Below are 287,379 nucleotides of genomic sequence, written 5' to 3'. Positions count from 1 at the left end.
TCTCTGCAAGGTCCCTACATGGGGAGCAGAGGGAACAACCATGAACACAAAGGTGTTTTTAAATCTGTTATGTTACCAGTATAAACCATTCTCCCCACAGACCCCATGTTTGGATTATGTTGGCAGGATGGAAAGAAGGGTCTATGTCTCCCCAAACTCAGATTTCTGGGAGATTTGATGTTTAGAGAGTACCTCTTGCTCTGCCAATGGCTCTCTTTGCCCTCAGAATTATCCTGCTGCAGGGAATTTCACAGATCCATTTTCTGCTAAAGTTATTTTGCCTTCCTCACTTCACAGATGAAGAGAGCAGGTGAATTACTGCTCTTGGTTAGCTCAGCCAGTTCCAGACCCCAAATCCTCACATCTTATTTGTGTCACAGCTCACCCTCACTTCTCCCTGGAGGGTGACAAATGGGAACATCAGTCCTCTCTATGATTTTGAAATGTGAATCATGTTTACCCTCTTGTTAAATGGGGGTCTAGGAATTCACAAATCTCTCTACTTAGGATTGGAAAAAAATGGTCTGCAGTGACATTTGTCAAATGCTCTGTGGCCAGGCTAGGATTCCTGGTTCAGGGCAGAGCCAGGAGCTAGACTTTGATGATCCTTCTGTGTCCTTCCCAGCTCAGGATATTATGTGATTCTCAGATTCGTGGAGCTTTATCCTCCATTCCCACAAGGATCAGTTTTCCATCAGGCCCCACTGCAGCAACAGAAAATGGGTTTAGTTTGGTCAGCAGCACTTTCTGGTGCTTTGTCCTTCTTTGCAACACAGGAGAGAGGCCAACTGCTCCTTGCTCTGCCTGAGCTCCCCAAACACAGGACAGGGAAGGTGAGTGCCCCCCACTCCCCCCATCACCCCAAAATCAAGGCAGAGCTGCCCCAGGGGCAGAGTTAGGTTAGGCTTAGGGTGAGGTTTAGGGTTGGGCTCCTTTTGCCAAGCACTCCCTGGCTCCCTGCAAAGCTTTCCACTCTCCTGCTGGCACCTGTGAGGGCTGGAGAGAGAGAGAGAGGAGCCGCAAAAACAGGGAAGAAATCCCTGGGTGACTCGGAGGAGCAGGGATGCCTTCTTGAAGGAAAACAAACTCCCAAAATGCTGGCGAGGGAGAGGGAGAGATTTCCATTCGGAGCATGCACTGTGCTAATCCAGCATAGCCGCCTGTCGGCTGAAAAGCTGCATTTCAGGCCCCGGCTGCCCCTTTGCTCCAGTCCCCGCTGAACTGGAGATGTCACAGATGCCTTTGGCCAGCGATGCTGCAGTGCTGGCTGGGGATGAGAGGCTGCTTTGCTGCGTTCCTCCACAGCCGGGGTTTGCAGCTCAGCTCGTCCAAATGGAGAATTTGCTTTCTTTTCTCCTTCCCCCAGGAGTTTTTTTAGGGATGCAAAAGGATTGAAGGTGTGGAAATAGGGGTTAAAGGGCTGGATGATGCGAAGGGAAGGGAGGAAAGGGGAAGGAGGTGAAGGGGAGGGGGTGGAGGTGCCCTGGAGAGTCCCTGGGGGGTGAAATGGGGTGCACCTCTCCCTCCCTGACGCTGAGGGACAGAGGCTGGTGGCAGATGAGATTTTCACCTCTGCCCCTTGGGCAGCTCTGTGCCTCTTCCCTGATGGGGAGCAGCAGCCCCGGGCAGGGAGGGAGGATTTTGTCAGGAAAAGAGGGTCGGTTCCCCCCCCTTTTGGAGTAGGAAGGGTTAAAAACAAGGGGCAGGTCCCGAAGTCTGACAGGATGCTGAGGTCCCCCAGCTCTCACACACCTCCAGCCCTATCCCTCTCCCTTCCATCCCCTTCCCACTCCTCCTTTTCTGCTCGGCAGGCTTCTCATTACGGAAGGACCTTCCTCAGGCTGCGAGCCTGGAGGCAGCATCCTTTCCCCAAATCTGCCGGGATGTAGCACGTACCTTTCACCCCAGCCCATTCCCTCCTCCTCCACCTGCTCAAACTTTCCCTTCCCCCCTCCCCAGCCTCCTGCTACCCTGGAGTGTTGCCTGGACGTGAGACCCCCCCCCCCCAACTGCCCCCTAAATTTTGGGTTAACGGAGCGAGGAGTTGAGGAGGATGCTAGCAGAGAGGTAAAATTTAAACAATTAGGAAAGGGTTAATGGCTGTTGCCGGCTCCTGCCTGGGCAAGCCGTGCGCCCTGGTGCAAAGGCTCGGCCAAGCCGGGGTGCTGGGGGAGGTCCCCCCATCCCCGCCCTCCCGGCCCCGCTGCTCCCCGCCGCCCTGCCCAGTGTCCCGTCCCCTTCCCAGGCTGTCAGCTCCGGGGTCCGCGATGAGAGAGCCCCAGCACCCCCGTGTCCCTCCCGGTACCCCGGCAGCGGCAGCGGCGTCTCTGCGCATCCCTCTGCGGGCGAGCGGCACCGCTCCGTGCTGAGCCTCCGCAGGTTTTTGGGGGAGCGGGGCGGGGAGAGGGGGGGTAGGCAGAAGCCTCGCCATCCTCACCACCACCATCCCGGCTCCCTCTTCACCTCCTGGCTCCCCGTTTAGGGCTAAGCTGTCCCGAGGAGGCTGCGCTGCTGAGCCGCCAGCGCGCTCCGGCTGTGGCTGGCTCCTGTGTTCCATCCATCCATCCATCCATCCATCCATCCATCCATCCATCCATCCATCCATCCATCCATCCATCCATCCATCCATCCATCCATCCATCCTCTCCTGCTGGAGGCTAGCAGAGCATGCCCGATGCGATCCCGTGTCAGTTCGGGTCCTTGCCTATAGCTGCCTGTTTTACAAAGCTCCGATCCGTGCGTGTGCGTGTGTATGTGTGTGTGCATTTCATCCCTCCCTCCTATCCCTCCCTCCCTCCCTCTCTCTCTCTCTCTCTCTCACTCTAATGTGTGATCTGGAAAGCTTATAAAAGCCTGATGTAATCCTTAATGCAGCCCCTGGCTACAAAGACTGGATCTAGTTTCAGAGAGAGAGATTCAGAAGCAGAATTAAAAAAAGAAAAAAAAAAAAAAGGAAAAAAAAAAAAAGTGTGGGGGGAGAAGAGAGAGAAAGAAGGAAAAGCAGACGAGTGGATTTTAAACAAACATATCTTTCTGAAGAAGACCATTCTTGCTCCTCGCTGCTGGGAAAGCTACTCTGAACCCTGCTGTACATTTTTTTTCCAAAGGAGAAGACTTGATTGTCTGCTTGGATCTAATGATTTACTGGCTTTTAACTGCGTTTTTCCCCTCTCCTAAGGATTCCTCAAAAAAAGGCTTAATTATTTTCAGCTTTTCTCTTCTACCTGCCTGTCTGCAGAGACACCAAAGGTTCTCCCTTCCTCTCCCTCCCCACCCCCATTTCTTTTAGGATTTTCCCCCTTTTCAATTTAATATATACATATATATATATATATATATATATAAACGTGTATGTATATATATATGTAGAGGCGAGAGTGGAGGAAGAGGAGGGGGAGAGAGAGCTCTGCCATCCTTTTGGACTTCACGCGCTGCCCAATGTTGGGCTGGTTACCCCTGGATATGTTGCTGGTTTCCATTTGGAATTTGACGAAGGGAAGAAGGAGGATATAAAACCTGGGGAGCTCGGCAAGGTAAGGGGCTCCCGGCCACCTTTCCTTCTTCCACGGAGGGGAGGGAGAGGGGGAACGCGACTTCCCCAGGCTTTGCCTGGAGCGCAGGGGGGTCTGTCTCCATCCCCAGGGGAGACGGCGATGGGGGCAGCGGTGGGAACCCACTCCTCTGATTTGCCCCTGGAAACAGCGCCCGGAGGATGTTTTCATCCCTTTCACTCTGCGATTTGGACTGATAGAGCGTAATCATTCCCTGACATGGGAAGTTTTAACTTTTGTGCATGCAGGTCCTGTGGGCAAACATCAAGCGCTGGTGGAAAATATTGAATGCCTGCAGGATGCGGAGGGGGAAATGCAGACGTGTCCCGGGGAAGGGAGCTGGGGACTGGGCTGTTTGGGGAAGAAGGCAGCCAGGAGAGGGAAGAGGAGCGGGGGATCGCGACAGGAGAGCTGCAGAGCCGAACTGCCAAGTGCTGCGAAGCCGCGGCGCCTCCGCGGGCAGCCCCGGGGTCCGGGACTCCTCAGCCCGCAATGTTGGCAAACAAAGTCTCGGAAGGACGGGCAGCTGCTGCCCCGGGCATGAATCTGCCCTGATGGCAGCTTCCTGCCTTCCCCCTTTTCCTTGGAAAGCTCTCGGGGTGGGGGGGTCCCTGCTTGATTCGCTGCTTGTGTGGCACCTACCCAGGGCTGGAGGCGACGAGCTCCTCATGTGCCCCCCCCCCAAAATGCCATTTCTCAGCACTTGGCTTCCCGCTGGGGGAGAAAATTAACCTTTAGCCTCTGTAGAGCTCCGAGTGTGGCACAGACACACAGACACACACACGCTGCTCCCGGCGCTGTGCTCCTGGGGGATGCTGGCACCCAGGCACGGCTTAGCCTTTCTTTGGGGAGGGGGGGCGGGTGGAGAGTGAAGGAGTCTCCATCAGGGATGCGTAATTACAAAGCATCTTGTTCTGAATCACCCTGTGTGGGAATGAATCGCAGAATTTGTCTCTCCCTCTTCCCCCACCGCCCCCTTGCCTTTCACGGCCTGACATTCGCTGATGGAGGGTGGCTGTTGATGCATCTTCAGACTTTCCCAGAGAGGTGTTTCAGCCATGGCTCTGCCGAGGCTGGGAGAAAAAGGGGAGAAGAGGGATTGAGGGGGATCAGGAGAGGTTTCAAAGGGACTTTTCAGATCTGGCTGAGAGCAGGCACCGGCTCCCGAATCGAAGGCACGGGTTGCAGATGAACTCTGCCAGGTATCTTCGCCTGTGACTCACACTCGTGTCCCTGATCCTGCCCTGGCCAAGCAAACAACCCCTGTGAATCAGCTCGGAGAGGAGTTGGGAGGGAGGGGAGCACCAAGGCAAGGTCAAAAGGATGGAGGACACAAAGACACCCCCCTTCCATCCCCGACCGCCCCATCCCTTCGGAGCTGGGGCTTTCCGAGGCTCAGGCTCAACCCAGCTCCAGCACTGGCTCTGCCGAGTTGCCAGGGCCAGCTGACAGCTGATGGCTGAGGGAGGAGGAAGAGGAGGAGGGGAGGAAGGGGGCTGAGGAAGAGCGGAGCTACTTTGACAGATGCCCAAAGCTGCGTGCGCGGCGGAGCGAAAATCGCAGCGCCTCGAAAGCCTCGCTGGGAGGGAGCCAGGGGTGCTGGGGTGCAGGGTGCACCTCCCCAGCCCCGGTACCTGTTGATTTCCTAAAAGCTGCCTCTCACCTGAGCAAAGCCAGGAGGGCTGAGCCCCCCGCACTCCCAGGAGTTGCCCGGTGACCTCCGGCGCGTAGCACGGAAAGCTTCGTATTAATGATGATGACTCTGCTTGGCTGGTGCTGAAATATCTGTATTATCTATTATCAGCTGGGAGACGAGGCTGGAGGCTTCGCAGGGCTGGGATTTCATCCAAAGTCCGGGCTGCTAAAGGAAACAAACAACTCCCCGTGCATATTAAGTGGGTCCCTAATTAATTAATGACTCATTAACCTGGGTCCCACAGTCCTTCCTGTACCCAAGACCTCGCTGAGGAAGAGGAAGGAGGTGGCAGGGCAGAGCTGGGGATGTTTTTACCCTTTGGAGGGTGCTGAGGAATTGCACCAGCTCAGCCAAGCCGCACTGCCAGGGGACAGGGTGGCCACGGAGCTGATTTCTCCCAAATTTGCCCTAAACCAGGACAGGCAGGCAGGGGAAAAGGAGAGGGCTCATCAGACAGGATGGGTCTCGGAGGGGATGGAGGGGTATGGAGAACCCAGGGGATCTCCATGCGCTGCTCTGGGTGTTAGAGAGGGTCAGGGTGCAGCATCGCTCCTGCTGCGGGGGACGGAAGGGGACACCAGAAAGGAGCTGGACAGGCACAAGGCACAGCCAGGGCAGGGGCAAGGCTCCTTTTCGGAGCACTTGAGATGGTGTTACAGAGCCCTGGGAGCAGGGAGAGGGGCTTGGAGCCCCGTGATTGAGCAGCGAAGGTGGACAGGCTCAGGGAAGGACTGGCTGCAAAGCTCAGGGGTTTTCTATGAATGACTGTAGCCCTTTCTCCTTACATGAGGGAAAACGAGGCAGGGACGGCGTGCCAGACCACATACCCGGGATGGGAATTGCTTGTGTGCATGGGGGGCAGTTGGGGGGCAGATCCTGAACCCCCATCTCACCCCAAGGATCAACTACCACGGCTGGGGAGCACCTCACATCCCATTCTCTGCCACCCCAACGCGACCCTCATCGCCCTGTGCCCCACAGGCACCCAGAGCTGCTCTGGGACTCCCTCACAGCCCTTCCCTGCCTCACAGCACCCCGCAAACCCCTTTTACAACCACCCCAAACTTAACCAACCCTCTCCCTACATTCCCTCTCCATCCTCCTCGCAGCATCGGGACCATCCCCGCTGCAACCCCGCGGCGGGAGATGCTGGGAAAAGGTGTGGGGCATCTCCCCGCAATGTCAGGGTTCCCCCCAGCCTCCCCCACGGCCAGGGCGGCCCGGGGGGGCTGTGGGGGCGGCCGGGGCTTGCGGCGAGCGGCGGGGAGGTGGCGCTCGCAGCCCGGCTATCGCCGCTCGCCACCCCCGGAGCGCTCGGATGCTCGCACAGCCCGCGGAGCGCTGATCTCCGCGATCCCCCCGCCCCAAAAAAAAACCCGCCCGCACAGCTGGGGCTGGCAACAAGCGCTGGTTCTCACCCCGCACCTCAAAGACGAAAGCCACGGGGTTTATTTCCCTCTCCCCAGCATCGCCTTGCTGTTGAGCTTTTGCTCCCCACTCCCCGTGTTTTATACCCATGCTCTCCCGCATGTTTTAACCCCCCTCCTCCTCTCTTCTCCCCAGTTTCAGTATCCTTGTGAAAGCAGAGCCTTCCACCGGCTCTCCACGGGAGTGGAAGCGCTGCCGTGTGCAGCTCTGTTACCCCCATGCCCAGAGTTGGGGGGGCAAGGGGCAACCCCCAGCTCCAAGGGCTCGCTGCAGGTCTCCACACCACCACTCACATCCCTCGGGGATGTCTGAGCACTTTGCTCCAGGGAATCCACCCGCAGTATGGTCCAGCAGGGATGGTGCTCCATCCTCCAGGGGCAGAGGGGCTTCCTGCAGTACCTGTGTGCCTGCAGGTGCCTTTTCTTTCCCTTTTATTTTCTTTTTTTCTTTTTTTTGGTGGGGGGGGGATGAGGGGGAGGAGAAGGGGAAGCAGTGTGCTAACAGATCCAGATTCATCCTCTCCCTTTGCTCAAATGTAGCAGGCAGGAAATCCTCTGTCATCGATACCTGTTGCAGGGTATCAGCTTGGCTCATTAATTAGCTCCAGGAAAACCTGGTGCTGGTAAACAAATGACTCAAAGCTTTTTCTCTGGGCTTGTGGAATGCTGGTCTCCACCTTTCTAGGAGAGGTGCAAAGAGAGAGGAGTATTTTCCTCAAGATGGATGACAGGCTGTCTCTGGAACCAGCTTGCCTCCTCCCCTTGGAGAAAATTCCCATTCCCAGATGAGCCTTCAGAGGGAAGGGAGCTGGCACCTGGCCTGGAGGTTTGCAGGAGAGTCCTGCTCAGTGTTGCAGCACAAATTGGAACGGCTCGAATGTGGCTGCAGACAAAGCCCTGGGGTCCCCATCACACCCCAGTGTCCACCATTCACAGGTTTTCATGGCTCCTTCCCCAAATTCCCTGGGTTCTCTGCTCACCTGGAGTTGCTGGGATAAAAAAGAGCAGGATGGTGATGCTTGAGTTTGAGGGAAACTTGACTAAAGAGTTAAATGCCGATGGGAGTTAATGTCCATCCATAAATTTGGGTGGGGGGGGGATTTGGGGCTCTGAATCACAGGAAGAAAAGGACTGATGCACAGTTCCCTCAGCCAGGGTGGGATAGGGGTCTCCTTCTTGGCATCTCAGTTGCCTTGAACCACATCTCTGCCAGGGAAAACAGCATTTGAATGTTTCATCTGTGTTGGAGAAGCAGGGGCTTCTTTTGACTTGAAATGCACTGCTTTCCTTTAGATTAATTATTAGGGAGAAATGCTTTATTGTGAAGGAGTTGAGGCCCTGGCACAAATTACCCAGAGCAGCTGTGGCTGACCCAACCCTGGAAATGTCCAAGGCCAGGCTGGATGGGGCTTGGAGCAACCTGGGACAGTGGAAGGTGGGGTAGGGGGGTGGAAAGAGATGATCTTTAAGGTGTCTTCCAGTCCAAACCATTCTGTGATTTTATGATTTATGCATGGCCCCATCAGATGCCAAACTCACAGGAGACCAGCCCTATAAGCCCCAAGCCACCATGGCAGAGAGCTGTGGCAACCCACATCAAGACCACCACAGATTTCATCCCAGTCTCCAACATCCTGGTGTTGGAGGTGCCACCTGCCTTGTACCCTTCCTTAATGCTCCTGCTGTCAGCAAGGCAATTCTTCCACTCCATCCCTGGCCCATTATTGAGGACATTTCATTCAGACCTAAGAAACCATCAAGAGAAGCCAAACTTCTCTTTTGGAGAGCAATCTGGCAGGGCAGCCCACGGGGGGAGTGTAATTCCCTTTCCCTTCCATGCACTCCATGTGATATTTGGCTCTCTAATGTGGTTTGCAGCACGCTGAGGCTACAAAACACAACAATAAAAAGAAATAAAGGAAAGGAAAATGAGCAGTAAATGAAGTCCCTTCAGAACATCCATTTGTCGTCACATCTCGAGCTCAGAATTTCCTCACGGTGCCTCTTGGAGCGAGGGTTTTGTATTAGTCTGATTATGTTGAGATAATCTGTCATGTTGCTCCAGGAAGCTCTGAGGGAAGAGGGGAAAAAAAACTAAAAAGGAAAGATAATATTTTAAATCAGAGGGCTGCTAGATTGGTGACTCTGTCTGGCAGACACACATCGCTGCCCCCTTTATGAAAATTTTAATTGGTTACCTCTGTCAGAGAAAATGAGAGATTTGCTGATTTTAATTTGTTGGAGCGAATCACTCCCTGCCAATGTTATCAAAATTAAACCGGGGATGGTTTCTTACTTTCCTTCTCCTACTCCCTCTGCATTTTCTTCTGAAATATCCCTCCATAAAAGATTGATTAAGGAGTGACCAGCTGATGACAAACGAGCTGTGGAAGCAAATTCTGCCCTTGGTGCTTGGTGTCTTCCCTGGGACAGGGAAGATCAGGGAAAGCAAATGAGGAAGAATGGAGAGACCTAGTGAGGAAATACAGATATTTTTGGGGAGGGGTAAAAATTGGAACAGATGGGTGTCACCTTATGTGGTACACTGTGTGCTGGCTGAAGTGAGTGTAAGAAACAAGATCTATAAAATATTTAAAATCCTCCTTCCAGTGTTTCAAGTGCCATTGCATTCTTAGGTTGGTGATTTGTTGCAGGCAGAGCTGCTGTTTGCTGACTTGATGTGGCCTGGGAGCAGGACAGAGGAATCCTGCATGTGTTTGGGGGCACCATTTTGTGCATGTACCAGAATTTATTGTTGCCAGCTCCTTTTCTGAAAACTGAGTTTTGGTCAGAGGCGTCTTGTGATACCTCCTGCCGTGATTTCAGCACTCCCACCTGCAGGCTCACCTTGTCAGCTGCCTGTTTCCAGGCTGGCTTTGCTAGATGGAGATGTTCCCTCAGCTTTTTGAGCTCAGCTGGCCTATAACAAAGTCCTTGCTGTTTGCAAAATGGCTCTTTTCTTCCTCCCCTCTGCCAGCTATTAGGAATATCCCATTCCTGGCAGATGTGCCCTATTCCATATTCATTGAGAATTAGCACAGCTCTCTGTCTAAATGTTTTTGGGATAGGGGTTATCATGATATCTGTGCTGGAATAGATTTGGAGCTGAGATGCTTTGTCCCTGTCCCATCTGTGCTCCTGTCTCCCTGAGGATGATCCTTTAATCCAACAGCTCCACAAACTGCTGAAGTTTGGCTTGCCCAACACCAAACCCCTGTGGCTGATTTTAAAAGCTGCTGTAGTGCAATTCTCCCTGTGGGCCAAGGACATCATCACAGGGCTGATCTCAGTCTCTGCTGAACCACATGGCTCAGGGCAGGGGGCAGGTCACACTTAATTAAGGGTTTGGTCTTTCTGCACGTTGGTTTCCTCATCTGTGAAAAGGGGAAGCCTGGATTCCTCCTTCCCAGTGGGGCTCAGTGCCACCAGGATGTGGTCAAACCACATTTCCTCTGGGATCCTGAAGTGAAGGGCACCAGCTGAGCATCAGTAATAAGTTATTCTTGTGCTTGACATGTCCACACCTAAACACTCCTCCAGAGCCATCTTCTCTTGTCCTTTCTCATCCTTAATTTCCTGATGCCCTTCTACCCCTGAAGCAAGCAATCCTATGCCTCCCTTGGATTTCCTCTGGAATAATCACCTCCTTTTCCAGGAGAACCTCATGGAGCTCTGCAAAATGGTCCTTTGTGCAGTCCAGCCCACTTGGATATTCCAATCAATCCAGCCCAGGGCAGGAGTCAGGCTTTGTGCTGGATGCTGTTGAGCAGCAATGTAACAATGGAGATCTCCTCCAAACAAATATCTGCTGGTTCCTGCAAATGAAAGTCGATACACCTTCACAAGGAAATCTGTCCCGGTGGGGTCTTTTGTATCGAAAGCCCTGTTGGTAGATTTATTCATTGTGCAGGGCTGTTCCCTTAACAAGTCAGTTATTCATTGGCCATTGCTCCAGGGCGTGGGGAATTTATGGGCATAGTCCTGTAATCAGATATTTTGTTATAGAGGGCTTTGCCACCATGAAAGGTCTGAATAAATCAGTATGCAGCAGAAATTGATCCTCTCACAGGCTATTTCTGGATTCAGTTCCTGCTCTATGAGTGTTTTCTCCCTTCTGGAACCATGCTACCAAAGCCTTTGCATGTTTGCACTGTTGTCAGATCTACCAAAGCTCTGCTTTAGTGCCTGTGTTCAGACACACACACTCAGCCCTGTTTTCTGGGCATGGTTTTGCTCCTGAGATACTTGAGGTCCATGCTGCTGCCATTTCCCAGCCAGTAGAGAGGAAAAAAAAAAAAAATTCTCCGTCACCTAACTTAAACATCTGCAGGTTGGAAAGAACTGCTTGAAAAGGCTTTAATCAACTGCCAGGGAAGAATGGGAAATCTGATTTTGAGTAACTGCACTGGTGCTGTAAGTGCTAAAGAGCTGGCCTGCTAATCTCCACTTCTCAGATGTTGTTCCACAATCTGATCAGCTCTATTGAGCTGAAACAAGGGTTAATTGCTAACAAAATGCTCCACACCTTGGTGCAAACACGGGAAGGAGCAAGGTGAGCACCCTGCATTTTGGAGCTTAGTGCAATCTCACCGTGTGCAGTTGATGGTGTGGGAATTTGGTTCTTGTATGTGCCTCCAGAATATCTGTCTGGGAAGGTGAAATTACAGCACATTTTTACGGCAGAAATCAGGGATGGGAGGAGAGGAAAGATCTCTGTAACCTAGCAGCCTGTACAGCTGCTGCCTCCCAGGTCGTGGGTGATGTTAAATGTTTAAATGTCAATGAACCTCTCCCCTGAGCAGGGCTGAGCTGTCTTGGCACTTACACTGGGGATGGAGCTTGGCAGTGCTGTGCTTCAGTGCTCAGACTGCCTTGCAAGTGTTCCCCAGGGCACAGCATCTTTCTAGGGAAACTCTGATGGCTCCAGGGCTGGGATTTGGTTTAAGAAGAGTCTGTGACAAGAGATGTTCTGTGCCTGGTCTGCTTTGGTGAGTGCAGCCCAAAGGAGGGTGAAACTGTGGTAAGGAGCATGTGAATTATGTGGGAAGACAAACCCTGAAGAGGCCAGAGGGTGTCTGAGATGTCACAGAATGCCTGCATTGGAAAGAAACCACGAGAACATGGAGTCCAGCACAGAACAACACCAAAAATCCCCCACATTCCTGAGAGTGCTGCCCAAACTGGAACTCTGGCAGTCTCCATGCTATGACCATTTCTCTGAGCAATCTGTTCTGGTTCCTGACCACCCTCTGGATGAAAAACCTTTTTGTTGTTCCAATCTAAACCTCTCCTGACACAGCCCCAAGCCTTTCCAGCAGATCCTGTCAATGGACACAGCACTGCCCTTCCAATCACCAATTTTAGCACCTCCAGGCCAGCCAAGAGGGCAAGGGAAGGAAGAACCAGACAGTGAATTCATGTTCACTGCACACTCTGACTGTTTAAAAAAACGACATGAACAATGTTAAATATTTCCTGCCCTGTGTCACTCGCTGGTTCCTGCCAGCTCAGGGTTTTCAGATATGTTACCAGGGATAGCAATGCTGTCAGGACTTACAGAGTCTCCAGATGGAGATGATGCTGCTACCAGCAGGAGAGATGGTGACAGGCAGAAGAGCAGCAGAGCTGGGAGGGCAGGGGGGAAGCTGGGAGAGATCCCAGCAAAATGCCAGTTGGCTGGGGGATCCAGTTAAGTGGGATGAGTGGAAATACCAGGAGAGCTGAAATGATTGTGGATGTACCCAAGGCATCCCTCAGGGACTGGAAACTGTGGGAAGTGCCTGCAGGCATGGAAATGCCACTGGAAGTGGAATTCTCCAGATGGGGAATCCTCAGTCTGGATATTCTCTACCAAGACCAAGGAAGATGATGAGGCAGCTTGGAGGAGGTGATTTCCAGAGGCCCCTTCACTTCAAGCATCTGTGATTCTGTGAAGATGGAGTGCTGCAGATTTAGATGCCCCAGGAGCTGCCTCCAGGTGAGCAGGAGCCCTGCAGGGTATGCCAAGGTGTCCTGGGGAAAGGACTGAAGGCTGTTTGCAGGACAAACTCCAGTGTGGGACTGGGTGGCAGCACATCCTTTGAGGTGTTCTCCTCAGAAGGGAGGAAATCTGATCAGGATTGAGGTCTGGGGGCTGAAATCCAAGGTCTTGATGTGTTTTGAGTGGAAAAAAAACCTTTTTGTTATGGTGAGAGGCAGGCTTACAATCCCTCAAGTAGTAAGGGAGAGACTTTCCTTCCCTGTGTTGAGGCAAAGGCCTGGTCTGATGTCCTGTTGACTTGATCTCAGTTTTCTAGACAAACTAGTTCTCTAGTTTTCTTTTTTGCAATTCCATACTCCTCCATCTCTCACTGGAGTCTTACATCAATTTTTTGGCTGGGCTGTACCAGAGGTAAGATCACAGCATCTTCAGTCAGAAATGTGCACATACCCTGCCCTAAAATGTAATCCTTACATTCTTTTACTCACAAAATATTTAATTTTTTGTGAATATCTTCTTCTGTTGTCCTGGGAAAAGCCTTGCCTTGTTCTGCAGTTGAGTTTTCCAGGATGTGGAAAGGGGGGATGCTCCACCACAAGCTCCAACTTCTCCTCCCTTCTTCTGTGGTGCTGATGGCTGGTGGGTCCCTTCTGTGCCTGGTTTGGATTTTTGATTTGTGATTAGGAGCAATGACCTTCCCAAAAGAGCAGGACAATCTGGGATAAAGTGCTGGGGATGGGGAAGATGGTTGCTAAAGCCAACTGTGATGCTTCACAGCTCTTTGTGTCTTTGTTGGATTGGAGCTCATTTTAAAAGCTTGACAGAACTGAGGCACATTTCTCTTCCCTGCCTTGAACAAGCCTTAAATGTGTTTGTAGAAGATCTCACCACAATTATTTCCATTTTACTGGTGAGGGGAATGTGGGACAAAGCACTGATTTTTCTCAACTCCCTTCCCTGGCCCAGAAGAGTGGCTGGATGTAAATAGGACATGTCCTGGAGCTGGTGACAGCACTGGGGTGTGACAGGGGACCTGGCACTGAACACAACACCTGGGATGTGCCACACCAGGCACAGCCACCTTTCACATGGCCTCAAAACCCTCCCTGCAGCCTCCTATTAGTGGCTATCTTCTTTTTTCTTTTGCCTTCACTCAGAGTCAGGATTGAAGCACAAAAGATGGATTTTTGTGTTCGGACTCTGTTGTTTATTAATTCTTATCTGTAGTACAGAGAGTTCTACAGTGCTTCTAGTTAACAAGCTAAAAATGAGAAAATGGAGCTGATCTCATTTGTTACAAGGCCTTTTACGGCCTAACAATCTAATTAAAAGCTAACATCGATATGATTTATACTTTTAACCCAATGACAAAACACCTGTGACTTGCACTGCACTACTTTCTATCCAACCAAAAAGTACCACCTAAAATCAAGAAGAAGAAGGAGCAAAAAGGAAGAAGAGCCAACTCCCAAGAACTTCCATCTTGTCCCATACTTATTGCTATATCCTAAAACCCCAAATTCCAAACCCTTCACCATGTGATATTATACACTCCTGTTCAAACTACACACCTGTGATTCCAACTCCATCAACCAATTTTGGAAGCCTTAACCAAGCTCAAGTCAAAAGCAGCATTCTTTTGAGGGTCAGAAAGCACAGAAAGTTCAAAACTCCCAGGCTTCAGGGTTCCAGCAGCCTGCTGTTCTCATAAATGCAATTTATGAGCCACAAGGTGCCCAGCAGGTTGCAGTGAGGTGCTTATTATAACCCCAGTTTCCCACCTCAAATTACAATCCAAATGCTGTGTTTGTTTCCCACTTCATGCCATCCCTCAGAGGTTTTCCTTTAACACTGAGCACTTTTGAAGTTGATTACAGGGCAGGCAGTGTAATCTCCCTGTGGAAGGCATTTGGAGCTGGGGGGAAGGAAATCCATCACCCCAGGGCAGGGTCAGAACTGGGTGGGATTCACAGTGCTGCCCTGCCAGCCCTTCCACTCAGGGGCTTGTCCTGCTCTGGAAGTGCTGCTCCTTTCCTCTGAGCATTTCAAAGAGGGTTTTAGCCCTGCAAGTTGGCTGGAAGCTGGCTTCAGTGGTTTAATTATTCTGTCCAGTCACTCTCATCCAGCACTGGCAGCTGGGGCTCTTCCTGAACCCTGATTTTGTCATTTTTTCGTGGTGATTACATCAGCTGTTTCCTGGGTCATAACTTAAAGTTATTAAACTTTATTTCTTCCCAGATTGTTGACCCACACTCCCTTGTGTCCCTGCACTTTTCCTGATGAGCCTTTTTGGTTTTACATCACTTCATCACCATGGGTTTCACAACGCTGAATATGAGTGTGGCCAATGTAGAACTCCTGAGCACAGAGGCAGCTGCTTGCTCTGTGGCTTGAATTAGGTGGAAAGTGAACATCTGGCAGAGCTGAGGTCAACATCTGGAGGTCTTTGGATCATCCTCATCTCCAGCTCAGCCCTTTTTCTCTGTGAAGTTCCTGGAGAGCTGTTACAATCTCTGAACTGTTTCTTTGCACCCTTTCCCTCAGGAAAATTTATTTATTTATTTGGACATCAGGGCTCCTGCTGGTGAGTCTTGTCCTCCAGATGCTCTTGACTTGATCCACAGCAGGTCCTGGATGTCTGCAGGGTTTGGATTTTGCCAGATATTAACCATAAATAGCTTTGGAATGTGCAACAGCACAAAGCCTGACATTTTGGCATTGGTGTGACAGGCAGATTTGGGAGGTGGAGGGCACCAGCCTGGCTCAGCCCAGTGCACCATCTGCTGATTAATGGTTTCCTTTTTATAGAATCTGTAGTGAACTATTAGCTATAGTAACAATTCTTCCCTTTAAAACTAAAATTTCTAACATTGGTAAATATTCAAGGTGGAGGATAGCAAGGAAACCTGAGTACATAGGATGCTGTTGTTGGCACTCTGGTTGTTGGCAGAGGCTCTGACTGAGGCTGAGCATGGTTGTGCTCTGTAAAATCAGATTTTTTAATATTTTTTTTTTTCCTTCTTAATTCAGGAGTGGAGGTGAGTTTCACCTGGGCACTGTCAGAGTTTCTTTTCCTTCTGGTTAATCCTTGCAAGTACTTTGCTCTTCCAGCATCTCTTGTGTGTGCAGGGGTATGAATCCCTGTAGAACTTCAATCAATGAAATATCACATCAAATGTTAATTAACAATACATGTCAGGGCTTGTTCTTTGACTCAGTGACCTGGTGCAAGTTGCTGCCACAGAACAAAACTCTCTGTCTCCCCACCTGTGACTGAGTCTTGATCCTAAGGTTTATTAGCAATAAACTCTGCCCCATGCCATCCCCTGGGTAGTGCTTGGTATTTCCTGGGTAGCAGATCCATGGTGGGGATGGATTCCACACAGAATCATGGAATATCCTGAGCTGGAAGGGATCCACAAGGATCACTGGGTCCAGCTCCTGGGACAGCTCATCAGATGGTTCCTGAGATTGGGCTCTGTCCCTGTGCAGCCCAGCAGCACAATGACAGGCAAAATTCCCATTACTGAGCGGAATAATGCTAATAAATAATGAGGGGCCAGGAGAAAAAGAAAGGCTAAAATGAGAAGGCAGCACTGGCATCCAAGTTACAGTGGAGTGTGGCAGCTCAGATGAGTCCCCAACATAACCTTGACCATCTGGGCTGCTTTCCTGAACCCAATCTCTCTGTTTTATAAAATCACAGAATTTCTAAAATTCAAAAAGACCTTTAAGATCATCGAGTCCAAATATCAGCCTGGCACCACCACCACATTCACCTCATCCATGTCAACACATTTCTCAGCACTTCCAGGGATGGTGACCCCACCACCTGCCTGTGCAGTTCATCCCAATATTTCATAGCCTTTACCATGAAAAAATGTGAATATCCAACTAAACCTAATCTAAATCTTTGATTAATGCTCATGGATTGCAGGGCAACTGCAGGAAGAGACAGCCAGACTTGGCAGCACTTTTTTTTTTTTTTTTTGTCCAAGTTTCAGTGACTTTCAGTGTCTGGGCAGGCTCTTGGCTCCTCCTTTGCACCACTTCTCAGCAGTAATGAGGTAACACACCACTGACTTCCCTGAGCATCTGTTTCATGGGGGAAGTGATTTTCCTCACTGCTGTACTGATTGGAAGTGGAACAGCCTCCAGTCCTGTGTTATGTTCCAGGGGGCACTGAGTCTCCCACAGGCTCAGAGAGCTTTTATCCACAAATACCAACCTGTAACCCAGCAGTGGCTTCCAACCATATTTGCTTGTGAGACAAAACCTGATAATTTCTGGCCATTCAAAAGCATTCAGGAACATCCTAAATTGTGCCCTCTGGGCTGTATTACAATGTCAAATCTTTTGTATTTCAGATTCTCCTGTATGATTATTGGAGCAGGGGGATGGAGTCACTACATGAGCAATCAAGGACATTCCATTCCCTTTTTCACCACCACTGGGACATTTAGATGAACCCCAGGGTACCTTCTAATCCTCCCCCTCTCTTGTGCTGTATTTAGGGCTTGGAAAACTAAACAAAGACAGGACACAGATCCAAAAACTGCCCTGCTTTTCTGCGGACTGTTTAATTTTCAGAAATGTTTTAGAACATCTTCTCAGGCAGCATTCTCTCATCCCAAGACTGGTCCCAGTTCAGAGGAAAACCTGGCCAGGGAGTGTTCCCAGCAGGGACATGAGTCACCTTCTGGCAGGGAGAGGGGTGAAATCCTCAGCTCTTGCTGCCCTGTGTTCATTTTGAATCAAGCAGCAGCTCGTGGGCTGAGCTGGGTAGAGATGCCTGTCTGGGGGCTCCTCTCTGAGCTGTAACATCCCCCTGCCACACTGCACTTTTACAGCTCCATAGATCACTGTGGTAAAAAACACATTTAATTCTATGGTAAGGTCACTTTTTTAGTTAAAAGGGACAGAACGGATTTAATTTATAATCCTCTCCAACTTTATGGCTTGCATTTAGAGTTATATCTATTATGTAGTGCCAAACATGTATTATAAAAATTGATTCCCCCTTTTCTCCTCCTTAGATTTGCTGTGTCAGGAAAATTCTGATTGCCCTCCCCTTTGCTTTAAGCCAGCAGATAGACTGAGGTGGATCCAAACGTCAGGGATGACATCTGGGACTGCAAAGTGCAAGTTTATAGGGAATGGAACTGGCCCAGATCTATTCCTGGGTATTTGGGAAGGAACACATTCTCTGCCAGCCTGCCACAATGCAGGACAGGAGGACAGAGCTGCAGTCTGCAGGGGAAAATGCAGCTCAGGGTCAGGGTGAGGTGCAAGGGGTTAGTAGGTGACCTGGTGCTGGTGTCTGGGTGTGGGTCCTGCCATGGCCATGTGATATAGGCACATTCCTTAAATTCAACTGCAAATTTTAGGCAAGGGACATCAAGTTCAGAGCAGATCATAGTGAAGAATTATTCCTTTTTTTTTTTTTTTTTTTTTTTTTTTTTTTTTTTTTTAATTCCAGGGAACTCCAGGCAGTTTTAAGGGAGCAGCAGTGAGATTGAAGGAGGGAGGAGAGGAAATGGGGTGACACCAACAGGAATTACACTAAATTCACCACCTGTTCTTTATTCCAGCACTTTTATTCTATACCCACCCCTGTATCACACCTTAAATAAGTTCAGTGCTCTCTTTGCAGAGCAGTGGACATCACAGAGGGGCAGACAAGGAAAGCCAGCAGAAGGAATAGTTGTGATGGTTGGGAATTGTTCTGAGCTGCTGTGGACAGGTTTGGTGTGCTCATCCCACAGTGATCTGTGGATGCTGTGACTTGTGGCAGGAGTGGGGTAAAGCTGTCACAGAAATGCCTTCCCCTGATTTAGAGGCTTCCAAGAGGTGAAGAATGGAGCACTCAGAGGGAGATTTGAGCCTCAGGACTGTGATAGGAGTGGGAGCATCCCTAGATCACAGTCCAGCCTCTGGGATCTGCCTCCCTCTCCTGCAGCTACATTCCTGGGGTAGCATTTTTCTATCTCTCTGATTAAATTGTGCTCATAACATCCCTACCAAACACTCTGGACAAGCTGTAAACTGCCCTTTAAAGCTGAGCTGGGGAGAAATGAGCCACATTTGCCTACACACAGCCCTGGCCATGCTTGATTGAGTGACTGCAGTAAAATTTGAGCTATAAATAAAACACATATGCCTGTGTCCACAACAGTTCTCCTGAGAAGATGTCATTTGCTTCAGGACTTCAGTGAAATATCCATATTTTCAGACTCCATTTATATTAATGAGTAGATTTTTTTTTCTAATAGTGGGGCTTTTTGGATGGGTTTTGCTTGATTAAATATATTTTAATTTCTTTCATTTGTTGCAATGAGAATAAGGTAACACAGGACATCCAGTTTAAAACAGCAATGTGAACAAGGTGTCAAGGGACACTTGGACCAAAATACCTGCTAGTGGGGAAGGACAAGCAGACCTTGGTTGGGATGCCAGGGGTGAAGAGAGACCCCTCATTCCTTGAGCAGGCTCTTCCCTGAAACAAAGCCAAAAGAAAAAAAATTTGGAAATTATCAAACTGGAGGTTGTCAAATATTGAATTACTTAGGGGTTTTTTGTTGTTGTTGTTGTTGTTTTTGTTGTTTTGGTTTTTTTTAATCTTGACTATGGATCATGAGCAGGCTCTCTAGTGATTAAAAAAAATCACACCCAGGTTTTATTTTAAGTATTACTTGTACTTGTTTTTTAATATCATCTGTCTTTCATAATCGCAGAACTTGAGAAATTTTGATTTGAATGCCAGGTACTACGAGAGTGGTGGAATGAGGATCTGAGGGCAGAGATATGTCAGGAAGGAGCAGGAGATTACCAAACAGTAATAAGGAGAGAATTCAGTCTCCATGGGGAGTGAAGGATTTGCCTCTGCATCTTTTCTCTCGGTCTCCAAGGAGCTCTGTCTCTGGAACAGCAGCATCTCAGAAACTGAAAGCAGCAGTTCACAGGGAATGAAGGTCTCTCTGGCACTGGAGCCACATTTATCAGCATCCTGGATGAAAAAGTCATGGAATTTAGGCTCATTGTGCATGTGAAGATTGAAAACCTGATTTTTTTTTTTTTTACTTAAATTTTCCCAAAATTAGACAATGCAAATGCACCAACTTGGGACTTGGAGGTGAAATTTAAACAGGGGATAGAGGCCAAGTCACACCTGTGGGAGAAATGTCCTAAAGAACATTGTGTCTCTGTTGTAAACAAGTGGGTTCATTCTTGGACTTGATGATCTTTTCCAGTCTCAGTGATTCTATGATTCCAAACATGCTCATGGTACCTGTGATGGGGAAAGTGGTGACTGCATGAGGAATGGGAAGGTGGGATTGAGAGGGAGAGACTTCATGGGATAATAAAAACAGAAGAATGTCAGGGTCACTGTGCTCAGAGTGATCCTTTCATCCTATGATTCAGATTTGCAAAGATTTCTGCCACATTAAAAGGGGCAGGAGGTGGATCAGGAAGTTTCTTTCATCTCTCCTGGTTTGTTCACCTTGGCATCAAGAGGAAAGGCAGGCAGGAGAGAAGTGCATGGGGAAGAGTTTTCTGTCCCCATTTCTGTGGTGTTCAACACTCCCCAGAGGTTTATACCTGGAGATTGTGGCTCAGAGGAGGAGAAAGCTCAGAAAGGGAAGAGGAGAATGACAGAATGGTTTGGGTTGGAAAGAATCTTAAAGATGATTCTTCAACAAGAAGGTCTGCTGGGCTTGGACAGAGTAGTTTAAAAGTGTCCCAGCCTTTAACACCTTTCTATATCTTACCAGGAGGAGACTGCTCCTTGGAATTTGCCCTGGACCCCTAAATTTCTGTATCCTTGAGGATAAGGCATTAGAGGTGGAAGGCCTTAAATTAAAAATGAGCAGAGAATGGAAGGAGCCTCTGCTGCCTGCAGGACATCAGTCAGACTGCAGGCTGTCACCTGAGCCCTTGAGCCACCACAGGCTGTGATGCAAGGTTAGAGCACAAAACTTTCACCTGGCTGCTGATGAGTCACCAAACACCTGAGAGGAAACAGAGGAGGCATCTCAGGGGTGGAGAAACACAGCAAAGCCTCTGTAGAGTCCAGCTCTTCAGATGGGAGCTGCATTAAATACTGAAGGACAAAACTGGAAAGCCACTTCCCAAAGGCCTTCCTAGTGAAATCCCCCTCAACATTAGCAGGGAGATTTCCCTCTTAAACATACAAGATTAACTGTGCTGGTTAATAACTTTTCTGGTAGCTAAAATCTCAACCCAGGTATATACTTTTTTTTTTTTTTTTTTTTTTTTCCCAAAACCAGCCTGTCTATTCTCACAGCATTATTCCCCTTTAGTTTAAAGTTCTTTTAATTCCTCTGGTGCTTCCTTCTCAGAGTTTTAATGATAGCATTTTAATTTTCTCTTAATTTTCCTTTTTCAAAGCCAAGAGCACCAGCATCTTGTGGCAAATCTGGTCACTTTAATGATCTTTCTTTGCAGCCTTGTCTCACTGTGAATTCACGTTTCTTGAAGCCAAGCACAAAAACGGATATAATATTTTAGACATGGTCAAAGACAGTGTCTTCCTAATATCTGGAAACCTGGAAATATTCCCCCTCACTGTGTCCTAGATTGATACATTGCCTTTTCCACAGCGTGTTATTTGTTTTTACCCAATCTCTGTCCTTATCTTCTGCTGTATTTTCTGCTCTGCTGAAATCACTTTACTCCTTTTCAGCTTTTAGCTCAGGAATGTGCCCATTATCTAAACGTGACTCTCACTCACACCTGGGGAAACTAAGGCAGAGGCAAAAAAAAAAAGACTTGACCTTCATGGAGGAGGTGGCAAAGCTTTTCAAAAGCCAGGAGAGAGTGATTCCTTGGACACCAGGCTGCTGCTGCCCTGATGAAATCGAGGTCCCAGTTCCTCCCCGTGGGCACAGGCTGCCTCTTCCAGGCAGGAATTCTTATGAGGAGCCTGGTTGTTCCCCCTGCTCCTCAGCCTGCATCCCCCCCTCCCTGCAGGATGAATGGGAAGAGAGAGGCTCTGAGTGGACTCTGTTCTCCAACCCCAGTGGCTGCTGAATTTCAAATAACTGCCCAAACAAAACCCAGACAAGCAGCCCCTTGTGCTCCTCTATCTCCTCTCTCTTTGGCCTTTAGTCACCAGGCTTGGCAGCCCTGCTGCTGCTCTGTGCCTCGTCACATGTGAGCAGGGAGGATGGGATGCTTTGTGCTTCCCTTTGCTCAGGGGTCTGGAACAACACAGCCCTTTGCCTTGTTTGCTTTGCTGGGGCACGGGGGAGCAGGGCCAGAGGAAGGAGGAGGTTGGTGTGACCCCCTGGCAGGGTTTTTGGTCAGCAGCAAGGTGAAGGTTTGTGTGTAATCTGGTTTGAGGGACGGGTGTCTGCCAATAAAGGAAGAAGCTTCTTTTTGAAATGGAGAATGTAAACCCCCTTCCTCCAAATTATTATTCTAATTTTGAAATTAAGGGGCTTGCAGGCAAAGGTAGGGGGATTAGGAATAACAATTCTTTACTAGGAAAATTAAAATAGAAATACAGTATTACAAAGAACAATCCCAAGCCTGACAGAGTCAGAATCCAACCTGACACCCTGTCAGTCAGTCAGGGTGTTGGCAGCAGTCCCATTCAATGGTGGCTGCAACCTCCTGCAGTGGCAGATGTGGTTCAGCTGGAGCAGTGCTCCTGGAGAAGGTGCAGTTTTCCTGTGAATGTCCAGAGATGATGTGGAAAGGTCTGGCTGTCCTCTGGAATCCAGAGGAAAAATGGATAATTTGCTGTCCAAAATCTCAGTTTTTATCTAGGCAGGAAAGGCTTGGCTCCTGCCCTGGCTGGAGCATCTCCCATGGGATGATGTAATTTTATCAGTCACACAGTGGGACTCAATGGCCCAGCAGCAGATGATATCTTCCTGGAGGGAGGATGGGTTGTGGAAAAGATCAAGATGATTGCCCCAGCTGGTTTAAAGATGGTCCATTAGCAGCTGGTATGTGCCACAGAGATCAGGAATCACTGCCCCACCTGGCTCCAACAGACGGTGACAGAATCCACATTTCTGGCCACATCAACCCAACACAGTGTGTTCACTGCCACTGCCCATCCGTGTGCCCTGCTGTAGCTGCAGGGCTGGGGTTCTGCCCCAGGCTGCCACAGCAAGCCTGGATAAAACATTCCCAATAGAACAGATTCTCCTGGCTGCTTCAAGGCAGAAGTCAGCTTCAGAGTTCTCCAATGCAAGCAAGGCCTAGGCTTAAGCTATCAGCTCTTTTGTGATTTCATTTTGCTTGCAGCACTCTCTTAGCCAGTGAGGAAGGGATTTGGGAGAGCTGCACAAAAATTCTGCAGGCAACTTTATTTCTGGAAGGGGATTCAACAGCAAATCTGAGTACATAGAATATCAAAGGGGTTTTTTAAGGTTGGGGTGGCTTGAAAAGTGACCAATAGAGTTACAAGTTGAAAGCTATCCAGTTATTTTAAGGTTTTAGGTGAAAGAGTGACCAATTACTCAGAAGAGATAAAGACCAATTAGAACCCTAAAAGATAACACGGGGGTCTACAGGGGGGTGAACATTTCTCTAGTATGAGTCATCCTAAGAAAGGATTTATTATCTAAGAGATAAGTTTCCAAGGGGGTTCTAAAGGGGTGTTTGAATCATCCACACCCTGCTACCCTTCTGATGCTCTCCTCCTTGTAGGAGGCAGTGGGAAGGTGCTGGGTGCTTGGAGAGAGGAAAAGATGCTGTCCCATGCTTGAGGACAGGGCATTACTGCTGTGCCAGAAGGATTTGCCAGCTGGCAGGGCTGTGCCAGCTGCAGAGATCATGGCCCAGCTTTTGTCTTCAATGCAGGTAGCAGTGAGAGGGGACAAAGGGACAAATCCAGCTGGGAGCTGTGGCTTGTCCACAGTGCTGATATCCTAAGATATGTGGGGTGGATGCCATTCTCCTGGCAGGGGTGAGAGTGTGGTGGAGTGGCAAGGAGAAAAACACAGCTCCTCTGATCACTACTGCTCCCCAAAGCTGCTGGGGCTTGGCATCATGGAGAGAGGGCCAGGTCAATCCATATGATCTGAGCAGGAGGTGTTTCAGGGTTCTCTCAATCCATGTGATCTGAGCAGGAGGTTTTTTAGAGTTCTCAAGATGCTGAAACTCATTTTGCTCATTATCCAAGTTGGACTTGAACTCCTTCACCCTGCAGGGAGAAAATCTCTCCAGACAGCATGGTGGGGTCAGACTTATTGCAGACTAGGGCAGCTCCTTCTGACCTCTTAATTTTCAGCAAGCCAAGCCTCATAGACTGGGACAGTGTAGCATCTTCTGCCAAAAAGAAAAAAAAAAAAAAAAAAAAAGAAAAAAAAAAAAAAAAAAAAAAAAAGAGAGGGGATTCAGCACTATTTCTTTATCTCTTGTGTTTTAGACCAGAAAAGGCCTCTGTGCAAAGCTCACTCAAGATGCAGTGTGAGTATTTGGCAGCATATTGTGGTGTTGTTCACTCTGCTGTGCTCAGGCACAGGTCTCCTTTCAGCCCAGCTTTCCCTGGATGAGAGGGGCAGCTCATCCTGCCAGCCCTCTTGGAGTGGGCTGACTTTAAACAGCAGGACATGACCCCTTGCTTGTGATAGGGGATATTAACTCCTGACCTAAATAGGGAAAGAGAGCCTGAATTTTATGGAAAACCTGTTCCACTGGTCTGAGGAAAAGCCAGATGGCTTCTGCCTGTGACCAATGGACCAGAAAGAGAAGATCATTAATAGCCATGGATTGTCCAAGAGGAGGGGGTTGAGGAATGCCTGATGCCTTTTCAAACTCATGGGGTGTGTCAGGAGACTCTGTCTTGTGAATAAATACAAGTTTTCCTTCTGCACTGCTCATCACTTCCAGTCTTTGTGGGTTTTTTTAATGGGAAAAAGGCATCCAAGCCATTGTGGTGTTGCTGGTCACCACTGCTGAAAGGTTCATGGGAAAGGACACAAGCCAAGTATAACTGGGGGGGTTTGTGCTGAACTTTGGGTTAAGCACAGGAATTCTTGCATGGGATTGAATGGCCTTGTTCTGCCTGAGGACAAACTGCATGAACAGAAATGTCTCTTCTATCATTATATGTATATATTCTTTAAAAATAAAATTAAAAAAAAAATCAGGATGTTTTTGGGGGATTACCTATACTTAGTACCATCCCAGTGTTTCTCTCAAGCTGAAGGAATAATCCCAAAAATTCCCTTGAGAAAAGTGTTTAATGGTAGTTGATTTCTGCATCTGTTGCTCTGCATCCAACACTGATTTCCTGGGCTGAGCCTCTGTGTGATGCTCCACTGATTTTGCAAAGATTTGGCTTTTTCCAGTTCTACTCAATACTCTGATTTTGACAGGGAGCTCCTATTAATAAATCTTCTTATATATCCCTAAATATGATCTCTTTAGCTAACTATATATATGGAATAGGGAACACCTCCAAATGGGAGTGGTGTGGAAGGATTTTTTTACTGCTAGGCAACCACTTGGAATCCAAGGCTGCAAATTGTTACTCAGGCTGTGACAGCTCCTTAACCCCTGAGCTCTTCTCCTGCTGAAACTGGGAGACAAGAGGCATTCTGAAAAAAAAGGTGAATTTGTTTCAGAGAGAAAATTTCAATGTGATTGTTTTCTAAATTGATGGAGAAAAAGGAGATGATAAGGGTAGTTGTGGCAATTAGTAGCACATACAATTTAAGAATATTAACAATACATTGTTATTGTTGTTAATGTTAATAAAAACAAAACCCCAGTGAGCTTAATCTTCCTTCCTTCCTTCCTTCCTTCCTTCCTTCCTTCCTTCCTTCCTTCCTTCCTTCCTTCCTTCCTTCCTTCCTTCCTTCCTTCCTTCCTTCCTTCCTTCCTTCCTTCCTTCCTTCCTTCCTTCCTTCCTTCTTCCTTCCTTCCTTCCTTCCCTTCCTTCCTTCCTTCCTTCCTTCCTTCCTTCCTTCCTTCCTCTTCCTTCCTTCCTTCCTTCCTCCTTCCTTCCTTCCTTCTTCCTTCCTTCCTTCCTTCCTTCCTTCCTTCCTTTCCTTCCTTCCTTCCTTCCTTCCTTCCTTCCTTCCTTCCTTCCTTCCTTCCTTCCTTCCTTCCTTCCTCCTTCTTTCCTTCCTCCTTCCTTTTTCCTTCCTCCTTCCTTCCTTCTTCCTTCCTTCCTTCCTTCCTTCCTCGTTCCTTCCTTCCTTCCTTCCTTCCTTTCCTTCCTTTCCTTCCTTCCTCCTTCCTTCCTTCCGCCTTCCTTCCTTCCTTCCTTCCTCCTTCCTTTCCTTCCTTCCTTCCCCTCCTTCCTTCCTTCCTTCCTTCCTTCCTCCTTCCTTCCTTCCTTCCTTCTTCCTTCCTTCCTTTCCTTCCTTCCTTCCTTCCTGTTCCTTCCTTCCTTCTTCCTTCCTTCCTTCCTTCCTTCCTTCCTTCCTTCCTTCCTTCCTTCCTTCCTTCCTTCTTCCTTCCTTTCCTTCCTTCCTTCCTTCCTTCCTTCCTTCCTTCCTTCCTTCCTCCTTCCTTCCTTCCTTCCTTCCTCTTCCTTCCTTCCTTCCTTCCTTCCTTCCTTCCTTCCTTCCTTCCTTCCTTCCTTCCTTCCTTCCTTCCTTCCTCCCTCCCTCCCTCCCTCCCTCCCTCCCTTCTTTTCCCTAAATCCAATACTAACAGATTTTTAAATTTTTGTGAACAACTTTTTTTCCATTCAGAACATGTTATCTCAGAATTAATTTTTAGACAGTGACTTTTTGCCAAACTCTCTTTGCCTGTCATATATTAATGATCCCTTCACTTGAATTCTATACCACATTATATTTGATAAAATATAGATTGTGAATCACGATCATTTCACTCATAAAGTGGTTCAAGCAAGTCCACATATAACAAGTACAGGAAATCTTCCAAGATTAAAAAAAAAAAAAAAAAAAAAAAAAAAAGAGATATGTTAGTTATATAATAACATTTCCAAATACAGATTTTGGGATTTTTGAAGTCTTATTTCAGATTGGGGTGTGATTTCTCCATCTATTCACATACACATGCATTTAATTCTGTTCCTTTTGTGAGTAGCTGATCAGAACAAAGAGTGCTGAAAAGTTGATTAAACATAAAGCCTTTTTTTCACAATGTCCCAGGTCCTGGAGAAACTCTCTATGAAGAAGGAAAATATGAGGCAGTAAATTACTCTTACAGATTTGAATCTGTTGCCTGCTCCTCCTTCTCCCTCCAACCCAGGTCCACCAGATTTATGAAATCTGGAGATTCTCCATCTGTAGAAGTTTGCTAAGAAAAATATCAGATGGTGGTAAGAGGAGAATGTCTTGGATAATAAGGAATTGGAAGATTTACAAAATATGCTAAAGGCTGAATGAGAATCAAATTCTGAAAATGGGATACTAGAAGAAAAATACTGAAAATATTAAAAATATTAAAATAAATAAGCTATTAAAATAAAGGATGCAGAGCTGCTGAATTGCAACAGCATTTGCTATGCAGATTACTGCATTTTTGTTCTTTTCCTTACCTGAAAAAAGATATTCTCTTTCCCTATAGTGGCTTTTCTATTACCTAAATCACAAAGATTAAAAACCTGCTGCTTTCAGTCTAACAGCCTTAGTGCCATCCCAAACAGCCTGAATGTGAGAGGATTAAAAGCTCTGCTGAAAGGTTACTTACATTGCTAATTATTATTTGTCTTTAATGGCCAATCAGAGTGTGAAGAATGATTTTCTATCTATTCCTCCCATGACCTGGGCCAGTGAGTCCCACTGGCTCTTTACTCCCTTGAAAGATTTTCCTTCTATTCATCTTAATGCTAATTTTTCTGGAGTATCAGCCAGGAAGGTTGAAGCTCTCTGTGTTTCTTTTCTTCTTAGCTGTGAATTTGTGACACTTAGAATTTTTCTGATGAGTTAAAAATAATGTTAAAAATTAAAAAAATTATTAAAAGCTCTGATAGATTTTGGTCTCATCCACTTAGGTAGTGAGGAAGCATCTCTTCCCTGCTCCTTTAAATAGAGGTTTCCACCCTCCATATAAATAAAATCACAAGATTTACACATAAAACATTTGTGGTCAAGAAAAAAAATCCAAATGGAGATAAATTACCTCATCTTTCATCAGAGGATAATGTGTTCCTCAAGACTTCCAACTCCCACACTTGCACAGAAGGTGTTTTATAGCACCAAAGATGAGCCAGAGAACTCAAAAACCAAATTCTGATCCATAAACTCTTTCCAAGTCAAGACTTTCCATGAACCCAAGCTGTCTGGAAGGGTAACTCAAGGTCAACTCTAATTTAAGCTCTTGGTCTTTCTTTGTGAAGAGTGTTGGTGTCTGGCTGAAAGCCTGATGAGAAAAGGTGACTGGGGAATTTATAACAACTTTTTGTTGTCCATTTGCACTTCTGCTTTCACCTACAGGTGCCCAAAAAGAGCTGAAAGCCACAGCTGCCAATATCCCTGTTAATGTTGGTTTAATTCACGTAATTCAGGAGGAGAAGTTTAGACCAGGTTTTGCCCACCTGGCATGTGAAAGTGAACTAATAAACCTCTCCAGGGAGTCTGTAACTCCATGGAGAATCACAGGATCAAAAAAAAAAAAAAACCTCTGAGATTGAGTCCAACCCACCACCCAAAGGCACCACATCACCCAGACCATGGCCCTGAGTGCCCATCCAGCCTTTCCCTGAGCACCCCCAGGGATGGAGACTGCCCCACCTCCCTGGGCAGCCCCTTACAAAGGACAAGGATTAAAATTAATTAAATTGCTTAAAAACTGATTGTTTCTTCTCCAGGCTTGGCTGGATGGGGCTCCCCCTACACTCAACAGACAACACAGTAAAGCACTGGCAAATATTTGGTTATAGGTCCTCCCCAAAACTCTCCTAAACCCATGGATGCCTTGAAAACCCTCCAGCCAAAATAAATAAAGCCACCAAGGACTTTCCCAGCACAGAAACCATGAAGTTTGTGTCACTGAGTTTGTCTAACCAGCAGAAACTCCTCAATCCACCTTTTTTTCTTGAGGACATCCCACACCTCATTCTCTCTGCAGAGGGAGGCCCAATTTATGCTGATTTATGTCTTGATCTCTGAAAGCAGCTCCAAATCTCTTGTGCCACAGCATTTTCTGTGCTTTTGAAGGATGCTGAGGATCCTTCTAAACCTTAAAAACAGTATTTTCAGAATTGATCACTTGCAACAAAGAGATGTCCTGGGTGAAGAATGGAAAAAATGCCAGGCTGGATGGAGAACAAGAGGTGACACAAACAAGAGGTTTGATAGTTCCCTTTTTGCCACAATTCTCTCAAAGTTTGAGACCCTTCTGTAAATTCTGAACAGGGATTGAGAGGAAGAGATTTTTTAGGTGCCAGGCTTTTTTCAAGGTTGTCAGAACACTGACATTTGATCAGCTGCAGTAGTGGAAATTTACAGACCTTGACCTGCTCGGGCACATCAGAGGCTGTGACATCCCAGGGGAGCTGTGGCTGCACCTCCATCCACAGGGCAGGGACAGGACAGACGTCACAGAGGGCTGGAATTCCTCCTGCTGTCCTTGCCTGGGGGACACTGGGATGCTCTGCACCCAAGATTGTCCCTCCTGAGATAAATTCCCTTCTGTGATAACTTTCTGTTGTGGTTTTTACTGCCCAACATGTGAATTATTAATGCTGTTTAAGTAAATTTTTAATTTTTTTTTTTAATCCTCCTCAGTTGCTTCATCATAAACTGAGTGTTGACCTGGCTTAGGTTACACTTCATGCTCAGTTTGATGAATCCAAACTGCCTCACCTTTTTCTAATACCAGTGATAGGGCTGTTCCAATGCTTTCAACAATTTTTCCTTGTTATGTTTAGGAGCATCTCATTCCTGAAAAACCATCATGAAAAATCTCTCACTGTAGCATCACCACCCATATTCATCACTGGTAATGTTTATTTTTGCCTCTGAAATCACATCACATATCTCCAGGTTGGTAGAGTTTTAGAATTTTGCAATTACTGTGTGTGGCCATCGATTTAAATGACCCTTTGACCTGTTCCTTCTCACTCCCACTCTGATCTGGGATTTTCCCTGTGATTACCCTCATCAGTGGCTTTTCCTGACTGGGAAAACAAAAGATCTGTGATAACAATCCCAAGAAGACAGAAACCAGCTGCTCTCTTCCTCCTTCATGGCTGAGCTGAGGGAACAATCAGTGGATTGCCTTCATTTTGAAGAGGCTGAAAAAGAAAACCAGTGGGATTAGAAGGGTTTAGGGGATTAGGATAATTGGGGGTGCTAATTTCCTGTCCTGCAGAGGGAAATATGCTTTTGATGGAAGGACAAGTACCTGAGTGATGCTCAGGAGGAGTAAAATGAATCAGGAGTCAGAGCAGGGATATAAAAGGATCCCAGTGCAGCAAGATGTGTAGCTTTGGTGAAACAATTATCCTAGAAAATGCCATGGATAAATTTGGTGTAAAGTGGCAACCCAAGGTGGAGGAGGAGAAGGGAAAGAGGAGGAACTAACATCTCCATTTGTAGCTTGAACTGAGGAGGGAAAGAGGAGTTACCATTAACTTTTCTTGTTACTTGAGGAAAGAACAACAAACCTCTGTCCTGTCATGTCTGTGAGGAAGCTGTGATGTCTGATTAGATTATCTGATATCCCTTGATCTCAGCCAAAGCCTGAGAACAGGATACACAAGCACCTGCCCATTCCTATAGAAGAGCACCAAAGACTCCAAAACATGCACAAAGCTCCCACAGGAACCCTTAAAAACTGGTTTCCTGAGAATAAAACCCCTACAAGCCACTAAACCCCAATTAAAATAACAAGAGGAGGGTTCCTGTGGTGCATGGAGCAAATTCTTTGTGCATCCTTCATATTGTCAACTATAGGGAAGGCCATGAATTTCAACTTTTGAATGTATTTTCACTTTTAGTACTTAAGAAAGTAGAAAATTCCTTGGCAAGTCTTTGTCACTTGATCCTAAAAACACCCCTATGAACTCCTCATATTTCTTGCCAGGAGAGTTCAGCAAGGAGTTGGTTAAATCCTGCAAAGAAATGAAAAATTGTCTCAAACAAGAGCCACAAATGCTGAAACTTTGTGAGCATAACTTCCCTGCTCCCATCTTCAGGCAAGTGAGAAGGCAAAATGTATGATTAACTTATGAAGTGCTCACCAAGGCAGCATCATTAGTTCCAACAGGCCCTTGTGCAAATGGGAACTGCCAGAACATGAATTTTTAACGTCTGGGCTGCATTAAGATCTTGAAGGTGATGGAGATAAACTTGGAGCCTGAACTCAGAGCACTGCTGCTATTTGTGGCAGAAGCCAAGAGATGGGTTTAGAGGGAAAGGAGTGGAGTAATTTTATTTTTTTTTTTTAAGGGGCTCTTGTGGCTGAGGAAGTTCCAGTCAGTCCAAATTAGATGAGTTTCTAGCTGTCTGCTTGGGGTATCCAGCAGGAAAATGCTGTTTCTGCCTTTAAACCCTTCCCTTCCATCCATCTCTGCACTCCTGGTGCTCTGTCCTCACCCACTCTCTTGTAATTTTCCTTCTCCCAGGCCACCTCTTCCCAAGATTCCTGATCCCTTTCTCTGCACTACTTTTCACACCACTCCCTCCCTGCCACCCCCAGGAGGAAAACTGCTCTGCTCTGAAAGCAGGAGCTGGCACTGGAGGCAAACAGCACAGAGCAACCCAAGGGATGTGGGAGATGGCCAGCTGGAGGCTGCCATGGCAACAGCTGGATCTCCTTCATCCCTCTCACCCTGCTTCCCTGCTGATTGCACTAAAACAACAGAAAAAATAACAGTTGCTGGGAATCAAAGAACCCTCTTCCTTCACAAAATCACCTGGCCTGTTTCCACGTTTCCCAAAGCAAATCCCTGGCATCCTTGCTGCTGGTACAACAATCTTGTGATTCTTCCTTGCACATGTAAGCAAAAAAGGGTTTGGTTTGCTTGTCCTTGATGGGAAGAACTTTCTCTGCACTTCTCCTGTGATCTTTGAGCTCAGTGACAGGGTTGTGGTCAAAAAATACCTTTGGAGGTGACTATGACTTTTTGGGGGCTGTTCCCTGAGATGGGAGGATCCAGAGTTTGGACCCAGAAGAGGTTTTGGTGGTGCTGCTTCTCCTGTGGCAGCTCAGAGAAGAAGCAAGCCCAGGTCTTTGTCACAGGTCATCAATTCTCAGAACCTTACCTGTGCCCACAGACACGTTCAAGTCTACCTGGCATCACCCAGCACAGGGGAGATGTTGGCTGACTGTGTGACTCAAACACAGGAGGAATCTCAATGTTGTGCATATTTCAGGGGACTGGACCTTCATTTCTCCTGTTTTTTTTGGGTTTTTTTTTTTTTTTTTTTTTTTTGTTTTGGGGTTTTTTTGGGTTTTTTTTTTTTTTTTTTTTTTGTAAAAGAGATGACTGATGTGCTTTTTCCTCCTTGTGGCTCTTTGCATTGGGAAACACCAAAATTGTGTGGAACGTGCGATGGAGAAGAGATTCCCCTGAATGAACAGGAAATTCACAACAGTTGCAAATTGATATTTAATGTTGCATCACAGAAGAGTGGCTGTCTGGGGATGTTTGTGCTGCCATGTCACAGACCCTTTTATTTCCAGCATTCCCTGCCTGACACTCTTCTTTCAGGGTTGGAAAGTGCTTCCAGAGCCTGTTCACTACCAAAACCAGAGGTCTGCAGCCCCAAGCTGGACTCTGCAAAGACCCAGGTGGGCTGGCATCCCACCTCTGACAGTGGCCACAATTCTTTTTTTGTGGACAGACAGCACATCCCACCCCAATCTCCAAAAGTTCAATGCTGAGCTTAAGTCTTGAAGGATGGATATCCCTTCCCTGACCCCATCAGCAGTGAGAGCAAACAAATTTTTTCATTCCTTCCCATGTCTCCAAGCACACTCCACACTTAACATATCCCCAGGGATTTTCCTTCAGGCTGGAGGCCTTGAGTTGTCAGAGTAGGTCAGATTTGGGAAGATTTGAAGCTTGATTTCTGAATGAAGCAGCATCAGAGGGATAACTCAGCAGCTGTAGCAGCAGAATGGCTCTGTCCTAGTCAATGAACCTCCAGCAATGGATATCATCTGGGAATATAACCACAGACAGCCAGCCTTGTGATGCAGTCAAAAAAATGTCCTCCTAGTACCAAGATGCCCTGGTTCTCCTTGAGTCCCAGCCTGAACAAGTTTTCAAGTGAATTCTGCAGAGCTGTTTGGTGATTTAATTGCTAATAGAGCTGATCCTTTCTTGGGGAGAGGGAGGTTTGGCACTTGCTGGTGTTCATTCAGGGAAGCAAGTAGTGCTAGACACACACAGAGGAGGCTGCAGTGAATGTGGGGCAGGGAAGCTGAATTCCAGCTCTGTCTTAAGGGTATCAGACTGCTGAGCTCTGATATCCTCACTTAGCTTCATGCTGTTTGTTTTTCTCCCCCTCTCTCCCTTCTCCTCAACAATTAACTTTGCAATTAGAGTTAATTATATGCAGCAGCTATTGAATGTGTCCTGTGCCCCAGTTGCTGGTGGTGCAGAGAGGCAGCAGCAGGGGTGAAAGCTGCACAGTCAGCTCAGCAGACCGTCCAGCAGTGATTCACACATCCTCTGCAGGCTGGGCACAGGCAGCTCTCCCAAAGACATCTCCTGTGACCTCCCCACCCTCCTCCTCCCACTGAACCTCACCTTTCTGTCTCATTTGAAGTGTCAGGATTTCAAATGTCAGGGAAACCTGGAAGGATCCCTTGAGGGGTGTTTTTTTTTTTCCCACTGTAGGGGGCAAGTCTCAGGACAGTGTTATGAAACCTGGAAGGTGCTTTTGAAATGCATCACAAACCCAAGGCAGAGTCTCTGTTGGTAGAACACACTGCCCATCCTCCCTTGGTCTCTAGGGCACACAGAGATCACCTCCGGAGCTGGCAGGCCTCAAAGCCAAGTTTTGTAAAAGCTCTTTCAGTGCCAAATATCTTGTGGTGTTATTTGACTTTCAAGTGTCCAGGAATCCAACACCCAGTAATACCCTTGGGGTATCAGAGATGGAACTGGGGGTGCTGGGGATGGGAGGCTGAGCATGAACCAGCCAAAAATAGCCCAAATTGCCAAAGGGATCCACTGTGGACAGCAGGTGAGGGGGGAATTCTGCCCCTCTGCTCTGCTCAGGTGAGATCCCACCTACAGAGCTGCCTCCAGCCCTGGATCCCAGCACAGGAGGGATGTGGAGCTGCTGAAGTGAATCCAGAGGAGAAACCAGGATGATCAGAGAGATGGAGCAGCTCTGCTGGAAGGAAAGGCTGAGAAATTTAACATTTTTCCAGCTTGGAGAAAATGTGGGATGACCTCAACAGAGCCAACAGGGAAGATGGAGAGATCATTGAGAGGGGCTTGGGGGGAATGGCTTCAAAAGAGAGTAGGGTTAAACTGGATATTGGGAAGGAATTCTTTCCTGTGAGGGTGGTGAGGCCCTGGCACAGGTTTCCTAGAGAAGCTGTGGCTGCTCCATCCCTGGAAGTGTCCAAAACCAGGAGATTGGAGCAACCTGGGACAATGGAATGTGTCCCTGTCAATGGCAGGAGTTGGAAAAAAGATTATTTCAAAGGAACCTTCCAGCCCGAGCCATTCTTTGATTCTTTGATTCTGTGACCAGTGTTATCAGTGCCCTTCCTCTGCTCTGGGAAAAGGATAATTAGTGAGGAGTGTGCACAGTGAGCTTTTGTACAACACAGAGCACCATGCCATGTATCAGTAAATGAGATAACAGCTCCTTCATCAGTCTCTTAACAAGTTATCTATTAATTAATTAATTCATATGACTGTTAGATTACTCTCATTTCCTCTTGGGAGATATGTAGCAGGTTTTTTTTCACTGGTGAGAAGTAATGTTTCCAACCTGATGATGCCAAAGTGGGGATTGTTAACAACTTGGAAAGAAACATTTCAGTTCAGAACAGCTCTGTGTGGAAGCTGCTGAAAAGGGCCAGTGGTTTGTAAAATCTGGATACAGAAATCCTCTGAAATAGATGTTCCAGATCATGGTGAAAATTGGATTTTGTTGATAGGAAGTTTTTATTGCTGGAGGAATATCTGATGAAATAAATATCATTAATTATTGGTCTTAGATCCCCATAAATACCTCAAATTTGGGTGTTGGACTGAATAACATTTAAAGATTTCTACAGAATCCTAGAGTGGTTTGGGTTGGAAGGGACCTTGAAGCTCACCCTGTTCCACATCACTGCCACGGGCAGGGACACCTTCCACCATCCCAGGTTGTCCAAGCCCCATCCAACCTGGCCTTGAACACTTCCAGGGCTGAAATAATTCTAAGATAATGACTGCCACTGAATAGGAGGAAGGAGCTTTGCTATAAACATCAATCTACTTAAGATCAGGTTTGCAATTTGCTTTGCTTTCCTTCTAACCTCCTGATTTTACAGGAAAGTGAAGTTATTTCTCTGATTTTCTGGTTCAGAGCCTTCATTCCTCGAGGAATGGCCCTTTTATAGCCAAAAGACAAGTAGAACTCCCTGCAGTAAGGCAGACACCTCCTCTTCTCCCAGGAATTTCTCTCCTAAGGAAATTTTCTGCTAAGGACAAGGATGGGAGGTGGAGCAACAGGAAACTGAAGCAGCAGCCCTTAAGTGCCTGTTCTGTGAACAGAGAACTTCATCGTCTTGGGCTGCCAATGTAAATTAATTTTTAATGCATAATACCTCCCTCATCTCTTTTTCTAGCTGGAACTTGACTAAACAATGCAAGACAAAAAGAGAGAAATCCTGGTGGTTGGGTCAATTTGCTGGGAGTAGAGACATCAGTCAGACACAGAACATTGACCAAGCACTTCCTCTGGTGCTTCACTGGGGGAGCCTTGGGGGAAAAGCTGAATCCCTCCATCTGCTGGGTGAGAAATTGTGCTGGAAGACACCAGGAGCCTGGCTCTTCCCAAAGAAACAGCCCCTCCTTGCTTCCAGTTAGGCAGAGCTTTGCCAGAAAGAGATGGAATTGATGAAGAATGCAAAAACTCACAGCTTGCTGCTCCCTCCTCATCACCCCCACTGAGAATGAAAACTTGATTTTTTCCAGCAAACTTTTTTATTTTTGGTTGTTGTTTTTCTGAAATATTTATTCCTGTGCTTAGTAATTAAAACATTTTCTGGCAGAAAAAAAAAAAAAAAAAAAGAAATACCCAAATGTCACAGCCTGAGGTGTCTCCTTAGACCTGACATCACCTCAGGAGGACATGCAGGTGTTCTGGAGCCCAGTTCTTTCTGAGAGACTGCAGGAGGCTGTTCTTAGAGGTTTTCATGGTTGTTTATTGTTTGTTATCTCAAGAATGCTTTGTCCAGCTAACAGCAATCTGTCCAGCCAGACATCCAGGGCAGAATCTGCCTGAGAAAGGCAGAGCTTATCTTTATAATCTAAATTATGTACTAAGTATTTATAATAACTTTCCAATAGAATACAACTTTGTTAAACTGTCCAGCTTTGTCCCCATCCAATCTGGAAGTGCCAGCATGTCACCCAGCATGGATGACAAGGAGAAGAAGAAGTATCCACACCCCAAATTCTTCATGTTGGCCACGTGTCCCTTATCACAAACATCCCCAAAAGTCTATTTATCCACATTCTAACAGTCTAATTTACACTTTACTAATTTTTGTGGCTTGCTTCTCTTCCCTCTGTGTTGGTAATTTCCCCCAGGGGTTTGAATTCACCAGGGTCTCACTCAGGGGTCTTTGAGACCCTTGCCAGGGGGGTTTTGAGACCCCCAAGGAGGCCAGGGGTACACCCTGTGCTCCCAAAACATACCCACCACACATTACCAGAGGAAAAGAAAGGCTGCAATTGCCATAAATAACACAGTGGGCCATGAATAATTCAAACCAGAATATGGTTGTTATTGCAAGGAGTTATCACAGCTAATTATAGCCCATTGCCATCGTTCCCTCCAAAGCTCTGGCATTGATCACTGCAGGACATGCCAAATATTTCACTAAAACAAAATATTGTGCTGGATGCTTCCCTGTGGATCAGCACGTCTTTCACTGAGAGTTTATTGCTCTTCAGTGGCTTTTGCCCTTGGATCATGGTTGGAAGGAAATTAAGAAGACCTTTCACTTAACCAAAATGTTCATCTCCATCAGTCAATTGGTCCCTGCAGACCCTTCCCAAAGTTGTTCCAACTCCCTGGGCACAGGAAGAGCTCAGGCTTCCACCACTCTGAGAAAACAGGGATTAAATTTCTAAGATTCTTCTTTTTTATTTACTTACTTTTTAAATTCTTATGGTTTTTTTTAATATTATGATTACGTTAAAAAAAAAATCAGTCTCTATTTTCTTTAGAAAAAGACTTGCATCCTGCAATGGGATGAGAATTTATGCACATTGTAAAATAATATCTGTAAGGACATGTGGCTTCCCAGTTGGGTTTCCTTTGAGATTTCCCAGTGATCTGCAAAATTTCTGAGTTTGTACAAGACTTTACTGGTTTTAGACTATTGGCAAGCAGCAGATGTTGACTAGACATGAGCTTGGAACTGGAGATGTTTAAGGATTGAGCTCCAGAAAATCAGAATATGTCACAGAGCTGCCTGTAAAAGAGCTTTTAATGAGAATATTAATCATGAAATGCAACAAAGGAAGTACAATAATGTAATAGAAATAGTTCAGGAGAGAAATGCAAAGGCAGTATCATTTCTGTAAAATTGACAGACAGGGAGGAAAATTACTGATATCTTTAGAAATCTGAAGAGACTAAGGAAGGATAACAGATGGCCAGCCTGTAGGAGGAAATCTTTCCCAAACTTCAGATATTAAGTTGCAAGGAAATCAGGGTCTTATTTTACCTTCAAGTGGGAACTTTAGCATGAGCAAGAGTCCAGTGCCAGCAAAACACTGCTCCAGGGAAGAAATCACCCATTGTCCAGCCTCTGACACAAGATTTACAGTCTGTTGTATCACTGCAAATAGTTGTTGTCCTTGGTCAGACTAAATCTAACTTCCAGCCCATTCTGAAATATGAATCAATTTGATATTGCTGTGTGGTGGTAGGATTTTTTCCTTCCACACTCACCCCTATCTTTAATTCCTATTCCTTGACATCTCTTTTTTGGTCTAACTTTGGCTAAAGGCCTGGATCTGTAAGGCATAAAATCTACATTCCTAAATTCTGCTGACAACTCTTTACAAAATCTGTTATTGTTATTATTATTACTAATTCCATGTAGCAATTCTGTGAATGCATTTCCTAGAAGATCTTTGGGTAAAGTGAAAAGCTTTCACATGCCTGCACAGCACATGTTATGAGTTTGGTCCATCATTTCGATTCTCAGATCACCCTGTGAGGTCTAACAAGGAGCAGAGAGTTGGGGAAAGAAAAAGTTTTTGCTAAAGAAAAAAGGTGGCACTGGACCATTAATAAGGTGTGCTCCACTTTTCCTCCTCTTCCACCCTTCTAAGCATTTGTCTGAGTGCTGGAAGGAGACCTCCAGGTGATTTCCTGATGTTTCTGGGGCACAGAAGTGTCTGGAATTGCCTAAATTGGTTGAGCTTCCAAGGTGACAGGCAGGAAAGTGCATTCTTGAAGGCAAGCAGGAGCCATCCTTATCTGCAGGAGCAGAAGCAGCTTCTTTCCTTCCCTGGCAACTCATCGAGCCCTTGCTTGCATTAGCTGGGAGGTGGGGGGTATATGAGATAAATGAATCCTATTAGATTCCTTCCAGATTTTAAGTCCAGTTATTTCACACCAAGAACTCTGTTTATTTCATAGTTATATCCCTGGTTTTGGCATAAAAAGGAAATAATCTCCAAAATGTTTTACAGAGAAGATAATCAGAGAAGTGCCTGGCGTTTTTTTTTTTTTTTTTTTTGAGTAGAGAGAAATCTCCGTATTGCAGGGAGAAGGAGAAAACTGTGCATGCATTTTGCATGAACAGGTTATTTGAGAACACGACAGCTATAATGAGAGAGAGATCATCTTGCTTGTGGCTGTACAGAGTGGAGGTCAGACAGCTCTGAATTAGCAGAGTCATTAATATTCTACTACAACATAAAGCTGGAAGGGACCTTCTAGGTCATCAAGCCAACCATGTCATATAATCCCATTTGAGAAGAGCAGGTGACATTGGAGGCTAAGTAGTGGAGAAAATGCTTGTGGAGACAAAAAGTGCCAGTCACTGACTGAGTGGGTGGTTAACATGGAATAGGGATGAGGGATTTGCTGAGGGAATCACAAACCTGAGTGAGATATCTTGGAAATTACCAGTATTTTTACAGTAATTTCTGTAATTCTTGCTGGCTTTGAGGAGGAGAAGATGGACTCTCCATTAAGAATGTTTTAAAGGATAATGTGTGGATCAGTGCAAGCTTCCAGGAACAGAGAAAAGAGAATTAACCTGCCTGCTCCTGGTGGCCTCAGCTCTTCCTGGAGCTGCTCAGCACTGCAGGGATCCCCCTCTGGGCTGTGGAGGACACCTCACTGTGGCTGTCCCTCAAGCATGGATGCAGGAGGCAGTGCCATGCAGCAGGGAATGGAGGTGGGAGCTTTTATTCCTGGGAATCACCTCTCAGCTTTGCCTGGCTAGAATTTCAATTTCTCTCTCCCTTTGTTCTCATCCATGGAACGTGCTAAGGTAATTACATTTTTGTAATCTCACAGGGATGTTGTGAGGTTTCTCTAATGTTTATCAGGTGTTTGAAGAAGATCTTAGGAAGGTGGAGTGCAATACCAGGAGCTCCTAACAGTCTTGACAAAATCCTTCCTTGGAGCAACGTAGACAAATTCAAATTAGAACCACGGCAAACATTTTTAACAGCAAAAATTAATTAACTTCTACAGCAGCTTCTCAAGGGAAGTGGTAGATTTTCCATTGCTCAAAATGTCTGAGCTGCTTGTGGTTTGAAAGACAGGTCCTAGCTCAGCTCCAAGTTATTTGGCTCCATGCAGGAGCCACTGGATGATGCAGACAATAGATGTGATGGCCCTGTAGACATACAAAAGTTTTATCATTGCATTTTTTTGCCTTCTTTTCCCCCCTATTTTACCTGCTGTTATACCAACAGTGCACAATCCTGTTTCAATTTACACATAGACCTCAGACAAGAAATAGAGAAGTGGTTTGGAAAACCAGGCTCCTTCACATGTTTATGAATTTGGAAAGAACACATCAGAACTGGTTTGATTCCACCTTCCCCTTCTGCCTCCCTGTGATATCTGTGGAGAATTTTGTACAGAAAATATGGCTTTGGCCATGGATAGAATCCAAGGATCAACAGTTCCAGGTGTTTGGGCATGTTTGGCTGTGATGTCCTTGTGCAGGAAGTCAATGGACCTGGTGACAAGAGTGTTTTGGCCCCATAAATCACACTAACCACCACTGCATGCACAAGACCTTGCCAAAATCCACATGGGATCCTCTCTTCATTTCTGTTAAAGAGATTAGACTGCCTTGTGGTGCCTCAAAACCAAAGAATACTGATGTATAATAAAAACTTTTTTTTCCTCTAAAAAATCAAAATGGTCCTCAAAGATCAAACGTGATTTGCTGCTTATGTCAAATTTGCAAAGAGAAGCTGAACATGCAAAATTCTGCTTTAAAGAGAGGCATCCAAATAACCAGCTGGTGGTCAGTGGGAATGGATGAAGTCAAGTTTTAGGAGAGGGCATTGTGGAAACAACAGATAAGTTATCCTTATAAATATTTTAAAAATAAATATAAATGAACTATGATAAAACAGAGTTCAGAGGTGACCTTTGTGCCAGAAGGTGAGGAAAGAAAAGCAGTTTATCAAAAATATCATGTTTGAAAAATTAATTTGACAGTGCTGATGGAGTGACTGCTCTTGTAAATACAATTTTGTCGATTTTCAAAGAACCATTTGGTTTCCAGACACACAATTCAACCCTGTGCCAACTGGCAGCTTTGGTGTTTAAAAATGGATTGTGTCGAGACAAGGTAATACCCAGAGGCAAATGTGCTGTTATGAAAGAGCTGTACAGGTTTATATTGGAGTCAAAAAAGGGTTTTGTGACTCTCAGGAGGCAGGCAAAGGGCAATCTCAGATCTCATCAACACCCTGAGAGCCTGCAGAAGTCAACTTCTGTCTTATGGCTGCATGGACTGACTTTCAAAATGCATGAGCTTGGAGGATGGGATCTCAGCTCTTTATTTCCAGCATGTTCAGGCTGGACAGAGCTGTTCTAGTGGAAGGGGGTTGGAACTGGATGAGCTTTAAGGTCTTTTCCAACCCAAACCATTCTGAGATTTTATGATCTACATTATGGGGGAATTTTGCTGAATTTAACCTGGGATCCTTCCTATATGATGAGATTTCCTAATCAAATATATACCAAATAAAGGTGTTTTAAAGATGTTTTGTGCTCTTTGCTGCTGGCCAGCACAGAAAACAGAGACCTCACTCCACAAAACCATTTCAAAGCCAGGAGGGAACATGAAGATCTGCCATCTGTGTGGAGCAAAGCAGGGAGCTGCACTCAGAGTTTCTCCAAGTTCCCTAACTCAGACTAAGCAGGAGAAGGAGATCCAGTCCAATTTCACATTTTCCAATGACAGAGCAGCATCTGCCCCTTCTGTGGCTCGTTATCACAGTTTAGAACACACACCACACACAAAGACATTTTATTTCTATTCTGAGTTCCCATTTGTGTTCCATACCATGAGCTAAAGCCAAGCTTTGTCCCTGGAACACTGATGGGAATGGTGGGTGAAGGTCTTGGCTGGTAGTTGTGCCAGCCAGGTGGATAGAGGGGCTGGATATAACTTGGTTCCTGGTAGCATCTGTTCAAACCTCACCTATCTTTGGCATCTTCCAGCATGGATGCTGGGATTATTATAGCTTTTCTATTAGAGTCAAAGCCACCTTCTTCCCTTTTCTCCTTGGCCTCCTTCCAGCCATCTCCCAGTTCCTCTTTGTATCATTTTTATTCTGAGAAAAAAAATAAAAAAAAAATTAAAAAAAGAAAAAGAAAGAAAGAAAAAAAAATGGGTTTCATTCATTTTTGGTGCCATTTTTTACCTCCATGGATGTCAGGGAAGAAAAAGGGGAGATATTTCTTGCTTCACCTGTGACAGACAGAACATAGGTGTTGGTATTGGAAGAAAGATTTCAGAAAGTTTTCTGGTTGTGATCTAGAGTCATTTACAATCCCATGACCTTTATCAGATTTTTGTGACAGGCTTTGTCACCAGTTTAATTTCTTTGAATTTCCCATCCACTCACTTGTTTCCAGGTTTGTATATTTTGATAAACTCAAGGGTTTGGTGACCATTCTTTGTGACTCATGTGGACTGGCTGCCCTCAGCCTCCTTCCTGCAACTCCTTCCTCTTGATTTTTTTTGCTCTTAAAATGGGAAGATCATAATTTTCCATGTATGGCTCTTCCTATGATCCTACAGGATCATTGTTGGAAAGGACACCTGATCTCCATCCATTCCAGCAAGGAGAAGCTGTGCAGGCTGCAGACTTGATGCTGGGAGATGGGAACCTTATTAATTAAAATGTCAGTGACTCAAATCCCCTTAAGGTGAGAGAGAGCTGCATTTTTTATTACCATTGCTGTTAATGATACAGTTGGCTGGTACCTTGTAGAGGCATAATGCATTTCACTTACCTTGACAAGGTCTGCCCACTCTGCCTGCTTCCTCTGTGCCTCATATATGACTTCAAGAGAATCATGAAATAATTCTGGAAATGGAGAGAAAAGGGGAAAAAAAAACCACAGTGTTTTTTTTTTATTTTTTCCATCTTCTTAGACTCAAGCCATTCGTCAGGACAAGAGGATGTGTCCTCAAGGGGATGGTTTAGTTGGAGATTAGGAAAAATTTCTTCATGGAAGGGGTGCCCAGGGAGGTGGTGGGGTCACCAATCCTGGAAATGTTCAAGGGACAGCTGGATGTGGCACTCAGAGCTCTGGGCTGGCTGGCAAGGTGGGGATCAGTCAAATTCTGGACTCAATGATCTCAGAGGGGAAAAACAACCTAGAGGGCAATGGACCTGGAGCCAAGCAGGGAGAGAGGTAAAGCTGGGAAAATGGAAGGTAACTGCTCCAGGATGGCTTCCAGAAGGGTGATAAGTGTCTCACGACTTGAATGTTTTGCTTAAAAACCTTAATTGGCTCCTGCACAATTGGAAGTATCAACTCCCCTGCCCTATTTCACCCTGTTAACTGTGATGGATGTTGTAAACCTGCCCTTCTCTTTATAGACATGGAGAAAAGGACTGTAAAAGGAAGGACTTTTAAAGTGTAAAGGAAGGGCTTAAAAGCCGTGGCTAAAACTCTATCCTGTTCCACCTAATGCACAGGGCCACACCCATGATTCATTTAGAGCAACAAGCTCCTAAAATCATTGAGCTGATGAGATTTCAACCCTATTTTGCCTCTGTTGTGCCAAAGACCAGCAATGACCAAAGTGATCAAGTGTTTTTTTAGGGTAGAAATGGCTCAGGCTCTCAGCCTGGTGGCACAAGCAGGAGCTGACACTTCTTCCACAGCTGCTTAAGCACCTGCAGGATCTGTAGCAGAGATTCCAGAGCTGCAGTGGCTGCAAACTCAGCTCCAAGGTAATGGGCCTTTTCCGGGCTGGAGCTACAGAATATTTCTGTCAGGACAGCTTGGATGAGTCAGGCTCCAGTGACTGTGATTCCACCTGGGAGCAGTTCCCACAAAGGCCAGCCAAGTCATTAACAGCCTATGGCTAATTGCCTGTTGGAACAATGGCATGCAGCACCTTGGCTGTCAGATGAGCTCAGCTTGGGTCCTGCTGCTGGTTTTGGTGGATTTAGCTGGGATTTATCTGCTGCCTTGGTGCTGTTATCCACAGCAAATCTGGCCACAGGATGAACCAGGAGATACTCTGCTTAAAAACCTGGTTTTGCTGTGGGTTTGGCCTTTGCTCCTGGTGCCATGATGAGAGGAATGTTGGATTTGTCTTTACAAACAAGCTGTGGGTCTGCTGGTAGATAAGGTTAGCACTGAGATATCAAAGAAACAATGGGACAGATTCCATTGATTAATGAATGGAAAACGATATTTGCTTTTACAAACAAACTGTAGGTTTGCTGGTAAATGAAATTGGATATTGGAAGATGAAAGAAGCAATGGGGGAAACTATGAATTCTGTAAGAATTAAAAATTAAAAGGGAGGGTTATACATTAGAGGGGAATCTCAGGTATCAGGCGTTCTGGGAAGTCTGTGCCTCCCAATGGTGAAAGAGAAAGGGAAATGTGGCTGGGAATTAGGATAAAAAAGGAGGCTGCATCCTCCAAAAATCTGATATATCCCAGGGGAATGCCCCATAGCCTCTCCCTTTATTTGAATAAAGCAAAAAGGACTCCTCTGTCTCCTTTTTGGACATAAACCTCGGGTGTTTTTGGATTAATTTTTCTGACAATTCGATCCATGAAAAGTCCCCTGGCAGCTGTCACACATTCACACGTGCAAGAGTCCCCTGAGCATCTTCTGGGGGATGACACTGCCTTGGGCTGTGCCAAACTGTGATTCAGCAGGTTGTAGCAGCACATTTAATTATTGGGAGAGGGGAGGGATCAACCCCAGCTGCAGAGATGAGCCTGAGGAGCAAAGTGATGCAGGAAACAAAAGGTGCAGCAGGAGTTTGCAGGAGTGAAAACAATTTCAGAATTATCTAAGAAAATTTCTGCACTGGCACAGCACAGAGCTGTAATGAAAGCTGGGTAATTCCTTTCTATATCATGTCACTCTTTGGAAGCATCTTTGACACTACCTAAGTAAAAATTAAATATTCCTGGGCTTCAACAATTCCCTTCTAGAACTGTGTGCATCAATCAGGTGTTCAAGGCCAGGTTGATGGGGCTTGGATCAACCTGGTCTGGTGGGAGGTGCCCCTGCCCATGGGACCCACACTGAGTGATCCTGAAGGTCCCTTCCAGCCCAAACCATTCTGAAACCTGAATTTTAGTGGGATTGTTACCAACTCTGGTAATTAGGGGGGAAAGCATGCAGCTGATATTTAGGGTATTTGCCAGTGAAAAACTCTGCAAAGTTGTGGGTTTGTAGCCCAAAGGGAGAGAAGGAGGTAATTTGTCAAAATCTTAAAAATCTCTGCTTATATATATATATATATATATATATATATATATATATATATATATATTTGCTCACTTTTTTAAAAAACCTCCAGGTGATATCTAATTATTCTGTTTTTTTAATATCTTTTATTAACCTTTTCCATGCTAGACATGCCCAGTGCATGGCAAATGAATAGTTTGTGTTGAGTGGCCCACAAGTTGTGGAAACTGCTGCAGTGTGAATAAATACTAACAAACACAGTGAATATTTCATTGGCAGGAAAAACAGATTCTGGGAGGAAGGAGAATTAGTGTGCACTGGTTTTTACCCTCACACAAGAGTGTTTCTGACAGCAGGACTGTCACACACTGCCCAAGGAGGAGCAGGAACAGCATTCTGTGAATGCTCTGGCTGATATCAACAACCAGCATGGCATCCAAATGGCTCTTCCTGCCTTTCGTGACATTGGAAAAAAATAATTGCATTCACCAAGGAAAAAGAATAAGTGAATGAGTGAAAATAACTAATAAATATATTGGAATCCTAGTCTCTCAGTAGGGAAAAAAAATCAAATTGCATTGGATTTGAGGTGGGCTACTCACTAAGGATTCACATTTCAGTGTGAACGGTCAAAACACTGAAAAAAGAACACTTGGCCAGTCTTCTCTGACCTGGAATGAGTAAAGGAACTAAGCTGTTGCTACAAATCTTGTCCTTTCAGTGTTCTCTGACTGATAAGCATGATATGGTCTGACACATACAGCATCAACAGGAGTCTCTCTTCACTACAAGTTTGTCCAAAAATGTCTTGAGATATTCTGGGAGGAGAGAGAGCAGTGGGTGCCATGCTGCTGGGCTGATGCTGTCAGTGACAGAGTACTAGAGCCTGATCACAGCTTGCTTTGGGAGGGATGCACCCCCCTGCAGCAGCAGAGGAGCCTCTCTAGGAAGCTGTTTTTGCTCTGCTGCCTCATCTTCCTGCTGGACAGTTCCTCTCCTGGCCTTTTAAACTGCTGTCTGTCTGCCCTGTGGGCTGGGTTTTGATGGATGGCACTGGCACGTCCAGGGATGTGGCACTCCTGCTGAGTTGATGGGTGACAGTTTTTAGGGTTTGGGTTACACCCAGAGTACTTTGCTGAGGAGGCTGTCAGATTGGTGTGAGCTGTCAGACAAATGACAGAGCTTTGTGTGCAATGATCCTGACAGTGTTTCCCTGGCTGTCACTGCTGGGATGACTCCAGGACACACAAAGCAAAGTCCCCTGTCTGCACCCTCAGCTCTTCCCCCCTGCTCCACAAGAACTGCTTCAGACCTTTGGGCTCCCTGAATTGAAAAGAGAAGTGAAGAAGAGCAGGGTCCAAGATCAACCATCTGGAAAGAGGAGCAGGAGGCCAGAGCATCACAATAGCTCTGACTTGTACAAATTACTGCTTTATACCTGATACTTTCCTTTTCTGCCCAAGACATCCCTAAGGGGTGAAATGCCTTATGTGTCTATTGCAGGGCTTTGTTGGAGAAGAATCCTGCTCCATCCCCAGCCTCCTGAATGACTCAATAATTACTTTAACTGATTCAAGGCTCCCCCTCAACCTCCAACCACCCCCCTCACCACCATTCAACTTGAACACAAGACCACACTGTTTCTCAGTTTCCAATGTGCCCAAAGCTATTCAGGCCACTTGTTCCTCTCTGAATGGAGCTGACAGAGCTGCTTTTGTGCAGAGGCAATTTTGGATTTAATTGGAGACCCACTGGGGGCAGGGCTGGGGGGTGGGGGAGGGAATGGGGTCACTGGGTCAGTGTTTTGGAAAGATCAACTCAAAGGAGAGTCCAAGGAGAAAAAAAATACAAATGTGAGTTAGATTTTTGGAAAGAGGTTTTGCATGGGGTGTGTGTAAGGGCAGTGCTCCCCATCTTGCAGAAATGGCCATGGTACCTATGTGGGATCAGAAAGCAAACAGGGTCAGGCCTGGGGCAGATGGCCTTAATAGACATTTTGAATCTAGAATGACAGATCCCAGGGTCCTTTCTGCAAGGATCACAGGGTAACTCGGGCTGTGGTGAAGGAGTCTTGATGTTGGAAAGGTCACTTGCTGCAGTCAGTCCCCTAAGGTCAGGCATTCATCATCCACATTAAAGGAGCTTCCCTAAATTCCCTTCTCCAGTTCTGCTCCCTCCCTGGAGATAAGTTCAGCTTCAGCCCTGTCTTTACCACTTATGGGGCACTTATGGGTTTGTGCCAGAGCTGTGAATGCACCACAATAAGAAAAGACCTTTTTTCTAGTGAGGCAGATGTAAGTCACACCATGCTTTGAACCAGCACAGCCCTGCTGTGTAAGGGGATCACAGGTCACAATCCACACGAAAAATGGAACTCAGTGAGCCAGCACAAAAGCACTGTGACTCTCCTACTTCACTGCTCAGCTTCTTTTTTGGATGTACCCACTTTCTCACCTGACCAAAAAAAAAAAAAAAAAAAAAAAAAAAAATTAAACTGGGCAGAATTGTATTGATTGTGCTGCAGAAATGCCAATATAATCCTGGCAGAGCTAGATCACTACCCAACAGAGACTCAGTAAAGCTACTTATGCAAAAAGAAACCCTTTCTTTTGGTCTCAAAAACAGGTGGACATGATGATATAAAATAGGTGAGACTGCTCTGATTGGTTTAAAAAGTTCTGACCATCCCTTTTTCACAGCACACTGGGGTCACCTTCCCTCATTTGTTACCAGTTTTGCTCCCTATTCCTCCACCAGTGATGGCTCTCAATTGCATAACTTCATGTTTAAAATGCCTGGGAGCACCCAGGAGAGTGGGACCACTCCTCTTCAGCTGCTGCAGGTTGGTGACAAGTGTGGAGCTGACAGTGGCCTTGTACAGCTCAGAGACAGACACCTGCTGGGAGCGTGTGCTAGGGGGCTGATGCATAATTTAGGAGTAAAACAGCAATCGTGCTATTATCCTGGTGATGCTCCTCAAACCCTGACATCTCCTGCTCCCAGGAGGAGCAGGCTGCCACTGATGACAGAGGAGTGACCAAGAGGAGCTCCTGGTTTCTGTGGGTGTGTGGCAGGGTGACCTCAGTGGAGTGAGCACAGAGTGAAAAGCTGTTTAGTCGAGCTTCCTACACCCCTGGGAATAATGTTTCCAGACAGCATCACAACTTTCCTCTGCTTCTTTCCCTTACAAGCCTCTGGCTGCACGTCCCTCTGGGATGCCTCTGCTGCTGTTTCACATTATCCCTGTGGACCTCAGATCCAGGTTTCCTCTGGGGATGCAGGGAGAGGTGTTTAAAGGTGTCAGAGACCTGTTGAGTTACATTTTCATCAGCAGCTCACCAGCCTGGCTCTGGCAGCATTAGTCAGACTGCAGTAACACAGAGCAGCCTTTGCTCTGTTCCCACCACCTACTTGAAAACAAACAAGGCTGACATTTATAAGGCTTTAGAAAGCCTGGGTTTAGCATTAGATCTGCTCTCAGATTCCTACTGTTCTCCTCTCCCTGACAGCCACTTCCTCTCAAACTGCTTGTTTCTAGGATGGCAGCAGATAGGGATTGGTGACCTTCCCATGCAGGAGGTTGTTTGGAAGAGATGAAAAAACATTTTCTCTGCCCAGAGAACTGTGGATGCTCCATTTCTGGAAGTCTTGAAGGCCAGGCTGGATGGAATTCTGAGCAACCTGATGCAGTGGAAGGTGTCCCTGCCCATGGCAGGGGGGTTGAATGAGATGATCTTTGAGGTCCCTTTTCAACCCAAATCACTGACTCTGTGATTCTGCCCCCTCTCAGCTTGAGGCAAAACACAGGGCTGCCTCTCAGTACATTTTTGTCCCCAGGGAGTTCAGGGTTACTGCCCAAGCCCAGGATGCTGCAGTATTTTAAGCACCACTTCATGGTGTTGGTTGCAAGAAAATAGGAGTGACCTGTGTCAGGCCAGTCACTGTCAGGATCTTTACTGGATATCCCTTTGGAGCATTACTCTGGGCTGTAATAGAAAATACAGTTATAGAATCCTGGAATTGTTTGGGTTGGAAGGGATCTTAAAAATCATCCTGTTCCATCCCTCTGTCATGTTCAGGGACACATTTCATTAGACCAGACTGATCAGAGCTCCATCCAGCCTGGCCTTGGACACCTCCAGGGATGGGGAGGATGCTGTGGAGCATCTCTGGGCAACCTGCACTCAAAGATGGCAGCAGGAAGGACTTTCTGCACCAGGGATGGATGTCTGGAAATTGCTGCTAATCCAGGCTGTGCTGATTGCTTTGAGACCACGTGCTGATAATTAACAGGCAGGTACAGCCACATCACAGGTAATGAATGAACAATTCAAAGTGCCTGGTCAAGGTGGGTAGAGGAGAACATGGAAATCTGCTGACCTCCATCTCCAGACTCAGACATCAGAACAATCCCAGGGAAAATGATCTGCAAGGCAGAGCACAACACAGGTCAGCACCTCAGGGGAGGGCAGCATCCAGCATAACTCACTCTGGTACACATAAACATCCTGCCATGGCTCCTGCTGACCCAGCCCTGGCATCACCAGGGGATGCTGCTGCTCCCCTGTGGGTCACACAGCACTGGACCCAGTCCCTGGGCTGGGAGGGTGTGGGGACACTCAGCTGCTGCCAGCTGGGCTTTCTGTGCTCCACAAAAATCTGTGTTTGACCACTGCTGCCCATACTTGCAAAGATCCCAGTGGTTTTGGAAGAGGGGAAAGGGAAGAAGGATGGGACAGCATTCCTTTCTCCAAAACCTTCTCACCCAGGACTCATAAACAAATCAGACTTTGTTAAGTGTCTTCAGGAGAATGAGAAGCAGCAATGCTGATCCAAATTATATATTACAAGATCAATTTAATATTGAACCTCCTAAAATGGTTTTGTTTAAAGAGAAACCATTCTGCTGCTAATAAATCCAAAGAGCACCTGGCTTTTCAAGGCTAGGATGTATCACCAGTGTATCTATCTCTACCAAGACTACAGGCTGTCACAGAAAGTATAATTAATGGACCTTTAGCCCCATGAAGGTGTTTGCTGCTCTATTTTTGCCTCCTAAATATGAGTCTGGGTACACCAAAGCACGACCCCATCATCTCAACTAATATTCTCTCACTCAGATGCTGAGCTCTAATGTCCAGGCATAAGTATGAACAATCACCACAGCTACAATTGCTGTTTCCCAGCACTGCTCCATCAGTATTTAATCTGCTGCTTTATAGAGCACTGTAGGAGATCCCCAGAAAGGAAAACAGCTGCAGCCAAGTTCTGCTCCAAAAAGTATTTCCAATTGAGAGGCCTATTAATCCAGGCAATAGGCATTAAATGACGTAACAGTGGAGCTGGAGGGCTGATATGCCCTTCTACCCAGGGCAGGAAAAATTTCTTTTTATGCCTGGGAGAGCTGCTGCAAAAGAGAGCCCTACAGGAGTCTGAGAAATTTGTTCCAGGGTTTTTATTTTCCCTTTTTGAAGCAGCAGCTGTTGCTTTTATCTTTTCCCCTAAACCAATATAATGTATTTATATGCATATATAAATGTATTTTTATAAATATATATATATGTATTTGCATATAATGCATATTCATCCATGCATTTATATATGTAGCTATATTTACATATTCATTTATATGTACATATATTTATATTACAATGTATTTAATTTCTTTGGTTGTTGCAGTAATTGGCTAAGTAATTACAGATGCATGGTGAGATTTTGGGGCTGTCTGTTCAGGGCCACAAGTTGGACTGGGATGATTCTTGAGGTTCTCTTTCAACTCAGAGTGTTCTGCATTTCTGTGATTCCATCAGATGCCAGTGAAGTGAATATTTCGAGTGCAGAAGGAGCCTGGAGATGTATTCCCTGTTTCCACTGTATTCCCAGCCATTTCCATTCAGACTCTTTTGTTTTTTGAGCTTGCAAAGAGAGACAAATCCTCCAGTGAAGGTTTGGAAGTGTCTCCTGAGGAAATGGTTGGTGTAATCTGCAGGAAATCACAACTTTTAAGAGTCCTGTGGGACCCTGAAAAACTTGTTCCATGTCTCTGTCTGAAGTCCAAGCCTGCAACATGGACAAAACATCTATGAGTCCTTTCAGAAACAGGTGGTAGATGCTCATTTTTGACTTGCCAGGGCTCCTTCAGAGCTGAGGTTGCCAGGTAGGAGATCTTCACTCTTTTATCCCAAAAAAACAGCAGCCAATGATGCTTCAACACCAGAGAAAGGCGGGTCCTGCTTGATCCTGAGTCCATCTCTCAGGACTTGCCCTTTTATGAGGACATTTCAGTGCAAGGTTAGTGTGACTGCTGCCAGAACTGTGAAAATAATTCTAATTCTAGGATTATTCTAGAATCTAATTCTGGATTATTCTAATTCTACTATATCTTAGTTATTTTAGGCTCTAATTCTAGAAGTTAATTATTTTCTGATCAATTCCCTGTCATTTTCTCAGCTACATCATCATAAATCCCTGTATCCTGGGTTTTTCTTTTTGCACTTCTGACTTCCCAGTAAGAGAAACCTGAGATGAGATATTTGGTGTCCCCACAATGATTAAATGTAGAACCCCACTGGGTGTAATATCCTATTTTTTTTCTTTTTTTCTTTTTTTTTTTTTCTTTTTTTCTTCTTCTGCCATGTTTGAAGAGGCTGAGCAGGGAGTATGTCAATGTTTAGGGGTAATATCAGGAGCTGCTCCCCTTGGTGTGTTGGCAGAGGGTTCATGGTGATAATATAATCTGCTCACCCAGCCTAGAACAGAATATGTGAATATATAGAGAATTCTATATATAGAATAGCTTGGATTAGGCCAGATGTCCTTTAAAGGTCATGAAAAGGGACATTTTCAGGTTGTTCAGAGCCACATCCAACCTCATGTTTCCAGGGATGTGGAATCTACCAGAAATCTCTGAGCAACCTGGACCAGTGTTTCACCATCCTCATGGTGAAAAAAAAAAAAAAAGCTTCCTTGTATTTGGCCTGAATCTTCCCTCTTTTAGTTTAAAATCTTTATTCCTTGTCTTATCACTACTAGAAGGTCTCTCCCCATCTTTCTCACCCTTTTAGGCTCTGAAAAGCTGCAGGAGAATCTCCTTGGAGCCTTCTCCTCTCACCAGAGTGGTGCTGAGGAGGATAATCCCAGAAATTCAGAATATAGTGGACATTCTGGGCTGGGTCATGTCCCACTTTTCATCCAGCAGAATCCCCATGTTCTCCCAATCCCTTCATCCCCCTGCCTGTGTTGATACCAGGACTTGCTCCAGCTGCAGGACCTTGCACTTGGCCTTGTAAGACACATAATTTGAGGCCTCAGTTTTTGGAAAGCTTGTGTTTTGTGACCCCATTTCCTTCCAGGATCCCAATCACTGCTCTGATCCTATTAAGTCCAACTTAGCACTCTCATATGATTGGTTTTTGGAAATAGAAGCAGCAGATGAGAAATAGCTCTCTTTTTGACTCATTGCTCCTGCTGCAATCTGTATCACAGGAGGCTTAAAAAAGTTATTTTTAACTCTGTATAATGGACACTTCACAAAAGAGATGGATTCAGTACTTTAATAAAATAAGATAAATAGACAGCAACAAATAGAAAGCTGAAGTAATAAACTATTTCACTGGGTTGTGAGGTCTGAAACTTGGTTTTTCTCTGCTCAGAATGGAAGCACAGTCTTGTCTCCTCTCCATCTCCACACTCCCTTCCCTTTCCTTTCAGACATGTTGATTCTTCTGCCTTCAGAAAGAAATCACTGCTTCCTGAATTTGTTTTTATTTGTTTGCCTTTTGTGACTGCATCACCTGACAATTTCCTTTCATCATCTGCCAGCTTCTTCTATAAACTTGTCCTTTAATGGCTGCTCAGAATCCTGATCTGCTTTTGTGTAAACCACTGCCTGGCTCCCAGCCCCTCCAAAACCCACAGGCTTCAGCAACAACACAGCATGACAGGAGTATTATTTGTAAAGGTGTTTCTGATACTGTGTTATGAATGAGTGTAACTCAGAGTCAAGTTCATTCCCCACCCTCCTGAAGGAATTAAAATTGCAATTTTTCAGCAGAAACACAGTCCCTGTTCACATCTCCCTGCACACTGTGAGTCTGGCCAATAAAGGACAGGGATTTTTTTTTTTTCTCCTAGCAGGCACCTATCCATGGGTGCTCTTTTTTTAACTTTCAGCTATATTTGAGGACTCTCTCTGTAATCTCCCTATGTCAAGCCCTCCATTTCCTCACTGCTTTGCTTCTTGGAGTTTTTGGTCACAGCAGAACAAACTCTGATGAATATTTCTGTCCAACATGCTGGCCAGTCTTCTGCATTGCTCAAACACCAGTGAGCATACCCTGCTGGTTTCCCAGTAAAATTCCAGTTGGGATTGCAGCACCAATTCTTTCTGGAGCTCTTATACACCTTATACATCTTATACAAATGTCCAGAAATCAATTTGACAATGACAGAGTAATCATTGCTGTGGCTCATCTGGAGAATCAGATACGTGGTGACTCTTCATTGATTCCATTTTCTAGATTACTACTGCTTATTTGGGGAGCATTAGAACTTGTTCTTATGGAAATATTCACCTTGAAAACAAATAATACTAGGAAATAGGGTGCTTACTCTCTATAGCCATTGGTTTCAGATCCTGTAAAGTTAAATTTGGAAGTAAACCATGTTTGAGGGAGTTAAGCTTAAGTAAAATATCTGATGGAGAAATTTGGTCCATCCTGGTTCAATTTACTGAGACAACTAAACTCCTCTTCAACTCCTCTTTGAAGAGGAGACTGGAACTTCAAATTTTGTGGAGCCTGGGCTCAGGAATCTTCTCCAAGTAGGTGGTGGGATCAGTGTGGGTGGAGGAATTGAAAACATGGCTACACACACACTTTATGTGTTGACTTGTTCATGTGCCAGCAAGCACTGCTCCATGCCTGTGATGTTCTCACACCAGAATATTTTGGTGCTGTGGGACTCACACATGAGAGCCATGGATTGATGGGAATCATTTGGAAATGTCCAAGAACAGGTTGGATGGTGCTTGGAGCAACCTGGGATAGTGGGAGGTGTCCCTGCCCATGGCAGGGGATGGGAATAATGTGATTTTTAAGGTCCCTTCCAACCCAAACCACTCAGTGATTTTGTGAATTTTCCAAGGCCAGTCCTGCAGCAGTTCAGTGCCATGAGTGCCAGTTATGTGCCTGGCACATTTTCCAGCTCTCTCCTCCCACAGTCAGTATTGTCCCTTCCAAGGCCAGGCACAGGTTGCTGCAGGTCACAGCTCCTGTGCTGGGTGAAATCATGGTGGCTTTGCCCCACGAGGTGAGGCAGGACAATTCCATTTTGAGAGCCTCCCTGCTTCCCTGGAATTCTTTGGATCATGTTTTCTTCCCAGGTTATGTCCCAGGGCACAGCTTTCAGCTGCCAGTCATGTAAAAGAGTGTCAGTCCAAACTTCTGTGCTCTGGACCAAAGCTGAACATGCAAATTTTATATTTTCCTTGGCTCAGGATGTGAGTCATCTTTCTGAGCTTTGTCCTTCCTATTGCTTGGATTAAAGTGGGTACTTCTGGTCAGTTAGATGAAATCAAGATGAAATTTTGACTACTGCTGCATCTTTTCTTAGCAAGAAGTGCATGGTTGCCATTGCAGAGTCATAATTTGTCACTTACATTTCTCACTGTTTCGAAAGGATCCTTTGATTTTCCAGGCAGAATTCAATTTCCAGCTTGATACAGGGGGTGAGGCTAAGAAGGAACCCAAGGAGTCACCCAGTGCAGTCCCATCATTGAGGAAAGAAAATAGAAATAAATCATAACACATTTTGGGGCAGTGGTTGGATGTGGTCTAATGACTGACCAATAAAACTGAGAATCTGCAACCATTAATTTTCCTTCTGTCTCTGCTACTAACTAAGAAATACAGCTACAAACAAGTCCCCTTGTTCCCTGTGTGCTCTTTAATGTGATAATATTACTGTCTCATGGGTGTGTTGTGATAGAAGAAGCCTCCCTGTATGAAATTACTCTTAGTTAAACCAGGTGGATGCAACCAGAAAACACAGGGTCAATTTTTAAACAAATTATTGTCCCTGTTCACAGGGACAACATCACAAGAGTAAACAGCATATCCTGAGTAGAATTTGATATTGCATTCTCTCTTACACTGCCTGTTTACTCAAAAATACCCCACAGCAACAAAACCCCAAATTTCTGGCTAAGGAAATGGAGGTAAAGTTTTAAAAAAGAAAAAAAGAAAAAAAAAATAAAAGAAATCTGAAATTATAATTCATTCACACATTCTGCTTTGTACAAGCTTTGTACCTTTTGATTTTGTTTGTATTAGTTTTGACAGGCACACTATGACAGCCAGAAGTTCAGGAACAATGTGTTGTCTAAGGCTGTCACCTTTCAGGAGTTAAGAAAGAGAAGGGCCCAGCCATCCTTAAAACCCAGGACTCTGTGAATGGTTGATCTTTGTGAGTCATTTAAGAGTAATGTGTCCTGCAGGAATAGCTCAGATAGATAGGGACACACCAGCAAACCAGAGAAGCACCTTATGGATGATAAAGTGCAATAATTCAAGGCTCATTATGAAAGGAACCTGTATGGAAATAATCTCAGCTAAAAGCAGAATAAAAGAACAAAGGAATCAGCAAGTACCCAGAAGGGTCATGTAGGGCACTCTTCCTTGATATGATTAAATAGACGAATAAGTGAATAAGTAATAATCTAATCATAAAAGGGGCCAGGCAAACTCAGCACTAAACCATGAGACTAGGCAAGTTTTTCATTTGTGACCAAATGACCTCATATTTTTTCTATCTGCTTCTATTAAGCAGAGTCGTTTATTCCATCAGCACAATGGTGAAAAATTTCTCCAACTGTTTCAGGAGAGAGAAGAGTAAATGGTTCCTTCTGGGGAGGAAGAGCAAGAAATGAATGCCCTGACATGTTCTTTCCTAAAATCAGCCAGAATTTTGCTGTTAATTTCAGGGGTTTGTTGGAGGACTGAGTCCTCAGGGTTGATCTTCTGTGATGGGAAGGATAAGTTTCTTTTCTGGGAAGAATTTCCAAAACTGAGACTGGGGAGTACCTCAGGCACAGGTACAAGAGGATGAGACAGGTCTCAGTGCACAGAGCCAAACATTGGCTCATCTGGAGCCCATGCCAACAATGTGAACCTCCAATTTGTGTCTCATCTGTAAAGTTGCCCTGCTCCCCTCTTGTATGGACTGTAATGGGTCTGGTCTTGGTGGCATTGGGGACCTCTGGGTTTATGTGACAGAGCAGAAGGGCTCTGTAATGTTGTTATGGAGAGGGCAGATGACAGAAAACATTGGGATTTCCTGAGAGAGTTGGGCCAGCTCTGAGATGGTTGGGGCTGTTGAGCCTTGAGGAGATGGCTGAGAGGGGATTTTATCAACATCTGGCAGTGTCTGCAGGGAGGGCTCAGAGCAAGGACCAAGTTCTGCTCCTGGTGCCCAGAAATGGGACAAGAGGAACAGGCAGGAACTGATCCCAGGAGGTTCCACCTGAACATGAGGAGAATTTCTTTACTGTGCAGGTGACAACTCACTGGAATAGATTGTCAGAGAGGGTGTGGAGTCTCTTTCACTGGAGATATTCCAGCACTGTCTGGTCACAATGCTGTGCCTGTGCTCTGGGATGGCCCTGCTGGGGCAGGGAGGTAGCACCAGGTGACCCCACTGTGGTCCCTTCCAGCCTGACCCATTCTGGTATTTGTGATTTTACAGACCCCCTCAGCTCTCACATCTGCATGAATCTGGTGTGATCCTGCTGGAAACAGCTGGTCTCTGCTGCAGAGCCTCTCATGGGAGACTCCAAAGCATTTATTGACACGTTCTAAGGAAGGTTTGGTACCCATGGTACATTTTTATAGAGTAGCTGAGGCACAGAACCAAGTGACTTAACCCAAGAGCACCCAGGAAGTCACAAACCTGGGAATCAAATCAACACAGTTACCAATCCTTTATCTTGTTTAGAAGAGAAATATCAGTCCCACTCACATTTATTTGGCCTCCTTTGTTTCTTCTGGTAGAAATAATACCATTTTTTGATCCACTGGGTTTTCATGATCCAAAATAGAAAAGCTGATGGCCCCCTATCCCAAATTTAATGCCCTAGCATGGATGGATTTCTTCTCCTCCAAAAGCTGAGGTGTCAGAAATGTCCCTGTGGAAGTGAGGAGCTCTGCTGTAATTATTTAACTTTCTTAAAGCTCAGAAGACTGATGGCAGTCTCCTAATACCGCTCTCTAGTACTCAAAGCATTTGAAATGTTCTCTTCTTGGGCAACAGCAAAAAGTTTGTCCCAGGATACAAATTTTGTTCTGTTAAAATAGCTGCTGCAAAGAATGTGAATTGGAGAATTTGGTACCATGCTGCTCAGAAGGAGCAAAGCACTGCACAGAGGCTGCTTAGCCACTTGTTTATTTATAGAATAATTGGTGGTTATTAACTAGTTAATTAATAGATATTAGAAGAAGTGGAGGGGGAGAGCAACTTGAAATTAAAAAAAAAATAAAAGTTTGGCAGCTGTAGTAGGTGCCATATTATAATGAACTTGCAAATGTGTGGGAAAAGAAAAGTGAATTAGATCAAACTGATCATCAGGGAACAAAGGAACATGACAAGTAGGGACAGACTTAGCAGGACAGCTCAGTGTTTAAAATGGAAACAAGACAATACCCTGTAACCAGCTCCAGCTGGTGAAAAAGATCAGGGCTCACCTTGCAGGTTGCAAGCGGGATGTGAATTGGGTTTCCCATGCCCGGGGCTAATTCTGGGCGAGCAGATGCTCAGCTGAGTGCAGAGATTAAATCAGCGTGAGCCCATCGCCAGAGTGTGGAGGAGAGACTTTTGAAACTATTCAGGATAACAGGACTTTTCTCTCCTAGAGTTCTCCCTGCCACAGGATCACAAAGCACTGCATAAACCACAGTTGGCTAAGTTTTTTGATAAGGTTTTCCTTTCTTATTTGAAGGAGTGGGTAAGGGTTATTAGCTTTGTTCCACCAACGAGGAAAGCAAGGCATAGAGAAGTCAATATCCCTCTACCCACAAATCCCATTGAAAGCATCCCCTGGCTGCTGCAAGGATTCTGGGAGACCTGCCAAGGCAGCCAAGTGCCAGGACCAGTGACTCACATTATGGTGGGGGATGAGAGATGATTTACACCAGTGCAGCTCAAGCAGCCAGAGCTGGGCTGGGCTGCTGCCATCAATGCAGACTGCACCAGTGCCCTGTCCCCTCTGCTCCCCACAAAGCCAGAGCCTGGTGGCACAGCCAGGCATGAGAGCAACCCAGACCTTGAAACCAGCACCATCATCTGCCCCTGGAAGTGATTCAGCACTCTGGTGGGGTAAATCACCTGGAGGAGGCTGCTGCCATTCTCTCCTGACTGCTTGGAGGCTCCCATCCTTCCTCTGTGCCTCCACCACTTCAATATTAAAACCAGTAGTAAATCCTGTGTAAGACTGTTGGAGTTAAAGCCCTTCATACTTTTTACCACAGAACACTTAGAAGAATGCAGATGTCTAATCCTGGGACAGAATCCAGCTCTGGGGTCCCCAGCCCTTGGCTCCAAGAATTCCCAAATCTCCTGATATTTTGACTCCCTTTTGAGCAGAGTCTGTCACTACCCACTGCTGCCATATGATGTCCTCAAAAGAAGCTATCTGGTGATGGAATTGGGTGGATGCTAAAAGGAAGAATTTCCTCCAATGCCTCTGAATCAGCAGTTCTAGATCCTAAATGGGAGAGATATGTTCACCTCAAATAATGTCTCTCATTAAGATTTTATGGTAGAGTGTCTTTTTAATCAGCTTTTAATGACCTGGTGAGTTCAATGTTTAGATTAGGATACAACTAATGTTGAAGAATACATATATATATATATATATTCTTTTTTTTTTTCTGTCTGCAGAAAAATACAATAGAGACATGAGTCCACCTGCTGTAGGGGTACAGGAGGAATTGTGACAAAAAAAAAGGAAATAGGATGTTTTTCTGGATTTACAGGACAAAAGAACCCAGTCATTGGAGTGATGGATATCCAAATTAGACATGGCAGAGTATTTCCTAGATTTTTTTTTGTTCCCCTTGTCCTATTACTGCATGCCCTTGTCAAAAGTCCCTCTCCAGATGGGCTTGGCCTGGAGATGGAGTAGATCTCTCCCCGTGTTATCTATGATTCAGTGTTCTCCCAAGCCAGGGTTGTTTAAGGACCTGGGAAGTTTGTTGTGAGCTCTCCAGTTCCTAAAATAACATCCTTACATTATAGATACCTCTTTTGGACAAACCTTTACTATGCTTCCCTGACTCTGTCACAGCAAAGGAGCTCACTCTGGTCACTCATTATCATAACTTAGAAAATGGTTTTCCACTTCCACGTGCTTTTCCCCTGCATTGTAAATTTTTAGCAAGGGATTTAAACAAAGAAAAAACAGTCCCTTGAACAAGCTGTTGAACAGCTGAGTCTAAGGCAAATCACATTACATGTTGGGTTCATTAATTTTCTAGGTAAAATGTTTCTTGGAGGGTTTGTTTTCTGGCATTTGCATTTTTTTCAGCACAAGCTCCAGGTGTTGATTGGTTATTGATTTCCAGGGAGCCAGCAATTTCCTGAAATAGCCCCTGGCTTGTCCAAGACCCTCTGCAGAGGGAAGAAAAGACTAATAAAGGGGATTCTTTGTTGGGGGGGGGTGTTGATAGGGATCATAATTGGTCTTCATTACCAGTTCATCGACTGGTTTGTTAGATCATTAATTGCCTTTGGCTCTGATCTGGGCCATTAACTAACAAACTTGTCATTAGCTTTTGGAAAATGACCAGTGCTTTTTTTAGGGTTATTGCACTGAGCAATCACTGCTGCTCAGTCCCAGAGGGTGTGAGACAGGACCCTCCAGAGCACTGTTTGCCTGGCTCATTGGTGTTCTGAGAACCTCAAGCCAGGCTGTTTCTTTTTCAGGGATCAAATGCTATCTAGGATGCTGGAGCACGGTAATTTTTTCAGTTCCTTCAGCAGAACAAAAGACATTTTAAATTGGAAAACACCTTTAGAATAATCGAGTCTGACCATTAACCCAGCACTGCCATGGCCAGCACTAAACAATGTCTCTAACCCCACATCTACAGAGTCTTCAATCCCTCCAGGGATGGTGACTCAACCACTTGCCCTGGCACCTTTCTGTGAAGAAATTTTTCCTAACAGCCAATCTAAACCTTCCCTGGAGCAACTTAAGGCCATTTCTTCTCATTCTGTCACTTGTTACCTGGGAGAAGGGTCTGACCCCCACTTGGCTTCACCCTCCTGTCAGATGGAGAGCAAGAAAGTCCTCCCTGAGCCTCCTTTTTTTTTTTGCCAAACTAAACAATCCCAGCTCCCTCAGACACTCCTGATAAAACCTGTGCTCCAGACACTTCCCCAGCCTCACTCCTTGAATTGCTAAACAGAAACATCATCTGACTGCAAGAAAGGAAACTTTCTCTCTCTGGTCCTTTGTTAAAAAATAATGAGTCACTTTGAAATGACATTTCTTTGTTGATAGGATTGAGTTTTAGTGGTTTATACCAGCAGAAGGTCTTTGCTTGGAAGCTTATTTTCATGCCTGCAAAAGGTGTGGGACTGAAAACTGCAGAGATTAAAATATACAGTGAAAGCAAAAAGAAACTGGACTCCATCCATCCTTCCCTAGCAGATTCTCTCAGACCAGATCTCAGGTGGCAGAGGAGAAATCTCTCAGTTTCACTGAAAAATATCATCAGTGGGGTTGTTAGTATTTGTTTGCTTTGCATTCTCATAGGTGCAAGCACCAACCTGGTTAAAAATTCAGGAAGAACCACAAAATTCAACAGGGAGCTATGAAAAGGAGACATCTTTTTTTATTTTCATGATTGATCCAAACAGAAACTTATTTTTTTTCCCTCATTGGTCCAAACAGGAATCAAGCCAGTCCTCTAGAAATGAAATTCACCATTCTTCATTCCAAGTTGCCCCAAGCCAACTTCCCATCATGGCATTTCTCCAGGACATGGGGAAGTTGAGCTGTTCCATCCCAGCTTTCCCAAGAAAGCAGATCTTGCTGTAAATAGGTTCTCTTGGAAGGGAAACCTGAATCTTTCCAGCACTGCTAAAGCAACTGCCTTTATTTTTGGTAAATCTGAGTTCTTGGGAAGAAACCAGTCAACAAGCAAAATGGAATAAAATTCATACAAGCTCCACTATTAAAAGTGTCAGCACTGCATTTTACAAACACTATTTGTGGAAAATTCTGTTCCAAACTCAAGATCTGGGAATCCAATTCCTCTGCCACACTGGACCCACTACATGCTCCCTTTTACCCCCACCCCAGGAATTCAATCTGGCAAGGGAGACATTGAAAGGAAGAAAAGATCATTATTTTAGGGTTTGTATCTACAGGACAAACTGGAAATGCTCTGAGTTGTGTTGTTATGAACTCCAGAATGATAATAGCAACATCAGCTGGGGAGGGAAGGACTCACTGCAACACAATCCCTCTCTGCAGAGTGTCATCTGTGGGACACAATCCCTCTCTGCAGAGTGTCATCTGTGCTAATGCATCCCAAAAAAAGCTTCAGATGCGATTACAGGCTGCGAAGAGAAATGCAAGGAAACTCCCTGGAACAGAACTGCTTGGGGCTGCAGTTTTTCAGAGTTCATCAGCCAGGCAATGAGGCAAAGCTCTGGTTCTTCCTCCACTGAGAGAGGGAGAAATGCAGGGCTGATGTTTGGGCAGGTGGCTCTTTTGTTTTTTTTCCTTCAACTGAAAATTTAGTCAATTGTTTGTAGCTGCTCTCCCCTTTCCTCTCTCCCTGCCTTGTTTGAATATTTTTGTTTTGTAACAGTAAAATATGTGGTCCTTTAGATCACAAAAGACATGCTGGTTGTTTCAAAAGGGGAAGGATAGGGTGAGTAAACACAATGGATGTTATAGCCGGTTCCAGTACTCTTGAGGTCTTACAGAAAGTTTTAATTGCTTTTTGCCCCAAAAAGAAAGTTGAATCCCTGTAGATTAGCAGGATTCACAGATTCCACCTGACCACTTTTAATACCATCAGAGACTCAGGGATGTCTCAGTAACAAACTCTGCTCATGAGAAGACACAACCCAAGACACTTGAAAGGGTTTGGCCCTCAGGAAGAGATGAGGAGGCTCCTTTTGCTATGATGTCTAAAACCAACCACCCCAACTCTTGGAAAAAGCTCTCTCCATATCCAGGGACTCCTCAAGACCTCCAGGAAGGTTCCAGGAGTGGCACTGAGTCCTCAGTGTTAACCATGTGCTGAGGGGGCAGGAGTCACAGTGTTATTTATCAGTGGACTTATCCTCCATCCATATCTCCAGTTCTTCTTCAAGTGGGTTCAACTGAAGGGCTTTTCTCTACCAAAGAGGAAAATTTTCTCCAGTTTTTTTCCCCAGATTTTGTCAGTGGTCCTCCCAAATCTCCTCTCTCCCTCCAGCCAGTCTTTGATTTCCTCTCCTGGAGATTGTTTTCAGTGTTTAATATGACCTGGCAGCAGAAATGAGTCCCAAAGATCAACTGGGATTTACAGATCCTTCTTGACATAAACACAGTGGTTTGGGGTGGAAGGATTCTCCCTTATTTAGCTAACATGTTCCTAAAATATGGATTTTTTTTCCATCTCTGGAGATGGGCCACTAAGTCCCAATTGTAACCTAGGGTTTAAAATGTGTCATTCCTTGTTTCTCAGAGAATCCCCAGCCAATGGCATCCTCTGGATCTGTTTAGCTGCATTTATCTGTATCCATACCCAGGTTTGCACAGTCACAAATCTCAGGAGTATTCAAGGATCCAGACTTTTCCGAGCTGATAATTTATTGAAGCAGCATCTGAGCATAAAACCATGGCTTGTACAGTTATTGGTTCTGGCAGGGTTTGCTCTGTAACAGCCTGATCTGCTCTCTATTGAACACGAGTGGAATTGACTGTAGGACAGTGGTGTATTTTTTAAGAGCACAGCCTCACACTCAGAGTATCCCAGAGCACTCAATAAAATAATGACTTAGGCTGTGGAAGGAAGCAGAAGTGCCAGCTCAGCTAGGCTTATGCTTTACACACTTGGGAGTTGGGTTTTATTTTAATTTCTTTTTTTTTTTTTTTTTTTTTTTTTCACCTGTCAGTGCTAGGTTTCCCTCTGTGTGTTTTTGTGATGAGGTGCCAGGGGGCACAGCCCTGCTGGACAGAGGATTCCCACCAGAGATGGGGAGGATGGTCCCACCTCTGCTGCTTTCCCTGCAGGGTGTGCATCAGTTTTCCTCCCTCCCCACTTTTCCTAGTGCTGCAATGCAGTGTCAGTGTTGGTTACAAGCCCAAGCCCTAGCACAGAGCCTGACTCTGCCACAGTCTCCTGGCTCTGGGGAGCAGCATGAGAACACTTGGCCCCTCTCAGAGCTGCTGCAGTCTGCCTGCCTGCTCCAGGAGAGAGGGAAGGGCTGGAGCTGCAAGGAGGGGTGGAAATTCTGCTCTGTGTGGCCATGGTGTTATTGCTGGGCAAGCTGAGAAAGAGCAAAAGTCAAAGCCAGGTCCAGTCATTCAAAAAAAAAATCCACCACAAAACAACCCACAGAACAAAAAAAAAAAAAACAAAAAAAAAAAAAAACCAAAAAAACTCCTCCAGTTCTTTTCCTAGTAGTGAAGAGGAACCCTGTTTTCTCAGAGGATCTGGGTGAATCTGGTGCCTGTGGGGTATGGCCTCACCACCCTGAACTTCTGCTTGGAACCCTGGCCTGAAACCAGCTCATTTTAAAAAAAAAGAAACCCACACAAGATACTGGGCTTGAATTCCCCTGCAGTGGCAGGCACTGGGCCATGGCTCTGAGCTCATCTCCTGTGCCACCCTGCCCACTTCAGGTTTCCCTGGGATGCCATGAAGATTCACACACCATTCCCAGCCCTGGAGACACAGCTCAGGTGAGCAGTCCATGATCTGCACATGATCTGTGGTTTGCTCCACAGTCTGGCATTGCTCAGACAGGGATCTCACCACAAATCCTTCCTGAGCTTAGGGACCACACCAGAGCTTTTGTCAAGTGCTGATCCAGGTTCTCTGGCTCAGATCCTCTCTGGGACCATCCCTCACCTTGCAGCACCTCTGTTCTCCAGGGCAGGTGGGAAGTTTGAGGTCTGGGTGTGACTTTGAGCACAAAATCTGTAACAGCCATGCTGGTTGAGACCAGTGGCTTGTAAAAACAGTGCAGAATCGTGGAATTACTCAGGTTGGAAAAGACCTCAAAGACCATCCATTCTGACCATTAACCCAAGCCAAACCATGCCCCTAAGCACCACATTTACACATTTTTTCAACCCTCCCAGGGATGGTGATTCCACCTCTTTCCTGGGCAGATGCCAATGGGAAGAATAAAGCACAAAGGAGAGAGTATAAAGTAATCCCTTCTGTGATGCTCACTGCTGACATCCAGCAGTTACTGACTGAAGGATGATTATTTTTCTCTGATTTTGGGTTGTGTCTGAAAAAACCTGTTCTATAACCATGGATCAATTGTGCCTCTGAATCTGTTTAATCCCCCCTGGGACCCTCCAGAACGTTTGGTCTCCAGGGTTTGCTGTGGGAATGAGTCAATGTTAAACTGTTGTGCTGTTCAGGATGTCTCCAGCTCACCTCCCACCTTCCTCTCCTGTTGTTTTTTGATTTTTGTTTGTTTGTTTGTTTGTTTAATAACAAGGGAGGAAAACTTCATAGACAACCTGATTTCAGCTGGGGTTTGGTCATGTCCACACTTAAATGATGAAAAAGAGGGAGAACCTCAGAGAAACTGTCCAAAGCATTTTGCTTGGCCTGCACAGGAGCAAAAATTCAATTTTTTTTTTCTTGTAAACATTAAGACAAAAAAGGAAAAATCAAAGGTAAAGGACTTCTGTTGTACTGCTTGTTGCCATGGCTACTGAATCATCCAAAGTATCCAGGAGGCACCCAGGATTCCTTCTCCAACTTTTTCATCCAGTTTGATTTTTTTTATTACTTTTTTAATGAGTAGGAAATAAGAGGGGGAATGCAGGAAGGGAGAACACTAATTGTTCTTGCCAGGGCTCTGAGCACAAAAATGTTCTGAGGCTGATGATAATTGTCTCTTGTCACTTGTGAGGTCTCCCAGACCTTTCTGATTTCTGAGAAAAGTGAAAAAAAATTCTCTTTAGGGCTTCTCTGGAACAAGAATTTCCACCATCAATTGCTTTGGAGGGAGCCAGGGGTTCATGGCATTGCATCTTGAGAAAAGTGGGATCAGCATCCATAACCTTCTTTCTCATATTTCCTGGATAGGCTTGAATCAAGTGATACTTTGGGGAGAGAATGTGGAGTGGGATAGAATAATCTTTATTTTCCACTCTAGAACACTTTTTCAAGCAGACTCCTTAAAAGCTGACAGAGGGTTCTAAACTGAGGGTAAGGACCCATCTTCTGGTATCTCATCTTTCCATGCAATCATTTTTTCAGATTTTTTTTGAGTGCCAGTGATTTGGAAATACCAGAACCAGGAGGGCTACTCAGCAATGTTTCTCTTTATTGTTAATTTTCCAACACTAATCCAGGTTTATGTTGAAATAATTGATCAATGATGAAACCTCTTCTCTTGGGATGCTGTGCAATATCACACAATAATACAATCTTTTAAAATTATGAGAACAATGTCTCACTAACCTGATTGCTATTGGCCAAGCCAAATAACAGAAAAAGTGTAATTACAGTAGAATTATATTGCAATTAAAATGTAATTATACTGTGGTTTGGTTTTTTCCTCAATCAATAATTATTTCTGTTGATATAATAAGAACATTAACTGCATGAGTGAGTGGTTTGTGTTGGCTCTGGTGTCCCTGTGCTACCTGAATTGAATGTACAGCACTGCAGTGACATTTCCAGTATTTATTCTCAGCCACACCACAAACAACTCAGTCACTTCTTCTCCAAGACACCAGGGGGTGTGTGCATGTGTGTGCACATATGTGAAGCACTGATACATGCAGTATGTCCTATAATTACCAATTATATTATTGCATTATCACAAAATTAAATTGCAATATTAATATAGATTGTAATGGAGTATAATTATGTTACATTTGTATTTGTGGTAAAGCGTGTCAGAGAACACACTTATCATAATTACACTGCAATTGCTCTTTAACAGGAGTGGAATTACAGTCACCATATTATGAAATATGACATTACATTTATATATTACATTTATATATTATTTGTGTGAAAGTAAAATTTAGAGGGCCTTGTAACCAGTATCTGCTGAAGAAAAGGATCTTCCATTGATGTCAGGAAGCAGATCCAGAGTGAGCTCTAGAAAAGGACCCTGGCTCAACACCATTTTTGGCACTTAGTCCTGAGTGGGGTCTGGATCCCTATTTTGAAGTCCAGTTTCTGTTTTCCCATGAATTGTCTTCACTGAGCACTGCTGAGGAGTTTGTCCATGGCTGAATCTGCCCATGGGAACTTATGCCCTTCCCAAGGACATGGGGACAGCAGCAATCCCAAAATGTGTCCCTGGAAGCTCCTCTGTCAGGGTGGGACTGCCTGAAACTCTGCACCATGGGAGCTTTGTCCCAAATAATTCCCTGCTGCACATTCCCATTTCCTCCCATAGACAGAGCAGGGAATCTTGGGGGGACAGCTCAGATTTACATCTCTGTCTTTTAGGCATCCAAGGATAGATTAAATCACTCATTATCAATATTTAATGAAGGTGTCCTGTCCATGGCAGAGAGTTGGATTGAGATGATCTTTAAGGTCCTTTCCAGTCCAAACCATCCTATGACTCTGCCATCTTCCAGGTGGTTCTGCTTACATCTTAAACATCAAAACCCAGTGGGTTAAAGTGGGACTGAAAGAATCCCCATTTTCTCAAGTCTTGGGTAACTTGTATATTTTCCTTAAAAAGCTTCAAATAAAATGCACAGTACCCCTTTCCATTTTGGTTCAACTCACAAGTTCTAGTGGCACAATCTGCTTTATCTTCTGTTTCTGGCCCTGGGATCTTCCTGGGTCATTCCTCAGCCTGCAGAGGGTGGTTTGCAGGCAAGGTGAGGATGCTGAGCAGAGAGGTGAGGTTGTTCACATGTATTTACTTCCACTCTTCTGCTGCTGTTTGGTCATCCTTGGCAGGGAGAAGTTAATGATTTTTCTGCAGATTCATCTCCCAGAGTCAAATGTAGGACTTTCCTAATGAATATCCATTTGCTATCATTGTTTATTTGCTGAACTAAAATCTCAGTTTCCTGAGGAACGTGTGCACCCTTAGAGCTTGGTCTGCCAAGGGTGGAAACAAACAACCTGAACCAACATTTGCTTTCTGCAGTATTTATGATTCACCAAAACAATTGCTCTTGGCAATCTTGCAAGGCAGGAACTTTATTTCAGTGAAAATTAGTTGGACAAATACACAGTGATGTAGGCTCGGGCAAGAATGTGTCTGAGTGTGTGGGCTTCTTGCAGGATATTCAAGGAGCCCCAAGCAGAGGAGGATGAATCAGGATGAATGAGCCAGAGAAAAATCAAGAAGATGTACAAAAGAGGTCTTTACAGCTGCATGAAAACAATATGTAGGCATTCAGCTCAGGAATAAAGAGATGGATTCCTGGTCCTGCTAACGTCACTGAGGCTGCTTGGAGTCAGTGAATAACTTTGGATCCCTATCAAAGGTGGATGGTCCTTGTTTCCAGAGAAAATGGACACAAACTGTACAAGTTCCTGCACCACTTGAGTTCCATGTCCATCTTCACTGATTCTCAGAGGCCTCCTGAGACCTCAAGATATTAACTCTGGAGCTGCTGAGTTCCTTCCCTCTGTTCTCATCCTGCACCTGTAGTTTTGCCAGTGACAGATCTTTAAAATTCAAGTCTTATTTTTTTCCTCTTTTGTCTTGCCTGGTTTTTAACCAGCTTTTGGGGATTTTTGGATTCATACTGAGAATCATCATCACTTGTGTATAAAATGCCACAAATCAGACATCAGGGGCTCAGCAGTTCCCATGGGCACAGAGCAATGGAGAAGCAAAGGAGCCTTATGCCAGAGGCAGGCTGAGTTGGTGAGATCTCTATCCTGTCCTAAATATTCCAAGGAATTCAGAGGTGTGGGGTATGTTCAGGGTGATGTGCTCAGCTCAGCTCAAACTGAGAATACAAACTAGAGGGATTGTGATGGGTGGGAGAGTTGATGTCTGCAGTTATATTTAAACCACAGCTGATCTTCACCTTCTAAGAGTCCCATTTTCCATTCATCCATCTCCCCACACTGATGCTAAATGCCTTCAAGTCCCATTTGTTTTTCTGGAATCTTATTTAATTCAGCCTCTTCCAGAGCCTGTGAAGTGAGGCAGCATTTCTGCCTGGTTGGTTTTTAATTGGAATTAGTTTCCAATCGATCAGATCTCCTAAATCATAATCTCAAGAGGTGCTGATGCTGTTTAATGTCAGTTTGTATGTCTTTACCCTTACTGGGAAATCATAAAGGAGGATAAAACTTACCTAGCAGAGGGGTTTGGAGAAGAGCTGGCCATTCATTGCAGTTTCCACTAGACAGACTGGATTTGGAACATTTTGGTGGGAATGAAACAATAGGATGGACTCCTCATCCCTGGAAGTGTTCAAGGATAGGTTGGACAGGACTCTGGGCAATCTGGTCTAGTGGAAAGTGTCCCTGCCCATGGCAGGGAGTGGAATGAGATGATCTCAAGGTCCTTTCCAACCCAAACCATTCTGTGATCACATGGAAATAAAGAAATAAAAACCATGGATCATGCAATGGCAGTGTGCCATTGCTCTTGGTCCATGGCAGACTTTGCTGCTGAGCTCTTTTACAAGGTCAGCCCTCCAAGTTCATTGGTCTTTCTCTCAAGCAGGATGTGCTGCTGAATCTTCTGGTAGAGCTGAATCCAACCAAAGTTGGACATTCCCAGTAAAGCACACAGGGCTCACAGAACTGCATTTCCTCGCTGGAACTTCGTTCTGCTGTAAAATTTGCTGCTGACTTGTACCTTCATTACCTGGGCTACACAATCTGCTGCAGCATCCAGGAGTGGCAGGGGCTGTGGAACAGCAGTGCAGCAGTGGGAGCTGTTTGCCACAGCCCAGGATTGCTTTCCCTGTGGCAGGTGGGGCGCAGGAAACAAATCAGAATTTCACTTTTAAGAGTGAGTGGGCAGACAGGAGCATTTTCACCAGGGCCCTTCTGACTGGCATGGACCTGAAACAGCACCATTTCTGCCTGAAATAGCACGCCACAGGCAGAGACATTTTGTTTTTGCTAAAAGCAAACAGAGTTGCTAAGAAACGAATATTGCAGAGATGGAAATCCACAAAAGGTTTGACAGTTGCCGAATGGTGAGGGGCTTGGCAAACGTGGCCAAGCAGCCAGCCAGGAGGAGACAGACAATTCCACGGTGCTTCCAGCAGGAAACCCATCATTTGTTCTTCTCATCTTGTCTCCATCAGGCACATTGATGATGGGGGCTGGAAAAACAGGAGTATAGGAGAGACAGGGCCCTGTGATCACAGAATCATGGAGTGGTTTGGGTTGGAAGAGACCTTCAAAATCATCCAGTTGCACCCCCTGCCATGAGCAGGGACATATTCCACCATCCCAGGTTGCTCCAAGCCACATCCAACCTGGCCTTGGACATTTTCAGGAATGGGGCAGCCACAGCTTCTCTGGGCAACCTGTGCCAGGACCTCACCACCCTCACAGGGAAGAATTTCTTCCTGATCTCTAATCTAAATCTGTCCTTTTTCAGTTTAAAACCACAGCCCCTTGTCCTGCCCCTATCTGCTCATGTAGAAAGTCCCTCTCCCTGCTTTTCATCAGCTCCCTTAGGGCACTGGGATGCTGTGTTGAGTGCTCTGAGCAGCCCCATCTCTCTCAGCCTGTCTTTGAGGAGAGGCACTCAGCCCTCTGACCATCTTTGTGGCCCTTCATGAAGTCACCTGTGTGTCTCCACAGTGATGGCTCCTCTCTGGACTCTGGTCCTGTGGCCCCATCATGATCAGGATCAGTGACCATGTTGGTGCCACCTTCCCCTGGGGTGTGGGGGCATATCCTTATGTTCAAGCCACTGTGGAGCCTTTGGAGACAGTGATCCCTTGCAGCTACAGAAGTTTTTACCTGCACCATGTCCCACATTAGGCAGTGAGATTTCAGCTACCTCAATTCCCTGTGCTGGAGAAAAGACCTTAAATAATTTCCTTCTGAGACAATAGATGACAAATACTCTGCACCCTAAACATGGTGTTCATCATGTTCATCACTCTGTGCACGGGGTTTCTCCCTGAATGATACTTTGAGAGCAGCTTGGGTGAAAAAAATCCAAGAAATCCGAGACATTTGAGGGATTGCTGTCCCTTACTGGGGCACAGTGTGTGGTTTAAAGCTTGATAAAGGAAATATCAACACTACCTGTAAGAGCTGAAGGGCCATCCCTGCTCTCCAGTGCTGTGATTGTCAGGTGTGCTCTTCAGGAAGGTGAGGCTGGGAAGGGAAAGATTATGAAATATTAAAATAGAAGATAGAAGCAAAGCAAACTAAGACTGAGCCAATCCAGTTAATAAAGGATGCCAGGAGTTGGTGTTAATTTGTGTCTGATTTAAAGTGCTTGGTGGGTGGGGAGAGAACAGCCCACAAGAGGCAGCTGGGCTCCTTCTCCATCCCCCAGCCCTGCTGCTGGGGGAGAGAGGAGCTCACAATCAGGCAATTCATCCCCACGCTGCTGCTCTCTGCAAAGGCAAAGGAGAAGGAGAAAGAGCTGATCCAGTTCTCATGAAAAGCACTGGCAGCAAACTTTGTGCTCCTGCTCGCCTAGCCACGATCTACCCCCTCTACCCACCTTTACTGGGGTTTCGTGAGTTACCAAAGCCTGACCAAAAAATTTGTATTAATGCTTTTCCTCCCTTTGCTCTTTGGGTCAGGAATGCTGAGGGTTGAGGGGAGTGCTCTGATCTGCTGCTGGTGCTGGTAGGGGTCATGGTCTACTCAAAAAGTAGAGAGGCTCCCAATTCCTGCAGGGATTCCAGCACAGCTGGTTAACCTGGGGATCTGATTAACATGGGAATCTGATTAATCTGGGCTAGTGGAAGGTTGGACTGATGGCAGGGGGTGGGAGCTGGGTGGTCTTTAAGGCCCCTTCCCACCCAAACCATTCCATAATTCTGTGATTCTCTGATCTCCCCACCCCTCAGTTCCTGCTGTGACACCTGAGAGAGCATCCCCTTTCACTGTTCCTGTCCCTGAACTCCCTCTGAGGCTCCATCTCTCCCCATAATTACAGGCAGGAATGGTCCCGTGGTCATCCAGACCATTTAATTATTCCCCTGCTCCCTGGTGAAGCTTTGGCCCAAGGCAGTGCCAGGACACACGTGGTGGCAGATGGCTGAGCCAAGGGACTCTCCTGCAGCTCTGTGGGATGAGGCCAGCCCCTCTCAGAGGGAAGAAGAGCTGGGGAATGTCCAAAGCTGTGCCATGCCTGCTCCCTGAGCCAAAACTCAGCCCTCTCCTTCAGCAGCAGAGACAGAGCCTGTGGAGACAGACAGCAAAAGGGCAAATTAGCATTGATTTGGCATGTGGATTCCTGTTCTTCAGGAGCTAAAGGAGGGCCATCTGCTCATTGTGTCTGGCACGAGGTGAGGGCTTGCATTCCCAACCACCCCGTGCTGGATTCCAGCCTGGCACTCCACGTGGAGATGCCCCTGCCCCTCCAGGATTGTCCTGGGAGAATTCCAGTGCATCCCACTGTGTTGGGTCAGTCTATTCCCTGGGCCAAAGAGGCACCAATCCTCATCATTCCTGCATTTCCTGGCTCACTGAGGCAGGTTCCTGTGCTGCACAGGTGGGTTTGTCATTGCAGGGCTGCTCAGGAACACCTGAGATTTCCCTAAATACTGCTGGGCTGGAAGCAGCAGGAGAAGCCTCAGAATCTTTCTCTGGAGAAAATGGGAGAAGGAGAATTGCCAGCACATGGCTTTGTAGCTGAATTCCCCTCCAAGGTCTTGGGACTTGTGTAGTAACCTAAATTTAAGCTCTTTTGCCTGCAGACCTCCAGCTGCCCTCCAGCTCTTCAGTCCTGTTTTCCTGTCCTCTGAGGCAGAAGTAAACACTCACACAAATAAAGGAGCGTGTAAAAATCCCAGATTCTGCTGTCATCCCTGTGATGAAGCATCATCCAAGCCCTCCTCAGAATAAATATAAACCTTCTCCTCCAGCCCTTCATCTTCATCAAGGCTGCACACAGACAGCTCAGTAACCCCAACCCCAAACCAACACATCCTCAGTGCTGCACAAATCACTCCATAACATCCTCCATCATCTCCTATGATTGAACAAAGCCACAGAAAGTGAGGAGAGAGGAGAAACTTTGCCTCCAAATAACCCCCCTGCCTGCCCCTCACCAGCAATCTTCTCTGCCACGTCACATTGCTCAAGGGTTCCTGGAGAGAGGGCTGGAAAGGGGAGCAGAGTACATCTGTCTCATTTATGCAAATCCTGAACTGCTTGTCATGAGACTGATGGATGAGATGAGAGGAATCATCCAGCTTGTTAATGCCTGTGCTGTGACTGCATCCCTCTGCCAGCCCCTCTGCATCCCAGCACCCTGGGGTTTGTCACAGGGCAGCCCAGAGGCAGCTCCTGCCCCAGGAGGCTGTGAGGAGCAGGGGAGAGAGCACAGCAGGCAGGTCCTTGGCTGTCCAGCATGGTCAGCTCAGGCTCAGCCCTGCCTGGGGGTCAGCATGACACTTAGAAGGGTTCAGGGCAGATCACCATCCATCCCAAGGGCTGCTTTCCCACAGAGTGAGAGGGAGGATGGATCAGGCCAACCCATTTTGGGAGGGGGTTTCAGCAACAGGGATGTAACTTGTGGCACTTTTGAGTTTCAGGTTCTGTAGATGGTTTGGCAGTGTGAACATGATTTTTGTGGCTTAATATAACACCCCTGCACCTTTCTACAGTAAATGAAAGAATGGTTATTTAGGGAAGGAGTAAGAGACATGGAATCATGGAATCAAAGGGCAGACTGGTTTGGAAAGGATATTTAAACATCATTTACTCCACTCCCCTGCTTCCATGGACAGCAACAGAGAGGGGCTTGGTTTGAAAGAGATGTCCCCCAAGACCAGGTTGCTCAAAGTGCCATCCAACCTGCCCTTAAATATTTCCAGGGATGGAGTAGCCACAGCTTCTCTGAGCAACCTCTGCTAGGTCCTCACCACCCTCATTTTTAAAAATTCCTTCCTCATGTCCAATCTGTACCTGCCCTCCTTCAGTTTAAAGCCACTGTCCTGTTTCCACAGGCCTTGGTAAGAAGCATCTCTCCCTCTTTCTTACAAGCCTTCGGTGTATTTTGAAAGGCTGCAATGGGACCTGCCTGGAGGCTTTTCTTCTGCAGGTGGAACAGCCCCAGCTCTCCCAGCCTGTCTGCACAGCAGAGGGGCTCCAGCCCTCTGAGCATTTTCTGGATCCCTCCTCTGCATCCAGTCCACCAGGTCCATTTCTTTATTGTGCAGAGTGATCCAGCACTGATGTCTCACCAGAGAGGCAGAATGACCTTCCTCACCTTGCTGGCCACTCTTCTTTTGAAGCATCCCAGGATCTGGTTGGTTTTCTGGGTTGCAATCTCACACTGCCAGCTCGTGTTCAACCTCTCATCCACCAGTATCCTCAAATCCTCCTCAGGGCTACTCTTCATCCATCATCCCCCAGTCTGTACTGAAATTGGGGATTGCCCAAACCCAAGGACACCCAAATCCATCTGGATGACCCATGAAAGGCTGAAGGAAAAGCAAAGAAAGAACCACCCTGAGACGCTCAGAGCATCCTGCCCAAGAGCAATGGATTGGCCTCTCCCCCACAGATTCCCTAATCCATTTTCTCACCCTTTGATGCCTTCAGCCTCCAGAGCACCCTGTGGCAATGAGATCCCCGACTGAATTATGAGCTCTGTGAAAAACTACTTCTTTCAGCTTGTGCCCAGGTTTGGGGTCAGTGAGGATGGCTCCTGCATCACCAGCCTTAATTCACTGCTGCTCCCCTTGTCCCTCGAGGACTTCAGGGAGAAGGTGCTGCAGGAGCACACATATTTATCATTCCCCTGCTTTCTAAGTGCAGAGTGCAGACTTCTGCTGCTTCAAGGTCGTGGCTGGATCCAAAACCATGGAAACTTGGAGCTTCCAAAGGGATTTGCTTTGTGTCTGTTTCCCTCCACCTTCAGGGGCTGTGCTCAATTTGGTAGAAAGGTTCCACACCCTGCTCAGGCTCAGGTATTTCTGCCATCTCCATGACTCTGGCAAGTTCCCATTTGCCTACTTTAGTGTGGTGTCAGAGATTCCAAAGCCCCTCATTTCAGACCCTGTGGAAGCAGATGGAATCTCTCCCACAGCTAAAGCAGTCCTGGAATTCAAGTTCTTTTGTGGTCCTCACTCTATGGACAGTGCAAGTAAGGCCAGGGATGGTCACAGGTCTGGTTTTACTAAAAGGACTTGTATTCTATGTATCCTTTGTAGGCACAGCCTGAATCTCCATCTTCCTATTGCTGGAAAATTGCAAATCTGAGCAGTAGGATCTCAGGGTACTTCTGTGTGCAATTTAATGACGTCCTCACTGGGCATTGGAATCTGAATGCCTAAAATTGCAAGCTGAATTCCTGTTGTCAGAAGGGGAAATGTTCCCAATCCAGTTTTAACTTTGCTGAGGCAGCAGCATTCAAAAACAGCATGGTGCACCTTCAGGGTTGATGTAAAATTTGACTCTGATGCAGTCTTTCCATCTTTCCCCAGCTGCCTCCTAGGAAATTTATCCCCATCATGGGGGGAATGTGAACATTGTTTGTCTGGTGGGGGGAAACTGAGGCATGGTCATTCAAAGGAACCAGAAGGAAGATGCCACATTAAATTTTCTATACACTGGGGCTGGTCAAAGGCCTCTGGTCTTCTCCTGCTGCTGATCATCCCCAGGCAGGTACAAGCTGGAGAGCAGCAAAGTGGAAATGTCCTTTCCTGGACTTGAGCTTGTGCAGATCCTAGCCCCAAGCTGGTTGCAGAATCAGCTGTTTGAGTCTTTGTCTCCTTTGGTTTCCCTTGGGCAGCTGAGGGGCAGAAAAAGTTTGGGTTGGAAGGGACCATAAAGATCATTGGGTTCCACCTCCCTTCATGGGCAGGGACACCTTCCTCTATCTCAGGGTGCTCCAAGCCTGTCCAGCCTCCAGAAAATTCCAGGGATGGAACAGCCACAACTTCTCTGGACAACCCATTCCAGGGCCTCACCACCCTCACTGTGAAGAGTTTCTTCCTCAATTTTGGCCTGAAACTCTGGCACATCACTGCCTGCACATCTCAGGACAATTCCTGGTGAGGTTTTGCCTCAGCCAATAATGCCCACCCCAGGCCATGGCAGGGCACAGCTCAGGAGAGAGCAGTGAACCCTGTGGAAGGCTGTTCTGCTTTGGGAATAGGTAATTCAGGCACAGAACAGGAGCTGAGCCAAGGCTCTTGTCCTCAGGGGCCACAAAAGGAGCCTGAGGATGTGATTGATGTGGGATGCAGGAGTGAGCAGTGTCAGCATGTTCACCCCATGAGTCCCAAAGCCCAGTTTGAGCTTTGCCAAACATCCCCCTGCACGTGTCCCCGTGCAATCCTGAGCCTGGTGCTGCACACACAGCCCCTCCCTAAACACCCCCTGTCCCCAGGGGGCTCCCATCAGCTCCCCAGCTAATGCCAGTGCTTTTAACCTCCAGCTGAATTCCCAATCAATCCCATCCCGGTTCCCAGCTCAGATGAGCAACGATGGAAGCGTTTCTGTTCACTCATTAGGTTGACCTTGCCCTCAGAGGCCCTCTTGTGTAACCCTCACACTCAGGAACAGGGTGGTAACATAGGGAAAAAGACCACAAAGGGGTCCCCAGGAGCACTGGCAGGCAGGAGTAAGGGAATAGGGGAAATGGTATTTTTTTAGGATTTGCTGGTGTAGAATTCATGGTATTTCTTGGTAGCACTGGTGGGGATGGGTGGGATTTAGGCCAGGTAGGGAGAATGGGTGATGCTGGCATGGAGGAAAAGCAGATTTTACCATGATCAGAGGGACTGTGTATTACCCTGGGAGGGAGGAAATGCCTGGGAACTCACAGCTGTTATCCCACTCCTAACTGGGATTTCAGTCTGCTCTCCTTAAATGAGGTAAACTGAGGCAGGGTGAGATGTAACACTGAGACCTCCATCAACAACCTTCTGCCAAGAACCCCCATGTGCTCCTTGACTTTGCTGTGCAAGCACATCAAACACCCCTAGAAAAATCTTGAGAAACTCCAAGTCCTGCCAGAACTCCCAACAGGCAACACCAAAAAAATCTACACCCATGCAGAGGAAAGGTGAGGACAAAAATAGATGTGGATTGGGATGAGGTGATACTTAAAAGACACCAGGAGCACAGAAAACTCCAGAGCCAGGAACTGAGCCTGACCTTCCAAACCCTCAGAGCTTTATTCATGAGCCCATCTATAGTTAGATCTGGAATAGACACCTTAGTCTTTAAATTAATCTCCTTTTGGGATGAAATCCTGGTTGGTTGGAAGTGAATCATCATCTCCAGCACTCTGCTGGAATTTTTCAGATCATGGAGCACTAAAGGAAAGGCAGAGGATGCTTCTCTCATCCAGCTTTTCAGGTGGGAAAGCTGAAGCATGAATTGGCAGAGATGCTTCACTGACAGTGTGCACAAATCCTGGAGCCAGGACTCCAACCTGGCCTCTGGCTCCCCCTGATTGTGTCTCCCCATCTGGCCAGTGCTGAAGGAGATCACAGATGGGAGGGTCCATCAAAGCTCAGGGGCTTTGCAGTTTCCTCCTTGTGGTTGAAAGCCCCTTGGAGGATCCATTTCCAGATATTTCCCATTTCCCAGCCCTTCCTTTCCCCAGATCCCTTCTTCCAGCCTTTGAAATAGGATCAAGATCCTGACCCACAAGCCAATTTCCATCAGAATCAACCATTTCCCACCCTGTTAAAAGCCCTGCAGGCTGTTCCATATCTGCTGGTTCTACCCCTTTCCTGCTTGGGGCTGGGAGAAATTTGGGATGAAGAATGCTGGTGTGTGTATTTATGGAATTTATTAACACAGCAGGCAGGTGAGATTTTGGCTTTCTCTGCACTCAGGAGACTCAGAGAGAGGCAGGGGTAGCACATCAGTCTCTGCAGTGATGGAGCAAATATTCCAGGAAATGAGGGGGCCATGCAGAAATCTGTGGTTTGAAAACCATGGAGTTGTTTGGGTTGGAAGAGAACTTAAATATCATTTAATTCCAGGCCCTCTGCCATGAGCAGGGACACCTTTCCCTTGCTCACAGCCCTCTGTCCTGGTCTTGAACTCTTCCAGGGATGGAAAATGGACCATAAAAAAAACAATACTAAGGGAAAGACCTTGATTTTGAACACTGATTTTATGGAAAAGGTGGTGCTCCAGAACCTGTCCAAGCTCCCTGGGTGCCTTCAGGGATAATCCTGTCCCTGCAGCCATCAGCACCCAGGTCTAAGCCCTCCTTGACTCCCCTCTGCTGTCAGCTCACAGATGTCACCATGTTTTTCCAGGCATTTCTGCTTTGCTCCCTCACAAAAAAAAAAAAAAAAAAAACAAAAATTTCCAAGCTGTTGCAGCCTTTTTTTTTTTTTTTTTTTTTTTTCTTTCTTTCTCTGTGCTAACAGTTCTTTGTGAGTAAGGACAGAACAAACTCTTTTCCTGTGTTTGCTCAGAGTGGCAAGGGAAGCCTTTCAGGGCCAGGCATTTTTCTGCCTCAGGCAAAAGGGATATTTAGTGTGATATCTGGAGACCTCCTTCCAGGGAAATGGGAAGCCCCAGGAAAGGAGGATCAGCTTGATGAGAGTGGTTTTCATCCTGCTGGGATGTCAGCAGTGCAGCAAGGTCAGAGAAGGAAAAGCAGAGGGGAGTAAAGCTTGGACAGTGGCACATCTGGAGCCAGTGGACAGAGAAGGGGGAGCTGGAGCTGCTGAACCAGTGGGAGCAGATCAGGGAGAGGGAGTTTGGGATGGTCCTGCAGTGGGGAAGGATTCCCTTTCTGCAATCATCTGGATTTTTTCCCCTTTTTTTTTTTTTTTTTTTTTTTTCTCACGGAGTGTTTGTGTGCGTGTGGGTTTGTGTGCATGTCTAAGAGTGCCCTCCATTGGCCACATCCAGGCTGCTGCTCCAGGAATGTCACCAGCACAGGCAGGCAAGGAGGTGGGTGCTCCACCAGGGATGTCACCCTTCCCTCCTGGGAGGACTGTGCCATGCAGGAACTTTGGAAAGCAGGACATGGCAGCACTGCAGGCTCCTCCTGCCCAGGCAGAGCTGGAATCCCTGGGCTGGGCTCAGCTGCACAACTGGGCACACCAACCTGGAGGTGCCCATCTTGGTGGGATGGGGTGAATCAGCCAGTGGGGTCATTCAGGCAGAGGGTGAAGGCTGTTGTGGGTAAAATCAGGCATGCCCTGATCCCTGAACCCTCATCCCACACTGCCTGACTCCACAGAGTGGTTGTGGGTGTGCAGAATTTTTTGCAGGAATTAAGCAGGAACATGAGCCTCAGACCTGGACCATTCCTGCAGGAAGACAGAGCCCACCATGGTGGTGTGTGGTCAAAGTTTGGCCTTGGTGACCTTAATAATTAGATGATTCTGTGTCTTCCAGGCTCCAGAATTCACTGGCACCAGTGCCAACTGGAAGCCCAAATGCCTTGATCTCCAGAATTCACTGGAACCAGTGTGAATTGGATGCTTGGATTCACTGGGATCAGTGCAAACTGGTCCAAGGTTGGGCTTGGTGACCTTGGAGATCTTTTCCAACCTTAATAATTTGATGATTCTGTGGCTTGCAGGCTCCAGGATTCACTGGCACCAGTGCAAACTGGATGCCTAAACCCCCTGGGCAGCCCAGGGGCAACCTGTGATTCAGTCCTTGCCTGGTTTTGGTTTGAGCTGTGAAGGTCTGACCCAGTGGATTCTGATCCAGTGGATGCCAGAGTGGGATGGCAAATGCTCAGCAAGGAGGTAGAAAAAATGTCCAGGGCTGTGCCCAGTTGTGTGAGCACTGACTGTGGCAAAAACCATGGGAATGTGCTTACCCATTTACCCATGGGTACATTTGACTGAGTGCCATAGAAATGTGACCCCCAACACTGCAATAATCTGTTTTTTCACTCATTTAATATCACTTCCCTAGCTGCAGGCTGGTTATGTGGTTATGTGTCCCCCTTGGGGTATTTTGGGATGGAAATGTAGGAGATGGATCTCTGCTGTCATGCATCAGCCACTCAGGTCCCTGCTGCATCTTCCCTCCCTGCCAGGTCCAGCACCTGTTGAGCCAAAAATCCAGGTCTGGAGGGGGCTTTGCCCATCCACTCCTGTTCTGAGTAAAAATTCCCATTTCAGCAGGGATTAGCTGAAAAAGAAATAAAATATGTTTATGCTCCTTATGGTGAAACCTTCCAGATGGGACTGCACTGAGGGGAAATCAGTTGTGAGACCTAACAACTGTAACAGGTCTGGGTAAAGTTTGTTGGCTTTTATGGTGTTTTTCCCAGACAGGAGCAGTGAGGGGAAATTTGTTTTGTGCTCACCACATCCTCAGACAGAAGCAGGTCTGTGGTCAGCATGAGAAAAAATTGAGTTTGTGGAGGGCAGGAGGCCTGGGCTGAATCCCAGGAGCTGAAGTCACCATTAAGGACTGGATTTCACAACAAACCCTGTCTCCTCATCATCTGGTTGCTATGGAGGCACTGCTGGCTCCTGCTTCCAACCAGGAAAGGCAGGTTTCTGGTCTGGACCAGAGGTTAAGATGACAAGAAAGATGGAGATCCTATTTACAAGAGCCTGGAGTGACTGGGCAAGGGGGATTGGCTTCCCACAGAGAGAGGGCAGGGTTAGGCTGGATATTGGGAAGAAATTCTTTACTCAGAGGGTGGTGAGGCACTGCCCTGAGAGATTCCAGATTCCCCATCCCTGGCAGTGCCCAAAGCCAGGTTGGACAGGGCTTGGAGCAGCCTGGGATGGTGGAAGGTGTCCCTGCCCATGAGAGAGAGTTGGACAAAATGATCTTTAAGGTCCTTTCCAACCCAACCCCCTCTGTGACTCTGTGATCCTTGTGATCCCTTCCAACTCAATATATTCCATAATTCTGTGATCCCTGGCTGGCTCATCAGGGTGAAGGTCGGGTAGACTTTGGATTTGCAAACAGAATGAGCTTTTCCAGCACTGCCCTAAGAGAGCCAGCAGCCCCTTTCACAGTCTCAGATAAAGCAAGAGCCTTTCAGCTCCTGAATCTGATATTTAAAGCATTCACACTCCTATTTAGGCAACACCTCCTGCTAATCAGGAAATGTATAAGATGTTTGGTAGATACCTGTTCATTTTTTTGCAAGCAATACTAGGTTTTCATCCCTTTTCACTCCTGAATTGTGGCCCCAGAGGCAGGCAGCAGCCTGGCAAGGGGAGATTTGCACTGTCAAGCTTTGTAGGCTGCAAACTAGCCAGGAGTGGGGATCTGACTTGTAAAAAATTTAAGTCTAAATGCATTTGGACTCGATGCTGATTAGTGTCAGGTCTAACACACACTCAGGAATCTGGTGGCAGCAATTTGAAGCTGAGACACAGCTTGCAAAGAGCAGGTCTGATTTCCAGTTCCCTAACCCTTTCCTGCCCAAAAGAAAATGTTTTGGCAGAAGAAGGGAGATGCAGAGATGTGCCTTTGATATAGAGCAGGGAGAGAAGCTGAGTGAATGTGGAGGTGCATTTAGCTTCTCATCTCTTCCCAGATCCACAGGATGGTCTGTGGGCTCCTCACCTCTTGTTTTTCAGTCTCTCCTGGGGCTGGGTTTAGCTGGGGATTTGCATGGCTGTGGTGGAAGGTCCCATTGTTTGCAGTCTGGGAAGGGCAGAGCCTGGCATAGGGTGGGGATGGCAGCACTGGGGACAGCACTGGGGACTGGAGCTGGGTCAGTGGCTGCACTGAAAACGAGTTTTCCCTCCTCCCTTGATGCAGATGCCCCTCTCCATAGCCTCTCACCCTAATTCCCTCCTGGCAGTGCCACCCTGGTCATGGGAAACACATCCCAGATGATCTGAATTGTTTGGAGGCTGCAGCCCAGGGCAATGTTTGCCCCTCTGGAATTGGGATGTTTGTGTTTCAATGCAGAGGCCCTGAGCTCTTGCTTTTCACTATGAACAGTGAATTCTCCCAAAATGGTAGCATTGGTCTGAAATCTTCCTCCCAAGCTCCCCCTTGTCCTTTGGAAACGGGGCAGCAGATCAGTTTTGGAGGCAGCATGTGCTGCAGGGTCAGGATGAGCCTCACCCAAGGGGAATACCTGATTCTCTCTACCTGGGGTAGAGAGAGAGGAAGAAAGGAAAACACCTGGAAAAGTGTGAGGGAAAAGATACCATGGCTGTGTGATCAGCAGTGAAGAAGTTCTGCCCCACACTCTGAGGGTTTTCCCCTCCTGCAGCTGTTTACAGAGCCCCTCCCCAAATCTGGGGGTGGACAGTTGTGGGAGGGGTACAAGATAAGGAAAGTCCTGCTACTGATCTTATTTCCCTTTCTCTGCTGGAAGGAGAGGAGATGGAGGGAAGGGCCCATAGGAGAGTCTTTTGTTGGGGTGAGAAAAGGAGATTTGCAGGAGTGCAGAGCCTCTGTGGTATGGGGGGATCAGGGCTGGGCAGCTGGGCTGAAACAGGAATCTGTGCCACAGAAGTTGCAGGGAATGCATCCTAAGGGCATTGCAGGGTGGATTCCACTTTGGATGGAGGGTTTTGGGGGTGAAGGAGGTCCTGGGGCTGGCACAGGGGGCTCTCACTCTCTGCAGATGCTCTAAGCTTGGCTACAGCATCACAGGCTTTGGGGATCTGCACTCAGGGGTGAAAGGAGACGTGGATGTGGGAAGACAAAAATCTGTCTCTATTGTCTTTTTTAGCTCCTGTACTGGGTGTACAGTTCATTCTATTATCCTATCTGGCCTCAGGGTTACACCAGAGCTGGGTTCTGAGCAACAATTCCTTTCCCTGCACTGTTTTGGTGGAAGGGAGAGAGAAAAGGAGGGACATTAAGAGGCTAAAAAAAAAAAAAAAATGCTGGCAGAAGGAAAGGAGGAAGCAGATCCCAGCTGGTCATGCTGACCTCCAGCCCACCCTCCCCAGGTGTCTGTGTTGAACCAGCATCCTGGCTGCCTTGGGATGGAGAGAGCTGGAGACTCCCCAACCCAGATATCAGTCCTGTTTTCTTTGGGGAGATGGTTCAAACTCACACTCAGGGCTCTGCTCGGCTCAGCAGAAGGATCTGCATGGGCAGGGGGCACTGGGAGGAGAGCAGGTCACAGCTGTGTTCCCCCCTGGCTGAGTCAAGGGGTGGGACACCCCCAAACCCACCTCACCTGGGCATGGGGATGTGGGGCTGCATCTTCCCCCCGTGAAAAGTGACGGGGCTGCTGTGGCTTCTCAGTCGTGTGAAGGGTTAATAAAAACAACAACAACAACAACAAAGTGCCGCCAAATCCCAAATCTCTTCTCTTTCTCTCCCCTCCTCCTTCCCTTCCCTGTTTTTTCCAGGTGTTGTTTATGGCCACAGGAGGGAGCTCAAATCCAGACATGGGAGGATCGCCTTGATTTCGGATCCCGAGCCTCTTAAACTCTGCTTTTCCTCTAAGCTGGTCCCTGTTATGTCCAGGATCTGGCACCTGCTTGACATTTACTTTGAGTTCCAGAGGACCAGAGACCTAGGATGAGGAGCATTGGATCCGCCCTGAACCTGCTTTTGGTATCTCCACTCTACTTTGTGTGGACCGTGGTCGCTCTGGACCTGGCACAAACTCCCTGCACCACTTTGGTCCAAGGGAAATTCTTTGGGTATTTCTCCTCCTTTGCTGTCTTCCCGTTGAACTCCTCTCTCTGCTCGTGGATTATCCAGAACCCCGACCCTCGCAGGTACACTTTGTACATGAAGATCCTCAAACCCTCCGGCGCCTGCGACCACCAGCACATCCGCACCTACCAGTTCGACTCCTTCCTGGAGTCCACCCGCACCTACCTGGGCATGGAGAGCTTTGATGATGTGCTGAAGCTCTGTGATGGCTCCACACGCTTTGCCTTCCTCCAGTCCAACAAGCAGTTCCTGCAGATGAAGCAGACGGCGCCGCCGGGCGTGGACACCTGGCCCGTGCGCTGGAAGCCCACCAAGGCTCAGGAGAGGGACTTCTCGGTGGAATATCTGGTGGTGGGCAACAGGAACCCCAGCAAAGCAGCTTGCCAGATGCTCTGCAAGTGGCTGGATGCCTGCCTGGCCATCAGCAGCAGCTCCCACCCCTGTGGCATCATGCAGACCCCCTGCTCCTGCTCGGGAGGGGAGCTCCTGGATCAGGCCAGCGAGATCCTGGGCTTCACCAGGAAGAAGGAGGATTGCTACAAGGATGGGATTTACCTGGAGAACTGCGTGAGCAGCCCCAAGGACAGCAATGGAGCCGAGTTCCTGGGTGAGTGGAGGGTGCTGGGGAGGGAGGGAGGGTGGCTGGGCTCTCCTCTCACACTGCCCCCGTCACCTCCGTGGATGCCTGGCATGAAAATCCTCATTTCCCACTCGGCAGGCAGGTCAGGTAACTCCTTAAGAGCCTGCGAGTGGAATTGCAAATCAGCTGCCCCTAAATATTCCCCAAGTTGTTACAATTAATTCTCGGAGCTTGCTCGTTGCTTGTTTTACTCCGAGCTGCTTGAGAGGGAGCTTCTTACCTGAGGGTGAGCAGTTTTCCAGCCTAATTACAGATGTCCTAGAAAAATCAGGATCCAAGCTACCTCCTGAGGCAGGCTGCTCTCAGCAGCCCTATCAGCCACTCTTAATTCCTAGGGAAAACTTAATCCTTGGGTCTGGTTCAAGGGGATGGCAACAGAAGGCACTCTGGTTTTGTTCCCAGCGTTGTTTTCCTTCTGGAGGTTTTCAGGAAGGAAATTCAGGAATGCCTTTGCTGGGGCTCATTCCTCAAATATTTCATTGGGTTTTGATTGTGGTCTTGAGTATGGGCTGTGAAGGGACAGGGGAGGTGGGAGAGGCATGACAAAAAGGGCTGTGTGTCAAGGTGGGATCATCCTCAAGTCTGATTTTGTGCTGGGGAGGGAAATGCTCCTTCCAGAGACTTGACACAGCCTTGCCAAGCAGAAAGGAATCAGGGGGTCCAAAAATGAAGCCTTTTCCTCCCTGCCTGTGTCAGGTCAGCTCTGGGTGTTTATTCTCAGCTCCCAGGTTACATAAAGCAGAGGTGTGATGCTAAATAGGAATGCAGGTGGCAGGGAATGGAGCCTCAGTTCAGTGAGTCTCAGACCTGACCCTCACCCCAAGGTCTCATCCTCTTCAGGTGCTGGTCTGAAATGTCCTCTGCCACCAGCAGAAAGTTGACATCTGTCTGGGTCAGGAATTTGGGGATCCTCCTCACTTTTTCACCTCTCTTGAGGGTGGGATTGCTCAGGGTTGAGGGGAAGAGGCTCGATTTGATTTGCAGGAGGGAGGAGGTGACCAGGCACAGATTCAGGCTGTGCAAGAGTGATTTTCCTGCAGACTGCAGCCTGGCATTAGCTGAGAGATTAGGCTATGATCAGGTTCTCGTGCTTTCCTCAGTGTATTTTGGGGGAGATTTTGCTTCTCACTGATCTGTGGATCAATACATGAAGGCACAGCCGAGCCATAAATCCTGCAAATTGGTTCTTTAGTCGTGCCTCCCTCCCTGGCCATGAGCACAAGGCTCTCCAGATTTGGTTTGGGTGTTTTTTGATTTCTTGCAATGCCCTTTTCTCCTGTGTGAACAGCTCGTGAGGAGCCTCCTCGGAGTTCAGTCGTGTGTCATGCCTGGAATTTGCTGATTGGGTGATTTATGCATTCCACCCAAGCAATGTGACCTTTCTCACTGCATCCAAAGGTGAAATTTGAAATAAGATTTTCAGCAAATCCTGAAGCATTCAAGCTTAATATTGGCTTTTGTAGGGATCTCTCCTAGTCCAGCTCGAGTGCCTGAATGTTCCCACCAAGTAAATATGAAAGAGGCTCAAGGGTGGCTGAATCAAAATCCTTTTTGGGTGTCAAATATTTGTAGAGTGGAGATAATTTTTCTGCTGGCTGCTCACATCTGCTCCATATTGAAGACAGGGAATTATCATCTTGGCTGGTGGGATGCCATCCACACAGAAACTTGCTTGCAGGGTGCCCAGGCTCTCCATGTGCTGCTCTGTCTGTCACTGTGTCTGTTTTGATTTATGCAAAGGCTTGATCAGGAAGATGGAGGCGAGATCCAATTTGGACAGGGAGTCAGCAATCCCTTAACAGCATTTTGTGGGTGGAATATTTTGATAGGGTTCCTGATTTCCAAGTGCTGATGCTGGTTATTGCAATCACTGCTGTTCTGATTGTATTTGTAGCATTTTTTTTTCCCCCTACAAGCTTTTTTTTTTTTTTTTTTTTTTAATTTTTTAAATTATCATTGCTATTTTCCCCTCCCTGCTGCTTTCTGAGTCATTTGTTGTTTCTGGGCCTGTCTTAACACTTTCATCTTGGAACAAGTGGAGATGTGTGAGTTGTACTAATCTACTCTGATGACTTTAAAGGCACAAGAAGGAATGTGAAAGGTTCACTGCCCGTAGCAGGGTGTTGGAATGAGATGATCTTTGAGGTCCCTTCCAACTCAAACCATCCTATGAATTGCCAGATACCCACATACCATCCTGAAATATGAAACCTGACTTTCCCTAGTGTGCCTTTTTATTCCTTGGGTATTTCCAAAGCAAATGGATGGGTGCAAATCTGCAGAGATGTTGCAGTGGACACAGCTGTGCTTTGGCTCACGGTCTGGGGGTGAGATCTCTGTGAAAAGCTTCACTCCAAGAGGATCCTGTTGCTCCAGAACTACAAGAACTCTCAATGAAACATAACTGACAGCCTGTTTTCACTCATGGCCAGTGATTTTACACCTGGCTCAGGTGCTTAGGGAAGTTTATGATCATTTATTAAGGGACTTCACAAAGAAACTCTGCCAAAGTGACCTGTCTTATCTAGAGCATGTTCTTCAGTGTCTGGAGGAGGGAGAAACTGCTCCAAATTTGCTTCCCAGGTTTGGTGAGGCTCACTTTGCACTCTCTGTCCCACACAGACATTGCAGAGGGTACAGCAGGCAGTGGTGGGTTGCAGAAGAATCCCTCAGGTTATCCCTCAGATATTTTGGTCTTGCTGCACGTGGAGCTTGTCCTGATGGATCAGCAAGACAAGCTTTAAAACCTTGGGCAGCTTGAACTGGAAATGTTTTCCATTTTCCAGGAGAAGACAATTCAACATGGAAACCACTTTTGGCCATTATCATATCTCCCTTGGCTAATTCATGAAATGTGGGAATAAGGCAGAGGTTTGTTTGTAGGTTTGGATGTTCAGATGTAAAGTCACTTTTTTTGGGATGCAAATTGGCATTCCTGGAATGGGTTTGGGGTGCAAAAGCAGAAGGAAAAACCTCCTGAAATGCTGTGCATTGTTTCTTCACGGTCTGGCAGCCCTGGTGACCATCCCAAATGTGAGCTGGCTTCTGTAATTGGAGCTGGAGCTTTAACAGGGATGATGATGTGACCCTGTAATGAGAGAAGGTTAAATGTGTGCTTAAGTGCTGTGCTGAGTTAGGCACTTAATGAATGTCTAATTAGTCCTGTCTCAGTGTGAGCTGCTCCTGGAAGACCATTGCAGTGCTGTCACATTTTGGTGGCCCAAAGACATAAACAGCATTCTCTGGTCCTTCTGCTCTTCATGTCCCCACCTTGGAGGGATCCAGGATGCTGACTGCAAAACAAAGCTAAAACTGTCCCTCAAAATACATTATTTGCTTCTTGATAAATCAGGTGGCTCCAGGGCTAGAGGGCTTTTTATAATGAATGGATAACTGAAACACAATAATGCTGGACTGAAGTGCTGGGGATTTTCCTGCCTTTCCTGCTAAACTTTCCATTCTTTTGCTGTTCCCATTGCTCTGAACAAAATCAAACCCCCCTTCCTCACACATGCTCATCACTTGGTTAGTGGTGTTTCATCTTCCATTTTTAGGTGCTTTTCCTCCTCTGTCACCTTGATTAAGATGTCTCAGAGTGTCTGATCTCTGGAGAGGCCCATGAACAAGTTCTTTCTCAACCTTTGCTGCATAAAGGAGGCTGGACTCCATAAATCTCTCACTGCAGGACACACCCTCCAAATATCTCTTGTTGTTGGGAAGTTTTGCTCCTTGCTTGGTGTGTTCTTTGGTCTCCTCAGCAAGGCTGAGCTGCTGCCTGGATTTGTGGCTGAGTGGCTCCTGAATGGGGTCCATGATGTGGAAGAGGAACCAGAGGCATAGAAATAAATCAATTCCCACCCTCCCTGCTGCAGGAATCATCCTGGGTAGCACAGCTCCCCTCCCCTTGAATCTCCAATCTCACCCAGGGCAGGAATCACTTGATAAATCATTTCCTGTGTTTGAGATGAGCTTTAGTGGCCATGAAGGCTCCAGAGATTGATGAAGAGCTGTGAGTAATTGCCCAGGGGAAGATCTCAAAGCTCTCCTTGACATCTTCAGCTCCTTATGACACATGCTCTGTTCCCCCAGCAAGAATCCCCCTGCCCAGAGCAGCTGAGCTTACAGACAAAGGTGCTTGGCTTTGGTTTTGCCTCAGTGTTGGATTTGCCAGCTCTTGCCTGTGGTCACAGGGGTTTTATGGATGAGACAAATGTGGGGAACTCTTCTCTGGGGCTGGAAAGGGGGGTTCTGACTCGGTTTAAACACTCAGATCTCTGTGACCTGTACAAGCCTTGCTTGCCCCATAGTCAACTCTGGGATCATCAAAGACCTTACAAATGGAATGGAATGGAATGGGAATGGAATGGGAATGGAATGGATTGGAATGGAACAGAATAGAATAGAATAGAATAGAATAGAATAGAATAGAATAGAATAGAATAGAATAGAATAGAATAGAATAGAATAGAATAGAATAGAATAGAATAGAATAGAATAGAATAGAATAGAAATGGAATGCAATAGAATAGTAATGGAATAGCATAGAATGGAATGGAATAGAATAGAATAGAATAGAATAGAATAGAATAGAATAGAATAGAATAGAATAGAATAGAATAGAATAGAATAGAATAGAATAGAATAGAATAGAATAGAATAGAATAGAATAGAATAGAAATGGAATGCAATAGAATAGTAATGGAATAGCATAGCATAGAATGGAATGGAATGGAATGGAATGGAATGGAATAGAATAGAATAGAATAGAATAGAATAGAATAGAATAGAATAGAATAGAATAGAATAGAATAGAATAGAATAGAATAGAATAGAATAGAATAGAATAGAATAGGATTTTCAATTGAGAAAGACCTGCAATGGTTATCCACTCCCAATGCTCGACCAAAAGTTGAATTAAAGGCATTGTCCAAGTACTTCTTTAGCACTGGCAAGGATGGGACATCAACCAGCTCTCTAAATAAAGCCTTGTTCTGATTTTTGACCACTCTCTCAGCAAACAAACCCTTCCTAATGTCCAGCCCCCACCTCCCCTGGCGCATCACAGGATCCCAGGGAGAATTAAGCACGATCACACAGCAGCTCTGTGAAGTGACAGGGCAGAAATTCCGGCTGCTTTCAGCACTAAATCCATCCCTGCGTGAGTCTGAGCAGAGATGGGGCGGAGAGAACGAGCAAAGTGAAGCGATCAGTGGCATTGTGAGCCCAGCAGCTTTTGGACATGATCACAATGCAGAAACATCAGCAATTACCGGCTCAAAGCGCTGTCCTGGTCGCGGGGAGAGTAAAGGTGGAATTTACATCCAGTTGCCGAGGGAGTTTTACAGACAACTACTCCCATTATTGCGACGGGGACTTTTATGGGTAATTAAGAGGCAGCCTGGTGAAAGGCTCAGCTTTTCAGTTTCCTTTTTTTCTTTCTATTTTTTTTTCCAATTTTTTAATATCCTCTTGTATTCATGTTCCACAGCAGTCACAGCAGAATGCTTTCTTAGGGGAGTACAAGGTGAAATTAAGGTGCAGGAAAACACTGATACCAGAGTCAAAATCATCACGTCTCCAGAGTAGTTTTCCATTTAGAACTGTAGAAAATGAGGGTGATGGTGCTGACACCTGAAAGGGAGAGTGCACAGAGGCATTCCTGTCCATTTTCACCACCTATCCTAAATATTTCGTCCTTTCCACTGCCCACCTTGAATATCTGTTGTATTTAGGTAATGGGATCAGGCTGAAAAATGGATTTTTTTTTTTTTTTTTTTTTCCTATGAGAGGAATTGGGTCCACGGAGATTTTTAGGTGTTTGATTCACCTATGTGGTGCCTGAACTCCCTAGAACCCAAATACTAAGAATGCCCTAGTTGGGACCAATGATCATTGAACCAATTAATTTCTCTGGGTTTTGACTGTATAAAATATGTGCAAAATCTAGTAAAGATCATGTGTGATGGAGTGATTTTCTCTGCACAACCCTGGCAATGTGTGGATTAAATTATTTCTATTGCTCATCCTAGCCAGAATAAAGTAATGCCTTGATTGTCCAACACTAAAAATGTTGGAGAGTTTCTGTTTGTCCTGCAGGTTCAGTGACACTTCCAGAGCATCACCAACACATCTGTAACTCATCTCTATTCCCATACTTACAATCAGTGAAATTTTGACAACATCTCTGGGTATTGACTCTGTCTCCTGCAAGTCCCACATTCCCCAGGACGATATTGGAATAAGCTTGGGATAAATAGGTTAGAAACCTGGTTTGGGATTCTCAGCCAGCATCCTGGGTCAGACTCAGCAACTGTTTGTCCCCAGGGTGGCTCTGCCAATGTCACCTCCAGCCGCTGAATTTCCTTTTTGGCACTCTCTTCTTGCAGACAACAATCTGATACTGAAATCCCATATTTTATCCTTCAGCTCGGTGAGACAGCCAGGCTGGGAAAGGACGTCCTTTAGCACATCAGAATTGCAGATCTGTTGAGTTTAAATATATTTCTTTGTGTTCCCTGGCTGGAGTTTCAATAGAGCGATAATTGCCACACACCTCATTAAGCTGAATGCTCTCAATAGGTCTGGAGTGGTCCATGCCATTAAACAAACAGTTACTGCCTTGGGACCTGCCCGGTGTTTAGAGGCTGTAAAGAGGGAACCTGGAGGTTGTGAAAGCTGCAGCTCCATCTTCCCGAAGAAACTGGGCTGCCCTGGAGGGGTGGCTGCTTTTTCCTGCTGTTTTAGGGCACTTTGAGGCAATTACTGGTGCAAGTCCCTGGCTTTTTCACCTTGATGAAGAGTGGGATGCCCTGGTCTCTGCCAGTTTGGATTTGGGGGTTTGGAAGCTGACTTGTGAGTTTTAGGTCAGGAGTTTGGGTATATTTGTGTTGATGGTCCTAAGTTTAAGCAGGGAGGTTTAAATTGAGTATTAGGAAGGAATTCTGTCCTATGAGGGTGGTGAGACCCTGGCTCAAGTTCTCCAGAGCAGCTGTGGCTGCCCCATCCCTGGAAGAGTTCAAGGCCAGGCTGGATGGGGCCTGGAGCAACCTGGAATAGTGGAAGGTGTGCTGCCCATGAAAAGGGGTTGGGACTAAATTATTTTTAATAAATAGATTAAAATTTGCTCAGTCCCATGAGCAAATCCCGGTGCTGAGACCCCCATGGGAATCCCCAACTCCTCCCCACACACAGACCCAGGACCTGCTGCTTCCCCCTCAAGGGAGAGCACCCATGGGGACCTGCAGTGTGCAAACTCACTGCAGGGGCAAGAGGCTGATTCATCCTTCTCCCAAAATGTGCCATGAGGCCTCCCTGTGCCTCCTGGTGCATTCCAGGAGGAGATGGCTTTGTTTATAATTGTGGGATCCTTCCTACAAAAGTAGAATTTCTGTTACTCCCCCTAGAACCAAAGCACACTGAGTGGCTCGAGAGGTGGGAAAGGACAGCCTGCATGGTTTGGTGTTCTGAGGGGACAAAGGACTTGCTCTGAGGTTGCACACAGCTGTCCCCAAATCCCCAAAAAATGTGGGACATGCATCCCTCCACAGCAAAACTGCACAGACTCCCCCTGCTCCATAAAATGCTTCTAATCTGCTTTAAATCCAGTTTGTGCTTGACTGGTGGTTTGAACCCCTCCTGAGCTCTTCCTCAAAGCTCTCTCCACTCCCTGATGTGTGGCTTATCCAAGGGAGATTTACAGCATCTGCCCCTGCAGCATTCCCCCTGGTTTTGGGGGCTTTTATTGGACAGTTGTGCTTTTGGAGATTTTTGGCTCCTTCCCCACATCCCAGCTCAGGTGTGGTACCTGTGCAGGGTTTGAATTATGCTCCTGGCTCCCCTATTTCCCATTCCTCTCCCCATTCTCCCCCCTGGGGGCTGTTTCCCATTACACCAAGACCCTCAGATGTGTTTTTGAGCAGCCAAGTCTCTCCAAGGCAGGTGCTGTGATGCTGAGCTGCCTCTCCCTGTCCAGTTCTCAGTGCAGTGGGTAATTGTGGCTGCTCTGCTTTCGAGGACCATTCCACTGAGGAAGCCTTTCCTTGGAAAGGCAGCACTCACAGAAATGACAACTTTGTCTACCTCACATTTTAATTAAAACTCCAAGTATTTGCCTTCACCCCCGCTCCTTCCCTCCCCACCTTTTCCCACCCAGATCCTCCTGCTGCAAATGAACATCCAGTGTCACCTGGGGACAAAGCATTAATTCAGCAATTAAATAATTGAATGCTCCTCTGGCAAAATGAACTATCTCCTGCCTTTCTTGTGTTTTACCACTTTCCCCCCCCTTTTTTCCACCCCCCCCCCTCTTATTTCTTCTTCCCTCTGGTGAGATAAGGCTGCCATTCTTGAAAGCCATTTTAAATATTCATGTTTTAATTAATGGACTTTATTGCATGAACTCTATATAAGGTAATAAAAAGACTGCCTGAGGCACAACACTTTTTTTTTTTTCCCTGTTGTTTGTTCTTGAAGGGAACTAAGGAATAAAAAGCTTAATATGTTTCTTCAACAAACATTAGAAGGATACACAGAAATGACAGCCATGGGTCATTTAGCCAATGGGAGCCCATGGGCTCCATAGGATTGTGGAGCTGGATGTAAATAAAAGAGAATTTTGGAGGGATTGATCCCTTCAGGTTCTGCCAGAGGTCAGTGGGCTGCATCTAGAGGATGCACAGGTGGAGCTGGAGGCAGATCTGTAATTATCCAGCTGGAAATTCCAGCTGGAAAGATGGAGAGGGACTTTTCACAAGGGCTTGTAGTGATAGGACAAGGAGGAATGGCCTTCAGTTGGAGGAGGGTGGATTTAGATTAGATATTGGGATGAAATTCTTTGTTTTAAGGGTGGTGAGGCCCTGGCACAAATTACCCCAAGATGCTGTGACTCCCCATGCCTGGAAGTGTCCAAAGCCAGGTTGGATGGGGCTTGGAGCAACCTGGGATAGTGGAAGGTGTCCCTGCCCATGGCAGGGGGTAGAACTGGGTGATTTTTAAGGTCTCTCCCAGCTCAAACCATTCTATGATCCCATGATCAAAGGCCCTTCAGGACTCTGAGTGTTTGGGGCTTAAGAAAATCTTTGGCTGTACCTGGAAAGTGAATTTTTTGGTTTTATTTTAGATGATGTTTTTGAAAAAAAATAAAACAGAGGGAAAACCTGGACCAGCCACCTTGCCCAATATTCCTGGGCTAAAAGAAACCCAAATATTGATTGCACATTTCTGCTCTGGATTTTAGCTTTTATTGAAGGCAAGCAAGCCAATAGAATGCATGAATTCATGAAACATCTGGTCTTGCCACTTATGTATTCTTGCCAAAAAAAGAAGAAAAATAATGTTAGTTTAAACTTCATTCCATGTGGGTGTTTTCTTATGGTGCAGCATGCTGAAATTAGTTTTCTATTGGGAGTGTGTCATCTGTACTGCGTGACATGGGCTCAGCACCCAATTTAGCTCAGTCTTGTGATGGGAGGGGTCTAAAGATGCTGGTCCAGAACCCTGCAGGAGAGTCTGAGCTCTGATCCTTCATCTGCCCATGACCTTGAAGAAGTTGAGGCATTTTTGCACATGGTTTTCACCCTCCTATTCTTTTCTTCCTTTATTCTGACTCAGATCTTGAGAGCAATTGGCATTTTTTAGCAAACAGATGCACAGTGCTGAGCACCAGCACTCCCTGAGCTGTGATGATGGCTCTTAGCAAGACTGGATGGAAAGAGTTGTGATAGTCAATAAATACTCCAGTGGTTGGTATGATTAAAGTCTGGCCATGGAGTCACTTCTCTTTTAGGAAAAGAATCATTTCACAAATGGTGACACCCTGGCATTTACTCTAGAAAGAGAGGGAATGTCCAGCATTGAGAGAGGCAGGTGGGTGTCACAGAGAAATTATCTCTGGTGGCCCAGTGTAGGTTTTCAGTGCTTCAGTGATAAAACACATTGTGCCCTGAGGATGCCTCTATCCATCACACTGATTACTCCATTTGCTGTCTGCCTAATACTGAATTTTTTCAGCCTAAATCAAGAAAGAACCAGAGTCCATCCTTTGCTGCTGAGGTGCAAAGTTGGGGTCACTCCTCAGCTGACCTGAAAGGCTCTGATTTTACACCAGGGTGAGCAAGGACAAAAGTGGGCTGATCTTAATAATAATTTGTCTCATGGAAAAAGTCTCCATTCTGTCTTTTGAAGGTGCTGTCACCTCTGTGGTTCTTTGTGGAGGTGAAAAGTCTGAGCTGCTCTTGTTCATGCTCTGGTCATGGTTGGTCTGGAGTGAGCCAAGGGTGGGCAAGTCAAGGTTATTCTCTGATAATGGACCCTCACTCCTCACTGTGCATCAGCACAGCTGGAGGTGGCTCAAAAAAGGAGCAGGAGAGACCATTAAGAGGAGTGAGTCCAGACTGAAAACTCTTGCTCACTACTCAAAAATCTTTACTGACAGCACTGTGAGAGGCAGGGAGGCTCAGATTTAGGCAGATCAGGGATTCATTTGCCAGCACAGGTGTCCTAGGACGTGCCATTCTCCAAGCTCAGTTTGATCATAATCCTCATTACTGTATCTGGGACACCCACTGCAGTAAATGGTTTGCTGATCCCTTTGTGCCACGAGCTCTGGCTCTCAGATCTGATTTGAGCAGCAGAGGAACTCAGCTCTCATGTCCTGTGTGAGGCACTGAGTAACTCCAGCTGTCCCCAGTGGAGACCTGCCTTTCTCAGCAAGTCACCCTGAGCTCCCTTCTGAGCCAAAAAAGAGCTGCTCCTCTTTGGGGGTGGGTGTTGGGTGTGAGGGCAGACTCTGAACTATCCCAAAATAGGCCTCAGAGGGACGGAGTCTGGATCCTTAGCAAGGAAACTGGATAGTGGATGTGGAGGATGAATCTCACTTCAGTAGCCTGGCACTGGCTCTAACTGCAGTTATTATCTCTGTGTTGAGATGGGGCACCAAGGTCAGCCCTGAAGCCACCTGACCTTGCTGCCTCCTCTCCATCCCCTTTCCAGAGCCCAAGAGCTCTGCAGGCAGAATTTTCCTGAAGCTTGTGCATCCCAGAGTGTGGGGTACTCCACTCTGTGTGGGATATTTCACTCTGCCTGTTCCTCCACTGCTGAAGCTGTCTTTCCACAGCACTAAAGCAAACAAAGAAATCAATAATTAAAATTGAACAGAGGCTCTCATTAAGTCTAAACCTTCGGGAGGTTTCCCTTTTCATGGTTGCTGAGATTTGTTCTCACATCACCCTCAGCAAATCTTCAGGATATTTTCCTGCTGCCCCGTTTTCATGATCATCCTCAGGCCCTGCCTGGGTGTAGCTTAAAAAATAAGGTTTTTTTAATCACTTACTTGGGTTAATTGGCTGTGAAGACCCACAGGCAGCTGTGCTGTCACAGAAGGGGTGATGCAGAATAAATACCAGGGGTGCAAGTTAAAGCCCCCACAGCAGCTGTGCACAGGGAGATGTATCCTTTGGTGCATTTCTGAGCTCCAGGTGAGCCAAATTATCCTGGGTTGGCTCTGAGAAAGGTGCTTTGGCCTCTCCTCCTCTCTCCGAGCAAGGTCTTGCCCTCTCCTCCATGCCAGCACCAGCAATATTGCCATGTGTGGTGAGTGACTCTGCTCATTATCCAGCTGAAAACCAACTCCAGGAAAGAAAAATAGGGATGAATTTGGATCCATGAGGGGGCCCAAAGCATGGAGCAGCCCCTGAACTGCCAGAAAGGAGGCACAAGGATGGTGCCTCCTGCCCTGAGGTCTGGCTAAGCTGCCTGCAAAGCCCCAGCCCTTGGCTCTGCCCCTGCAGCTGAGTCACCAGCCATCCCTTTTGTTTGCATTCAGTGTAGATCTTGTTAATTGGCTCTTTCATTCCTCTAATTAAATGTAAATGCAGAGTGGATCATTAAACAGGGATACAGGAGCTCTCTCTGAACAAAGCAGGTTTCAGCTGGAGGAATCAGCACAGGAATCAGGTTTTCCTCTGCCCCTTCTATCCAGGTCTCTCTGGTAGGAGTGAATTCCATCCCAGAGGAGCTTCCCTGCTCTTTTGCTGCTGAAGACCTCCTCCTGTGAGTGTGAAAGGGATTTCCTGGTGACAACAGGGTGCTCCAAGGCCAGAAGCAATGAGCCAAACCTGGCTGTCTTCCCTCTGCTTTGCAATCTACTGTGTTCCCTAATCCTCCCTCCCGAGTTTTCCAGATTTCCCCGCTTGGATGCGACATCACCAGGGAGGCTTGGAGCAACATCTGGGGGCACCTTTTGGGCACTGCCAGCCCTGCACTGAGCCAGCTCAGGTGTGGTGGTGCTCAGCAGGGCTGGTTTTGCCCTGCTGGCCGGGATGGAGGGGGGTGAAGCTCTCCTTGCTGCTGGAGCTGTGTCTGCTGCCTCGTGCTCGGAGCAGTGACGCAGCCGCGCAGCGTGGCCGGATCCGTGGGCGACGGGAACAGATGGCATTTGCTCCTCTGAAAGAAAAACTCTCCCTTCTCTCGGGGAGTAAAGTGATGTTTTCTTCCCTGCAGGGCTCAAATCTGTCCCTGGTGTGCTGCTCTTGGCCACCTTGGGGCATTAAAGGAAAGGGTTTTGCTGCTGTTGCTGATCAGTGATGGATGCCCTGGATCCTGCTGGAGCAGGGGGTGTGGGTGGAGCAGGATGTTTTTCTGGGGCTCAGCAGATATTCTGAATGATCAAGAGTGACCTGGCCTCAAACCTGAGTGGGCTTCACAGAGCTGAATTTGGCAGCTGGATGCTCGGTCTGTGACCAGCTGGATCAGCTTTCTGGAAGAAGTTGGGATTTGGAGGCCATTTAGAGATGAGCACCTGGCTTTCTATTATTGAAAGTGCTCCAGAGGATGAATTTCTTCACTGTGGAGGTGGTGAGGCCCTGGCACAGGTTGCCCAGAGAAGCTGTGGCTGCCCTATCCCTGGAAGTGTCCAAAGCCAGGTTGGACAGGCTTGGAGCACCCTGGTCAAGCAGAAGGGGGTGGACTGAGATGATCTTTAAGGTCTTTTCCAACCCAAATAATTCTATATTCCTATAGGCACAGCTCCCCAAAGCATGGAGGCACAGGGAAAGGGCAGGTGATGCAGAGTTCTGCAGATCCTGGTGATTTCCAGTGGGTGCATGGAGGCAGGGGGATTAAAAGGGTCTGGGATGGTGGGTTAGAGGATTAAAGCCATGTCTGAAGCTGTGTGTTCACCTTTGGGGTCACCCCATAGAGTCTGGGGACAGCAGGAAGGGACAGAATGTTAACCATGACCAGCTTAGGTCAGCGTGGCTGTGGGACCCCACTGGGAGAGACAATTCTGCCCTCCCAAATGCCACAGCCCTGCCCTCCCAAATGCCACAGCCCTGCCCTCCCAAATGCCACATCTCAGCCCAGGACAGCAGTTGCCATTTGGTTAAACACAGCCACGCTGCAGCAGAAATGAGTTTGTCAGATTGAATCAAGGCAGAGGGAGAATCCCCAGCCCCAGCCATGGCTCTGAACCTACACTGCGTCCCCTGCAGCCACAGCCCCTCCTGCAAGCCTGGTCCTGTGTCACAGCCCATAAGGCTCCCTGGGCCAGGGGTGAGCTCAGGTCACAGGGAAGGGATGGGCTGGTTGGGATTGTTTCTCTCTGGGAGCCAGGGAATCCAGGAGCTTTGCTTCCTCCCCAAGGGGCTCTGCTCTCTCATGTGGCCTGGTGGGATAAATTATCAGCAGCCCAGGGAACATCCATGATGCCATGAGAGCTCTGCCTACTCCAACCTTTAGGGGAGAGGGGGGTGTTGACCTTTTTTTTTTTTTTGCAATTGACCTTTTTTTCTGCTCATCCTCTGAGCAGATGCTGTGCTTGCTCTGGAGCCAGGGCTTTGCTGATGGGATGTGGTGTCCAGCCCCTTCCATGAGGAGGGCTGAATGGATTTTATGCCCCTCAAGTGGCTCTCCCTGCAATCAGATCCAGCGGGGATCATGGATCCCTGGTCTCATGGCAATCAGAACAGAGGAAAGAGGCTTGTGGTCTCTTTCTGGGTGTCCAGAATGTCTTTGGGCAAGACATTTAGTGTCTCTGTGCCTCAGCTTGCCCACATGAATAAAGGATTTAAATGTCTTTAAGGTTTTCAGAGAGAGAAGTGAGTAGGAAAAAACAATCTTTTTCTTTCTCATTTTTAATGTCTTTTTCCCCTTTATAGAATCACAGAATCATTGAATCATTAAGGCTGGAAAAGACTCCAAGATCATCAAATCAACCTTCAGCCAACCACCACCTTTCCCACTAAACCATATGGCAGAGTGCTAGGTCTGCTCAGTTTTTAAACACTCCCAGGGTGACTCCACCACTTCCCTGGGCAGCCTGTTCCAATGTTCAACCTTTCAGTAAAAAAAATTCCATTCAACTCTTTCAGTGAAGACATTTTTCCTGTTACCCAACCTAAACCTTCTCTAGTTCAACTGGAGGCTATTTTGCCTTGTCCTATCACATATCAGGGCTACTTTCTTCCCTTTACCCTCTTTTTCCTTCTCTCCTTGTAATTCCCACCTATCCAGAAATGCCTACTCCCATCCAGGACTAGTGGAAGAGTCTTCTAAAGCTGCAGAGGGCAAGAGGACCAGGGAAAAATTCTGCTGCCACACTGTCTTGGCATGTAACAAGCTGGACTTTTTACTGGCCCATTCCCAGGAGTCTAAGTGCAAGAGCAAAAATACTTTTTTTTTTTTTTTTTTCCTTTTTTTTTTCTTTCCCCCAGAGTCTCAGATGAATATTTGGAAGAAATTCTTCCCTGTGAGGGTGGTGAGACCCTGGCACAAATTGCCCAGAGAAGCTGTGGCTGCCCCTGGATCCCTGGAAGTCTTCAGGGCCAGGTTGGATGGGTCTTGAAAGAACCTTGGATAGTGGAATTTGTCCCTGCCCGTGGTAGGAGGATTGGAATTAGGTGATAATCAAGGTAATTTCCAACCCAAATGAGATGATCTTTAAGGTCCCTTTCAGCCCAAGCCATTCCATGATTCACATCACAGAACTTTTCATTCTATGATTCACATCACAGACCTTTCATTTCCTTTTGAACCTTCTACTAATTCCTAATTAGACATGGGAGGGTATTTTCACCCACTTGAGAAGTTTTGTCTTAAATTTCCTGCCCTTTTATTTCTCCAAAGCCATTAAAAATCTCTTCCTAACTCCCCCAGCAGTGACACACTTGCAGTTCTTGTCTTCCTGCTCCCCCTCAAAATGGGTCTAGCAGGAATGTCCTACACAGAACATCAAGTTCTGGTAAAAGAGTTTCCCACTTTTATTTAAAAACACAGAAAAACTCAGATGCTTCCATGAAAAAATTGTCTTTTGGTCAGGAAACAACTTAGATATTCTAACAAAAAGAGTTTTAGGGAACTCTTACCATCAAATGCCCTGGTGAAGCCTCTTTGCTCTGCTCTGTGCTGAGGTCTTGGCTCTGCTGCTCTGCAGTCACTGGATTTTGTGTATTTGTTTTGTTTCATTTTTCCTGCTCCTGAGTGAGATCCTGTCACAGATGTGCTGGAAAAGCATCTTCAGCCTGGAGATCCTGATTGCCTGGGGTATGAAAATTTTGGAGCAATGGTTGCTGGAACGTGGCTTTCCCAAAACCACTGTCAGTTGGAAATTGGGGTGTTCCACATCAGAATCAGCTGCACTTCAGTGCTGGATAAAATAACCTTTATATTCCTTCTTCCAGCACAGCTGTGTTGTGTGGCTGTTCTGTGAGCCATGCAGTTCAGGAAAAAAATAATTCATATTATTCATTACTTATGAAACTCTTGGTCACCTTCTAAGGTCTTGGCAGCTCTTCCATTTGTAGGTTTTTAACCCCAACCAATGGTGATGTTTCAGGATATTTATTTGTTTGTTTAAGGGCATGTAGTGACAGGACAAGGGGGATGGCCATAAGATGAAGGAGGGGAGTTTTAAATTGAATTTGGGAAAGAAATTCTTCTCTGTGAGGATGGTGAGGCCAGAAAAGCTGTGGCTGCTCCATCCCTGGAAGTGTCTAAGGCCAGGCTGGGCAGAGCTTGGAGCAACCTGGGATAGTGACAGGTGGGCTGGAACAAGATTAAAATCTCTTCCAACCCAAACCATGCTAGAATTCCATGATTCTCTGCTGCCTGGGGATCTGGGGAATGGTTTAGAGCTTTTACCTGAAAAGCACAGCTCAGATGGAGCCCAGGGGAGCCTGGAGGGGCTGTGGGTGTTTCAGGCTGTGGGAGTTGGAGGGCTTGCTAGACAGGGAATGAGTTATTCTTCCCACTTGTCCCCAGGCTGAAGGATGTTCATGTGAACTGATGCACAGAGAAACAGCACCAATACCAGCTGAGAATGTGCATCATTCCTCCAGACCCCTGTCATGACAGCTGCTGCAGGTCTGCTTTTCCTCCAAAATTAGCTCCTGTTATTCCCCAAACAGGGTGGGCATGCAAAACTCTGGCTGAGCAAGTCTGTCCCCAGAGGAGTCTGAAATGTTCTGTAACACTGATGACCAACCTTTTAAATTTGCTTTATGAAGACTCAAGAAGCAGAAGCACCTTCTGCTCATCCATCCCCAGGCAGGAGCTACTCAACCCACCCCTAATCCTTACCCAGTCCTTCCCTAATAATCTCCAAAACCACTGAGGGAGCTGCCACATCCAGATTTATTCCTGTGTCTTGTGGGTGTTTGGGATTACAAAAAATTTCCCCAGGTTGGATGGGGCTCTGAGCAACCTGGGCTGGTGGAAGGTGCCCCTGTCCATGGCAGGGGGGCTGGAATCACAGTCTTTAAGTGGAATTAGATGCTCTTTAAGGTGCCTCCCAACCCAGGTGCTCGCTGTGGGGTCACCACATCTCGAGTGCTTTTTTCACAAACTCCTTCATGCAGAGAACATCCCAAATCTGACAAGGGTGGATCCTCCCTTCTCTCCCATGAAATCCTTGCTGGAGACTGTCACTGCCTCAGAATCTGAGCTGCTGAACTTAAAAAGGAACAAAGGAGTTATTTGCAGGATATGTGTTGGGAAGAGATTAAACCTGACAACTCAGCCATGTATCCTTCCCCAGGCAAGGAGAATACACAGAGCTGGATTCTATTTTCCCTCTTCTCCAGCTGCTGGAACAAGGATCATCCCCTGAGCTGCTGGATTTAACCCTGTCCTGCAGACACTCACTCTCTCTAGTCTCTGAGGTCCTTCATGGTCATGGCTTGTTCATCAGGGGGAAAATCCATGTTGGAAGGAGTTTTTCCCTGTCTCAACATTCCAGCTGGGCAGGAGGGAGAGGGATGATGCTGGGTCAGTGATTGCTCAGGACCAGTCAGGAACAGCCAGAGCTGCACTGCTCCAGCCAAGGGGGTTTATTATCCTTCACAATCCTTGTTTCTTAGAGATGTGTCTCTTTTGACCTCCAAACAACACAACCTCCCCTTCCCTGCTGCACCTGTAAACTCCACCTGAGTTTGGGCAACTGTCAGGGCAGGGTGACAATTCCTTATTTTGTGGAGAGTAAGGAAAAAGGAAGGCCAGGACACAGGCAGGAGGTTGCCAAACTTTTCTACCCCACTCTAGAAAATCAGCCCTGATCTAAGCAGAATTATTAAAACCTCATTTCCAGCTCTTCTCAGCTGAAGGAGCTTTAGTGAGGTGACCCTTATTTCCCCACCAGGTTCATTGAGATGTAGGGTCATAGACAAAGTGACCATTTCTCATCTCCACTGTCCCAGCTGAACAGTCTAACTGGTGCTAAGGACAGGCTTTAAAGACAGGCTGACCCTTCCTCACCCCACAGACAGAGTATCTCATTCAAAATGGTATTTTGGAGGTCTCTGGGCTGCAGCCTGCTGGGGATATCTCAAAATCACCAGGACAGTTTTTTCCCTGCTCCTGAGCTCTGGGCTTGGGGCCATCCTCAAGCCCGGAGTGATGAGCATCGATTCTCCTCCCCCGGATGCCACAAAGGTTCCCCTTTGCAGATCGTTGTCTCCTTGGTAACTGAGCAGCATCAAATCACAACGGGCTGGAGCTCATCAGCCTGCAGAGCCCGGGCTGGGAGGATGGGGAAGGATGTGGGAAGGAAGGATGGGAATGATGAGGAAGGATGGGGAAGGATGTGGAAAGGATGGAGAAGGATGGGGAATGATGTGGGAAGCCTTGGTCTGGCTCATGAGGAGCATCCCCCAGGCACACCCACTGGGATTTTTCCCAGCTTCCAGCTCCTGCTGCAGCTCCTGGGTGTGACAGGTCTAACAGCTCAGCCACCTCTTCCCAACATTCCCTGTTTGAGGAAAACTTCGGTGTCTCCAGGCACTGCCCCATCCACTCCTGATGGATCCAACAAATCTGTCTCCAATTGTTTTGAGCCCTTCCTGCTCCTATACAAAACTTGATTATGGGGAGCAGAGGACATGGCCCAAAATTAAACCCACAGTATGTATTTAATTCTCCCCTCTGGCTGTGGGTGAAGGTGTTTCTGTGGGGATGTTGCTTGGGTATTTTGTGTTTTCTTCCCTCCCCCTGTTTGGTGTAACTTTAGTTTTCTTTCAGCATCCCTGGGCTGTTTGCTTTGCAAGCAAGTCTGGAAAGTCTGACTAATTTTGGCTTTAAGTCAGAATCAGCAGAGGAAAATGGTACAAAACAGTAAAGAGTGGTTTATCCCTGACAAAATTAATCACCCTGCTGCAGGCATCTTTTTCATTTCTTCTTCACTCCAGATCTTTCCTTCTCACTCACCTTTAGAGTCTGAATCTCCTCTTTCCCTTCCAAGTGGGCCCCAACCCAAAAGTCACTTTGCAAACCTATCATCTGAAAACTCAGACCCAAGACAGAGGAGAAAAAAAACAAACCCCAAACATCTCCAACTTGAGTGAGCATGCAGTGATCCAAATTCCTCCATCTTCTGATCAGAGGAAGGGGAAATCTCACCAGAAGTCTGTTTTGCTTTTAGTATATTTTTTATAATATTGATATATTAGGGTTATTTTATTTTATTTTATTTTTTCCTGGCAACGACTTCAAGGGGTAGAAGTCAGTATGGGCAGAGGGAGAAGAGCAAGGAACCAAAGTCCCAACTCCTCCTGATGCAATTCCTTTACAAACAGCAACAGTTGTACTTTTGGAAGGACATCATTAGACAAGTATTTTCCCTCCAGCCCCTGGCAAAAAGTCAACATTAGCATTTAAATAGTTCTTTTGCTACCAAACAGAGGCGTGTTACAGAATAGCTGCACGGAGATAAAGATTCCTTTAAGACAGAGAGAAAAGGGGGGGGAAAATCTTTAACCTCAATGAAAGCCCAGCCCATTTCCCATGTGCTGTCAGCAGAGGAGAGGTTATTTATTCATCCCAGAGTGTGCCCGCTGAGATATAATCTACTGCTCTCAGGAGCCTCTGCTTGCTGGAGGTGGAATTATAAGAATTAAAAATTACAAGCGTAAAACAAGGCCAGTCTAAAATGAAGTATTATCCAGAGGGTGTAAATAATTCATGGACAAAATAACCCTCCTGAGCCCCCCATTGATTCATCTCACTCCACAGATGCAGAGAGGAATAATCTGTTGGAGGGATTTTGGAAAAAAAAAAAACCTCCACGGTGCTTTCAAGGGGCCAGGGTGGTTCTGTGCCACGAATGGCTCCGTGGGGAACAATCAGTGATGACACAAAATGGACTTTTCTCTGATAATAAAACCTTTCTCAGAGCTGACCAAGTGAAAAGAAAACACCATTTGGTGAAGGGAAAAAAAAAAATTAAAAATAATGTTTTACTACTGTGCAGTAATTTGCCCTGTGTAGAGATCCCTGAAGGACCCACCAAAACTTTCTCTGGCAAATATTTGCCTTTCAGCACAATCAAAAACCCTTTCCAAAGGAGCAGCCTGGCTATTAGGAAAGGTTTTTCTAAGTCTGCTGAGTGCAGCTGGCTCTGTTTGAGGTTAGAGGTGGAGGGTGGATGAGGGGAACCCCACACCAGCAATGTTTGGGGTCATAATGGAAAAGTCGGGATGGGAGCTGGCTGCTTCCTGAGAGGAAAGATGCTGTCACCTCTTTTCTGACTGCCTGGGGACATGGTTTAGTGTTGGACCTGGCAGTGCTGGGTTAGTGGTTGTGTCACCTAAACTGCAGGAAAACCAGAAACTCCCCAACTATGTTTTTTTTATTGTTGGAGAATCAAGGCATTACTTTATTCTGGCCAGGATGTGCAATAGAAATCATTTCATCCACACATTGCCCAGGTTATGCAGAGAAAATCTTTCCATCCCACATGAATTTTACTAGATTTTTCACTCACATACAGTCAAAGCCCTTAGAAATTCACTGGTTCAATGTTGATTGGTCCCAAGTTACACAGTTCTTCGTATTTGGGTTCCTTTTGGTTATTGATTCCTTTGCCTTCAATGTTCATTAGGTTCTCACTCTCCATTCTTTTATCTCTCTTTTCCCTCATGGTCAGGTGTCTCTGACCATGCCAGGGGTGATGGTTGGAGTTGAAGTTCATTAATGGTCATTAGTGGTAATTAATGATCATTAATGGTCATTATCTTTTGTGTATCTTCTGTGCTACTCCCAGTTTATTGAGATGTTCAGCTCATCAGGCCTGGACTGTTGAAACAGTCTTTAGAAAAGAAACTTCAATTCCCTTCCCCCTGGGCAAGGTGAACAAAACCCCTGACTAAAGTTATATAAAAATTTTAAACTTTGTATAATTTCCAACAGTTGGGCTCGATGATCTTAGAGGTCTTTTCCATCCTTAATGATTCTGTGATTCTGTGTAAATAGGTTAAGTGCACCACTTAATTAGTGGCTTGTTTAAATTTTTCTTTGTCTTTACTAAGAGTTAGGATTAAAAATACAAAGGAGATTAAATTTTTCGTGTTCAGACTTGGTTGTTTATTAAATTTTATCTAAAGTATAGAGAGTTTTGTAACACTTTTAGCAACTAGTTAAAAGTGAGTAAAATGGATGGTGAATTTAGCTGGTTACAAGGTTTTTTAAAGCTAAACAGTCTAATAAAGATCTAAAACTTACATTATGTATATTTTTGACCCAATAACCAAACTCTTGTGACTCACAGTGCAGCACCAACTATCCAACCAAAAACTACTACCTGAATCCATGAAGAAGGAAGAACACAGAAACAACACTTAAAATCTTTCATCTTGCCCCATACTTACTTCTACATTTTCAAACCTTCAAATTTAAAACTCTTCACTATGTGAAATTACACACTTATTTGAATCACACACTCATGACTTTAATTCCATCACTCAAATTTGGAAGTCTTCTCCAAGGTCTCAGGTCAAAAGCAGTGTTCTCCTGAGAGTCAGTATCAGAAAGCACAGAAAGCTTAAAACTCCCAGGCTCCTGGGTCCCAACAATTCTGTTTTTTGATTCCAAGTCCATCAAGCCTGGCCATCCTGAGAGACTGAACCAAGGCAGTTTTACCTGGGAGAATCAAGGACAAAATTGTTTGCCCATCATGAATCTGTGGAACCACTTGTGGCAGGATTCCATGGTTCCAGAAACCAATCCAGCAGATTTATAGAGTTAAAAAATCTATTCATGATGATTAAAAAATAATTTCACCCCCTCTGAGCAGAGCACACATTCGACTTGTACATCAGTGTGCCAATCATGGGTCCAAATGAGGTTCCTTTGCCTACAACTTTTTTTGGTAGCAGATATCTTTGAATCAGAAAATGATTAAAGTTGGAAAAATAATCTCTGAGATGATCAATTCCAACTGTTAACCCATCACTGCCAAGTCCACCACTGAACAATGTCCCCAAGAGCCACAGGCACACACCTTTAGAATACTTCCAGGGATGGTGATTTCACAACTTCCCTGGGCAGCCTGTTCCAACTCCTGGCCACCCTTCCAGTGAATAGATTTCCCCTAAAATCCAGTCTAAACCTCTCCTGGTTGATTTGATCACATCTGATTATTTGCTTTGCTCCTCATCTCCCCAGAGTGTGCCCCTGGGAGGGTTTTGTCTGGTGCTGGAGGTAAGTGCTAGACCAGAGTGTTTCATTCTGGGAGGGTCTCGTTTTGTGTGATGTTTTTATTAGTCTGTGCAGTTGTGTGGTTACAGCAGTTGCTGTACAGATGTGTGGGAATGGTGAGGAATTAATGAGTTTTGGGGTGTCTTATGGAAGGATAATCCTGTCTCATGCACATCTCTCAAAATCTGTAGCTCTCAGTCACCACTAAACACACCAAAGGACATGGTGCATTGTCCTGCCCAGGTTTGTCACCTACTGGACTTTCCCTGGTGCACATTTGATGTCTTCCAATAATTCTTTTTATTTTTTGAGCTGGTTGAGGGCATCTTCCCGTTTTGTTATCCAGAGAGAAAAGCTGGAGTGAGGTTGTTTGTGTCTGCAATTTGTAGTGGCAGACACTTTCCTGTTTTCCATGGCTCTGTAAAGCTGGTAAACCAGTAAGAAAAAAAAGTTTCCTGCAAGTCAGAAACTCATTCTCTAGACAAGAAAAGGTTAATTATCTTAGGAGGAAGAGAAGAGCCAGGGGAAATACTGCTTGGACACCTAAGGATGCTTAAAGAACTTTGAAAAAGGAAATGAGTAAGAAAAGAAGCCAGTGTTTGAAAGGAGGGGACACAGCTCTGGCTACTGGGATTATTCATTCTCAAAGGAAACATAAACGAGCTAAACAAGGAAAATGCCACACAGAGATCACACATTGTTTTTAAGGACAGGCCCCTAGACATGATCCCTGCTGCTGAGCTGTGACCCAGCTCCCAATCAATCTCTCCTTCCTGAAATGTCACTAACCTGCACTTAAGTGCAATAAGACTTCCCAGCCTAATTGAAATTCCGAGCCAGAGTCAGGAGACATTTGCTTCAAGTAGTGTTTTAATTGTCTGCTCCCCAGGCTGGTAACAGGATATTTTGTGCCTTGTATTATTCAGGGAGACACCAGAGCTCAACCTTTCCCTTCAGGCTTGTTCCCCTCCTGTCTGGGGCTGCTGTTCTATTCTTTATTTGGCCTCTGCTCACGCATTACCTGCGTGGATCCTCCTGTGCCTGCTCAGCCAGGGATCAGAACCAGCCCATCTGCTTGGATGCAGCTTTTTGATTCCACTTTTTATCTAGAAATAGATAATTTCTGGGAGGCATCAGGCCAAAACCAGACCCCTGGGCTTCTGTAGCCTGGAGTTCTCTTTTTTTCTTAGGTTTAAGACAACTCCTGTTTCCCAAGCACTTGTCATTATAACTTTCCATGCACCAGTTGCTATAACCAGATTATTCAAGCAGAGACTGTAGGAAGACTCAAACTCCCTGTGGCCTTTCCCTTTCCTCCCACAAATGATGCATTGAGGACATGTCCAGAAACTTGTGCACGAAACCAGATGGAAGTTACAGAAGTCACCACAAAACATTGGACAGAGCTAGGCATACTCAAGAAGAGGTAAAATGAGTTTTAGTGACCATCTTAATCCTGTAGAACTCTCGTTGGCATTGGGTCAAACCCCATCTGTTCTGCAGTTTGGAGGAGCTGGGTGATGGATTTCCCTGTGAGAACCTTCCTGTCCTCCCCATGAAGGGGATCCTACAAATGCCCTACATGGACTCAGCCAGGCCATCATCTATGGATTAGAATCAAGCAGAACAAAAACCTTCCTTGCCTGTCTTGACTGCTTTATGTGGGCAGGTACCACACCTGTCCAAAGAGGTGGGTTTGGTTACAACCCCTTTCTGGATAAGGGATTTGGATGTGGGGTCTTGTTGGGGTTTTGGAGCTTAGGGTTGTTTCCAGCTGGGATCTATGTTCATAGATCATGGCCACAAAGAGCAAAATTTATCTTTCCCACATCAGCACCTTCCTATGTCATCCTGTTTCCCATCATTATCAGGGACACTCCCACCTTGGAAATCAGGCAGAGGACAGATGACTCTGCTGAGGTCGTGCATGGGATTTCTGACAAGCCTGAGCAGACATCCAGAGTCCTGTGATGCTGCTGGTCCTGTCCCTCCAGAGACAGCTCCCTGCACACCTCAGGTGCCCTGCTTTCAGCTTGGTCTGCACAGAAGAGCTGCAGGTCCTGTCCTGAGAGGGGACAGCCAAAGGGCCAGCTGGACGTGGCTGTGAGTCAGCAGGAGCAGCATGGAGCGAGTTCACCACCTGCCTGCAGCAGGCAGGGCTGATCCTTCTCCTGTTGTGCAGCTTTGGCTTGTGCTTCCTGCTCATCTGAACCACTTGTGGCTCTCTGACCTCTCTCATCCCTGATGAGAGAAGGATTTCTGTGGCCAAAAACATCCTTGATGTCTCAGGAGGTCATTTGGTCTCCTGTAATCAACAGAGAGGAGTGGGTGTTCCTAGCAACATGGCCAAATATGAAACCTGTATTTTCAAAGCTCTCATTTCCCTCTTTTATTTATGAAGTGCCCAAGTGGCCAGATCTGCACCACACACCTCTAAAACCACCTGAGCTCTTTGTTGCTCACCTGGCAATGCTCTAGAGGGGGGTCTGGGATCTTGCAGTGAGCTCAGAATACAGATCAGGCTGCTTTTGTCTCACTCCCCTTTAAATCCTGCTCTGCAGGGAGAAGTGGCCCTCGTGGGGGGAGGAAATGGTGTTTTATGTGTAATTGATTTGGAGTTCCTCAGAGCTCTGTTCTCCTGTCAGAGCCTAAACAGATGAGTGCTCCAGGCTGCAGGGATGGACACATGAGCTGTGCCTGTTGTTCATGGGGTTTCTTCTCACTCTTCCTAATAACATGAACTCACAGTCTCTCCATTTTCCTTTTTTTTCTTCTTACTAACATATTTTTGGTGTAGCTTCACTGATATCTTGTTCTCATTCCCACATATTCCCACACTGCCTTTTGAGATAGACTGTGAAAAAATAACAAATCCAAAGGCTGGTAACAACATTGAATTTGTCACATCTGGACAATTTTGAGGGGTGAAGCCCCTTCCCATAGTCTTTCTTCATAACCCAGCTTTTCCAGCAACATTTCTAATGCTGAGCTCCTATTCTGAAGTTCACACATTCTCTTAGCTCCCACCAGGAGACACCAGAAAAGACTCAGCCTCCAAATTTGGGCTTTTTTTTATCTATAAAGTTAGACCACTCAAATACCATCCATGGAAAGTTTCTTGCAGTTTTGGTGGCAATAAAAGGGTTGCTGCTCCTCTTTAGCCTGTTTTATCCCAGGAAACCTCAAGAGGAATTGCAAGGAGCACTTTGCTAAGAAGAAATGGAGAAACACAGATACTTCCATCTATCCAGATGTGCTACTCAGGACACAGTGGGCTCAAAAATGAATTTTCACATTAGGGATGGATAAAAGCCAAGACCAGGTGTGCAGGGTTGAGATGTTTGCTTTGGTGGCAACCTGCACAGCTGGGAAGAGCTGGTGCTAATCCTGGTGCTTGGGTAATACCCAAAAATACCTCACAGATATGTAAAATCCATGGATTGTGCCAGATCTACACTTGGTCTTGCTAAACAGCTCGGCCAGTAGATGTTGCTCTTGGCTCATACTGATGTGCTCAAAAAAAAAAAAAAAAAAAAGAAAGAAAGAAAAAAAGATGTATCCAACCTGAGATGTTTGGGAAGCATCTGAAGCCAGGCAGAGCAGATCCATCCTTTACCAGCTTCCTGCTTTTGGCCTTCATGGACCATCCCAGGTGACTCCAGAAAAAAAAAAAAAAAAAAATACAACACAAGTCCTCAGACAGCAGTCACTGTTAATTAATAGATACAATTATTAGAGAGGGTTTGCCTTGTGTGAAGTTTGAATTGCTGGGCAAGCAGTCACTATCACTTGGGGAGGTTTCATTTATAGAATTAGAGATGGCTTGGGTTGGAAAGGACCTTAAAGATCACCCAGTTCCACTCTCTGCCATGGGACAGAACCTTCTACTATCCCAGGTTGTTCCAAACCCCATAACCACATCCAACCTGGCCTTGGACACTTCCAGGGATGGGGCAGCCACAGCTTCTCTGGATAACCTGTGCCAGTGTCCCAACACACTCTGAGTGAAGAATTTCTTCTTAATATGTCAAATAAATCTCTCCTCTATTACTTTAAAACCACTCCTGCTTGTCCTGTCATCATCTGTCCACATAAGAATTCACTCTCCCTTATTTTTAAACCCTCTTTCACTACTGGAAGGCTGCAGTGAAGTCATTTAAAAGGGATTTAGTTCCTCTTTTCATGGAGTGTTATAGGAAGGGAGTCACCTGGCTCTCCATCCTGCACAGTCCTGGCAATCCAGGACAACACAACCACTCCTGACTCCTCTGAGCACCAAAGGTGACAAAAGGGAAAAAGGAGGCAGGGAAATCTTCCACCATCTCTCTCCATCCTCTATTCTAACATAAATTAATTTCCAGTCAATCTGGGAAATGTGCTGGGAGGAAAACACCTCCCTTGATCTGCCCAGAGCCTGCCTGTTTGTTCAGTCTTGTAGCACAGGGATATTTGTCTGCCTTCCCTCATAGGAAAAAAAAATAGCTAATGCACATGATGATTAGCAATTAAGTAGGGTCAATAATTTGTAAAGTGGTCTGAATGTCTGTGTGTCTGTTACTAAACCCACTCCTGTCTTCCCTCTCCACACACACTCACCTCCCTGCTCTGTAGCTGCAATCACAGCAGCAATTAGGCACTGCCTAATGCAGGCTCTCAGGATCAAGGACTGTCTGTGACTGCTTTGCTGTGGAGTGCCAGTCCCAGAACGAGTCTCATTTCACTCAAGGCCTCTTAACACTGCTGGAATATAAATGGCAAATGGGAGCAACAGGAAAAGTCATTTACGAATTCCTGGGTAAATGCTGAGCCTTGGTGGCATCTCTGCATCTGTGATGATTTAATGGCTCAATTCTCTGCCTTGCTTTTCTTAAGCAGGGCCTCCAACCAAGGGAATTTCATGTCAGATTTGTCTCTAGGAACAAGGGGGTTTAAGCCTTTAAGACCTTGATCTCTCAGGGCTGAAGATTATCAGTGTGAGGGACTGGGTTAAGAAATTCTCGTGGAGATGATTTCATTGGGGAGGAGATTTTATTTTAGTGCTGATTACAGGAGGAATCAGAGGGAAACCTCACCTGTAGCAAGGTAATGTCTGTTCTGCATCAAGACATTACAAAGAACAAGAACTTAACTCCTATTTTTCAGGCTAAAAACACAGGTTGAGACCACAACTCTGCTGCCTGCAGGACCACCTGCATTCCATTTGGCACTTCCTTGTGCCACTCTGGGATTTTGAAGGGACACAACAGACACGTGTGAATAATCCCCTCTCACCACTGATAGAAAAGGCAACGACTTTGGGAATAGTCAATTACAAATCAGGCTGAGAATTGCTTAATTCATTCTAATCCAGGGTCTCTGAGGGAGCTGTGAGCAAATTGCTGTGCCTGCAGTCTGTTTTATAGTGCCCCAGCTTCAGATTCCCAGCAATGCTGCTAAGGACTCACCACACCTTAATGTCCAAAGATCAATATTAACCTCGTCATTACAGTGCTGGTAAAGGTTGATGATATTGATTTCTTGTCCTTGGTGCCAAGGCAATCACGTGGGATTGTCCCAGATGCAGAACTGCAGCTGCTGCCTTCTGAAAGTCTCATTAAGCAGCCTGAAAGGAGCTTCTCATTTGGGTGCCTCTAATGGCTTGAACATATCCCTGCCTTCTACTTGGACTGAAGAAATTGGGGAATTTAGGATGATATTCTCTACTCAGAGAGTGGTGAGGCCCTGGCATGGGATGTCCAGAGAAGCTGTGGCTGTCCCATGTTCAAATCCAGGTTGGGTGAGGCTCTGAGCAAGCTGGGATAATGAAAAGTGTCCCTGGCCATAGCAGGAGGGTTGTAACTCAATGATCTTTAGCTTCCTTCAAACCAAACCATTATATTATTGTGTGATTTAACTTTCCCCAAATTCTCACCCAAGTGTTACACGAGCCAACCATTCTTCCTGCCCCCCTCTTATTGAGGGAACTTGGAAAGAGCAGAGGCACAGACAAAAGCCTGAAATCTGCTCCCTTCTGCAGTGGAAAGCACAAGCAAGGTGTGGAGGGTAGAGCTGGGAATGACAGCCTCTGGCAGGCTGGATTAGCATCTTCCCCTGCAGGGTGAGTGTATCCAACAGCTCTGAAAGGAGAGGACCCTGCCAGGAGAAATTCCTGCTGACAGCCTGCTTGTTCCCCAGCCTGCCTCAGAGGTGACCACACAAACAACACTTCCACGTGATTTGCAGCCACCTCTGTTCCCCTTCCAGGCAAAATCCACATCACTGACATCTCTGTGTGAAGAGAGATCAAAACAGCATTAAAGATTTCTGGCTCTAACTTGAGAGCTGTTTGTGGAGCCACGAGTGCTGGAAGACACAAGTTGTGTGGTGTCCTCATGAAAACTGCTCTGAGAGGGGACACTTGGCTCCTGGGTTGTCCCTGAGGTGATTTTCTCCCTTTCCTCCTGGAAGATGTTCAGCAGAAGACAATTTGATTTCTCTCAGTGTTGTAAAAATACCGTGGACACTTGGCTTTTTTTTGTGTTTTAGCTTTACAGCACCTCCCCAGTTCATCCTGCAGAAGCAATAATGGCACAGCCCTGCCTTGCAGTGCTCTTGTGATGAGAAATATGTCACAGCTCGTGGAGCAGTGAAAAACTGCAGTCTTGGGGACCACAGGGATCCTTCAGGTGGAAATGCTGTCCAGGAAACAAGATGGAATTGCACAGGCTGGCAGAGCTCTGGGGGTTAGAAAATTTCATGGCATTTATGGGTTCATGCAGTGCTCTGCAAGGGTTTTATAAATGTAGACCACAGCCCTTCAAGCCAGGAAAGATGGAAGAGAATAATGGAATTGTTTAAGTTGGAAAAGCTGTCTAAGCACTGCCAAGCCCACCACTAAACCACATCCCAACAGATCATAGAAAGGCATGAAAGGAAATTTAACACATGCTCTGCTTTGATTCCCTTTTACGAAAACAGATCCTGGTGTCAGGGATATTGGGCTGCACAGTTAGGTTTGAATGGGATCAGTTAGATTTGAAGGATTCCTCACTGTGGGGAGACACACTCGTGGCTGAGCTAATCTGTCCCCTCTGTGCTTTGCACTGGGGTCTGCAGCAATGTGAAAAGCAAATGGTGCATGAGCTGGGCTCTGGTGTGATCTGTACAACTTCAGAGAGGCTCAGGGCAGGGAAGCATTTCATTCCTCCCCAGTGGTGCAGGCTGGATTTCTCTTCACAAGTCTGTTCTCTGATATTTGCCTGCTCTGCTTTGAAATGAGTTAAGTGATTAGGCCTCTATGGCTTTCTTATGGGAAGATTCTTCCATGGTTTTATTTGATCTCCCTTTCCAGACTAAACATTCCCTTTCTCATTTCCCTGCCCACCTCCCCCAGCATTTCCACATAACTAATCTCTCTTTATCCCTAGTGTTTCATTTGCAGGGATTCATGTAATAAGCACAGCTTTATGCTGGGTTTCCTTGAAAGCTGCACACTGGCCTCATTTCCATCTTCCTCAAGTGATTTGTAGAGCAGAGGGAGATTGAAGCTGGTCCTGAATGATTGTCCAGATTTGACCTCGTTACCTTCATTTGCAGAGACTTGTGAATGCTGTGGGAATCAGTGGCAGATTTAGCCACTCAGCAGCTATGGAAAATCACATCATTCATTTGGGTGCCTAGAAGAGAGTGACCTGAGCAGACTCTGGCAATTTTGGTGGTGGGAAATACTGACCTGGCCTGGAGCTGGCTGTGCCCTGACCACATCTCCATGGAGAGTCACAGGGTTAAAGTCAAGGTTGGAAGAGGCCAAGCAACTGGGAAAGTATCAGGAACCATCTTGTTGGCCACATCAGGGTTTTTTTCTGGCCCAATATCCTCTCATTAGCAGTGGTTACCAAGGGAAAATAGCAGAACAAGACAAACATACAACATCCAGACAGCCTGAAAGGAGGTTGTGGCCAGCTGGGTCTCAACATTTTCTCTCAGGCAACCAGCAAGAGGAAAAGAGAGAATGTGGCAGGAGAGATTCATGCTGGACATCAGGGAGAATTTCTTCACTGAAAGGCTTGTCAGACCCTGGAATGGGCTACCAAGGGAGGTGATGGAATCAGCATCCCTGGAAATGTTCAAGAAATTATTGGATGTGGCACTGAGTGCTCTGATTTAGTCAACAAGGTCAGAGGTTGGACTCAGTGACCCTGAAGGTCCTTTCCAGCTTTGTACAACTCAGCAGCTTGAAGCCCAGGAAACTTCTGAACAAGAGCTGCTGGATTTGTCTTTCATGCATTTCCCCAGTTATGTTTTATATTCATGGAAACTTTGATGCTTTTTCCTGCTGTGGAAGCACTGCAGCATTTGACACCACTCTGTGTCTGTAAATTTTGTCCTTCACTGGTTTTGCACCTGCCTCCTGCCCTTTTCATTTTACACCCCTCAATTCCAGCTCTGGAAAACTCAAGGAGCAGCCAGTCCCTGGTTACCTTGCCTTGCAGCCCATGAACTTTTAATGCTTGTTTATAATTTTTCTCCCCTCACCCTTCTCTTTTCCTGAAGAAAAGTCAAACAATCATGGAATGGCTTGGTTTTCAAGGATCTTAAAGATCACCTCATTCCAAGCCTCCTTTCTTGTTCAAGGACACCTTCCACTATCCCAGGTTGCTCCAAGCCCTGTCCAACCTTTACTTGAAAACTTCCAGGGATGGGACAGCCAAAACTTCTCTGGAAAATCTGTGCCAGGGCGTCACCACCCTCACAGCAAGGAATTTTTTCCTGTTATCTAAGTCTGCCCTCTTTCAACTTAAAACCATTCCCCCTTGTCCTATCACTGCATGTCCTTGCAATGAATTATTTTACTTTTTAGGGAGCTTGGGGCATTGGTTTTTATAGTAATGTGCACAATCTGCAAAACAGCAAAGTGTAACATGGGATTTGTGTTGGAAAGGACAGAGAAGGAACCACTGGAGTGACTCACTTGTGCTGCTGTAGACTTTCAGTGCATGGGGCACAAGGAGGGGACATCCCCTGAAAGATTTCTCTCCTTTTTTCCCACAGAAGGAACAAACTGAATGTATGGCTTTCCAGGGAACAATCACTGGTTGGTGTAATGGAAGGATGTCTTCAGAACAGCCCCTTCTGAACTTGCTCTTTTCCAGCACAGTAGAAAAAAGAGTGATAAAGGAGCAGGTCCCTCACTAACCCCATTGTGTAACAAATTTAGGATTCAGATGGTAAAAGACAAACTCACTCTTGATCTCCCTTCAGTATCCTTCCCCCTGTTTGCATAAGGAATGACATTTTTTCCACTCATTTGCTAATTGAGATGATTCAGAAACTGTGATATAAATTCCACTGCAGGTATTCCCAGTGGTAGCACACAGAGCTGTGGTGGGATTTTTTTCAGATACAAAATGCCCTGACCTGCTGAGTTAGAGACAGCTGCCAACAAGATGTGTCTTCAGCTGGGGTCAGTGAGAGGCCAAAACCAAAAAAAACAAAATTGGAGGTGGATGTGGAGTGTCAGCAAAGCCCCTTTTGCTGTGCTCTATTGATTGTCTGGTGTAGATTCCTGAGTTTTTGCTGCTGTCACTATCTATCACTATCGCCATCTAATTTAAGGGATTGCTGTTAAATTAAAAGGCGTGATTGACTGACTGGCATCCGAGACACATTGCAGCTGTCAGCTGCAAAGATAAACTCCAGATCTGGGATGCAAATCTTCCCAAAGATCAAGGGTGTTTGGAGGAGGTGTCTAAGTGGAGCCTTCTCAGTTATTTGCAGTAGGAAAGATCCATTCTTCTGGCATCTCTTAAGATTCGGAACGAGAAATGCCAAATACGAGCTTGTGGTTGATGTAAACCATCTTGGAATTTTCTCCATTTAACCAGAGAATTAAAATGCATTGGGTCAGCCTTGCATGAAAAGTAATTTGTTTTAGTCTATGATCATGATAAGAACTGACTGAGGAGGATCAAAAAACTCTTTAGAAACTGGATTAAAGGCCTCCCTGAACGATGGGCACTCAGACCAGCCACAGATGCAACAGCCACCTTGGCTAGAACACATTCTAGGAGCTCGGGCTCCTCTCCAAAAATGAAAAATACAAGTTAAACCTGGCTGTGTGATCAAGGTGACTGCTGCTGGTTGTGATGGGACCCTCTAGAGCTGGGGACACGAGCCACAGCTCCTCCAGTGTAGGGGGATGAAGGGCAAAGTGAGAGAGCTCTGCGAGGCCATGGCTGAGAAAAACTTCACAAAGTGGGGACGGGCTGGGTGTGTGACCTTTGGAGGATTCAGTGCCTTTGAAAAGCAGAAATCCTTTCTAGAGCAGTTGCAGCAGCCTCATTATTTGTGGATTAAGGACAGATGGCAGCTGAGCCTGCATCGATCAGCAGGAGCAGCAGTTTGCTGAGAGCTCCTGGAATGGGACTCCAGGGGTAGCAGGGACTGTCTGCACAGGGTCCATCACCTTCACAGCAACTCTGAACTGCATTTCATGTGCATTTCATGTGCATTTCATGTGCATTTCATCTGCATTTCATGTGCATTCCTCGCTTCCCAGCATAAAAAAACCATCCAGCCTCATGCTTGAAGTGGAAGAGGGGCAGAGAAGGGATTGTGTGGTGGGCAAGTGGGATGAATGTTCTCTAGAGGATGGGGAGCCCATGGGGGCTGTGTCAGCTCAACAAGCAGAGACTGAGTGGTGGACTGAGGGATGGGGCAGCTGTACAGCCCTGCAGGGACCACATCACCCTCCAAGCCTTCTGCAGCTTCTGCACTGAGCTAAAAGTGTCTGTGTGACACCACAGCCATTGCAGGTCATCCCACAGCTATTGCAGATTATTCTTTTCATAGAATCATGGCATCATTAAGGTTGGAAAAGATCACCAAGCCAATGTAGCACCCCCACCATGTTCACCACCACCATGTCCTCAAGTGCCACATCCACACCTTGTTTGAACACTCATGGGTATGGTGACCCCTCTTCTTCCCTGGGCAGCCTGTTCCAGTGTTTAACAACCCTTTCTGTGAAGAAATTTTTCCAAATAAATAATCTAAAACTCCCCCTGGCACATCTTGAGGGCATTTCATCCCATCATTTGTTACTTGGGAGAAGAGACTGACACCAACCTCACTACAAGCTGCTGTCAGGGAGTTGCAGGGAGACATGAGGTCTCCCTTCAGCTTTTTTCTCCAGGCTGAGCTCCCCCAGCTCCCTCAGCCACTCCTTTCCAGAAATGAGATGCAGCAGTGGGCACAAGAAACTTGTGCTTTTCTCATGGCACAGCATTCCCCCCCCCGAAAGGTGGGATAGGAATAACTTCATATAATAGACCTTTAACCACTTGTTTACAGCTCCACTAAAAAAGACAAATCACTTGAAGCAATGAAGGACTAGACCCAGGAAAAGAAGGGGGATTTCAAAAGGTTTATCTGACAGCCAATAAACAAGATAAATAACATGCAGCATTTAATTTGTCAGGACCATGGTACAACCTGATGATAAAAAAGGACTGCTCCATAAAGTGGGGAATACCTTTGTCTTGGCTGTAAATGCCTGGGTTGATTTACTAAGTGCCCTGGTACTTCTCTAGCTCATCTTTAGTACTTACAAATGGAATGGAAACTAAGGAGCAAGGAGAGGAAGGAAGTTATCTGTGCTCAACCTCATAAACTGATCTCATTCCAGTTAAGGATTTGAGATCATGACAGTTTTTATCTTATTTTGCCTGGTACTTCCATTGCTGAGGATAAACAGAGTAAGAGTCTCAGGTGAGACCCCACCTGCAGAGTTACTTCCAGCCCTGGATCCCAGCACAGGAAGGACCTGGGAGACAACAGGATGATCAGAAGGATGGAGCAGCTCTGCTGGGATGAAAGGCTGAGAGAATTGGGATTGTTCAGCCTGGAAAAGAGAAGTTTTAGGGTTACCTAATTGTGACTTTCCAGTACCTGAAGGGTGCCTACAAGAAACATGGAGAGAGAATATTTGCAAAGACCTGGAGTGGCAGGACAAGGGAGAATGGCTTCAAACAGAAAGAATGAAGGTTTGGCTGGATATCAGGAAGAGATTCTTCCTTGTGAGGGTGGTGAGTCCCTGGCAAATGTTTTCAAGAGAAGCTGAGGCTGCCCCATCCCTGGAAATGTCCAGGGCCAGGTTGGACAGGGCTTGGAGCAGCATGGAATAGTGGAAGGTGTCCCTGCCCATGGCAGGGGGGTGAGACAAGATGATCTCTGAGGTCCCTTCCAGCTCAAGCTATTCCATGATTCTGTGATTCTGTGATTTAAGAAATCAAACACTGGCACCTTCATTATCACTCTCTCTTTCCTGTATTGTTCCCAGGCAGCAATAATTTCTCTGTGTATTTTAGGGGATCAGTGTCATAGTAGGTCACATCCCAAAATACAGAATTTAATAATCCATCATCAGACTGGGGGGCACCACGACAGCCAGTGAGTCTGGGCCCATATTTTGCTTATTAACACAATATAAAATAACTTACATCACAATCCAAGCCAAGGCTTGCATTAGGCTGCTTTCTCCCTTCCCCAGCCTTACTCTTAATATGCAAGGGAGTGAGATGAAAGAAAGAAATCCTGAAAAGGGCAAGCCAGGAGCTGATTAACTCCTAAATGTGTCTGGTTACAGATATCCTATTGATCATCTCCAGCCTGGCATGGGGATACCTCCCATTGCACTGATGGTTTCTCTTACAAAGGAAACACAATCTGTCTCCCAGGAAATGGAAATGGAAGACAAGCCTGTGTTCCTGTGCTGTTTAGAAAAGTGACCAGCACAGAAAGTGACTTTTGGGGGAAAGACAGTCTTCTTCAAGGTCAGGTATTGGTTTTGTGCCAATAACAACTCCGTTCTTCACGCTGCTGCCAGGATCTCTGGGCACTTTGCTGGCAACTTCACTGCCCTCCATTTCCTTCCTGCTCCATTTTTCCATCTTATTCTCATGTTTAAGTGTCTGAGCAGCTCCCACGGCCATCAGCAGTGGGAATGTTGCTGGGCCTGTGTTTATTTTCACTCTGTCTTGGAGGGAAAAGTTAAATACTGGTGGTAGCAAGTATGAACTCGTGGGTTTTTGCTGTGGAGGTGGATGAGTATTTGCACATCCCTGCGCAAGAGGGTGCTGGTAAAGTCCCTAAATTTTGCTCTGGCACCCAGTTGGGCTCGTTTTTTCCAGGGCTGCTGTCTTGTCTAGGGTGTGTTGGGACCAGCAGAGCCCAGAGCTCAGTGTACAGCCACAATCTCATCAATTCAAGGAGGCCCAGTCAGCTGAAGTGGATCATCAGCATCTCTGAATTCTCTGGCTATTGGCAAAGGAAAAGGGAGGAGGGGGTTATTTCATTTTTATTTTAAAAAACAAGAATTTTCCCAGTGTTTCCTGTCTTCAAAAAACCCTGCATCTTTAGCTCATTATCCTTATCTGTGCCTGAGCACAGCACAGAGCTGAATTCCCTGGACCTGAAACACCTCCAAGGGTAGCTGTGGGTAATGAGAGAATTCACAGCAGGAAAGGCAGCCATGTGAAAGTGGCCACCTCTGGGCTGAAGGGCCACCTCTGCTCCTCCCCATGAGGTGGACAAACGATGGAGCAGAACAGTGAAGCTGAGGCTTATTTCAGCAGATTTTAGATTGCTGCATGGGGCTGATGAGGAGAGAACTGACCACTGAGGGATGTGACAGCTTATCCATCACCTGAAAGGATTGGATAATCCCCTGCTGTCTTTTACAGCCCAAAACTCAGCCTTGCTGTGCTCCCTGCAGGCATTTGGGCTGTGGGAGGCCAGCCAGATTCAGATGGGCTTCACAGTCCATCCTGCCATCAGCATTTATGGATGTTCCACCCGGGCCAGTTGCTCTTGGCAGGAAGCTGGAAAGACAACAGGTGGAGAAGGCTGCAGAGTCTCAGAATTTCCCTTAAGCAGCGGGATCATCCCTACAGCCAGGTGGTTTGGTGGATCCATCAGTTTTCAGAGCTGTAGATTGTGGTACAGTGGGGAAAGATGAGCATTGCTGACACCAGCACTCAGCATGGCTGGGGAGAGGAGCCAAAAATGCACCTTCATCTTATGGTGCTCACAGGTTGCTCCCTGTGGGTCCTACAAAGGGTGCTGGAGGAGAATGCCATTCCCATCTTATTCCCCCACCAAAGCTGTCCTTGAGAGTGGTGGCTTTCTGTGGCTGGTGGGTCTCAGTGTGGGGAAAGGAAATGCCATTTTATGGGAAATACGAGTTTTAGAAGCCTTATCCCTTCTCACCTTCCTTGTCTTCACATTGTGTGTTTGTGTGGTGGTAGGAAGAGGAGACACAACCTCACTGAAGGTGGATTTGCACCCTGAAGTGGTTTTTGCTCATGTCTTCTGGGGTTAGAAGCCAACAGGACACAAAGTGGGCAGAGGGTCTTGCCAGACGGGAGTTCTTTGCCACAGTAAGCACAGGAAGAGCAGGACTAGTTGGAATCATAGAATATCCTGAGGTGGAAGGGACTCCCAAGGATCACTAAAGTCCAACTCCTGGCTCTGCACAGGACAGCCTGTCATGATCTGCTCAACCCAAGCGGGAGTTGGGATGGTTCGTTCGACTCCAGGGTGCAAAAGACAAAAGCAGAGACTCAGGTTTGTTCAGCAGAAGGCAGTAAAGCAGTTTATTGCATGAAAACAATTCAGTTTTGTGATAGAAGAGAAAGAGAGAGAGAGAGGTAAAGGAAACAAAGTAAAAGGGAGAGAGAAATAGAGAGAGAAAGGAGAAAGGATGGGATATAGCTACCAACAGAAGGGACACATCCTCATGGTCGTCCAATGATAGACGTCTTCAATCCGTTGGGGAGAAAGAGATCTCAAAGTCTCTTCAGAAAAGTCACTTTTTATAGTCCTTTTCCAAAGCGAGTGGCCTCTGGCCAAAAAGTGGGGAGTTTTATGGACTATTGTATGTGGAGATCATTGCTCTAAGAAACAGGTGCTGGAACAGGGCACTATAATCAGTACCCTGCTCAATAGCAGAGTACCATGGCAAGCACCAAGCACACCTACAAACAGTCCTGGGCAAGCACCAAGCACACCTAGAAACAGTCCCTGGGTAAGCATCTACCTCAGCCAGGCCAGAACTCAGGTCCAGAGTGAGTGGTGGGGTCCTGGGTCTCAGTGTCTGATGATGGTGCTGAGGCAGATCAGAGAAACTTCGGACCGACTCTTACACAGCCCCAAAACTCCAACACGTGCCTGAAGGTGCTGTCCAAACACTTCTTAAACTCTAGAAACAGGAACAACTGAAGAGAAGTCAATGCAAAGGCAGCCAACGCTTCTCCCTTCCCCTTCTTGACTTTCAGCGCCCAGCCTTTAAAGACACCCCAGTTTGGAGTGTGGGCAGGCTGTGCCCATCCTCGTCCCCGCGGGGCGCCGGGCTCTCAGCGGGGCTGACGGGGTTTTCTGGATCTTGCCCAGGTGGTTGGAACTCCTGGTCGGCCTGGGGCGACTGCACCAAGGACTGTGGGGGCGGCCTGCAGACCCGCATGCGCTCCTGCAAGCCCCTTCCCAGCGAGGGCCTGGCCTGCGAGGGAGTCCTGGAGGAGGGACGCCTGTGCAATAGGAAGGCTTGCAATAGTAAGTGGAGGCATGACCCCGGCACGCGCGGCGCCCTTCCCGGGACAGCAGCCTGGCCTCGTCCCCACCAGCCATGGGGGCTGCTCCAGAGGCTGGGGGGAGCTGTGTAGGAGCAGTGAGGCCGAGGGAGTGTGGATGGAGGGAATGGATTTGGCTGTGCATGGCCCTGCCCGTCCCCGCCTGTCTCGCATGCGCGCACGTGCTGCCACAATCTGACTGCACCTTCCCTCGGCACAAAGGATTTATTGGAGTCTGTCAGCAGGTGCACATCAGGTGTTCATATGCTGCTGGTAAATCTGCCATGTCCTTAAAGGCTTTTTTAATAATTAAAGCTAAGAGGTGTTAATCTTGCTTCTTCTTGGTTTAGTTCAAGAGCAGTGACCTGCCCCTTTCTTTTACAAATGGGAGGTCGGTGATAGGATGTAGAGAAGGATCTTAGACAGTCACAGGCTTCAGTGTGTGCTCCACTCTCCCCCTGTAATGCATCCTCTTTCCAGGTCCCCTTTCTCCAGACAACAGGGCACAGAGTACCCACTCTGTGGGTACCAACCCATCAGATACTGGCGGGTTGAGCTGGTGAACCTCCAGCCCTTTCATCCCCAGTTCTTCGATTGCTTTAAGCTGTGTTGAGAGGGGGATGAAGAGGAAAAGCTAACTGCAGACACAGCTCAGCTCAACAAATGCGAGCAAATGGCTGGCTGTAATTATTACCTTCTTTTTATTTCAAATTCAGAGTAGAGGATGTTTGAATAACTGCTCTGACTAGTCAAATAACTAAGGAAAGTTCAACTGTCTTCAAAGGCTGGGAAGTATCTTCTGAGAAGGAGGAAGTTCAAATAAAGGGACATAAATATATTCCTCTAATAAAGGCTAAAACAATTTCATGCATTTTTTAACATTTCCATAAATTTAAAATACGTTGCAATTAGGCTTAGACCTTTTTTTTTTTTTTTTTTTTTTTTTTTTTCAAAAAATGAAACCTGGTATATTGAATTTCATCTCCTTGACTCACAATTGCAAAATTCCCTCTGAGGTTTACCCACACCAGGGATGTTTAATCCGTGTCTCCCATGCTTGATGGTGACTTTGTAGTCATGTCTCAGGTCTGGCTTGTGGTATGGAGAGTAGGAATGTAAGGACCTGGAAATTGATCCTGAGAAAAGTCCAGCTGTTGGACTGGGGAGTGCCTGAGTGGAGTTGAAGGAAGGGCCATACCAGTCTTGGTGAACAATGTGTGAAGGGAGAAGGTAGAGATGGCACTGGGACTGGGAGAGGGGGATCTGCAGGGCTGGCCACTCTTTGAACATGGGAACACAAGGGACAACAGGTAAAAAGCTCCTTAAAGTGTCCTTCCTGTGCTGGATAAACTAGGGGGGAACCAGTTCCCCAGATTCTCATTGCAGGACATCCTTCCTCATCCCTAGCCATCTTCCAAGCTGTCCATGGGACCTGTTTGATTCTTCTGCAGCCCTCTTGAAGTGGTGAGAGGGGGAAGACCCTGTTTTCCAAGGTGAAGACTCTGTTTGCCAGGGTGAAGACCCTCTTTTCCAGGGCCAGCCTCATCAGCACTGAGCAGGGGGTGAAACATCTTCCCTTGATCTTCCCCAGGGGCAAAATTTTGGTTCTTCTTCATGGTAGATCTCCTGAGGTTGTGGTGGCAAGGAGTGGGATGAGGTGGAGAGCCATGGAGGCTGGGTTGGATTTCCATGGCATGGAGAGCAGCAGTGAAGGATGAATTGGTTTTTACTCATTATTTACTTCACTTTTTCCAGAACACAACATTCAGCAAAGCCAATCCTAAATGCAAACAACCTGAAGAGGCTGTGACTCAATAAATTATTTCACTTGTTTTCCTGTCTTTTTTTCCACTGCATTCTCAGTCAATTCCTCCTCCAAACTACAATGAGATTGCTTCAGCTCAGATTATTTGGGAAGAAGGAATATTAAACTAAGTGGAGTCCCAGTTTGGAAGGAGACTACACACACAGAGTCAGGCAGCACAAACTGATTTATTCAATTGAAATAAATAAATTAATTCTGATTAATTGTACCAAAACCCTCTTTGCAGACAAACTGCTGAGCCCCATTTTGATGTTTTCATGCTGGAAAGGATTTGAGGGGATATGTGAGCAAAAAATATTTCCAGAAGATTTCTCCATTCATATCTTGAGGTCTGTGTCCTAATTCCAGATAAACCTGGAAGTTTGATATGTCTCTCCATATCAAAACTGTTCACTTGGCTCAGAACTTGCCTCTCAGTGAATCTGTCCCCTGTTGCCTTTGCCCAAGGAGATGCACTTTTGACCCAAGAAGGGCTTCTAATTTTCTTGCACTTATCTTTTCCTTCTCTTTACTTTCATCTGCACCAAAACCTAAGAGGATTTAAAAGTAGAATAGAAATCCTGTTTTAAATGTGTCACTGTTATTTTCATATCGACTTTTGCTCATAGATTTCTTAGGGATGAGTAGAATGTTCATTCTTTCCCTGGAACTGTTATTATTCTAAGTGTTCATTCTTAGCAGTGGTTAAATAGGTTGTAATTATTTCTTTTTTTAATTAAAAGAAAAAACTGAAGAAAAATGGGGAAAAAAAAAAGAAAAAAAGAAAAAAGAGGAAATGGCCAGGAGAACAACTTTGTCTTGAATTGTTCAGCATTTAAGCAACTTGTAATAATACCTGACCAGCTCTCCAGGTATTGTGGAATAGCTGACATCTTAAAAAAGCAGGAAAAAATATTTTCCTTGAACAAAGGGCCATCTGTAATCCTCATAAAACAGCAGAACAAAACAGGGATGAGTGCTCTGGTGTTTTTCTCTTTGCTGTGGAGGTGAATTGAAACCTGTGCACTGAGAAATTGCTGGCCAAGCAAGTCAGGTTAGAATTACACAGATATGCCCACCACCTTCAAAACAAGGATCAAGTCATCTGTTTTCTTTAACTTCTTCTTTCTTACTTCTGCCAGAGTGGCTCAGAAGCTGATGGGTGATTAGCAGGAATGTTTTAGCTGTTTAATTGGATCTCCAGTCCCTGGGGCAGCTTCTCAGAGTAGACACTCAGCTCCCTGGAACTGCTGAGACGAACTTTTGTGGAAGATCTTGGAGGGTTTCATTGGTTGTTTTATTTTGCCAGGCCATGTTCCAGAGCTGTTTTGTCCCACATATCCTGCCCCAAGTGGACCTTGCCCATTTTCCTCTTCCAGAGCTGCCTTCAGCAGGTCTCAGCATGCAGGAGTGGGAATGGAGCAAAAAACTCTCAGTTTTTCCAAGAGGTGTGGCTTGTGCCAGACTTGATACCAAAATGTGGGTGCAGACACCTGGGCCCCAGAGCTGGGTCTGAACACATTGTCTGGAAGCCACTGAGGTTGAAATCAGTGCACAGCGGTGGCTGAATGACTCCACAGGTTTTTTTAAATGTGGTCTTTGTGTTTTCCCACTCCTTTGGGCCACCATCTCTGCTGTTGCACATGATAGAGTCTCTATCTTGATGATCTTCTGGCTAAATTTCCCCAGGGATACACATCGAAGCCCAACAGGAAGAAAGCCAGGTAAGTTTTCCATGGGCAAAACCAAAAGCTGCAAAATGCTGAGGAAAAACTCTATTGAAGGCTCATCCCAAACTGGGAAGGAAACTTTGTACAGCTTGGCTTAGGCAGAGACTTTATTTGTGGCAGTTCAAGAGAGGTAATATGAAGAAAAATACAAGGTTTTTATTGTAATTCTGATTTTGCCTTAGTAAAGGACTTGGTGATATCCCCCTCTCCAGCACAGACAGAGGAGATCTCCTCCCTCTGTTGAATTTGGGCAGGAGCTGCTGTTTTATAGAGAGGGAAAAAATGCCAATCCAAGTGTGGTAGGAGCTTGCAGAGGAATTTCCCAGGTCCACCCACTGTGGATGGAAAGGGACGTGCTCCAGTGGCTCTTTTTGGCTGCAAGGTTCTTGAATCTGGGTTTGCTCACAGCCTGGCAGGCAGAGGGTCCTCACAAAGCTCCTGGATGGAAAACATCCAAACCAGAGGGGGAAAGTCACAGCCCTGACCCCAGTGTCAGAATTCAGCCGTGCTGGAGAGATGTAAGAACAATCAGAGATGTGGGCGGCCAGCTTTTATTCCTGGGGAAGGAGAGCTGGCAGAGGAGCCTGCTGAAATCCTGCCATCCCATCTGGCAGAGGCTGAGCTGAGCCATCCCTGACATTTATGAAAGTGCAGATTGGGAAGACACAGCTCCCCAAGGCTGGGAAAAGGGGTGACCACGTTGTGACATCAGGTGCAGGAGGGTGACACTGGCATAGCCCTGCCCTTCCAGGCTGGATTTTCAGCTTCCAGCAAGTTCAGGATGTAGCCCTTCAGCTGTTAGTGGTATGATGGAATCCATTTATCCATTTCCACATGACATTCCCAAGGCTGAGCCTCAGTCTCAGTCTCTGCCGCCCCTGATTCTCATTATTTTTTTTTTTTTAAATTTTGCTGCAACCACGGAGCTGAAATATCCTGGGCATGTGTGGGAGCATCTTCATTCCCTGCAGACCAGGCTAGAACTCACTGCAAGTTGGAGGAGCTCTTATGGGCACCTGCTGCTGCTGCAGAGACTTTGCTCTGACCCCTTTGTTTGCTGGTGTTTCAGGCATTTCACACCTGAGAGTCACAGATCTCCTCCAGCAACATTTCCACAAATTTCAGATGTTCAAATCAAAGTGCTTTGGGTCATTCCCTTAGCTGCTGTAATTTCAATATATCCAGTGGCCTCCAAAATGACCCTCTTCTCCACCCACTGAGATTTTGGGGTTTAGGGGTTGTAGTAATTCTGTGCTTTTCAGTTTTATTCTTTAGCAGCTGACAGATGCCCCCAAAAGTTCAAAGTCATCACCTTTCCTTTCAGTTTTACTGCACTGAGATTCATTTGAATGTTTTGAGTATTTTTTTAATAATCCCTTTTCCCTCTTTGCTCTGGTTCATCCTTTCATTCCCACCATCCCACCTTGCCTAAATAATTTTCATGATCCTATTTGCTCTGCCTCTCCTGTTTGGGGGATGAGTACAGAGTGTGTAGCTGTGGTGAGACATGTTTGGATGCTAAAGCCTTGGCCCACAGCACTTCAAAGTCTCTGCCTTTATTTTATTTTTCCCTTGGTTGTGTTGCAAGGTGCTGTCTGACACATTGCATGTTCTCATTAGAAGTGTTGGTCACCTGCTTCCTATTCCCACTCCTGCCAGCACTGATCATCCTCCACATCCACACTTGAGCTGTGTTTTTTCAAAATCTCATGTACTTGCCTCTGCTTACAATTGAAACATCCCTGTTTGGTTCCAAGAACATTATCCCTCCATTCCCCCTTTTGGCATTTGGAAGGTGCTTGGGTTTTTCATGCCATTCTCACTACATTTATCCAACTGGGATGTAAGTTGGGTCTAGGTCTTCCCTTAATCCTGGAATTACTCCTTTCCACTTTTTCCCACCCTGCTGTGGAAAAAAGGTTGTTGAAATCCAACCTGTTTAGTTTTTGACCTCCATCCCATAAAGTTCAGGTACCCCCAGCAAAGCAGCACTTGCACCAATTTCCCCATGTTCCTAATGGCCCTGGTGTGTCCCTGCTTTGTTTGGAACCAGGAATGATTTGTGGATCCATCCAGGTTAAATCTCAGCTGTGCTCTGTGTTAAATGCAGACAAACTGGCTTCTCTGCACATCCTTTTCCAAAGGGGAGAAAAGCTTCCTGGAGCCCTGGCAGGAGGGAAGCTTGGAGGAAGCTGGAAGGGTCACTCATTCAGCCTCTAGGCCTGATTGGCTTTAATTAGCATGAGAAATAACAGTGCAGACTTGCCATACCTGTCAAGGAGCAAAGGAAATCATTCAGTGCTTCAAGACTGGGATAAGTCATTAGGAGATGTCAGTGACACGAGGCCCAAATAATTGGTGAGAGGAGGTTCAGGGTGTTAGACTTGCAATTAAAAGTTCTCTTTTGCTCTTTTATCTTTCCTTCCCTCTGTGCTGCCTCCCATGTCTCTGTCCATCAGTGAACACTGACTGCTTCTGGGATATTCACTCCCAGCTTTTCCCTGTCACCTTCCTTGCCCTGGGCAGGTGACAAAGCCATCCAAGCTCCACGTCTACTCCTTGATGCCCTGCCCCTCTTTCTCCTCCCAGCCTAAATAAGTCTGTGGGAAGCCCATGGGATGTAATGCAGATGGAGATTTTGGGTGTTCTTGTGGTTTGTGAGATTTCATGGAGAGGACTTAAATTGGAGCAGATGAAAGTGTGTGGGTATAACCAGGAATGGGTGGTGAGGATGTGAGAAGTCCCAAATATGGGAATAAGTTGTCTCCTAACAAACTCAAAAAAAATGAATATTGGAAAACTACTTAGAGTTTGTCTTTTTTTGAACTGAATCTCCCACAGGAAAGTCCCATGATTTTTAGCTATTAAAAACAGAGGGTTTGAGACCTTGAAGAGCCAGACAAAAACAAGGTGTTTGTAGATATCAGGATGTTTGTGGTCCTGATGTCTGTCTGTGGGCATTTTCCATTGAGGATGGCAGGTGGGTGAGTGCCCCCTCCAGCTGCTGCTGGGAAGATTTGGAGGAGTCCATGTGACAATTCCTAGACTCCTCAAGCTCTGCTTTCAGACAATAGTGATGGTAAATAATACAATTTCACAAACTCTCCCCTGATCCAAACTGCTGAATATAAAGCCTGGCTACTGGCAGGCACTCTCTGAATCATTTCTCTGCCTCCTCTGCTTTCCCTTTTTGGATGGCAATAAGGACTCCTGCCACCACACTGAAGCTTCATTAACCTTTATTAATTTTCTCAGGGTTCTGGGATCAAATTTGTCACCATTTCAACCCTTGGCAGTTCATACTTCTTAAAAAGATGTCTGAGTGTTTAACCTCCTTGGGGGAAAAGATCTTCTGTCTGGTACTTGCTGTTTGGAAACAAATTGGCTGCCAGATCACAGATTACTCGGGCTCAGCTCTGCTCTCTGCTATTCTGTGTGACTCTGGTGGAGTCAGCTGAGCTCTCCTGATTTACAGCAGGCACCCCTGCTGGATGGGATTTGGTTGTTACTGTTGGGTTGTTTCTCTCTTTGCTAGGGAGGGAATGTGCCAGGGTTATGGCATGTCTAGTAGTACAGACAAGAGAAATTTTAGTTTTCCCTCCAGCCAGTTCAGGGCTGATCCACATGATGAAAATGGAAAGCTGGTGGAGCCTGGGCTCAGAAGGAACAGTTAAATGTCTTTGATTTACTGTGGATGTATTATTTGCCTTCTGAACTGCACATTTTGGTCTCCACTGGGAGATTTTCAGTAGGACACAAGGGTCAGGAGCTTGTCTCTCAGTGAGAAGGCAAAGTTCCCAGTTATAGCTCTGTTGGTACTCTGTTGATGCCAGACTTCCATCTCTCCTTGTTGCTGGTGGCAGGGTAAAGTCTATGGAGGAGACATCCTATTGAGATATTCCTTTCCTTTCCACCTGCCCTCACCTGCCTGCTCCACTCATCATTTCCTGGCTCCTCCACACAGCATTTCTAGGCAGGTGCTGGTTGCAAAGCAGAATTTCCCACCAAAAAACACCCTGCCAGTTACCACCATAAACCTCAAACACCACTAAGGATGGTGGGAACCAGTGCCAGGGTGAAGTGCAGCAAGGAGTGCAGACACTTTAGAAAACCCCTGAAACTAATTAAAGACCAGACACAAGGGATCATACTCTGCATGATCCCAAATAAGAAATATTTCAGAAAGAAGGGGTTGAACCACCATCCAGCTCGAGTCTTTCAGGCTGCTTGGTGCAGAAACCTCGGGGAGAGCTGGTGTCCAGGGGTGCTGGGGCTGGAAAGCAGGTGCTCACAGCAGGGGAAGGTGGCAGGTGGCTGTTGTTAACGCGTGTAACCTTTGTAGTGAAAGATCTTGCAGAGTGAACCAAGGTGTATTTACATGACCCATTACCTTGCCATAGCCAATGGACGCTATAATTCCAGAAGCCAATCGCTGAGGTCCACAGATAACAGAAAGCGAGAGGACCCTGACGAGCTGCAGCACTACGGGTACCCTGCACCTCAAATAGGTAAGCTCTGACCTCCCCAGGCAGCCTCTGGAGCTGGGGCACTGCTCTGCTCACTGCCCAGCTGGGCTGGGCTCTCTGCACTGTTCCAATGACCCCCCCACCATCTCCTTCCCCCAGGTCAGTGTGGGGGTCACTCCCCCCGTGTTGTCACGCTGAACAAATGGTCATCGCCCCGTTTGTTCCCATCCCATCACCCCACAGGGTTTTGTGTTGTCACCAGTGGCCAGAGAAGGCAAAAGGGACAGACACAAAGCCTTGATGGGGCCATCCATCCCACAGAATGTTTTCCCATCACCTTGCCTACTTCTGAGTCGCTGCTTTGTCTGAATTGCCCAGCCACACGTGGTTCATGAAGCCAAAGCTGACCTTGCTGCAGTGCAGCCCCTTTGCTGATGTCCATGTCATGCCTTCCCTTTGGCTGTGAGAGAGGGCTTGGTGGGGACAGAGCAGGATTGGTTTCCTCTGTCTCTGAGTCTTTAGTGCTGTGCAGGGACTTGTCTCCAGTAGGTTCCACAGCAGGACCTTCCACCCTTCTGCCACAGAAGGGGAATAATGTCCAGTAATATCAGACAGCATGATCTGGGATGATGGGGATGAATTCGACCTAGATCTGTGCCAGGTTTTATCTGCCTCATCCCTGGAAGTGTCTAAGGCCAGGTTGGATGAGGGTTTGGGCAACCTGACCTAGTGGAAGGTGTCCCTGCCCATGGCAGGGAGGTTGGAAGTAGATGACCTTTAAGGTTCTTTCCAACCCAAACCAGCCTGTGACTCTGTGATTCAGTCTGGAAATGTTTTGTGCTCTCCCTTCATGCCTGTGTGTCGTGGCAGGATCTCAACACATCAGGGGTCTCAGGCAAAGCACAGTGTGCTGAACCTGGCTACAGGTTAAAATCTGTGCCCAGCGACCTTGCCAGCATTTTGTGCTCTAGAAAGGCTTCTAAGAGGTGATTTGATTAGAAGGGAGAGAGGGTCATACTCTGGTGTAGGTTACCTGTGCCTCATCAGGAGTCTGTGTGGTGTGGAATATCTGGGGGTGACTTTGCTGGGGTTGTGGTTTTCAACATGAAGCAAGGGACAGCCTCAATTTCCTCTCCACCCTGCATAGATTCTCTGCCTCCAGTGAGAGCAGCTCCACTGCCTGCAGGATGGATCCCTGGAGCCTGGTAAAACCTGCAGGAGAGGGAGGACTCGGGCACTGCTACACCGTGGAAAAGCTGAGCTTAATCTCTCTGCAGAGGAAAGGAAGGCACCTCAAGGCAGGCCCCTGTTCCTACTCTGCCTGGTCCCAGGTGCTTCCCCAGAGCTCCTGTTCCAGCCTGTAACTCAGCCACCAGGTTTATGGTTGGGCAATTCTTCCTGCTGTGCAGCTGGGTGCTGGCTCTGGGCTCAGTGACGTCTCTGTCACCTCCCTGCCATTGTGGCCACCTCTGCAGCATGGCTGGCTTGGGCTGTGGCATCCCTGAGGGCAGCATGGGCTGGGAGATGTGCATTGTCCTGCTGCAAGCTTCCCACACCCCTGCTGCTGTCCCTGGCTGTTCAAGGACATCAGGATGGAGATGTAGAGGCAGAGGGTACAGTCCAGCAAGGGATTAGAGGGAATTTGTAGCTGAGGATGCCAAAGCAAAGCCTACAGCCTCCCTATGGGCACAGATTGTAGGGAATAAGATATTTCACATCTGCTCAAGACCTGGAAAATGATGAAATGCAGAAATCAGCTGTGAGTGAGGGGGTGGCCTTGCCCAGCTGAAGAGCAGCATTTTCTCCTGCCAGCCCTTCACATCCCTGGTGCCCAGGTGCTGTTGGCCCAGGCTGTGGCAGGGCTGTGCTCTCAGCCAGGGTGCTGCTGGCTGCTCATGTGCCTCTCAGAGCCAGCTCCAGCCCAGCAGGTCCCTGGCATGGCCCTCCTGGCTCAGCCCAGGCTGCTCCCAGGAGGACTGTGCCAGCAGCAGGATGTGGACAGAGAGGCACATGGGGAGATGTCAGGCTGACAGAGCCCAAAACAGAAAGGGCTCCTGGCAGAGGGCTGGCAGGGATGAGCTGCTCTGTTAATGCTGAGGGAGGAAGAGCCATGGAGCAGCTGCAGGCACTGATGGGGACACTGCAGCCAGGAGCTGGAGTGATCCTGGGCTGCAGAGCTACATCCCCATGGATTGACACCCAGCATGGCTCATTCTGCAGCATCTGCTGGACCCTCTCCACCTGCTGCACCTGGACCTGTGGGAGCAGCAAGGGCCAACCTCCCACTTCAAGTGGGGTAGTGAGCCCTGAAAAATCCCTTGGGACACTCCTGGTAATCCCCAGGCCACTCTGGGGCAGTACAGGACTAATCCAAAGTCAGTCCTGCTGAGATCCCTCCCTGCAGGCACTGGTGATGATGCAGGGCAGGGCTTGGCCCCTTCTCCTCTGGGGATGAAGACAAATTTGGCTGGAGCCACTCTGCTGTGAACACAGGCTGAAAGACTTTGGGCTATTCAGCCTGGAGAAGCAAAGGCTCTGGGGAGAACTTAGAGCCTCTTCCAGTGCCTGAAGATTCTCCAAGAGAGCAGGAGAGGGATTTTGGACAAGGACATGGAGTGACAGGACAAGGGCAATGCATTTAAGCTGAAGGAGGGTAGATTTAAATTTGATATTAGAACAAAAATCTTCATTATGAGGATGGTGAGACTCTGGCAGAGTTTTCCCAGAGAATCTGTGGCTGCCCCATCCCTGACAGTGTCCAAGGCCAGGCTGGATAGGTTTGGACAAACCTGGGATACTGGGTGGTGTCCATGCCCGTGGTAGGGGGTTGAAACCCTGATATCTTTAAGGGTCCTTCCACCCCAAATCATTCCATGATTCTGTAATCTCTGCCTGGTTGAATTATAAAACAGCACTGGCCTGGGCTAGGCAGCTTTCAAACCCAATGAGCATGGTAGACATCTTGCCATTATATCAAAAACCAGAGTGAGAATCCACTTCTGGGGTGAATAATTGCAGTATACTTCACTCAGTAATTTGCGTTTGCTGCTATTTGACCCTCAGGAGTGCAGAAGTTCTTCTCATTCACAGTTTTGATGATGGGCACTATTGTGTTTCTCTTGAGTAGAGAGTGAATCTGTCTCATGCCTGAGAGTGTCTCAGAACTGGGTCTCACTTGGTTTGAAAATTAGTTAAATTTGTGCCAGGTTTGAGATGAGGCTGGACATAATGTCCCAGTGGGCTGAGATGAATTGCTTGGTTCAGAATGACACCAAGCCCAAGGGAGTCACCAGCACTTAGGAAATAAACTGTGCTATGGATTTAAAAGCCAGGGATTCATGCAAAGTGAAGGACAATAATTGAGGAGATTTTCCTCTAAGCACAGCTATTTCTGCTGTGAAAGAGAAAAAGGCAGAAATCATAAAGAGGAAAGAGGCAGGAGAGGTGGGATTTGGTTCAAAGATGCCATTCATTCATCCAGTGACACAGCAGCTCTAGTCTGAATATGGAGATTGCAAACCCCAGCCAGGTCTGAGGGGGAGGTTGGTGGCGTGGAGGGTTCTCCAAGCCATGAGCTGCTGATGGAGGAGACCCCTGTGTCTCTGCCCCTGTCCCACCTCTGGCCTCCCAGAAAGATTTTGGGACCACAACTTGGGGTGTTTAACTACCAAAATCCCCTGTCTGCCTGCCCCTGAGGGACTAGGTGCTGCTGGGTGCAGAGCTGTGGGGCTGCTCAAGGGGGATGGAGGAATGCCAAGGCACTACTGGCTCATGGAGCATCCAAGCAGGCAAGGGATGATTGGGATCTGTGGGCCTGAGAGGGATCTGCTGGAGTCTGGGACACACTGGATGGAAAATGATGAAGTGATGGTACCATAAATGCAATTTGCTGGATGTGAGCTTGGAGCATGGCAGAACTCTGGGTCTGGGTGTTGGAAAGGCAGGAAAATTGCCATGGAGATGCAGATCTCTCTCTACCAGGAGATCTGATACTTGTAAAATAGAACATGGGACTGAAATTTTCCTGAAGATCCAAAGCCTCAAAACACACAATGTCTCCTGCACATCCCAGGGAAAGATCAGTGGTCCATAACTTTTATTTAACTGGGACCAGCTGTGCAGAATAGTGAAATAAAACACAAAAAGAAACAATTTTGAGCAACTTTGGCTTAATGAACAATAGCAGTTGCATATCATGAAAATCATTGCAATGGCACAGATGAGGTAGGGAAAGATTGATCCTCACCTCCACCTCTTTCTGTATCCAGATAATAAATGAAAGAGGGAAATTCTGTCAATTTTACAGCAAGGACAGGTCTTCCTCTACACTTTTCCCCCTCAACACATTTTAATTCAACAGGCTCCAATCAGTGGGTGTATTTTTAATTCCCAGCTGCTGGAATGACAGGAGACATTCAAAGCAGATGTGCTGAAAAGCATGACACAAACCAAACAACAGAGATAACTACCAAAAATCCCAAAGAGCAGTTTGATGAGAGCCACAATTTAATTGCATGAGGAAAACACTAGTAAATAAATATAAATAAATATAAATAACTGTAAATAAATAACTAAAAATAAATATAAATAACACATATACTACCTCAAGGAAAAACCCAGACATGAACAGCTTTTAGGCAGTATTGGGAAATTTGGTGATCTCCAGCCTTTACCGTCCCCACCACAGTTCCTGCTCTGACATTTTCATGCAGCTGGTTTATAACCCTCACTGAGATCTCCAGCTGCAGAATCTCTTTCCTTCTCCCCATTGCAGCTGGACAGTTTAATACAGAATCCTCTGCCCAGCTTTTTCTGGGAATGGGGTTGTGGTGTGGGATAGCACATCCAAGACCTGGGTGTCAGGATGGGTGACCCTTGGAGTCACATTTTCCTGTTCCACCCAGTGCTGTGATCCTTCTTATCACCCACAGTGTGCCAGATGCATCCTTGTGGGAGGAGACACGGGGCAGTCTGAGGTTCTGGAGAGTTTGTCTCAAGAATAGATTGCTCTTCTCTTATGCTGGTGTTTAGTTTTTGCCATATGCCTGGGTTCTATACATACCAAACACTACACTCCAGGTTTATTATGTGTAATTATTAGCAATCCATGAGAAATCCAAAACCCCAAACAATGCATGGCTCAGTTAACCAGAACAGAGGCAGGTTTTTATTTTCATGTGGGGAATAAAAGCATTTTGTCAAAGGGTAGGATATTGCCTATGAAAACTAATGGAAAATGGCCCTTTTCCTGCTGATTTCACACTCAGGGTGACTTATTTGGAGGCTGTGGGTGCTGAAACAGCTCCAGCAGGGATATTAGTGACAAAGGGAATACATCTCAGTGCTTTTCACTCCCATCAATGGGATATTTTTAGTTGCTTTTCCAATGCTGCCCTATCAGATAAGCATTTGATAGGGACTGTGGGATGCCCTGGAAGAGTCAGCCTTGTTCCATGTCATGCTCACAGCAGATCTCCACAGGGGGAGAAATGCCAAGGAAACTCTCTGGGATTTCATGAGCTGACTCTTCTTAGGCACCATCACCTTGTACTTTGTCAGCTCCTCCTCTGCCAATCTGCACTGGCAGGGGCTGTGAGAAGGCAGGACAAGGTTGGAGCCTTAAAAGTGAACAATTTATGGATAAATTTACTCTATTTTATCACTGTTGGTGCAGTCTGTAAATGGAAGTTCCCTATCCCAGCTCTCAAGGTTCTGGAGTGGCTCTGCCACCTTCAGTGGTGGAGTTTGCCCTTCCCAATGACCTGATGCTTCCATAGCATCCTTTTATTTTTAAATTTTTCATATGTGTGTGTGTGCAACAGCTCTACACAGTACCCCCAAAAAACCCCTTTAGCCCATTCCCAACTCTCACATTTTCTCCCCAGTGCCCTCACACCCTCCCACCCATCTCGTCACCCCACCCACAGGACACATCACAGATCTCACAACTGGCCGAGCACAACTTGGAAATGCTATTCCCTGGGGATCCAAGGCTGCCACATCCTCACCTTCTGTTCCAACCCCCACAGGTGACCCTGCAGCAGAGGAGTGGTCCCCGTGGAGCGTGTGCTCGACCACCTGTGGGGAGGGCTGGCAGACCAGGACCAGGTTCTGCGTTTCGTCTTCCTACAGCACCCAGTGCAGCGGCCCTCTCCGGGAGCAGAGGCAGTGCAACAACTCTGCTGTGTGCCCAGGTACTGCTGCCCAGCAGGGAGGGACACTGGCTGTCCCTGCTCTCTCCACTCTGATATTCCTGGCACAGAAATGCTCCATCCTTGGAAGTGCCCAAGGCCAGGTTGGAGCAACCTGGGATAGTGGAAAGTGGTTGGAACAAGATGATCTTTCAGTTCCCTTCCATTCCAAATTGTTCTATAATTCTTGGAGGGACAGGGTTTTTGTTCCCTACTCCTTCTCTATATACCTTCTCTATATACCTTCTCTATATACAGAGACTCTTGCTAGACCAAGCACCATGGGATGGGCGCCTGCTCTGCAAGGTGGGGACAATTCCATGCTGTCTAAAGCCCATGAACTCAGTACACCTGCAGGCAGGTGCTCTTTGGGGCATTTCCAGGTCAGGAACAATTTTGATGAAAAAAAACATTCTTGGGAGGCTGGAGCCTATGAGAAGGATGGAGAGGGACTTTGTACAAGAGCATGGACAAGGGGGAGTGGCTTCAAATTGAAAGAGAGTAGGTTTAGATTAAGTATTAGGAAAAAAATCCTTCCCAGTGAGGATGGTGAGGCTCTGGAGTGGTTGTGCAGGGATTCTGTGGCTGCTCCATCCCTGGAAGTGTCCAAGGTCAGGTTGGATGGGGCTTGGAGCAACCTGGGATAGTGGAAGGTGTTCCTGCCCATGGCAAGGGGTTGGAAGGAGATGATTTTTGAGGTCACCTCCAGCCCAAACCATTCTGTGATTCTTTGATTATTTAGAAGAGTTTTGCTGTTAAGCTAATCATATTATTCACTTCTCCTGACCAGCAACATCATCGTTCAGAAACAATTCTGTGATGGTGAAACCACCATCCATGGTGAAATCACCATCTGTGTTCTTTCCTGTGTTTCCTCTTCTCCTCTGGTTATCTCTTAACATGCAAGATGCCTGGTGAGAATTAGTTTTGAACCCCCTTTCCTGTCACTGGGGCACCAGTTGCTGTTAACAACTGATGGAGGACTGGAGAAGTCCCTGCTTTTTTTGTGTTTCTTCTTTTCTGAGGGATTATTGATTTGGCATTAGCTTCTGTGGTAAAGCTGGAAGGGATGAAGTCCCTTAAGAGAGATCAGTGCATTCTTGTAACATTTGGCCTCTGGAGATTATAGTGACTAAAATTCCATAAATAACTTGGCCAGATTAGATTAGATTAGATTGGAGAAGATTAGATTCATATAGATTAGAAGGCTAATTAGACTGGATTAAAATCAATTCAATGTCAAATTCCAGGAGCTACCAGTGATGTCTTGAGCACTGTTGGAGGCTGTTGCCCATTCCATTTTACCCTTCCAAGTCTCCCTAACTTTGCCTCTGAGGTGTAACTGACCCATTATAACAATCAGTAGATAGACTACAGCTTTTCTGAAAGCCCTAAAATGTTGTAGTCTTTGAAGACTGGATAAGAAAATTTTGAGAGGGAGGAAAAAAAGGGCAAGAAGCAACAAAATGATGGTGATGATGCTTCCCTAAGGGTAGTGGGGTTTTATTCCTTTCTAAATCCATCTTTTGCTTTAAAAAATGCCCTGTTGGCTCAAAAATCTGAAAAATTAAGGTCAGCCTAAAGTGCATTCTGGTTTATTTCAAAGAGTGGAAAGCAGCAGACACTTGGTGTTGATAGCAAAGCATACAAATGACTCGATGTTCCTCTTGCACATTTTGGGTTGGTTTGTTCTCCGCCTTCCCACGCGCTGCTCGTTCCGGGCGGGAAGAATCTGTGCCCTGTGGGTTCCCTCACTTCCTCAACCCTTCTCTGGCAAAGAAAAGTCACTTCTGCTGCTTCCCTTGCAGTGCATGGCACCTGGGACGAGTGGTCTCCGTGGAGCCTGTGCTCTTCCACCTGTGGGAGAGGCTACAGGGACCGGACCCGCACCTGCAAGCCGCCCCAGTTCGGGGGCAACCCCTGCGAGGGCCCGGAGAAACAAACCAAGTTCTGCAACATCGCTCTCTGCCCAGGTAGGGACAGTGACAGATCTGAAGCTTCCCCTCCAGCAGCTCTCCCCAGCTCAGTGTCCCTCACGTGGCTCGTTAAAGTTTGCAACTGGCTCTGGTGAAATTCTGAACTACCCCAAGGAGGATCCTGAGGAAAGGATTCATTGAAGAAGCAACCCAGAGGTGTTTCCTGGGGTTGTTCAGTCTCAAGTTCAGGTTTGCCTGTGTGATCTCTTGTAGAGGACATGGGTTGTCCTTGCAACCTTACATGGGTTGGATCTGGCTGCCATTGCTGTTTCCAAGACCATCTTAAGCTTCTCACCTTCTCTCCCCAGTGGTTTAAAGTCATTTTGCTTGGCTGGGTTTGTTGTGCTGGAATTAACAAATAGTTCTACTTGTCTGTGCATTAGTTCAATATAAATGCAAGTTTTCTCTGTGGTTGTTCTGCTCTGGGTGGTAAGATTGACTTAGAGAGTCCTAATGGTCTCCCATGACAAATTTAATCTTTTTACCTTTTCCCTGCCCCTGAATTCCACTTCTAAATGCATCTCCTCGAGTTTTGCTTTGAAACATCAGAAAGAACCTCAAGATAAAATTACTTTTACCACCTGAAAATCCACTTATGCTCCAGAGGCTTCTTTCCTCTGACAGGCCCTGGGTTTAAAACAGAGTCCCCCTTAATTTCACTCTGGGTGTCCTGGTGAACACAATCTGTACACGAGCAAGCTCCCCAAAACTCCCTCCCTATAATATAATGTCAACTGACATTTTTCCAGTTTAATGAGAATCATTATGAGACATTATTATGTCCCCGGAGGAGGAGAGGGATTGTGGGAGGGATGAGAACTTTGTGAAAACAGTGAGAAGCCTCCTGGCATTTCCCATCGAGTTTTCACTCCAAGTAACTATCCTTGGATATTTGGCCGCTGTCCAGAAGACTCCACTTGGAATAAGAACCTCCCAGACACCAAATTGACTCTGTCATAAAAAGACAAATTTAAGAAGCCAGAGCCAGCAATGCTTGGGCAATAAAGCATACCCTGAGTTAACATTGATCCATAATTAATTTAAATCCAAATAAAAACGCGACCGAAACAGCGGTGGAAAAGACAAGCAGCCCAACTCTGCAAGGCTTCAGCTCTAATTAGTGCCACAAAGGCAATCAGAGGCTTGGCAGCACCAAATGAGAGTGGTGTTGGAGGAATCACTGGAGCACAACAATGGGTGTTTGACACCCCAGACACTCTCAGTGTTTATTACCACCCTGCTCGAGGATTTATTGCTGCAGCTGATAAAAATGCTCTGCTGCAGGGACAACAGGGCCTTTGTTCCTCCTGAGCTGTGGATGCCACGGGCTGAGCCCCAAGGACTTGGAAGAGGGAGAAAAGAGGAAGACAATGCCTTCAGCAGACAAAGCACATTTTTGATAGACTCCCACGGTGGTGTGAGCATGGCACCAAACTGTTCCTGTAATGGGAACCCCTCAGCATCCTGATCAAGAAGCATCTTTGCATCAGTGCAAGGTGGCTGGAGGGACAACACAGCCACCTTTGTTTCTCCCTTTCTAAATAATATTTCTGAAATTTCAGCCTGTGAATAACAAGGAAATTATCTGTTCAAAATCCCCCACTGAACAACCAAATTATGGATTTGGCTCCTTTATTTTGCCATCTCCAAATGCTTGCACTCCTGATAAGCTGCCAATCACCAGCAGTAGGGAGAGTGTTGGAAAAATCCACCTTTTTTTTGATCAATGCAATTTTTTTGGTAAATGTCACATTTGATGTGGTGAATGCAATCTTACTTTTCCAACACAGAGAAATGTTAATGTGGGGCAGAGACCATCATAATTAGGAAGAAATTCTTCCCTGTGAGGGTGATGAGACCAGAGAAGCTGTGACTGCCCCAGTATTCAAAGCCAGGTTGGACAGGGCTTGGAACAACCTGAGATAGTGAAAGTGGCAAAGGGAGTAGAATTAAATTATCTTTACCTTTCCAACCCAAACCACCCTGTGATTCCATGATTTTATGATCAGTCCATGGAAACTTAGCAGCACAGCCTTCAGTCAGAAAAGCCAGGTTAATTTATACCTGGTATGACCTACTTTGTGGAGTTTTGGATCATTTCCAAGGAATAATCACCTGTCAAACACTATGTTTCACATTTTCCCTCGTTGGGATTGATAGGCATTGGCATGAAGCCTTGAATTTATGCACAATAAAAACATAAATTTTTCGATTGTTAAAAACAAGCACCTCTTGGAGGTGTCTTTATGCTTGCCTTGATTTTGCACACCTTATGATCCCCTTTGAGTTGAGTTGCTCATTTGGATGCTTTTAACATATGTTTTTAGCTGAGTTTGCAAACAAAAAGCTGCTCAGTTGCAATGGGGATTACACAGGGCTGATCAATTCCTTGCAGATTACACGGGGGACCAGTTGGCATTTACTTTTCTTGGATAGACAAACAAAGCAAAAAAAAAAAAAAAAAAAAAAAAAAAAAAAAAAAAGCTGCAATGTGATTTGAGCCAGAATTCAGACTTTTCAGAGATTCAGGTTGTTTTTCCCGAGTGAGATCTAGCAGCTAATTAGATCTAAACAGAGCATGATGACCACTGTTAATGAGAAAGATGCTCCAGGAAGAGCAGACTGGGTGATGGATCTGTTGATCAGGGACCAATTAGGGTGTAACCAGCACACTTGGGAATGCTTCAGTCCATACCATGATAATAAGATGTATTCCTGTTTCTCTCCAACCCCGTCCCTATCATAATCTCCCTTGTCCCTCCCTCCTCTATTTAATTATCAAAGACACTGCTGGGTAAAACATCTCCAGCCTGTCAGAGTTAATTCAGCTGTGAGAGAAATACACTGACCACACACACTCACCCTGTTCCCAGTCCTCTGTTGGAGCACACCTTTGCTCCCACATTTCCCAGCCAGCAGGAATAGTGTGATTCGAGTTTCTGGGTGTGCTTTAATGAAAAACAGAGCATCTGCATGCCTGAGAAAGTTCATTCTCCACAGGTTCATGCACTGCTCTGCTGAAAAATGGGTCCCTTAAAAAAGTGCTGATGGGAAATGTCATGGTAATGTAGTGATCCCTCCAAAGTGTTCAGTGAAAGCATGAGCCATGCCCTCTGGTGTGGTGGTGTGTTGTGATTGGCAATGTTATTAATTTGGAATTTCATGTCAGAATGGGCAGTGTCAATAATTTCCACTTTTATGGCAGAATGGGCAGTGTCAATAATTTCCACTCTTATGGTATTATGCAGAGTGTGGAGCATAAAAATTCAAATGTTACTGCACTTGCATCCTGTGGGAGTCTTCATAGGTTCCCAAAAATCCCTGTTGCCACAATGGTCCAAACTTCTTTTGCTAACCTCCGCCCTCTTTCACGCTCTGTGTCTCTGGTTTGATCCTCCCCACCTCACTCCCTGGTAGGCAAAGGCTCCTTCCAGAGGGAAAGGTTTTCACATTCCTCTCGTTTTCCTTCTTTGGGCCACTCAGTGGACGGGAACTGGAACGAGTGGTCGAGCTGGAGCTCGTGCTCGGCCTCATGCTCCAACGGGACGCAGCAGCGCACGCGCGAGTGCAACGGGCCCTCCTACGGCGGCGCAGAGTGCCAGGGGCACTGGGTGGAGACCAGGGACTGCTTCCTGCGACAGTGCCCAGGTCAGTGAGCACCTGCTGCTTTCTCTTGGCCCGTCTCCCTCTGACATCCCACTAAAGTGTTGCTTTGGGGGAGACTTGAGTCTTTTCCGGTGCGGTAATGAGGAGGTTTGGGTCGTTCCAACAGACTGTGCCAGCCAAAATCCATTGCTGGTGAATATTTGGGAGACCCCAGAGAGGTGAGTGAGTGCCACAGGGAATGTGTCTTTCTAAGCATAGATAACCTTCTAGCCATAGATAACCTTTTAGCCATAGATAACCCGCATAACCACTTTGGACCGGAACTTGCATAGACACAAGCATCGCCTTTATTGCAGGTTATTAGTGGAAATTGACCTTCAATTTTTTCCCATCTCTGGATTTCTGATGAAAACTAAAGGGTTTTCCTTTAATTTTGCCTGTGTGGTGTTGGAAAAAATGTCTGATGATTGGTGGATTTGGTTCTGCAAAAGAGCTTTTGAACGCTTTGTTCAAACGCATTTGAGGCGTACCCTGTGCCTCCCCCGTTTTTTCTTTTTCTTAAAAAACTCCCAAGAAAATATCAATGAAACCCTGCCCTTGCCTCCACAGGGCTTCAAATTCCCTCCTCTTTTTGTTTTGTTCCTCTCCTCCCACCATTTCAACGTTCCCAGTCATATTTCAAGGAAACAGAGGATCCTCTATTGTATCTCATCTTTAAACTTTAGCAGTGAGGAGGTCTGTCACAATAAAGTCTTTGTTGATGTCTGTGCAAGATTTGTGAATTACTTCACTCATCTGTGACTTTATAATAATGTCAGCAATAACAGTAATAATAATAACAGTAATAATAATAATAATAATAATAATTCCTACTGGAATTTATCCTGGTCTACCTATTTCTTCAGAAAATCCCTTTACACTCTGGTAGCACCATTATCTGCATTATTTAACAGAGGTGTTGGATTTTCCTAAATGGTCTCAAGTAGGTTTTCATGTTTGGTGTCTCACTCCTTCTTTGCAACTTAGAAAGATCTTCAAAGACAAAAAGGGGATTCAGAACTCCTTTTAAGACAACTTTGTCTCACTGATTTCAGAGTTATCTGTCAAAGCAGCTCAGGTCATACTTTCCACTGCACAAAATGGCACTAAATAAAGAACCAGGATTTAGTGCTGCTCCTCTTCTTTGGTAATTTTTATCTACTTCTTGGAGTAGGCATAGATCTCCCACCCTTCCAAAAGGAATTATTCAACCCAAGATGATGTGATAACCCAAAATTAAAGCCCAAATAGTAAAGATCACACTTAGGTCCTGTGCTAGTTCTGTCATCAAGTTGTTGTGGTAGAGCAGAGGACAACGTTTCTCTGCCTTGTAGGCTTGTTATGAGAGCTAATTAACATTTTTATGGTGCTTTGATAAATGCCATTTTTAACAAAGAAGAAGCAGAATTTTGATAAATGTCATTGTTAATGTAAGAGAAGTCACATTTCCACTGAATCTGGAAAGATGCTGGGAGAAGGCACAATGGAATGAGACAGCATCCCAACCCTCTTTCCAAGGCACATGAAGCACCAATGGAAACAGCTGGGGGGACCTTTATTTGATGTCTCTTCATGTTTTTTTTGCCAAGGGCTGTGCTGGTCTCTCTAAATCCCTGAGCGAGATCTTCTCTGGGAAGGTATTTTCACACAGGCATTGTACATTCCCAATGACCTCCAGATATGGAACTGGGCTGGCACATGTGGCTGCCAGGTTAAATCCCTGCCCATGGGAAAAGTGCTCAGGAGCACAGCCCCAAATCTCAGCCTGAGGAAAGAGATAGGGCTGCTTTTTGCAGAGTGTGGAGGTGCTGAGGAGGAGTACAAAACCACCCTTGGACTGATGGGATGGGAATGGGAACACTCTTATTTAATGTCTGTTGAGGACCAAACAAAGAATCCAAAGCAGGAGCCCTCCCTTCTTCCCACACCCTGCCCCACCAGTGTTCCTCTCCTCACCTTTGGATCTTGATTCCTTCTGTTGCAGATGATGTTTGGGATATAACAGGCTCCTCTTTTTCCTCTTGTTTTTGTTTCCAGTGGATGGGAAGTGGCAGGCCTGGGGAGTGTGGGGCAGCTGCACAGCCACGTGTGGAGGCGGCACTCAGAGACGTGACCGGGTGTGCTACGGCCCCTTCTTCGGTGGAGAGACTTGCCAGGGTCCCAAGGAGGAGTACAAGCAGTGCAATGACAGAAAGTGTCCTGGTATGTGCCCCAGACCCCCCATGCTTTCCTTTGAATTAGGGGAATTTTGGATTTTGGGATTGGCTTCCATATCCTTTGTCAGAGATGTAAATGCCTCAAAGGGTCGTAATCTAATAAAATCCTACCCATGACCAAGGTGCAAGGTTTTGATTTAACTGTTGCAGAATCCAGTGCAACTGTGTTGGTTTCAGTGAATATTTGGTCAATCCCACAAGTCTTGCCTTGGTGGTTTCATGTTTTTATTGCCATACAGTTACAAGAGGAAAAGAGAAACTGTTTGATAGCAAAAACTGATATCGGCATCTCAAGTCCATGAAACTGCTGCAGAGGTTTCCCACCCTTTACCACTGCACACTACTGGAAATTAAAAATAAATAAATAAATAAATAAATAAAATATATGTTTGCATCTGTCAGAGCTTCACCCAAATCTCACCCTCCTCCAGAGTGCAAAAACTGCATGGAGGGTGAATGAGCTCTAGGACAGATGAAAACCTGGGTTTTTGATGTGAAAAATAAGCTGGAGTGAACCCTTCCAAGTGGGAATGTCTTTGTTTTCCTCTCAGATTGTATAGAGACCAAAAAAAACCCTGTCCACCATTTCTGCTTTCTTCCTCAATCTGAGTTAAAGGGTGAAGTTGCTGGTGGGGAATCGATGACTTTTGTGATGTTTGCAGCCAGATTGCATCGATTGTAACAGGCCATGAGCTTTGAGTGAAAGGGTAATTATTAGTCAGAGCAGCTCAGTGAGAGACAGGGGAGATTCTCATGGCAGTATCCCAGGTTCCTACTGGAAAGGGGCACCTCCCTAAAGAACAGGAGGCAGCAGTTTTGATGCAGGAGTATCTGGAGTCAGATCTGCCACTCAGAGGCCAAGCCAGCCCCTCAGACTCACTGACAAAGTGCTGAAGACAAAAAGATGAAAGCCAAAGGGCCTCAGCATGGAAGTTCCAGCACGTCCAGCTCGGAGATGACAGAGGAAGAGGCTGTGTGACAGCCTTGTCACTCTTTCCAGCTACTCTCTAATAAAAGGCATCACCTCTCCTTACAAGCTGTGCCTCTCAATTAGCAGTGGCGTGTGAGAATCTCTTCTAGCTCTGCCACAAAGCTCTCCCTCACCACAGAAAATCTTAGCACAGGGCTGTCTGGTGGTGTCTACAGAGTGAAGCAGATTTAGTTCAGCTTCAGTGTATGCCAGCTGGGGCCCTGGCAGAACAAGCCCGATCTTTTCTTCTCTTTCTGCAGGGGTTGATGCCTGTGCAGTGCTCAAAAGGAAAAGGCAAGTCTCAGGCACTGGGGGCTGCCAGGGTTCACAGTCAGAAGGGTCTTGCTGCAGTTGTTAATTTGTAAGGGAAGGAAAAGGTGGGGAAACATCAGAGGCTAAAAATAAACCCGCTCAATTTGTTCTCCAGAAAGTATCAGATGCTGGCGTGATTCGATTTGAGCAGAAGAATTGAACTTAATTGGGTTAGTTATTAAAATCTCCCAGTGCAAATAGGTTACTCTGGTGAAAGGGATTTTGTTGTGAAGCAACATCAAAAAGGGAAAAAAAAAAAAAAGAAGAGAAAAGGAAAGGATGAAATGATTCTCTCCTGGCCTGGGAATTGCTCCTGAGCTCGCTGGCAAGACAATTCCAATCAGTGTATTTTTAAAGAGCATCTCTGATCCACAGCATCCCTCAGTGGTCCCCAGGGACACTGCAGGGGTGACGAGACCAGGAAGTTTTGACATGCCAGCGGGAGATAAAGAGGAGGAGAGATGTGAACATTCTCCCTCTCTGCTTTTTCCTGTGCTCTGCTGCTTTGTATCCGAGGGTGCTGGAAGCTTCCATGCCTCAGAACCCTCCTGTGAACCATGGGACAATCATGGTGAAAGCACAGGGACAAAAATCTGGAAATCAGCTCCCTGCTCTGGGACAGGCTCTGTGGGTGACCAAGTGCTGTCACAACTGGGTAATTCAATCTCCCTGCCCCACAGCTGCATGTCAGCAGGCTGGAAATGAAACTGCTTCTTTTCCACCCCTGTTCTGGCTTATCTGCAGCAGCCACGAGCTGTTGGCTCAGGGATGAGTCCTGCTCATGTGCAGAGCACAGCCAGGGTCCTGCTGCCCTCTGGGGTTCCATCACAATAGAGATTACTCACAAGGGAACTTTAAACCAGGGGAAGGAGCATCTGTTTCCAGGCAGAGAATTCAGTTTATTCATTCCCAGTGTCTGCTGAGGAGGAATCTATCTTTGAGCTGCAGCTGGGGCTGGAGCCTGCAGGAGTAGTGATGTGCAGGCAGCTTGTTTGGTCTTGGAGTTCTTCAAAGAAGCAGCACTTGCCATGCCCATAATTTAGGTGTGAGCCCTCCCCACAGACAGGTTGGTCCCTGGGAAGTCCCAGAGCAGCAGTGGGACATGTCCTTACAAGCTACAGACACAAGCTCAGCTTCCCTTTTATTGGAAATTTTACTCACACAATGAATAAAAACTGTAATCAAAAGCTATTAAATCAAGTTTTTTTCCTCCTTCCCTCCCTCAGGAGTGACAAATAGCTTTAACACCCTCCTCATGGCTCCCTCGGCTTTACATGTTGTAAATAATGAGTTTCTCAGCACAAAGATCTCCTATGGTGAATGTTTTTCTCCCAGATCCCACCAACTCCAGGATCGACTCGGTTCCACCCACAGACAGAAGGTTCCAAAAGCATCCTTCCAATGTTTTGTTTGGTTTTTTTTTTTGTTTTTTTTTTTTCTTGTGATGTCTCAAAACACATTTCTGCAGGCTCCTGGGCTTTGCAGAAGTGTTTGGAAATGAGCTGCTGATGCCGTTCCAAGTTGTTGGGGCACAGATCTGCTCTCTTTTGTGCACAAGATGGAAGCAGGCAGAATGAAGACCACCCAGGGAATATGTCTATCTTGTCTCTTCATTTACTTTCTTCTTTTCTTCATTCTTCATGCCAAACCTCATTTTAGATACATCCAGCACTGAAGGTGGTGACCCTGAGGCATGGAAGAGGTGGAGTGTGGAGGTCACGGAGATCACCCACAAAAGATCTGCCCATTAAAAATTAAGAAATTAAACTCTTAAGTGGAGAGTAGAAACAGCAGTTTTCTTGCAAAGAGTTGCCATAAGGCAAGGCAAGGCAAGGCAAGGCAAGGATGTGAGTGCACTTTCCCATGTATTTTAGTGAGCTAATCCTCAGAATGGATGAACACCCAGTTTTCAGACAGGCAGAGCAAATTCTGGAGAGGTGATGTGACTTTGTGAGGGATTAAGCAGCAGCAGAGCTGGGAGTGCAGCTCCAGACTCCTGTATCACAGACCACACTCCCATACTTCCCTTTTCCATGTCCTTGATGAGAAGCAGGATTTACCAATGAGGTTTTTCTTTCCTGGCAGAGCCCCACGAAATCTGTGACGAGGAGAGTCTTGGCCCTGTGGTTTGGAAAGAGACTCCAGCTGGGGATGCTGCAGCTGTCCGGTGTCCCCGCAATGCCACGGGTAAGGGTCACTGCATGGGGGCAGGTGGTTTCTCATCGGGGGGGATCCTTCCTCCTTAGTGTCCTAAATGAGAAGAACCTGATTGTGGGACAGGACAGGCACATGGTCTTCCCTCCCTATGTGCATGGCTAAATTATCTCTGTATGTATGTTTTCACTTTTAAGCACAAACATCTTAGTTGTTACTGGGTAATAAGGTGGTTTCTGTTGCTGTAAGGCTAGGAAGCAGCAAAAGAATACAGCAATGCGACTCCTCTTCCAAGCAGCAAGAAGGAGTGATTTATTGAAGAGCCATGGCATCTATATAGGATAGATCACTAAAAACAAAGTAAAAAAGACTCATTGGTCCAAGATGACGACACCTCTTTGAAAATGTGCTTTCTGCAAAATATCACAACACACTCACAAGGCTTGGTGCTCAACACCAGGTGTCTATCTGTGTTGTTCTTTCTTCCTTCTTTTGTTTTGTCTCTGAGAAAGATCCCCAGCCTGGGAAAGATCCAAGCTGGAGCTGAGAAAAGTCAACAGCTGTGAAAAAAACAGATTAGGTTTCTCCACGAGCCTTCAGCAGGGTCCACATGTTTCCATCTGTTCACTGCCTTGTCCTGTGAAAAATTTGAAATTAAGGACAGTGGGATATGTTCCTTCCATTACCTACAAAAAGCTTTGCAGAGCAGGTAGGGCTTTAGAGTCCTTTGGTTTTGGGTGCTGTTGCTCTCTCCAGTGCCCTTAAAAGCAGCTGCTGTATGAGAGCAGGAAATATGAATTCTGCTGTCCACTTACACTTAGAAACCTCAGCACCACCATAAACATTTATTTGAGCACTCAAGTTGATGGTCTGATTGATCTGGTGTAAAGTAAAAGGACATGAGCATCCAGGTGTTACCTGTTGTGGCCACCTGTTCCCTGAGGACTGGAAGGCAGTGCAGAGAAGGCTCCAGGAGTGATGCTGGTGGTGGGATTTGTCCTCAGCTGGATGTTCCTCACTGCCAGGCAGGAACAGAAATAGTGGCAGCAGTGCAATAATGAGTGTAAAGGTTTTATTTCGTTTGAGGGAGAGAGTTGGGTACAGACAACTCTCTTTGACTCAGCCCAGGACAGTCAGTGTCATCCCCAATGCTGTCCTAGAAGGGCTGTTTCCAAAGAAAGGTCACTGAATCATTTGGCAGCAGCAATGGGACTGCAGACCCAGCAAACCTGATCCTCAGAGACTTTCCAAATGGCATCATGATGGCTGGAACAGGGTGATCCTTTTCCCTTTCCTCCTCTTTGATATCAGAATATCTCTGATAATCTTCCACATTACAAGGCATGTGATTATCACTGCAAACCCCTCTGTGGATTGGAGCTGAGGGGAGGCCTGGGGGTGGACTGGAAGCAGCTTTCAGACAGTTTCAGCTGATGCAGAACTGGTGCTGTTGGGTGTTTATTCCCCTCCAGGCTGCGTGGGCAGCACAAGCCCTGCTTAAGTTGCAAGTACCAGATAAACCACCTGGGGAGGCTCGTGGGGCTTCCCAAGCCAGGAAAAATGCTGCCATCCAGAGAAGAAGAAAAGTCCCCTTCACCCTGACTAGCCATGTCCAGTTTGTTAATTTTTGTTTTCCTGCTCAGTTCCTTCTGCTGCTCTGCAACAATAAAAGGCAGGAGAAGGAAATAAAGATAATCCCCCCCTGCAAGCTTGTTCAGGCATCTGCAGGAGCCTCTGGTGCCCCTTTGTGCTGGCAGCTGAGTCTGAATTGGTGAATTGACCAGTTCTGGGTGATCTCCATGGAATCATGAAGGTTGCAAAGGACTTCTAAGATCCTCAGGTCCAGCCATTAACCCAGCACTTCCAGGTCCACCACTAAACAATGTCCTTAAGTGCTACATGTGTTTTGAACACTTCTATGGATGTTGTTTCCACCACTTCTCTGGCCAGCTTCTTCTGATGCTTGACCACCCTTTCAATGAAGAATTTTTCCTTAACATCCATTCCAAATCTTCTCTGCCCCAACTTGAAGCCATGTCCTCTTGTCCCATGACTTTCTACTCATGACAAAAGACCAGTCCCCATGAATGCTTGGCCTTCCATCCTATCCTCACTGCCATATTTTTTTCTTTCATTCTTCCAGGGCTGATCCTTCGAAGATGCATCTTAGATGAAGAAGGCATTGCTTACTGGGAGCCTCCAACATACATCAAGTGTGTTTCTATTGATTACAGGAACATACAGATGATGGTAAGGCATCTCCAGTGCTCAGCTCAGCAGGTTTGACATCCTCCCCAGTGATTGACACATGGCTATAGTTACAAAAAAAAAGAAAAAAAAAAAAAGGAATTTCCAGTTCTGTCTCGATTTTCTCTGTTTTTACTGCTTACCTTGTGATGCACTCCATGGACAAGGGAAGCTTCAGGATATTTTAATATCCAGCTTGGCAGAATCTGGGCTCTTCCAGGCCTGTCATATTACATTATCATTAAGTATTGCTATGAATGTATCACTTTTAAATAAGCATCTTATTTTTTGTTAGTCTTAAATTCATTGTTATGACAAATTTCTGCTGGTCTCCTGCAGCCTTTAGGAGAACTGACCTCTCCTGTTCATGGTAAGGTACAGTCTGTCCTAAAATAATTCCAAATTGGTTGTAAGAAAACAAGGTTTGAGGGCAAGAATATTCTGTTGGGCTATGAACAGAAGAAACTTTGTAGTAGGACAATTTCTTCTTTATGGGCAAAACAGAAAATTTCAGTTCTCTGTCATTTTAGAACCATTTAGAAGATAATTTAGAATCTATCACTCTTTTCTATCATTTTAAAAATATCAGAGGCTCTCAGGCCAGCAAAGATTGTCAGATTCATCTCATCTGCACTCTGAATTGTGAGGGAGGTCAAAAACCTTCCCCTGGCAATTCCTTCACTGAGCTCATTAACTTGACTTTGACTGTCCCTCAAAGTGTTTCTCACATTTCTTTTCTGTCTCAGACCAGGGAACACCTTGCCAAAGCTCAGCGTGGGTTGATGGGAGATGGGCTGTCAGATGTGCTCCAGAACCTTGTGGAAATCTCCCAGGATGGGACCAGCTACAGCGGGGACCTGCTGTCCACCATGGACGTACTCAGGAACATGACAGAGATCTTCCGTAGGGCTTATCACAGCCCGACTTCTGGGGATGTGCAGGTGAGCCCAGCTGCATTTCCTGGAGCCCAGGGCTGGGTTAGACAGGTGCCCATGCTCAGGGCTCCAGGATTGATTGCTGGTACTGATTGTAGTGCTGATGAAAATCAAATTATTATTTTTCCCAACATAAATGTCTTTCTGTATTAACAAACTCTCCTTTCAAGGTGGTTCTTTCTTGGTTTATAAACTAAGAACTTGAAAGCCAAGGTCACTCTGAACTATTTCAACCTGATAGCACTTCACTGCAGAGTCTAATTGATATGAGAACAGTATTTGGCTGGGATTTCAGGCTAATGACTTGAGATAAAATGATCCAGTGGCATTGGGTACCTGGGTGTTGATGTAGGGGAATATCATTGTGGTTTCTTATCCCAGGGTTTTACTTCCATCATCTGCAGAGCAGCTACAGGATACACCCTTGGGATGGGTCATCACCTCACGACTTGAAACATTAAACTGCAGGATCTGCAGAGAGTGGAAAAACTGGAGAAAAAGAAAATCAATAGTCTTAAATTTCCTGTCTCCTTCCTTCACGTTGCATGCTGCAAAGGTCCTACCATGGACAGCTCCTCTTGATTCATCTTTGCATCTCCTGCCTGGTCACAGGCTAAAGGGGATCCTGAGGTTTCCATAAATTGGAAACAACAGAAATAATAGAAAAAAAAATATGGAAGGATTTATGCAGTGGGAGATCATCTGGTTTTAACCAGTTCCTGCCAAATATTTTCCATATCTGTCCTTAAAAATCACCAGTAACAGATACAAGACCTATTTCCAATCCAGTGCCTTAGAAGATGCAGTAGTTACAATGAAGTCCTTGGGGAAAAAGTTTTATTAAAAATCTGTTTTGCCATGAACATCCTTGGGGGCCTGTGAAATGCCCTGGAACCTTTTGGGAATGGGATTATGAGAATGCTTTTGGAGATGTGTAAATCTCACATGTCCCTCCCACACCTTTGACCTTCCCAGCCTGGGCTGTGTTTTCATAACAACCTTTTCTGTCCTCTCTTGTCTCCCTTTTCCAGAACTTCGTCCAGATCATCAGCAACATTTTGTCAGAGGAAAACCGGGAAAAATGGGAGGAAGCTCAGCTGGTATGAACCTTCAGCACCTTCCCTGGGAATAGAGGCTTTCAGCACAGGGTTAACACATGAGGAAGGGAATTTCCAAGTGTCTGCATGACCTCTTATGAAGAGCTTAGTTCCAGGCTGAGTCACATTAAAGGAGTAACCCAGGGAGCCACAGGATCTCAGCTCTGAGCCAGACTCTCTGGATGAAGAACAGTGAAATGCTGGTGAAATTTGGGATGGATTTCAGGGGTCAGACTTAGTTTGGAGTTCATAACCCTGGTGTCTTTCTGTAATTCCACTCTTTTTTCTTGCCATGATAAAGACGTGGGGTCATATGGCTTTGAGTTCCTGGCTGAAAAGATGCAGGACAGGAGGGATTTTCAGAGCTGGGGTCTGCTCAGCTGAGCTTCTGGGTTCAGTTATGTTTTGATTTTTATCTCTGCTGTCAAAGTCAGGGATCCTACTCAGTCCTGAACTCCCCATTTCTGGAAGTGTTAAAAGCCAGGCTGGGTGGGGCTTTGAGCAAGATGTGGAAAGTGTCCTTGCCCATGGCAGGAGTTTGAAATTAGATGAACTTTAAAGTCCCTTCCAACCCAGGCCATTCTAAGATTCTATTAATAATTCTGCACCTGAATTCTCAAGTATTAGGGGATGGTGTTGTTTTTTCTTTCTGTGTCTTATTTGGCCCTTGTCTTGTGTGCCCCATTTGAACTCTCTCTTGTGGTGTTGTGTCACACCTATTCCTGTGTTTCTTTACCATTTCTTTTGTGAGCTGTTGCAAAATTCCTCCAAAAATCTGGAAATAACAAATATGCAAGAAAAAAAAACCACCCAACACACAAAGCAACATCAGAGTCTAGTTATCTTCACACCTACCAGGGAAGTCCTCTGGGAAAAACATTTTAACATGTGCTGGCACAATTGTTGAAAGTCCAGAACATGAGACAGGGACTCAAAAACATTTCCTTGATGCAACAGCAACTCTGTCAGGAGCTGAGCAGCTTCTCTTCTCTTCTCTTCTCTTCTCTTCTCTTCTCTTCTCTTCTCTTCCTCTTCTTTCTCTTCTCTTCTCTTCTCTTCTCTTCTCTTCTTCTCTTCCTCTTCTCTCTCTCTTCTCTTCTCTTCTCTTCTCTTCTTCTCTCTTTCTCTTCTCTTCTCTTCTCTTCTCTTCTCTCTCTTCTCTTCTCTTCTCTTCTCTTCTCTTCTCTTCTCTTCTCTTCTCTCCCTGATACCCTGTGCTTTCCTATTGAATTTGGATGAGGGTGACATGCTCTGTCTCTGGGTGGGACAGAGAATCTGGATGTAGTCCTGGCCAAGGTGGCCCTGCTTGAAGAAATGGATTGGGCCAGATGGACTCAGAGCCCTTTCCAAACTAAACTGTACCCTGATTCTGTGCCCAAATACTTGTTCTCAAGCCTCCAGGTGCTGTAGGTATTTCAGCACCCAGCAGAGGAGACTGTCAAGTTGTCATGACAACAGGGAAACCCTGTTGATCCCTTTAAAAACAGCTCTTTCTGTGTGGCACTTGCTTCCCAGTGGTTTTCCCTGTGCAATCTGCTCTCTGCACCTCCAGGCAGGCACAGCCCAGCATCACCATGACCTACATGGGGATTGGGAACTTCATGGGGAGAATGTTTTCCTGGGATGTGTTTTAGTGGGAATTGAGATGACAGTCCAGCACCTTGACTTTAGGACACAGACATCTCTGTGAACAGGATGCCAAAAGAGGTTTTAGGTCTCTGTGCTTCTCCCTCAAAGCTGCTGGACCAAAATCACACCTTACATTTTGTGAGATCAACCAATTCTTTTAAAACAAAGCCTTTGGCTCCCAATTTGCTTATTAAAAATAAACCCAACTTCATTGCAGTCTCACATTACAATGCCATGTGGCCCCCCAGGCAGAAAGATGTTGTTCAAGGAAAATAAAAATTAAACAACCCATAAATGTCTTCAGAGAAGGGCTACAATGATTTTTGAAGAGTTTTCATTGACTGTTATATGATACAACTTAAAATGCAATATCCAGTGTAACCTGTATTTGGTTTGACCTTGTGATTTCAATCTGTAATGGAATATAAAAGTGTTCAGCTAAAAATAGCATCCTCACTCAGTTCTCCTCCTTCTGTGCACACCTGCTGTACTGGCAGGACTTTTTAATCTCATCCTGAGACAGTTTTAGTCTTACTAAAGTTTCTTGGATAGACAGAGACACACATGGCCACCCCTGTGCTCCTTGCCCACACTCTCCATGGCTCAGCCTTCCTCCTGCCTCCTTCCCATCCTGCTTGTCCCCAGCTGTCCCAGCCACCTCAGCCTGTCTGTGTTATGGTGAGAAACTGAAAATGCTGTGAAAGTGGTGGAGAAGGAAAAGGAAGAAAAGCTGGACTGCTTTCCTTCAGCTTCTTGTGGCATTTGCAAAGCCCCTGTGGGTAAATGTGCTTTGAGTAGAAGACAGGGAGTCAGCACAGCTCCTTCAGAGTGGATCATGTTTTATGGAATCTGTCACTGGAAAACTGGTTATTGTTTACCAGCCCTGTCTTAAGATGGCAAAGTACAGGTAAAGAAGAGTCACTGCCAGTGCTTTATCAGTGGGGAAAAAACAGGAAAGAGATAAGAAGCAGAGAAACTCCAGGACAGCCCAGGACCAAAAGCCTGATGATTCAGAGTATGATCCTGACAACAAAACAGGAAAGGAGAAAATCAGGCTGTCTGGGATTCAACATTAGATCACAACTGTCCTTTGGTGTGGTTGCTTTCAACAGAGGGAGTTGGAATGAGATAATCTTTGAGGTCCCTTCCAACCCACACAATTCTGCATTTCTCTGATTTTATTAAAGGAGATGGGTAGGTTATTCTCTTCTTCAGAACATCTCCAATATTTCCTTTTGTTTAAAATCTTTCCCATCACCCTAAGTTCTATCAGAGTGTCACAGTATAATTTTTTGCCTTTTTTTTCTTTATTTCTTTTTCGTCTTTGTATTTTTCCTCTTCTTCTCTTTTTCTTTTTCTTTTTCTTTTCTATTTTTTTTTCATTTTTCTTCCTTTTCCTTTTCCTTTTCCTTTCCCTTTTCCTTTCCCTTTCCCTTTTCCTTTTCCTTTTTTCCTCCTAGGATTTCTCAGTCCTCTTTCTGCACAGCTCCATAATGATCCATTATACCCAGCATATGCTCCCAGTTCTTGTGTGAGGGCAGAACCCTTTGCCTGCAGAGAAGCTCCTGCTGTTGTCTAGGATCTGATCTACTCCAAATTCTGCTTCTCTTTGCAGATAGGGCCAAATGCCAAGGAGCTGTTCAGGCTGGTGGAGGATTTCATTGATGTCATCGGATTCCGCATGAAAGATTTCCGGGATTCCTACCAAGTCACAGACAACCTGGGTGAGTTCACTGGCACTCCCCACGTCAGGGAGAGACCCCAAAAAGCTGTTCATTACTGTAGGGATAATAATAACAATAACCTGGGTTGTGGGGAGGGAAGGAAGGAGGGGAGGCAGCAGGTGGTGGGACATTAAAAGGTCTGGGGGGAAAGATATGGATGGTTATAAATACAGGGTGGCTTTTCTCCAAAGAAGTTGGGATTTCATGAGGAAGAAATGTCCACAGAGAGATGTTCCCCAAATGGAGAACAGATGATGAACTGGGCAGGGTTAGACTCTTCCTTTTATTTTTTGAGCACAAGAAGAGCCCAGCAGCCAATGGAGGCAGTGAGCAAACAGCAGGCAGTGTTTGATTGATGCTGTGTGCACAGTCACAGCGTGGAACTTGTTGCCAGAGGAGGTTCAGAAGCCAAAAAGTACAGATGGGTTCATGATGGGATTAGGAAAGTGCACAGAAGACAGGTCCATTGGTGGCTGTTAAAGTTGATGGTCTGGATGCAGCCAGGAGCTGAGGAAGTCCTGCTGATTTCTAGGAGGACAAACCAAGAGATGTCTTGTTCTTTCTTACACTTATCAGCTGCTGCTGGCCACTCCTGGACAAAAGGTGCTGGAGCAGACTCTCCTCTGCCAAATTTAATGCAGGCAGGACCTTTCAGCAAAGCACAAGCCCTGCTTGTATCTTCTTTTATGCATAAACTTTCCTCAAGAGAGCATCAGTCCTGTGGCTCCCAAGACCCAACCTTTATGATTTCCCACTAATGCTTCCCATGTTTTCTTGAGCACATGTGGAATGTGGAATTTACTGAAGCTGGTTTCACTCACTGGTTTTATTTCTTTCTTCTCCCCAGTCCTTGGCATTCACAAGCTGCCTGCAAATGCAGCAACTGACATCACCTTCCCCATGAAAGGCTGGAGGGGAATGGTGGACTGGGCCAAGAACTCAGAGGACAAGGTCACTGTGTCCAAGAGCATCCTGTCTTCAGGGCTCTCAGGTAGGCAGCACAGCCAGCTCCATTATTTTCTTTCATTTTCTAAGAGTGATTCCTTCCATTTGCCTGGTTTTCAAATCCTCTTCCAGATCAGCTGGATTTGCTCACAAATGTTTGGACATCAAAGCAATGATTAGTTTAAATAAGGCTTTCACATATGGCCTGACTAAGAGTTCAAACTAAACTCCTCACAAAAGTTCAGGGGCAGGTTTAGTGCCTTGGTGGGGATGATTATCTTTCCCTAAAGCAGCAGGAAAAACTGGCAGACAATGTTTTAGATATCCTCCAAGCCTGGATCCAGACCTGATGGGGTAAGGAGCTGGGAATCAGCAGGTCAGGCTGAGCAGCTGATGGCTCTGAGTCTGCTGCTCAGACAAACTTTGATAGATCTGGGCATCTATGGCCCTTGTGTGAAATTTCCTGCCCCAGAAATGAAATTCAGAGGCATTTATCACTGAGGCTCCACATCAGGGCATGGAGGTGGTGCCTCAGCCAAACTGGCCTCACTGCCACATCTGGAAAAACACCTGGAGGTTTCTGGGATGGTCTGATGGATGAGAGTCCCAGGAACTAACACACTCGAGGTGCTCATCTTTGGGCAGAGACAACATTTGGCAGGATTGAGCCCTGAGTTCTCAAAAGCAGGACCCTAAACTGGGCTGATGGCTGGGAGATGATGGGATTTACTTTTGCCACTCATGGCTTTGGGAGCTGCTGCCTCTCCCTTGGGACAGAGAATGGAGACTGAGCTGTTGCTACAAAAGACCTTTGGCCTTGAGTTGTCACCACACCAGGACCTTTTGTCCTGGGCTTCCCTGCCAGGGGTGGCATCAGCCATCACTTCAACCTGGGAAATCTGAGGTCAGGAGCAGTTAAGTGACACCCCAAGGGTGAACAATGAGTCACTGGCAGAGCAAGGAGCATGTCAAGCACTCCTTGAGTTTTGCTGTGCTTTGCAGACAGTGTGAGCTCCCTGCTGGAGCTCGTTGGGAGCCTTACCCCAGTTTGTTTGTGGATGCTGTGGTGCTTTCACCTTTCAAAATATTTAATCACTTGTTGGACAAATTGCTGGATCAGACCTAGACAGAGCTGCTAGACAGACCTAGACAGAGCTGATCCTGCTCTGAGGCTGAGTGCTGTCCCAAAAGTGTGTCCAGCTCCCCATGGAGCTGTTTTCTTGATTTCTTTTGGAAGCATCCTCACACAGAGCTGCTCCAGGGCCCCCAGGCTGCAGTGACTGAGCAAACTAAACATGACATCCACCCTGAGGAAACAACTTCCAATCAGTGGTCACCTCTCCATGGTTTTCTGAGCAACACTAGGCTCTTATGCCTCTGTTTTATTCAATGTCTTGTGCTATTGGTAGTTTTTCAGGGGTTACTCAGTGATTCCAGCAGAAATCCACCTCTATTCATTTTGATCCTCACTTTTCTCTGGGAACAGGAGTAGCTATCCTGAGCAAAGTGATGAAGACAGGCAGATCCATGAGACCAAATCCAAACCCCCTCACTGCTGGGAGCTGACTTTGAGCAGTTCATTTCCATGGGCCAACACTGATTTATGCAGTTGAGTGACAAAATTGCTCTGCAAGCCTGTCTGTCAGTCTCTCCCAGTTATGTGCTCACCAGATATCCCAATTTGATGATAAGAAAGATGAACATGCAGAGCTGTGCCTGTCCTGTAGTGATGGAGCAGACACACTGACAGCTCAGCCTCATACAAGACACCAGAGAAGCCCCACCTGGTGCTTTTCAGGCTTCTTCTGCATTTCTTTTCACCCAGCCACTTTTTCTCCCCCTGAAATTCCAGCCCTGGGGCTGTCTCTGCTGCTCCTGGTTTATCAGGGGAATTTTTGGCTTTTTGCAGCTGGGCACCGTGAGGTCGTGGAGGAGAAGGAGGTCAAGTGATGTGCCCAGAGGTCACACAAATGATTCAGAGGCTCATCTGGATCTGCTGCAGCCTCCAGAGGCAGCACATGAGTTTTGGGGTCAGAGCAGGCACAGTGGGACCTCTCCCCTTCCCGCTGGCCTTGTCAGCCCAGGCACAGCTCTTCTCTCTGATGGCCTGATAGCTGTGGATGGCTCCAAAGCCCTCAAGGTGGCTGCAAGAGACCTTTCCCCCCCTGCAGATTTGTCTGCTGTGGTGCTGTCATGAGAATTTGGGGGGGTTCTGAATGGAGGAGCACCATTTGGGAGGGGTGAGCCTTGCTGAGGGCAGAAATCTGGGATGCTGGGTCACCCCAAAGGTGCTGAGTGACAGTAGTGATGCTGGCATTGGCCATGCCCCAACACAGAGCCCTCCACCACTGCCCACGCTCCTCCAGAACCAAATCCTGCCCCTGGGTGTCCTTTGGGGACAGCTGCCACCCCGATTGTCTCAGTGCTGTTGTCTTCTTCCCTCTCCTCTGGTGTTCTGCAGTGTTGGATGACTCCTCTGTCTTTGTGGTTGGGACCGTGCTGTACAGGAACGTGGGCAACATCCTCTCCCTGCAGAGGTAAGAGGGGCTGCCTGGGGTGGGCAGCACTGGGAATCATCCCAGGAGGATCCCTCTGGCTGCAGGGCACTGGTCCTCCAGGGAAAAACAGAGATCACTGGTTGCAAGGAGACAGGTTTTGACCTGTGAATATTTTTTTGACCCCCATGTTCAGGTGGGGCCAACCTCATGCATCACATGCTGGAGGTGCAGGAATGTTTTCCCCAGGAATTTTTTCCCCAGGAATGTTTTCCCCAGAAATGTTTTCCCCATCCATATGCAGCACCCCAGACAGGAGGGGAGCAAGCTCAGTGCTGCTGTCTCATTCCCCCCTCCCACCCTTCACCCTCCAGGAATGGAACCTCACCCTGCCCTCCTGGCCACATTTTGGCAGCCCTGGCAGGTGAGGGATGCTCAGCTGCCCCGATCTTCCTGAGCTGCCAGCCACACTGAGCCCTGGAGAGCAGCATGGCTGAGGACAGGCTCAGGGAGGGAGAGGGGAGCAGAGCATGCCTGGCTGAACATGTCTGCCTGTTCTCTGCACTGCACACTGCCTGGGGCACCAAAGCTTTTGTGTTCAGCGCTCCCTTCCCGTTTCTTTGCTCCTCTCTCTTTTCCTCTCGCTCTTTTTTTATTTTTTTTTTTTTTTTCTCCCCAAGACTGGTACTGAGGCAGTAAATTAAGCATCCTAAGGCACCTTCTAAATCTGTTCTGCACTGATTAGCGTGAGCCCATTTACCATAAACACCAGGGCATCTCTCCTCACCGATAATCATTTAAATACCTCCAGATTTAGCACTGGCAATGGCGAGAGAGCTCCGAGCGAATGCAGAGAGGAATTAGCAAGTCAGCCAACTGTATTCTGTAATATCCTCCATTACAGCAGTGGGAATTAGATCAGAAGGGCAATAAACATCATTGGCTCAAATGATCCAGTGGTATTTCAGCTTCCTCTGGCCAAGCAGGGAATGAGTTCTGATAACCAGCAGCTGCGGCAGCCACAGCCTTCCCCCGGGAGAGCTGATTTAAGATGTTCCTTAATTAAGGACAGTCCCTCTATAAAAAAATCTCGAGTCTTGAATCACCTGTGGAGAGTCAAAGGAAAAATAAAATAATAAAAAAAAAAGATAAATTAAAGCAGCAGCAGCTTTACTTCAGCGCTGTGCAGATGGACACAGCATTAAAAAGGAGAATGTTGTTGACTAACCACGGAGCTGCCAATGGGTAAAAAATGTTTCTGACCACTGAGGAGAGCAGCTATTCCACATAAGAAATACAGACCCAGACCCTGGATTGGACCACTCTGATTCAATGCAGAGTGATTCTTTCAAGAAGAAAAAAAAAAAAAAAAACAAGTAGATTTAACTCAGCAAACAGCACCAGCTGAGCTGTTCCTAATTGTCCCAATTTACCTCCCCCAAGCAGCAATTCTGTCTCTGAGTCACACATTACTCTGTCCCCCTGGAGCCAGAGAGCCCAGCAGATCTTGGCAGCTGTGACAATTGGGATGGGCTGCACACAAAACCTGATTTTCCAGAGCAGGGAGGTGAGAGAGGCTCTTGGTCCCAGCTGGACTCTGCTGCAGAGGACACAGAGCACAGAGCCACCAGCCTGGTTCTCCCCACGTACCCAGCACTGTGTTCACAGCTCTTGGTGGCCACTCAGGAGCCCTCTGAGCTCCTCTGAACTCCTGCCCAAGCCCAATCTCTGCGTGTTTTGTTTTCTTCCCTGGGCTGGGCTGCAAGGTTCTTGTAGGAAAAGCAACTCATCTTCCTCCTGAAAGATCCCTCCTGACACTGAATCCTTCACTGCCCCCTCAAGCTGCTCAGCTGCCTAATTACCTTCTCTGCCAGCAGCCTGCCTCTCTTTTTAAGGCTGAATTTGTCTGACTTTCACTTCCAGGCACTTGGCCTTCCAGTGGGTGAGTGAAAAGCCCCCCCACCTGCAAGGAACTAGCAGACAAGCCTTCCAACAGAGAAATTTTGTTTTAGTTTTTTATCCTGCACCTGGATCAATTTTGTGTCTCTGCTTTGAGCTCCCTTTGTTGTTTCCCCCTCTCAAAGTGAAGCTGAACCAAACAGCACAGTGGAATCCAGACAAGAAGGAGACAGACAGAAGTTCTTTGCTTCATCTTAGTGACTCTTAAAGATCATCCCATTTCCCTGCCATGGTCAGGGTCACCTTCCACCATCCCATGTTGCTCCAAATCCCTTCCAACTTGGACTTGGACACTTCCAAGGACGGGGCAGCCACAGCTGTTCTGGGAAACCTCTGCCAGGGTCTTACCACCCTCTGAGCAAAGAAATTCTTCCAACATTTAGTCCAAACCTCTCCTCTTGTAGTTTTAAACCATTCTTGTTTGTGCTATCATTATTTACCCATGCAAAAATTTGTTCTCTGTTTTTTTTGCAAGCCTCCTTCAGCTTCTGGCTGAGCTGTGGCTTGGTGGCCACTGATCACCCTTCACGGTCTGCATGCTGCCAACTTTCTGTGTTCTAACAACTTGGCACGCTGAAAAATCAAATTCTCTTTCAGTCTGTGCTTGCTGCATCGATTCTCACCTGCTCCTCAGCCTGCACAAGGAGGTTTTGGTGTCATCCCTGCTGCTCATGTGAATATTCAGCAGCACTGACCCAAGGCCTGACCCTCACAGACACAGCCTCTAATGAAGACATGCACTGGTGGTTGCCTTTCAGCAGATCCCATTTTTAGCTTCTTACAGCTGCCTGCTTCTATTGATTTACTTCTTTTCTTCTGTAGGGAGATGGTTGGGCTTTGTCATTTCATTCTTTTTTTCTCCTTTTTCTTGTTTAGTTTTTCCTCTTTAAATAAAGGAAAATATATTTTTAATTTTTTTTTCTTTCCCTGTTAAATAAATGTTGCTGTTCCCTCTAGTGTTGGTGGAACAATAGCATTTTGAGCATCCACTTACACATCCATGGACAATTAAAAAAAAAAAATTTTTTTTTTTTTTTTAAACCCTATATTTTTAGCTGCTGTTAAGCAAGTGCAAATCTTTCCCAACTAATTCTTTTTTAAAAAGAAATATAAAATCCAAAGAGAAAAGCAAAAGATTTTGGCAGTACCTGCATATTTGGGGAAGATTTGGATAAGGAAGGATTTCCTTTGTCCATGGATGCCACAGGAGCTTGGAGCAGTCTGATCTGGATCTACCACTCCACTACCAATTCCTTCATGGCAGCACTTTCAGCTGCTGCTTGTGGGGACTTTATTCTTATTTAAACACCAATAAGCTGCAGAAAAAAAAAAAAAAGAGGAAACTCTATGTATTTACATGTTCAGTGTCCAGGGAAGTGCCTACAAAGAGTTTGGCTTTCCAGGAATGGGAGACACCTCCTCACTTTCTGCCCCTCCCAAGAGCCAAATCTCCCAGGGCTGCCAGATTTATTGCAGTATTTGTCTGGGCACAGACATTTAGACATCTGCATGAAAGGTTTGGCCTTTTTCCATTTGCTTTGGGTGCTCAGGGAATGCAGATACACAGCAGTGCCTCCAGCCAGGATAGTGTGCTGCCCCATGGATAAGCAATGATGCCTCAGCCTCACTGCTGTGCAGGCTAAGCCAGCCTTGGAGAGGCAAAACAGGATTCTTTTTTTTTGGAAAACACATGAAATCATGGAATATTCTGAATTGGAAGGGACCTGCAAGGGTCACTGTAGTCTAAATGAGCTCTGTTTCCTCGTGACAGGGACAGAAAAGGAGCCCAGGAATATTTTATTTCTGGGATATATACAGGCTCTAAGTCCAGTTGCTTTAGGTCTTGATAAGGTTCATAAAAATATTTTGATTTTGGAGGGACACATGTGGAATGACTGTGAGGGGAGCCCAGAGGATGGGGCCCATCAGCAGCAAATATCTTTGGGATATTATTTTATATAAATGGGGTCAACCCCTTCTGCACTGTGCACACTAAACCACCAGTGATGGTTACCATGGGATTCCCTGCTCCACAAAAATCCCTCTAAAGCCTCTCTTTGCCCTCTCCCCCCAGGAACAGCACCGTTCTGAACTCCAAAGTCATCTCTGTGACTGTGAAGCCATTGCCTCGGTCCCTCCTCACCCCTCTGGAAATTGAATTCTCCCACCTGTACAATGTAAGTGGTTCCAGGAACCTGCCCCATCCCAAGGCTGTGTTTGCTTCTCCAAGACAGGAATGTGCTGGTGCAAGGAAGGAGGTGGTTTGATGGGCTCCTGACATCTTTTTGCTGGTGCAGGACCCTTCAATATTCCCTATTAAAAAAAAAACCACTTTATTTCCAGAGCAGCAGGAAGATGCTACAGGCACAGGGAACATGGCCTCAGTTCACACCATTTCATTGTGGGCATCATCACAGGGGAATAATTGTGCATTATTAGAATATCATTAATATTAGAATATCATTAGAATAACTTGATGTAACAATGGTCTTCCTTGAGGAGGGAAAGGCAGGGGGAAAGGCTGTTCCCATTAATTCTGGAATATTATTGCTGTCCTCAATGCTTTCCAAGGCAGGCAAAAAATTCCCTCCAGGTTCCTCTGCTCAACCCTAAACAGATTTTATGGGATGGACATTTACACACCCCAAGGCCCATCCTTGTTGATATTAGATGCCCTCCTGAGGCTCTACAACATGAATATTAAGATCTCTTGTGTCTTTGGACACTCCTGGAGGGATTTTCCAAAGCTGTCTCAGACAGCAGGAGTCAGGAGGCTTTAAACTCACCTGACCCCCTCCTGCAGGGCTGTGGCTTTGTCCCCCAAAAGCAGAGGCTGTATTTGATCCACTTTCCAGAAGGGAGCAGCAAAAGGATTCTGTGTGAGAGGAGGAAAATCTGCAGGTTGAGTCAGGAGAGAGGCAGAGTCAAATCCTTCTGCAGGGGTGGTGATGCAGAGCAAACCAAGGCATGTTTTATTCTGCATTTTCAATCCCAGGGTGGCAAAAGCCATTCCAAGGATCTGAGGCCCGTGAGAGCTCATCTGGTGTATCCCAGACATCCTTAGAGCAGTGGAAGGGGTTTTACAGGCCCCACATTCTTCATTCCAGTCCAGACACTCCACAAACAGCATGACACTGATTTGTTTCTATTTTCCCTTTCTTGTCTCCTGGCAGGGAACCACCAACCAGACCTGCATCCTGTGGGATGAAAATGATGGGTGAGTTCTGTTTCCCTTTACTCTCACAGGTCTGTTTGATTTTTTGGGTGAAATCATCATAGTTTTAGCAGTGATGTGTCAGTTTTTGTCTCTCTGCTCTGTATTTTCCTCACCCTGGTGGAGAGTGCTTCTTCCTTCACATGTGCACTGCTTCTCTCTGAGCTATTATTAGTGCTGTTTTGGATTTTTCCACGTAAAGGATGCATATACTGGGAGCCAGGACTGTGGAGGTTTTCAGACTGAGCTCAGCAAAGCTGTGCTTGGCTCTCTGCAGTGCTCTCCCCAAATCATGCACCATAAAGAGAGTAACAAAAAATCAGTTGCAAATGTGGACTGTGGAGGTGAAGCTCAGGTGATGTGAACTTTATATTATGCTGCTGTGATATACAAAAATTATTTTTGCCTCAGTTCCAAGCAATGACTGATGCTGTTCAGGAGTTTTGAGTAATGTGGTTGTGGCCAGCAGGGGAAAAAAGCAATCCCAAGTTACCACGAAGAGATGGGACCATAAATCCCACATGGGGAGTAGTTGTTGAAGAAAAAAACCCACTCTGAAAGTGAGATCTTAAATCCTGAGTGAGCTTGACAAGGATACAAAGTGTTTGATTTAATGGTGGTTTTACTTCACTGACTTTTGCATCTCAGTTTGAGCAGCTACCTGGCTCCTCTTCTGCTTGCAGTCAGTTCCTCTCCTTGAGATCTCAGACATTTGGCACATGCCCCTGCATTTATTATTATTATTTATTATTATTACCAGCAGCATCTGAAAAAATGATTCCATTCTTGTCCTTTTAGGCTCCATTAAGCAGCATATGCACACAGAGGCAGGCAACATATTTACACTCAGCTCCCTTCTTGTTGGTCTGGGATTAATTTGGCATCTCTGAGTGGATCCAAAGCAAAGCTGAAGAACCCAGAGGTTCTCCCTGCCTGTGGAATCACACCTGTGTTGCAGCCCAGGGCAGAATTGGTCCCGCTGGTTTCTAGTGAAAATTGCTCCAGCAATAGAAGATGGTTGAGATGGAGGTGGAGTTTTAAGAAATTGATAAAAAGGGGTTTTATAATATTTTCTATATGCTAAAGAGTGTCTGGGCCAGCACTGAGGCTTGGATTGGTGGGCAGGCTCAGGAGCTGGCCTGCTCTGCTAAATCTGTTGTTTCTCCATGCTGGAATGGAATTAAAGCACTTGTACAACAACCCAATTTTTGGCAAGTAAGGGCAGGAGTTGGAACCATTGTCCCTTTTGCTCTGCACTCCATCCCATTGCTGCTGGCTTTCCAAAAGCAGAGAGAGGGCTGTGTCCAGGAGCATGGAGATGTTTCCCTGCCATGCTCAGACCTGGATTTAATTAGCTGCAGCCTGAGCATGAAAAGAGCAAAATCCAGTTTGGACGTGGCTGAGGGGCAGGGATGCCATTCAGGGTGGGTGCAGGAATCTGTCAGAGCTGGCACTGGGAAGGTTTGCCCAGAGCTGAGCATGGATTGAAAGGTTTGGATGCCATTTCTGAGCTGGAGACAGAGCAGTGCCCAGTTCAGCATCCTCAGCTCTGCCTCATCCTAGAGAATGGTCTGGGTTGGAAGGGATCCTGAATTTCATCTCATTCCAACCCCCTGGATCAAGTCACTCCCTGCCTGGGAGCTCTGGCTGCTCTTCCTCCCAAGGCTCAGCAGCTTTTTGGGCTGCCTGTTGTCTCTCTGGGAGTGCAAGATGCTGGGCTCCCTTTCAGTCTTTGATCCCTGCATCCTCATGGCACCAAAGAATGGGAGCTAAGAGCTGAGCAGGAAATGTCTTGGCACCAAAGCCACAGCTCAGTTTTCACAGACTGGTTCCAACCCCCCAGCAGACTGGTTGTGCAAATGTCGCTGCTGAGCCTCCACTCTCCCAGTGTTTTGGGGTTTTGGGGTGTGTGTGTGCACGCCTGCAAGTGTTTGCAACCAACATTTGCAATTTCAAGCAGCTGAAAAGCCCCAGATCCTGATGTCAGCAGATTTTTGCTGGGACCATGTTCCAAAACTTAGAGCTGATCCAAAGAGCTCTGGTGAGGGGAGCTGCCAAGCTGTTTGTGCAATATTTTAAAAGCTGATTTGCACAACATTTTAAAGCTGATTTGCTACCTCTGCTGCCTCCTGGGAAAGTCTAATGAAAGGTAAATTATACAAACCCTGTTCCCCAGAACTTGAACAGCACTCTGGAGCTGTCAAGGGGTTTGAATTTTGGTGTTTCCTGCTTGGAACAAGAACTTTTAGGCTGCACCCTGGACTTGTTGCCTGATATGCAGAGATCCTGGCTGATGACTCAGGAAACCTCGTGGTTCAGCCACTCTTTTGTGGTTCCCCTCCCTGTTCCCATCTTCTCCTTTCTGCCACCTCTCCCTGTGAACTGGAGGTTTTCCCACCCATCAGTCTCATAAGGTGGTTGTGCAAATGGCTGAAACTAAGGATGTCCAATGCCTGGAAGTGCTCAGGATTAGGTTGGATGAGGCTTTGAGCAAGCTGGTCTAGGGGAAAGTATCCCTGTCCATGTCCAGGGCTGGAGTTAAATGTTCTTGGAGGTCCCTTCCAAGCTGAAGTGTTCTGCCACTCTGTGAAATTCCATTTTCCAGTTCTGACCAATTTCATGGATTTACAGCCTCATTTCCCTGCCTGCTCTCCTCCCTGCTGCATTCCCTGTGCAGTCCAAGCCAGCCTGTTGTGGTGTTGCTTTCTCAGAGGATGCTGAGACCCCTCAGGATTCCTCTTTGCCAATCTCCATGTTCCTGCTCCAAGGATGTGTGTCCAAGTGGAGCTTCCTCACTCACAGTCACCCACCTGAGGTTCAGATCTTGGTCACCCAAATTCCACCTGATTCCACTGACCCAGCCTCTGGATTTAACCCCTTGCCTCCTGTGACTAAACAGGTACAGAGGCTGGAAATCTGCAGCAATCCTCCCATGAGAGCTCCTGGTTGTTCCTGCAGCCACCTGAGCATTCCAATCCCATCCAGAGCATGCCAAAACCCTTTAAAGGCCACTTAAAATGGGCCATGAAGGGTTGGACTGTAAAATTGCAATTAGAGGCAGACAATTATTTGGTGACCATGTGCTTCCTCAAAGATGGAGCTGTTGAACAGAGAAATAAAAAAAGGGGAAGAACCCTTGAGTGTTCATTCATTTGCATTTAGATGGATATTAAGCTTGTACTATTAACAATGGATTTTTGATTTATTAATCCCAGCCCCTCTGAGTGACTGTGAGATTTGTGGGTGGCACCTCTGCCTCTCTATTCTCTTCCCCTTGACTCCAACTCTTCATGTCATGAAATAACAGGGGAGAGGATCAGGGACTAATTTCTGTTGTGTTGGGTGCTGCAAGTGTGATTAATGAGCTTAGCATGGGCTGGGGAAATTGAAAGTTGAAATCAGAGAATGATTTGGGATTCTCTGGCTCTCCTCCAAGGGTATTCATCTGGAGTAATTATTGGCTGCTTAGCCCTGATGAAGTGAAACCCAGGCAGGATCTGGTCTCCTGCTCCTCTTTCTCCTGCTGGGACAGGAGAGGAGTTGATAAATACAGCCTTGGATGTGTGTTCATGTTTTTGTGCATCACCAGTTTTGTTTCTCAGCTGCCTTGCCCTGGTGCACAACAGTGGCAATGGGAACAGGGAGACAGAGCCAAGGTTTGCTATGGGTGGTGGCAGCATCACTTGGTGTGTCTTTTCAACCCCCTGAAAGAATGTTTTAATGAGGTTGGAGTCTCTTTTCCCAGGTAACAAGTGACAGGACAAGAGGAAACATCCTCAAGATGCACCAGTGCAGGTTTAGATTGGATATGAGGAAAAAATTCTTCACTGGGAAGGCAGTGAGGCTTTGGGACAGTGGTGGAATCAGCACCACTGGGAGTGTCCAAAAATGTGTGGATGTGGCACTTGGGGGTGAGGTTTAGTGGTGAACACTGGGTGGAGAGTTGGGCTCGATGATTTTTTGTTAACAATTCCATGGTTCTGTGGCTGCAGAGGAAGGTGTGGGGCTATTTAATGTTGCAGAGCAGTTCTGCTGCCCCATGGGGCTGATGAGTTTGGTTCAGGCCATCAAAGCTGTGTTTGGGTGTTCTCTGAGCATGGGATCAGGTAAATGAGGAGCAGTGGTGTGAGAAGGGACAAAACTACAAAGTGTGGGATGCCTGATAAGGGCATGGAGTGATGGGACAAGGGGGAATGGCTTTAAAGGGAGATAAACTAGGTTAAGACTGGGTGTTAGGAATAAATTATTTACTGTGAGGTGGTATTGCAACCCTGGAGACTGGGGTGACCAGAGAAGGTGTGACTGTCCCATCCCTGGCAGTGTCCAAGGCCAGGCTGGATGGGGCTTGGAGCAACCTGGGACAGTGGAAGGTGTCCCTGCCCATGGCAGGGGGTTGGAATGAGAATATATTTTAAATCCCTTCAATCCCAAACCATCCTGTGATCCTGTGAAGGGTCTGGAGAGGCAAGATGGGATCAAGCTGCAAAAGGTGAGCACTAATTGTCCCCTCCTTGGTGACAGCAGGTTCCAAGCCAGCTGAGGACTTGTATTTTAGCCTCTAGTGCAGGAAACAAAACCAGGCCATGGAGGTGTGAAATCCAACCCCAGACACACAAGGAGGGAGATCCAGCATGTCTGCACTGCCAGAAAACCCTCATCCCACAGGGAATACCTGGCTCCATCCAGCAACTCCTCTGCTCCTCTGTCTCATTATAAAATCTAAGCATTATAATAACCAGGCATTACAATAACTGATCTTAAGAGGCCTTTCCAAACCTTCCAAAATATTTGCATAAAAGCTTTTCTGCTCTTGGAAGAGAAAGTGCCTCAGGAATCTGTGGTTTTAATTCAAGGACACCCTCAGCTTCCCTTGGGAAAGATCATCTGTTCCAGTAATTAAAGCCTTTCACCTACCTGACTTAGGAAATGCAAACCTCACTGTTTAGGAAGGTGAGCAAGGTTGGGCTTGGGGAACCAAACAAACACTGCCCCAGCTCTGGGGTGAGGGAAATCACTTGGAAACTTGTGGTATCCTAAAACACAGCTCCCAGAGGATGAGGGCAGCCCTGCTCATGGAATTTTTTCAGAACTGCTTTTACAGGAGCTGCTTGAGGGGTAGGGTGTGAGTTGGTCCTGGAGGTGATCACACAGAGCTACAAACCACTGGGAGAGGTCTGAAGGGTCAGAGCAAGTTTTGGGGGTGTTTTTGTTTGTTTGCTTTGTCTGGAACAATTCAGAGCAGCCCCCAAAATATCCTAGAAGGAGAAATTGTTTGTATAATTTTATAGGTAGGGTAATTGTACTCTTTGCTGTTTATGGTCCAGATACCCCATGAATCTTGAAGTGCAGGTGCTTTTCTTGAAATTCACTTTTTTTTTGGGTGGGATATCCAATGTATAATCTGCAGATTTATTGTATAATCTGCAAGTCCTACAGGCTAAAAGGAAAGTCCTTGCAGGGCAGCACAAGGAGCAGGGTGTGGTGTGAGTTCCATGGGTTTCACACCTCTTGTTGAAAGAGAAAGGCATTACTTTGCTTTCCTGTGATTTTTGGGGTTTTTTTGTTGTTGCAGCCTTGCTGTTCTGATTCCCTTTGGAGGGCATGTACAGCTCCCTTTGTTCTCTACTCCCCACCACCAGAAACGTGTCACGCTGCAGTTGTCTCATCTCTAACGTCCCACAGAAATAATTTTGCTCATCACATCAGTTAATCCATCTCCCAGTGCCTGTCTTTTGAATAAAAGCTCTCTAAAGTCAAGAAACAGCTTCTCTTTTCCCCTGTCTGTCACCCAGAGCATTAATGACCCTGCCAGAGCTGTAGATCAGGCAGTCACAGCCTGTCTGTGCTGACAGGGATAAATGATTCCTGCAGATACAGAGTCACAGAATGGTTTGGGTTGAAAGGACCTCAGAGATCATCCAGTTCCATTCCCTGCCATGACCAGGGACAACTTCCACTCTCCCTGGTTGCTCCAAGCCCCATCCAGCCTGGCTTTGGACACTGCCAGGGATGATGGAGCAGCCACAGCTTCTCTGGGCACCCTGTGCCAGGGCTTCACCACCCTCACAGGGCAGAATTCCTTCCTAATATCCAACCTACATCCACCCTTTTTCAGCTTAAAGCCTTTCCCCCTTGTCCTGTCACTCCATCCCTTGTCCCAAGTCCCTGTCCAGATCTCTTGTATCTCCTTTAGGCATTGAAAGGGGCTCTGGGGTGACTATGACACTTATTTTTTTTTCCACACTGAACACCCCCAGCTTTCCTAGCCTGCCTCCAGAGAAGAAGGGCTCCATCCCTGATCATCTTTGAGGTCTCTTCTGGAATCTCTCCAGCAGTTCCACATCCTTCTAATATTGGAGGTCTCAAGAGTTGGACACAATCCAGGAAGGGTCTCACAGGAACAGAGGTCATTTCCCCTGACCTGATGGTTTGTTAGAGCCCTAAAACCCAGTGAGAAATCAGTGCACTGCTCTCTCCTTTGGATCTATGACCTATTACATATTAATTTAATACAAATTATATATTATATATATTTTTACTGCAGCCCTCCAGCTGTGGGGGAGCACCACTGCCCTTCCTGTGATCCCTTACAGTGTGTCTGTGCTGGTTTTTGCCAGTCCCCCTGTTCCAGCTCCATTGCCCTTAAACAGTTTAATTCCCCACATCTTCAGCTGCAAATCCTGCCTCTCCCAACTGCTCCTGTGGATGTGTTGAGGGGAGAAAGCATCGTGCTTGCAAAGCCTGGCTACACAGGGGCATGCAGGGAGGTTAATCTGAATATTCCCATTAGTTCCCCTGTGTTAAACCCAGTTAGGAGTATCCCTTAATTCAGCCTGTCTGACTGCACTCACAGTGTTCAACCAGGCAGATGGAATTATGGTCCCAGGAGCCTTTTTCTAGCCCTGGATGAGAGCAGACAAAACAGGGCAATGCACTGAAAGCCACTCACACCTCCAGAGCCTGAGGATTTATCCCTGCTCAGCTTTGGGGCTGCTGGGAGCAGGAAAGATTCCAGGGGGGCTGTTTTTCCAGACATTCCCTTGTCACAAAGATTAATTTTCCTGGGAGTTGTTACCTGGATTCCAGGTGTTTCAGGAAAGAGGTGGCCAATTCTGTCAGCACAAAGCAGCAGAGCATAGGGCTGTGTCCATCCCTGTGTGGGACAGGATTTAAACTTCTTTGGCCTTTGCTGAGCTGTTCCCAGTGGACAGAATTGTCTATGGAATTGGGAAAGCAGGTGCTGGGTTGTTCTCCAGTGCCTTTCACAGCACAGGATGCAGGAGAAGCTGAGCAGGAGAGCTCAGGGTTCTGCTGCCTGCCAGCAGAGCAGGGTTTAATGGCTCCTGAGAGAAAAGGGGAGAGGACAGAGGATTCAGAGGCTCTGAAGCAAAAGCTCCCTTGCTTCCCTAGCAAAGGGGTTGGGAATATGAGTGGAATAAATGAATTCTCTCTGCAGACCTGGCAGAAGCCAGACACTGACACCTGGAGGATGCTCCCTCTGGGAAGGGGCTTTGGGTTCAGTGATGTGATTCCCAACCTCAGCTCAGTGCTGAGGGTGAGAGCTGGAGCCTCAGGAGGTTCAGGATGGTTTCTGTGTTCACATGTGTTTGTGCTGTGTGTTCTGAAAAAAAATACAAACCCCACCAAGCACCAGGAGCAGCTGAAGGAGCAGGGAAAGGGGCTCAGCCTGGAGAAAATGAGGCTCAGGGGGAACTTCTGGCTCTGCACAAGTCCCTGACAGGAGGGGACAGCCAGGTCAGGGTTAATCTTTTCTCTCAGGTAAAAAGGACAGGAGGAAACAGCATCAAGTCACACCAGGGGAGGTTTAGATTGGAAATTAGGGGAAAATTATTTCATGGAAAGAGTAGCCAAGCCCTGGAACAGGCAGCCCAGGGTGCTGGTTGGGATCTAAAACATGCACAGATGTGGCACTTGGGATAGAGGTTCAGTGATGAACACAGCAGTGCTGGGTCAAGAGTTGGGCTTGAGGATCTTTTCCAGCCAACAATTCCACGATTCTGTGGTTGCATCCCTGTCCTGCCTCATCCCTGCCAGCTCCCCTGGAGCCATCCTCATGGACATGCCAAGCTGCTGGGAATCCAAATTCACTCCCCAGGCTGCACAAGGGGACTCCAGGCTGTAACAGCACAGCCCTGGCATCTGTATGTGCTGGTGGAGAGCTTTGGATCACAGCTCCAGGCTGTGAAATGTGGGGGAAAGGCAGCCTGGGGAAATCTGCTGCCTGCTTTTGGTGTTCTGACTCCACTGACTCAACAGGTGCAGCTTTGAACCAGCTTCAAGGCAGGCTCAGGTGCATGGAGGAGACACAAAGAGCTGCACCAGAACATTCTGCACCCTCTCTGTGTAAAATTCAGAGTGGAGTTGCTTTATCTCCATCAGTCTTTGCTGGATTGATTTAGTCTGCCTTTATGGGTACAGAGCTCCACTTTCCAAATGGTTCTGTCTCTAAACCTGCAGATTTTACCAGCTTTGTATCCTCTGGAATATTGGTTTTGCTGGGAGCTGAGGGCTCCAGAGCAGCCTGTGCATGATCTGAGGAATTTGTGTTATGACCACAAGTGCCTCAGGACCAGGGCTGGACAAAGCACTAGGTGGATGTTTGAGCAGGTGATGTTTTTGTTAATGACACAAGAAGTTTCCCCATCAAAGCTCCTTTGTTCAACTTCCTTGCAAGACTGAGGAATGTTCACATGAACTTCTTAAAATGCCTCATTTTTTAATAAATCCTTGAACTGCAAGCCAGAAACACAGCAGTGCCTACCACAACTAAATTAAATTTTGTATTTCTAAAATTTCATCATGCAAGCAGAGAATGGTTTCAGTAAGGACCTTCAAGATCATCTCATTCCAGCCCTGTTCCATGGGCAGGGACACCTTCCACTATCCCAGGTTGCTCCAAGCCCCATCCAGCCTGGCCTGGGACATTTCCAGGGATGATGGAGCAGCCACAGCTTCTCTGTGCCAGGCCATCACCACCCTCAAAGGGAAGAATTTCTCCCTAATATCTGATTTTATCTATTTTTATCTATTTTATCTGATTCTCATGATGGGATTTAATGGGAAATTATCAGGGTGCAGGTTCTTGAGACCTTGTTATTGCTCAAAGCTGATGGACTGGGCAGGATGGACAAGGCAAGACTGATGGATGTGGTGGAAAAGGCTCCAGAACTGGCACTCTGTGAATAAGGATGGGGAAAGTTTGCCCCTGATTTAAAGAGGAGGAAAGGATTTGTGTTCATTTTCACCTGACTGCTTGTGCACCATGCCAGAAGATGAAATGTTCTGCTAAAACAGCAGCAAAAAGAGGCCACAGTGCCTGGGATGCAGCCCTTGTCTACTGATGAACTTTCTGTGTGTCTGGGCAAATCAGTGTAAGCTTGGTGCCTCAGTTTTCCCTGAGCCTGCTGTGCTAAATAACATCAGACAGCTCCTTGAAATGTCAGGAAATCTGGGAGTGAGGAGCTCCTTTTAGTGAGCAAAAATAAATATTCCTATTTATCACTGAGAACTGGTTAGCTAAATGATGGTCAGATGGTCACCCAGAGGAGCTCCCATGGTGGTTTTTGTTCTGTATGGGCAGCAGGGAGTGTCACCACATGAATTTTGGTCTTCAGGAGGTGGAATGAGGAGACTCAGGGCCATCACTGTGAGATTGCTCATGTGAGGGCACAAGACACCAATCTGTGCATCCCACCTGAGCTCTCCATGGCCTCTTGGCCCTATGGCAGAGAGAATTAGTAGAAACATGGAATATCCATCCTGTTCTGACAGCCAACTTGGTGTGGAGCTGGACAGATTCTCCCAGTGGCCTTCCTGGAAGGCAATGAGCAAAACTGGAGAGGACAAATCCTCTGTGTCTTGCCCATCAGATTTATTTGGATGTACTTTAACCCTCATAAAAAAAATAACTGATGCAGAGAGGTCAGAAAGCCCAATTTCACAGAACAGAACAATTTTCAGACTTGTCAAGGCTCCTTCCAGGGCTTTGCAAATCCTTTAATTCAATTATAGCACTGACCAGTTGGAACATGAGTGTTCATCTCCCAGAGCTCCCTTCAGCTTCAGGCCAGAGCTGCATCTCCAGGGGTTTAATGGACATGTGGAATGTTGGTGGGATGTCAGGAGGGGGTTTACTGCTTGTCTCTAGGGAATAAATTCACCCTCAGCCAGAGCCTGGTGCATGGCAGGGTGAGGGTGGTGAGGTCCTGGCACAGGATGCCAAAAAAAGCTGTGGCTGCCCCATCCCTGGCAGTGTCCAAGACCAGGCTGGATGGAGTTTGGAACAACCTGGGATAGTGGAAGGTGTCCCTGCCCATGGAAAGGGGTTGGAATGAGATGATCTTTCAGGTCCTTTCCAACCCAAACCATTCAATGATTTTATGGTGGTGGCCTGACGCCTGACCCAGGAAGAACCTTGATCTTCCCAGGTGTGAGCAGAGCCTTTATTGCTGCTGAGGATGGAAGTGCAGGCAGCAAAATGGGTGGGAAGCACATCAGTCCCTCTAATTTTTGGGTAATGGATCCAATCAAATACCAGCCAGCCAAGTGGACAGAAAGGGAGAAGGTCATAATTGCACTGATGAGTGATGGGCTGTCCCCAGAACCCAAACTGTGGCATTTTCAGGTGGGGAAGGAGAAATCCAGGGAGGGATTTATCCTCTGTCACCCAGGAGGAGCAGAGCAGAGCCACAACTCAGCTCTCCTGCCCTCCCTCATGGCTCTGCTGGTGTCTCTGAATAAAAGTTAACTGTGTTGGGAGGAAAGGAGCCCAGGGGAGCTGGGACCCAAGAGAATGCTGTTCACTTTTAGCTGTGGCTATTATTTATTTAATGGTGCTCATAGTAGAGCTCTTATGTCAAATATCGAGGAATGCTAAACATCTTTCAAACCTCAGCAAGGCTCCTGACAGCTTCAAGGGCACTGCACAGGATTATCCCAGGGATTATCAATATGCATGTGATTTTTTCCACACATAATCCAAGGCTGGGGTCTGGGCAAAGGGCTGGTACAAATTTTTTGGCTGTCTGCTGGGATATCTTTATTTTTAATCTTCCATACCAGCCCAAATGGAAGCTGCAGTAATATATCACTACTGCTGGGAATTGTGTTCAAACAGATATTTTCCAGTCCTCGTATCCCATGTATTGGTCAAAATAGTGCTGGAGGCTTTCCTGACATTTAAAATATGTTCCAAGGGACTGTTTGGTTAGTGGTAGTGATGAAGGAGGCAGAACTCTGTGCCTAAAATCCAGGCAGCTTCAAGAACAAGGTGTCTCCAGAGCTGCTGCATGAGGAACAACACAAGGAGAGGGGAGGGAGCTCCCTGTGCCCAATATTCCTGCAGGATCTGGGTCCTGGCTGGGAAAATCATCCTTCAGCTGCAAATGTACATGGAGAGAAGGGATTTTTGATGCTTAAGGTGTAATTTAACATGCCCATGGAGATCCAGTGTGAGTGCAGGGATAGGGAAAGCACACACATGACTGTGGCTGTGTTGCAGCCCTAGGATTTTATTAAATTAAAATTGCACTGATGAGTCCCAGGGGAGAATCTGCTGCTCATCCCCAAGAGAAACACCTCAGGGTGAGGGGGGAGATTGAAGATGTTTTGAATGAGACACCTGGAACAGGGCAGAGGAAGAATCTCAGAATTGCCATTGGAATGGAATGGAGTGGGAATGGAATGGAATGGAATGGAATGGAATGGAATGGAATAGAATAGAATAGAATAGAATAGAATAGAATAGAATAGAATAGAATAGAATAGAATAGAATAGAATAGAATAGAATAGAATTTTCCATTAAAAGGGACTTAGAACAATCAACTGCCCACTGCCAACTCCAACTCCAACTGCCTACAACCAGTTCAGGGCTATGCAAAAGTTATTAAGAGAGTTTTCCAAATCCCTCTCAAACACTATGAAGCTGGAGATATTGACCACCTCTCTGGGAAGCCTGTTCCAGTGTTTGACAACCCTCTGTGTGAAGAACTGCTTCCTAAAATTCACTTTGAATTGATGGTGAGGTGCATTCCACCACGGTGCTCCCAGGAATACCCTGTGTGTGGGACAAAAATGTTTTTGATTTTTTTCCCCAGGTAGCTATAAAAAGAATTCCCCCTCTCCACCCCCATTTCTGGAGGGCTGCTGTGTTTGTCTCCACTCAGGCATCAGCACCTCTGTTGTTAGGAATGGTATCACAGTACCGGGCGTTTCCCAGCTCATTCCTACTCAACTCGCTCACTTTACAAGTGCAAAAGATGCTTTTGCTAATTGCCAGCTCTGCCAGCTCCTCCCGGGATCTGGGAGGCAGCTGAGGTTGTCCTGCCTGTTCTCTCTGCAGTCTGTGCACCAGGACTTACATGACTCCTATTGCTGTCACACCCGAGCATTTCACAGCTTCCAATGTGCTCTTATTGCAACTGGAGCTGAACAAAGGAAAAAAAAAAAATCTCCTTTTCTAGGTCACTTACAGCTGTGAATTTTCTTTTACCCAGATTAGTGTTTTTGGAGGGTTTAGGAGGGAGCAGTGTTGCTCCAATGACAAGTGTCACTTTGCTTTGGATTCTTGCAGGGGTGAGCTGGTTCAAAACGCAGCAGAACTGACAGGAACTCTCAGAACACTTTCTGCTGCTCTGAAGCAGGAGTGACGTGGGGACCTGCTCTCAGGTCCCCCTGAACAAGGAGCATTTATTTTTGTCCTCCTGGCCTCCCTCCCTCCCCAGAAAAGCTTTGGGAAGAGGTGGCCTGGGAGCCCACAGCTTGTGAGCTTCACTCTGACACCGCCTGTCATCTCAGGAAAGAAAGGAAGATCAAACAGGAGGATGGAGTGGGAGCTGTCACATCCACTGTACTTTTCCTGCTCAATTCTGTTACCCTTGGGCAGGTGAAGGCTGGGACTAGCAGCTTCATCCCTTTGGTCCTAACCTGTCTGCTCGCTGCTCAGTCTGTGTGGATCACCTTGATTCACGAGCCAGTGGTGTTGACAGGGATATTTCGGAGGGGCTGGAGAGAAAACAGCCAGATTTACACCTCAGCACTATGGTTTTCAAACTTTTTTTTTTCCTTTCAGGACTCCTGAGTGTCAAACTAAAATTTATGATCAACTATCTCCACACACTCAGACCCCCTTTGATTTCCAGGCGCTCTGTCTCTGTCCCCAACTTGTTCTCCTTCCTTGGTGGCTCCAGAAAGTCTCTTCTCTCCAAAATCTCCCCTGATTATTAATTTATTCCTTATTCTGATGCTTATCTGCTTCTCTCCTCTGGACATTCCCTTCTACCCACTTTCCTGGCTGGGATGGAAGGAGCAGCAGCAGCAGGAATCTCCCTCTTCCCACCCTCTGCAATCTGATCTGCTCCTTTGGAGATTCCTGGCTCCAGGTGCCAGCTTGGCTTTTGGAGAAAGCACCCTGACAATGAGCAGTCCTGAGCCAGAGGATAAAAGCTTCCTGCTGGGATTCTTCATTTCATCTGTGATGGTGATCCTGCCTGGCTTTGTGCTCCCTGCCTCCCCTGGGTCCTGGCAAACAGAGTGCCAGGAGGGTTGAGTGCATTCAGCTCTTATTGGCTTAATCCATGAGATAGATATCAGTGACTCTCAGGGGGACTTCTGAATTTCCCAGCTTGGGAGCTACAGAACCAATCCTGATCCCTGCATCACATTTCAGCAGCAAGAGCTGGTTGTCCCTCTGGAAGGATGTTCCAGTGTGGAAGCAGAGCCCAGGGAATGTGTTCAGGTCTGCAGGAGGTGCAGAGCAAGGGCTGAAATGATCACCCTGCCAAGGGAGGAGGCAGAGATGGATGTGTTTGGCACTGGTTTATGTGGATTTTATTGCTGGGAAGGTTGTGGGGGGGTGGATGGGCAGGAAATAAAGGACATTTCACCCCTAGGACTGTGCCTGCTGCTGCACCATCAGCAATTCCTGCAAGAAAGGCCACTCCTGGTGCTGCAAACCCCAGACAGGACAGCAGAGACATTTTTCAGTAAAAATTGCTTTAGCCAGCACAGCCATCATTGGTGCTGCCTTATAATTGGCAAGTATTTAATTAGCTGAGGAATATTCCACATCTTCTCACTAAGTAGGAAGTCAGAAACTCCCTTTGGGATGAATGCTCTCCCAAACCTGTCACTGCAGCTCAGCTGAACCTCAGCACATCAAGCACAGCAGGCAGATGAGTGTGAGCTTGCACAGATGCTGCAACATCTGTCCAGTTTGGGAAAGGTGGGTGGTTGAAGGTAGAGGTGTCACTGAAAATGGGAATGGAGTGGAGTGGAATGGAATGGAACACAGTAAAATAGAATGGAATGGAATGGAATGGAATGGAATAGAATAGAATAGAATAGAATAGAATAGAATAGAATAGAATAGAATAGAATAGAATAGAATAGAATAGAATAGAATAGAATAGAATAGAATAGAATAGAATAGAATCCAACTCCACTGCCTGGGTTTTTTTGGGGAACTCTCTGTCCCTTCTGATTCCAGATGTACAGAGATACAGCAGGATGGGGAGGAGAGATAAGAAAGCCTACTGAAGAAATATTGCTGGGAGCAGAGAGGTTTCCACCAGCTTGTATCTCTGCAAGTCTTTTTCATTAGCAGAAAGTGGCTTTAAAAGGTTTTGATAGCAATCCCTTTTTGCATGAGCTCCAGAGGGGCTGGCAGAGTGTTTGGGTACCAGCGTGGCTTTGGTTAAACACATTTGCAGTAGCAAAGCTGGGAAATGACTCCCCCTCCTCCCCCCTGACCTGCTTTCCTGAGAAAAGCACAAGCAGATCCATGTTGCTCCACTCAGCACCTGCTCCTTTTTCCTGCTCCTTGTAAAATTGCTGGGGTGCTGTGTCTGCATGTCTTTCCTCCCAGATATACATGACAGAAAAGCAGGAATTAGAGCAGGCACGACCACAGTCCACTTAAAACCACTGGCAGGGGAAATCTTCCTGCAGGAAAACCTCTGCCAGCTTTGCAGGTCTGGAGCTTGATTTGTGTTTGCAGCTCCTGCCTGTGCAGGCTGGAGAAGGGAAGTTTGCTCTGCAGTTTTCTAGCTACACTACAATCCTCTGCTTTGCTGCCAGTGGCTCCCTGAATCCCTTCACCCCTGCATCCCTGCACCCCTGCACCCCTGCATCCCTTAATCCCTGCATCCCTGCACCCCTGCATCCCTGAATCGCTGCATCCCTTAATCCCTGCACCCCTGCATCCCTGCATCCCTGCATCCCTTAATCCCTGCATCCCTGCACCCCTGCATCCCTTAATCCCTGCATCCCTTAATCCCTGCATCCCTGCACCCCTGCATCCCTTAATCCCTGCATCCCTGCATCCCTGCACCCCTGCATACCTGCACCCCTGAATCCCTGCACCCCTGAATCCCTGTATCCCTGAATCCCTGCACCCCTGCATCCCTGCATCCCTGCACCCCTGCATCCCTGCACCCCTGAATCCCTGCATCCCTGAATCCCTTAATCCCTGCACCCCTGAACCCCTGCACCCCTGAATCCCTGCACCCCTGCATCCCTGAACCCCTGAATCCCTGCATCCCTGCACCCTTGAATCCCTGTATCCCTTTATCCCTGCACCCTTGTATCCCTTTATCCCTGTATCCCTTTATTCCTGCACCCCTGCATCCTCACAGCTGCCAGGCTGTGACAGGTACCATTCCTGGCAGCCTGAATCCAGCTGCCTCACAGCCTCTCCATTCCCACTCCTCCTCAGGGATCTCACCCTCTTCCCTCTGATCCATCTGGGCCCTGCCCACTGGGGAGATGTTTACAAGGACCCCCCTTGTGAGAAAACATCAGATCAGCCCCCAGGAGGGCTGGGAACAGCTTGTTCAAGGAGAGGGGGCAGCGAGATCTTAAACATCAGCATTTATTTATTTATTAGCATTTATTTAGACACGACTGTGCCAGCCCCCTCACTGCATTAGCATCATCTCAATTTCCCAGAGGTTTCCTCCTCTTGTGCAAATGCAGATCCGAAGCAAAACCTCTGGATTCCTTTCTGTGCCCATGGAAGTGAGGGCAGGAATCACACTGGTCCCATCAGAGTGGGTTTGCACCGTTTGCTTTGCATTTTATTTGTCCCCTCCCTCCCAAAACTTGTAATGAAGCAGCATTTCATGTGACAGGACATTTATGGCTGCTCCAGGCACAGCATAGCAATGAGGAGGTGGTGCAGCATCCCTGATCCAGGATCCAAATGACCTTCAGGAGCAGGCAGATGTTGCTTTCCGAAATTCGGGCTGGGAACGAGGGAGGCATTCCATGTGTTCAAGGAGCTGCCAGCTCAGCTTCACTTGGCTGCTCCACTCCCATGAAATGCTCATTTTGTGGAGTGCAGAGGAAAAGGAGGCCAAAGGGAAAGGAAGGAGCAAAGGAAAGCAGTGGCAGGGAAAATGAGTGCAATGAGCTGAGCTCACACTGACTAAACCTTCTCATCTTCAGAGCAGCATCCCCATGTCTGGTGCAGGTGTGTTCCTGTGTTGTCCTGCTCTCACCTGGCTCAGAGCTCTCTGATGTCCAGCTAGAGGCTTGAAGTGCATGTTAAGTTTGATTTTGATGTTTCCCTGAGGTTCTGCTCATGGGAATCCTGCCAGGAACAGCAAGGCTCAAGGCTGTGCTTGTCCCAGGAGAAGGTTTGTACCATAAGGGACAGGTTCACACAGCTGGGTTGTGCTGCCCCATCCCTGGAATTGTCCAAGGTCAGGTGGGATGCAGCTTTGAGCATCCTGGTATAATTACAATGAGCTTCAAATGCCCCTTCCAACCCAAACCATTCCATGCTTCTTTTGTGGGTGCTCCTAAGTCTGTATCAACCAGGAAACTCTCATGTTTGAAAAAAACACCTCAGGGTTTTAAAAAACTGAACCTCACGACCCCATCCAGCTCCTCCATGCCCCTCACTCTCCCAGGAACAGGATCTTAGATGCTCCAGTGGAAAATGTGAGTTGCTGGTGCTAAAAGGAGGTGGCAATGCATGAGAGACCTTTGTCCCAGCAACCCCATAATGGGAATGTGCAGCAGTGCAAAATCCTGATGTGCTGTGATGGAATTCTGCTCCCAGGGCTGGAGCTGAGGGCTGAACCTGCTTCACCTGCTCCTCTCTGATGGGGAGGGTGGCTGAGCTGTCTCTTCCTCTGGGCTGAGAAGGAGCAGGTGTGAAAGGTGGAGCTCACCCACCATTCCTTTGCAGCTGGCTGCCAGGAGGTAAATTAGGAAATGCTCAGTGAGCACACAGCCCCAGAGGGCTCAGCAGCTCCCCTGGATTCAGAGTTATCTCAATATAACCCCAGAATTTATCTGCACAGTGCCAAACCCTTCTCTAACAACTGCCTGCATCCCCCCTCCTTGACTTCAGTGCAGGGCTTTCAATTTTTTAGGATTATTGCTTTTCCTTTGCTTTAATTCCCCTTCTCAGCTGGAAACACCAGAGCATGGAGCCATCCAGAGTTCTTAGGTCCAGATATCTGTGATCCAGCTGCATCTGTGAAAACTTTACTCTTAGGAGATTTGTGTGGGTTTTGTGAAATGCATTGAAGCAATTTGTACCTTTAAAGGGCCACATTTCCATCTTGGTTACAGTTAATCTCTAATCCAGCATCTTCATCTTTGCCTGCAGCACCTTAATTTGGCCTCTTGATTTAATTTCTTTTACCGTCTGCTACCTCCTCCCATTCCCAGCCCCTCTGTCATCTGCCTGATTTATTTTTCTTTGTCTCTTTATCCTCTAGCCCTGTGCTCAGCCATTAAAATGTTCTGATGTAGGTTTCTGAGAAGCAGCATCCCCTGGAGCTGGTGTTTTGGTAGCAGGAGAGCCATCCTTCTTCCCAACCTGGCCCTGGGGCCCCCTGTGCTCCTGGAGACAGGGATGGGATTCAGGCAGCACTGTTTGTTTGCTCTTTTGGGAAATGCTGTTTAGAGGTAGACAGGAGGCAATTTACCTGTGTCTCCATCCCTGGCTTTGCCATGGAAAGCTGGGAAGAGCATCAAGATGGATATTTCAGAGAGGGGGAGGCTGTAAGAACAGAGAGCATGAGGGACAGGAGTTCTGGACCAGAGCTGGGACATGCAGGCTCTCTGTTCAGAGCTAGCAACAAAGTCCCACCTCCCTCTCTCCTTTCAGAGATTTTGGGTTCAAAATCCCCAAGTGGACAATCCCCCTGTCCAGGGTCTGGTGTGAGCAAGCACAGGGTGATGGTTGTGATCCTCTCAACCCTTCTGCTCCCCTGAGCTCTGGCTCAGGGCTGGTTTGGGGGCTCTGCTGGGCTCATCCACAGAGCTGGAAGTGCTGAGCAGTGAACAGGACACAGGATGTGAGTGAGACATCTCCTCCCAAATGTTTACATTGCTCTCCCAGCCTTCAATCCAAGTGCATTTGTACATCCCTGAGCAGCCACAGGGAGCATTTCCAGCTTGTTCACTGCTGCCTGCAGCATCCTGCATTTCTGTTGGCACCTGCTATGCTCAGCAGAAGCATTCCCTACCTTGTTTTCCCATTCTTCCCATCTTTCCCATGAGGCTTGAGTGTGGGACCATGATGTCCAGGTGCAGGAGATGGTGGATCCAGGATTTTCCCTGGAATATTTTTGGTACACGTGACAAAGCTGCTGCTCATCCCTTGGGTGCATTGATTGTTGTTTTCTGTGAAAACAGGAAAATTTCCCAGTTTCTCAGGTGTGATTATAGGATGACTGGCTGTGATTCAGGGCAGAGAAAGAAGATTGCCTGGACCAGCTGCAGGTTCATTCCTGATGTGGAGTCACATCCTTTTCTAAACAGAAAAGCTGAGTCCCATCTTCTGGGCCACGATCCAGTTTGATCCTTCCTAGCTGGAGAGTCAATAACTGCAAAACCATCCCCAAGTCTCTGGCATCTTGTGTTAATTAGGAAATTCCAGCAGGAAAGCTGACATGGAAGCTGAGGGAGCTGAACATCTTTGTGTCCAGCTGGAAGATGCACACAACACATTTGCTCAAACAGGCACTTTCAGGAGGGTCCTGCAGGGTGACACAACAAGGGCACAACAGCCCAACCCTGGCTCTGGTTCTTGCCAAAACATCTCCATGCAAGCTCAAGGACACCTGAGGAGCTGCCCCTGGCTGGATAAAGCAGCTTTGAGTGTCACACAGGGCTGGGAGGGAGGCAGATCCATCACTCAGTGCCCTCACCTTGTCCTCTGCTGGAAAGCAGCCCTGTATGATAATGAGAGCAGACATCCTCCTGCTCAATATTCCATCCCTCTTTTGTCCCACTGATACACTGCCCTGCACTTGGAAAAGCTGGCTTCAGAAAGTCCCAATATTTTCACATTAACTCCTCTTTTCACCTTTTTCCCAAGGTGATCTTGATCCCAGTGAGTTTAGGCAAGAGAGGGAATTGGTTGAATCACTGGAGGGATTTAAAAGATGTGTAGATGTGACACTTGGGGACACAGTTTAGTGGTAGGTTTTGCAGTTCTGTGTTGTCAGTGGGACTTAAACATCTTTTTCAACCCAAACTATTTGATGATTCTATCATTTTTATGGTTCTGGTAATTTGGTGTAGCAGAAAAAAAATCCAATGGGGCAGCTTTGCCCCAGAATATATCTTATTTATAAAATTTGTTTAGAATAATATGCAATTTTTATTTTATTTATAAATCTTATTTGTAATCTTACTGATAAGTAGAATTTAGGAGTTATGGCCTGGATTTCTTACACTGAAGGGATCCCAGAAATGCTGTAAAGATGTTTTTGGCTTTGGATAGCAAAAAGAAATTTAAGAGCAGAGCATAAAGACTTGGAACAAATAAATTGTTGATCTGTTGTGGAAACAGACTGAAAGGAGTTTGTAGTGAGGTGAGTGTCAGATATTTCTCCCAGGTAACAAATTGCAGCAGGGCAGATTTAGGTTGGATATTTAGAAAAATTTCTTCATGGAAAAGGTGGTCAGGCATTGGAAAAGACTGCTCATGGAAGTGGTGGAGACACCATCCCTGGGAGAGAGAAAAAAAATGTGTGGGGACATGGTTTAGTAGTGAACATGGTGCTGGATTCGATGATTTTTAGGATCTTTTCCAACCTTAACAATTCCATGATTTGATGATTCCATGGAAGGAGTCCAAGGTCACCTCCTTCAGCCACTGCCATGAGCTGGCCTGATGATAGCACAGTTTGCAGTGTGGCTAAATATGAGAATTATTTTCCTTTTTTATCTTCTTAAAGCTGTGAAACCAAGGGATTACAGGGAGCTGTTGGCTTTTCTGCTGCTGTTTCACAGGGTTCTGTAGAGGAGCTGGAAAATGTCATCCTTTTAAAAGAGAAAAAAAAAAAATTCACAAGACAAAAAGACTTCAAATATACCTTAAAAAAAAAAATCCAACAAAATACCCCCAAACCAAAGCAAATCCCTCATGATACTTCAAGTTCTGGTCTTAATTAGATGCTGTGTGAGCCCCCAAATTTATAATTATTAAATAACCACTAGAAGTGGGGTAATTTAATCACAGAATGGTTTGGCTTGGAAAGGTTCTTAAAAATCACCCATTTCCAAGCTCCTGCCATGGGATGCCTTGGTTGTTCCAAATCCCATTCAGCCTGGTGAAAAACTTTGAGTTTAAAGTTTTAGAATATAGAAATACAGATAAAGTAAGAGGAAAGTTTTAGAGCAAAAGCCACACCTTCTTCTTCACCTTTTTTTTCATAAGTTTAAGTAATATTGTATAATTAAGTAAGAAAATCTGCACTGTGGGCCATGAATAGTTAGTTATTAAGTTAAAAGTAAAAATAATTTAATAGAATTTTATAATTAAACAGTTTAGCCTTAAAAAGCCTTGTATTAAAAAAAAAACCCAACAACTCCATTTTTAGTTTGTTAGCTTAAAGTACTGAATAACTCACAGTTTGTGAAACTGTAATATAAATAAAAACTAATAAACATCTAAGTCCAAACAAGAAATGCCATCTCACTCATTTATTCCCAACCCTAAAAAAAAAAAATTACACCTCAACACAGTGGTGCCTCATGTGAGGAAAAACCTGTCAAAATCAAAACTTCTCTAAAAAACCCCAAAAATAACAAAAGCAACTGAAAACTAAAAAAATCCCCAGAAAAACAAACAAATAAAACCCACAAGAAATAAGAAAAGATTATCTCTAGATAATCTTTGGGGTATTTAGCCAGCCATATGCTTCATTTCAATTGTAATATCTATTTATTTGTGTGTTTCAACATTGTTTATGTTAATTAAGGCTTCAGACTGGAGGCTGCATATGGGCTGTTTCTTCTTTTTCTTTTTTAATTTTTTATTTCTGGGCCTAATTTGCTGATAGAAAGTTACTTTGTGCCCTGAAAATGCTGCAGTTCAGTTTGCTCTGCTCATGTTCACACCTGGGCAAAGGGCTTGTTTGTCACCTCCTTGTATCTTTTCCTGTCCCCCTCTACACACAATAAAAAAGAAATCCCAAATATTCCTAATTTCCCACAGGTCACAAATCCTTTCTTAAAATCACTGTTATCTTAATTCTACCTCTGTCAGTTCTGAAGGAAATCACCCCAAACCACCTTGAATTAGGGGTCTCTGAAAAATAAAATCAAATTAATATTCCTTCTCTGGTTTCATTTTCCTTGCACCAAGCAACTGGAACAAGAGTATGTTTTTTCTTACTTTTCCACAGTTTCCTTTTTGTTTTTTGTATTTTTCTGAAGAGCTAATTTAATAATCCTGCTGCTCTGATGATTGATCCTTTCAGACTGACAGAATATTGTTCTGTTCAGTACCAGGTCTGTGCTCCTGGGATAGAGGTGAGAAAAAGGGCACCAGTGCCAAGCAAAACTTGTAAGGAAACTGAGTAATCTGAGTAGTTTAGCAAGAAGTTTATAGTGGTTTTGTTTTTTGATTTCTGTAAAGAAGCCAGGAAACTCAGCTAAGGGATGTGTGGACATTTATTGACTGCTTATTCCAAATATCAGAGCTGGGTGCTCTCTTACAGGTCTGTATCCATTCACATCTCCTCTGTGTGCCTCAGTTTCCCTTGGGTTGGGTTGGAAAGGACCTTCAAAGGCATCTCATTCCATGGGCAGGGACATCTTCCACCATTCCAGGGTGATCCATGCCCCATCCAGCCTGGCCTTGGACACTTCCAGGGATCCAGGGGCAGTCACAGATTTTCTGGGAAATCTGTACCAGAGTCTCAGCATCCTCCTTGCAAAGAATTTCTTCCTTCTGTTTAGTCTGAATCTCTCCTCTTTCAGTTTTAAATCATTCCCTTTGCCTTTTCTCTACATTCCCTCATCCAGATTCCCTCTCCAGCTCTCCTGGAGGTTTCCTTCTCCTTTCCAGGCTGGACATTCCCATCTCTCCCAGCCTGGCTCCAGAGCCGCCCACACCATGGGGATCCAGCCCAGGAGCCCAGGACACATTTGGCTTTCTTGGCTTTGAGCTAAATAAGCTTGATGATGTTTGATTTCCTTAGGTGAACATAGGGAAATTGCTGGACCATCCTTTATTTCATTAGAACCTCAGATTTCATTTTGTGCTATGTGTATCTACCAAACTTTTGCTACATTTCAAATGCAGGGGCTCAGAAGTGCAGGATTTTTCCAGGAGGTTTGGTTTTGCTCCAATAAGCCTTGCTGGATGTGTGAGATGTCTCTCAGGATTTTCAGCAGCATAACTGAGAGCTCAGCCTGTCTTTGAACCAGTGGATTGATCACAGAAAGGGAAAATTATCTCTTGGATAACAGAATGACCCCTGTGAAAGAGTTTTGCTGGTTTTATTCAGTTCTTAGGAAGGTCTCAGCTAAGCAAAGAGTGATCACTGCTTTGGTACTGAGTGTGTCTCAAACATTCCAGTGTTAAAGATTGATTTAAACCCATATTTAGCTTCGTGTTTAATGAATTTCAGCATTTACCTCTCTGGCATGAGATCCTTTGTAACTGCTTCAGCAGCCAATCAAAGATTTATTTATTTTATTTTTAATCAGCCTATTTTTTTCCAAAGCTGCAAACCTTTTCATGTCCCTTTCTCTTAGGAACCATCCACTCTTTAATTCAGCCCTGAGGTCCTGCACAGTGACTCTGGGACATTTTTTGCAGAAATATGATTGCAGGGTTGTTTTTTTGGTTTTTTTTTTATATTTTTTGTGTCCTGGGCTATTGTGCAGAGCCAAATGTCTGAAAGGTGCTTTGGGGCAGCCTTTGGCTGGAAATGAAAATTGCTTTTGGGAATCCCACAAAAAGGATTAACTTTGACTTCATCTCTGGTTTGTTCTCCAAATTAATAATCAATCTGCCAGCTGGACCTGTGCCAAGCACTCTCCTGGTTGGAGAAGGGGAAATTGCCCATGTGGAATGAGAACAGCCAGAGAACCTGGAGCTGTCTGGGCTGGAAAAAAACACCTGAAGATTCCTTGCATTTCTCAGATCTCAAATATCTACCCCAGTTTTAGAAACCCTCTCTGCTTTGTGGCTCTTCCCACAGCACAAGCTCTCCATTTGTGCAAATTCCTGCTCAGAGCAGCATTTCTGTTTGAGAAAGTCCTTAAGCATGTGCTTAGCTCCCATTTAAATCTACAAGACAGTGCTTAATTGCTTTTCCCCATCAAGTGCTCAAATAATGTTCAGAGCCATGTTGTAACATATGGTGAGACATTTTCCTGTGCAGCATCACTGGAATTACACCAGAGATAAATCTGACCATGGATGTTAGAGACAGAACCAACCTGGCAGGTTCCCTGCTCACCCTCCCAACACGTTTTTTTGCACCAGTCTGGTTTGGGGATTGCTACAATTCCTTTTTGACTGGGTTGTAATCACTCTGGCTACACTCCCCTCTAATATTCTGCCCACGTTTTCCCTTTAGTAGAGTTTCCTCTTTCTTGCCTCCACTCTGGAGACTGCCTGGAAATAATTCTGCTCCCTTGTTAGCTTACCTGGATTCAATATTTGTGAAGAACTCAAATTCTGCTCTTTTTCTTTGCCTCTGAGCTTTGAGCATGGATTTCCCAGCACAAGCCCAGTGTATTTTTTTTTTTTTTGGCAGAATCAAAGGGGTTTTTTTACTGCTTTACAAATGAAACCTGAACCCACAGGCAGGCACACACGAACACACAAATGTTCCTCCCCTTATGGACCTGTTCCTTAATAGCCCATTGTCTTCCAGAGCTTTTCATCAGGCCCACAGTGAGTGAATTTTGCATTCCAATGTGAAACATGCCCTGTTTCAATCTATCTGCTTTGTAATTTGAACTCCTGCCAGTGAAATAATCATTAGATGGCAAAATCCAGTGATTGCATTTTGAAATTTGAGTTTAGGATTTCAAGTCTGCACTGAACTGTGAGGCTTTTGGTAATATTTGATGGTTAAACCAAACACTCTCTGGGCAGGTATCTGCAACCAGCAAGACCCAAATTCCCTCAGATGTGTTTCCCTGGATCTTGGAGAAATCCCATTAGATCTCTGTTAGTGGTACTGAGTATGGGACCTGCAGCAGGTGATGCTGGACACAAACTGTCACAAACCAGGAATGGGATGACCCAAAATCACAAGGAATGATTGTGAGAACTCACTTGCAACAACAAATCCAGCTGTGGGACCTCCAACATCAGAAGGATGTGGAGCAGCTGGATGGGTCCAGAGGGGCCATGGAGATGCTCCAAGGGCTGGAGCCAGGCTGGGAGAGCTGGGAATGTCCAGCCTGGAGAAGAGAAGGATCCAGGGAAACCTCAGAGCCCCTTCCAGTGCCTGAAGGGGCTCCAGGAGAGCTGAGAGGGACTGGGAACAAGGGATGGAGGGACAGGAAAAGGCAGAATGATTTTAAATGGGAAGAGGGGAGATTCAGACCAAATAAAAGGAAAAAATTCTTTCCTGTGAGGGTGGTCAGGCTCCGGCACAGATTCCCAGAGAAGCTGTGCCTGCTCCATCCCTGGTAGTGTCCCAGGCCAGTCTGGATGGGGCTTGGAGCAACCTGGGATAGTGCAAGGTGTCCTGCCCATGGCAGGGGTGGAACTGGGTGATCTTTAAGATCCCTTCCAACCCAAACCATTCCAGGATTCCACATCCACACTGGCAATCAGTGAGAAGAGGCTCCTGGCTCTTCTGCCACACCCTCCTACCTCCAAAGAGGTTTTCCCAGCCCATCTCCAAACTCCATCCCCAAAGGGTGCAGAGGTGTTCACATGCAAAGGGTTCCTGGGCAAGGAGAAGAGGTAATTAGGGAGATTTGCAATGAGGAAGGAAAGGACGAAAGAAAAGTTATTCTTCTTCTAAAATTAAAACCAGAGGAATGGACATGTTCTTTGGAACATTTGAGTGGTTTAAGGACTGGTAATGACTAATTAATTAATAATCACTGGTAGTAATGAGGACCAGATTTTCATTTTCCATTAAATGGTGTAGCTGGACTTATTCTGAGGTGATTTGCACCAAGTTCCTGACTCAGCACATCCACATCACCCATCCTTTATGTGATTTATAGCAGCTTTTAAAGCAAGAACTGGATGGCTTTGATCCAGTTGCATTCTTTGAGTCCAGCAGGATAAATAAGTAGGCACCAGACCAGGTTTTTGAAGAGCAAAAGGTAGTTATTTTAATTTTTAATTTTTTGTCTTGCCTCAATATTGCTGTGCACTTTCTGTGTGCATCTAGAAATGGATTTCAGGCTGTGCCAAGTGTGGCTTGGCCCTGGATAGATTTTATCCTGATTTTGCATTCAGTGCTGTTCTGTCAGCTTTTCTGCCATGGGAGTGTGAGAGCAGGCACAGCATCTGGGGAGAGTTATTTGTTTTCTGATACTTTCCCTGGGGTTTCCTGTTCTTGTTGGTTTTCTGATTTATTTTCTTTTTTTTTTTTTTTCCCTTTTGGATGAAGTTACTTTTGTTGATGTACAGCCCAGATCTGTCCTAGTTTACTTTGAAAGCTGGTAAATGAATAAAGCTGGACTTTGGGATTGGAAGTGATGTGAGGGCAAATATATTCCCACATTTGAAGAGACTTCAGGTTCCTTGGGGCAGGGGGTGTCTGTGTGTGGCAATGTACACAAATTTGATGCTCTAAAAATGGGAGATTTAAGCATTTCTATTTGTTGGGAAAGGCTGCTTAAACAGAAAAAAAAAAAAAAAAAAAAAAGAGCTGAGGATAGAGTTAAGGATGAAAGGACAGACTGGAAGACCTGAGGTTGTTTAGTCTGGAAAAGAGAAAGCTCCAGGGAAACCTCAGAGCCCCTTCCAGTGCCTAAAGCAGCTCCCAGAGAGCTGGAGAGGGACTTGGGACAAGGGATGTGACAGGACAAGGAAATGGCTTTGAACTGCCAGAGAACAGGGTGAGATGGGATTTTGGAAAGAAATTCTTCCCTGTGAGAGCAGAGAGGTGCTGACCCAAGTTTTCCAGAGAAGTTGTGGGTGCTCCATCCATGGAAATGTCCAGGGCCAGGCTGGATGGGACATTGAGCAGTCTGGTCTAATAGAAAGTGTCCCTGCCCATGGCAGGAGATTGGAAAAAAAAATGATCTTTAAGGTCCCTTCCAAAACCATTCTATGACTGCAAAATTCTATAATTAGGAACCTTTTAAAAGCACTTTTCTAGATAACCTCAAATCCATAAATGAAAAAGACTAACAGAGCACTAAAAAACCCTCAGCTAACAAAAAAACCCAAACTCCTACCACAAGCCAAATGTACCAATATCTACAGGAAAAAAAAACCTCCACAACAGTCTGTTATAGAGGAAAAGTAAAATCTGTTGTGGAATTCTGGACAAAGGATGAATTGACAGCAAGCAGTGTGAATTAAGAGCTTGAAAAATACAAGAGAAGAAAAAAAAAAAAAAAAAAGGAAAAAAATGTAGAAATTTTACTCTTCAGAACAGTAAAGATGAATAAAAAAGCAAAATTTAGAGTCTACTAAAGCCATAATAAATCCTGATGGTATTGGTTTGTTGCTAGCTGGAAATGACAGATTTATTTATAATAATGCAGGAATTTCAATAAATGCCTGTATTCTGTAATTGGAAGAGAGCCTGGTTCCCTAATCCACATCCCAGCCTAATGAAATACTTTTCATTACACCAGCAGCTGGAAAACCTGCTATACATCATCCAACAAAGTGAGCTGGGTGCAAGAGTAACAAGACAGAGCAATTTGGATTTTAAAAGGGCAAGTTAAGACTAATTTGGGATCATTTCTCTTCAGGAAAAGAAAGGTGGAAGAGTTCCCCAAATCTGGAGAGAGGAGCATGTGTGTGTAAGCACAGCAGCCTCACATCTGTCATAGGCACAATATTCATGTGAAACAGGATCCAAAAATTTAGGGATTGTGGGTAATATTATGATTATAATTGAATAATAGCACACTCATTAAAACAGAGGCATTAATAGCAATCAACTTATGGAAAATAGATTTTGTCAAGCTAAATTAATACTTTCTAGGAGAATACAGAACTGGTTGTTGGAGTCTGGGAATTTGTCTTTATTTGCACACATCATAAATAAGGCATTTTTTCTTGGTGACAGTGGATAAACAGAACAACTCAATAATGCAGATCTTGGAAATACCAGCAGGACATAGAGGGGAGATTAGAGAATTCAGATTTCCCATGAGACTGGCCCTGTATCTCCTGGTTCCTTCCAGGAAGGGTGTTGGGAAATGTCAGAAGGTGCATGAAAGAGCAAAGAACAATGCCAGGGTCTGAAAGTCTTCAAGAAATGATGTGACAGCTCAGAGAAAATCATGTGAAGAGCTGCTGATCCAGAGAAGACAGATTCATGTCCCATGAGATGGATGGATGGAGAACTACAATATCAGAGAACTGTTTGGGGTGGAAGAGACCTCAAAGGTTATTTAGCAACAACTCCCAGCCATGGGCAGGGACACCTTCCACTATCCCAGGCTGCTCCAAACTCCATCCAACCTGGCCTGGGACACTCCCAGGGATGGGGCATTCTGACATTTAGTAGGGTCCAGACATTTAGAAAGATCTGGATGAGCAACAGGAAAAAAAAAAAAAAAAAAAAGATTCTGTGTGCTGCCTACAACTTCTATGGTAAAATTAATTTTTCTCCATTTTATTTTGTTTAACAATGAAGGGTGCTCTAACCCAAACCAGAAATAGTTCAGGGAGGCTCAGTGTCACGTGCTGACCAGGATGGAGTAGGTGCTGGCAGCAGGATGTGCTGCTGCTCTCTCTCCAGGCCATAGTGGCACAGGGAGGCTCAGAATCCTTTCCTGAGGAGCAGGTCAGAGCCTGCACCGAGTCCAGACCTGCAAAGAGCTCGTCTGTGACTCAGGGCAGGTCTCTGGAGCCAGCAGCACAGAGCTGCCCAGCCCATCTGTGATGCACCCAGGGCTGCTGAGCAGCTTGGCTCCATCTGCAGCTGCCGTGGGCTCGCTGCTGGCACTGCAGGTCCTCTCCTCTGAGCATGGTCAGCTCTGGGGATGGGACATCTTTCCCCATGTCCCTGCAGTGCAGGCAGATGGCCCTTTTGCTCTGTCTCCACACCCTGTCTCAGGCTCCTGAGAAGCCCAGGTTGTGCACAGGATGCTGAACTTCCCCCCATCTACTGAATTTCTGCACTGCCTGCATCACCATATCCCAGGAGATAGGACTGGACAAGACACAAAAGCAATGGGTGGAAAATGGCTGCAGTTTTTTGGGTCCCTACTGCCCCAGCACATGAGGCAGAGCAGGAGATTCCCCTTTTCCCTGGTTTAGCCTATTGTGCTCACACAGAGATGGGGTTCTATTTTTCCCAATGGAACCACCCCAACTGTGGGATGAAGACCATGGAGCCTTCCCTCTCTATGGCCCCTTCCCCATTCTCCTGCTTTTCCCCAGCCTGAAAGGATTCCAGGAGAAAGCAGGGATCTGTCCCATTGATGCCTTCAGGTCCCTCTGGCTATGAGGGAGGAACATCCCTGCCATGCCCAGAGCTCTGGGAATGTGGGGAAGGGTTGAGGAGGGTCCTGGACTGGCTTTTGGAGAAGGAACAAGAGAGGGGTGAAGCTGTGAATTGGGGTTCTGTGGCTGGGGGAGGTCTGTACACATCTGTATGGGGTGTGGAGCAGGGGGTTGGGTGTGTGTGGGGTGAGAGATGGGGGCAGTGAGGTGCATTTGAGGTCTGTAGTGTTATATCCATAAATGTGGAACAGGGCTATAGGGATGAGGATGTGTGTTCAGATGTGTAGGGACAGGGCTATAGGATTATTTATCCATGTGTGGATCAGTATGGAGGGTGTCACAGGGCTGTAGGGTTGTTGCACAGGTGGGAAGCTGTGCAGGTATATGGGATAAATGGGCCAGAGCTATAGGATTAAGGTGTGTATATGGAACAAGTGGGGCAGGGCTGAAGGAAACTTATATGGGGGCCAAGAAAGTCTATATGGGATAAGGAGAAAAGGGCTGTAGGGTTAAGAAGATGTATATGGGGTATGTGGGGCAGGGTTGTAGAGTTCAGGTGTACATGGGATAAGTAGGAGAGGGTTATAAATGTGTATATGGAATATGTGGGACAGGGCTATAGGATAGGAAGGTTTATATGGGATAAGTAGGACAGAACTATAGGGTTAGGGAGGTGTATATGGGATATATGAGAAAGAGCTATAGGGTCATGGAGGTGTATATGGGATAAGTGGGGCAGGACTACAGAGTTAGGGAGGTGAGTATGGAATATGTGTGAAAGAATAGAGGGTTAAGATGGTGTATATGGCATATGTGGGGCAGGGATATAGGATCAGAAAGGTTTATATGGGATATGTGGGGCAGGGATATAGGGTCAGGAAGGTTTATATGGGATATGTGGGGCAGGGATAGAGGGTCATGCATCCATGGGGTGGCTGTGTGGAATGAGGCTGTGCAGTTAGGCGTGCACACATGGGACAGGTGGGCTATAGGGTTAGAGGGCAGTATATGGGATATGTAGGGCAGGGCTATAGGATCAGGGAGATGTGCATTGCTATCGTGAGTCCGGGCAGCCCGGGGGCTGCAGGGGGCCGTTCACATGCGTGGGGGGTGATGGAGAGGTCACAGCGATGCAGCACCGGGACCAGGATGGAGACGCGGGTCCGAGGGGGGGTCGGTGGGATGGGGGCGCGGTGCCCGCTCCCCGCCCGCCCTGACGGCCGCTCTCCCTCTCTCCCCGCTCCGCCGCCCCGTCCCTCCCTCCCCGCTCTCCTCCCTCCAGCAGAGCCTCCGCCTCCGCCTCTCCGCCCGGCGCCTGGTCCTGGCGCGGCTGCCGCACGGTCCCGCTCGACGCCTCCCGGACCAAGTGCCTGTGTGACCGGCTCTCCGCCTTCGCCATCTTAGCCCAGCTCAGCCCCGACATGGTGAGTCCCGCCGAGGGAGGAGCGCAGGGGCCGGGGAGGCGTGGGGACACGCGGGGGACACGCGGGGGACAGCGCGGAGCGGAGCGGCGGGGCAGGGGACGCGCCCGGGATGCAGCGGAGCATCGCCGGGATGCAGCGGAGCATCCCCGGGTACCGCGGGCAGCGGGGACAGCCCCGAGCGCCACTGCCGCCGCCGCTGCGGTCCGGTGTCACCGGCACCGTGGCGACACGGCGGGAGGCTTGGCAGAACCCTCCCCCTTCCTTTCCCCGCCGTCCTTCCTCTCCCCTTCCTTCCCCCCGACCCTGAGCGCAGCTCTGGGGACACACACATCGGCGGTGACGCCGCGCCGCTCCGCTCGTCCTCTCCATCCATCCATCCATCCATCCATCCATCCATCCATCCATCCATCCATCCATCCATCCATCCATCCATCCATCCATCCATCCATCCATCCATCCATCCTCCCATCCCGCTAAAAACGTGCGGAGCCGCCGGCCCCCGCAGGTGTGCTCGCTCCCGTGGGTTCCCCACGCACGGAATCTTCGCACGTGGTTTATTTTGGGGGGGCGGAATCGCCCCGCTCCGCCTCCCTCCCTCCCTCCCTCCCATCCCCGCCTCGGCATCCTTCCCGCTCCCCCACGCAGTTTTGGGGGGTGTGTGTGGGTTCCCACTCTGGGAGCGTGGAGAGGAGGAGTTGTGAAGTTTTTGGCCGCTTGTCGGGGACGCGAAGTCGGTGCCGCGTCTCGGACGGAGCCTCCGGAAAAAGAAAAAAAAAAATAAAAAAAAGAAGTGCGAGATTCCTAGAAATTATCGCTGGGCGGCTGCACCCTGAGTCAGTGCACGGGGAGGGTGCCAGGGCACTAGAGACGGAGCTGGGGTGGTCAAAAGATGCTTTGCAGACTCCTCTCTTCCACCTGGTGCTTTTGAGTTTGTTTCTCTTTTTTTTTTTTTTTTTTTTTTTTTTTTTTTTTAAGTAGTTCATCCCTTTTTGGACAGTTCCCAGAGCAAAGCCACCCCCTCTTCCAGCTAAAGCTTCTCCATCTGCCTGGGCACTGGGAGTCACTGGGCCCTTGCAATTATTTACTAATTATGGCTTGCTTGTTAAATGCTGGCTTAATTCGGCAAAAGGGGAGGGGTAAGGAAGAAAGGAAGGGTGAGCGTGGTAAAGGGAGAGGGGGGGATCACATTTTCCAAGATGAAGGTTTGGTTTATTATTAGAAACACTAATGTATTTGGTCCACTAGTTACCATGGAAACAACATCTGCACTGAAGTGGTTTTAAAGACACAGTGTTGGTTGTGTTTGCCTGGGCCCCGAGCAGGCCCAGCCACCACAGGGCTGGGAAAGGGGCTCTGGGGTGCTGGGCAGAGCAGCTTTTGGGGTCCTCTGCAAAGAGACACCAACTCTGTGCTCTCAGGAGGAGATTCTCTTATGGAAGGATGCTCTGAGGTGGGATTGGGAATGTGTTCCTGCTTGGAAGGGCTCTGGAAGCAGCTGGCTGCATCAACGCTGCCATCCCTGTGCCCATCTTCTTCCAGGGTGTGTTGTTTCCTTGTCCTGCCACCATAAACAAAGCAAGCAGGGAAGCAGCTGCTGGGCTGGTGCTCTCCAGGAGTGTTTCCAGCCTTTTCCAGGTGTTCTCAGGTGAGCCAGGTGGGATTTGTCACCTGCTCTGTGTCCTGCCAGCAGCAGGGCTTCACCCTTCACCCCACGCTCCAGCAGCTTTAGGGTCTGCCTCTGAAGGTTGGGATCAGTGTGTGAGCCTTGCCCTGCATGGGAAGGACCCCAAGATATCCTGACAAAGTTTTGGGAGGTTGCATGTAAAATAAATTAGGATTTCTGCTGCAGTTCTAAGGCAAAGCCTGGAATGAAGCGAGCCCAGATGTGCAGCTGAGCTGCTGGTGAAGGTCCTCTGCTGATCCATCTTCTGCAAGTGGGCAGAGGACCAGGCAGTGTGGGAACAGCAAAGGGAATCTGTGCCTTGGCTAAAGCAGAAGTTTCTCTTGTGTAGATTTTATGTTCACACACTGCTTGGTATTATTTAATTAAGAAGCCTGGAGAAAAAATGGTTAATTTGATTTGGCCAGATGCTGCTGCTGCTGCTCCCTCAGCTCCAGGTGTTTGGGTGTTATCTGGACAACACAGGCTGGGTGTCATCCCTTTATCACCATCCCTGCAGGTATTTTTGCATTTGAGAGTGGGCTTGGCTGCAGGAGGATACAGCTTCCTTCCCCCAGGCATGTTTTATTATATCTGCAACTGAACTCACAGCTGCTCCTTTGGGGTTTAGGCCTAAAATTGCTTCTTTTGCCCTCTTTCCACCTCCTCTGGCTGCTGGTTGGGCTGTGTTTTCCCAACTCATTTTTTCCCAGCTCATGAGTCCACTCATGAGCATCTGGCTGTGTTGGGGGGGAACTTGGATATGTCCTGAGTGCCCCCACTAAGCCATTCCAAGGGTTTGATGACTGGAGAGCACCACTGGGACCCATCTTCTGCCTGTGCCTTGCCTTGGCTGTGCTCATCCAGCTCCTCATTGCCTCACTTTCCTCCCCAAATCTCATTCTGAGCAAGCCCACGTTGCCTCCTGTCCCCAGAGGTGGCATCTCGTCATCGTTGCTGTCTGTGCTGGTGACATTTATGGTGCAGTTTTTCATGTGCCTTTGGAGCTCTCAGGACAAGAAGCTCCGTCCGCCTGTGTCATTAATATTATTTATTGCTATAAATCTCCCTCCTGGAGCCTTTGGCCCTGGCAGCTTGAAATATTTGTTACCCTGGTGTGGGCACAGCTCCTTTGCAGTGAAAAAAGACTCTGAGAGGCTTTTTGGGACGACTGTTGATTTGGACTGGCCAAGGATGGTTTGACTGGGCTGGGACCTGAGAGTTGCTTGTGTGCTGGGGAAAAGAAGCAGTTGTCCTTGATTTCAGTGAAGCTGGAGGCTGAAAGTGCTGTGTCTTGAATCAATTTGGGAGACAGACATCCCTAAACCGTGATGGAGCTGTTCAGATCCAGCTCAAAAGCTGGAGTTCAGATTTTGTGTTTGATTTCCCCTGCTACTTCCACTCAACACAAGCAGCCTCGTGCCCTGCTTTGGCACAACTGCTGTTTGACCATCATGAAAGATTAAAACCTCTTAAATTAAGGAGCACAGACAAGCATTTTGGGACTGTCTTTTTGTTTTAGCTTTATGCCCTGCATGTCTTGGAAGGGCAATGCCTGTGGTGCTACACCTGCACAGTAGCAGTGTTAAAGGAAAATGAGGGCAAAAGGAATGCACAGAGCTGCATGTCAGGCTGCTGCTGGTTGTATTTTTCCAATATATTTTGGCAATTTTTGGAGGTGGGGAGGAAGCAGAGCAGGAGCCTGAGGGTGAGCAGCAAAACCTTTCACTCAGGTTGTCTCATGTGAGTTTGTCTTGTGTCGTCTTTGCTGCTTTCCACTTTGTGCTTGGCCTTTGTAAAGTCAATCAAGCTTTAAAGCTTGGCTAAGGACAGCCTGGATGAGGTTTTGGGAAAGCTGCTCTGGTGGAAGGTGTCTCTGTCCAGGGCAGGGGCTTGGAGCTGGATGATCTTTAAAGTCTCTTCCAACACAAACTGATGGTTCTGTGATTTGTGCAGCCCTTAGGGATGGAGTAGAAGTCTACAAATACATCTCTATTGTCTCTCCCCCTCCTTCCTGGCTGTGCCTGCAGAAAGCTGATCAGAGAGAGGCAGCTGAGCTCTCCTCTCATTTTTAGGCTTGATGAAGATTTGGAGCTGTTGGCAAGAACTTGTAGGGGTGCTGAGTTTGTTATGTCTGCACTGAATTTTTGGGACATCTCACCTCCCTGTTGGTGTTTTGTGACAGGCAAAACCAGCAGCTGTAGAGTTTTGTGGGGTTTATTTTAGCCTGGGTAAGTGCTGAAATGTCCACAGTGAGCAGACCTGTGAGATGAGAGGAAACAGCCTCAGGTTGTGCCAGTGGGGGTTCAGGTTGGATATTAGGAAAAAAATTATTAGTGGAAAGGGGTTCAAGCATTGGAACAGGCTGCCCAAGGAAGCAGTGGAGTCACCATCCCTGGAATTGAAGAAATTCATGGATGTGACACTTGGATGCTGGGATTTGATGATCTCAGAGATATTTTCCAATTTGACTGATTGCAGGATTTATATCCCAGGATGTTGCAAGAGGCTTTGTTCAGTGTTATCTCCAGTTTGTAAGAATGGGAAGCACCTTTCCTGGTGTGCTTCCTACCCATGCTCATCTCTCAACTCCCAGCATTTCTTTTTTTGTCCCTCAAAACCTCCCATTTTGGGATGGAAGGGACCTTCAAAGATCTTGTTGTGTCCTGAGGATCTTCCCCCTGTAAAGCTTGTCCTGTGCTCCAGGAGTGCTCTGTACTTCATGGACAGTGCACACACACAAGGTGGGTTATTTTAAGCTCCTAAAATTCTGTAGGGCCTCTTTTGCACAGGGAGGAGATCCAGGTTTTCCAGCAGGAAAAAAAAAAAAAAAAAAAAAAAAAAAAAAAAAAAAAAAAAAAAAAAAAAAAAAATGTTGATGTTATGAATAAAATATTTTGTAAGGGTGTAGCAATTCTGACAACATTTTGATATAAAATTAAAGCAGTTTCATTTAGATAAGACTGGAGAACTTAATTTGAAGGTGAACATTTTAACATTTATATTCTTCCATCATTTATCACGTGAAGTTTGGAGTCTGGATGAGAACAAAGCCTTTTGCATACCTTGAGAACTGACAGTTCTCATGTTCACAACAGTTTCCAGGCTTAGTTAATATTGGTGCTGCTTTTTCTGTAACATTAACTCTTTAATTCAAAAGTTGGATTTATCTGAGGAAGGGAAATTTTTGGTTTTGCCAGGCTCAAAGTCTTTGAGGCATCAAACTCTGGTCAGGTTGTACAGGGATTTAGGGAAGATTTTGGTGTGTTTGGGTGTGTTATTGAGGCTACAGCCAGAGCTTTTCTGTGCCTGCCAGTGAAATTGTGACCTTGAGCTAAACACTCCCTTTTTTTCTGCTTCCTTTCTCCAGCTGCAGCACCCTTGCAGGTGACATCCCGGGCTCAGTGCATCCACATTTGCACAGTGCCCCGAGCCTGAAGGGTGCTCCAGGAAGCACCAAGTGCTGTCATTTCCCTGACAGAGCCTCCTCTTGCCCGCTTGGCAGGAGCTGTGCCAGGGTGAGCATTGCTGAGCCACCAACATTTGGGCTTTTGAGGTCCAAATCCTCGGTGAGCTCCCGCGCGCTGCTGGCGCCTCTCGCTGCAATCACCCCATCCTCTCCAGGATGCTGCTGTGTGATCTCTCAGCAGCTGGTGATGCCTCTTGAGCTGGAAATGCTGCCTGAGATTTCCTGGGGATTTGTGCTGTTGCCACTGAGCTCTCCCTAGGTGCAGAGATGCCCATGGTGGGAGTGGTAAAGAGGCCACTCCAGCTGGACTCCTGCTCATCCCAGGAGAGCTCTGTGCTGGGTTGGGATTGGGGAAGGATGTGCTCTAAGTGCTGCTGGGGATTTCTGGGCTTTGCCCATCTCCTGCTCCACAGCAGGAGCAGCTGCTGTGTTTTCTCTGGGTTGCTTTTCCCCGAGGTCCCTGCAGCCTGTAGGAGCAAGCTGGTGATTCTGTAAACCAGGGCTGCTCTTTGCTGTGCTCAGCAGGGAGGCTCTTTTCACTAAATCCAGTTTAGCCCTCCTGAGTTTCAGCAGGCGTGGATAGAATGGAGAAGACAGGGTAGGAACCAGCTGGGCAGACAGTTTTCCCCTCCTACTCTCTCTCATAATGTGATTAAGAAGGAGACAGGATGTGTGATGCTCTTAGGGGGCCACACAGGCCAACCCACAGCCTAACTCCCTCTTGAAAAAAGTCCATTATTTTTTCCAAAGTGCCCTCTTAACAGAAAGTACTGGATTGTGTCCCTACATTTTTGCTTTGCTGAGAATCACCTGGTTTTAAAGGGTTGCTCTATCACTGATGTGGAGTCTGTCAGTTTGTGTTGCAGAGTAAATTTGAGCTAAATCTCATTTGAGTTTGAGGAGGACCTGGAGTTGATGTACAGATGATATATGTTGGCTTTTAAGAGGAAGGGGATCACTGACAGAGCTTGTGGTGTGCTCCAGGTGCCAGAGGCAGCCTGGGTTTGTTATTCTGCTGGGAGAATTGCCACTGCTGTGTGCCATACACAGCTACCTAATAAAAGATCCCATTAGCAAATAAGTGATTGATATTGGAACATACACAGGCAAGGCATGAGAGACGAGTGGGATAGGAATTCCCTCTCAGCGCTGCGCTGTGCTTCTAGCAGAGACAACACTTGAATATATTAAAAGAAGACAGGTAGCACAGGAGGTAATAATAGGAGGATTTGGCTCAGCATAATAAGCAGTCATCCAGCATCCCACCTCCTCGGCGGCTGTCTGCGGATTTCGCTGTCTGTCGATCTGCTGGGTGCTTGGGGAGATATTCCCAGCTGACAGCTTCCCTCCCCGAGCTGCTGCTCGGCGCTGGTGGATTCTCCCAGGTCTTTTTTAACTCCTGACAGAACTCCGGCTGGTGGGACTGCAGCAGCGTGGGGCTGCGGCTCGGCGCAGCCCTGGCAGGGACTCTCCTGCAGGCAAATGCTGCATCACCCTCCTGTGTCTCTCCATCTGAAGGGGACGTGGGAGAGGAGCAGGATCAAGTGGCTGGGAGCTTAAAGGCGTTGTGGGATTCAGTGCTGGAGCGTGAGTAATGCCGAGGCGAATTCACCCTTGGGTGGAGCTGCGTTGATGCCCAAGTGACCCAGGAGCAGAGAGCGCCGGGCTGGCTCCCTGTCCTCAGCTCACATTAAAGCCTCTCAGGGAATGCCTGGGATCGGCGTGTCCGGGCATTCCTCAGGGGTTTGGTGCTTATTCTCTAGCTGCAGTGCTTAATGGCTTGTTGCCATGAAGGCAGCTTAGCAAGTGTGACAGCTGCCCTATTACCCTGCCACAGTTTACTGCTCTGCTAAAGGAGGTGTGGATCTAAGCCAGCACACCAGGGTCTTCCCAATTCCCACTTTCCCCTCTCCTAAAAGCTCGGAAAGCAGCGCTCAGCCTCACCTGTGAGCAGATTTGAGGGCCAGAAATGTGAACCAAGTGTGTGTTACCTGCGTGGGATTCCTCTGCTCTGGTCCAAGCAGGATGAGTGGCACAGCCCCGAGTGTGGGAGGGCGTGTGGGAGAGGATGATGTGTCAGAGATGTTTGGTGTGGTGCCTCCACACCGATGGCTGAGCTCCCTGAGACATTTTGGCTCTTTCCTCAAAGAAAAAAAAAGGGGGAAGGAGGATGATAATCTTCAAACGGGTTGAAGGTGGCTGTGGAAAGGGAATAATCTGCTTTCTGTGTCTGCTGGGGATTGGGCTCAAATTGCAGAGTGAGAGATTTAATTCAGGCACAAGGGAAAACCTTCTGACTGCAGGGATAGTCAGGAGCTCAGACTCCCATCAGCAAAGATTTTCCTGAAGAGGCTGGGGGTGGTTTTGATGGTTGTGCATGAGCTGAGCTTGTCAGGTCTTTCCGCTCCCTTACCTGGAATTCTGTGCTGTAGATCCCCTCGGTGTATTGCTGTGTATAAAGAGAAGAACGTGGCAGAGGGGCAGCACATTGGTGGGAGGTGAAGGAATGGGCTGGAGGCAGGTGGGGAATCCAAAAATCACCGAGTCTGTCCACAACTTCCCACTGCCACCTGTGGCTGTCCATCCGCTGTCATCTCACATTCACAACCTGCAGTTTGTTCTGCTGTGAGGGCACCACTCCAGCCTGCTCAGAGCCCCCCTGACCCAGCAGGGTGGGAAACTCAGCTTTGCTCTCCATCTGGGAGCCCAGGATGCCGGGATGGGGGCGGCCCTGGGGGCGGTGCTGTTAGTCATGGTGAGAGCCACGGAAAGTTGTGGCACATCTGCCAGGACTGGGCTGTGGGCATTGCACCAGGCAGGGCTTGAAGCTCTTGGGAGCCTTTCCAGGGCTTCTCCCAAGGCAGGAGGATGGCGTGGGAGCATCACAAAGCAGCTTGTTTGAAAATGGTAACGAGTGGGTGCTGGAGGCTGGGCTTCATGGGCTCCTGGGGTGGGAGTCAGAATTAGTGCTAAATGAGATTATCTTCCTTTTCAAAACACTTCAGGGACTGAGCACGCTTCGTTCAGGTGAACTGTTGAGTGTTGCTTGTCTTTCTTCTATTATTCTGCACCCATCTCCATTGTTCTTTGGGCTGGAAAAGCAATTCTTTAGTTAAATTTGACAATCTGCTTCACCTCTGAGCCCTTTATGCCCTGCACAAAGGCTGAGGTTGCTCTTAAATTGCTGTGCAGTAGGAAATGGGTAAGTCGTTATTATTATGTTCATTTAAGCCCAAATTGAAGCAGTTTATGAAAGGTTTGTGCCCTTCATACTTTTGCTATCAAGTAATAGCTGGGTGGATAAACCTGCTGGCAAGATTTTGGTAATCTTTAAGCAAAAATGGGCAATATGTATGGAAAAGTAATGTCAGATTGTAATTGGGAGTATTTGAGCTCGAAATGTGCCTCTAAAAGGGAGGAGTGTCTAATCAAGAAACTGATACTGTGCTGGGTGTGATGAGAGCCAGCCAGAACTCAGCCTGCAGCTCCATTGCTCACTGCCTACCTGCCCTGCTCACCACAAGAATATACAGAATATATTCAATAAATCCGTGAAAGCAAAATGATTCCACTCTTTTCCCACAAGTGAGACAATGCTTTCATTTTCCATGACAGATGGTTCTTTTTCCTCTTTTTAAACATGGCAATCGTGCCAGCATCTCCCCAGGTGGGGAATATCCAACTGCTGGGGCCACTTTTGATTTTGTTTATATCAGCTCAGTACAGCTGTAAATCCAGGGGCTGTTACAGTTTCACTTTCCAGTCACTCAGCTGTGAATGAGTTGGGGGTTGAAGCTGATTTCTCGAGGGCTGCTTGGAGACCTCTGCTCCACAAAGAGGGAATTTGCACCAGTGATTCCCCAGTGACCAGCTGGGGATGGAAACACCCTGGACCCCAGGGTCAGATTGCAATGGGAATAAAGCTGGAATTATCCTCACAACAGCAGAATAACCCAAATGGCTGAAATTCCTTCCTCTTTTTTCTTTTGCCAAGATGCCCCTGAAAGCCTCTGAGGACTGGCAATAAACTGGGGATGTTTTACTCCAAGATTGTTGGTTCAGCTTTAGTTTGGGTCAGGAGCCATTGTCAGGGCAGGGATTGAATAGTGAGAGATGGGAGCATCTGCAAATAATAATTAAGGTTTGTCCAGCCTGGAGAGCAGGGGAGACCTCATTGGGATCTGCAGCTTCCTCATGAGGGGAAGCAGAGGGGCAGCACCAATTTCTTCTCTCTGTGACAATGGTAGGACCTGAGGGAATGGCTGGAGCTGTGTCAGGGGAGGCTTAGGCTGGGTATCAGGAAAAGATTCTTCAGCCAGGGGGTTCTTGGACAGTGGAACAAGCTCCCCAGGGAATGGTCACAGCCCTGAGACTGAGGGAGCTCAAGGAGCATTTGGACAATGCTCTCAGCACTGGGTGGGATTGTTGGGGTAGCAGGAGCCATCCTGCAGGCACTGACACCTCAGGTGTTGCCCCACTCCTCAGCAGGGTCTCTCCAAAGGACTGGATGCACAGGAATGGGGAAAGAACATTCCCCCATGCTGTGGGGGGAGCTGCTGGTCTGGCACCACTCTCCAGCACTCCACAGTGTAAAACAAACAGAGGGCTGGTTTGGAGTAATTTGGTGAAATGCTGTCGCCTGGCATGGAACCAAAATACTGCTTAAATCAGGATAAACACAGTCTGGATTCTACTCTCATTTTCCATTCCCAGTCTGCTATGGACTTATTTTATTTTAGCTGTGTGTAAATCTTAGCACATTTCCTACAAGGTGCTCAGCTGGGAAGTTGCAAGGGATGAGGGCTTCAAGCTTCCTAGTCAGTTCTGGAATTAGAACTGGTTGTTCTCTGTGTAGCACAAGGAAAGGACAATTTCAAGCAGGAAGGTGCAGGAAAGAAAACTCATTTTTAAAGTAGTTACAGAGCATATGTCCCTGTGGTAAAGTAATGCCAGTAATGGTAATGTAATGAATGTAGCAGGGCCAAGGCCTTTATTAAACAGCTCTTTATTAATGGGGGGTCACAGGGAGTAGGCCCTACGCCTGCTGCTGCTGCTGCCAGGCAACGCCGGGAGGAGGTCCTGCCGATCCCGACGAACGTAGGGATGGGAGTCTCAGCCTCACGGACACGTCCGAGATCTCAATAGTGGCTCATTGGTCTGGGGGTGTCATTCTTCTTAACTGCCCTTAAGGTTGTGGTGATTAAACAGTTACAAAGGACATATTGCAGGTGACTTGGCTTGTTAGTTGAGATGATCTGTGAACTTGGGTTCGGTGTTGGTTGACTATTTTTGTGAATCTTTTCTTCAACAACAACTTCCGGTAATGGTGGTACTGGGAAACTTCTGGAGATTTACATATAGGGTGTGGCTAACTTGATAGGCAGGCAGCAGCAGGCCGGAAATGAGGTAAGGGAAAGGGCGGAAATGGTAAGGCCGGAAATGAGGTAAGGGAAAGGGCGGAAGGAGGAAGTAACTGGGATAGGGGAAATACAATAAACCAGGGTTTGAATTACATAGGGACTACATTTAACTGGGGAAAAGAACATAACAACTTGATCAAAGAACCAACAAACGAATGAGTGGATAGAATGATAAGGTAAGCAACAATCTTTTTAACTCTTCTAGCAATGTTGTTTTATGGTTTTCAGCTAAGACTTTTTACCACAATCCCCCCTCTTTCTCTTTGATCGGGTCTTTGACCCGCATCAAATCACAATTTTCGGTTTCTTGGGGGTATAATTTTTGTAGTTCTAGAAATTGGTTTAAAATTTCTTTAGCTGAATCATGTTCTGGGTTTTGGGTTCCGATCATCAAAATTTTAGCTCTCATTTGATCAGTCATATTCCTTATACTGGTTTGTATAGTGGTATTTATAAGCCTAATTAGGCATGGGAATAGGCATGGTAAAAATAAAAAGCTTATGACTGCACTTGCAACTAAAAAGACTACTTTTTTCCACCATTTATTTTTTAGGGACCAGAAGTCATCCCACCAGCTAGTGTCCATTAGAGGGGTCCATTGTTGGTTTCCTACATATGCTATTTTTCGGATTTCTTTAGATATGTTTCGTATTACTTCGCTTTTATCATCAATTTCCAGGCAGCATTCGGATGTATTAAATTTTCCACAAATACCTCCTTCATCGGCCAATAAATAATCTACTGCAAGCCGAATTTGATAGACCACTGCTCGGGTCTGAGTTAACTGTTCGGTAATGTGGTCTAATGCGAGGGCTGTTCGATTATATATTATTTCTAATACTGCTTGGAGTCTGATGATTCGGTTCAGCATATAAATGGGAGTACGGTATCCCCACGACCCATCCTGTGCCCACGTAGCTGGCCCATATACTTCCATGATGCGTTCAGGTGTCCACACTTGTCCCTTCCATTTTTGAGTACTTCTTAAATTAATCATACTCCTTTTCTTTCGGTTAGCCCTTTTCAAATCATCGTACAAGGGAATTCCTAATTTAGACCCCGAATTTTTGGGAAGTAGGAAGAATGAAGGTTTTATAATCCCAATTGTACAGCTCCCGGCCCAATCTCCTGGAAGATTGGTATATGCAGTGTCTCCGCATATCCAGAATAGATACTTGGGTGCTGTCCAAAAGGTTTGGTTGGTTTCGGTGGGACATGACCAATACTTGGATAATTCCTCTAATCCCCAAAAGGGATTTATTTTCTTTCCAGCACATTCATGTAAATCATATCCTTCGTGATAAACACATCCTTTTTCCTTTTGGTGTATTGTCCAATATTTGTTTGGCTCCTTAGGTATCCACCTTATAATTGACTTTTTTATAGTTAGGTACCTTTTGCAGGGCATAGTTCCTACAAATGTTCTATATGGGTTTCCAACTCTTTTAATACATTCTTCTCCAATAGGTTTATATTTTAAATTCCATTGTTCTTTCTTTCGTTTTTGCTTAGGTAATTGAGATGTTTGGTTAGTTTGCTTCCATTTTAGAATTTCCAATGGGCTTAAACTGATCCCTTCCCATGGCCAAATCTCAGACATTTGTGTATTACCGCATACCCAGCAATTGGTTATATTTAATTCTTTACTAATTCTTTCAACTAAATCTATGAATAAATTTTTCCCTAAAGGTATTTCCAATTCGTTTTCCTTTTTGGTATTTATTACTAATTGTTTTTCTTTGATCAAATCTATTAATTCTCCTTGATTATTCTCATGTTCAAAGCAAAACCAGGCTTCCCCTATAGGACATTCTCCGAGCAACCGCTGCCGAAAAGTGGCAGTATTCTTAGCAATCCAATACGTTTTTCCACTTTCTTGACAAGTGGAGATCTGGGAATGATTGAAACAGCTGGGATTCACGTTGGTGTGAATTCTTATTAGGGACTCTTGGGTCTCCCCATCATATATCCGATGGTAACACTTGCTGCATTTAACCTCTTCGCTGCTTATCAGGTTATTTGTTAGCAAGGCCAGCAACACTCCTCTCAAGAGTCCGGTATGAACTGCTTTCAGTCTCACCCGGGCTTGCCTCTTGGAGGTGGGGGTCCCCTTAGGTAAGATTTTACTTTCCCAGAGTTCTCTCATCCCCTTTTTATACTAATTTAGATGTTTTTAGAAAGTGTTCTGTAGGGGAATTGGTCTTTATGGTTTGGCAAACTTCTAATTTGAGGATTTCGACAGAGGATTGAATGATACTTACAATCGGAGAAGGATGTATGATACAGCAATTTTGTAACAACAAGAACTTTAGTGAACTACTGGGAACTTGAAAGACTACTGCAGGTGTGCAACAACAACGTTATAACAACAACTAGAGTTAACATAAACTGCGTACAGTAACACTTTGCTTTCAAATTGGAACTGTCTAAGTCTTTTCAGCTGTCTTTTTCTTTTCGCTTAAACTTAAGTTGGAGGTCTGTAGCTCCTTTTGTAATGGTCCATTCAGGTGCCTTTGGCTGAAATACTGTGGAGTCCGATTCACCAGGGGGAGGTGGAATTGGTCCTTTAATTTGTGATATGTGAGTCCAACCTTTTTCTTTTGTTCTTACAGCAGTGTGTGTAGTTAGGAGGACTAGGAAGGGGCCTTCATACCTAGGAGATAGAGATGTGTGACTTAAGGATTTAACAAGAACCCAGTCCCCAGGGTTGATCTGATGAGCATTTGAATCTAAGGGAGAGGTTTGGGGCAGGTATCCTTTTTTCTTTAGTTGCTCTATTGTTCTTCCAATGATTCTTAAATACTCTTGGGTGGCAGCTTCTCCTTCTAGATAGTTTGCAGAGCTAAAAGGGGTAATTAAAAAGGGAAGCCCAAACATCATTTCATAGGGTGAAACTCCTATGTCTGCACGCGGTCTGGTCCTAATGCGTAATAGGGCAAGAGGTAGGCATTTGAGCCAATTCATTTGGGTCTCTTCAATTAATTTTGTTAATACATTTTTCAAGGTTTTGTTCATTCTTTCTACTCGGCCGGAACTTTGGGGATGCCATGGAGTATGCAACCTCCATTTCATTCCCAGTGCTTCAATGACTCGATGTAATATATGTGACGTAAAATGTGGGCCTCTATCAGAATCGATGTGATTAATTAATCCATATCTAGGAATAATTTGTTCAAGGATTATTTTTATGACCACTTCTGAGGTTTCTTTAATAGTGGGGAAGGCCTCCACCCAATGGGTAAGATGGTCCACAATAACTAATAAATGTTTATATTTTTGAACTGGGGGCATTTCGGTGAAGTCAATTTGAACACTTTGAAATGGTCTTAATGCTAATTCCCTTCCCCCATATTCAATTTTTCGCATAACTTTTTGATTAGCTTTTTGGCAGATTAAACACCCTTTAGTTATTGATTTAGCCAGATTATATATCCCAATACAAAAATTTTCTCTGAGGAAGTGGTCACATAATCCTTGAACACCCCAGTGGGTCAGTTCATGGATTTCTGCCAATACCTTTCTGGCTAGACTTTTGTTTAAAAATTTGCGCCCATCTTTCATTACCCACTCTCCTTGATTTCCTTGATGTATTTCTAACTTTTTTATTATCTTTAACTCTTCTTCACTAAAAATGGGCTTTGTAATTTCTGATTTCTCTGGTATCTCATTTAATTTAAAGACTTCTATAGGCCCTTCGGAACTTAATGAGACTTCTTTGGCTATTTTGTCAGCATACCGATTTCCTCTTTCTTCTAAGGTATTTCCCTTTTGGTGCCCTCTTATGTGCACAACTGCAATTTCTGTTGGTTTGAGCAAGGATTCTAATACGGATTTTATTAAGGTTTTATGTACCAAATCTTTCCCCTTTGAGTTTAAATACCCGCGTTCTGCCCAGATTTTTCCAAATGTGTGGACTATTCCAAATGCATATTTTGAATCAGTGTAAATGGTTCCTGGTTTTCCTTCTAATGAGTCTAGACCTCTTTTTAACGCATAGATCTCACAACATTGTGCAGACCAATTGGATGGTAGCTTCCCCTTTTCTATCACTTCTAGCTCTTTTCCTTCTGCTCTTTTTACTACTGCATACCCAGATACCCTTTTTCCATCTACTACTCTAGATGAACCATCGGTAAACAATACTTCTCCATATGGCAACGGTGTACTTTGTAGATCTTCCCTTACTTTGGTTTGGAAATTTATAAGCTCCAGGCAATTGTGCTCTAGCTCTGGCAAGGGTTCCCCTGAGAGAAATTGAGCCGGATTAATACTTTTAGAGGTGGCCAATTCTAAATTACTTGCATTCATTAATATAATTTCATATTTTAGTATTCTGGCTTCTGTTAGCCATTGCTGGGCCCCTTGGCTGAGGATAGTCTTAATATCATGTGGAGTATATACTTTAAGTTTTCCCTGAAATGTCAGTTTTTGTGCGTCCTCTATCAAAATTACTGCAGCCGCAATTGCTTGGAGACATAGTGGCCATCCTTTTGCTACTGGATCTAATAATTTAGAGAGGTAAGCTATTGGCTTTCGACAACCCCCCCATTCCTGAGTTAGTACACCGTAAGCTACTCCCCTTTCAGTGTTCGTGAATAGTTCAAACTCCTTTGTGAGATCTGGTAAACTTAGGACTGGGGCCGAAGATAATTTCTCTTTTAATTCTTCTAATTGTTTTTCGTCTTGTGCAGTCCAATTTATGGGTTCAGGGTTTACTAATTTTTCATAAAGAAATTTTACACTTTGAGTATATTTGTCTAACCATAATTTACAGTATCCAAACAAGCCTAAAAGTTTTCGAATGTCATGTTTAGTTTTTGGGGTCGAAATGGCTAGTATGCCCGAAATTCTTTCGGGGCTTAACTTTTTGTATCCATTTCCAATTATATGACCAAGGTATGTCACTTCTGGTTCAACGAACTGCAATTTGTTCCGGGATACTTTTAGACCCTTTTCTCCCAGAAAGTTAAGGAGTTTTATACTAGTTGTTCTAACTAGCTGTTGTTCTTTTCCAGATATTAACAAATCATCTACATATTGGAGGATTCGTGTCTCATTTTCAGGGGTGAACTGGTCTAATAGTTCTTCTAGAGCCTGTCCGAAAAGATTGGGGGACTCAGTAAATCCTTGAGGTAGACGGGTCCACCTTAATTGTTGTTTTCTCTTCCCTCCTGGGTACTCCCACTCGAATGCAAACCAGTCACGGCATTCTTCTGCTAGCGGACACGCCCAAAAGGCATCTTTCAAATCTATGGTGGTGAACCATGCATGTTCCCTGGGAATTTTACTCAACAGAGTGTAAAGGTTAGACACCACAGGATGTCTAGCGATGATTTTTTTATTAATTTCTCTCAAATCCTGGACTAATCTATATTTTCCCTCTGCCTTTTTGACTGCTAAAATTGGGGTGTTATGGGGGGACATGCATGGTTCTAACACACCTTCCGCCAGAAGGTGGTCTATAATTGGGGCTAGTCCTTCTCTACCCTTTTCTGATATTGGGTACTGTTTTACCTTGACTGGGGTAGTTCCTTCTTGCATTTGCACTTTTATTGGCGTGATGTCTAAAAAGCCAGTTTTCCCTTCTTCTGCCCATACTTGGGGATTGATTTCACTTATATCTTTTTCGGTCAATTTCATAATACGCACAACCATCCTCCCATTTTCTGGAATAACTGCTATTCCTAACTTAACTTGTAAATCTCTCCCTAACAAATTCTTTTCTAAATGTGGTAAATAAATCATCTCTGCCACACACTGTTTAAAGTTTCCTTTTAACTCTACTCCTTCAATTATTGGTGCTTTGAAGTGTGCCCCTTCAGCTCCTATTACTTCGCACGTTCGATTACTAATATGGACTCCTACTGGAAGATCTTTCAAACTGGACCGATCAGCTCCCGTGTCAACTAAGAACTCAAAACTTAAATTCTGGGGACCAACATTGAGGTTTATCAAGGGCTCATCTAGATGTTTCATTGGGTCCCCTAAAGGGAAGAGCCCCTGACACCCCTAATCTTCCCCTCTCAGAATCTTTTCTAAATTTTCCTGTTCTTTTTCAATTGCTTCATCGATGGCAATCTTTTTACAGTACCTTTTGAGATGACCCACTTCACCACAGTAATAACATCTGCCCTGAAATTTTCCGACCTTCTGCCAAGGGTTGGCATTAGAACCTCCTGCGCCTGGCGCAATCTTAGGTTCTCCTTCTCTAGATCCACATGGCTTCTCTAGCTTATTTCCAGTTGCATTTATACATTCTCTAGCTATCGCTACCATCACTCGGGCGTTCGATTTCGCTTTCTCCTCTTCCCTTCTCAGATACACCCTTAGAGCCTCTTTAAGTAGTTCATTTATCCCTTTTTCCTGCCAGTCTTCCATCTTTTCTAATTTCCTTCGGATGTCAGGCCAAGATTTGGTGACAAAATGTACTCTTAATACTGCTTGGCCATCCGGACTATCAGGATCTATACTAGAGTACAGCTGAAAGTTCTTCCTTAACCGATTTAACCACGCGGATGGGGTTTCATCTTTTTCTTGTACTGCTCCAAAGGCCAATTTGGTGTTACTTTGGCGAGGAACAGACTCTCTTATTCCCCTAACTATTAAAGCTCGATAGTCAATCATATTCCGCCTCCCCTCTTCTTGGTTTGGGTTCCATCCCGGGTCTGTGAGAGGTAGTTTATAGTCACCCGGTGGTCCTTGCCGGTTTTCCCTCTCCCATATGCGTAGGCCGGCTTCTCTAATCATCCTAACTTCCTCTGGGTTGAATAGTATATTTATAACTGAATTCATTTCTCTCCAAGTATAAATGCTAGGTCCTAAGAACTGATCTACCTGTTCTGCAATGCCTACGGGATCTTCCACTAAATTCCCAATTTCTTTTTTAAATCCTCTCACTTCTGAGGCCGTCAACGGTGCGTCTACAAACCCAAGTCTGCCCTCTATTCCTCCCATAGGGACTTCCCTGAGTGGAAACATCCTTTCTGCTTTTGCTGCCCTTGACCTCGTATTATAATATGGTCCCTCTGCTTGTGCCGGTACAGGGTTCTGTTGATTACTGGAGGAAGAGCTACTGTTGGATGGAGATAGACTCAGTTCCCAATTGGAAGGAGGTGAAGGGACACCTATTGGTGGAGGGGCCTGAACCAAGGCAGGAGGAATTGGGGTTTGTGGAGATACTAGGGGTGAAGGCAGGTTGGGAAGTGGGCACATAGGTAAAAAAAAGCTGATTTGGAATAGGGGTACTAAGGGAAGGTGGTGACAGGGGAGTTATGCTAGATGCTTGAGGAGGAGGAGGAGGAGAATTGACAAGTGGAACAGAAGAAGGAAAGTAAGTGGGGGTGTTGGTGGGTGGAGAGGAGGTAGGAGGAGAATTGACAGATGGAGCAGAAGGAAGGTTATTGGAAGCATTGGTGGGTAGAGAAACAGCAGGGGGTTCGAAGGAAGTAATGGACGGAAGAGGAGGAAGAGGAGGTTGAAGGGGAGTGACGGTCGGAGGAGGAGGAAGTGGGTAATCGGGGTTATTGACAGGCGGGGGAAGAGGGGGAAGATAATCAAGGGGGTCCCATTTACTTTTATTTTTCTCTTCCTCGTTCCTTTGTCCCTTTTTCTCTACTACTTTACATATCTTTATTGGTTCTTCTTTTGCTCTACTCCCTCTCCAACAAGCTGCGTATTCAAGTTGTTCCACATTTGATCCTCCCCAAGTCTTTAAATATTGATTCAGCATTGTACACATCCATGGATCTTGGGTACCGAACCATGGCCATGCTCCTGGTAAATCTAACTTTGGCCATACTTCAACACAATAATGGATCATTTTTATTTTATCTAACTTTTTAGTAGCTTCACAAGTATCCCACTTATTTAACATTATCGCCAAAGGGCTATCAGGAGGGATGTTCTTTACATTTTTGTTCTCTTTCGCTCTACTCTTTTGACTCATACAAGACCCCATAGTGATTTTTCAAACGGGCCTAACAGAAACTTACTGTGCCTCTACTCGAAAGGAAACAACTGACAGGCAACTAAAGACACACTCAACAAAAAATTTGGCCCTTTCTAACTTAACGTATAATTTCTTTCTTTAAAAAAAAAAAAAAAAATATACGGTGCCCCTACTTCAAAGCAAATTTAATGACGGGCAACTAAAACAGGGCAAAGGAAAGAGCTGGTCACTACTGGGGTTTACCTATATCCCCCTCCCTATGCTCCTTCCTGGCCCACAGTTAAACTGAGATAGAGCCGGTCTCTAACGGGGCCCCGGTCGCCCCCTCCCTCTACTCTTCTCAGTTCCACCGGTGGGAGTCAGGTAAGGTCCCAGCGGGGCCCGGATACCCCTTCCTAAACCCTCGTCCCTGGGGGGCTCGGTCCCAGCGTGGCGCCGGCTGCCCCTTCCTGCACCCCCCCTTCTTTGAAAATAAACACAGTGGTGGGTCCTAGTGAGGTTCTCTCCTCTTTCCTAACCGACAGAAACCTGGGTCCTAGCGAAGGTTCTCCTTCTTCCCCAAGCAAGAGAAAGCTGGGTCCTAGCGAAGGTTCTCCTTCTTCCCCAAGCAAGAGAAAGCTGGGTCCTAGCGAAGGTTCCCCTCCTTCCCCAACCGACAGAAAGCTGGGTCCTAGCGAAGGTTCTCCTTCTTCCCCAAGCTTGGGCCTAGGCCCCAAGGAGGCGCCTCTTTCACGCTGTAGGCCTTAGTAGGCCTCACTCGCTTCCCCCTTTTCCCGGCCGGCCCCCTCGCGGGAGTCCGGAACCGCGGTACTCAGGGGTCCACACTCGCTTCGGGGGTCTGAGCTGCCAGCCCCCGTCTCATCCACACCACACTCGCTCGCCTCCCGTGCCCGCCACCGGTCTACTTACCGGTGCTCCAGGCGTTGTCCTGGTTCCGCGCAGCTCCAGGTCCGGGGTGGCCAGCTGTCCCAGAGGGCCTCTTCGGGGTGGTGCCTCCCCCTCCGACGTCCTCTTCTGGGCGTGGCCGATCCCGGACGAGCCCCCAAGTTGTAGTGAATGTAGCAGGGCCAAGGCCTTTATTAAACAGCTCTTTATTAATGGGGGGTCACAGGGAGTAGGCCCTACGCCTGCTGCTGCTGCTGCCAGGCAACGCCGGGAGGAGGTCCTGCCGATCCCGACGAACGTAGGGATGGGAGTCTCAGCCTCACGGACACGTCCGAGATCTCCATAGTGGCTCATTGGTCTGGGGGTGTCATTCTTCTTAACTGCCCTTAAGGTTGTGGTGATTAAACAGTTACAAAGGACATATTGCAGGTGACTTGGCTTGTTAGTTGAGATGATCTGTGAACTTGGGTTCGGTGTTGGTTGACTATTTTTGTGAATCTTTTCTTCAACAACAACTTCCGGTAATGGTGGTACTGGGAAACTTCTGGAGATTTACATATAGGGTGTGGCTAACTTGATAGGCAGGCAGCAGCAGGCCGGAAATGAGGTAAGGGAAAGGGCGGAAATGGTAAGGCCGGAAATGAGGTAAGGGAAAGGGCGGAAGGAGGAAGTAACTGGGATAGGGGAAATACAATAAACCAGGGTTTGAATTACATAGGGACTACATTTAACTGGGGAAAAGAACATAACAACTTGATCAAAGAACCAACAAACGAATGAGTGGATAGAATGATAAGGTAAGCAACAATCTTTTTAACTCTTCTAGCAATGTTGTTTTATGGTTTTCAGCTAAGACTTTTTACCACAGGTAATAGTGGTAGTAGTAACAATGATTATTATGATAATGATAATAATTGTAAGTTCCATGGCAGAGGCAGCTCTAGAACAGGAGCAGCTCCTGTAATTACCCCTAATAATTATTTTTTATAATGCTCCCTGGATTGTGTCTTAGCTTGTGGCATCCAGCATGTTCAGGATATGGCATGGTCCATGAATCATAAAATCATTCAGGGTAGAAAAGACCTCCAAGATCATCAAGTCCAACCTTCAGCTGAATCCCACCACACCCCCCAAACTCATCTCAGAGTGCCACATCTACTCCTTATTTTAACATTTCCAGGGATGGTGACTCCATCACTTCCCTGGGGAGCCTGTTCCAACGCTTAACCACCCTTTCAACAGAGAAATTTTTTTCCTAATATCCAAATTGAACCTCTCCTGGTGCATTTTGAGACTATTTTCCCTTATCATTATTTGCCTGGGAGAAGCAGCCCGACCCTCACCTCAGCACAACCTCATTTCAAGGAGTTTTAGAGAATTAATGTTGCACTGAGCAACAGTATGGACAAGTCCCCTTTGCTTTGAATATTTGTATGAATACCTGCATTGTAGCACTTCATCTCAGGGCAGTGGAGTGGATCCTAGAGCATTTGATTTTCCAGGGCTGACAGGGGGAGATTGAGGTTTGCTGTTTCCTGCAGTGCCTGTGTCAGTGCTGCTGCACAATGTGATTAAAGTTCACTTCTGCCCCTGTTTTCTCAGAAGCAAAGAGCTCCTGCCCCTGGAGGAATTGGCCATTTTCATTATTGCCAGCTTTGTAGAAAATGGTTTTATTTTCTCTTCTCTATGCTTTAAAGGGAAAGGCTGAAACAGAGCAATTTTTCCATATGCATGAAAAGCAAAGGTTTAAAAAGCAGACTTGCCATCTGACCAGCTCACAAAGAGTTAAGCCAAAAGCTCTCTCCTGTCTCTCCTCCATCCTTCCTGAAGGTTTTGCACAGCAGAGAATAAGGTGCTGCTGCTTGATCGTTGTGACACAGCCCTAGGAACCCCCTGAGGCATTTGCACACAGCAGGAATCTAAGCTGAGTTAAGCTTTGGAAGAGAGATGGAGGGGCAGTATTATTCCCTTCCATGTCCAGGGGATCAAAATAGACCCCTGAGAAGATAAAGCCAGTGTTTGCCACCTAAATCAGATCAGCTGAGAGGCCTTTGAAAAGATTGGCTTAAGTGATGGAGCTGTGTGTGAGCTGGGAATGGATCCTGCTCTCCTCCCTGGGGTCCCCTGGCTCCTCAAATTGGTTCCCAACCCACAGCTGGCAGAGGGATGCAGTGACTCCAGGCTCTTCATCAGAGCTCCATAAAATTTCAGTATTTTCAGGGATTTCAGTCACTTGGCTGAGCGAGGTGCAGTCAGAGAGGAACAAATTAAGGGAATAAAGCCTAGAGTGTTTTAAAGAATGATGGGGAAAATGTTTGGGAACAGCTGGCTGGTCAGGAGGAGAGGGGTTCCTCAGCATTAAATGAGCCTGATCTGTCCATCCTTGACATCAGGACTGGACATTGAGGTGCTGGGAGAGCAGCCTGGGAGTTCCAGTGTGGCATTGCTGACTGGCAGGTACATAATGCCCAGTGTTAACTCCTGTAATTCCCTGACAGCCTGCAGGAAATTATCCTGACAGTTCCCATTAAGGAGAGGCTGAGTGACCACTCCTCTGCTCTGAAAACTTCATCAAAGCTGTTTCCTAAAAGCAAATTGTCACCTTTTATCTTGCTGGTGGACTCAATACCCACTGAAGAGTTAGTGATTGCTAATAAATAGTAGTGTGTTAAGACATCTCTCTGGGTGATTTTTGTGTGCTGTAATTACACAGAATTGCCTGTTAGACCAGTCAAATAACATAAAAGGAGCCCTGAGCTCCACAAATGTGTTCCTGATAATGGGTGACTATTAGCTTTGACATGGCAAGTCTGTGGTTTTGATGTGAGGGAAGCAAAGCAAGGTGGAAATTCTCTGGACCTGGCTGGCAGTGGCACAAGCTGAGCTGGGAAAGTGTCACATCTTCCAGGAAGAAGGTGTGAAAAAATGATTTATTAATGATGCCCCTAAGTGATCTTCATGCAGGGACCTCAAAGGCTTTCTCAGAGGTTAAATGATGGGGAGGGGAAGGCTCTGGGGAGACCTTATTTTGATTTTTCACTATGTGAAGTGTTGTAAGAAAGGTGGAGAAAGACTTTTTTACAGGTTTAAATTCAGGATAGAGTTTATTTTAGTAGCCAGTATGGGATTGTATTTTGGATTGTTGGGCACTGCCATTGCTGCCACAGGGTGAGAGGATGAGGGGGACTGACTTAAACTGAAAGAAGGTGGAATTATATTAAATATTAGGAAGAAACTTTTTCCTGTGGGGGTGGTGAGGCTCTGCCAGGCTGCCCCATCCCTGGCAGTTGGATGGGGCTTGGAACAATCTGGGATAGTGGAAGGTGTCCCTGCCCATGGCAGGGGGTTGGAATTGGATGATTTCAAAGGTCCCTTCAAACCCAAACTCTTCTATGATTCCATGGAAAAAAAAAATGTTTTGGTTCTTTTTCACTGCTCATCTTCCTTGAGTTGAGTAAACCCTGTAGACCTCTGGCAAGGCTGACCCACCAAAAAATCTCCTTCCACCCCTGGCCCAATCCTGCCTTCACTAAATCCCTGACATCCATCAAAAGGAGCTTCTGTCCTGCTCTCCCTCTTTCCCACTCTTACAATCACTGCAAGAAATTGCTGGTCCAGGGAGAGAAAACTGAGCTTTTGAGCAGACCCAGGGTACATGGAAATTTCCCATCCCAACCAAGTATAAATGTGATATACACAGGGCCTGAGCCTGGATGAGAAATCCTGAATCTGACAGAGTTGGGAATTTAAAAAATCAGTGTTTTTTTGGCAGCTGACAAGAGCACATTCACCTCTTGGTCACTCAACCCTCCTGAGTTGTTTTCTCCAGCACTGACACACACCCTTTTCTTCTGGAGCTGTTTGCTTCTGTAAGCCCTGCTAAAAGCATTATTTTCCAGCCATTTGAACAACTCTTTCTCTGCTTTGACAAGAGTTGTCCAACCAGCAGTGAAATCAATACAGTGTGGCTTAAAAAAAAAAAAAACCAAAAAAAAACTTCACAGGAGTCATAAAAAGCCTTTGGACCAGTGGCACAGCAGAACCATTCCTGTGCAATTCTTGGAGTTAATCCCACCCAGCTGGTCCAGTTCTGTGTCAGGAGAGTGGAAGGAGCCTGGCTGCTTTGAGCTTGTGACCTGTGAGGGGAGGAGGAGAGACTTGCAAAGATGTAAAGGGCACTCTGGTCACAGCCTGTGGGACAGTTACAGAAATTATAAAACCAAATTCCACTCACTTGTGCCTGGTGGTTTAACAAGGGGGAAAGATGCACACTGTAGCTTGGGAGGTGCATGGAATAATTTAGGCTGGGGGAAAAATCTCAGACTGTTGAGTCCAACCATTAACCTGGTACTGCCAAGTTCATGGCTAAACTACATCCCTGGGTGCAATATCCAGACATTCCCTTAACATTTCCTGGGATGCAGATTCCGCCACTTCCCTGAGCAGCCTGTTCCAATGCTCTTCAGTGAAAAAAAAAAATTTCTCCTGATAGCCAGTCTAAACCTCAGGGAAAAAAACCTGTCACCAATGGAGAGGTGTGGAATGGACACCTGTGGGATGGGAGCTCCCCATCTGGGAGAATTCCCAAATCCAGACAAAACCATCACCAGCCTCACCTGATCTTAGTGCTGGTCTTGCTCCAAGCAGCAATTGGGTTGTAAAGCTGGAGATGCCCCTTGCAAACTGGAGCTCCTGCAATTCTCTGACTTCATGAATCTTTAATTTCAGAATGTGCAGGAAGTCAGGCTCAAGGCAACTATTCTGAATAGCAAATATGTTTCTAAAACCAAACAAAACCCAGCCTCCCCCCAAACTCCAAACTCATGTGCCTGTGTTTGATTTCAGAGCAGAATAAATGGCTTAATTTTTCGGTGATTTTATTGGTGTGATGTTTGTGCCTTTTAAGACTTTGTTCAAGCCTTTCTTGGTGTCAGGGATGGAAAAAGCAGAAAGAACAGCTTGGTTGTAAGGTCTGGGGCAAACTGCACAGCATTAAGAAATACTTTGTTCTAATTGGAGCCTGTTTGACCCTGGAGCCAGAGCAGGGTAATGGAAAAAGCACAGCTCAAATTGAGTGGCTTTTCACAGCGTTCTGCAGAAAACCAGAGGAGGAAAGGGAGAATTTGAAAGGGGGAGAGCCAGAAAAATGCATTAAGAGCAAGAAGAAAAGGCAGAATATGCCACGGGAAATAGCCGAAGGAAAGCAGACAGAGAAGACAAAGGAGGGCAAAAACTCAGGAGAAAGGAAGAGAAGGAGAATGAAGGCAGCAAGGTGAAATGGTAAAGGAAGGAGGAGTGTGCTGCTGGCTGGCAGGCAGGGAGAGGAGGTGGCAGGAGAGCAGAGCCCCAGGCACAGCTCTCGTTATTTCCATCCTGCCTGATGTCATTGATTGCCTCCCTCCTCCTGTCATGCCTGGTGACAGAATCCACTCACAATGACCTGCTCTCTTCCCAGCTGGCCCAGGCAAAAGTTTTCTTTCCAGCTCCACACAGGCACAGCTTTGTCTGTGTTTCAGGGGGTTTTTGGGTGGCCCCTGTCAGCAGCTCCTCTCTGGGACCACCTTTAATCCAGGCAGGTGGGGATCCTATTCCTGGCCTCTCTTCTGCAAACAACCAGTTTATTCCTCAGCTGTGGTACTGGGAAAATCCCTTCCTTTTCTTACCTTGACATTTTTCTGTTGGTAGCATCTTTATTTTTTAAGCCAACCTTGATTTTTCCCATTTTTCCTTCTTTAAGGAAAATTTCCCTTGTAAGGTTCAGATCCTGCAGCATCTGACCACCTTCTGTCAGGGGGTTTAATTCGTCTGAAAAAATAAAACAAATTATGATTTGTTTGCTGAAGGGAAGATCTGGTGGATAGACAAAGAAGGTGGAGAGGGCAAAGAAACCTTAATAATGAAGGAAGAAAGCAGAATTCTAAGATATTGGAGTCTAAGTCTTTAGGACTTACTTAGGATAACAGTAAATGTTATCATGTTGCACCAGGGGAGGTTTAGATTGGATATTAGGAAAAGTTTCTTCATGGAAAAGGTTGTAAAGAACTGAAACAAGGAAATAGCAGAGTCACTCTCCCTGGAAGTGATCAAAAAATGTGGATGTGGCACCTGGGGACATGGTTTAGTAGTCACCATGGTGGTGGTGTTGGGTTGATGGTTGGACTTGATGATCTTAAAGGTCTTTTCCAACCTTAATTATTTGATTGTTCCCAAAGGAGAAAGCTCCTCTTGTTCCTGCAGCCAGTGGTTTTTGTGGTTATCCCCCTTCCTGATACCAACAAAAATCCCATCAGGGCTGGACCAGGGATGAGTTTCATGGCATCTTTTCAGCAGAAATCTTTCTTCTAGGCATGGGGTTTGTGAAAATTTGTAGGATGAAGAAGGAGGTGCAGATCAGAGTCTTTCCTGTGGGATAGGCTGCAGAGGGACATCAGTTACTCTCCTAAAGCCTGGCTTAAGCTTGGCCAGTCATCATTTGTGTAATGCCTTGTCTAGGAGCAAACATCTGAGCTAGGAATGATCCAGCACATGCAGAAGATCCTTTATCAGCTTCAGGATCTAGGACAGGGTTATGGATGATGGGGGACAGTGGATGGGGAAGGCAGTGAGAGAACTTGAGGTCTTTTGGGGTGGAGGGATCTCAGGGAGGATGTGGAAGTGAGGGCAGCTGGGGTGGCAGTGCTGGGATTTAGGGATGCAGCCTGCTCATCCCTCAAAAACCAAACTGTTCCCTTGGTGATGGTTCAGGAATGAGTTACATGTCAAGATTCCTTTGCTTTAGTGGAGCTCCTCCCCCACTTTTATGCAGTTACCCATGAAAAGTCAGTGAAATGAGACCTACTTAAATCAAATGTCACAATCGATGCTCATCCCAGGCCACCACTTGTGTGATGTGAACTCAAATTGCCATAAGGGGGGAGCAGGAGAAGGGGAGAGCTTGGAAAGAGTGAGCAAGGAGCCACCCATGGCTGAGCATCTTGTGATCCACTGTTTTATCACAACCATGCACCTCTGTGGTGGGACAGGGCTGTTCTCCACCAGGATTCTGCAGGAGGGAGGAACAGAGGTTTGGCTTCTTACTCATTGCATCCATCTCTGCCACACCCTGCCTGACTAACCCAGAGTCCTTTCCACATTTCAATTTATAAGGAGCAAAATATGTGATATCAACTCTCACCCTGCCCAGATGGTGTCCAAATTCAGTTTTGTTTGATGGAAGACAAAATCAAAGTGTTGATGTTTTCGTTGAAATTTATTGTTTACCTGGTTCCCCCCCAAAAAAATGCTTCTGACTTTGCATGGATATTTGGCAGGAGTAAATTCTCAGGGTGGGAGCACAGACATAGGAGTTGATGTTGAATATCACAGTGACCCAAGACTCCTTAAGAGTTTAGGAAAAGAATCCACAGTCCTTGATCTGGTGCAAGCACACAGCAGTGGATTTTGGATAAAAGGGTAGAGTGGAAGGGAAAAGGAGATGGATTAAAGAGGGGGAGAGAGAAACAAAGGGGAAACAAGGAAAAGGAGAAAGAGAAATCACCAGTGCTGGCTCCAGCTGATGGGGTGCCCATGAGCTCAGGGAGTCCCTTTTTACAGAGAAATTTTCTCTGCTTTGGAGATAAGTCTCTCTCTTTCCATGCAAATCATGCACAGCCTGTTCTTCTAGACCTTTCTGGAAACAGGTTGGAGCCTTCTGGGATTTTGGGTGGTCTTGATCCATCCCATTGTCCATGCTCAATTCTCAACCTTATTGCTGTGCTGAGTTGTGCTGATCCCCAGGCACCAGGACAAGGATTTTTTTTATTTTTTTTTTTCCCCAGAAGAGTGTTGCCCTACCTGTGCATGGCCCTGAAAGTGTTAGTTTTGGGGCTTTTTTTTGTTTTTACTTCAAGTTAGGATTGAATGTTTGAGAGCTGTATTTGGACTTGGTTGTTTATTAAATTTTATTTAAAGCATAGAGAGTTTTTTACTATTTTTAGCTGTTAAGCCAAAGGTGAGAAAATGGAAGTGAATTTAGCTAGTTACAAGTTTTTTTAAAGTTTGACCATTTAATTAAGAGCTAACATTTATATTATTCATACTTTACTTAGTAACTGAACACTTGTGATCTGCACTGCAGTACTTTTTATTTAATCAAAAATTACTATTTGAAATTATGAAGATGGAACAAGAAGGAAGAAAGAGACAACACTTAAGAACTTCTGTTTCTTACTTATTACTGTATTTTAAAACCTCAAATTTAAAACCTTTTGCCATGTGAAATTACACAATTCTAACTATATACTAGTGATTCTAACCTCCCTACTCAAATTTTGAAGCCCTTTTTAAGGTCCTAGGTTAAAAGCAGTGCTTCCTTGAGGGTCAGTGTCAGGAAGCACAAAAAGTTCAAAATTAGGTTTTGGGGTTCCAACATGGCCCCTTCTCCAGCCACATCTTGTTCTTGCTCACAGTGTGTAATTCCCATCAATCCTTGGTTGGTTCCATGACAATCTGTGTTTGTGACATTCACATTAATCCCTTTATTTTCTAGGCTTCTACAATGTCACTGAATTTTGCAAGTTCTTGTTCCATCTTTCCCAACAGCTGCTGTGGGATTCCTTACAATGGCACAAAGTTTTATTCCTCATTAATTCCCCCCCAGTTGTGAGAGGTGCCCTTGTTCAGAATAAGCAAATAAGGAGGATATTCCCTTATTTTTCAAAAATTCAGGGATAATTCAGCTCTGACCTCTGGGTATTGGGGTTGTTTTTGTGGAGTAACCCTGTGGTGACTGTAGCCCCTGGGTGAGTGGCACAGGTCTGCTCTGGCCATGTGCTGAGCTGGCCAGGCTGCACTCAAACCCAGCACTGAGCCCTGCCTGGGTGTTTGGCTCTGCAGAAGGCTCAGAGCTGCTGTAGCCTCAGCTCCATGGCATCCCTCTGGCTGCAGGTTCAGGCTCAGCAGCCTCATGCCTGTCATCAAGTCCTGAGAGGATTGCCTGTTTCATTCCCAAATTCATGCATAATTTACTTTTTTTATTTTTTTTTTTTAAATAATCTCCTGTGCTAAGCCCCTGCTGTGTCAGAAACCATCTCATCTCCGTGAGTGAAGTGTGAGGTGCTGATGCTGTGCCAACCTAATGACTACCTTGACTGTGCTCCCTGTCCTCTGCAATCACCCTAAACAGAGGGTTCTTGGCTGGCTGTTCTCCTGCCAGCAGACATCACTGGTGTGGAAATAAACGTGCCAGGAGAAGGAAAAAAACACCCTGCAGCGGAGAAATCCAAGTGGGATTGAGCTCTTTGCTGAGGACAGGGCAAGTTCAGTGATACCAGCCTGGCAGATGTTGGGTAGTTACAGCCACAGGATGCAGATAACTCCATCAGAAAGGTTATAGCATATTTGCTCTTGATGTTGCAAGAGCTGATGTTCTTTTGTATTCAGGAAAAAAGAACCATTCCACACCAGGTTTTGCAGCATGTGTGATCCCCTTCTATGAAAATCTGCTGTGTGTAGTGGTGTAAGAGCAGTGAATTGATGGATGGTGGGTCCCTGGGGAGGGTACACATCTTGTTTTTTCTTCCCTTGCTTCATTTCATTCTTTTCCAGATGAATGTTTGTGGTTGGTGGAAAATTTTCACCTTCTTTTCATCCTCCACCCTTCATCGCCGCTGTCCCAGAAGAGCTCGTTTGTAATTGCTCTGTTATTGCTTCATTAATTATCTTCACAGTTTCACACTGAATATGAAGGGCCTGATCCTCCTCTCATAACCCACACCTTTCACATGCCTGCCTTCCATGGATATCAGAATTGTTGGGGAAAAAAAAAAAAAAAAAGACTGGGTCAAGCAGAAACAGATCCTGGTCTCCTTCCCTATTTATTCATATGCACAGTATGATGTGAAGGTCAGCTGAATGGACACACCAACCAACAGGAAAGTTCTTGCCATGAAATTTTGGTGGGAGTACTGGCTGAATTAATTTTTTGATGTCTCACTTTCTCTCTTTCAGAACATGGAAAAGGTGCTGGTCCCTTCTGTCACGTTAATTGTAGGCTGTGGAGTATCCTCGCTGACACTTTTGCTGTTGATTATCATTTATGTCTCTGTTTGGAGGTATGGCTTTCATTCTCTTCTTTTTGGGGAAAGTAACTGTCTTCTGACCTACAGGGACCCTGGAATGTTTGCTCTGTGGTTTTGGGTGTCTGGTGCTTGAGGAGGAACTGTTGGGGAATGAGTGGGCCCTGCAGAAAGTCATCCTGGTGGCTTAGCTGGCATTATTCTCTCCTTTCAGTGCCAGAGAAATTAGCAGAGTGAAATTAGTGCCATGCCCTCATGTAGGGACATTGTTCTATTTCCAAAAGCCTCGTGCTGGTTTCCATGCCTTTGTGTACCCCAGGAAACCTTGTCAGAGGCGAGGTGGACACACACAGCCTCTTGGCAGGCAGATGCTGCTGCAAGGGAATTCTTTGGGGGCATCCAGACCTCCGTGGCCTGCCATGAAAACATCTGGCCTGAAGAACTGGCAGAACTTTTCAGGAGCTTAAGGATGTTAAACCTTAAATCACCTAAATAACTCCCCATCCTTTTAGCTATGTTTTGCCTTGGGATCCCTCAGTACCTCCCATTGCTGACAGTTCCTGTACACAGGTGGAACTTAAAATTGTGCCATTTGTGGAGGCTGAAGGGGTTTTGAAGCCAAGCTTTGATGAACAATTGGCCCATGCCCCTGTTTAATACATTCTGGTGACTCTAAGCTGGAGGACACGAGGTGTGCAAGGGATTTTCTCCCTGTATTGCCTTTATCCTTTGAGATCCATGTCTCTCCTGAATCCATGGCAAACACACTGAGACCTTCATGGCTCGAAGCCAAGCAAAGACAAATCAGAACCAGGTGAATGTCTGTGAAATCCAAGTGGAGTGGCTTCAGGGAATACAGCTGGGTATTATTGGTGATCCTTTTGGGAGAAGGGATCAATGTGAGCCTCTTAATTTGTGCAGTTCTTCTTCTCAGTAGGCAAGAAAGGGTAAATTCCATTTAGAGATTGAATTGACATAACTTTTTCCGTGCTTTGATAGAGGAAAGAAACAAGAGAGTAAAAACTGAGCAAAAAAATGCATCTTTTTTTTTTTTTTTTTTTTAATTGATACTGTGACAGTGCATAGTGGCTGGTTAATTTTGGCAGCTGAAGACTGATCATGATAACATTTATCTAGAACTCAGGTTTTTCCGTGCCTGGGGTATCATTGGATGTGCTCAAGTCCTTGTCCTCTCCTGCTTTTCCTCAGGCTGGGCGGCACTGAGCAGCGCCGGTAGGTGACTTGCTGGGGTCACTGGTGTCAGGATCAAGTGGAAAGTTAGGATAGAAGATTAAAGAGCAAGAGTTCGAGCCTCACCCTCTCTTTCCTGTCAGAAACAGGGTCAGGATCTGAAAGCCAAGCTCAGACATGAGGCTGAATCAGTTTGGAGCATGCCGGAGCCATTTGGAATAACATCATGTGTTCTTTTCCAGGACTGTGCTCCCCCCTACCCCTCCAATATTTACTGTTATTGAGGACAGTAAATTGCCTGACCTGTTTCAAATATGTTCTGTTTAATTTCTCATTCCACTCTTTGCCTTATGCCTATGCCCAAAACCATCAGCAGGAATGGGAGGACACGTTTATGGGAGGCTTGAATGGGTATTTCTGAGCTAGCCAAGGATGCACATGCATTTCCAAGTGATCCTGAGACCAGCTATATCTTGGTTAAAGGGCTCTCTATCCTGAGTCCCTCTGTGTAAATATCTGTAAAGCATGATGGGGTGATCTCTAGAATTTCTCTTTGGCGCGCTGAGTTTGTTGCATTTCTTCTCTGTAGATCATGTTTTCATGTTTTCCAAACTTCACAGCATCCCTGTGGCTGAGCCCTGAGCGCTCTGTGTGTCCTTTTTATTTTAGGCATAACTGCTGGACGTGAATGTGCTTTCCTATTAATGGCCTCGGGAACTTTGTATTCAACATTATCTCCTGGCTCCCACTTTGTTTTGCCCCAAATGTTGTGTATTCTGATAGACAGCAGCTGGAGGAGTGCTTAGAAATGGAATCAGCAGTATTATTGTCTCTAAAAATGCAGGAGCAGCATCAAAGCAGTTCTTTTCCACTGTGCTGGAGAGAAACTCCTCCTGTCCTGGCTGCCTGGTCTTGTGTGGAGAGCACTCAGCAGAGCTCAGCTGTTTTTGGGGAGCTTTGGCCGGAAAATTTCCCATTCAGAACTCTGGACAAAGGCATCTGGAGCATGCATCCATAGACCCAGCTTGAGTATGAAACACTCCTGATGAATAAGCTCGCTGAGGCTGACAATCTGGAAGCTTTCCCAGAATTTTGCCCAGCTAGGGTTTGTTTGTATATATGGGAAGCAGAAAGGAAGGCAGGGTGAGAAAGAGGGAGAGGTGAAGAAAAGAGGGCAGAGCAACAGGGAGGTGATCCCAGCTTCGTGTCAGGGAGGAAATGAATTTACCCTCCACTCCCCATTGAAAACCCCCAAATAAAAGCTGCTCCTTGGCGGCACCTACTCAGCCACTGGCATGAATGGCACGAGCTTTTTGAGGAGAGTGATCACTTCAGGCACGGCCAACTTGGCACGGCCCCGTTGGAAACTGGAGGTTGTTTCTGTTTGGCTGCTGTTGGTGGCCTGTTGGTGGCCTCACTCCAGTTCCCAGCAGACAGATGGCTGCAAAAATCCCTGCTGCAGATGGTGCATCTCTGGTCTTATTAGCAGGCTCGACAAGAGGGGTCAGTGACACAGTGGGCCACAGAAGTGGGGTGACCTTGTTCCATCTCGGCACTGACTGTCCTGGGTCACAGCTGGAGGCACAATCTGTGTGTGTGGGCCACGTGTTCCACCTCCCCTGTGGAAAAAGAGGGGGAATTGCAAGGAAAAAAAAATTGAAAACTGGTGTGGAAATGAAAAACTGGGGGGACAAACCCAACCACTCGGGTCAGAACAGGTGAAATGTCACCTCTTTTCCAGCAGCTCCTTGACACAGTGGCATTTCAGGAGTGCCCTGATGTGTTTTCCACCCCTGAACTCATTGTGCTCAGCAGCCTCTGGAGTCAGTGACCTTTCCATAGCACTGGATTGATCCTGCTATTGAGCAGCTCATCCACCAGCCCATCAGCTTGTGGGGCAGGGCAGGGCTCTGTGCCTGGGTGAGTGCTGATCACAGCCCCAGCTCTCCTCCCTCCCCAGCACTGATGGAGTGCCTGTCAATGAGCTCTCCAGGCTGTTAACACTGCCTTTAAACCCAGGAGCTGGGGATGCTGAGGCACTCCTGGCCCTGGTGGGAGGTGGCAGGGATGAGTAAGTGGCTGTGTGAAGAGGGATGTGTGTACTCACGGTGAGAAAGCAGCAGTGACTCAGTGTTTGTGGAGAGGAGAGGAGTCTAATGGGGGCAGAGGAACAGACTGCAGGCTTTTCCCACCTTTTCCATCCCTCTCAGCTGGTGCAGGGCTTCCTGCAGCCTGTGGAGATCCTCTCTGGTGACCAGTGACAGCACCTGAGGAATGGCTGGAGCTGTGTCAGGTTGGTTATCAGGAGACATTTCTTAGTTCAGAGAGTGGTTTAGCACTGAAACAGGCTCCCATGGGAATGGTCACAGCACCAAACATGCCACAGCTCCAGGAGTGTTTGGATAACACTCTCAGGCACAGGATGGGATTTGTTGGGGTGTCCTGTACAGGGCCAGGAGTTGGACTTGCTGATCCTTGTGGGTCCCTTCCAACTCAGGATATTCTATGATTGTAGGACACAGGCTGGAGGAAAAGTTGCCTAAATTAGCAGTTAGTTTTCCCCAGTTTTGTGGCTGACTACAGCATATTTTGATAAATAGACAGAATCCCTGTGTCAGAAGAAGGATAGCTAGGCAGCACCCTGGAGTAGTTCTGTCTTTGCTGCAGATGTGTTTTTGGGCAAAACCCATCAAGTTCTATGGTTTTTCCCCTGTCTGATACAAATTCCTGACTTATTTTGGCCAGAGGGTCAGGAGAGGAATGGTGATTTCTTTCTGTGGAGCATCCTGTGCTGGAGAAGAGGAAGTGGAAGGAAAAAAAGCAAGCATGGCAGGAGGCCTTCTTAGCATTCTGACTGAGCAGAAACTTAACAAGGAAATGTTTGGAATCCAGGTCAGGTTACCAGAGAGGAAGAATTGCCCAGGAATGCAGGGTTGAATTAGAATGGTCAGAGTGAGCTGTGTTTGAAACTGCTCAGGGATGTGAAAGGCATCAAGAATGGGTTCTGGAGGTACATCAGCACCAAAGGATCTCCCAGGAAAGTGTTAGCCTGGTGTTGAATGGGACAAGCAGACTCATGGATAAGGAAGTGGAAAAGGTGAAGGTACCCAGTGCCTTTTTGCAATGTTCTACTGTTCTGTTGGCTCCCAGGCACCCAAATTCCTCCACAGAGTCAGAATCCAGGGAAGAAAACTGAAGAAGAGAGAGATGAGGACTGAGTTGCCTGGATGTTTGCAGATCCATGGGATGCATTGAGGGAGATGTTTGGTGTGACTGTGGAGCCACTCTCTGTCTCCTGGGCAGCATCCTGAGGGCTGGAAGAAAGCAAATGTTGCACCCACCTTTAAAAAGGGCAAGGAGGAGAATCCAGAGAGCAACGGACTGATCAACCTATACAGCCCCTGGGATGATTAAAGAGCAAGTAGCTCTAAAGGTTATTTCCAGGCAAAATGATGGGCAAGGAAGTGATTGGGAATAGACAGTGAGGATTTGTGGAGAACAGGCTGTGCCTGGCTGCCCTGTTTTCCCTTTGGGATGAAATAACTGCTTAAATGGGCAGTGGGGAGAAGCAGCTGGTGTGGATTTTGACATTACCAAGGCCATTATTAACACAGTCACCAAAAGCACTTTTGTATCCAGGTCATGGAATTATGCACTGGATTGCTGGCTTTATATCTGGATGGAATTCCTGCAGGATTTGAGGGTAGTGGGCAAAGGTTTGAAGCCTAATCAAGAGCTGGTCACCTCTGGCCAGGGTTGTAGAGTGGTAAACATTGTTTAATGTCTTCTTTAACAACCTGGGCAATGTTTGACATTCCTGAGGCCAGGAAAAGGTGCCCAGTATTGGATCCCCCCCCCCCCAGTTCCAGAGATTCCAGCACATTGCAGCAAGTCCAGTTGATGCTAAGGGGGCAGCAGAATGTCAAAGGAGGCAAAGGGAACAAACCTGGAGAAGAGGAGGCTGTTAAAAAAGCCAAACAACTCTAGAGGTAGGCAGGGAAAGGTCTAGAGGCACCAGCTGCAGCAGGAAAAGACCCAGCTGGATATAAAGCAAAATAATCCTTCACCACAAGAGCAGTTAAGCTAAGCAGTTTAGTGCTGTAATAAGTCAGCCAAGAGAAGTGGTAGCATTTCTGTTCCTGGTGATTTTCAAATCTCAATCAGACAAGACCCTGAGAAACCTGATCTGACTTGGAAATCAGTCCTTTTTTTGGGTATGGCATTGGATTGGGAACTTGAGAGTTTTTGTTTTTTTTTTCCCCAATCTAAATTATTCTGATTCTGTTCATTGCCAATCCCCATCTTGTTCTTTGGAGGTTCAGGGATCTGGAGAACAAGATAAATTCTCAGGGTGTGAAGAGAAGCAGGGAAAAAGGAGAGTTGGTTTAAGTGGGCTTAAGAGGAAAAAGTCTTAAGACAGCTGGATTATCTCCCCTTATATTAAAATACAGATTTATGGTTAACTCATTTCTTACCTTTTTCTGACCAGTGGAAGCTTGAGAAGTTCATGCTCATAGCAGTGGGATCACAGAGTTGCTACACAGATTTATTACGTCTCCTTCCCACCAGAGCTCAAATCTCCTTTCCTACCCAGTAGAAACTACTGACTGGAAATTTGATGTTTTACTTCACACAATCAAAGCATGAAAAGATTGAGGTCTCAGTACTCTCCAGTCACAAATGGAGCAGGGTCCAGGTGATGCCCAGCATTGTTTGGAGCCCAGTGAAATCAGGAAATTTGGGTTCAGCTTGGCTGTGGAAGGAACCAGAAGCTCATCTTGCAGCCTGTCAACCAGTTTCATACTGAGCTGGGATTTTACATTTTGCAGCCTGTTCTGGGGCTGGGAGAGTTTAAGGAGGAACTTGCCATAAACCAGACTTCCAACAGATTAAGTAGGAGTTCAAGCTTTTTTTTTTTTTGTTTTGTTTTTTTTGTTTTTTTTGTTTTTTTTTGGTTTTTGGGGTTTTTTTGCATCCAGGAAAGCGTGTCTTCACCCTTCATGTTTGTCTGAAGGTACAGCTCAAGGGGAAGCTGAAAAATCAGAGTTTTACAGCCTCCCTTAGGTTTAAAGCACAGATTTACCCTTGGCAGAGCACACATGTACTGTAAACCTGCCCTGCCCTCCTCATCAGAACCTCCAAACTCTGCAGCCAAGGCACGACCAACTCACTTTTGCTAAAATTAATTAATGAAATTAAATTCCCAACATAAATAGTTGATGTGCTGGAATATAGGAAATAATCCTGCATTAGCCTCCAGGGATGAGCTGGTTGATTAATACATCTGTTTCTAATTTATATAAGCATCAGCATCCCCTCTTCACTCATCTGGCATTCAGACAGGGCACTTGCAGCATCTCTGAGATAATTCACGTGTGTGGACTTTGGTGTGGTCAGATCTTGAGTCAGTCCTGGAGGATTTGCACCTTTGCAGTTCCCTTTTCATTTTATTGGATACATAAAAGTGCCTTCAAAGAAATTCCCCTCTGTAGCCAGTGGTTTGAATTAATTGTGGTGCACTTACCTCAGCAGCCAGCCTGGTGCTGTGCTGCAAATCAGAAATGACAAATAGCTGGCTCCTGCAAGGTGCTGAAGGCAACAGCTCCCTAACTGCTGTCCCTGATGTCCCCAACCCACAGCTGCAGTTACGTATTTGGCCTAGTTTGGAGAAGTAGTAAAAAAAAAAAAAAATTAAAAAATAAAAATAATAATAAAAAAAGCCAGAAATGCTTCTCAATGCTTCTCACCCCAGGAGGGGTTGTTAGGCTGAAGGAAGGGGAATGCTGAATCACACACACACTTTGTTGTCAAGGTGCATGTGTTTGTAATCTGCTTCCATTGCCAGCATGCCTGTGGCTCTTGGTTGGGAATCTTTTCCGTGTGTTGCCTGTCTGTTTTCTTTCAAGCTCCTTTTCAAGCCCCTGTTTCAAGTAGGCAGAGCTGAAGAAGATTTGCAGCACTCTACTGTTTTAGGAGGGGCTCAGACTAGGCTGGCCCCTCTTTTGTTGGCTCCTAACTCCAGCATTGATGGGGGATGATGGAGACATCTTCTCCCCCTTCCTTCCCCCGCCTCGTTCTTGCCTGGCTAGCACATAAAACCTGCAGGAAATTGGCAATTCTGTAGAGCCTGGCCTGGATTGCTGCTTTTCAGAGGCCACCCAGGGCAGGCTGTGACAGGGTGGGTGTCCCTCCCCTCTTCTCTCACTGCAGGTACATCCGCTCGGAGCGCTCCGTCATCCTCATCAACTTCTGCCTCTCCATCATCTCCTCCAACGCTCTCATCCTGATTGGGCAGACCCAGACCCGCAATAAGGTAAGGGATCCACTGGGCCTTTGCTTGTTTGTTTGCTTTCCCCCTGATTTAGCACTGAAATGATCCATTCAGGCAGCACTTCCTCATTTTTCCTCCATCTGTTAATTAGCGACATGTCAAAGACGCGGCTAAATGGCAGATTTCAATTTTCTCTCTCGCTCTCTCTTTGATAATTTGTCAGCATCCTCAGGGCTTTGATTAAAACCAATGTGATATTTTTGAATATCTGCCTAGAGTAGCTGGCACATGGCACGGTGAAGAAGCGTGGTGATTTGCAAGGCTTTAACCATTTTATTTTCAAAAAAAAAAATTACAAAGACAGATTGAGAAAAGGCTTTAAAAAAACCCCCCAAACAAACAACCTCTCAGCTTTACATTTATTTCTCCAGCAGTTTTTGTACTCTGAGCTGGAAGTACTTAGCAGATGTTAATGAACACAGGCACAAAACTGCCCAGCCTTTTTTGGGGATGCATTGCCAGATGCACTGTGAGCACTGCAGGGCCATGAGGGACTCAGAGCAGATCCCAGAGCAGTTCCAGCAATCCAGGCAAGACCCAGCGTGGTTTTCCAAGCCATGAGCACTGGTTGCTCTCTTCCCACAGACCCAGCTGGAGAGGCATGTGTTGCCTCCATGACTTTTTTCCAGCTTGAGCATTTTCAGGTTCCCTATTGATGTCTGGCATGACAAATTACTGCTCACCATCAGTATTTTTCTCTTGCAAATTTTCCCCTCTTCCCAAATGCTCCAACCATCATAACTCTGTTGAGCCAAAAAGCGTGAGGCAAGATGCCTCCTCCACTCTTTCTGCTGCCAAAGTCACAATCAGAAGTCAAAAATTAGTTATTGCTTAACAGGAACCAGTGACCAGCTGGGTTTTTTGAGCCCCTGCTTTGGCAGCACGAGCATGGTGTCACTGTTGGAAGTATATCACAAAGAAATTCTTCCCCATGAGGGAGGGTGGTGAGACACTAGAACAGGTTTCCCAGAGAAATTGTGGATGCCCCAACACTGGAAGTGTTCAAGGCAAGGTTGGACAGAGCTTTGAGCAAAGAGAAAATCTTCCTGCCCATGGCAGGGAGTTGGAATGAGATGATCTTTAAGGTCCCTCCCGAAACTCAACCCATTCTATGATGTTATGACTCCTGCAGAGAAGCTGAAGGATTTTGTCAATCAGGGACTCATTTCTATGGAAAGCCCTTTGGGTTGGGGTTAGGCTGTTTTAGGAGAAGCTTTCCAGCTGCTGGAGCCCTGTGTGTGTAGAGAAGTGTGGAAACAAGCAGACAACCCTTCTGCTGCAAGGTGCCCTTCAAAAACTCCCTTCCCAAAGCAGAGCTGTCTTCATTGCCAGCATGGTTGGCAAGAGGTGGAGAGAGGGTGACCCAAGCTCCTGCTTTCCTTGGTTGTGTTTTCTGCCACACCAAACATTCTGGAAGCTTCTTTCCATGGAATGAAACACTGAGGGATGCTCAGCAGGACAAACCACCTCCTCTTTGGTGGTGGTTCTTCACCTCAGGATGAGTTCCTCCTCTCCCACCCATAACACCCATAACAGCAGAGCCCAGTTATGAACCCAGGTTCTCCCTGGTGGTTGTTTTGTGACTCTGGGAGTTCATGTGGGAGCTGTTGGTGGGGATTTGAAGCTCCCAGCAGCAATGGCAGGAGGCAGATTAGCTCTTTGCACATCCATATGCATGAAACCCCAGAAATAGAAAGGTTATTCTTGGATTTCCTCTCAGCCATCTAGTAAACAGTCTCTGGCAGGCAACAGAGAAAGAAAACCATACAGAGGAGAGACGAAGGAGGGTAAATTAAGATTTTATTCACATTCAATTATCAATAATAGAGCGCCCTGAAATTGGTGATTTATTTCAAATTGCGGCTTCTCCGGGAGGTTTCTGCCGTGTCGGCTTCCCTGGAAATGTCAAATTCTCCCTGGATTTCCATCCATGTAAGCTCAAAGGCGAGATTCCACGCCTGGATTTGCTAAGCTTTTTGAAGATGAAAGGCCTGGAAAAAGGCTAAAAAAAATTACAGTCAGCAATCCAGGGATACAAAGGGAAGGGATGCTGCAGGAAGTGGCCGTGTCTCCAAGGCTTGTGCTGGAAGGGAACAGATTTCTTCTCTTAAATGAAAACAAGATCTAATGGCCTTGACAGATTGACAAGCTCTGCTGTATCTTGGGACATCATATCCCTGTGCTTAGCCCTTCATGGGGATATTTGGTTTTCCCCACAAGGAAGGGAAAACCTGCAGCAGAGGTTGCAGAAGCAAATATTTGCTTGTCTGTCAGTTGGCCAAGTTCATTTGAGGTGATGAGTTCATCCTGGTCCTGCTGAGATGTGCATATTTCTCTTGTCTTCCCCTCCTCCCTTCTTCCCTTTCTATCAAAGCTACTCATTTGAGAAAAAAAGAAACCAACAAACAACCCCAAACGTATCTCCATGGTGTAAAATGGTAAAGCAAAGCTTTTGTTTCCCTTTTGCAAGGGTTGGTTTGAAACAAAATCAAGAAGGCAATGTGAACAGTGTTGCACTTGGTATGAAAAAGAAAAGGTTTTAAAATAACAATCTCTTAAAATCCATTCCAGAAAGCATCCTCTGTTTGTAGCTGTTTCATATAGTTTGTAAGCTGATGAATAGGAAACACCTTTTTTTTTTAAGATTCTTGTAAAATGTGAAAATTACTGGGCATTATCATATTGAGCTGTGTTATTTGTACTAAACTGTCATCCCAAATCCACTTTTAAGCAGAGTATGGAGGGATTTGGTGTCAAATGCAAATCTGGAACAAAAAAGACAGTTCCTATCTCAGAGAACACATGGTCTTGCTTTATTCACAGCCTCTGATAACGTCGGGTGGTGCCAGTGGATGAATCGAGAGCAATCCGATAAAATCATGATAAAAGCCACTCTGTGCATGAGAGCTCTGGCTTGAAAGGTGCTGCTGGTTGAAAAAAGAGACAAAAAGAGAAAGGTTCATTGACCGTAAAGCCAAGTCCATATTTCCCCATATAACTCAAAGCAAAGAAATTCTTGATTATAAACCTCCCCCTTTCCCAAATGCCTGAAGCCTTATTTTTATTTTATTTTTTTTTTCATCCAGAGTCACTTTTAAAATGTATTTGCTCTCCCTTCTCCTCGGGAGCCACTGGAGTTTCTTCCCATCACTTTCTTTTTGAGTAAATTGATTCACAGTTTTCAGCTCACAGATGGGGGGAAAACTGGCTGAGTGAAACAGAGCGGCACCAATTTGCACCAGTGAAAGATTTGGCCTTGCTGAGTTAAAACAAAGACGAGCTTGTCAGCTTTCCAGTCCATCTCCCTGGCACTCTGGGATTGTTCTTCATAATGCATTTGCCAGTTCTTTCCCCAGTTTAATTTTAAATGGCTTAAGCTGCCTGCATTTCCCTTGTGAGATTTCCCCACCGAGTAGTAGAGCTCACCATTATGAAATTCTTTCTAATCTAGGGGGTTTTTCTTTGGGGTTTTTTTTTTTGTTGTTCTATTTTTTTTTTCCTCCTGTCTGCTGGTAGTTATGTGCTCTTGGACTACTGTGCCCTCATGTTTGCAGTCCTTTCCCAGTGCCTGGCAGCCATGGTTTCACCCTGCTCTCACAGCTTAACTCTTTCACTCAGCCCTGTTTTTCTGGCAGGGGCACCATCCAAATTGCCTTCCTCAGATTTCATTTCCATAGCTGGGCTGCCAGGGACGTGGTGCTTTGCAAACCTTTTGAGCTGAGATTAGTGCACTGTTAACTAACCACTCCACCCCCTTGCCTTGCAAGGATCATGGCAATAATTGGGATGTTTTGTAAATTAAATAGATCCTGCTGAAGCCAAGAAAGCACCGGGATGGGATGTGTGCTCAGACTTCTAGTAGAAGGTGTCCCTGCCTGTTTTGGGGGAGCTGTAATTAAATGATATTTAACGTCCCTCCCCACTCAAACAATTCCATAATTCCACAATTCTCCTAAAGTGTTCACCATTGCCTTATCCTGAAGCTCTTAAGAGCAGCTTATTGCCACTTAAAGCTTTGCTAGGTCAAAAGCTTTGCTACCTTTGCCCCCTCTTAGAATTATTTCCATGTCCTGATCTCCGCGACTTTTCCTTCCAGGTTTGGCAGCGTCTCCCCTCTCTGCTCCCTGCCGCTCCTCTCACGTGTCCTTTCCTCCTCTCACGTGTCCTTTCCTCCTCTCTGCAGGTGATCTGCACGCTGGTGGCAGCTTTCTTGCACTTCTTCTTCCTCTCCTCTTTCTGCTGGGTGCTGACCGAGGCCTGGCAGTCCTACATGGCCGTGACGGGTCGCTTACGGAACCGCATCATCCGCAAGCGCTTCTTGTGCCTCGGATGGGGTGAGGATCCCAGGAAGGGCTGCTGCTCCTCAGGAGCATGCTTGGAGCCCTTGCAGGGCCTTCAGGAAAGGCTGGAATGCTTTGAGATAAGTTGGACCTCCTGCCCAGCACGCCTGAAAACAGAGGAGTCGAGTCTGGGTTTCGGAGGGTGCTCCAGGGGTTAGGTCTGTTTCTTGGTTTCTGCTTTTTTCACTCTGTTTCTCCCTCTGTGCTGGATGTGTTCTGTTGGTAGATGATACCAGCAAGGGGAATCCTGGCCTGGATCAGCAGATCCAGGATTGTCCCTCTGTGCTGGGCACTGCTGAGGCCACACCTTGAATTGTGGGGTCAGTTTTGGGCTCCTCTCTACAGAAAGGACATTGAGGTGCTGGAAAATATCCAGAGAAGGGAATGGAGCTGGGGAAGGGTCTGGAGCACCAGGAGTGTTTGAGGGAGCTGGAGAGGCTCAGCCTGAAGAAAAGGAGCATCATAAGGGACCTGGCTCTCCACAGCTCCCTGACAGGAGGGTGCAACCAGGGGCTCTGCTTCTAGGTAAAAGAACAAGAGGAAACAGCTCCAGTTGCACCAGGGGAGGTTTGGATGGGATATTAGGGAAGATCTCATCACTGAAAAGAAGGCCAAGCATTGGAACAGGCTGCCCAGGGAAGTGGTGGAATCACCATCCCTGGGAGAGCTCAAAAACCCATGAAGAAGTGGCATTTAGGGCCATGGTTTAGTGATGGACCTGGTTGGACTCAATGATCCCCGAGGTCTTTTCAGCCTCAATGATTTTATGGTTCTAAGACTCTGCAGAGCAACCTGGAGTGGAGCAAACTCTGAAATCCTGTCTCCATGGCAGCAGTGCCTTTCAGAGACAAATAAACTGTGAGACTGCTGCAGATGCTTGTAACTAATTTTTCTCCCTCTGCTTCTGCCGTATGTTTAATTTATTAGCCTTAAATGATGCATTCTGTAGTAGAAAACAAATACAAACCCATCAACCTGGGCTTTCAAAGTGATAACAAGGGTGTGTGTGAGAGGAGCAGTGGCACAAAAAGTTGCTGAGGAGTGAGGAGGCAAAGGAAAGGACAGAGTGTGGCTGAGCTCTATTAACGTCTCATTTTACAACTGAAGTCTCACAATTCACCCCAGGCAAGAGATTTCTGGTGCTTACCAAGCACCCTGATGTGATTTATTCTGGCACATCAAGAGCCATCCTCGTTGCACCACCTTCATCCCTTTAAGTTTTCCCTCCTAAGCTTTTGCTTACAACAGAGAATAAATTGTGTTATTAAAATTCAGGGTTTGCATGTTAGCAGGAGCAGAACCACAATACCTGCAGAGCACAGGCTGCAGGAGCCTGGGTGTGCTCAGGCATGTTTATACCTCCTTGGTGACTCCAGCAACATCAGGGATATCAAATGTAACAGACTAATAGCTTTCCTAGGTAATAAAAAGGGATTTTTTTTTCCCCCTCCTAATTTGTAAAAGCTGGGACAGATGGGCGTGTTAGCCAAGGGAATTTTTGGATGAGCAGCATTCACATTTGTAGTCTGTACAGATTTAAAAAAAAAAAAAAATCCCCCTACATATGTAGAAGCATAATTTGCACTGCTAGTAAAATGTAGTCAGCTCTGAGCTAGGATGCACTGCTGATAAATGATGCATAATAACCATTTGGAGTAGGTTAGGACAAGGAATGAAGAACACTCTCGCCTATTAAGGCAGCAAGGGAATTTTGGATATTTAGCATCCTGCTAGACTTCAGCTGTAGAGCTGGGATTAATGGCACTTGTAAGAGGAAAGAAGCTGAAAATATGTTTTAAAGAGCATAATCTGAAATAATTAGCACAATTCACTTTGTCATGGGCTGATTCTCCCCCCTCTCCCCTCTTTGCACATTTGCATTTCTCCAAGCCATCGTTGGAGATGTCTTTGCCAAGTTCTCAGCTGCTCTCAGCTGTAGCTCATTGAAGCTGCAGAGAATTTCAGCAGTAGGGAGGATTATTTTTTATTTCTTTGGTCTCCTCTTGGATGTGAAACTTTGCAATATGATTTTAAAATTATTAGTAGTAATAATTATTATTATTATTATTAATGATTCTTGTCCGTGCTTGGACAATGCTCTCAAGTTCATGATGTGACTTTTTGGGTGATCCTGTGCAGGGTCAGGAACTGGACTTGATCCTTGTGGATCCTTTCAATTCAGGATATTCTCTGATTTAGAGCAGACAGATAAATTGTTCCCTGGGAGCAACTCAGTCATCATATTTAGCCCCAATAAAGAAGAAATATTTTTTGTCAGGATTTTTATGACCCTGTTATAGTTTCCACAGCTGGATTTTTAATGCTGCCATAGCTCAGCCTCTGAGTGGATCTTCAGCTGTTTATAACAAGAATGGCTCTTGGGAATTATTAGCAAACATCTTCTCTAGTGGAACATGATTAACACATGGCCTGATTCTCCTGTGACCTGGAAGTACAAAACTCTTTGAAAGAGGTTTTGAATGATTTACTTGCAATTGTGAGTGTTAAATTCCCTTTGTGCAGAAAGCCCCCAGAGCCTTGCTGGTACTATCTGTACCACACTAGTTATATGGAACAGACCAGTTAGGAGTAAATATCTTGATAATAATAAAAAAAATCAGATTAAAATTGTTTTTTTTTGGTGGGAATTTTTTCAATCTAATCCCATCTAACTTTACTCAGACTGCTGACAGCTCTCCCAGAGCTGTATCTCTCATGATGCTCTTTGGCTTAACTCCTACAACACAGCTACCACCTGTAGTAGCTGCTCCTTGTCCAGACCCATTCCCAGCCCAAAATGAGATTTTTACCCAGCGTTGGAACAAGCCAGACCCTGGAGCTGCCAAGTTCACAGCCCCACGCTGGATTTTTGCATAATTAGCACGTCGGAGAGAAGCGTTTTGCAATGAACAAGTTGCTATTTTTGGCAGAGTCTTTGCCAAATTTCCTCTTTCCCAGGGTCTCTTGCACCAAGCTGTATTCCTGAAAATGTCCTTCCCTGGGTGGTTTCTTCCTGTGGGATGCTGGCACCATAGGGAATGCAGGATTTATCCAGATGAGGTGTGAAGGAGGCTCAGGGAGAGGAGCAAGAGTCAGTGGGGGGAAAAAAGTGAGAAAAAGAGGAATGGAAAGGAAGAAGGAAAGGAAAAAGGAAAGAGAAAAAGGAAAAGGAAAAAAAATATAAAAAAGGGAGAGAAAAGGCAAGGGAAGGGGAAGGAAAGGAGAAGAAAGGAAAAAGGAAAGGAAAGGAAAGGAAAGGAAAGGAAAGGAAAGGAAAGGAAAGGAAAGGAAAGGAAAGGAAAGGAAAGGAAAGGAAAGGAAAGGAAAGGAAAGGAAGGAAAGGAAAGGAAAGGAAAGGAAAGGAAAGGAAAGGAAAGGAAAGGAAAGGAAAGGAAAGGAAAGGAAAGGAAAGGAAAGGAAAGGAAAGGAAAGGAAAGGAAAGGAAAGGAAAGGAAAGGAAAGGAAAGGAAAGGAAAGGAAAGGAAAGGAAAGGAAATTAATATTAAAAACGACATTTTTTAAACCCACTGCCTGTTGGATTTGGACTGATGAAATGTGAGCTGTGCTGGGAAATCTCCCATGGGAAGAGAAGCCCTTCCCTGCAGGATAACCCTCAGTTGCTCCACATTCCAGCCAGCTTGGCCCTGTGGCTCCCAGCTGCTGCAGAGCCTCAGTATTAATCAACCCAGGGATGATGTGTGCTGCTGAGGGCCCCCTTCCCAGGGGAATGGTGTTTGGAAGCTGAGCCTGCACATCCCTGGGATCTCCTGCAGTCACCTGCCATGACCTCTGCAGCTCTGCAGCTCCCAGCTGGCTACTGATCCTGCTGATTCCTAATGGGATTTTCCCATCTTTAGTGTTGAGACAGCTTAATTCCTCCTGCCACAAGGAGGAGGGCTGTAAAAAGCCACAGGGAGACCTCCAGAGCTGAAGAACCCAATGCTGTGAGCTGATCTCCAGACATTTCTTTAGGGAAAGGGGAGAGCTGAACTTTGAACTTTCATAGATCCTGAAACTCTTTCTCATTGTTGTTCAGAGGATCTTGAAGGACCTGTTTGGGATAGGGAAACTTAGTTTTAGTTTCATTTTCTGTGTCATTTGGGGCAGATTTGAACCTGGGTTGCTCATCCTACACTGAGTGCAAACTGTTTGGATTCTTGGAGTTGGGTTGTGGCTGAATAGTCCAACTTCAGAGACACTATGAAGTACCTAGGAATAAAATAAATCAATTTTATGCATCTGAATCTACTGGAAGACCCTCCCCCCAAAACTGCTGAGACCACAACAGGGCAGGAACTGATTACAGGTCATGAAATTTATTTAAATAACAGAGATAATTAAAGTTCTTGCTTCTAGTTTTGAGGGTCCTGAGCTCAGTCTGTGCCACAGAGCCAGGCTGAAATGGATGCTGCTGGAATAACACTGGGAAAAATGGGGAATATGGAGTGGGAGAAATGCTGCACATGTGATGAAATGACCAATTTCCTCCTGTTTCATTTCCTTAGGGCTGCCTGCCTTGGTGGTTGCCATTTCTGTGGGATTTACTAAAGCCAAGGGATATGGCACCGTGAACTAGTGAGTAAAGTGTTCCTTTTCTCCCTTGTTTTATCCTCCATCCTTTTTGTCAAAACCCAGTCACTGACCCACAGGAGGCAGGCTGGGAGCTCAATTTCCATGTGCAGGACAATTCCTGCATCCCAGCCTCCTCAATCCATCACCTGACCAAGCTGGATCTTGTGTTCCTTTAAAAACAAGTTCCTAGGGACTAATTAGATTTAACTGTTGCATTTGTGGCATCACTTTGATCTAAATACCTTTTTCTTAGAGCTTTTTAATGTATTTTTAAAGGGGGAAAGTGTGGAATATTTAAAGTTTAGGATGTTTAAAAATTAATCCAGCATTTTTTTAAATGTTTTTGTGCTTGATTGGCCCCATGTTTTCAAAATAGCTCAGCAGCAGAATGAGCCTGACTTGTGCAAACCAAGGTTTTTGACAGCAGCCTGTGTTTGCCTGTTTTCCAAATTCCACAGGTTTTGTCTTTAGGAAGCTTTAATATGCTCATAATGGGGGAAGGAAAACAGAAAAGAAATAATGGAAGAGGTCAAAAATGCATTAAGGCAAGGCTGGGTTAACTCAGAGTTGAGCATTAGTACGACTTAAAATGAAAAAGGATAAAAAAAAGAAAATATTTCATCCCTGTGTTGTTAAAAACCTCAGAAATTCCATGCATAGTGACAGTTTGAGGATAATATTTTATGTAGCAATAAGTCAGGCTCTTCCTTACTGCATCCCATCATTTTCCAGAGCCTTCCTGGGCAGGGCTTTGCAGCCCACATGGGTGATGTTTGAGCCTGGAGCTGTTGATGTGGCCAGCAGAGCAGCAGATGAGGCTTCAGTCGTCCCACTGAGGAAATGTCATGTGGAACTCCCTCAATTCCCACCACATCCTGCACACCCACGGCCAAATGGTCCAGGGTTTGCATTTTAATTGCAGGGGAGAATTAAAGCAGCACAGCAGCATTTTCTGTTTGCTTTGCAGCCTGAGTTCCTGTAAGACAGAGGGCTCAGGATTGTGGGTTTCTTGAGTATAAATTCACAGGCAGAATTCCTGAAGTCAGGCTGACACCAGGATGCTTTGGCTGTGCCACCTTCAGTGTGGCCTGGTGCAGAGGGACCCACTGGTTGTTGTGTGACTCAGGAGAGGACAAAACACAGCCTGGTTTGCAGAAACAGCACCAAGATCCCAAATTAATTCCCTTTGGATTTTCTGTGGGTCATCTGCTTCTGGCACTTTGCTCCAGGCACATCCACGAGAACAATTCATGAAGAACAAGCTTCAGGGAGATGGAAGGGAGGTCCTGGGTATTTCTGCTTCTCTTTTTTTTTTTTTTTTTTGTTTCTAAACTGGTGGGAATTGGTGCAACAACCTTTGTGGCTTTGTCAAAAATGTTTAAGAGTTTTTTGGGCAATGTTGACAACACAGAAGTGCCTGGGCAGGGCAGGGAGGAATGTGCAGGAAAGCATTCCCTGTTTTCTGCCCTGCACCACTGTGCCAGCATGTCCCACCCTGCAGACTGCAGCCAGGAGGTGTCAACGTGTGACAAAACCTGCTTTGCTCTCAAGTTGGCACAGGGTGAGGTGGCCAAGAGGCTGGGCTGACTTTCCAGCATTCCCAGGGGTTGCCTGGTCACACCAGCTCTTCTTTTGCTGCCAATGCTCTGACTCCTTGCAGCCCCAAAGATTCTGTCACTCACCAAGGGCTGGATGCCAGGGGGTGGAAGGGGATCCCAGCTCTGCTGTCAGCTTGTGTCACCAAAATTGTGGTGGCTTTCACACCCCAGCAAGTCCAGTTTGATGAGTTTGGTTTCAGTGATCTTTGTGGGTCCTTTTCTGGGATATTCCATGGTCCCTCCTTTTGCCTCCTTCCCACATTTCTCAATGTGGGGTGAAGCTGGTGAGTCTCACCAGAGTCATGAGAAGAACAACAGATCCTCTCAAGCTCAAAAATCCCATCAGACATCCCCAACATTGCCATCCTGTTGTAATTCCACATTTTGGTACCTTCCAGGAACTAAAAGACATCCAGAAAGGCTGGAGAGGGATTTTGACAAGGGCATGTAATGACAGGACAAGGGGAAGTGGCTTTGAGCTGAAGCAGGATAGATTTAGATTGGATATTGGGAAGAAATTCTTCCCTGTGAGGGTGATGAGACCCTGGCACAGGTTTCCCAGAGAAGCTGTGGCTGCCCCATCCCTGGAAATGTCCAAAACCAGCTTGGACAGAGCTTGGAGCAGCCTGGGACAGTGGAAGGTGTCCCTGCCCATGGCAAGGGTGGAACCAGGTGATCTTTAAGGTCCTTTCAGCCCAGTTTTCTCTCCACTGGGACATTTCAAGTGGGCATTGCAGACTGTAAAGATCCAATATTTCCAGCTTGCAGAAGGAAGGAAGAGCTTTAATCACAGCACATCCCTCCATGGAAAGGAGGGGACAAAGGTGACAAGATAAACCACAAGGAACTTTTAAAAACCCACACAAACCACACAGAGCCTTTTAAAGCATCTTCCAACCCTACAGTTTCTGGGTCCCAAGAGCAGTGCATCAGCTCCCTTGGTGGACGTGGATATTAAGTCAAAGCAGGGCTCTGATATTTAGCTGAGCACAGAATTTAACACTCCACAGCAGTTTTTTGTTTTTTTCTCTCTCATCCCACTCACCATGGTAAAAAAACCCCTGACATCCAACCAACAGGACATGGTCATGAGGGCATTTTGGACATCTGCAAGTGTTGAAGGCATTGCAGAATTACTCTTGGTGTTAAAGACTCTAAGGGCAGAGCTGGTGGAAGGGGCAGGGTGTGAAATGTGTGATGTGTCTTGAGGCTGGAGCTGCCAGTCTGGATCTTCAGGATGTGCCAAAGGTGCCCCAGCCACAGTGGAACAAATCCCATCAGGATGTTCAGCCTGGGACCTCAGCAGGATTTCATCCTGTTTGGTCCTGTCTTTTTTAATTGTACATGGGATGAAGCTTTTCTCTAACAATGAAAACAAAAGTGAGCAGCAGGATGGGGTCTGCCTCACCCAGAATTGTCCCATCAAAGGCTTGGCTGTGTCTCCAAGATCTAATGCAGAGAGATCAGAGCCTGTGGTGAGTTTAGGGAGCTTGTAGTATGTTTAATATTTACCATTTAGTTGGCCAGGCTGCACTGAGTCTTAATCTGAGGAGGAAGAGAGAGGTTCAGAATAAAAATTGAATATGTGCTGGAGTATTTGGAGTGTGTCTGTGCTGTTCTGTGTGTGGTGACTCTCAGCAGCCATTCACTCAACCTTTATTACTCAGGACCCTCCAGCAAAGGGATTTTTCCTTTCTCTTGTCTGAACTGCATTTGAAAGGAGATTTTGCTGTTGTTTGGAGCATGCTGGGGCAGGGTAGAAACTGCAATTCCAGTCTCAAAGAAAGTCTGAGGGGCACCAGAGGTCTAAAGGACCTGCACTGATCACCTCCCTAGACTGGGCTGAGTGCCTGGATAATAACTCTGCTTTTAGCTGCTGCTCCAGGGACTGCCCTGGACCTCTAAAGCTTCACAAACAACCTCCTAAAGCTTGAAGTGAATAATTGAGGTTGTGCCACTGGCACTGGGAGCCCTCATCTTCCCCACAAGAGAGCCCATCAGAAGTTTTCTGAGCACAGCCTGCACAAAGCAGATTTCTCAGGGTCCTGGAGTGTGACTGCACCAGGGCTTTTGTGACCCACAGGTATCTCAGCAGCTTCTGGGTTAATCTCTGGATAAACACTGGTAAAAATCAGGCTAGCCCTATAATCTCAATAGCACAAAATGTTTTGTTGGTGCTGCTGATTTTGCACAGGGTTGAGGTGGGAGCTGTTGCTGGCAGGGCTGGACAGGGTGAAAAGGGCTCAGTGGAAGCCAGCCCAGGACCAGGACAAAGCCACCACCTCCACCTGTGCTGGGCCAGAGTCACAGAAAGATCAGATGGTTTGCAAAAAAGAGATCTTTTTGTGCTGAGCACAAGAGCTGCTGTCAGTCTAGGAAACACTGCTTAGGAATTGTTAAACCATTCACTTCCTCCCTTGCAGTGATAATTTTATTTTTAAAAAATCACTGAAGAGATCCCTTGGAAAGTACAAGGAACCTCTTAGCAAAATGCAAATAAAAGCATCTCCACCAGGCTGGGGTTTGCTGTCAGTTCTGCCTCTTGGATATCCCTGGACCCTTCCCTTTCCCTTGCCACAGCAATGCTGTGATGAAATGCTGTGGCAGGGAGGCCAGGCAGCCAGAAGGGATCAGTGCTTGGTGATGTGTGATCTCACCTCCCCAATTCCTGCTGCTCCCAGGGACCCTGCAGGGATCAGAACCCTCTTTGCACCCAGTCCTCAGCACTAATTGCAGTGCAGCACTGTCAGGTTTCTTCATCTGAGCCACCAGTTGGAGCAGACCCTGGGAAAAAACATCTCAAAAATCTGCATGGATAAAAAGGTTTGGATAAGGACTGGGATTTGGGAGCCCCTCCTCTTGAATTTAGGGAGACCTCCAGTCATTTCAGAGCTTCAAAGCTTCATTTTTACTCTCTCCCTTCTCAGCTGATTATTCATTTTATTATTACAGCTGTTCAGACAGTTTGTGACAGAACAACTTGCTATCAGGAAGAAATCAGAATTGATTAAATTAGCACATTACAGGTTTAATTTAGACATAAACAAGATTCAGATCTTGGAGAATAGCAGAATACCCTACTTCTAATTCTCAGTTTGAAATACTTCCCTTTCTTTGGGCTGCCTTTTCAGAAACGTTCCTTGTTTTGGGGTGAAAAAAAAATAGCATTTTTTTGCAGCTGAGATTTAATTAAAAAAAATATGAGGCTGATCAACAAAGCTGAAATGTTTCCAGGAAGACTTTTTTTTTTTTTTTTTTTTTTTTTTTTTTCCCACTGGAAGCATCAGTTTGCTCCTGATGCAGGATGAAAGCATCTTGCTGAGGGCAGGGCAAGTGAATTACTGCAGGGTGAGCTGAGTTTAGAGCTTGGAGAAAGTTCCCTCTCCATTGTGGTTTCCTGCTCTTCTCCTGTGGTGAGTGCATGGTTGTTTCCTGCTGAAACAGGATTACTCCATCCCACATTTTCTCCAGGGTTCTGCCCTATCAAAGCATGCAGACTTTCCCAGGGGCTGCTGACACAGTGTAAATTCTCTCCTGCCCTGGAGCACTTAATTTGTGTGTCCATGCCCTGAATTGTTGGATTCCCCATGTGAAAAATGGGAATTTCAGCTCCAGTGCTGCTGTGGATGTTCATGGCTGTTCACAAAGCCTCAGGTTTTTTTTTTGGTCCAACCATCTGCTTAAAGCAGGGTCACCTGGAGGTGGCTGTGCCCAGGTGGCTTTTGAATGTCCCCAAGGATGGAGATTTCACAAGTGCTCTGCTCATCCTTTGGCAGGGCTCAGGCACCCACAGGGGAAAAAGCATTTCCTTCCTGACTTCACAGTCAAACCTGAAAAACAGAAACACAGAGAATGGTTTGGGTTGGAAGGGACATTCAGGGTCATCTCACTCCAATCTCTACCATTGCAGGGACATCTCCCACTACCCCAGTTTGCTCCAAACCCATCCAGCCTGGCCTTGGACACTGCCAGGGCCTCAACCAAGAGCTTTCAAACAAGAATTTGAGAAGGCACCAGGCAGTTCAGGAGCCTGAATTCCACACCTGGGCATTGCAGAAGGGAGATGTCCTCCTCAGGTTATGTGGTGTGAGGGAGAAGGAGCAAGCTGGTTTCCAAACACACCTCACATTCAGCTCATTCCATAAACAATTCCACCCAGGGAATGCTGTGAATTCCCACCTTGCTGCTGTGCTGTTAAATTTCCCCATGGAGACAATCTCAGAGGGATGGATGAAATGTCTTGCACCCCTGGAAGACTCAGGGGTGAACAAATGAGCAGAGGGAAATTTCCACTCTTTCCACTCTTCCTCCCAGATAAGTAGGGCAAGATCATCATCTTGCCAGCAAAATGCTGCAGCTGCTTCCAGGACCTGGTCTGAAACAGAGCACTCTCCTTAATTTTGCATGAATCCCCCTGTCAAATGTCATCCTGTGGGCAGGTCCCCAGGCAGAGGAGCCTTCATGCAAGTTCAGGAGAAATGGAAAGCAAAACTTGCTTGGTTGAAAGTCTCAGATTTTTTTTTTTTTTTCCTTTTTGCCATGGGATTTCACCTCCCAGGCTGAACTCTGCAGGCAAAGGGAAGAATCCAACATGTGCTTGTTGGGGACATTTGCCAGTGGGTGACTTTCTCTTCTCTCTTCATTTTCCAGCTGCTGGCTGTCATTAGAGGGAGGACTCCTCTATGCCTTCGTGGGACCGGCGGCTGCTGTCGTTTTGGTATTTCAACTTGTCTCAAATATTTTCTATTTTTTTTCCTCCTCTATATCTTATAGCAATTTCTTTCAAGCCAAGAATGCCCCTCTTTATTTCCAGTTGTGTTTTGAAGTGTTTCCTCCTTCAGGAATAACGAGCAAAGCCAACAATTTGGGATGGGGGCACCTCTGTCCTCACTGCAGCTCCCTAAAATCTGATTAATGCTTTGCCTTGGTTTTGCTCTGTCTGGATGGAAGTGCAGGATGATGGTGGAAAATTCTGACATTGACTCATTCAGAAAATGCTGTTCCTGGTGGTTTTCAGAGCAGGCTGTGCTCTCACAGCCAGTTTTTATTTCTGGTCCATCCCAGGCCAGTGCATGTGAGCAGATTTCCTTGCTTGCAGGAGAAATTGAAATCTTCAGATCAGAGCTGAATAGGACCCTAAAAATGTCATGTTTGCTTTGAATTCAAAGGGATGGCAGGGTTAAGGTGGGCATTCCTAAACTCCAGCTCCTGCATGGGGAGTTTGTTCTGTCCCACCAGCCCTGGCTCCAGCACAGCCCCAACACCAACCTTGGCCACTCATTATTTGAGTGTAAGGTCACTTGAGGTGACATTCCCTCTCTGCTGCTGAAGCCTGAGAAACCTCAGGGCTGAAGGAATCTGGGAGCTGCTGCTCCTCCAGGAAATCCTTGGGTTTAAAGCCACATTTGAGCCCCCACATCTTTCTGCAGTTTCTCTCCAGCCCAGTTTTATCCAGTGGAGGAGCTTTGTACCCTCTGAGGCTCCAGAGTCCTGCAGGAATGGGGTTGTTGACACTCACAATTCCTTTTTCAGTGCAGGTTTTGTTTTGTGCAGAGCCTGGGGATGAAATGCCCCGTGGCAGGAGCTTACAGGAGAATAACTCCACAAAAAGCTGGGGCTGCCTCTATTCTCAGTGCTGTCACTGCACATCAAACCACCTTGCTGCCATGGTTTCATGACTGTGACAAAGAGAAAAGCCAGCAGTGTCCCCTCCTCTGCAAGAAATCAAAACTGGCATCAGCTGAGGTCTTTCATGTGGGGTTGTGGCACAGGGATTCAGAGGGAGGAAGCTTTGGTAGTGCCCAGAGTCACTCTGCTGCCTCAAACCACCTCACTTTTGTTGTGCCAACATCAGGGGAATGATCTTCCTCTTTTCCCTTTGCACTTTTAAAGTGCGAGCAAAGCACAGGAGCCTGTTTCCAGCTCAGTTTTCCCTCCCCATCAAGCTGAGGAAATCAATGTCCTCACAGAGGGGTGAGCACATGCAAATGGTGGTTCCTGATATTTGGAAGGGGTGAATCATCTCTGGGGGTGTCTGGTCCTGATCAGCACCAGGACAGAGGCCACACACCTTGTTTAGACTCCCTGACTCATTCCTGGCCAAAGTGACAAATGAATATTGCCCTGGTAGAGGCACCAGAGAGCTTGGGGGAGGAGAAGGAGGAGGAGGAGGAGAAGGAGAAAGAAGGAAAAGAAAACTATAAAAAAAAAAGAAAAGTGTGGAAAGTCTTGTTATAAATGGGAACCTGCAAACAGATGAGCTCACATAATGCTCTGAAGGTGGTTTGCCTGCAGCTTCAGCAATGTTCGTAAATCAGTCAGGCCACTGACACTGAACAGCTGCAAGTTTGAAGGATAAAGGTTTGACCTTTATTCTTAAAAATCCTGATCTACCTGAAACACAGAGCTGTTGGAGGCAGTTTTGCTCACCCAGCTCACGTGGAGCAGCCTGGTGATAGTTGTGTGTGCAGGATGAAGGCAGGGGAGGCTCATGGAATGAAATGAGGACAGGGCCAGGTAGTGGGGATCTCCAGGAATCCCAGACCTGAGGCTTTGCTCCTGGATGTTATCTCAGAGATAAAGAATAAAGCTACTCTGCATGTTATTGGAAGAATATCCATGTTGTATCCCTGACTTAGGAAAGGAGTGGAGCCAGGATCAGAGCAGGATGTTGATTATGGTGATCAATGTACTGGATTGATTGACTGATTGATAAATTAATTTGTTAAAATCAGTGCAGAACTGCTCTTTGTTGTCTCCCCTGCTCTTTAGGAATGAGGATGCAGGTTTGGCCAGCCCTAGGGCAGATCCAGACAAACTTCAACCCCACTTTTCCTCCTGCCTGGCTGCACCTTAAGGAAAAAACCCTTCTTGGACTCACCAGGCTCCTCCCCAGGGAAGGACCAGTGATTTCATGGTGCTCCCTCTTTTCCAGGCTCATAACCAGCCTTTGATTTCCTGCTGATCCCTGGCTGTGTCACTGTGCCTGACTTGCCAGGCTTGTTTCTCTCTAAATCAATCCCATGGTGAACTCTAGAAATGGTCTCAGCTGACCCAGCAGCTGATGCAAACAAAAATAACTACAATTGCTGAGTTTTTGCATGGGTTCCCAGCTGTGGGCTCCACATCAGTGAGCTGGTGAGACCAGCAGAAAGATTGATCATTGTTTTGAGGATGATTTAGGCAATTAGTCAGAGATTTGATCCCTTCCTTTGGGTCAGGAGACTCTTAGGATCTCTTAAGCTCACAAACACGTGAAGTCACATGAATTAATCTCTTAATTTGGCCTTAAAACATTTCTATGCAAGCCCCACATGCAAAGCAGCATTGACCACAAGTTTCTACCACCAGAGGTGTTGCATTGACAGCAGAAGCTGGAGAATGTCACCTTTTTCCACCATCATTGGAAATGCAGGGGTGGGGCTGGTGTCACTGAGGTGTGGCTGAGGTTGGGATGGGGTTTGTAAAGCAGAGGCAGCTGGCAGCACTGGATGCATTTGGAAAAGCACAGGGAGGAGTTTGGGGTCACTCTGCAGGATCCCAGCTCTGTCCAACCTGTATTTCACTGTGGATTTTTGTATCTGATGGGCACAGACATCCTTGCTCTCACCCTGAGGAAAATGGACTGCATGGAATTGTTATTGCCCACTGATTTTTTGGGGAATTCTCTTTGCTGTGCCATCTGCAGTATCTCCCAAGACATCCCAAAAAAGCAGATGATATTTCTACTTGCTCCAGTGTCCCTTCACCTCTTATTTTGAGAGCAGCAATGGTGTTTTACCTGGAAAGAACTGTGATAAATTGTCTGTGTTTTCCTACTGCTGCTGCTGGGGCAGCACTGACTCCAGAAGGTGCTTTAGGAAGCAGCCAATGCCAACCCACTACTCTCTCTGTACTGGCCACTCTATTTGGATTTTTTGGGCTAATCAGTTTGGATTAGCCCAAAAAAATTGTTGGAGTTTGCCTTGCTGGACTTCAAGTAGTGTTGGGGTTCAAACACCCCTGCAGCAATCTGAGAAATTCCCAGTCTCTCCTGTTTCTTGAAGATCTGGTTGAGAGTTGGACTTGATGATCTTTTTCAATTTTAGTGCTTCTCCAGCCTCCTTGATGTGCTGCCAGCTGCTTTCTGCTGTCCTGGACTCACTGGTTCATGGCCAGGGGAGGTGGGACAAGTGGGGACAGGGGACACCAGGGGTGGTGGCCTGCAGAAGTGTGACCTGCCTTTGGGAAAAACCCTTCTGTGTTACAGAGTTTGACCTGACCCACTTGAGAACAAAACCTGTGTGTTGTTTCTCTTTTGACAGGTGAACATGGTTATTGGCATTCTGGTTTTTAACAAACTTGTATCCAAAGATGGAATAACAGATAAGAAACTGAAGGAACGGGCAGGGTATGCCTTATCAATACATCTAAGTAAAGAGCAAAAATAAAAACCAAAAATACCCAAGGTTGTGATCAATAACCAGGCAAGGGATGAAAAAAGAGACTGGGGATGCAAACCAAAAAAAAAAAAGCAAACAAAATGAAAGAAAAAAAACCACTATTGATTTAATCTATTTGTCCTGTCATTCAGTACAGCAGGACACAAAAATCCAAGAAGCAGCCCTGTTTTGTGTGCAGGAAGGATAAAAGTTCATCTCTTTGTTAAAAATGGCTTCAGCCCAGGCTGATGCATCATCCCAGACATGAGGGAGAGCAAAGTGGCTCCTGTCACTAACTCTGGGGACAGCAGAGAGACTCAGCACTGCTGAGTGTGGCAGGAGCTGGGTGACAGAGGTGTCTGGAGGCTGGCAGGTGTCTCAGGGGCAGCAGAGGTGTGTGATGGCAGGGAATGGGTTCTGGAGGTCTGGCAGGAGCAGAGCAGCAGATGGATGCAGTAGGAGAGGTGAGTTAAGAGCCTGTGCTGCAAGAAAAAATTCTGCTGCCCCCTGAGGTTCTTTATCTTCCCCACAGCCTCCATTCCTGAACCCAGAGGATTTGTGTTTCCTGCTTTCCTTTGGGGTATTCATTCTAGACTTGACTCCACATTTCTCCCCACCCTGCTGTCTCCCAGGGTTTGGCTGGGGCAGCAGTTCTCAGGCAGGGTTATTCCCGAACCTTTTGCAGTGGCTGTTTTTCCATTGCTAGCATCCCCAGCAGTCTGACAGCCCCTCTCCTCTCCATTTTTAGGAACAAGCCTGCAGCCTGCTCAGCTTTTCTCCTTGAGCTGTGCTCTGCTCTGAGCAAGGGACAGGGAAATGGCAGGCTGACATTCTGAGTCACATCAGAAGCCCAGGTCAGCCTGGCTGATTTGTGTGACTCTCCCCTGCCTTTCTTGGCTTGTTGCTGCGGTCAGAGAAGCTCTGTCCTTACCTGCTGCTGGGAAAAGCAGGGATCTCTGCTCCCAGTTGGCCACTGCAGGAATTTGATTTATCACTGTGGCTAACAGCTGTGTTCTGGGAGGAAGAAATTGTTTACAAGGAAGTGAGGAGAGCAAGAGCTGTTCTGGTTATATGGAAATATCCTGTCTGTAAAAGTGGAGGGAGAAGGGGTCTCCACTGAGTCTCAGAGGGCAGGGGTGGATAATTTGGGTGACGTTCAATATTCCTGGCACTGCACTATGGAGTAATTGTGTGCAAATGGTTTTTAATTGAGTGGTGGAGGCAAAACCCACGGTAGAGGCAAATTCTTTCCCAGCACCTCAAATCCTGTGTTCAGTTTTGGGCACCTCACTCCAGGAAAGACATTGAGGAGCTGGAGCACATCCAGAGAAGGGAACAGAGCTGAGAAGGGTCTGGAGCACCAGGAAGGGGAGGCTCAGCCTGGAGAAAAGGAATCTCAGGGGGGACCTCATCACTCTCTCCAGCTCCATAAAATAGGGAGTGGTGTGGTGAGGTGAGGGTCTGCTCCCAGGTAACAAGTGACAGGACAAAGGGAAATGGCCTCAAGCTGCACCAGGGCAGGTCCAGGTTGGATATTTGGAAAAATTTCATCCCTGTAAGGATGGCCAGGGTTTGGAACAGGGTGCCTGGGGAAGTGGTGGTGTCACCATCCCTGGGAGTGCTGCAGAAATGAGTGGACCTGGCACTTTCTGTCATAGAGTTTAGTGGCCATGGGGGGGTTTGGTCAAAAGTTGGACTCGATCTTGGAGGTCTTTCCCAGCCTTAATGATTTTGTGGGGTCTGTTTAGGCTCATGGTTTATCAGCAGTGTTGACATGGCCAAGCTTTGAGGTCCTTGGGTGTAGCCAAGGGGAATTTTGGTGCCTGAGCAGTGCCAAGGCCATAAACAAGAGGAGATTTGGGTGATCAGCTGCTGCTGGGTTGAAAAATATGAGAAGAAGTGACCTTGGTGCATTGATACAGCAGCTGCTAGTGCTTCATTCTGGATGATGCCTTCTTGACAAAGAGACAACTCAAAAAAACCACCCAGGCTGCAAGGCAGGGTCTGCAGCAGGGTAATTGCACTTGAAAGTCAGCACTGCAATAAATGGTTTATTGGATTAGCCAAGCAGTGAGCTGCTGCCTCTCAGTCCCTCCCTCTCTAATCCAGGCTGCACACAGAGTGACCTTATTTTATAGACAGCAGCTGGTTATTGATCACACTCAGAGTTGGGCTTTAAAAACAAAACCTGCGAGGCAACAAAACAAAATAACAAAACAAACAAACAAAAAAAAAGTCTTTTTTTTTCTGATGTTCTTTGTTTTTTCCTTCTTTTCTCCTTCCCCCCCTTCTTTTGTGTCCGTGTGTGTGTGTGTGCAGCACTTTTAAGCCTTATCTGTGCTCAGTGGTTTTGTTCTCCCTTCCCAAGTGCCCCTGCTGAGAGTGTGGGAGCACTTTGAGAGCCCTGGTGCCCCTTTCCCTTTAGTTCTCTGCTTCTGGCCTGGGCTTGGGAACCGTGTTGGAAGGTAGATCTGAAGAAAATCAGAACAAGTAATGGCCTTGGAGATGTTTTGACCTGAGGAGATGGTCTAAAGAAATGTTGTGTTTCCTTTAGCAGAGGCAAGAAGTATGGTTCAGTTGCAAAAGCAATTTTTCAAAAGGGTTAAAAAGAAAAAGAATCCCCAAGAATAGGGGGAAAAGAAAAAAAAAAAATCCCCAAGAATAGGGGGAAAAGAGCTGTTGGATATTAAGAGGAGCCCAGCACACACTCCACAGATTGGTTTGGCACAAATTCATCAGTGCCACCAGTTCTCATGAAATACCAGTTCTCTGAGATACCTGCCCTGTATTTAGCAGTGGAAATAGCTGTGATTATTGTTGTCACTTCTGTCAGAAAATGCAGATTTTCTAATGGCAGTGATTTTATGGGTGGATCACAAAACCAGGCTGTAGAGAAGGGGGTGTGAATGCCTGGAGAGCTGAGAAAGGCCACAACTGCCCCAAAATCTGTCTGGGAATGGAAAAAAACCATCCTAGCAAAAGAGTCCCTGTTGGTGGCCAACTCCACCACCAGTGTCTGAGCTCTCTGGAAGGGATTGCTCCCAAAAAAATGAATGTTTTTAATGTCAGGAGCCTTTAACATGAATTTTAAATGTATTCAGCCAGCATTTATTCCAGAAGCATTTATGTGCTCACACAGGCAGGGAGGATGAACGAGACCATAAGGGATATTCACCAGGGCTAATTTTAGCTGAGTTTAATCTTCCTCTGCCACTCCTGGGGAGAGACAGGAGCCTTGTCCCCTCTTAAAGGACTCTTCTTTTCTCTCTGTTGATCACAGAAACCACCCAGGAAGAGTTTGCCCCAAAACCTTGTGTGGAATCATCTCTGTGCAGGTGGGGTGGAGCAGAGCTGGGTTGTCAGAGCACAGAGGGGAGAGAGGGATTAGGAAGGTGATAATTCCACTAAAACAGGAAGGGATGGGGATTGCCCTTCCTCTGGGAATGGTTCCTGTTGGAAGCAGCTCCTGCTCTTTGGGCTGTGCATGGTGGGAAGCACTACTCAACAAAAGGTAGCAAAGTGCAGTGAACACAGTAGATGAGCCCATGAGCTGTTTGTGGGTGTTTAGGAAGCAGAAAAAGCTAAATTAAATGAAGGCATTACTCACTATGATTATTTAATCAGCTGCCCTTTGATATGCATAATCACCAATCTAAACCTGCTACAGAAATTCAATATATCAACAACCTCATGGCCCCAACCAGAAGGAATCAGGAGATGAATGTGCCCACATCTGTGCCCACTGCTTGCAACTTTCTGCATAAACACACCCAACAGCAGCTACACTTGTGTGTTTACAGTGGTCTTTTGGCCAGTTCTCTGTGATTCAGTGTCATTCATGTTTTTTCTGGTACAGTTTCCCATCAAATTCCTCAAGTCAATCTACTTTTTTTCTTTTTGCTGCCTATCTCTACCTCTCTCTGTCTCTCTGCTTATCTGTTCTTTGTGGCTTATAGATTTGGGGATAAGCTGTCATTTTTTATTTTTTTTTAAGGGTCATGCACCTAATGCCTCTCCAGACCCACTTTGCCTTTGGTTCAGCCTTTGTCCTCACAGGATTTAAACCATCCTTCCTGGAAGATATTTATCTGTGGACACAGGAGCTAATTTCCTCTGTGTCTGAAAGCTTCTGTGGGATGCCTTAGTCATTATTCTGGATGGGAATGATGGCTGATGTCACTGTAATTAATGAAAAGACCAATCAATAGCCACTTGAAAGGGGTCACTGGGCCCACTGCTGCTGCTGTGTTGGTGCTCATCAGGATGTCTTTTTGCAGTGAGACTGAACAGGGAGCCAGCAAAGCTAAGAAATGCTCTGTGGAGTCTCCTGATCTCTCTCCCAGGCAGGGCAGGGCTGTAAAACCCCTCCTGGTTGGGGAAAACCTCCCTCAGCAGCATCCCCCCCACACCCCAGGGATGACAGACCTGCTGTCCTCTGGCAGAGATTTTGTGTCTTCCCTGATGCCAGGCACAGCAGGAAGGTCTGGGGGATGTTTTGCAGACTCCTGCCCATTTTCCAAGCCAGCTCTGACGTGGGTGTGGATCTGTGCACAGCAGGGAGAGCACACAACCAGGAAATTCTGGGAAGAAAAGGGCCAGTGCCAAGCTAATGTGGCTTCTGGGCTCCTGAAGAAGAGCTGAATGGGGGAGTCTAAAAATCCCAAGGATGAGCTTTAGCAGATCCCCTCATACCAGCAGCTCTCTGTTTCTGTGGTAGGTCCCATGCAGAAAAAGTGGGAGCAGCAGGTGGGAATAAATTCTCAGGGCTCATCCCAAAGATGTTTTTGGCTCCAGAACAGGATCTGAGAGAAGGAATGTCTCAGAAACAGTCAGCCAGTCAGGTTCCTTTTAGAGCAGGTTGGGGTCTGAGGAAACACCCAACTTCAGGACATAAAAGAGTCCCATCCTTCATCAGGGATGAAGCAGCCCAAGAGTGGCCTCTGTTCTGCTCTCACCAGCTCCCAGCCAGAGAAAATAAATTACTTATCCCTTGCATTGCTTTAGAACAGAAGATAAGCAGGCACAGCCCCCACAGCCCTACTTCTTGCCTTCTACTGCACAACCCTGCCACCTTTTTTGTTTTGGAGCAAAAAGGCCAGGAGGGAAAAGAGCAATTTCTCAAAAAAAAAAAAGAGCAATTTCTCAAAAAAAAAAAACAAAAAAAAAACAAAAAAAAAAAAAACCAAAAAAGCCAAAAAACCCAAAGCAAAAAGAGAAAAACGAACATAAAGAAGGAGGTGGAGACTGGGAGAGCAGTACTGGTTTCTCTTCCATGGGTGCCAGAGAGACACACCCTAAATCTGGCAAGACTTTCACCAACACAGTTCCACCCTCTCCAGCAGCACCACCAAATCTGAGTTCTCCATCCCCCCCATTCCCTGCATCTGGAGTGGTACAGATGAGAGAGTTTTAATTCCTGCCTGTCTTTCATTTCTCTTCCCAAACTGGGTATGGTTGGTCGGTTCCCTTTTCTCCTTCCTTTCTTGTTTTTTTTTTTTTGTTTTTTTTTTTTTTCTGGCTTCTCTTTCCCTTTCCTTTGTTTGTGCTCACGAGGCAAGTGTTTTGTTTTGTTTCAGTCTTTTGGTTTTAATTGCAGTCAGATGGCAGTGCCCCTTTACGGCATGACGCTCAAATGTTCCAAGTGTGGAGTAGTTTCTTCTGCTGAAGTTTCGGCCACAGCCACCAGTAACGCCATGTTAGTTCCTCTAATTTCAACTTCTTTTCTTTCTTTCTTTCCACTTTCTTTTTTTTTTTTTTTTTGTTGGTTTTGGTTTTTTTGTTGTTGTTTTGTTTTTTTTCTTTTCGATTTTCGCTTTTCAGTTCCTTTTTTGATTTCCCTCTTCCATTTCCCTGCACTCACCAGCCCGTGTTTGTTTTCTCTCCCCACCTCCCTGACATCCCCCAGCTCTCCCTGACCTCATTCTGTGGGCCATGAGTAGAGCAGGATCCTTTAACCCCCCTGGAGCTGATGGGCTGGATCCTGAAAAGAGCTTTTAGACATGCCTAGATTTAAGATTTAAGCATGTGAGCAGCCCATGGAAGACAAAGGGACTCTGCATTTGTTGCAAGCCATGTTTAATTTGTTTAATGCCCCATTCTTGGATTTCCTGACTTAAAGCTTTGGTTCCCAGTAATTCTGGTGGTAGACAGGGACTCCAAAATCCAGTTTTGTCAACCACTTGAGTGTTTTCCTCCAGAGGCTGCAGAGCACTGAGTGTGGTTTAAGTGAGTTGGTGAATCTCTTTTAAGTGTTTTTTTTTTTCCTCCTCTTATGAAATGCTGAAGTTAAGTTTAATACCTTGTAGGCTGCAGGTCTGATTTGATAAGTGTTGACTGCCTCTTTTGGACCCCTGAAAGCACTTGGAATTAATTCTCAAAATCTTAAAGTGTTTAATAGCTCTGAGTTACAAAAGTCAAATGCTGTTAAATCTCATCTTAGATGCCACTGGAGTTAGCTTAAAAAATTTTAAAAGAAAAGAAAAAGCCAGAGCTTTGTTCTGCTGGAGAAATTGTTGCTATTTATGTGGTTGGTTTTTTTTCCAAAGGTTAAGGTTGGAGGGAGAGTGATAAGGGAAGGTTTGTCTTTCTTCCTTCCCTTTTGGAAATTTTATTGTCTTTATCACATCCAAATAATGCTACTCTTTGGTTTTGATGCCTACATTAGTACATGCAAAATGTGTGAGGGAAACAGTCTCAGATCATTTGCAGTTTGAAAAATTTTACCTTTAATTAATCTAAACTAAAAGAGGCAGCCAAGTGCCAGATCTCAAGATGTAGAAAGATAAAAGAAAATCAGCTTGAGAGCACCTGGAAGGTGTCCCTGCTCACAGCAGGGGGTTGGAATGAGATGTTCTTTAAGGCCCCTTCTAACCCAAACCATTTTATGATTCTGTGATTTTCTCAGTGAAATGGAGAACTGAACAAAATTTGATTTATTTTTCATTGCTAAGGTGGTTTACTCACCTTCTGCAGCAGTGCCCAGCTGAGATGGAATCAGTCCAGATACGTGTTCCACAAGTCTGGAATGAGCAGCTCACTGCTTTTTGGATTCCTGTAACTGAAATGTTAAACCTGCAGAAGATTTACTATGAATAAATTAGATTCTTAAAGAGGAGAGGCTTTCTGTTCATAGTAAATTAATTTTAAAAGTTAAACAGTCTCAAGTCCCTCTCCAATAGTGTCTGACATTGGTCTGTGATAAATCACAAATTCTGATTCATCTCCAAATCAGGAGAAAAAAGGGATATGAAAGCCAGATCTCCTATTCATCCTGCTTCTCTAATTTAAGTGGATTGATAGAAATTGGAGGGTTCTTGTAAGAAGATTTTTTAGTGTTTTGTTTCCCAGCAGATTGGGTACCTCAGATGACAGTGTCCAGTATCAATTTTGTTGTTTGTCCTCAAGTGTCCCAATCTTACCTTTGCAAAGGGAACACTGAGGAATACACAAATAAATTTGCTCATTTCCTCTTGTGATCCACTTCATCCTGCAGCTGAGCTGTTCCTGGTTTTCCTCCTCCAAATTTCTTGCACAACTCTGATTATGCTTTGTGCCACTGCAACCCTTCTCCCAGACCTTGCAGCAGCTTTGCTGTTCAGTTTTGGAGTCTTGAAATGTGGATTAAATGCCATGAGGACTCCTGGCTCTTCCCTGACCTGGAATGAACCATAATATTTTAGTGCAAAGCACATTGAGGGTGTTATTGTCTTGTTCTTCTGGGGTTGCTCATGCCTTCCCCAGCTTCCCTCCCAGGGGTTTATTTCTGGGATAGCATGGAGTGACAGATAGATCCTTTGGACCATTTTTTTCTTGGCTTTTGGAAATCTCTGTGGTGAGATCTGTGGTTGGAGAAGGGGATGTGTAAAGGAGGGAAAACAGAGTGAAACTGATGAGAGAGAAAAGTGACAGAAGTGGGAAAATAAGCACTGGAAATGGTGTGATTTGGGAATGATAAATGGAAATCTTTGGATGTCTGTGACATGTTAAAGGTTAGCTGGACTTGAAAGGTGTAGGTTGAAGAAATCCTTCCCTTTAGGCTGTGCTGAAGAAGATCCTGGGCAGGTTTTGCCATTGGAAAACCTCTGTTCCCACATTTCCTCCTGTTTATTGCTGCCTGTAGGGCACCCTCAGACTGCAAAGTGTTGCCTTGTAATTAATTTGTCTTTGCAACCTGTGGAAATTATTTTATCTGAGATGGAAGACGTGTTTCAGGGGCTTGGCTTTTCTTGGTACTTGCTGTGAATGAGGGAATCCACTGCAGATACCAGGGAGTGCTGAGGGATGGAGGGATGGATGGATGATGGATGGATGGATGGATGGATGATGGATGGATGGATGGATGGATGGATGGATGGATGGATGGATGGATGGATTGGTGAATGATGGTGGATGATGGATGGATGGATGGATGGATGATGATGGATGGATGGATGATGGATGGATGGATGGATGGATGGATGGATGATGGATGGATGATGGATGGATGATGGATGGATGGATGGATGGATGGATGGATGGATGATGGATGGATGATGGATGGATGGATGGATGGATGGATGGATGGATGATGGATGGATGGATGGATGGATGGATGGATGGATGGATGGATGGATGGATGGATGGATGGATGGATGGATGGATGGATGATGGATGGATGGATGGATGGATGGATGGATGGATGGATGGATTGGATTGGATGGATGGATGATGGATGGATGGATGGATGGATGGATGGATGGATGGATGGATGGATGGATGGATGGATGGATGGATGATGGATGGATGTTGATGTCCCATCCCTTGAAGTATCCAAGGCCAGGTTGGATGGAGCTCTGAGCAACTTGGTCTAGTGGAAGGTGTCCCTACCCATGGTAAGGGGTTGAAATTAAATTATGTTTAGGGTCCTTTCCAACCCAAATCATTCCATGGTTTTATGAATTATTACCAGGCAGCTCATTGGAAATCAGGACTCTCAGGTTCTGACCAGTGGGAAGAGATTGGCCCAAGACTAAAACCCTGACACTGTGTATTTTTCCAGGCACCCCACCCAAGTGCCAAAATCAGGGGTTCCTCGTGACCCTTATCATCATCATTCCTCTTAAATCCTTAGGAATTCACTTGTCATATCTCCCATCTAAGGGTTTTGCCCTTTTTCTTGGCTCAATATCCTTTTAGAGGAGTTTTGGATGTCAAATTTTCTGCCTGTACAGTAATTCCAGGATGGATGTGAGTCAGTGCTTCCACACATGGCTGGTCTAGGAAGGAGGCTGTTCCTCAGGAGAGTGTTGTCCTCATGGTTCAAAGAATTTGAAATCCTGTCCTTACCTGGGGATATACTTGGATCCTTCAAGTCCTTTTTGGACTTTCAGAGAACACCTTCCTTAATTAAAGGTGAATAATGAAGCAGTCTGGTCACAGCTGCCTTATCACCTGACTGTCTCATGTGATATAAAATCATCACAGAATGGTTTGGGTTGGGAGGGACCCTAAAGTTCTTCTCATTCTAAACCCCCCACTATGAACATTTTCCACCAGACTAAACTGGTCAGGGCAGTTAAGAGGCATTTGATTTCCTGTTCCCCTAATTTTATGGTTTTTTATTCAGCATTATTTATATTGGGAGTAGAATCTTCTTTTAGGGGAAAATTGAAATCACAGCAGGTGTTTCTCTTTTTTTTTTTTTTTTTTCAATGCGTGGGAAGAGCAATCAGAATTTCCCCTCTTTTCTAATTCCAGTTCTTGGTTATATGGGCATTGAGTTACAGGGATTTGCTCTGGAGGTGTCCCTGAAATTGGGACAACACTCTTGCTTTTGGGAGGAACAATTTTAAGTGTTTAAAAAGTGTTTAAAGCAAGATTGGATGGAGATGTGAGCAGCCAGGTCTAGTGAAAAGTGTCTCTGCTCATGGCAGTGGGGTGGAATTAGATGATTTTTAAGATCCCTTCCAGCCCAACCCATTCCATAATTCTGTGAATATAAGTCAGAGGAGCAGAGAATAAATAAAGCACATCCCTGCACTGTGATTTTCCTGCAGCAGAGCCAGTGGTGTGTAAGGAACCATCCATTATGTGCAGAGTCCAGCAACCAATTCCCTTTGCAGAGCTCCTCTCCAGGAGCTGTTTTTGAATTATAAAGAGATTTTTTTTTTTTCCTTCTGCTGCTTCTTTAAGTTAAGATGCTGCTGCTCTGTCAGGGTTGAATAATGAAAAGAATTGATCACTTTGCCCTTTCTAATGGCCCTTTACATCTTTATTGGCATGTCCTATGTGTCCCCCTGCACTGCCATTTCTCAGGGTGCAGGACTCTTCATCTTTCTTCATGCAGATCTTTATCTCCAAACCCATTCTTTTTGCTCTTTCCATTGCTTTTCTCTAAGTGCAATCCATTTATTCTGCTTCTTTTGCAAAGACAAAGACTCTCCATGATTCCAGCTGCATAAAGGACAAAACCACAGATAGATTTTTGTCATTTTGGCCAAATCCTTGCTGCCAGGGCAGGGTCTGATGTGTGTTTTCATAAGGCTGAGTCTTTCCCATGGTAGATCCCATCTCTTAGAGCACATTAGTAGTGGCTGAGGGAGCTGGGATGGTTTATCCTGGAGAAAAGGAGGATTGGGAAGATCTTATCACTCCCTGAAGGGAGGTTGGAGCCAGGCTGGGGTTGGTCTCTCCTCCTGTCAAGCAACAGAATGAAAAGAAATGGCCTCAGGTTGCACCAGGGGATGTGCAGGGTGGATAATGGGGACTTGTGGGAAATGTGGCACTTGGGAATATGGTTTAGTGCTGGGTTTTGCAGTGCTGGGAAGAGTTTTGGACCTTGGAGGTCGTTTCCAACCTCAGATGGGATGCTGCTGTCACTTGTCCTGAGGGCTGTCATAAATGGGATAAAGAAGAGGATCTGCCAGCTAATTCCTTTGTCCCAAGCAATAAAAATCATGGATTTACTGATCATGGCTAATGAAAAGCCATTAGGTGGTCATAATGTTGTTGTATAACAGTTGATCATTTTATATCATATCTCCTGATAAGCACCCTAGTGTGATATTTCTTAGGTCCTCTAAGTAATTCTGGGATCTCTTAAGGATTCACTGTGCCTTTTAAAAGAAGGTACAGGTGGGAAGATGGTAGAAGTATGAGTCCTGCCATGAATTCAGCTCACAGCAAGTAGAATTAAGGGCAGTCTTACAGAAAACCCACTTGTCGCCCTGTGAGTTTTCACCTGAAATTTCAGTCTTTACCAGATTTCTTTAATGGAGCTTTTAATTTGGAGTTTAATATTTCAAAAATCTAAGCAGAGCCCTGCAAGTGAAATTAGAGTGAGTTCCATTTCCTGTGACCTGTTGCCACCTGCTGCCTAAAAATAAAGATGATGCATTTAAGTAGCAAGCAGAATTTCCATCAATTTTGTAAGGGATGAATGCTGTTGAGGAGGAATGTAAATCACAAAGAGGGCAGAACTCTGAGCTGCTGTAACTCAGCACAACTTGGGAAAACCCTGATTTGATCCAGCTAAATATGTGATCATCAGCTGAGCTGGAAGGGCAGATGATGTTTTCATCACCTGCTTGGAGGAGCAGAGAAAATTGACTCAATCCATTCTTAAAGCAGGATTTGAAGCCAGTGGATTCAAATCTGACCATTTGCTGAAGAGAAACATAACTTAGAATTTACCTTCTCAGCAGCATCCCTTACGACCCCAAATCTCCATCTCAATCTTGGATCCAGACCCAGATATTTGTTATTATGAGTCTGCAGTTCTTCTCAGGAATGGAAAACCCACCCAGATTCAGAATTTGGTTCAGACCTGGCTCAGATCCACTGCCAGGTTTCCTGTTGCATATTGGCAGTAACATCCACAGAATGGGTGTATCAAGAGTGTTCTGGAACACCAGATAATTCCAGGAAGCAGAGTTGTCTCTTACTGACATTTTCCAGCAGCTTTTATTGAATTTTATGCTTTCCTCTTGCTGCTGGAATTATTTCATCTACTCAGCCATGTTGTGTTGGCTGATACTTGCATGGAAGACGTGTAGAGAAGTTCCTTATCAACCAAATTTTACCTTTCCATTCAGCTTTTCTGCCTCTCTGATTTTTTTATTTCATGCACTTGCTGCTTAGCCACATTTATGAAGGCACCAACACAAATGCCAGCAAATAGAGATGTCAGTGTAATGAGGCAGATTTCAGAGAAATAAGTATTTTTATTATAGAATAAGTAATTTCTCTTTAGGTGTTGTTTGGTTGAGGGCTATCTGCTGGTTTTTTGGGTATTTTTAAATAATACTTTGAAATCATTGTTCATCTTGGGCATTAAAGGACAGCATTTGCCATCCAAGATAAAATTACAAGGTATCAGATTATGTCACAGCCTTTACCTTGCACAGAGGTCTCATAATGCTTGTTCTAATTAAAAAGAAAAATAATTCCATTTCCCTGCTCCCTTAAGTAAATTAAATTATTTAATAATAGCATGAAGGAACAGATCCAAGTGTGGACAGGCTGTAGGAATATTTGCAAACAGGGTCTCATTCTGACTAGAAAAATAAACTGTCACTTCAGTGTGTGGTCATTGCAGAACTGATGTAACAATCCTTGAAAAACCCTTAATGAAGCCAGGGAATTCTATCCTGATGTCCAAACCTGTATCCAAGCTCCAGCTTTGTTCAGATAAAACCTCACTGAGGTAACCAGCAAGTAAAAATTAAACCCTTGGTCATAGATCAGGAAATGGTGAGCAAGTCCCATGTAAGTACTGCAAAACATGTTTCATGGTATCTGTCCTGTAATTCTTTGTCTTGCCTGTTTTTGTTGTATTTGGAGGTTTTCTTGTAGCTCCACTTGTTATTTGAGGTGTTCTCTGGTTTGTTAGTAAAAACCCACAGAGAAATTCTCTTCATATTCTTGGTGCCAGATAGATGGGATGAGTGACAGCTTAAAATCTCCCTAGTCAGCTGTTAAATTTGTTTGGGATTTTTTTTTTTTTTTTGTTGGAGAGATGTCCTTGGGAAAAGAGCAACTTTCCCATTTGCAGGGCCATCATTCACAGCTCAAGTGGAGATTGAAAACTTGGTTCATCCAGTTTTCTGTCTTGTGAATGGAGATGTGGCTTGAATCTCAAGTTAATGTCCACATAGGAATAAACTTTGAAGAATTGTGGAATATGGAACCAAAAGTTGGTTTTTTCCCTCCCAAAGCTGGGGAGATTGCACAAGAAAGCTGAAAATTTTCTGACCACAGGGAAATGAGGCCAGTTTTCAGTTCTGAGGTTCCTGAGAGACCATCACCTGTAGGTTAAAGGAGAAATAGAGATTTTTCAGTCTGCACATCAGCTCTCTGCCTGTCCGTTTGAGTCACTCCAAAGCGTGACACGTCCCAGTGTTGGTGTCTTCCATGTGCTGTGGAAGTCCAAGTGTCTGTGACCCGACAGCCATCGTGACAGACCAGTCTCTGCTGCAACTGTTCCCTTCCCCTGGCAAGCTGCAGTGATTGTATTCTGTCTCCTTCCCTTGGGTGGTGGATTAGGGGCAGAGCGGGAAGGGCGTGGAAGGGGGAGGGAGGGATCCTCATCCTTCCTCCCCCACCTCCAGTTTTATGCATGACTGCACCTTTGGGAAGCTGTTCCCCCCTGTTTGGGTAGAGTGAGTGTGCAAAGCCTCTCCCTGCTTTCCTGGGGCTCAGGAAAAAATCTCCCACACGGAGATACTGGCTGGGGAGCCCGGTGGGGTGGGGAGGCTGAGCTAGAGCCCCCACCTGGAAGCAGGTGAGGTGGAGCTGAGCTCTCTTTCCCTGTCCCTTGACAGGGCATCCCTGTGGAGCTCCTGTGTGGTGCTGCCCCTGCTGGCTCTCACCTGGATGTCTGCAGTCCTGGCCATCACCGACCGGCGCTCGGCGCTCTTCCAGATCCTCTTCGCCGTCTTCGACTCCTTGGAGGGATTTGTCATTGTCATGGTCCACTGCATCCTCAGGAGGGAGGTGAGAGCCAGGAGTCCTTATCTGTTACATAATCAACGTTATTTCCCATGAAAATCACCTGGAGAAGTGCCCAGCCAGCCTTCTGGTAACTTCTCTAACCTCACAAATATTCACCTTTTGACCACAAAAGTGACCGTGACATTTTGGGTCAGAGGGAAGGAGGGGTGAGTCAGGATGGAGTTTGGTGGGATGGGGTAACATGTCAGGCTTTGCATGTTTGCCACCAAAATTCCCATTTCCAGAATGTTCACACCCCACCCCCAAGAAATGCTGCCGTGAAGAAGTCATTTGTGTGATTTCAGGATGCACTGAGATTTGCAGGATGGAGTCTGTGCTGGCATTAACACCTTGATATTCCAGCTAGGAAGTGCAGCCAGCAATAATCAGGCAAGGAAATTGAGGAAATTCTCTTCAGCCTCCCTGTGGAGATTTAAAATGGTGAATTGTATCAGGGAAGAAAAGGATGAATCTTTTATGTTTCTTTCATTCTTTTCATCCTACAGAGTGGAGAGACTATTAATAACAGAGACAGGAAGGGGCTTTTTTTTCAATATTCATTTTATCTTCTTACAGTCCCTTTAAATTAAGTAAAACAGATTAATTTCTTATGTCAGGCCAATGAAATCAATAGAATTACACCAGTGGCTTGGCTGAGACTCCTTCTACTAATTGCATTATGAATATGAGTCTGACTTAACTCCCATTGCAGTCACTGGGCTTTTTTTTCCCCAATTATTTCAGTGAGTTTGGGATCAGATTTATATTACAGGATCATAATCAGACTTTGCAGGCACTGATACAGAGATTAATGTGGGTGCATCCATTGTAAGCTGCAAAATAAAGGATATTTTCATTCCTGGCTGTATAAACCAAGCAGATAGTAACAACCTAGGCAGTGACCCAGGAAAACCTCAGAGCTGCTCTTCAGTGTGTGAAATATGTAACACATAAACCATGCAAAAGAAGTGGGTGCTGCTAAAGTCCTGTGGATCTCACAAGGGCTGGTTTTATTTTGGATTTCAGCAGAACTGAGTGTCCTTGGGTCAGCCTGACTCTGAGCTTTGCCCATCTGTCCCTGCAGGTCCAGGATGCTGTGAAGTGCCGGGTTGTGGATCGACAGGAGGAAGGGAATGGAGACTCAGGGGGGTCATTTCAGAATGGACACGCTCAGCTAATGGTAGGGAAATCTCCTCTTCCCCTTTAGTGGGGGGTTTAGGGGAATTTTTAACTCATAACTGATGAGCAGAGGGCTCTGTCCATCACAGATCCTGAATTCGCCATTCTTATTTCCTTCAAATTTTTGCTTGAGCAAACACAGCACTTAAAATGGGTTTTTTCACACAAATCTGGGGTGTTGCATTGCAATTATAAGGTTCTCAAACTTGCACCAGGATCCTTTCTTTCCCAGAAAAATAAAGAACTAAAATACACCTCCCAGCTCTGCCAGATCTTTTCATCCCCATCAAGCTGCCTTGTCCTGGTTAGAGCTAGTAAACAGTATTTTAATATTGTTTTAATCACAGACTGTTGGGTTGTTTCCATAAAAATGATCTCTCAGAGGGAATTTTTTTTTTCTCTCAAAAGCACACTTTGTTTCACTGGGAATAGTTTAAGCTCTGTAAATTGTGGTCCTGTTATGTAAGTCTTTTGCAAACAGTAAAGGAATAAACTGTGGGCTTTGCCCTCATCTGCTCCACTGTTATGATGTAGTTGATACAAGAAACATTTAATTTTGGAGGTTAAGATAAAGATATCAGGAGAATCAGAGGATCTGAGCAACTTCCAGAAGCTCTTGGTTAATATTAGAGCTACAGCACAACCCAGTGATGTTTTTTTCCATTCACTCCTGTGCTGAGCAGTTTTTTCCTGGGTACATCATTTCAAACAGAACAATCTTGGAGTCAAGTCATCAGCAGAGGTTTAATTCCCCCACACATCAGTGGTGTTTACTAAAAACTAAAATTTCTCATTTAAAGGTGGAGCATTCTCATTTTCAGACAGGTTCTCTGCCTAATTGTGGGTAATTAGAGGGTCCCTTGCAAGCCTGGTGCTTTGGTTTCTTCAGTAGCAGACACCATAATCACACCCAGTCTCAATCTTCTTTTCCATGAGTTAACACCCAGAGCTTTTTTATTCTCCCTCTGTAAATCACATGCCTTCAAATTATTTATGTAACCCTCTCCAGATTGTCAGCATCCTGGAAAAAAAAACCTGGATCCTGTATTTGTCAGTCTGTTGTTGCTGCCCCAGGTTTCAGGGTTTTGCATCTCTGTATAACTCCACATTTCCATTCTTTATCAGCCACCTTGCAAAATTTCTGTTTTTTCAGCTACAAGTTTTTTTAGCAATGTTGCATTCTGGCTGTGAGTGATGACTCCTCACTGGTATTTTTAGAGGGGTACAATCTTATTTCGTTGTAAAATCACCAAAGAAATCGGAAGTTTTTTGCAGGATGGCATTTTTGCTGTTTCCTTTTCCATTTATCTCCAAATCTGCCCAACTAGTGAAAAGGAGATTAACTGAGTAGAACTGTTTTCCCCACAAAATCCTGTTGACTGGTATTAAATATAAACCTGTCTTTTCATTTATTTATCAGCAGAACTAGTGCAGGCTGTTCAGCTGCATTTTTCTGGAACTCCTATCATGAAAATGAGATTATATTTTTCTGTGTCATCCCATTTGCCGATTCAAATGTTAGTTCAGTTGTATTCCTCTTCTGTTCTTTTCAGATTTGTTTGATATCCCAAAGAATTTACTGGGAAATTAGCATCAAGAAGGCTGAGCTAGTTGGCTCTCAATCTGCTAACATTAAAGTGTTTATCCCAGGGGGATGGGGATTTTCCCCACGTTCTTCTCAGTATTCAAATGGATTGTATTTCATCACATTAATGCAATTATGTTAAGTGTCTTTCTGAAATGATACCAGGAATAATCAGTGAACTCTTCCACCTTTTGCCAGTCTGCAGCTTCCCCATTACTCCATGAAAGCTCACAGCCTGCTGTGACTCAGTTTATCCAGTTCTTTGAAATGTTATCTGCTCAAAGCTTCAGAAAAGGGATTAACTCCTCCTGGGAGAAGAAGGAGTTCCCTTTGGCTGCACAAACCACTTGAAAAAGTTGTTCAGCCTTTGTGCCTGTGGGGAGCCATTGATTTTATATGTTAAGAGTTTCAGAAGCAGAGAGTTGTTTCCACTTCATGTGACTTGGTGACAGATCACAAGAAAGCCAAGTGGGGGTGGAGCATTCCCAGCAGGATCCCCAAATCTCTTTAATAAAGGGTGGGGAATCCACTTAAAATTATATGTGGAGTGATATATCCAAAACAATTTGGGCCAGGATCCTGTTCTCTGTTTTTTTAGGAGTGTGCATAAATGTGTTCCAGCAAGATATTTTAATCTGCAGCTCAGGAATAAGTGAATGGATGAGCAGATGAACTCCAGTTGAAGAGCAGTGTTCCAGCTTTATCAGTGATAAAATTCAAAAGCCAACAGGTGGAAACACGTGCTGTGCTTTCTATGTGTGAAAACCCAAGCAAAACCTCTCTCCTCCACTCTCCTGGCAAAGACTGTGCCCACCTCACTGATTAAAGTGGGGGTTTTGCATTTTCCAAGTTTTCCTGTCCTTCACCACCCCCTTTTGAGCCCTTGCTCTGTGTTCTCTGTCTTTCAGACCGATTTCGAGAAGGACGTGGACATGGCTTGTAGATCAGGTGAGCACATCACAGGTGAGAATCAGCAAGTGACCTGGTTTGGGGATTGAACTAGGCCATTTTTCTCCCCCTTTCTGTTTTTTTTGTATGTGTCTTGGTGCCTTGCATGTCCTCTCATGGGTTGCCTTTCCTTTCAACCCCAGCCAAAAGAAGGCAACACCCCAAATTCTCCCTTTGCTTTTCCTGTTTCCCTGTAGCTCTTTTGGCCTTTTAACTGAGGAATTGTTTTTTCCCATGGAACAGAGAAGAGCATCAAGGAAGAAGAGATGGATCCATCTCTTCCTGCTGTGGTCCTTCTTTGTTCCAGCAGCCCCTGCCCAAGGGGGTCACACCATCCTCAGGCAGCTCTGTGCTCATGAAGAGTGTTTTTGTAGAAAGTCTGGGATCTGGAGAGCCTTCCCACCACTCCTCCTGGCTCCAGGCCCTTCTGTGCACCTGCAAGTGGTTGGATTTCTCCTTCTCCTCCTGTTCCTTCCTGCTGTGTGTTCATCACACAGGTTCCTTTGGGTCCTGAGGATGTGCATGAGTTGACAGCCCCCTTTTCCCAATAATCCCAGGGGTGTCTGTGCTGCCTGGATTCTTCCTGGCTGCCTGCAGCTCTCATCCTCTCCTGGTCCTGGCATGCCTGACCTTTTGGCTGAAGTTATTTTTCTTACCCTTTGTAGATACTGAGGCTTTCATTTGCCCTCCCAGACTTCTCCCCTCTGCCAAGCAAGAGAAATACCAGCTTGCTTGGAAATTGTATAATTCATATCTTCCAAACCAGGATCTTCCCAAGCCAAGGACAGCACACTCTGTGTTCAGTTACCACTGTGGCAAAGCTTCTCTCTCTGTCTTTTTATTAATCTTTCTTTCTTGCCTTCCTTCTTTCCTTTTTTCTTGTCTCCTTTCCTTCTCTCTTTTCCCTGCCCTGCCTTTTTTCTTTCTCCCCACCTCTCTCTCTTTTTATAAACATCTACCTGTCCTTTTTATTTATCTTTTTCTTTATCTCATCCATCATTTATTTATCTGCTTCTAATGTATTTTATCTATAATTCATTTCTTTCATTCTGTTTTGCAATCACTTATTTATCTCTGTCCTTAGCTGTCCGTCTTGCTGTACCTGTTATTTATGTATTTCTATCTGTCAACATTTGTCCCTGTCACTGTGTTTCTGTGTATTGTCTGTCACTGTCACTATCATTTATCTGTCTAATATCTATCTATATCTTATTTATCTTTTCCTGTCCTTCTCTCTGCCTCACTCCCTCTCCCTTGTGCTTATCACAGTCACAGTATATTTATCTCACTTACCCCTGTGATATCTTATTTCATGGTCTCTTTCTGTCCATTTATCTCTTTTCAGGGTCTGTCCTTTTTTTTTTTTTTCTTCTTCTTTCTGTTTTTCTGTCTCACACTCTCTAATCTAATTTCTTGCTGTCAGCCTCTTCTCATTTTTCTCCCCCCTTCTCTTTTGAGACCAAATACCTGAGTCCCAAAAAATCACGTCTGAAAAACGTGTGTGTGGGGCCATGTCTGATGTTCAGGGAACATTCACCAGGCACAGAGTCATCTGTAAACCACTGCAGACCCCAGATTCCTCCTCTGGAGGAGCCTTTCTGGATCTGCCACCACACCTTTTAATCCCAAATTGAGTTTCCCAGAGGAAGGGAAGGAGCTGATTTGTTTCACATGATTTGAGGGCAGGAGCCCCTGGATCAGCAGCTTGCCAAGCATCCAGCTCTGCAACCTGTATTTGTCTACCTGGAGATTCTCCTCCTCTCATAAAGTGCTTTTAGATTGTGCCAAGATAAGTAGTTAAGAATAAACCTCATTTCAGAGACCTTTTTGTGCTGGTGCATCATCCCATGGCACTCTGCTTATTGAATAATCAAACCATGAACCCATCCAATGTTTTCTGGCCATCATTTCTCCTGGAGGCACCATCTCCCCTCTTGTGATGGATTTGGGATGTGGCTGAGACCACTCCTAAACCCCTCACATTGGTAGGATTTCCTCCAGGACTCAGTGTTGAAGGCTCACTCTGCTCCATGCTTGGAGATTTCCCAGTGGAAACATCTCCAGACCTGTTCTCTGCAGTGATGTGAGCATGGAGAAGAGCCTGATCAAAAAAACCTTGCTGGGACTTCCCAAGGGAAGGGTTTGACTTGTCCTGATTTATCCCAGTGATGCCAAGATGATCATGGCTGCCAGAGTTTTCAGTTTTAAAAGCTTTTTACAAACTCTTTTTATTCTCCTGCTCATCCTGCCTTGACTGCTCTGTAATCTTGAGGGTGGAGTTTTGATCTTCCCTCACTCCCAACATGGATCTAGTAGGAAAAATCAGTGTGTCCTCAGTGCCATGGGATGCCCATGTCCCAGTTCTGTCCCACATGGAGCAGCTGAATAATGTCAGCTCACCCCAAAATCTTCCTCCCTCATCCTAAAAAAGATCCATTTATCAATTTTTATTTTTCTTCTGAGATGGGTGAAAGGGGAACATACATTTATTTCTCTTTTCCTCTGCTGAAATCTTAGGTAAGTAGCCAACAACACTTTATGCCTGCCCTACAGTCTGATTTCCATGATTTTCTGATTTTCCACCCAATGGAGAGGTTGATGTCATTATTTTCCCAAGATTTTTGTTGCAGCCTGAAATAAACTGAGCAATAGATTTTTATGCCTGGAAAAGGGAAATGTTTTGGTGGTTTGTTTTTTTTTGTGGACAGTGTTGTGCAGGAATCAGTGTTCAAATGTCCTTTATGATATGTTCACTTCCTCCTCAGTTTAAGTTTTCCTCTCTTTTTAAGGAATATTTCCACCACCAATTTCTCTCCTGAAGGGAAATCAAAAATTGCTAATAATGAGCTCTCAGAAAGGCTCACCATGAGTACTGGAATGTAAGATTTTTTTGAGAGCAGTTTGAAATTTGTAACGAAATATGTGTGTTTCAAAATACCATTTATTAACACTGGAACTGTTTAAGGGGGAAAGAGTAACTGAAGTATTTTTGTGAGTTTGATACAAAAAATTAAATTTGAAGAGAGCCAGACTCAATCTTTTAAGTTCTCTTTCAGCCCAGGCTGTAGTTGTATATAGTTATAATTGTATGAATCATTGATAATCTTGTATTTCAGCTACTTCCTGAATCAAAATATTTTCTTTACATGAAAGCAACCTTTTATTTTAAAGAATTCTACTCCACGGGCTATAATGTATAAATTTCATATATACATGCATATATTAGGTGTATCTAAAATCCCTTTGGTTTCCAATGCATTGTTATCAATATGTTGGCCTAGATGGGAGATATGGCCATGGTTCTGTTGGAAAGAGAACTCTCCCAAAGTAACAAATTCTTTTTCCTCCCTCACTTTAGTTTTGCCTTCGGTATCCTGGATTTTAAAAATATAAATTATATTGAGACTGTGTGCCTCTTTGGGGAGAGGTGCTGGTGGGAGGAGGTATCTTGATGAGTCACAAAACCCCAGATGAGATGCTGAGGACACTTCTCTGTCTCCCCAGTGCTGAACAAAGACATCACCACGTGCAGAACCTCGACCATCACGGGGACCCTGAAGCGCCCGTCGCTGCCCGACGAAGAGAAACTCAAACTCAACCACCAGAAAGGCTCCTCCAACTTCAACAGTCTTCCAGCCAACGTCTCCAAGATGCACCTTCAGGCTCCCCACACTACCTGGGGGCCATCAACCTGAATGAGTTCAGCAACCACTTCCCTCACCCTGAAGAAGGACAAGAACCAGCCGCCGAAATCCATCTACATCTGCGACGGGGACATCTTCAAGAAGTTGGACTCGGAGCTCTCACGGGCACAGGAGCAGACCCTGGACACCAGCTACGTGATCCTGCCCACCAACACATCCACCCTGAGGGCCAAACCCAAAGATGAGAGCAAATACAGCATCAACATTGACCAGATGCCTCAGACACGCCTCATCCACCTGAGCATGGCCACTGAGCCCGGCTTCGTGGTCAAGAGTCCCCCAAGGGAGCCGGTGGCCGTGGCCTGTGGGGAGGTGCAGGGCTCCTCCCTGATCCAGCAGCAGCAGCAGCTGGCTCCACAGAGCATCTCCAACGAGGCACAGCTTCCCAACAGCCTGTGTGACACTGGTGACTCAGGGAACTCGGGCGTGGTGTCCAAGAGCGAGACCGTCTCCACCCTCTCCATGAGCTCCTTGGAGGTGAGCGTGGGAATCACATTGCTGTTCCAGCCCAGGCTGGTGTTCTGCCCTCAGTCTGGCCACTCCAGGGGGTTGAGAAGAAGAACTTTAGGGAAATGCAGCCCAGGGTGTAGTGCCATTGTCTGGTGATCATATTTTGGGATGTGATGTTACAACTTCCAGAGCATGTTCCATTGCTGGATGCTGCGAAAACAAAAAAATCATTAATTTGTCAAATACTGTTCATTTTAATGCCAGCACATGGCCTGCCTTGTCTTTTCCCCTTAATATCCTCTGCCCCTGTTTCTCATTTTGATGGTTTCAGTTGTGATACATTTGAGAAAACCCCAATGTTCCAGGCTGGAGAGGGCTTGGAGCAACCCGGGATAGTGGAAAGTGCCCATGGTAGGAGGTTGAAATGGTTGATTTTAAGATCCCTTCCAAAATAAATGATTCAATAACTCTAAATATTTGGCATTTCCATCATGAAGAGCCAGAAAAACATGTTAAAGGTGTAGAAAAAGGGAAAGGAGAAGGATTCTTCCTGGTTTAAACCTCTTACTGACCTTTACCCATCTCTTTCTCTCCCAAACACCCAGAGGAGGAAATCCCGGTATGCAGAGTTAGATTTTGAGGTGAGTGCATCCCTTTCTCAATGTTGGTCCCAAATTTTTTGAGCCACCCTTTCCAATTACCTCACCTTTGCCAGAGCACAGGAAACCCATATTCAGCCTGCTCATACATGGAAAGGGAAGTCCTTCTAGAAATTGTCCTGTCTCTCCTTCTGGGCAGCAGAAGGTAGAAGTGAAATGCAGATGGGTCAAATTAAAAGTAAAATGAGATTGTGGAAAAATTTATTATGAAATTACCCGAATTCTACATGTTTGGATGAGCTCTGAAAACATTTACGGGGGTGACAGACTGAGGAAAGGCTGGGCATGGGGACAGGTATCACTTAAAGAAGTGCAGCAAACCTTCTTTAGGACATTTACAAATTCTGCAGCATAAAAAAATCGATTGTTGCAAGTTTAAGGGGTTTTTTTAGGTGAAAAATTAGTATTTTCCACTTTCCTCCCACCATCTCACCTTGAAAATAAAGGCAGTGCTGCAGTGGGTCCTCAGTAAATGCTGAAGGTATTTTAGGCACCTGCAGGGAGGCAGAGCTGGGATTTAATGATGTAACTCTGGTGGCAGGACAGGCTCCTGATGAACAGGATTTGCTGACCTGTGGCCCTTTGTGTTTGCTCCAGAAAATCATGCACACAAGGAAACGTCACCAAGACATGTTCCAGGACCTGAACAGAAAACTCCAGCATGCAGAGAAGGAGAAGGAGTCTCCAACAACGGACAGCAAGGTCAGTCAGACACTTCCAGAAGCCAACAGGAACATGGGGAACAGCAGGAAATTGGTTTTTCTGCCATGCATGTTGCAAAAAAACCACACATGCAGCACCCAGCAGCCCAGGAGGAGGGTTCTGTCCCCATGTCTGTCCATGGTGTTGACTTCCCTGTGTCTGTTCTTGGTGTTCCTTTCCAGGTCATCCCTTTGTTCCCTATTCATCCATTCCTAGGTAGGAACTGGAAATTGGGTTGGCCATGAGGAAATCTGGGTGGAAAGTGTAGAGGGAATAAAAAGGGGAAGCATCTCCTGTGGGGCTGAGGCAGAGGCCAAGGTGGCAGTGATGGGATATTCAGGATGGCTACAGCAGTGGGATTTCAGGAGTGTTGTTGGGAGCACATTTTGGGGACTGGAGCCTTTTAAATGTGGATTATTTGTGACAGCTGATCACCTGTGATGTGTGCATGTGTAAATGAGTGAGCCAAGACAAGGCCATGAAAGTTCTCCAAGGGCTCTCCTATGAGAAAAGGCTGAGAAAATTTGGATTGTTCAGCCTGGAGAAGGCTCCTAGATGAGCATATTGTGGCCTACAGGAGCTGGAGAGGGACTTTGACAAGGTCATGTAGTGACAAGACTGTGACAACCAACAAGGGGCAAGGGCTTTGACCTGAAAGAGAGTAGGTTTGGATTGGATATTGGGAAGAAATTCTTCCCTCTGGGGATGCTGGTACAGATTGCCCAGAGAAGCTGTGGCTGCCCCATCCCTGGAAGTGTCCAAGGCCAGGTTGGATGGGGCTTGGAGTAGCCTGAGATGCTGGAACATGTCCCTACACATGGCAGGGGTTTGGAAGGAGGTGATTTTTAGAGTATTTTGTAACCCAAAACATTCTGTGATCCTGTCATATCCATGTTTTCTCTTGACAGGAGCAAAGTTCCAGGGAAAAGGGGACTCCTATAAAGGAGACAGACTTAGGGCAGCCTTTCATAGGGACAGAGATCTCAGACTGGAAAAAAAATTATCAGGAGCCTCTGTAATAATTGGTGTTGTAGCTAATGAAATGAGGAAGAGCAGGCAGATGGCACCTTCCACATGTCTTAGCCAGCTGGGCAAGGACTGAAAGGCTGCAATGAATTCTTACAGCTCCAGCTGAAGAGAAAAACAGAGAAAAGCAGCAAAGCCAGGTTGACAGTAAGAAATTAAATGTCTTGTACTCAGGAGAAAGGCAAGACAAGCTAATTATAACAATCCTTGGTGATTTGTAATCAGAACCCCTCATGACAAGAAAGACATTGAGGGGCTGGGGAGGGAAGTGCAGCAAAGATGGGGAAGGGTCTGGAGCATTGATGGGAGGACTTGAGGGAGTTGGGGGGACTCAGCCTGGAGAAAAGGAGGCTCAGGTTCAGGTTTCTACTCTCCAGAAGTCCCTGACAGGAGGCTGGAGCCAGGTGGGGGTCCATCTTCCCTCCCAGATACAAAGTGCTAGAACAAGATGTACCAGTCCCAGTTGCACCAGGGGGGAGGCTCAGGTTGGATATTTGGAAAAATTCCTTCAGTGAAAGGGTGGCCAAGCATTGGAGGAGCTGCCCCAGAGAAGGAGTGGGAATCACCATCCCTGGAAATGCTCAAAAACCATGTAGATGTGGCACCGGGGACATGGGTCAGTGGTGGCCTTGGCAGTGCTGGGTTAACAGTTGGATCAGTGATCTTGGGGGTCTTTTGCAACCCAATGATTCCATGATCCTAGGAGAGATCCAGGATGTAGCACCCCCTGCAAGGTGGCACATGTGGGGCTTGTTTGATGGGACTCCCTTGGAGGCAAGAGCAGAGCTCAGGGGGTGATAGAAAAAGAGGTTTCACTCAGTGTCACATCTCTGGTTTTTTTTTTTTTGTTTGGTTTTTTCAGTTATTTCAGTATGATGCAGCTGTAAACCTAAAAAATGCTTAAATCCAGTGTAAAAGCGAATCTGTGGTCTATTTGCAGGAGGGGTTATAGATTGAGAAGGTTTTAACATTTCAGAGATGCATCTCTGTAGAATTAAAGTTGCCACTGTCAGCTTCAAAGAGCTTTGAGCTGCTGAAGGAGGTTCTGAGGTGGCTTTTGCATTTTGACTGAATCTTTTTAAAGTTGGGAATTTTCCCTTGGATGTAACAGGAGAGGGGAGCTTGTGCAGAGCAGGATTGGCTAGTCAGGAGTGGGTATTGGTTTAAAAACATCCAAAGCAATAGAAAAATCAAATAAATAGGGGTTTTTTGCAGCCCTTTTTGTACCATTTGCTGCTGAGGACCCCATTGGAACTCAGGCCTTATCTTCAGCTCACCCTGAGAAGGCAAAGAGCAGATAACAGGGATTAAAGGAACAACAAAAGAAAGTTTTCTCTTTTATGTATGTTTAGGTTATAAAATGATGGAGTGTTTCTTCTGGTGTCAGTGATAAACAAACCTTAAGTGCAAGTCTGGCTTTCATTTGCATTGCAGAGCATCCTGGACCTATCCCAACCCCTTCCATGACATGAATCCAACATTCCTTAACCAGCTCTGTGCCTTTGTGGGCATGAACAAGGTCACCAGGGTCCTGGATGCCCCTGAGCCCTTCCCCACCCCAGAGCAGAAGGGACATTCCTGTGTCTGCTCCATCTCCTGCCTGCATTGCTGTTCTCTCTGATTTCCCTTTTAAAATAAACAGCCACAAAGTCAAGCCCCAAGCCTGGCATTCCCAGCCTCTCCTGGCAGCATTTCCCATTTTCCAGGATACCATGCTTGTCCTGATCTTGCTGTTCCTCCCTCAACTCCAAGGTCAGAAAAGTGCTGATGAAACTGGAACTAAACATCTGCATAGGAGGCATCCTGTGGGAGGATTCCTAAGAAATGGTCTGGTCATTTTAGGATTTTAATGTTAATGCCATCCCCCAGTACTCCTGTGCACTTACCCTATCACATTACACACAAAGCTCCTTTCACATCAACTCCTAATTGTCAGATTTTAAGGAAACACCAAAGAAGAATGGGGATGAAGGGACAGATTTCAGTCTCTTTAGGAAGAAGGATAGAAAATTCAACCATCACATTTATTTATTGATGAGAATTTCTTCATCTTCAAGGGTAAAATACGATTTTAAGAACCCCTTTTTGAGGGGTTTTCAGCCAAGACACAAAGGTTTATATATGCACATGCTCCTCCTTTTTAGGTATCCTGACAGATGGAAACTTGGGGTAAGTGTTACTGCTGTGTACTCTTGATAAAGATAAATGTCCTTTGCTCACTGTCCCAGAGAAGTTGCTGGCAGAGCTGGAAACATAATCAGGGATTCACAGAATAATGTTGAAAAAGACTTCTAAAATCATTAATTCCAACCACTAAATTGTGTCCCACAGTGCCAGGATGTGACTCCAGCAATTCCCTGGGCACCTGTCCAATATTCAATATCCCATCTCTCTTGACAACCCTTGAAGTGAAGGAATTTTTCCTGATTACCAACCTAAACATCCCCTGGCACAATTTGGGAACATTACCTCTAGTCCAATCCCTTGGGAAGAGACTGATCCCTACCTGGATACCTCCTTCCAGGCAGTTTCAGGGAATTTCAAGTGGAGACAGGTTTGGGGATGAATTCTGCTTTTCCATCAGCCTGTGGTGAGGAGTCCTGATCCATATCCCATTGGGATTGGAGTGTCCCCACTGCCATCAGTTTCCTAATGAGTGGAATTACTGGAAGCAGGAGAGTTCCTGGAATGCCAGTCAGGTCTCAGTATTGCTCATGTTCCAGGAATTCCCAGGAATGTGGCACTGGCCACAGTTGTTGTTTCACTGCAGTTATTTTGCTGGAAAACAAAGCAGATTCCTAATGGTGAGCTAAGTTGAGCCTCAGAGTTCAGTAATAATGAATTGTCCTTCCGTGGGGATGAAACATGGATTTTCCATCTTTTCTTTTCCAGTTTATTGCATAAAATTATTCCATGGGACACATAGTTCTTATTTGTCTGTACCTCAACTCTAAAATGCTCCCACTGGAAGCACCCTCAACTATTCCTGATTAAAATCACATTTTCCAGCAGGATCCACGTTCAAAGCACACAGGACCACACACCCAGCTGGTGTTCAAGCCTTGGCCACCTCATCCCTGCAGCAGAAAAACTTGGTCACACTCAAAATGGCTTTAAGCTGACATTTAGATGGGAAAAAGTTTATCCAAGTGAGACCCTGGTACAGGTTGCCCAGAGAAGCTTTAGATGTCTCATCTCTGGAAGTCTCCAAGGCCAGGTTGGAAGAGGCTTGGAGCAATTTGGGATTGTGGAAGATGTCCCTGCACATGGCAGGGGGTGGAATAAAATGCTCTTTAAAGATCTCTTCCAGCCCAAACCATTCTGGGATTCTGGGATTTGTGGCTGTATGAACTGATCAGGGTGTTAGACACTATTTCCCAAAGTTAATTTTCCATACTAGGGATTAAGATAGGAGCAAGATACATCCATCAAGATCTGATGTCTGCCAAGTTGAAAATTCAGGTTTTTACTGCACTGATGGATCTCTGTTCACCTTATCATGATCCTGGTCCCTTCCCACTCTGGATATTCTGTGGTAAATTTTTTCTCCCTTGCAGTCTTCAGGTGAGGCAAGGAAGGTGCAGGTGATTTTTTTTCTAACTCAGAAGGAAGTTTGGGGGTTGTAGGCAGGAATTCTTTGCTCCTGTTTTGCTGTATTTGGGACAGATTTTCTCTGCCCACCTGAAGAGATGGAAGAATCTGAAAACAGGAGCAGCTGGTTTGCTGTGCTCACCCTCCTCCCAAACCTGTGGGGGTTTCACACTGTTTCCCTTCCATTTAATCCCAGACCAAACTGGAAGCTGGTGTTGCCCCAGAGCAGAAAACTGAATGAACTCTGTGTTTGTGGAATATTTATCCCTGTGATTGCTTATTTGCAACCAGGAAGCACCAAAGGAACCAAAATCTTGGAGACAACCACAGCAGGATTTGCATCAAAATATCCAGCCACCCCCACCAGGCATCCTGATGGAAATTTAAAGTTCTCTTGGTGTCTGGGATGCACCAAACCCTCATTTTTAAGGCTGCAATAAGCAGTGAGTGGCTTCCACATGGGTTTATAAATCTCCCTTATATAAGGGAGATTTTGGATGTATATTGGAATGTTTGCTTGGGACTGACTCAGACAGCAGAGTTCATCCTTCCTAATCACTCCCATCACTTTGACTCCTTTTTACCTCCCCAATTGCTGCCAAAAAAAAAGAAAAAATCCCATTGTTGGAAACCCTTGCTGCAAGTTTGTTTCTCCCTTTCAAAGCCTGACCTTTGCCTGGCAGACTGCAGACTCCACCAGGCATTTTCTTTCCCCTTTTCCTCCTGAATACACAGAGTTACCCAGGTCTGAATTCTTGCAGCTGAGAGTTCTTCACATTAAAGCAGGGTAGTGGTTGTTTTCAAGCTGCTTTGTACTACACAGGAAATGTTTTTCCTGTGTAGATCTGTGTTCTCAGGGTTTAATATCTCCCAGCTCCTGGCTCCCTGGGACTTAATTGCTAAAGAAATTCCAGGGTTTGGGCTGGACATTGAGAGGGTTTTGTAGGCTTTTTAAAAAGCCAAGGTTTGGCTTCTCCTACACTTTGATTGCACTGGAAGTGATGCTCCTGCCTTCCCCCTCAGCAGGAATCCTTTGATCCAGCTCCATTAGAGAACCTGGAATCACACCCACATCCCTTTTTTCCTGCCAGCATCTCGTTTGGCATTCATTCTGAACAGCAGCACTTTGCTTGTGCTGAGGTCAGAGCTCTGCAAATTCCTTGGATTTTCTCCTTCTTGCTGAGGAGTTCCCTGCCACATTCAGCTCCCTGCAGCTGGAATGGTTTTTGCTTTGCCTCCTGTCCTGCAGCTCACATGCAGGATCTGGACTCAGTTTATTAATTCATAGAATCACAGAATGGCTTGGGTTGGAAGGAACATTAAAGATCATTTATTCCACCCCCTGCCATGGGCAGGGACACCTTCCACTGTCCCAGGTTGTTCCAAGCCCCATCCAACCTGGCCTTGGACACTTCCAGGGATGGGGCAGCCACAGCTTCTCTGGGAAAATACACAACTCTCAAATCCCATCCCAAATCTCTGTTGATCCTGAAAAGCACCTGCTCCAAATCCCATTTTATAAATGTACGAAGTTTTTTTCTGCCTAACTTTTCCTTATTCCTTCTGGACAGTGTTTCTGTCTTGATTCCTCACTTTCTTTTCTCACAATGAGATTTTTCTTAGTTTTCCTCTTTGGGCATCTGGAGATTTGCCCATTCCACCAGCACTGGCTTTGGCAACCTAAGGGAGCATTGAGAAAAAAGAGCCATGACGTGGGCATGGAGTCACAGCACAAGGGCAAAGGGTTTTAAGATGACAAAGGGCACATTTAGATGGGATATTGGGAAGAAATTCTTCTCTGTGAGGGTGGTGAGGTGGCACAGGTTGCTCAGAGATGTGGCTGCTCCATCCCTGGAATTGGCCAAGATGAGCTTGGACAGAGCTTGGAGCAACCTGGGGTGGTAAGAGGTGTCTCTGCCCATGGCAGAGGGGTGGGATGAGATTATAATAATATGTCCTCCGACCCAGTCCATTCCCTGATTCTATAATTCTATGTTTTTATGAATATTGATCAGTATTGCAGCTCATCCCCAGGCAGAGCTGTGTCTTCCTGCTCTGCTACAGGAATTGGAAAATTTGAGATCTCTGCAAGGGAAGCTCCACTTTTGGGAAGGGTGTCTCTGTGTCACATCTTTCATCCTCTCTGCAGTGCTTAAAGGCAAATTTTAACAGACCAATTAGTGCAGCTTTTATAGGGAGGAGCTCTGCATAAAGTCTGATAATTGCTGCAATAAATTCTGTTATGAAAGTGACGTCAAATCTTAATTCAGTCAGCCATAAACCATCTGCCAGCTCCCAGGTATCAAAATACACCATCAATCAGGAGTTCACCTCCTCCTGCACATCAATCCTTTTGTCCCAACTATTAGGGGACAAAATTTATCCCAGAGAAACCTGTTCCCAATTATCTTCTGCTCCAACACCAGCAGTGCCACCAGCACATTGAAGCTGCTGGATTTTTACATTGTGAAATCTGAATAACTCTGAATAAGTCTAAATAAAAGACTATGAAAAATAATGCTTTAGGTGCTCTTGGTCCCTTGCTGGATCCCCAGTTGCCCTTTTGAGGCAGCTTTGAGAGGTTTCAGCATTTTGGGGAATTCAGTCCTCCAGGTGGGCTCTTCACAGACCATAAGCATCATCCCAAAAAAAGGTTGGGATTGGACCAGCTGGATTACCAGCAAGGATGCTCTGGAATACAGCCTGTTCCTCATGCTGGTGGAACCACAGGTGTCCTGTGCAGCCTTCAGGCTTTTCTGGAGTCAATAAAAGACTTCCTTGATCCAGAGCCTGTTCACCTTCAGCTCTGTGGCCTCACTAGAATTTGTCTCACAGCCACCCCTTCAGGATGGATGAAGTTCAGGGAACACAGAAGCAGAAGAAAAATTTTTATAGCCCAGCAAATGCTGCATATTTAAAGTTTCCTAACTGATTTCTGAGTTAAAACCACAAATTATTTCTACTTTTTTTTTTAATTTAATTTAATGAAATTCTGAACAAAGCCAGCCACTTCCTTTTAGTCTGCTTTTCTCCTAAATGAAAAGGAAAAAAAAAAAAAAAAAAAAGAAAAAGCACAATCTTTGTAGTTCAGTAGCACAAAATGAAAGAACTGCAGCTACTTGTTTCTGAGAAGGAAAGGAAAATTTATCATTCTCTAAAGAAACAAGACAGCTTTCCCATTTTCTAATCACTTTTCATCGACATTGATCTGAGGATGGATTAGATGAGTGTGAGCCACATTTATCTTTTAAATTCCCTGCTCTGTGCTCTGAATAACTTCATCCTGGTCCTACAGTCATCAGTGTCATGGGGAGAGACCATTTGGGTCATGAAATATCCTTCAATTGACACCAGAGGCAAGGAAAGCAGCATGGGAGTAGCTGGTTCCAGGGGAGTTATCACTGAGTGCTCAGCTGAAAGCCCTGAATTGCTCCTGGGGTTATTCAGGGTAATAAAAACTGGGTGTTAAAAAAGGAAAACTCACAAAATAACAGACAAAACCTCAAAAAAACCAACACAGGGAGGTGCAGCTGGAGCAGCCTGAGAGGTTGAAGGGTTTTGGCTGAAGTGGGGGATCAAAGCTGTGCCTCAGACTCTTGGGGATTCTGCCCCTCAAATCTGCTCTGGTCAGACCCCACATGGAACCTTTTGTCCAGTTTTGGGGTCCCAGCACAAGAAGGAGCACCAGGATGCTCAGAGGGATGGAGGAAAGGCTGAGAAAATTGGGATTGTCCAGCCTGGAGAAGAGAAGGATCCAGGGAGAGCTCAGAGCCTCCTCCAGTGCCTGAAGAGGCTCCAGGAGAGCTGGAGAGGGACTGGGGACAAGGGATGGAGGGACAGGACACAGGGAATGGCTTCCCACTGCCAGAGGGCAGGGAGAGATAGGATTTGGGAAGGAATTCTTCCCTGTGAGGATAGGGAGGCCCTGGAATAGAAATCCCAGAGAAGCTGAGGCTGCCCCATCCCTGGAATTGTCCAAAGCCAGGTTGGATGGGGCTTGGAGCACCCTGGGACAGTGGAAGGTGCCCCTGCCCATGGCAGGGGGATGAAATGAGATAATTTTTAAGTTCCCTTCCAACCCAAACCCTTCTGTGATTTTATGATGATTTCCTGAAGGGTAGGGACTCACCACCTTCCCATACCCACCAGCAGCCCCACAGGTCACTCTGCAGTCTGCCAGGAGCAGCTTCAGCAGAAGGATGTGTGGATTATCTCAATGCACTTTGCCAGAGATTTGGGGGTTTTGTTGGCACTGCATCCTAAACACCTTTTATCCCAAATCCTCTACCTGCACCTTAAAAATTTGCAGCTAAAATGGAAGTCAGGGCTGGATGAAGGAGACTCCCAATGCCACCAGGATGATGAACACCTCCAGTCTGGAGCTGGTTTTGCCCCAGCTCTGAGTGTGGCTCCTCCCTCCTTTCCCATCCCCTTTTATTTTCTCCACAATCCTGGCACCAAGCAGGATCTGATAAACATTTCCCTCCCTCCCAGAAGCTCCTGGGCTGTGTCAGGCCAGAGTGATGGCTCTGTCCCTGGCAGAGCAGCTCCTGGTGCTTCCAGCCCCTGTCTGGGGCCACTCCTGGCTGTCTCACAGGCACCAGGCTCTGGGCCAGCCTTTTCCAGCCAGATTACACATCCCTCTCTCCAGGTTTTTTCTTTCTTTTCTATGCACAGCTCAGTTTTCCCTCCTGTCTGCAAGGATTGCTAAGACCCCATAGTGGAGCTGGAGGGAAATGCCAGGGTTGGAGCATGAGCCCAGTGCCTGTTTCTCTCTGCTGCTCAAGTGGCCAAGACCCCATAAAAACTTATTTTCCATATGGAGGGAAAGAAAAGGGAAGCTGTTCCCAGGAGCCTGCTACCAATTCCCAGGGTGTCCTGTGCCAAGAGGAGATTTTCTTTTGTCTCCCAGCATCTTTCCCAGAGCTCTGCCAGGCTGATTAACCTGCTCAGAGATCCCAGACCAAGCCAGCACTTCCCTCACAGCATCACCAGAGAAGTCTGATCCTCTCCTGGGAAATGGAGAACTAAAAGCAAATCTCCCTTCTTCATCTCCTCATTTCCCAGAGCTCTTTTTCATCTTCTAGCTGTGAATAAACAGCTTTGGAGTCACTTAGCCCACCACAGTCACAGGGAGATATCACACTGATGAGGAGGATGGAAATCACCATGTGGGGTCAGACCCAAGTGCAGTTTCTGCCTCCTCTCCATGGCAGAGTAAAAAGGAGCTTAGGAATATTAAAAGGATCAGCCTGTGGTGGTGCACCTGCAAAAAGATCCCAAAACTCCAGGAATTTGTGCTCAGAGTCCCCTTGATGCAGAATGATATCACTGCACTGGATAGCACTGAATGGATGCTGGTTTTGAGTGTTTCCATGCACTTTTCATGAGTCTGGAAGTTTTTAGGATGGACAGAGAGCTGTGGAAAGGTGGCCTGGAGGTTGGCTGGGCACTGTGAGCTGTCCCAGCTCCCAGGGTTCACTCCTTGGTGCTCTGGAGTTCCTTTGTTGGAAGAGATTATCCCAGTCCCCACCATCAGTGGTCCATTGCTATCATCCACAAACCTCTCAGAGCTTCCCACATCCAATCCAGCATCCCATTCTTTCACATCCAAGCCTCTTTTAAGGGCTGAAGGTGGGAGTTTGTAATCTTTCCTCCCACAGGACATTCTCTATAACTTTATCCATGGCTGGAAACCAGCCACATTTATCATTTTCCCTTTATCCTTCTCTCAGGAAGCTGACAGAGTGCCCAGAATATTCAAGATGCAGGTGCAGAATGGAGCTGTGCACTGCCATAATAATATTTCCTGTTTCATTCTGTCTTCCTTTCTTAATTTTTCTCTTCTCAACAACTCATAACATTTAATATCTGAGATTTTAGTAATTATTGTCACCCTTAGCTGGTATTCCCAGTGACAAGGTTGATCAGAGGTCACTGCTGTCGATGTGAGCTTATCATTTTTATTATTTTTTTTTTCCTCCCCTGAATTTCTGTTCCCTGCCTGGATTTGCAGCTCCTCTTGCTCACCAGCCCATGGCAGGGAGGGCTCTGAGGTTTTTCTGGTCACGTTCAGGGTGCATGATCAGATCTGGGAGCATCCTGCCAGCATGAAGGGGAGGCTGAAGGTCAGGAGTGTGGCAGATGGGGAGAGTTTTAAAACAGGCAGCAAACAGAACCTGATGCTGAAGGTGGCCATAAATAATGCCATCAAAAAAGGGCTCATGTTTGAGGGGAAAAAACAAATTATTCATGAACTTCATGCATAAGATCACTTGTGCTGCCCTCTAATACAGCTGTGGACATCAGCAGCTTTGAAAACTTGTGGCATTACAGCAGTGGAGGGAGAATAGAAAATAGTTTTCATTGAAAAAAAAAAATCTGTCTTGGCCAAGGTTGTTTTCCTTCACCTTATGGGAACTTAATTTCATTCCAATTTTTGCTCTATTTGTGCTTTTTTCTGTATGTTCCCTCCTGCTGTATCTTTTCAGGCAGACTGATGGTCTCCAAAAAACACTGTAGGTGGAAATTTCCCTTCAGGAAACTTCCAGCTTGTCTCATTAAGACACACACAAGTGTTAAATAGATTCCATTTTTTAGTTGCAGTGGTTCTAAAATAAGTTCCAAAAAAGATAATGGAATAAATCACGAATTTTATCACTTGTTCTGTCACATTAGTATTAATCATTGTCGTGTTATACCATGGAATAAAGTAAGAATAACACCAGCAGCATAAGGAAAGCTCTGTATTGCAGAGTTTAATGAAAACCTCAGCTGCAGATTTCAAGAAATTGAGAATTGAGTGTTTTACATTCTTTTGAGCAATTCCTTTACATAACCTAATAAAAAAAATAGCAAAACAAACCCAAACAACAATTTTCTTTAAAAGGACTTAAAAACTTATTTTTCTCCCTTTGAATGAAAACAATTTCAGAATTCTTTCACTTCCCTTTGAGATGTTTACCTGGTTTGTACATTCCCCACTCTTCAACCACCAAATGTTCTCACCCAGAGCTTTCCTCCTGAGAGTTGTGAGCTGCAGGACCAACTTCAAGCACATCTTGTTTTCATATTAAATTTTCTGGAGTAGTATCCATGGTGGGGTGCTGGTGGGAGACTGGGTCAATAAAGCCTCCAGGATTTGGTGTGGAATTGATGGAAATGTTCTTATCCTCTGAGCTGAGCTCCAGCTCCTCAAGCAGCACAGATCTGGTTCCCTGGCAGAGCAGGGAGCAGGTTTTGCTGCAATTAAAGGGTCTATAAATAGCTGTGCTGCATAAAGAATGTGCATCAAATGCAATGGGTGTCAGAAAAACCTCATTGTAATCTGGATTTCATACGTGGGTTGGGTTGAAAAGGAATTTAAAGATCCTATAATTCCACCACCTGCCATGTGCAGGGACACCTTCCACCATCCCAGGCTGCTCCAAGCCCCATCCAACCTGGCCCTGGACACTTCCAGGGATGGGGCAGCCACAGATTCTCTGGGAATTCCATTCCAGGGCTTCACCATTCTCACAGGGAAGAGTTTCTTTCCAATATTCCTTCTAAATCCACTCTCCTTCATCTCAAAGCCATCACCCCTTGTCCTGTCACTACATCTGTGGAAGTAGAAAAAGATCTGATATTCTCAAAACCACACTCAGTTTTTCAGTAGCAAAAACCTCAGCTGAAAGCTGAAATATCTCCAGTCAGTAAGTGATGGAGGTGGCAGTGGAAAGAAAACCAACATTTTGTTCTTGAAAACAGACAGTTTGCACACCAAGTGTCATTTTCATTGATACCACACTTTACTTTGGATGAGAAGCTGCTGGTTTGTTGATACAACAGGAGGTAAAATCATGGCATTTCTTGCATTTTGCACTAACTTTTCTTTCTTTCTCTCTCTTTTCTTACACTTTCCTCCTCCTGCAGCAAGAAAAACAGCAGACACCAAACAAGAGACCCTGGGAAGGCATCAGGAAAGTCCAGTCCCCGCCAGCATGGGTTAAAAAGGACATGGAACCTGTGGCACAGTCTCCCCTAGAACTAAAAACTGTAGAGTGGGAGAAAACAGGGGCCACCATCCCCTTGGTGGGACAAGACATTATTGACCTTCAGACAGAGGTCTGAGCAGAAAGGGAAGAAAAAGGACTTCTTTTTTTTTTTCCAGAAAACAAACGAAACAAACGAAACAAAACCACGTTTTAAAGAAATGATTAAATTAAATGGGAACGGAGCAAGAAAAGTGTTTGGTTTCTTTTGAAACCTTTGGTAAGATGGAGTAACTTTTGTATTGTTCTCAGCAGAGAGGGGGAATATTACTTTATAGAGTATAGTAGCTGTAGGTTCAGGACAACACGAGCTTTCCCAGGCAGGACTGGAGGAGTGAGCCTGGAAGAGAGCGAGGAGGAGGAGGAGGAGGAGGAAGAGGGTGGGAAGGGGCTCCAAGGGCACAAGATCCTTGGACATCCTGCCAAGATGCTCTTGGGTCACTGCCACACAGCAGGAGCCCTCCTGCTCTGCCACAGGGAGGTGTGGAAGGACACCCAGCAGCCACCAGAGAGGGCCCAGAAGATCAAGGTTTGGGGACACCTGCAGGAGCCTCTCTGGGATGTGACCTGGCTGGTGCAGACCCTCTCTTCCCCACCTCTCCCTCACCAGCTCATCAAGAAGGAAGGAGATGGGACAGGCCAAGAAGTGGCCACAAGGACATTGCCACTCCTTGCCACGACCTGGCATTGGCACAGGGTCCCAGCGGGTCCCCGCGGAGGGGACGTGGTGGCATCAGCCACGTCTGGGGTGGAGAGGAGAGCAGAGGTGAGCTGGGGCTTCCTCCTCTCATCCCTCCCCAGCAGAGGAAAGGACCAGCTCCAAATCTCCACACCCTGCTCACCCCATCTCCAGGGAGAGGGTGGAAGGTGGTAGACAGCAAGACCAACAAGAAGAATGTAGGTCATGTCATTGACTGTTAAATAGATAAACTCAGCATGGGCCTTGCAAAGGTCCTCTTGGCCTCATCCTTTTTTTTTTTTTTTTTTTTCTTTTTTTTTTCTGTTCTGTTATTTGTCCTTGCTTTTGGACTCAAATTTATCCCAAGCTGCCCCTCCCTGGAAGGCAGAGAGAGAAAAAGGGAAAGACAGATCTGCCACTGTACCTGGAGATATTGGTAAACAGAGACGTTGCCTTAGGACATTGAGACAAACTGACAACATGAATAACGTCCACTTGGAAACAGACAAAAAAAAAAAAAAAACAAAATAATCTATTTTTTTCCTTCTTCTTTTCTTTTCTTCAATAAAAAGACAACTTGAAACCCGAGATCTTTCTTTTCTTTGGCTCTTGTCATTTCCAATGCCTTTCTGTGCCTAGGACTGTGCAGGCATGGGGTGATGATGCCACCTGCTGAAGGTGGAAGGAAAAAGGAAAGTTGCTGTGTGCAAAGTTTGGGATGGTGGGAATACACAGCCCCTTCTCTTCTGGCTTGCAGTGTTTCAGTTTGGTTTTTGGTTATTCAGTTTGGGTTTTGGTTATTTTCGCCTCACTGGCTCTTCTCAGCAGGTTCCTGGTACTACAGGAAGGAAGAGGTGGAGCTGACCAGGGGAGCAGGACATTCCTCCTCATAAAGTGCAACCTTTTCATTTCACTTTGAAAAAAAACCCCACCTATTTTAATTTTTCTCATTAAACATTTCTCGAGGTTATTTACAAAAAAAAAAAAAAAAATGAGGTGTCTACATTTCACCTCAAAAAGTGTTGTGCAATATTTTTACCATTCAAAAATATACCATTGACATTACACACAGACTTTATTTTGTTATTATTATTATTTTTGTTATTCCCAGCACTGTCTGTCTCAGGTTTGGACCAGCTCTCCCAGTTTGGGAGGTTGATGGAGACAAAACTCTGGTTGTGAGTGGTCAGATTGTGCCAGACAGCAGCAAAGCTTCAACAGGGTCTGAATTATTGCTGTGCTTAGATCTCCTTTTAATTAAAAAATACAAAACCTCACATTTTTAGGGAAAAATGACCAATGGGTATAAGATGCAAAGTAATCACTGCCCCCAGCTCTGCTTCCCCCATGGGGAGTTGTTGCTTGATGTGACAAATCTTTGCTTTGAATTCTCTTTGGGCCATCTGGATGATCTCCAAGGACAGTGGGCATTTACCTTGCCATTAACCATAGGATATGAAGAATGGAAAGAAAAACTGAAATAAATCCAAACAGTTAAAAAATAGGGGAAGTGGTTACTCATAAAACTGTGATAATTCTGTTCAATTTTAGCTTATTCATGAAACAGGAAAGCACAAAGGCCTCCCTCAAATGCTGGGTTGTATGATATTGTAATTATTATAATTACACATTATGAATTTTAGCATACAGGTATCTTTCTACTGTGTTTTAATTCTTTTCTCTTTCTTTTTTTCTTGCCTTCCCCTGCCCACCCAAGCCTGCCCTCTTCCCTCCAACCTTCCCTGCTCACCCATTCACTGCAGCTGCCTTTGCAGGACATTTTAATGATGTTATGTAATTACAGAGATAAATGTTTGTTTAAGAACTGTTGATACTCGACTTTCTCTGCTCAGCTCCTCTGGTTAATCCTGTTTTCCCATGTCCTGCCCTCCTTCCATGCCTTCCCCTCCTTCCTCTCTGTGTTCATCAACACTATTTTTTTTTTCCTGTACAGTTTTCAGAGCACAAAATGAATGTGTCTTATTTCTAATAAAAGAGGTGGAAACTCCAGCCCTGTCTGCTTTTTAAAAGTGACCCTGCCTGCACCCCATGTGTGCTTTGCATCACTCCTGGGGGCTGGGGAACCTCTCCTGGCC

General features: G+C 46.1%; 1 protein-coding gene and 1 long non-coding RNA gene across 2 annotated transcripts; one reads left to right on the top strand and one right to left on the bottom strand.

The window, feature by feature from the left end:
• Positions 1-81,599: 81,599 nt before the first annotated feature.
• Positions 81,600-83,335, bottom strand: LOC306800565. The gene is made up of 3 exons (XR_013773858.1): positions 83,196-83,335; positions 82,796-82,985; positions 81,600-82,212 (listed from the first exon to the last, which is right to left on the bottom strand). It is a non-coding gene; the product is annotated as an uncharacterized lncRNA (long non-coding RNA).
• Positions 82,209-284,960, top strand: ADGRB1 (adhesion G protein-coupled receptor B1). The gene is given in 32 exon segments (XM_079302799.1): positions 82,209-83,247; positions 120,670-120,828; positions 128,780-128,887; positions 134,875-135,039; positions 136,845-137,018; positions 140,496-140,660; positions 142,695-142,859; positions 146,241-146,342; positions 148,453-148,559; positions 149,303-149,497; positions 150,523-150,591; positions 153,833-153,941; positions 154,789-154,932; positions 157,348-157,423; positions 161,415-161,517; positions 162,514-162,557; positions 192,732-192,870; positions 222,240-222,343; positions 229,709-229,811; positions 234,013-234,163; positions 238,675-238,744; positions 244,990-245,056; positions 248,643-248,728; positions 262,559-262,730; positions 263,812-263,907; positions 266,400-266,439; positions 269,944-270,096; positions 270,099-270,151; positions 270,153-270,620; positions 271,199-271,234; positions 271,850-271,954; positions 284,486-284,960. Coding segments are annotated over 32 exon segments (4,674 nt in total). The 5' UTR covers positions 82,209-82,499; the 3' UTR covers positions 284,684-284,960.
• Positions 284,961-287,379: the final 2,419 nt, after the last annotated feature.

Source organism: Erithacus rubecula, assembly GCF_903797595.1.
Source record: "Erithacus rubecula genome assembly, chromosome: 3".
Classification (NCBI taxonomy): Eukaryota; Metazoa; Chordata; class Aves; order Passeriformes; family Muscicapidae; genus Erithacus; species Erithacus rubecula.
Note: the sequence above shows the minus strand (reverse complement) of the source record. Positions and strands in the feature narration are given on the sequence as shown.